This window comes from Pongo abelii, chromosome 4, assembly GCF_028885655.2.
Source record: "Pongo abelii isolate AG06213 chromosome 4, NHGRI_mPonAbe1-v2.0_pri, whole genome shotgun sequence".
Classification (NCBI taxonomy): Eukaryota; Metazoa; Chordata; class Mammalia; order Primates; family Hominidae; genus Pongo; species Pongo abelii.
In genome coordinates, this window is record NC_071989.2 from 94,892,775 (window position 1) to 95,163,393 (window position 270,619).

The 270,619-nt window shown below is 36.4% G+C and overlaps 2 protein-coding genes, 2 non-coding genes and 1 pseudogene across 17 annotated transcripts; 2 read left to right on the forward strand and 3 right to left on the reverse strand.

Annotated features, from left to right (window-relative positions):
• Window positions 1–22,605: 22,605 nt before the first annotated feature.
• RASA1 (RAS p21 protein activator 1) lies at window positions 22,606–144,276 on the forward strand. Of its 4 annotated transcripts, none has more exons than XM_054555038.1 (25): window positions 22,606–24,646; window positions 83,268–83,420; window positions 84,430–84,569; window positions 85,161–85,227; window positions 89,852–89,969; window positions 93,145–93,176; window positions 98,555–98,607; window positions 101,092–101,242; window positions 105,016–105,094; window positions 114,596–114,716; window positions 115,386–115,542; window positions 122,106–122,193; window positions 124,447–124,524; window positions 126,502–126,659; window positions 127,175–127,251; window positions 128,700–128,872; window positions 129,191–129,350; window positions 130,713–130,855; window positions 132,053–132,168; window positions 132,831–132,917; window positions 136,042–136,109; window positions 137,649–137,737; window positions 139,163–139,240; window positions 141,740–141,874; window positions 143,150–144,276. In XM_054555038.1, exons 1-25 carry the CDS (start codon window positions 24,108–24,110, stop codon window positions 143,231–143,233), a joined length of 3,144 nt encoding a protein of 1,047 aa, XP_054411013.1. In that variant the 5' UTR covers window positions 22,606–24,107; the 3' UTR covers window positions 143,234–144,276.
• LOC112133564 (U6 spliceosomal RNA) lies at window positions 54,360–54,470 on the reverse strand. Its single transcript, XR_002915206.1, has one exon. It is a non-coding gene; the product is annotated as a U6 spliceosomal RNA (small nuclear RNA).
• Window positions 128,559–165,369, reverse strand: CCNH (cyclin H). 11 transcript variants are annotated; one of them, XR_008525040.2, is made up of 10 exons: window positions 165,020–165,302; window positions 163,569–163,691; window positions 161,635–161,708; window positions 160,323–160,533; window positions 157,190–157,353; window positions 154,015–154,085; window positions 151,726–151,837; window positions 147,422–147,482; window positions 145,130–145,264; window positions 128,559–128,825 (listed from the first exon to the last, which is right to left on the reverse strand). XR_008525040.2 is itself a non-coding variant. In XM_054555268.2 (10 exons), the coding sequence occupies exons 1-9, from the start codon at window positions 165,134–165,136 to the stop codon at window positions 146,820–146,822; spliced, it is 972 nt and encodes a 323-aa protein (XP_054411243.1). In that variant the 5' UTR covers window positions 165,137–165,302; the 3' UTR covers window positions 128,559–128,825; window positions 146,775–146,819.
• Window positions 165,370–172,847: 7,478 nt separating this feature from the next.
• On the reverse strand, window positions 172,848–172,954 carry LOC112133527 (U6 spliceosomal RNA). Its single transcript, XR_002915175.1, has one exon. It is a non-coding gene; the product is annotated as a U6 spliceosomal RNA (small nuclear RNA).
• Window positions 172,955–260,348: 87,394 nt separating this feature from the next.
• On the forward strand, window positions 260,349–260,459 carry LOC112133679 (small nucleolar RNA U3; annotated as a pseudogene).
• The last annotated feature ends 10,160 nt before the right edge of the window (window positions 260,460–270,619 follow it).

Genomic DNA, 270,619 nt, shown 5'->3' on the forward strand with positions numbered 1-270,619 from the left:
AAGAGCACCATGATTCCCTCCTCCCATCAGCAGGACTGGCCAACCCGCCCCCAGGCTTGAGGCCTGACCCGGCCTGAAGGTGGGGCTTCATGGGTCACCCACCCACTTCTGCCCAGGAGCATGTCTGCTCCCCCTGGCATCCTTGGCTGGCACCAAGGGGAACCTGCAGTGCCCAGATACCCTCAGCTCCCCCTCAGCTTCCCCTCCCGCTTCTCCACGCCCAAAGTCTGGAGGGGGCTGAGGCAGCAGGGGGCTGACGTGTCACCGCTGACCCGTGCATACACCCGGAGGGGACGTGACAGCAGCCTAGCTCAGCCCCAACCCCGGTCGGAGATCTGATTGGCGCCGGGAGTGGGGAGAGGCCAGGCAGCTGGAGGAGGTACCTCTGAGCCTGCGAGGGCAAGGGGGGCCTTCCCAGACCTCCTAAGAGTTCAGGGATGCCCCGCCTCTTGGGCGGGGCTCCTGCTATTCTGGGTTCCCAAGAGCACCGGGGCCAGAATGCAGCCCGCTTGGGTGGCTGCAGTTGCACCTGGGGAGCTCCCGCCTGGCCAACTTGGAAAGAGCAGGGCTCCCGGTTGTCCCCAGCTCCCACTGGCGCAGTGGGCACCCAGCCGCACCTCCTGGCAGCCAGGGACGGGGGCTCCAGGTCATCCCTTGACCTGCGCTGCCATCTGGTATAGGGGCGAGGTTGCTGTGAGCTACCCCTGTGTCCCAGCGCTCAGGGACTGGCTGGAGAACCGCCCGTGAGCTCAGCGCAACCAGGCCGGGCCTTATCACCACGGCCCCCAAGGTAGCGGGCTGCAGGGAGTGGGGAGGGCGGAAGGTGGGCTGTACACCTCCTCCTCTTGTCGTGCCCAGCGTGATGGCAGCAGCCACATCAGACGGCCAGCAGCTGCCATCACTTCCATGCCGGTGCCTTTTTTTTTTAAGACGGAATCTCACTCTGTCGCTCAGGCTGTAGTGCAGTGGTGCGATCTCGGCTCACTGCAACCTCTGCCTCCCAGGTTCAAGCGATTTTCTTGTCTCAGCCTCCTGAGTAGCTGGGACTACATGCGCGTGCCACCACACCTGGCTAATTTTTTCTATTTTTAGTAGAGACGGGGTTTCACCGTGTTAGCCAGGATAGTCTCGATTTCCTGACCTCGTGGTCCGCCATCCGCCTGTCTTGGCCTCCCAAAGTGCTGGGATTACAGGTGTGAGCCACCGCGCCTGGCTTTTTTTTTTTTTTTTTTTTTTTTGAGGTGGAGTCTTCCGCCCAGGCTGGAGTGCAGTGGCGCGATCTTGGCTCACTGCAACCTCCGCCTCCGGGGTTCAAGCGATTCTCCTGCCTCAGCCTCTTCAGTAGCTGGGATCACAGGCACACGCCACTACGCCCGGCTAATTTTTTTGTATTTTTGGTAGAGACGGGGTTCCACCATGTTGGCCAGGCTTATCTCGAACTCCTGACCTCGTGATCTGCCCGCCTCGACCTCCCAAAGTGCTGGGATTACGGGCGTGAGCCACCGTGTCCAGCCCTGTGCCTATCTTTTTTACGTCTCTTCTTTTGGCTACGTTTCTCCCCACTACCTAATTACTACTCAGCTATGGAGGATCAGTATCATCTCACATCCGCTGTGAAGTCTTTCCTATTTCAACCCAAGATGCTTTTCCATTTCTCACCTTTCACAGTACTTGTTATTTGTAACTTTTTTTTTTTTAAAAAAGCACATATTATCTGATAATATAGGCAGTTGATTTTTTGTAAGTACGTATGTGTCGAATAATATCTTGACCAGATCCCCAGCTCTTTTAGGAGCAAAAACTGTTTATTTTGTGTCTCATTACCCACAACCCTGACTTTAACATACATGAATGAATTTTCCTTCTTTCAGAATCAGTTTCCTGTCTAATAACTAATCCCTGTAGACAAGTCATTATCATATAGTTAAACCATTTTCTATACAAATTTTCTTTTGAAAAGTGAAAACTCGTAAAAAATTTACATTTGCTATTACTTAATACCCAAAATAGCAAGTTTTTAAAAAAAGATGTCTTGATGAAAGTTATACAGAAAGTCTACAAAAATAACAAGACCTCCATCCGGTGTATTTTTGTTTTCTCCAAAGTGCATTCTCTCCTGTTTTGTATCTCCAAAGCACTATGCCTTTGACACTGTAGTCACCCCATAATAATTATCCGTACTGAGCATTAACTTTGGCCCAGGCACTCTGCTCAGTATTTTGTGAATATTATCTCCAAACCTTACCCTCATGTTACAGTAGCCACTTTTACTCCTACTTCACTTGGAGAAACACAGACTTCCATTACCAGCAAAGTGCAATCTATATCTGAAAAACTTCCAATGAAACAACAAAACATTGCTGGATAAAAATAACAAACCTACTTTTAAATGCATAGCTGAGCTTGCAAGAGAGTAAGGAAATCCTCAGAGGTCAAACGTGAAGATAAAACTAAAAACTAGATCTCAAAATGTGAATTGGTGCTGGACTTGTCTTAGGGTAGGGCAAAGGATGTGTTTTCATTCCCATAGATATACAGGGAGGTGAAGCTCGGATGAGGCAAGGTAGAGGCTTAGAACTGAGGCCCTCTAAAAAAAGATGGACTCACTGGAATCCAGTGAAAGTGTGAAGTAAGGAAAAAAAAAAAAAACACATGACACCGGGGGCAGGAAAGTTTTTCATCTTACTACATTCTGGGTCCGAAAACAGTCTCCTCTTAGAATTTACCTCAGAGCAGCATTCAGATTTGAGATTAGAATTTACACTCTCTATAGGGCCTGAAGACCTTTAAGCCAAGAAATTCCAGTCTCAGTACCAAGTCTCTACCTCTTATTCTTAGGCTTACTCTCCTCTCTTTGTGTCCATGAATATGAAAGCTAATAATACTCACAGGGAGCCTTGTAGAAGCAAATACCAAATCACTCTAAGAAGTGACCCTCTTTTGCCCTGATAATATTTTTGCTTTGAAATTCATTTACCATCCTTATTTTGATTAGTATTGGCAGGGTATATCTTTTCCTATCCTTTTCTTTTTTAATTATGCCTTATTTAAAGTAGGTTTTTTTGTAGATAGAATATAGTTGGATTTTGCTTTTTTGTCCAATCTGTTAATCTGTGCCTTGTCATTAGGGTGTTGACTTCAGGGGGACCTTCTATAGATCTCTTGAATTCTCTTTTTACATAGCTTTCTCCTTCTTAATACTCTGATCTATAAACTCTGGTTCCTTGGCCTTTCCATATTTCCAGTTCCATCTCCTCACCTCAGAAAACCTGGCAGTCTCTTTCTGTGCACCCTTTTCTTGGAAATCCTCATTTGTTTCCCATCTCTCCTTGGAGCTCTCTTTATGTTCCTATCTCTCAGGAATCATTGTCTTTTTTGCTCAATGTTGGCTGTCTTTAAAAACAGTTGTTTCATATATTCTGTCCAGATTTTTTGTTGTTTCAGGCAGAAGGCTAAATCCAGTCCCTGTTTTTTTCATCTTGCTTAGATGTGGAAGTATAAACTATTCTAGAAGGACACACCATGCAGGATTCAAACAGATAACACTGTGGTTAAAATGTACTCACAATCCAAAGTTACAAAACATGTGAAATAGTCCGTTGTGAGGTAAAGTCAATAAATACAACAAACAACATGTTTAGAGCCCCCAAAAAAACTTTAGAAAATAGAATTATTAGATATTAACTACGAAGTGAGTATGTTTCAAATGATTCAAGATATGAAATAAAAAATGGAAAAAAGAACATTATATTTTCAAATGATACCAGGGAATATTGAGAAAATACCAAATAGAATTTCTAGAACTAAAAAATAGTCATTAAAACTACATAGATAGAAATAAAAGTTGATTAAGTTTTATTTGCCTAAAATCACCCCACTCTGCATGCTAGATCTGAATCACAAGCTGTTCTAGGTAAAAACAATGCCTATGATCTTTTTATTACACTTTGTCTTGAATTTAGTGAAAAAAATAATGAGCAATGAGGGAATTTAATATATGTCTCCTGCCAATCATTCCATTTAACCTTAATATTTGAGTCATTAATAAAATAACATCTTTATAATGGTGACCTTAAGGAACAGCATTAATACACATACTTTAGGTTAACTTATATAAAGTTTATATAGAAATAAACTTGAATAAAACTGGGCTTACTTTATTTCAACCTCAGATCAGTGTCAATTTAGAAACACATCCCAAATAAATACAAATATGACTGTAAAACCTAATCATATATATTCTAATTACCCTTCAGAACTTTGTAAAAATCATCTTTATAATCTTGTTACCAGAGTTTCTTTTCTCTCCTGCCTACCAAAATAAAACAACAATAAAAAGACACAACGCTGCTCTCCACCTTTAGCTTGTTTTTTCTTCTATTTCTTCCTTCGCTGCCCTCTCTTTATTATATAAAGCAAGCCAGTCTTATTCAGTTTCTTTCATTTACATCTTTGCAAAGTGCTTGAAAACAAGTTTCGATTTGTGTGTGTGTGTGTGTGTGTGTGTGTGTGTGTGTGTGTAGAATGGGATAAGAATAAACATGATTTAACTTTTGGCTTGAATTACCAACAAGAAGGATCTGGTTGGGAACAAAGCACATCACATTCTCTGAAACCTTTGCTCTTGTTCATTTAATTATACTTTTGTAGAAGTGAATCCTGGTGAAAATAAAGCTATATGATTGGAAAAATCTGAGTGAGAATTGAATACAACTACGGCTTTAATGAACATCAAGCTTTTTCAGTCTTAGCTCACTTCAAATAAGGAATATTTGAATCTTAGAGTTGAAATGGGAATCAGGTTTGTTTATTTATTTTGGTCCCTACTAATCTAAATGCCATGCTGTTTTTAAAATCTAAATTTGCTTTAACAGCTCAAAACTATAGTGCAGAGAAAGACTCTTTGTTAACAAAAGAAATAATAAATAGCTATGAAACTATGACATAATGTCCCAAAATTTGGGACGTAATATTGACTCGTAACAACTAGTCATCCACACTAATAGGGTGTTGTGATTCGACTTCTAACGGAAAGGCATTCTGTTTTCTGGAATATTTTGCAGACGTCTTCAGATCCAGTTTGTACTATCCTTCATGCTTTTCCTTCTCTTCGGCTGGACATGAGTTATTTCCAAATACTTGAGAATTGGTAACTTTTTTTTTTACCAGTTGTTGGTTGATTTGAATGAATCTTTCTGAGGTGAGCCGTCTTCACCTCCCGCTGGAAACTTTTCTCTGATTTGTCTAAGGCTCTTTACACAAAGTCAGGTATAAATGACCAACAAAATTTTAAAGCATTTCTCTTTTTATTATGGGATTTTTTCAAACATACAGAAAAGGTAGAATGAATACCTTGTGTACCATCACCTAGCTTTAACAAGTATCAATATTTTGTCAGTTTTATAATAAATTATCTCTTCTCAAATGTATTTGATAAGGATACATATTATTTTAAGCAGATCTTCCTATAACCCCATGTTCCTAACTTGGATCATACCTTTAAGTAGTTGTGTTCTATGTCTGCGGATAAAGAGAATCATCATCTACTCAGAGGAAAAGGAGATAAATGAAGTGTATCTCCTCCAGAGAAGTGATTCCTTCCTTCTTTAAATAATATAGTGTTTAGGCTGGGCACGACAGCTCATGCCTGTAATCCCAGCATCTTGGGAGGCTAAGGCGGGTGGCACCTGAGGTCAGGAGTTTGAGACCAGCCTGGCCAATGTGACAAAAGCCCACCTCTACTAAAAATACAAAAATTAGCCAGGCATGGTGGTGGGCACCTATAATCCCAGCTACTCGGGAGGTTGAGGCAGGAGAATCGCTTGAACCCGGGAGGTGGAGGTTGTAGTGAGCTGAGATCACACCACCGAACTCCAGTCTGGGCAACAGAGCAAGGCTCTGTCTCAAAAAAAAAAAAAAAAATATATATATATATATATATATATATATACACACACATATAAAATATATATATACATATAAAATATATATACATATAAAATATATATAATATATTTATATATAAGTTTATATATATATAAATTTATATATATTATATAAAGTTTAACTACAGAAGGCCTGCATTTAACTTTTCAAAAGTTGTAGAGCTAGAAATTTCTTCGATGAGAAAAAAAGATTTTAATCAAATATAGATCATTATATTTCTCATATATTTGTGGAGTTTTCTCTTTTCCACCTTGGTATTTTCGCTCCAAAGTGGATGTTTGTATGGGGTGGAGAAAGAGAGAGTAATTTCAAGCAGGTTGTTCTTGATCTGTCATTACCCAAACTTTTAAATATAACAAAAGCTTTTCCTGAATGCTAGAGATAATTAAAATATGAAAGTCCTAATGTTATTTCCTCCTTTTAATAATATCTCACTGCTGAGAGTGAAAAATTTGTTTAAAGTTGAATAACTGGGTAATGGGAGAAAAAGCAAAGATAATAACTAAGTGCATGAAAGGATAAAGTTATATAAAGGGGGAAAAAGATAGATAACTATACACCAAAATAAATTCCAGGTGAATCAAATATTTAAGCAACATGAAAATTGAAACTAAAAAAGCACCAGAAGATAACTTGAGAGAATTTCTAAAAATAGTCTTGTAATGGAGGTGTTTTTAACTATGACACAAGTCTAGAAGCCATGAAGGAACCCAACTGGATCACATGGCCGTTTAGTTGCAAGGTTAGCTGGGAAAAGTTTAGTTAGCAAGAAAGGAGATGAGAAGAGGATTCTGGATAAGCAACTAACAGAATCTTCTATAATCACTGTGTTATTTCCCTGTAGAATTCTTTTTTTTTTTTTTTTTGAGGCAAAGTCTCACTCTGTTGCCAGGCTGGAGTGCAGTGTGGCACCATCTCAGCTCACTGCAACCCCTGCATCTTGGATTCAAGTGATTCTCCTGACTCAACCTCCTGAGTAGCTGGGACTACTCTTATAAGTGCATTGCCTGATTTTATCTTTCAATGTTTTGATTACTTCAGTAAAAATGAATGCTAATATATCAAAACAATCAGAAAATATAAGATATAAAATATTTGCTACTATAGAATATGACAAAAAATTATATGTACTGTTGTTATGGAACAATGAATTCATATTAAACAGTTATAGAATACATGTTTGTGTAGTCCATGTAAAATGAAAGAAAATGTTAATATATATTAACTTATTAAAAAAGAAAAATTCAATTTAAAAATAAAAATATTTTCCATAAGGGACAGAAAATTGTTTCAGATGAAAATGAATCACAGAGTTTTATTCCTTTAATAAAACTTTTACTTATATCTTTATTTATATCAAATGAATCAATGATATAATATAAAGACTTTATAGCTGCAAAATATAAAGAAGTAATAAGTATAGGCTAGGCACGGTGGGTCACGCCTGTAATCCCAATACTTTGGGAGGCCGAGGCGGGCGGATCACCTGAGGTCAGGAGTTCAAGACCAGCCTGACCAACATGGAGAAACCCCATCTCTACTAAAAATACAAAATTAGCCGGGCATGGTGGTGCACACCTGTTATCCCAGCTACTCGGGAGGCTGAGGCAGGAGAATCGCTTGAACCTGGGAGGCGGAGTTTGCAGTGAGCCAAGATTGTGCCATTGCACTCCAGCCTGGGCAATGAGAGTGAAACTCCATCTCAAAAGCAAAAAAAAAAGGAAAGAAATAATAAGTATAACCACTTAATCTTTCAATAATTATTTAATTAGATGAATTTATTCCTGTGATGCTATGATGATTGGTTTTGTGGAACAAAAGAGCTAAACAGGCTTATATTGCCTAAGAACCAAGATTATATAAGCAGCATATCATACATGACCTCTGTTGGAAGGCTCAGGAAATAAGAACATCAATACATAATTCATTTAAGAAACTTCAGGCCAAAATAATCTCATGCTTTGATTAATACCAAGTCTTAAAAGACTGATTATTTTATTTGAGGAAAGTACAATTGTAAACCAGTCAGGCTATGTGCATAAGTCATACATTTTTAGGTGACTAGAAAAATAATTTGTTGCTGTATTTTTTAACCTACTATATTTGTTTTGATTTTCAAACCAAAAATTCTTAACACGCTTTTCTAGTTGATTCAAGCATCTCCGTAAAGCATAGAAACTTAATAGATATCCTTTTTATTAACTAAGATATAAAAAATATTTATACCAAATAAAGTACAAATTCGAAACTCTCATCATCCTTAGGGTTTATCAATAAACAAAGCAAATGGAGAAATGGTAAAAATGAAAATATAAAATCAATTCTAATATCTCAGTCCAAAAGAATAAAGAATCCTCATCCCCAAACAAAAACCTCATTATCTATGCTATCACTGTAGCTCAAAATCTGTAGATAAGTCAAAGATTTTTTACTTAACTGTGTCTATGTAAACAGTTATCCAAATAATGCAGATTCTAAAACTGTCTTAGTTCAGGCTGCTGCAACAAATTACCACAGATTGGGTGGCTTACAAGCAATAAAAATGTATTTCTCACTTTTCTGGAGGTTGGATATCTATCAAGGTGCCAGCATGGTTAAGTTCTGGTGAGGGCCTTTTTCCAGGTAGCAGGCTGTCTACTTCTTATCATATCCTTACATAGTGGACAGCAAAGCTCTTATAAGGCTACTAAGCACATCCATGAGGCATCCATCCTCCTGAGCTCATCTAATCCCAATTACCTCCCAAAGATGCTACCTCCTAGTACTGTCACATTGTGGGGTAATGTTTCAATATAGGGATTTTGGAGGGATACATACACTCAACCATAACAAAAGCTTTTTCTTTCTTCAATAATTCTTCATATCTTATGGAAGATATTTTTGTTTATTTCCAAATGGTAGCAAAAGCTTTTTGATAATTCAGATTTTAGTCTATATTATCCATTCCATTAGCACAATCATAAATTATCATATTTTTCAGTATATTTGATTCTATTTGTTATAGACCCATTGCCTTTATTAGTCAACTCTGCTTCAGTAACAAATGATCCTGGAATTCTGTTACCTAAAATAGCAATGGCTTATTCCTTTCTCATGTTACATGTTGGCTGCCAAGTTTGCCTGTGACTTGCTCCATGTATCTTCTAATTATGGGAACCTAACTAAAGGAATAGTCTCTGTTTGGAATATGCTATTGTTATGGCAATGGATAAGAGCAAGATTGTTGGCAGAAATATCCATGAGAGCCAGGTGTGGTGGTCTGTGCCTGTAATCTCAGCTACTCAGGAGGCTGAGATGGGAGGATTGTTTGAGCCCAAGAGTTTGAGGTTGCAGTGAACTATGATCCTGCCACTGTCCTCCAGCGTGGGCAAACAGAGAAGGAGAAAGAGAGAGAGAGGAGGGGGGAGAGAGAGACACAGAGATAGAGAAGAAAAGAAGGAAAGAGAAAGAAAGAAACATGGGGTTTGTTTCTCTAAATTGATTTCCAATCTGAAATTACTGGAAAACTCCTATTCCCATTTTTGCCAAATTCAGTTTCTGGCTTTTGGTATATATACATTCTAGCTTAATGCCTCTAATTTTAATGCCAACAAAATTCGTTGTAATCAAATTTTAAAATAATAATAATTTGCCCCCCACTTAAAAAAAAGAAAGATGTGATGACATGATGACATATTACTTTCTGTATACATATCATTGAACAATGTGGTAGAAAAGTATACTCCACTGATGGGGTGGCACTGCAAGTTACATGGCAGTGGGTAGGGATATATAATACTCTTACAAATCAACATGGAACAAGCTGATTGTGAATACAGGACCTATTGGTTGTATCCTCATAGGCTTAGTATATTGGAGTCGTTAAAAAAAAAAAATGGTGGGCGGATCACAAGGTCAGGAGTTCGAGACCAACCTGACCAGCATGGTGAAACCCTGTCTCTACTAAAAAAGAAATACAAAAATTAGCCAGGCGCAGTGGTGGGTGCCTGTAATCCCAGCTACTCAGGAGGCTGAGGCAGGAGAATCACTTAAACCCGGGAGGCCAAGGTTGCAGTGAGCTGAGATTGCACCATTGCACTCCAGCCTGGATGACAGAGCGAGACTCCATCTTAAAAAAAAAAAAAAAAAGTCTTTCTTTGCTTCTTACATCTAGTCAGTCACAATTTCCTACAATTTTTCCTCTGAGTATTGCTGGGTTGGAGAACAACCTAAAAAAGATCTGTGACCCAAAGCAGGTAAGAGAATCCTAGGAGGGAAGATGGCTGTGTTGAGTGGGCTACAAAAACTAGATTCATAAAAATTATATCTTAGGTTTAATTGAAACTGAAAGATTTACAGATGTGACAATGGATTGGCTGGTAAATTTTATAAGTGGTAATAATCACATGAGAAATCAAAAGATAGATATTGGACACATGTTCTGACTAGAAGAATACTGTGGTATAACATGACTTTGGCAAATATGTAGTTTAAACTTGGGAGCATGTTTTCCCATTTACTGAATGAGAACATTATTATCTATTCCTTAAGGTCATTGATAGGATTAAATGAGATGACATATGACAACAGTAGAATTTTAAAATATTATTTCTTTCCTCTGTTAAAAATATTTCCCAAAATGCATAACATATGCCAATGTCTAACAAAACTTTAGAAAAGATTATTAGCCAATTTATTCTGAGGGTAGAATGGAAAAAATGATTAGTTAGAAGTTGATACAAGACATACCAAGCACTGCTTAATTTTGTTTTGGTTTTTTGATAAGGATAATAAATTGATAAAAATGCTATAAACATTATTTTTGGAATTAGCAAGGTGCTTTTCAAAATCACTTATACATGGGAATAAAATAAAGGTAGGCTAATAGAATTATTGCTTATTGATCAAATATACCTAAGTAATATTGGATAATGGATAGTGGATGTACATCCACATGGACAGGTTGCTAACTTTGTATTTATTCTGTTTACTGTATTACTAAAGCCTTGAATTTTTTTTTTTTTTTTAAGACAGAGTTTCACTCTGTCACCTAGACTGGAGTACAGTGGCACAATCACGACTCCCTGCAGCCTTGACCTCTTGGGCTCAAGTGAGCCTCCCACCTCAGCCTCCTGAGTAGCTGGGATCACAGTCATGTGCCACCACTGCTAGCTACCTTTTTAATTTTTTTGTAGAGACAGGGGTCTCCTTATGTTGCCCAGGTTTGTCTCCAACTCTTGGGCTCAAGTGATCCTCCTGTCTTGCCTCCCAAAGTGCTTAGATTATAGGAGTGAGTCACTGTGCTCAGCCTGAAGTCTTGAATTTAAGTGATAATATTGATGATTTGCTTTTCACATAATTGAGCACTGTATCAGTCAGAAATCTCCAGAGGAAACAGAACCAACAGGAGATTACACACACACACACACGTGTATATATATATATATCTCAAGCAAGATGTGTAGTATGAACTCCAATAATCTGATTAATAAAAATGACACCTTAGGCTACTGAAAGAACTTACAGATGTGATGATCACTTTATGATTATATATATACTATATACAGTATTTAAATTTTACAAGCCTGAAATGTTAAATATGAACCAAAAGAATGTACCAAAATAAATATTACACACATATATATCCAAACATATATATAAAAGATATATATTTGGATATATAATATATATTATTTATAATATATAATATATAAATAAATATATAAATATATATACATAGGTAATATATAATATATATCATATATCCATATATAAGTATATATCCATATATATTTGGGTATATAAGTAAATATATATAATTATATATAAATACATACTTATATATTTATATATAAATATATATAAATATAAGTATATATAAATATATATAAGTAAATATATTTAGATATATATTATAAGAGTTTTTTTATTTTTAGGAATTCACTTACACAATTGTGTGGCTGGCAAATTCAAAATATGCAAGGCAGAATGGCAGGCTTAAACAGGCAGGAGTTGACACTGCTGTCATGAGGCACAATTTTCTTCTCCAAGGAACCTCAGTTTTTGCCCTTAAGGCAAACTGATTGGATGAGGCCCACCCACTTTATCAAGGGTAATGTTTACTTAAAGTTGACTGATTATAGATATTAACTGCATCGTCAAAATACTTTCACAGAAACACCTAGATAGTATTTAAAACTTAGAAGCTTGAAATGTTAAATACAAACCAAAAGAATGCACCACATGAAATATTATGCATTACACAAACACAGCACTGGAAAAATGTGACTTGATGCACATTCACAGGGAAAATGTTTCAATAGTAATTGCTGTAAACTCAATGTTTTTCAACAGTGGGATATGAATTGCCAAGAATTCCAATTCCTTCCTTTCTTCCTTCTCTTCCTCATTCCCTCTTCCATCTTCCTTCCTTCCATAGAGATTTATAGGGCACTTACTCTGTGGTGGGCATTGCCCTGGGCAAGAGGAATATAGTAGTTAATAATGAAGGCATAAATCCCTGCACTCATGAAACTTTCACACTATTTGTTGAGGTAGATGATTGCTGTAGACTGAAAGTGTGGGTTCTCCCCAGATTTATATATTGAAACCTAATCCCCAATGTGATGGTATTTGGAAGTAAGGCCTTTGGGAGGTGATTAGGTCATAAGGATGGAGCCCTCATGAATGGGATTAGTGCCTTCACCCCTTCCACCATGTGAGGATACAGAAAACAATAATCTATAAACCAGAATCGAGTTTCTCCAGACACCAAATCTGCCAGTGTCTTGATCTTATTCTTCCCAGCCTCCCTAACAGTGAGAAATAAATGTTTGTTGTTAAAAGCCACCCTATTGTATTTTTGTTATAGCACTCTAATTAAATTAAGACAAATAAATATGTAAGCAAATACATGGCATAACTTCAGGCACTGAAAAGCACTACGAAGAAAAACCAAATGGTGTAGATGGAGGTCTTTTTGTGGTTTGAGTGGTCAGTGAAGAACTTAATGAGAATATAACATTGAATATAACATTTGAGAAGAAGTTAGCCAGGCAAAGCTCTGTTGAAGATTATGTTGCTTAGAGGGTATAGCAAGTCTAAAGGCTATGAGGTAGTAGGATTCTTGGAACATTCAGTAAATAGATATTAGTGTGACAGGAAGTGTCACACTCAGGAGGTATCAAAGGCAACTGAAAAGTGGAGATGAGTGGTAGAAGCTGAGGTTTAAGACAAAGACAGTAGCCATGTCATGGAGGGCCTTCTAGATCATAGGAAGAAGTTTGCATTTTATTATATGTCGTGGGAGAATTCATAAAAGGGATGGGAGGTGATTTGATTTACATTTTTAAAAGATCACTCGGGCTAATGTGTGTGGAATAGACAGTGGGAGTAAAAGTGGGAGCAGGAAGACTGCTAGATTTTATTATAGAAGTTCAGGTAAGAGAGGATGGTGGCTTAGACGGAAGTGGTAGCAATCAAGATTGAAATGTGATCAAATACAGTGCTATGGTTTGAATGTTTGTCCTCGAATGCCGAAATTCATATGTTGAAATTCTAACCTCCAAGGTGATGGTATTAGGAGATGGGTCCATTGAGAGTTGATTAGATCATGAGAGTGAAGACCTAATGGGATTAGTGTCCTTAAAAAAGAGGGCCCAGAGAGATAGCTCATCCCTTACACAATGTGAAGACTTAGGAGGCTTAGCTGGAAAGATCACTTAGCCCAAGAGTTGAAATCCAGCCTGGGCAACATAGTAAGACCCTGGAGAGAGAGAGAGAGAGAGAGATGACAGAACATGCTGACAAATTAACTGTGAGAGAGAGAGTGACTTAAGAGAATGTGATATTTTTGGAAGCCAATTTAGAAAAGTTTCTATTTAGAAGCGAGAAGGGACGAACTTTTAGATGCTGCTGAAGGTTATGATAACGATATATGCAACCTTAGGCTTTATTAGTGAAAGCTTATGATGAGGGACATAATTTCTGTTCCTTACTAGGTTGGTCAAAATATATCTTTACTGTTGTGTAGGGTATCATGATCAAATGACAGTGACAATAGGAGCATGTCAAGAGAATCGGGAGCAAGATGGTGAGGGGTCTATAGCTGGTCCCTTGAAATATGAGAAAAGGAACCAGAATTTTTCATGTGAGGAGTTTTTTGGAGGACTTACTAGTTAGCTTCGAGTATTTTACGGGCTCTATATTTACTATAGATTTAGAAATATGCACTGGGACCAATGTGAGGAAGTCACCAAAACCACACTTCTAATCAATAAAGGAAACCACTTTCTAACATTCTGACATTTCTTATGAACACTGAATCACTGAAAATGTTCAAATTGTCACCAAGTTACAGACTTTCTGGAAGAGTATTTTGTATGGGTAGGACTTATGCTAGGTCTCCTTTTCAAGATCTAAGACTTGATGCTGATCTTTAGATTTTCATTTTCATGACAGTCTTCCTTATTCAACAATCTTCAGCTGCTGCATATTTGCCTCAAGATAAAATCCTAATGCCTCTGACTAGCTTTAATAAACTTCCATAACCTTGTCCTAACTTACACTTCTGTATTTTTTTTCTGATTAAAGTTCTCTGTTCTTGTAAGGCTGGCTTCTTCACTCTCTACCACAAAAGAATGTTCATCTTGTCTCCTCACCTTTCTTTACGTCTTTGCCTGGGAGATCAGTCCTTCTTTCACTATTGAAGGAGTCAACAGTGAAAGTTAATAGAAGCCAAAGGAAAATGTTTCCCTTTTACTCCAGGACACAAATTATCTGACTTTCTAAACTGTCACTTGCAGTAATCTATACTGCTCATGTTAACAATTATATATTGAATTTTACATTATAGTATATGATGTTACTATTTCATGAGTGCATAGTTCATTTCAATACGACTTTTATCAATGGTAATATATAGATAGATAGATAGATAGATATAATAATAGATACGATTCATTTAGCTCTTACTTTGTTCCACTATTTCCTAATTTCAAATCCTCATAAAAATCTCCTAAAGGTAGGTATGATAGTTAATACTGAGTGTCAACTTCATTGGATTGAAGGATACAAAGTATTGATCATGCATGTGTATGTGAGGATGTTGCCAAAAGGGATTAACATTTGAATCAGTGGGCTGGGGAAAGCAGGTCCACTCTTAAACTGGTGGCCACAGTCTAATCAGCTGCCAGCAAATATAAAGCAGGCAGAAAAACGTGAAAAGGCAAGACAGGCCTAGCCTCCCAGCCTATATCTTTCTCTTGTGCTGGATGCTTCCTGCCCTCAAACATCAGACTCCAAGTTCTTCAGTTTTGGGACTCATACTGGCTCTCCTTGCTCCTCAGCTTGCAGACAATCTATTGTGGGACCTTGTGATCGTGTAAGTTGATACTTAATAAACTGCCCTTCATATATATGTTCTGTCCCTCTAAGAGAACCCTAATACAGTAGGTGTAGCAACTATTAGTGCCCCACTCATATTCCCTTGTCACTCACCATTCTAGTGCATGGCTACAGAATCTGTCTAACTGGTGACTACCCATCTTTCTCTCCACTGTGAGCATGAGACATCTTGGGAATACAGGGAGTTAATGAATTACAAAGCAGCCTTCACCAAAGATGGAAGGGTGTTGGAGGTTAAATACCTCCAGCTACCTCACTCCTCATGTGGGCTAACTCTGAGACATGTTTACATGGTCTCCCATAATTCCCCCATGGGACTGACCCCCCTGCGCCCCTAACTTATTGCCCCAAGTTATTGTTTGATGATACACCCTTTATTGGCTTCCTTCACTTTCCCATCTCATTTCTCCTCTCTGCAATGGAGCTTCATGGAATCACCTCTCAAATACATAATTTACAACCCAATTCTAGTTTCAAGTTCCTTCTGGGGGAACCCAACCTAAGCCAATAGGTGTTGCTTTCCATGCATATAACAAATGTGAAAACTGAGACTCAGACAGGTTAATTAACTTGGCCAAGTTATGGAGCTAGTAGCGGCAGAGGTGCCAATCAAACATAGTCTATCTCTGGCAGGATTCTAGGTTTGGGGCTAACTTACTATGTCTATATTATTACACTGTAACACTCTGTGAACACCCAACAAAGACTGTCAAGTGACTACAAAATCCATAAAGATTTCAAGTTAGTTTAGTTTTTCTTTCCTTAACATAATCTATCTTAGTGTTAAATGCTGCATTTATTTATGTGGTTACTTGATTAAATGTCTGCCTCTCTTCTCTCTAAACTGTATGCACCATGAGAGCAAAGACCGTACCTATTTTGGCATACTATTGTTTCCCTGGCACTTCAAAAATATTTGTAAGTGGAAGCAGAGAAGTGGTGGGAGCCACGAGTAAGCAAAAATCATGAGTTAGAGAGGTGTGGAGAGAGGGATGGCTGGTATTGGGGACAGATTCAGAATCAGTAGAAGCAGTGACTGTGTTGGGAGAGCAGTGAGTGAAGCAGTGTCAGAGCACCTGAGTCATGGGAATGGTGCAGCACCCGAAGGAGATAATAACATGGTCCTTATTTTTCAGACATGACACAGGCACGCCTGTTCATTCTCTGCAGCAGCTTCTGAATCCTGAACAATAAATACTATTATGGTTCCCTATGACACTAGACATTTTGTTGTGGAACAGTTTTCATGTCCTGCCTTACTCCCCCAGGAATCCTTATAATAAACCTTCGTCACTTGAGGTGAACTGGCCACACCTTTGGAACTTAAAAGCCTTTCAGATCTGTCAGTTGAAGATAATAATACTGTCATACTTTCTGGAGTTGTGAAAGAGTCAATGTACAAAGAAGCACTTTGAAAACTTTAAAATTTTCTACTAAGTCATGACCTTTGGACCATGCTTCTATTTTCTAGCTCAAAAAACATGTTAAATAAAAAGAAGAGACATGGAATATGTTTGGAAGCAAGCAATAATTAAACAGTCTTAGAAAACCACTTCTGGCAGGCCCTGATCTAGTGACAAAATGCATCACTGAGAAATTAGGAGCTCCTGTCTCAGTCACACCATTAACACTGAATTTTTTTTTTTTTTTTTTTTTTTTTAAGATATGGTCTTGCTCTGTCACCTAGGCTAGAAGTGCAGTGGCATGATCATGGCTCACTGCAACCTTGACCTTCCTGGCCTCAAGCTATTCTCTCACCTCAGCCTCCTGAGTAGCTGGGACTACAGGCAGAAGCCACTGTAACCTGGCTAATATAAAAAAAAAATTTGTAGGTTGGGTGTGGTGGCTCACACATGTAATCTCAGCACTCTGGGAGGCTGAGGCGGGCAGATCACCTGAGGTCAGGAGTTCAAGACCAGCCTGGCCAACATGGTGAAACCCCATCTCTAAAAAAATACAAAAATTAGCTAGGCATGATGGCAGGTGCCTGTAATCCCAGCTACTTGGGAGACTGAGGCGGGAGAATTGCTTGAACCCAGGAGGCAAAGGCTGCAGTGAGCCGCGGTTGTGCTACTACACTCCAGTCTGGGTGACAGAGTGAGACTCTGTCTCAAAAAAAATAATAATATTTGTAGAGATGGGGTCTCCCTATGTTGCCTAGATTTGTATCAAACTCCTGGGCTCAAGGGATTCTCCTGCCTCAGCCTCCCAAAGTGCTGGGATTATAGGCATAAGCCACCACACCCAAGCTGAGTAAGCTTCTTAACCATGTGTGCTAAATAGTCTTAGCACACTAAGGCTTTATAGAGTAAGATAAATATAAAATGGCTGAAATACAATGACATTCCAAAGTATCTAGACAGTTTCCAACTTACAATGGTTCTACTTAATGATTTTTGTACGTTATGATGGTATGAAAGTGATGGGCATTCAGTATGCTCCTTGATTTACAATGGGGTTTTGTCAGGATGTAACTCCATCTAAGTCAAGGAGCATCTGTACTTAACAGAAATAAGTTCTTCAATCCAGGGGTTCTGAAATCCTGGTACAGTAGCTACTGTCAGTGTCAAGTCCACACCCCCTTGGAGTCACCTGTTCTGTGCATGCCAATGGTCTCTTACTGCATGCACCAGTAGCTCTCTACCTGAGGGCTTTCTCTAGCCATGAAGATGTTCAAATTGCACACAAGGCAGTCTGGAGGTGTTGCAGAGGAGATGCTTTCAGGAGCAGCCCTCAACCAATGCCAAATGAGAACTGATGGATAAAACACAGTTTCTTTGTCCCTTAGGTGTAACAACTGTCAGGTGGATTCTGTGCTGTGTCCCAGAGTTTCACACGAATGGAGTGCCCTACTTGTCCATAGCAGCAACCTGCTCATTTTAGCATTCCCTGTATTGGCCCCCTCCCCTTTCTTGCTCTTGAACTGAAGTATTCTGGAATCACTTCCTAAGTAAAAAATTTAACACTCAAGTACTAGTCTCAAAGTCTGCTTCTGGGGAAATCCAAACTAAGATATTTTGTCAAACTAATGCTATTTGTTTTTTTTTGTTGTTGTTGTTGTTTTTGAGACAGGGTCTTGCTGTCACCCAGGCTGGTGTGCAGTGGCACAATCACAGCTCACTGCAGCCTCAACCTCTGGAGCTCAAGCTATCTGCCTACCTAAGCCTCCCAATTAGCTGGGACTACAGGCATGTACCACCACGCCTGGCTAATTTTTTCTATTTCTCATAGAGACAGGGTCTCACTATGTTGCCCAGGCTGGTCTGGAACTCCTGGGCTCAAGTGATCCTCCTGCCTTGGCCTCCCAAAGTACTGGGATTATAGTCTTGAGCCACCATGCCTGGCCTTCAATGCCAATTTTTAATGCATCCATGGAAAAAGATAAAATAAGAACATAATATATGATGAATATTTCATGAAGCTAAATTTATGTAATTCTAAGGACTTTTCCTTTTTTTTTCTAAAATTATTTCCATCCTTTCCCTTTCCTCCTTCCCTCTTTCTCCCTGCCTTGAAATGTCCTTTCCTTTTATGAAATAAAGCAGCAGGAAATGGCAGTTTTGTTGTAACAACAAAATACTTCTCTCTTCACAACATTGGCAAACTCATAATTGGCAATTCTGTAGTCTCTCAATTTTTGTGGAAACTTTAGTAGTCCATAAAACCCAGAAGTCTGAAAATCACTGATGCATACCATTATATTTACATGTCATATTTCATTGCTTTTTAAAAACAATTAGATAAACAGTGAATAGGAAGTTGAAAAATAAGAGTTCTAGTAAGATAACAAGTGAAGTTGAAAAGTCTTCAAAAGAGCACGTGGATTGAGAAATAATTATAGTTAGAAATAGAAAGCTGTTTTTAGCTGAGTAGAGTTACGCTACTTACAGTGCATTTGCAGTAGTTAAAGCTCTCACCTTATTTATGATAATTATCTGACTCAAGGCTCCACTTAGCCCTTTCATTGTATAGTTACTTTGAAGAGCAGTGTGTATTGTCATACTAACTGAATTTGGAAGTGAAAGCATTCCTGGAAGACTCTCAGGTAGACCAAAGAATGTAACTTGAATTAGAGACTTTGCAGGATTCTTGAGGTGAAAAGACTAAAGCTTAGTTGGATTTCATGACTGTGCTTCAGGTGCTATTCAAATTGTTGCTGGCATATTCAAAAAATATTATCTGTGAAAAATGGGAGCGTAATAATGAGGGAAATATGGCAAAGTCCTACCCACCCGACTCTCCCACATTCTTTGCCTTGAAACCATTCCATTCCCTTTTCTCCTTTACTTCTACCATGGGGTACTATCATATATAGGAGCCAGGCAAAGAAAGGAAAATACATAAATGTGCTTGGTCAGAGTAAAATAATAGGTAAAGAAAAAGAGACTAGAAATCATGAAGGAGGAAAGGTTCTGACAAAAAATAATGAAGTATCTGCAATATAAACACAAAATAGGAATAAAGTATATAACAAAAAATAAATATATTTTTCTATTATTTTATATTTTAAGAGAAGAGATATTTAGATCTAACTGTTCTAATCTTTACTCATATATTGGTTTGAATGTTTTGAGAGAGCTCTGGATAATTTACCTTGGAATTTATTTTACAGCCTCAGAGATCATCACACAGTTCTTCAATTTCTCTATGGTATTTATAATTTTCATAAATCTTAGTTATTATACCACATATTGTAATCTCTGCAGAGTTATTTACCTTTTCATCAAAGTATTTCCTTTAACCTGTATCTCCTCAATGTTATTTTCTCAAAAGATCTTTCTAATAAAAAAATTTGTGCTCTGGAGGGTTTTAAGATAAAGTCAATAAATGCAGTGGGGACATTAGGGTTAGAAGTAAAGGCTTTCTTTCAAAATTATTGGGTCAATGAAACCTTTTGATACTATTTAGGTAAATTTGGAAGGCTATTCGTGTAACTCAGTAGGTACTAGGGCATGGATCACAATTTGGCATTCTTCAAACACAGCAGTAAGCTCTTTATTACTTCTTGGTTAGTCCTCCCATCAGAAACTATTCATACATATGCTCTAAGGTCCTCTAAAATTACAGTTACGTTACTGAGTTAGAATTACCTTTCCACATACTCAAGATATCAAAACTATAAAATATTTTGGAACGTAGTACATTCATATTTCTTTTTTTTTTTTTGAGACAGAGTCTCGCTCTGTCACCCAGGCTGGAGTGTTAGCCAGGATTGTCTTGATCTCCTGACCTCGTGATCCGCCTGCCTCGGCCTTCCAAAGTGCTAGGATTACAGGCGTGAGCCACCGCGCCCAGCCACATTCATATTTCAGTTGCCAATGAAACCAGAATGAGCCAACTTCATTTCTTAAATTTTCAGTTTCTTTTCATACGTAAGTTTTTGTCCAGCACTTTTTATTATTTAGTCTTCATTAAATACTATGTTTCAAAATCTAGAGTAACTTTTCTAAAACCACAGATATAATAGCTTATTTTACTAAAGGTAAAATGTATTTTGAATTGTCTTTCTTTTGTGTACTATTCTGTTTTTCAATACCTCCCTGTTTAATATCTGTGAATTTAATTAAGATAGTTTACTTCCTTTGTTAACTGGGCAGAAAGTTAAGGTGGGTAGAAAAGAAAGGCAATGGACAAAAATAAAGGAAGTAGAAACATTAAATCCTTTTGGAAAAAATGCAAATAAATTAAAGATAGAGAACGTATTTGAGATTCAGAAAGTACACAAGCAATAGTAAAGATTACAGCCTAGATCTATCCAATAATAGAAATATATTAAATATCCGAAAACACCTCATAAAAATATGTGGCAATTTCTTTGGAGGAAAAGAACAGGGCTAACTCTAAGGCTAAACATAAACTAGGTAAGATATTGGTATAAGGCTGATTTACAAATAGACATACTAGTTATTTCCTACTGGTTAAGAAATTGATTTCCAAAGATAGGAGCTGATCAAATTTGGTATTTGTTAAACGATGAAGATCTGTTCAAAGTAGCATACTGAGGTTGCGTAGGACTGGGCTAGGCAGTAGAATAGACCACAGGTTGTATTTGCAGTACAGTTTTGTAGGTACATACACCAAAAATCTAGAAAACATTTAATTGAGCGTTTGATAGGTGTTAGACTGCATTAAATATTGACCTTTAAAAGTGCTAAAGAATTGTCAAAAAAGGAGGAGGTAATTCTGCAGTAAGAATAGTGAGCCTCACCTGGACTCCCAGGCAACATACAGAGGGTGTGTGAACATTTAGAGATCAGTGATAACCAAGAGCCGGTGATAACCTGCCAGTCCAATGTCCTGCATTCAAGGGCTGACAGTGGTGATTGGGACAGGAATGTTGGAGGATTGGGATGCTAACACACTGGAGGTTTTCAAGCACAGGCTATATTAAGATTTGTTGGGATTGTTGCACTTGGTGTTCACACAGCAGACAGTAAGTAGAGTAGGTATTCTGATAGTCTTGTCTAACTGAGGGTCTAAGTTTAAAAGAAAACTGTTCTCAGGGAGGCCACCATAGGTAGTACTTCATTATTAAGTATTATGGAACTACTTCATTCTCATTTCTAGAACAGCACAGAGCTTAGCAACTCAAAACCCACCTATTTTACCTACCCATCTAATGAATGACATCTAATATTTCTTTCAGAACCGTTTTTAGGTATTGCATACCTCCTTCTTGATTAGTATACTATACATTAATATAGTGGTTCTCAAACTTAAGTGTGCAAACAATCACTTGGAGGGTTTGTTAAAATGGATTGCTGCACATTTTCTGATTCAGAAGGTCTGAGGTGGCATTTCTGAATTCCAAGGATGTTGCTGGGCTGAATTCACTCTGAGAACTCTAGCTCCTGTGACTGGTCCATCTTCCTTCTCCCAGGTAGCACACTGCCTAAGAGATAAGCGTAATGGAGGCCCCAGGACTACACCTAATCAAGTTGGATTGTTGTCATTGCCTAGGTAAATAGGCCTATGCAAACTTACAAAGACAATGCATTGCCTGTATCTTGTCACCTCTTTTAGTGGTCTTTTCTCTTGTTCCTGGGTTTCTATCACAGCCACTTGCCATCCTGAGTGTTGGTTTGATCATCCTTAGCACAGAAAATATTGATCTCAAAGATCAATATCCAATGGTATTCAATGTGGGATCACTCCTGGGAGAATTTAACAATACTGTTAATTTCAAACCATGAGAAGCTCCCTCTACATGAATGCACAGTTTGTATACATTTTAGTGTAAAAGACAAAATAACACCCTTCTCCTTAATTGTATTAGAAATGAGTTTTCAGTTTATTGCTACTTTTTGAAACGATATATAATTATAACTAGCATTCTGGGACATTCTTGTCATTTGACTTGTTGAAGGTGCTTGCATTGTGGATCACGTCCTGGAGTCTTTTGCACACAAACGAGGACAAAAGTGCATTGATTAGTGTTTTCTGTGGCACCCCCTCCTCCTCATCAGTATCCAACAGACTTATAATGGCATAGGTAAGTATATGAGACAGTTGATAAAGAAAAACGTATGCATATACTGGTAGAAATCTTACTTCATAACCAGTATTTCTACCCAAATTCTCCACCCTTCTCATATGGTGCCCTTTATTTCGTTTTGGAGTTTCAGAATCTATTTTATCTGTGTGTGTGTGTGAGACAGTCATAGTGATTTATAGCATGCAACGAAAAAGAAAACATTAATAGTACCGCCCCGATCTTCAAAGCTACCTGACCCCTGCCTGGTTTCTGCGCTGCTGGTTAAGGCTGTTTTTTCCACCGGTTAGGACGTACGGAACTAGTTTCTAGGCATTTTCCTTTCCCTTTCCCCCTCCTTCCTCTCCATCGCCTCCTGGTCCCCCTCTGGTCTCTCCGGCTTTCACAGCGCCAAGCACCCGCGTGCTCAGGTACCCTTCCCTCTTCTCCCGCCCATCAAACAAAGCCCCGGGAGACAGGCGCGCGCCGCCGGCCACGCCAACAGGAGATGCGGCCGCGCCGCCACACACTTGGAACCGGAGGAGGACAGCAAGCGCGACCACGCACCGCGCGTCCCCGCCGCTTCCTTCCCTCTGGACTCTTCCTTTTCCTCCCGGCCCGGCCCCCCACCCCCGCTCCGGGAACGCGCCTGCGCACAAGCTGCCCTCTCCCTTCTCCGCCCTTCCTTCCCTCCGTCCCTCCTCCCTTGCCCCGCCTTCCTTTCTCTCTCTCCCGTTTCACTCACTGAGAGCTCCAGGTAGTGAGCAGTTCAGTCGATTTCCTCGTTACCCCGCCCCCCTTTCTCTTGCCCCCACCCCTCTCATCTGCCTGGTGGAGGATGAAGCGGCTGCAGTGGCCCCAGCCTCAGCAGCGGCACCGGCGGTGGCTGCGGTGTGGGTGGCCGGAACTGGGGTGGTGAAGAAGCGGTGGTGGCGGCTGAAGGAGCGGTAGCAGCCTCAGCCTCTTTCCCTGTGCTTCTTTTCCTCTTTAGTGCAGCGAGGAAGTTTTCGCTTCTGTACATGTGTTTGTGTGCGTGAGTGTGGGTGTGTGCGGTGAGGTTTGGGTGGCGTTTGTGCAGGCGTTGGGTTTTTTGCCCACTTGGCTTCCCGTAACCCAGGCAGCTCCGGAGCCTGGGCTGTGGCCCTAGGAGGGGGCGCGGCGGCGGGCTCTCTCCTTTTGTTGTTGTTTCCTCAGCCTGGGGAGCTGAAGGGGAGACGCGTCTGGGTGGGGCGGCTCGGAGCCCGGGCCTGGTGGCCCCTGGGGCTCCCGGGCGGGCAGGGTAGGGCAGAGTAGAGCGGGCTTCAACATGATGGCGGCCGAGGCCGGCAGTGAGGAGGGCGGCCCGGTAACAGCCGGAGCTGGAGGAGGCGGCGCGGCAGCGGGCTCCAGTGCCTATCCCGCAGTGTGTCGGGTGAAGATACCCGCGGCCCTGCCTGTGGCAGCCGCCCCCTATCCTGGGCTGGTGGAGACCGGAGTCGCTGGAACTCTGGGTGGCGGAGCCGCTTTGGGGTCAGGGTTCCTAGGAGCCGGGTCTGTGGCAGGGGCACTGGGGGGAGCCGGACTGACAGGGGGAGGTACTGCTGCTGGCGTAGCTGGTGCTGCTGCTGGCGTGGCCGGTGCTGCTGTCGCTGGACCTAGTGGAGACATGGCTCTCACCAAACTGCCCACTTCGTTGCCTGCTGAGACTCTCGGGCCGGGCGGCGGTTTTCCCCCTCTGCCCCCTCCCCCTTACCTGCCCCCTTTGGGGGCGGGCCTGGGGACAGTGGACGAAGGTGACTCTCTGGATGGACCAGAATACGAGGAGGAAGAGGTGGCCATACCGTTGACCGCTCCTCCAACTAACCAGTAAGTTAAGACTGCTGTTCAGGAATTTGGGAAGCTGGCTCCAGAAAAGAAGTGGAAATGAAGGGGTAAATCATACTTTGTCCTTTTCATCTGTGGTTTGTTAGGAAAAGTTTTTGAAGTTTCAGGTTTCTTGCGTAGGAATTTAATTTGATCACTTATCTTCCTTACAGGCATGCTACCTGGCGTCTTCCTACATTTATTGCTTCTCTGGGAAAGTGTAAAGTCTTTAAGATGGAAAGCATGAGAAAATGTGTATCTAATGAGAACCGGATATGGTTCTGTCCCTTCCAAGTTGAGGTGGTGTCCCAGGATTTAGTCAAACTGCGGCTACCAAGGCAGTCATAGTGTATATTAACCTGTGTGTGTTACTTGATAAAGCTCGATGATTAGTGAGAAGCTTTGAATACAAGTGTTTAAACGAGTACTATATTAATAATTTGAAAAATGTATTGGTTACAATGTTTTTGTTTCAGTGCACATCCCAGCTTCTGATTAGAGAAAGTATAGTGATGCAGAAGAGTCTGGGTCACTTAATGAGAACTTGGGTCAGAGAGAAAGAAAAGGAATTCTGTGAATTATAGGTGTGATTGAGAGCCTATATTCCAACAATGTATCTTCTTCCATAGGCTTGCCACTTAATATTAACGCACTGCTTTTATAGTCGAGACTTTGGAAGTACAACAGTGAGGCAAAACAAAATTAATAGAGCTTCCCTTAAACATTTTTTGTTGGTGGCCAGTATAGTATTCTATTTAAAAATTAAGTTTTACAGTCTGTAGAATATAGAGGATAATGACTTTTTTAAAATGTGAGTTAATACCTCCTCCTCACTTGTCTTAATTGAACTTAGGTGTTTATTCATAAAGGTGGACCTTGATGAAAATGTTGAGATGGGAAGTGGTATTAGGTAAAACTTGTTACAGATTTCTCATATAACTCTTAATTGACCCTTAGAATTTTAACAACCGGCCGGGCGCAGTGGCTCAGGCCTGTAATCCCAGCAATTTGAGAGCCTGAGGTGGGCGGATCACCTGAGGTCAGGAGTTCGAGACCAGCCTGGCCAACCTGGTGAAACCCTGTCTCTACTAAAAATACAAAAATTAGCCGGACGCGGTGGCACACGCCTATAATCCTAGCTACTCAGGAGGCTGAGGCAGAAGAATCGCTTGAACCCGGGAGGCGGAGGTTGCAGTGAGCCGAGATGGTGCCACTGCACTCCAGCCTGGGTGACAGAGCGAGACTCTGTCTCAAAAAAAAAGAATTTTGACAACTTTGTTGAATATCAAGAAAAAAAGATTTGGTTCATATGTTGACAGTCACTCTGGACAATTCAGAGGTTTCTTTTTTTTTTTTTTCTCCTCCCCACCACCCCAGAGATGGAGTCTCGCCCTGTTGCCCAGGCTGGAGTGCAGTGGCGTGATCTCGGCTCACTGCAACCTCTGCCTCCCGGTTTCAAGAGATTCTCCTGCTTCAGCCTCCCTAGTAGCTGGGATTACAGGCGCGTGCCACCATGTCTGGCTAATTTTTGTATTTTTAATAGAGACGAAATTTCGCCATATGGCCAAACTGGTGTCGAACTCCTGACCTCAGGTGATCCGCTGGCCTCAGGGCCTCAGCCTCCCAAAGTGCTGGGATTACAGGCGTAAGCCACGGTGCCCGGCCTTTTTTTTTTTTTTTTTTTTTTTTGGATAAGCTTCTTTGGCGCATTTAGAAAGTTCTGAAACTAATTAGGAAAAGATTCTGTTACCCTAATCCATTTTTGACTTAAGGCTACATCTTTTGATACTTAAAGTGGAAAAGTAAAGTTAGTCATATTTATGCCAACCAACGGGATGTAGTATTCAACTTTTTATATTCCTCAATAAAGGGTTCAAGTCTTTCGTCAGAGTTTTTTTTCATATTTTAATGTCTTTGTAATACAGAGTCCCTGGGAGTATTCTGGGAGTGTTAATTCCAATTTTGCTGGGCGCGGTGGCTCACGCCTGTAATCCCAGCACTTCGGGAGGCCGAGGCCGGTGGATCACGTGAAGTCCGGAGTTTGAGACCAGCCTGACCAAGATGGAGAAACCCCCTCTCTACTAAAAATACGAAATTAGCCTGGCGTGGTGGCCGGTGCCTGTAATCCCAGCTTCTCAGGAGGCTGAGGCGGGAGAATCGCTTGAACCCGGGAGGCGGAGGTTGCAGTGAGCCGAGATCCCGCCATTGCACTCCAGCCTGGGCAATAAGAGCTTAACTCTGTCTCAAACAAACAAAAAAACAATGTTACAGCACTGTTTTTGAAAAAATAGTTCAATTTTTATTAAATGCTAACAGCATACTTGGTACAATGGTTATGAAAAACAGTGCAACTTTTCATACTGAAAGAATCTAGTCTTATGCTAGTTTATAATTTAAAAATTAGGTATATTTAGGATATTGTAGTTGGAGAAAACTTTTTTTAATAGACTTCTTTTTTTTTTTTTTTTTTTGAGATGGAGTTTCGCTGTTTCGCCCAGGCTGGAGTGAAGTGGCGTGTTTTTGGCTCACTGCAACCTCCGGCCCGCCCCTCCCCACCTTCAGGTTCAAGCGATTCTCCTGCCTCAGCCTCCCGAGTACCTAGGATTACAGGTGCCCGCCACCAGGCCTGGCTAATTTTCATATTTTTGGTAGAGACAGGGTTTTGCCATGTTGGCCAGGCTGGTCTCGAACTCTGACCTCAGGTGATCCACCTGCCTCCCGAAGTGCTGGGATTACAGGTGTGAGCCACTACGCCTGGCCCAATAGACTGTTTTTTAGAGTAGTTTTAGCTTCACAGCAAAATTGAGGGGAAAATACAGGTGTTCCCATTAAATTTTTAATAATAAACATGATTGGGCTGGGGGTGGTGCCTCACGCCTGTAATCCCAGCAATTTGGGAGGCTAAGGCGAGTGGATCACCTGAGGTCAGAGTTCGAGACCAGCTTGGCCAACACGGTGAAACCCCGTCTCTACTAAAAAAAAAAAAAAATTAGCCGGTCATGTTGGCGGGCGCCTGTAATCCCAGCTGCTTGGGAGATTGAGGCAGAATTGCTTGAACCAGGGAGGGGGCGGTTGCAGTGAGCCAAGATCTGCCGTTGCACTCTAGCCTGGGCAGCAAGAGCGAAACCCTGTCTAAAAAAAAAAAAAAACACCATGATTGAGTACTTATGAAAAATTGTGAGAAATTCATTGTGTGGGATTTTCATCATTACTACATTTATTTGGAAATAAAAATTGTATGACTGTGTATATGAAACTTGTTCATGTTCTAAAAAATACCCTCCATTTCTAATATGTTTTTAAAATTTGCCACTGAGAAGTACAAATTTCCTTCTTATTTCATCTTAGTTATCAACCCAGAGTCACTGGAGGCAATGCAGTGTAGTGGTTAAGCATGCAGATTCTGAAGTTAGACAAGATTTGGGTTGGAATCCTGACTCTGCCACTTACTAGCTGGGTATTCTTGGAAAGGTCAGTTTCCCCATCCGTAAAATGGGGATAGGAATGGTACCTTCCTCATATGATTTTTTTTTTTTTAAGATTTAATGAATACCTTGATGTATTCAGCACAAAACTTGGGCATAGTAAGTGTTCGATAAATACATAGTCCCCTGTGCCCATAACTGTAATATTTTACTGTCACTAAATTGTCTACTAATTCTTTTGGTTAGAGTCTCCCTTGTTAAATGACTATTTTAGAGAATGTTTTGAACTCCAAGCCTACCATGATTAATTATATTAAGAATTTTATTTTAACTTTATAAGGGCTTCTAGCAGTAGGTTAAGCAATTTTAGAGGTGAAATTCAAGTGTTCTCTATAAATTCCTATTCCTGAATGTAGATATTCATATTTTTAAGTGGAAGGAAAAGCCTTAAAGACATTTTCAAATAATATTTATCTTTTGTAAAAGTATTGAAGAAATGTTGTTGGACTAAATACTGACTATGAGTAACTGGTCCCCTTAGTTATGGATAGCATGGTATTAAGGGAGTTTAGGTCACAGGATTGAGTCCACAAGTGGCTTGTTACTCGAGTGTTCCATGGTCAGGAAGTTAGTTCAACTTTGTTCCCAGTTAGTTTTGTGCTATTGATCACAAAAGAGTCAAATGACAATATGTAGATACACCAGTGCAAATAAATTAACACTATTAATTAGTATTTTGTACCTTGTTTTTTTGTGTACGTGGTGAATCATTAGTCTCATTTTTATTACTGAGCATTTTCATTAGTTTGGTTGAGGCTGGAAATGTTTATGTAATTTGTACTATTTATTTGAATATTTTCTTTTTTCAAAGTTTTGAGAAAAAAATTATAAAAATAAAAAAAATTCTTCCTCTCTGTTTTTCTACTATAAAAGTTTCTATATCTAAAACTGCTAACAGATTTCTTTTTCGAGAGCGAAAAGGTTAAATTAAAGAAGTTTGTCACTACATAATTTTTTGGAGTTTCTTTTCATGGTTCTCATTTTTTTCTTCTGCGGGGTTAGGGGCAGTGGTGGTAAAGGTATATTGTTTGTGTAGTGCACCATCAATTATATGTAGAGATTTTTAACTGTGAGTCTGCAGTAGCAAGTGGCCATTGGTGAGACTCCAACCCACAGATATATACTGCTTGCTCTTAGGGTATTTGGAATATTTGGCAATTGTCACCATTTAAGAATAGAGATTTATTTTGTTTATTATTATTATTTTTTTTTATTTGAGATGGAGTCTTGCTCTGTTACCCAGGGTGGTGTGCAGTGGTGTGATCTTGGCTCGCTGCAACCTCCACCTCCCGGATTCAGGCGATTCTCCTGCCTCTGCCTCCCCAGTAGCTGGGGTTACAGGTACACACCACCATGCCCAGCTAATTTTGTATTTTTAGTAGAGACGGGGTTTCACTCTGTTGGCCAGGCTGGTCTCGAACTCCTAACCTCAGGTGATCCGCCTGCCTTGGCCTCCCAAAATGCTGGGATTACAGGTGTGAGCCACCTCGCGGCCAATAGGAAGATTTCATATTTAAGAAGTCTCAACTTCTAGCATCTCTAGAAAACCCACTGGACTTGGCTATACCTGGTGGCCATTCCTGCTTGAGACTAGATTGCCGGAGCTGAGTAGCGGTTGACCCTTTTAGGTGGGTACTGAGGTCTCCATTTGCGGTCTCCACCAGGTCTGCTTTGCCTTTGCTATTGCAGTATTTGCCTGGCATCTGGCCTGGATCTTATGCTGAACCTAATATTCAGACTTCTCAAGTCTGAAACTTTAAGGAAAAGAAAATAAGAAATGTAAATAGTACCTCTCTTTTTTTAAAAAATCATTTTACTGTCTCTACAAAAATAAAATCATTCTTATTAAGTCAAATAATTGGTGAAGGTTAATGTTAGAACATGTAGCATTCATTAACTTTGTCACTGATTGCATTATACATATGGGTGAGCCATTGTTTCTTAATAAAAATGGGGGTGAGACTTGCTAAGATTAGTTACGGACAATGATTGATGACCAGAACTCATATTTTTTACTGTGTTTGTATAAGTAGCAGAGAAGTATAGTAGGTGCTTCAAGGGTTACAAGAGTGAAATGCCCCTTTTCTCAATGGGAGAAAAGGGAGTATTAGATCTAGTAGGAAATTAAGTAAACCAATTACTGTGATTCAGGCTAGGTTAAGATAAATATCACGAGTGAAGTATGAGCAAAGGTCATGAGGGTTAAAAGAAAAAGAAATTTATGTAATTAGGATCAGTAAATTCTTTGAGGAAAAATAGTAGGTATGTTTTTCCTGCTACTTAATTTATTTTCTGAGCAAGAGGTTATTGGTTCTGATGCTCTTCGCTTAATGATTCTATCAGGAAAACATAATTATGAATTAGATGAGTTTAAACTTTTCACCCTTAGTGAAGAGTCTGGTCTACAGAACTTTTAGTTACCTGTAGTCTGGAGGGAAGTTGACAGTGATGTCTGTAGTGACTGAGGTACAGAGCACAGTTGAATGCTGGAATCGGTATGGATCATTGATTAGCCACTTTGGGGAAAACAGGCAGACATTACTGGAAAAGCTAAAAAGGACAGCCATAAATTAGGAAGGGAAAAGGAAAAATGAAGGGTAGACTTTCTGGTTGCTTTACTTCTCTCTCTTTACTGGCCATTGGTGAAATGAACAGAGTCCCTTTAAGAACGCTTAAATACCCAAAAAAGTACCTTTTGGGGAGAAGATTTTTTATGGTGATTATTAACTATAACAATGGTTACCACTGACATTTTTTGTTGTTGTTGTTGCTTACTGCCAAACAAGAACAGTTCTAATTGGTTTATTTGTATTGTTTCGATTATCTATTGCTGCATAATAAAGCACTCCAAAACATAGTGGCTAAAACAATTGTGTATTTGCCCTTGATTCTAAAATTTGTGTATGGCTTTATGGTGACTTCTCCACATGTGATCTGTTGGCTATACTGTCCACTGTGGCTTCTTAACTCATAAATCTAGTGCCTCAACTGGGACGGCTGGAGCAGCTGGTAGATAGCTGGGCATTTCCCTCTCTCTTCCTACCCATGTTGCCTCTCCACTTGAAGAAGATTGGCCTTCTGTTTTTTTTTTTTTTTTTTCCCCTGAGATGGAGTCTTGCCCTGTCACCCAGGCTGAAGTGCAGTGGTATGGCTCACTGCAACCTCTGCCTTCCGGGTTCAAGCGTTTCTCCTGTCTCAGCCTCCCAAGTAGCTGGCATTACAGGTGTGTGTCACCACATCCAGCTAATTTTTGTATTTTTCATGGAGATGGGGTTTCACCATGTTGGCCAGGCTGGTCTCGAACTCCTGACCTCGTGATCTGCCACCTCGGCCTCCCAAAGTGCTGCGATTACAGGCATGAGCCACTGTGCCCAGCCAGCTTGGCCTTCTTCACAGCATGGCAGCTATGGCAGTTCCGTGAAAGACCTTTCCAAGCCCTAGTGTGCTGGTATTTATCAAGCTTCTGTGTTCCTCATCCTTGCTAATGTTCCAATGGTGAGTGCTGGTCACATAACCCAGTGTGCATTAAATATGGGAGGGGACTATAAAATGGCATGAATACAGCAAGTTGAGCTTTCCTCGGGGCACCAAAGTAACAGTACCATATGTATTACTTATTTTCATGTAATACCAGATAATAGAATACTAGTAGTGAGGGACAGGGTGGGAGATAGGGCAAATACTTATGAGTTCTTCCTTCAGGCCCAGCAAGCTTAGTTGTCTTTCATTAAATGAGTCAAATTTCTCCACAATAGATGTTGCTTTTTGGGTACCATTACCTTAATTTTAAACCAAAAATACTGAATACGGATGTTGGTTATTGTTTGAATATGCAGGTATTTCTGTGTTACCTTGAAATCACTGGCAGTACATTTCAGTTTTGTGCTACGTTAAAAATTGTTGTTATTAGATACAACTTATTGATAACTATGTATGTCTTGTCACATCTCTACAGGATTTAGAGTATGATGATTTTAGGTGTTTTAGAGGTTATGTGATTTAGTGAGTAAAATAATGAACAGTATGGGGGACAAAAAGAAATATACAATTCTACAGTCGTTGGAAGATGAGGCATTACTGATAGGGAAATAAGATGATAAAAGTAGTCTACAGATACGTTGTACAGGTAAATTTTTCAAATTGAGAGGATAGTTGCCAAAGAGTGAAAGAATGAAAGTAAATGAAAGAATGATATTGAAATTTCATACCATAATTCTCTTGAAGGAAATTTCAGTGTCATTCTTTCGTTTAGGATTATTACAGTGAGAAAGTGTGATTAACTTTTGTAGTGTTTGTGTTTCAAATTGTAGTCAAGTTGTTATGTGTAACGTAGAGTTTTAGTTACAGAGGGAAGCTTCTCTGCTTAGATACAGAAGTAGCCTTAGGAAGAGTGACTTGCTTCTCTCTACCCTACACCCTAGCTAAGTTCATATAACTAGGTAGTGGTAGAACTGGGACAGAATCCAATTCTCATAATGTTTCACATATATTTAGATTTGGGTAATATTTATAATTCATTTGTTTTAATTTTACAGGGGACTAGAAGCAAAGGCTCAGTATTTGCTAATCATTTGCTATATGTCAGGTACTTTATATAGATTATCTTATTGAATTCTTACAATGATATAGTGAGAATGGGCATCATCCTCATGTTGAGAAAACTGAGTGATAGAGCTGGAATTTTAATGTAAATACTATGCTTTTTATTTTGTCTTGCCCCCTTCCATTACATAGAATGTACACACATATATGCACCCACATAAAACTTAACGTACTTCAGGGCTGGCAGTAACTGGCATTTTGGACTTAATAGTTCCCCCCTGTCCCCCATAGTCATAGGTTGAGGCCTTAACCACCAATGTAACTGTATTTGGATATGCAGCCTTTAAAAGAGGTAATTAAGGTTAAATGAGGTCATAAGGGTGACTCGTGAATCCTATAGGACGGGTACCTTTATAAGAAGAGGTACCAGGAGTATGAGTGCATCGAGAAAAGGTCATGTGAGGACATGGTGAGGAGGCCTTCATGTGTCAGCTAAGGAGAGAGGCCTGACCAGAAACCAAGCTTGCCAGCACTTTGATAGTTCAATTTCCAGCATGCAGAACTGTGAAAAAATAATTTCTGTTCTTTAAGCCACCCAGACTCTGGTATTTCATTATAGCAGCCCAAACTGACTAATACATGGGTAACTCTACATCTTTAAAAATGGATTTGGATTATTTTGGAGCAGATTAAATTCATGTCTGCTGCTTGAGAAATAAGGTCCTCGTTCTTTTAATTTCTTTCACTGTGGGAGAGAAAATCTTGCCTTACTTATACCTCTTTCTTTGTTAGTCAGTGACCTTTATCTTTTTTGGCCGTACTTCTGTTGAAAGATAGAAAGCATATTTAAATGCATGTCTGATTATTATAGTGTGGAAAGATCCTACACATGACCATGGTAGCCATGGAATATCCTATGGATAAGCTGTTACTCCAGCAAATTTTCTGTATTCAATGTGTATTCATTGTTGTAACATTTTACTTTAAAAATTTCCTTTCTCTAATACATCTGTCTCAGATGGGAAAAGACTTAGGGAAAGACTTAGAGATCTCCCTCACCTCTTTTAAGTGTTTTTTGTAGGAATAACTTGCTAAACTGGGTTCATATTAGACATTTGTGTAACGATAGACCATATCTCACCTATATTCTTTTCTATCTAAATATTGATTCATTTCTCTAATTTTTAAATCTTTTTATTTTGAGATAATTGTAGATTCATATGCAGTTTTAAGAAATAAGACAGATGGGCTGGGTGCGGTGGCTCACGCCTGTAATCCCAGCACTTTGGGAGGCCGAGGCGGGTGGATCACAGGGTCAGGAGATCGAGACCATCCTGGCTAACACGGTGAAACCCCGTCTCTACTAAAAATACAAAAAAAAAAAAAAAAATTAGCTGGGCGTGGTGGTGGGCGCCTGCTACTCGGGAGGCTGAGGCAGGAGAATGGCATGAACCCGGGAGGCGGAGCTTGCAGTGAGCCGAGATCATGCCACTGCACTCCAGCCTGGGCGACAGAACGAGACTCCGTCTCAAAAAAAAAAAAAAAAAAATGAGATGTACTTGTTCATCCATTTTACCTCAGTGGTAACATCTTGCATAACTATAGTGCAGTATCAAAACCAGGACATTGACATTGCTGTAATCCACCTATTTTGTTCACATTTCACCAGTTTTACATATACTCATTTGTGTGTGTGCATGCATGGGTGTGTGATATATTTAGTATTTAGTTATATGCAGTATTATAACATGTAAATTTGTATAATCATTACCATACTAGAGATACAGAAGAGTTTCTTCACCACTAGGATCTCTCGTGCTGTGTTTTTATAACCAGAGTCTCCTTCCTCTTTCCTTATTCCCTGGTAACTGCTAATTTGTTTTTTTTGGGTCATTTAAAGAAGATTATGTGGGCTGGGTGCAATGGCTCACTCCTGTAATCTCAGCACTTTGTGAGGCTGAGGCAGTTGGATCGCTTGAGCCCAGGAGTTCAAGACCAGCCTGGGCAACATGGCGAAACCTTGTCTCTACAAAAAAAACAAAAGTTAGCTGTTCGTGGTGTTGCACACCTGTAGTCCCAGCTACTCAGGAGGCTGAGGTGGGAGGATCACCTGAGCCTATGAGGTTGAGGCTGCAGTGAGTTATGATTGTGCCACTGCACTCCAGCCTGGGTGACAGAATGAGACCCTGCCTCAAAATGGAATCAAATAGTATGTAACCTTTTGGGATTGGCATTTGTCACTCAGCATAATTTGTCAAGTTCGTGTAAGTTGAAGTATCAATATTTTGCCTTTTTTTCATTGCTGAATAGTAGTCCATGGTATGGATGTGCCACAGTTTGTTTAACCATTCAGCCATTGGGGAACATTTGGGTCATTTCTAGTTTTGGGTATTATAAAAAAAACTGCTATAAACATTTGTATATATGTTTTTGTGTGAACATAAGTTTTCATTTCTGTCATTTAAGTCCCCGAGAGTACAATTACTGGATTGTATGATAGTTGCATGTTCACTTTTATAAGAAATTGCCAGCATTTTCTATAATGACTATACATTTTTACATTCTCACCAGCAACGTATGAGAGATCCGGTTTCTCTGTGTCTTAACCAGCATTTGATGATATCATCATTTTTTATTTTAGCCTTTCTGTTTTTACTGATATCTCATTGTGGTTTTGATTAACATTTTTCTAATGTCTAATTATATTAGTCAGGGTTCTCCAGAGAGAATCAATAAGATACATGCATATATAAAAGGGTGTTTATTAGGGAGAATTGGCTTATGCCATTACAAAGTCAAAATCCCACAATAGGCCATCTGCAAGCTAGCCAATGAGAAAAGCTGGTACCACGTCCAAGTTGGAAAGCCTCAAAACCAGGAAAGCTGGCAGTCTGAGGCCAAAGGCCTGATACCCCCAGGGAGGCTGCTAGCCTGAGTCCTGGAGTCCAGAGACCAAAGAACCTGGAGTTTGATGCCTGAGGGCAAAAGCAAAGTATCCCTCACTAGAAGGGGGTGGGGAACTCAGCAAGCTGGCTCTGTTTCTCTTTCTGCCTACTTTGTTCTGGCAGCCGATTGGATTGGATGGTGCCCACCCAGAGTGGGTCTTACTCTCCTCATTCACTGACTCACATGCCAGTCTCTTCTGTAAACACCCTCACAGACACACCCAGAAACAATGCTTCACCAGCCATCAATGCATCCCTCAGTCCAGTAAAGCTGACGCCTAATATTAACCACCACAGTAATGATGTTGGAAAATCTTTTTATTTATTTCTTTTTTTTTTTGACAGTGTCTTGCTCTGTTGCCCAGGCTGGAATGCAGTGGCACGATAATGGCTCATTACAACTTCCACCTTCCAGGTTCAAGTGATTTTCCTGCCTCAGCCTCCCGAGTAGCTAGAATTACAGACACCTGCCGCCACGCCTGGCTAATTCTTGTATTTTTAGTAGAGACAGGGTTTCACCATGTTGGCCAGACCGGTCCTGAACTCCTGACCTCAAGTGATCCACCTGCCTCAGCCTCCCAAAATGCTGGGATTACAAGCATGAGCCACCTCGCTCAGCTGAAAAATCTTTTCATGTGCTTTTTCCGTCTGTATACCTTCTTTGGTGAAATGTCTGTGTTTTTGGCCCATTTTCAAATTGGACTTTTTAAAATTGTTGAGTTTCAAGAGGTTCAACCCATATTGTAACATGTGTCAGAATTTTCTTTCTTTCTTTTTTTTGAGACAGAGTCTCGCTCTGTTGCCCAGGCTGGAGTGCGGTGGTGCAATCTCGGCTCACTGCAAACTCCACCTCCCCGGTTCATGCCATTCTCCTGCCTCAGCATCCTGAGTAGCTGGACTCTAGGTGCCTGCCACCATGCCAGGCTAATTTCTCTTTTTTTTTTTTTAAGGCTGAATAATAGTCCATTGCATGTATATATCACCTTTTGTTTACCCAGTTATCCATTGAAGTTTTGGGCTGCTTGCACCTTTTGGCTATGGTTCCCAGTGTGTACATGGTATATAAATATCTGTTCCAGTGCCTGCTTTCATTTTGGGTATATACCCAGGCGTGGAATTGCTGAATCATATGGTAATTCTGTTTTTAATTTTTTAAGGAATCATCATACTGTTTTCCACAGTGACCACACCATTTTATAGTCCCAGCAGCAATGCACAAGGGTTAGAATTTCTCTGCATCCTTGCCAACACTTTTTTTTTTTTTTTTTTTTTGAGACGGAGTTTCGCTCTTGTTGCCCAGGCTGAAGTGCAATGGCGCGTCTCGTCTCACTGCAGTCTCGTCTCACTGCAATCTCGTCTCACTGCAGTCTCCACCTCTTGAGTTCAAGTGATTCTCCTGCCTCAGCTTCCCGAGTGCCAACACTTTTTATTTTCTATTTTCTTAATAATAGCTATCCTAGTAGGTGTGAAGTAGTAACTGGTTTTGATTTGCATTTTCCTAAGATTAGTGTTGTTGAGCATCTTTTCATGTGCTTATTGGCCATTTGTATATATATCTTTTTTTTGGAGAAATGTCTATTGCCCATTTTTGTTTTTGTTTTTTTGAGACAGAGGCTTGCTCTGTTGCCCAGGCTGGAGTGCAGTGACACGATCTCGGCTCACTGCAACCTCTGCCTCCTGGGTTTAAGCGATTCTCCTGTTTCAGCCTCCCAGCTAGCTGGGATTACAGGCGCATGCCACCATGCCTGGCTAATTTTTGTGTTTTTAGCAGAGATGGGGTTTCACCATGTTGGCCAGGATGGTCTTGAACTCCTGACCTCAAGTGATCCACCAGTCTCAGCCTCCCAAAGTGCTGGGATTACAGGTGTGAGCCACCGCCCCCAGCCTATTGCCTATTTTTGAGTTGAGTTTTTTTGTTTTCGTAGGAGTTCTTTATATGTTCTTGGTATTAATCCCCCATCAGCTATATGATTAGCAAATATTTTTGCCCATTCCACAGGCTACTTTTTAGTTTTGTTGATAGTGTCTTTTGATGCATTTAATTTAATTTTGATGAATTCCAGCTTGTTTTTTTTCTTTTGTTGCCTATAAGTTTTATTTCAGTCATCAACTATGATTTGAAAACCTCTGGAGTAGAAGGATAGTCTATTGTTTTTATCTACATTTCTGCTTTTCTCATTGTTTTTTCTTCTTTCTTGGTGTTTCAAGATTCCTTCTTTTATTGAAGAATTTCCTTATTCTTTAAAGGTATGTCTGCTAGTAACAATTTATTCGTTTTCCTTTTGCCTGTGAATGTCATTATTTCACCATTATTCCTGAAAGATAGTTTCACCACAAATAAAGTTTACAGTTGACAATTCTTTTCTTTCAGAAGTTGAAAAATTTTGTGCCACTTTTCTTCTGTCCTTTGTAGTTTCAGATGATAAATCTCTTGCCACTTGAATTGGTGTTCCCCTATAAAGTAATGTGTCTTTTCTCTGTAATTGCTTTCAAAATCCTTATCTTTGTTTTCAGAAGTTTAGTGATATGTCAGGGTTTCTGTGGGTTTACCTATTTGAGATTTGATCACTTCCTGGATCTGTAGGTTTATGTTTTTTTCCAAATATGGATGTTTTCAGCCATTATTTTTGAATACCCTTTCAATTCCATCCTCTTTTCTTTGGGACTCCAGTGATACGGAGTTAGATCTTACATTACTGTCTTACAGATCCTCAAGACTTTTAACTTCTTTTTAGTCATTTTTCTTCCTGTTGTTCAGATTGGGTAAATTCTGTTGATCTGTTGGTCCTCAAGTTCACAGATTCTGTCTTCTGTCATCTACTATTGAGCCCATTAAGTTGAAAAAAATAATTTTTAAATTGACAAAAATTGTGTATGTGTGTTGTGTACAACAGATATTTTGATATATGTATGCATTGTGGAATGGCTAAACTGAGCTAATTAACCTGCGTTACCTTATGTACTGAGCATTTTTTTTTTTGTGCTGAAAACACAATCGTAGGAATTTAAAGTATGCAGTAAATTATTATTATAAACTATGGACACCATGTTTGTACCATAGATCTCTTGAACTTATTCCTCTTAACTGAAATTTATCTCCTTTGATCAACATTTCCTCACCTGTCTAGTAAGTTTTGTTTTGTGTGTGTGTGTGTGTTTTTTTTTTTGGTTGTTATTATAGCTTGTTTTATCATCATTCGGTTGGTTTTACAACTTTTTTCTTTGCTGAAATTTTCTGTTTTTTAAATCTGTTTTAAAAGAATTTGTAATTGATTGTTGAAGTGTTTTTAATGATAGCTGATTGAAAATTAAAAACCTTTCCAACATCTAATACACATCAACATTAACATGTTTATTTTCTTTTTCTCATCCAAGTTGTGATTTTCTTGGTTCTTGGTATGATGGGTGAGTTTTGATTGTATGTTGGACATTTTGGCTTCTAGATAATTTTTAAATAATCACTTTTCCCCTAAATATGATTAATGTATGTTTACTATAGAAAATTTGGAGATTAGAAAATATGAAGAAAAACCAATCCTTACTTTTACTACCAAAGGTAATAATCACTGTTAAGTTTTGGTATATTATATATATCTAAAATACATCTGTATATATCCCTATCCCCCTAAATATGATTATAGCTAACATTTTCACATATGAGGACATTGAGATGTGGAGGGTTTTAGGTAACTTTCCCAAGTCACAGAGCCTACCAAGTGATACAAACCCAAGCTTTTGACCCCTAAGTCTATTTAACTACTATGCTACATTCCTGCTTCTGTTTTTCCTCCTTAATGCTTCAGAAAAATTGTTTCAGTAGGAGAATGAAGTTCTTTGAGGAGGAATTAGGGTGTTATAGCCATCTTAAGGGACTTAATACAGTGTTTATTTTGGGTAGTTCAGTATTTATGGATATTCATGTACTTGCATGCATTCTGGAGGTTATCTCAGGCAATAGAGAAATGAGCTTTGATACTTCTGTATATGCATTTATTTAGAGATATTTGTATCAACAAATACCCCCTTAAGGTTGAAGGCCTTTTCTTTTTGACAGATTTTTAAATCTTTTTTCAAGACAAATGCAGAAATATGAAACAACATATTACGAAACCCAATTTTTTTCTTATCAGTGTTAAAATGAAATTATGTTATTTGAGGACCTTTTATATGTTGTTTTCTTAAGGCTGCAGTTTCTAAGAACCTATCAGTGATAAAGTGAGGATGTAATTGTAGTGTTTTAATTGAACCATTGTTAACTTTCTTATTTATTGAACAGCCACTGTATAGGAATTCTTTCATACATTATGTCACTTAAGTGACTATAGGTTGCTTTCTCTCTCTATATAGACAGACAGGTGGGTAGGCAGATGGTAAGCTTAGTTGTTCACTCACATCAGTTGGGTTTTAGGGTGGCTGCCAAAGCATGGATTTAGAAGAAATTATTAATCACTGCATTAAGTAGTGACCATATGAAAACTTAGGAATATTTTACTGTCTTTTAGTTCCTCGTTGATGAAGAAAGCTAATCCAGGTATCTGGAGTGGAACTATTCTCTACTTAGACTTAGGGGACACTGCAATGCTTTAATGCTGGTGGTAGAAGAAATAAAATTTCAGTTAGATTTAGTAGTTCTTTGGAATCATGTCGTAATTCTCCACATTTGTCATCATTGGTAATTAAAAAGAATATAACTATTGTTTGTTTGTATTTGTTTGTGTTTGGTTAGCACATAAATCTGATTAATTTCTCATGAAATTTGGAAAAAAGGAACACAAACCTCACACTAACAGGAAATCATATCCTCTAGTTAATATTAGGATTCCTGAATATCTTCCTTTTGTATGATCATTGGGATCAAAATCTTTTTATCATGAAACTGTTTTTGAAATTATAACAGAAGTGAATAGGAAATAACCTAATACTTTTGTTTTGACATTGTTTTTTAAGAACCTTATCTATGTTATAAAATAACATTTAACATTAAAGTTAGTGTCAGAAATCATAAAACTTTTAAAGTGCTGCGGAGATAATGGTACCATTTATTTATTTATTTATTTATTTTGAGATGGAGTCTTGTTCTGTCGCCAGGCTGTAGTGCAGTGGTGTGATCTCGGTTCACTGCAACCTCTGCTTCCTGGGTTCAAGCGATTCTTCTGCCTCAGCTTCCCGAGTAGCTAGGACTACAGGCGAGTGCCACCACGCCCAGCTAATTTTTATATTTTTTAGTAGAGATGGGGTTTCACTATGTTGGCCAGGATGGTCTTGATTTCTTGACCTCGTGATCCTTCCTCCTCGGCCTCCCAAAGTGCTGGGATTACAGGCGTGAGCCACCGCGCCTAGCAATGGTACCTTTTAATTAATTTTTGTGGAAATGGTATTATCTTCCTAGTGCACAGGGCCCTTGAGAGAGTACAGTGGAATAAAAGTTTAAATATAATAGGAGACAAATTGTGTTATGCTTTGAATGCTATGGTAATGGCTTGTGCATAGCATTGTAGTGTAGATATGTGGAATCGTAATGCAATTCTCTTCTTAACTTTTAAAAACAATTTTTTTAAGATTTCAGTCAGTCTCTTTTTTATTTTTTTATTTTTTTGAGACAAAGTCTCGCTCTGTCGCCTAGGCTGGAGTGCAGTGGCTCGATCTTGGCTCACTGCAACCCTTCACCTCCCAGGTTCAAGCGATTCTTCTGTCTCAGCCTTCTGAGTAGCTGGGATCATAGGTGCACACCACCACGTCCAGCTAATTTTTGTATTTTTAATAGAGATGGGATTTCGCCATGTTGGCCAGGCTGGTCTCGAACTCCTGACCCTAGGTAATCTGCCTGCGTCAGCCTCCCAGAGTGCTGGGATTACAGGTCTGAGCCACCATGCCCGGCCAGTCGGTCTCTTTTTCTCCTTTCCCACTCTAACCAGTTATCTAGATTGTTCTATTCTACCTCCGAAATAGATCTAACATCTTTCTTTTATTATTATTATTATTATTTTTTTGTGTTGGAGTTTCACTCTGTAGCCCAGGCTGGAGTGCAGTGGCATGATCTTGGCTCACTGAAACCTCTGCCTCCCGCTTCAAGCAATTCTCATGCCTCAGCCTCCCGAGTAGCTGGGATTACAGGCGCGTGCCACCACCCCTGGCTAATTTTTGTATTTTTTTAGTAGAGTCAGGGTTTCACCATGTTGGCAAGGCTGGTCTCGAATGCCTGACCTCAAGTGATCCACTCGCATTTGGTCTCCCAAAAGGATCTAACATTTCTTTTTTATTTCCTTTACTTTGATTCACACCCTCGTTTTCTCTTTCTTCTCCTATTAGAATGGTCTGTTACTTTTTTCCCTTTTACTGATCTCTTCCTCAGCCAATTGATAACTCTTTATTATTGGCTTTCAAAATGTTTAACTTCAACCCAAGTAAAAATTAAGAAATTCCTGATACATTGTGACACAGAGCTTATGTGTATATTTAAATTTAAAAAACTCCCGCCCCCGCAAAGGTTTAATGAAAAATAACCTTTTAAATTACTACTTGTGATACAATTCTATTTTCATTTTAATTCTGTTATACTCTACTTAAAAATTACTGGTAGAAAGCAACTAAGTTGAATTTGAAACTCCCAGCAGTTTGAAAAATTGCTTTATTTTACTTTCAGTGTAATCTTGTAAAGACAAATTTTATACTTTCTTAAAACCCTTTTGTGGATCTATTGTTTACAGAGTAGTGGCCTTCAGATATAATTTTGATCATGACTCACTGAAAGAAATAGATTTTACACCTGTGACCCAGCATACACATATGCATAAACGTATACACACACACACACACACACCATATGTATATACACCATATATATACACCATGTATATATATACCATATATATACACCATATATATACACACACCATATATATATACACCATATATATATACTATATATATACATACACCATATATATACACACCATATATATATACACCATATATATACACCATATATATATACACCACATACATATACACCACATACATATACACCACATAGATATACACTATATATATACACACCGTGTATATATATACACACCGTGTATATATATACACACACACCATATATATATACACACACCATATATATATATACACACACCATATATATATATATATATATATATATATATATATATACCAGAAGCAATTTTATGCCTCTCTGTTTACTATTTCTTCTGTTGGGACACGTTTCTCCCTACCTTGATTACATGACAGACTTTCATTTATTCTTCTGAATACAGCTGGGACATTCTTGAAGTTGATGTAATATGACAAAAAAAAGATTCCTTTGCAAACAGTGGCAGCAACTATGTCATCAAACCAACTTGGAAAGAATTGTTTTCTCAGAGAATTAAACCACACGAAATCAATTAAATCAATGTGCAATGAATTACACAAGTTTTCTGGTTAGAAAGACCTGACAGTACCTGCTTGGTAATACTGGCTTATTTAAATAATAGGGATTGTAGCAAACGATGTGGTCATAATGGACTCATGTAAAATGGAGCCTTATTAAGGGTTAGCTTGTCAGGTGTCATCTAATTTCAAGTGAGTGGGCTTTTTTTAGCCCAAGGATGGAACCTGTTTCTGGTGGAGTTATTCTTGTAATTATGTAAATGTTTTTATTAGATATATGCTTTTTTTTTGGGTCCAGATTGCATGCTCAACTTTACCCCAAGTATTTGTGTTGGAAAATTTGAAATTTGCAGAAAAGTTGCAAGAATACTGAGTAACTTTACATTTTGTCACATTTTAGTTTGTCCCTTTCTTAGTTTGTCCCTTTCTCTTTATACACACGTATATATTATTTTTGCTGAACTGTTTAAAAGTTGCAGAGATCTTGTTCTTTTCCACTGAAATATTATCATGTGTTTCCCAAGAATAAGGACAATAGCCTACAAAGCCAAATATAATGAATTTAACATTAATATATTATTCATATATCGTCAGTTGTTCCTATAGTGTCGTTTATATTTGTCTGTTTTAATGAACTGCATTTAATTGTTATGTCTTTTTTGTCTCCTTTAATCTAGAACAGTCCTTTTTGCTTTTTATTTCTTTTGTAACTTTAGCATTTTTGAAGTGTTTAGGATAGTTCTGCAGAATGTGTCTCAATTTGTATTTGATTGTTTTCTCATAGTTAGATTAACCATTACTGGCAGAGATATGCCATAGGTCATGAGTTCTCAGTACATAGGGGCACATGATGTCAATTATACTATTGATGATGTACCTAAGTTTGACCTTGGTTAAGGTGGGTTCCACCAGATTTTGCTATTATGAAAGATACCTTTCCCTTTATAATTAATAAATAATAAGTACCCATTGGTTTTAATAACCATTGATTATTTTTACCTGAATCATTTATTTTCTTGTAATGATACTGTAAAATGGTGGTTTTTCCCTCTATTTGTAATTTCGTTGAAATTTATTAGTTAGCAATCTTCATTAGAGAATCTTAGGATTACAGTTTGGCTCCCCACTTAGTAGGCTTGTAGGGGAGATTAGGCTGGGTAGAGATACATGCAGGCATGCATGTATTTTATTTTATTATTATTATTTTTTGAGTCAAGGTCTTGCTTTGTTGCTCAGGTTGGAGTGCAGTGATGTAATCACTGTTCACTGCAGCCTCAACCTCCCAGGTTCAAGCGGTCTTCCCACCTCAGCCTTCCTATTAACTAGGACTACAGGTGCATGCCACCATGCCCATCTAATGCTTTATTTTTTGTATTGTCTATACAAATTTTTTGTATTGTCTCACCAATTTCCCAGGCTTGTCTTGAACTCTTGGACTTGAGTGATCCTCCCTCCTTGTCCTCCCAAAGTGCTGGGATTACAGGCATGAGCCACCGTGCCTGGCTTAATTTTGTCGTTGTTGTTAATAGATAAATTGTCCTTGTGGTTTCTATATTAGTCACTTTTGAGCTTTGTTAGAATGGATCAACAACCTTATATCCCATCAACTCTTAATAGTTGACTCACTTGAGTTTAAGTTGTATATCCTGGAGCAGTCGTCTTGACTTTTGCTATTTAATGATGTTTCGTGACAGTTAGCAAGTTACATAGCTTGTTCTGGGTGAAACCGTTCTGCCTTGCATTTTTACCCATTTGTATTCCATTTTTACAGTGATTTATTTCAAGGCAATGAGGACAAGGAGGATGCAAAATCAAAAAAGGCATTGGATTTAATGGTTAAAGGTGGTGTATAAGGGACAGGAATGCAGTTTGAGTAAAATGGTGAATACTTCTAGATAGGCACAAAAATTTTATTTCCCCTAGTTCACTTTTTAAAAATTAATAAATTTTATTTTTTAGAGCACTTTTAGCTTTATAGCAAAATTGAGGGGAAAGTAGAGTTGCCATATTCCAACCCCTCTTTTTCCCACTATTGACATCCAGCGCACTGGCACATTTGTTTCCAGTGATGAACTTACATTAGCATATTATTGTCACCAGTGTTCATAGTTTACATTAGGGTTTATTCTTGGCATTGTACATTCTCTAGGTTTTCACAAATGTTTTATGACGTGTATCCCACATTGTGGTATCATACAAAATAGTTTCATTGCCTAAAAATCCTGTATATTTTGTCTGTTCATTCTTCCTTCCCCCTTAGCCTCTGTCGGTCACTAATCTTTTTACTGTCTCCATAGTTTTACCTTCTCCAGGATGTTGTATAGATGGAATTGTACAGTATGTAGCCTTTTCACATTGGCTTCTTTCACTTAATAACATGCATTTAGGATTCATTCTTTCTTTCCATGGTTTGATAGCTAATTTCTCTTTTTGTCTGAATGCACCATAATTTATCAAGTCAGCTAGTGGTTGTTTGTGGATTTTGGCAATTATGAATAAAGGTGCTTATAAGCATTTGTGTGCAGGTTTTTTTGTGGCCAGAAGTTTTCAGTTTATTGGGATAAATAACAAGAAGCCTGATTGCTGGATAGTATAGTAAAAGTATGTTTTGGAAGAAACTGCCAAACTGTCTTCCATAGTGGGTGCACCATTTTGCATTCCTACCTGTAGTGAGTGACAGTTCCTGTTGCTCTACATTCTTGCCAGCATTTGATATTGCCAGATTTTTGGATTTTGGCCATTGTAAAAGGTGTATAGTGATATCCTGTTTGAATATGCCGTTTTCTAATCACATATGGTGATATATAATGGTTTGGATATGTGACTCCTCTAGATCTCTTGTTATGGCCCGGGTGGTGACTCATACCTATAATCCCAGCACTTTGGGAGGCTGAGGTGGGAGGATTGCTTGAGGCCAGGAGTTTGAGACCAGCGTGGCCAACATGAGACTGAGACTCTGTCTCTACAAAAAAGAAAAAATTAGCCAGGTGGTGGTCAGCACACCTGTGGTTCCAGCTACTCAGGAGACCGAGTGGGGAGGATCACTTAAGCCTGAGAGGTCAAGGCTGCAGTAAGCTATGATTGTGCCACGGCACTCCAACTTGGGCAACAGGGTGAGACCCTGTCTCCTAAATAAATAAATAAATAAATAAGTAAATCTCATGTTGAAATGTAATTCCTAATGTTGGAGGTGGGACCTGTTGAGAGGGTTTGGGTCGTGGGGGAGGATCCCTCATGGCTTGCTGCCATCCTCCTGATAGTGAGTTTGTTTTCACGAGGTCTGGTTGTTGTAAAGTGTGGCACCTTGCCCGCTACTCACTCTTGCTCTGCTTTCACAAAACATCATGTAATATTTTGTTCCCGCTTTGCCTTCCACCATGAGTAAAAGCTTCCTGAGCCTACCCAGAAGCTGAGCAGATGCTGACACCATGCTTCCTACACAGCCTGCAGAACCATGAGCCAGTTAAACCACTTATAAATTACCCAGGCTCAGGTATTTCTTTATAGCCATGCAAGAATGGTCTAATGCATATGATATTGAACATCTTTTCATGTGTTTATTTGCCATCTTTATATCTTCTTTGGTGAGATGTCTGTTCAGGTCTTTTGCCCATTTTAAAATCAGGTTTGTTTTCTTACTGTTGTGAAGAGTTCTTTGTATGTTTTTGGATAACAGTCCTTTACCAGATGTGTCTTTTGAGAATATTTTTCTCCCAGTCTGTGGTTTGTCTTTTCATTTTCTTGACAGTTGCTTTTTGCAGAGCAGTTTTTAATTTTAATGAAATCCAGGTTATTCATTTTTTCTTTCATGGATTGTGACTTTTGTGTCTGAGAAGTCATCACCATAGCCAAGGTCATTAGATTTTCTTTTTTGTTATCGTCTAGGAGTTTTATAGTTTTGCATTTTAATTTCGGTCTGTGATCCATTTTGAGTTAAATTTTGTGAAGGCTGTAAGGTGAGTGTTTACATTCCTTTTTTTTTTTTTTTTTTTTTTTTTTGTCATGTGGAGGTCCAGTTGTGCCAGCACTGTTTGTTAAAAAGTCTGTCTTTGCTCCGTTATCTTACCTTTGCTCTTTTTTCAAAGATCAATTGGTTATATTTATTTGGGTCTGTTTCTGGGTTTCCTGTTCTGTTCCATTCATTTATTTGTCCTTTTCCGAAATACCACACTATCTTGGTTACTATAGCATTATAATAAGTCTAGTAGTGTCAATCCCTCCGACTTTTTCTTTCATTGTTATGTTGGCTATTCTAGGTCTTTTACCTCTTCATAAAAACTTTAGAATCAGTTTGTTGATATCCACAAAATAATTGCTGGGATATTGATTGGAATTGTGCCAAATCTGTACATCAAGTTGGGAAGAACAGACATGTTAATATTGAGTCTTATTCATGAACTTGCAGTATCTCTCCATTTATTTAGTTCTTTGTTATCTTCCATCATAGTTTTGTAGTTTTTCTCTTATAGATCCTGTACATATTTTGTTAGAATTATACCTAAGTATTTCATTTTTTGGTTGCTAATGTAAATGGTAATGTGTTTTAAATTTCTTTTGTACAAACAGGAAAGCCAGTGGCTTTCCTTGTATTCTGCAACCTTGCTTGTTCCATGAGGTTTTTTGTCAGTTCTTTAGAATTTTCTACCTAGACAATCCTGTCGTCTGAGAACAAAGACAGTATTATTTCTTCTTTTCCAATAAGTATACATTTTTCCCTTTCCTGTTTTACTGCATTAGCTAGGACTTTGAGTATGATTTTGAAAAACAGTGGTAAGAGGAGGCATCCTTGCAGTTTTCCCCATCTTGGTGGGGAAGCTTCGACATTCTCACCATTAAGTATGGTGTTAGCTGTAGGTTTTTTGGTAGATTTTTTTTTTTTTTTATCAAGTTGAGGAAATTCCCTTCTATTCCTAATTTGCTCAGCGTTTTAATCATGATTGGATATTGGATACCATCAAATGGATTTTCTGCATCTATTAATATGATCATGTGATTTTTCTTCAGCCTGATGTGATTGATTACATTGATTTTTAAAAACGTTGAGCCAGTCTTGGTAAATACTGCTTGATCATGGTGTGTAATTCTTTTTGTACATTGTTGGATTTAATTTGCTAATATTTCGTTGAGGATGTTCGCATTTATGTTCATAAGAGATTGGTCTGTAGTTTTCTTTTCTTGTAATGTCTTTGTCTGGTTTTGGTATTAGGTTAGTATTGCCCTCACAGAATGACTTAGGAAGTAACTGCTATGTCTCTGAAAGAGATTGTAGAGAATTGGTATTATTTCTTCTTTATATGTTTATTAGAATTCACCAGTGAACCCATCTGGATTTGGTTCCCTCTGTTTTTGAAAGTTAGTTATGGATTCAGTTTCTTTAATAGATATAGGTCTATTCAAGATTGTTTTTTTCTACTTGTGTGAGTTTTGGCAGATTATGTCTTTTAAGTAGTTGCTCCATTTCATTTAGCTTTGCAAATTTGTGGACATAGATTTATTTACAATATTAGTTTATTATCTTTTTAATGACTTTGGGGTCAGTAGCGATTAGTAAAGATCTTCTCTTTCAGTTCTGATATTAGTAATTTGTCTTCTGTCTTTTTTTGTAAGTCTGGCTAGAGGCTTATCAGTTTTATTGATCTTTACAGAAAAGTTACTTTTGGGTTTGTTAATTTACTCTATTGATTTCCTGTTTTCAATTTCATTGATTTTTGCTGTAATTTCTATATTTCTCTTTATCTGCTTACTTTGGAGTTAATTTGCTTTTCTTTCTTGCTTTCTATGATGAAGTTTAGATTATTATTATTATATACAAATTTTATTTAAGAGACAGGGTCTCGCTATGTGGCTCAAGCTGGAGTGCAGTGGCTGTTCCCAGGTGCAATCCCACTACTGATCTGTGTTTTGACCTGCTCTGTTTCCAACCTGGGCTGGTTCACCCCTCCTTAGGCAACCTGGTGGTATCCTGTTCCCAGGGGTGTTGATACCAAACTAATCGTGGAGGTTTACTGGGCATAATGTACTGCAGTCCAGAACTTCTGGATTCTATCTATTTTTCTGCCTTCACCTCCCAGGTAACTGGGACTACAAGTGTGTGCCGGTGCTCCCAGCTGAAGCTCTGATTACTGATTTTTTATCTTTCTTAACATGTGCATTCACACTATAAGTTTTCCTCCAAGCACTACTTTTGCTGCATCCCAGAAGTGTTGAATTGTATTTTCATTTTAATTTAAAGTATTTTAAAATTGCTCTTCACATTTCCTCTTTGATTAATGTGTTTATTTAGAAGTACTTTGGAATTTTCCTATGTTTTGTTATTTATTTCTAGTTTAATTCTGTGGTCTGATAGTAGACATTATGTGATTCCTATACTTATGACTTTGTTAAGGTGTGTTATTACCCAGAATGTGGTCTATGTTGGTAAATATTTCATTCGAGCTTGGAGAGAATGTGCAGTCTGCTGTTGTTGGATGAAGTAGTCTATAGATGTCAATCATATCCAGTTGATTGAAAGTGCTGCTGAGTTAAACTATGTCTTTACTGATTTATTGCTGGCTGGATCTGCCCGTTCCTGATAGAGCCATGTTGAAATCTCAACTCTAATAGTGCATTTATGTATTTCCTCTTGAAGTTCTGTTTTGTTTTTTTTTAATTTTTTTTTTATTGTTACTCTCCATTGTTAGGTACATATATATTAAGGATCATTGGGTCTTCTTGAGGTATTGATCCCTTTATCATTACTTAATGCCTCTCTTTATCCCTGGTAACTTTCCGTGCTCTGAAGTTGGCTCTGTCTGAAATTAATATAATTGTTGCTCCCACTTTCTTCTGATTAGTGTTAGCATGGTGTATCTTTCTCCATCCCTTTGCTTTTAATCTGTATGTGTTTTTTTATTTAAAATGAGTTTCTTGTTCATATAGTAGGATCTTGTTTTTTGGTCTACTCTGACAGTGTCTTTTAATTGGTATATTAGACTTGATGTTTAAAGTGGTTATTGATATAGTTAAATTTATATTCACCATATTTCTTACGATTTTCTGTTTGTTGCCCTATTTCTTTGTAACTTTTTGTTACGTACTTTTTCTGTCTTTTGTGATTTAATTGAGTATTTTATATGATTTCATTTTTTCTCTCATTTTTGAGCACATCAGTTTTATATATATATATATTTATTTTATTTTATTTATTTATTTATTTTTTTGAGACACTGTATCACCCAGGCTGGAGTACAGTGGCGTGATGTTGTCTCACTGCTCCACCTCCCTGGCTCAAGTGATCCTCCCACCTCAGCCTCTTGAGTAGCTGGGATGATAGATGCATGTCACCATGCCTGGCTAGTTACTGTTTGTACTTTTTTTTTGTAGAGATAGGGTTTTGCCATGTTGCCCAGGCCGGTCTCAAATACCTGGGCTAAAGCAATCCACTCACCTTGGCCTCCCAAAGTGCTGGGATTATAGGCATGAGCCACCACGCCTGTCCTCTACTTTTTTTTTTTTTTTTTTTTTTTTTTTTGAGATGGAGTCTTGCTCTGTCATCCAGGCTGGAATGCAGTGTCGCCATCTCGGCTCACAGCAACCTCCACCTTCCATATTCAAGCAGTTCTCCTGCCTCAGCCTCCTGGGTAGCTGGTATTACAGGCATGCGCCACCACGCCCAGCTAATTTTTGTGTTTTTAGTAGAGACGGGGTTTTGCCATGTTGGCCAGGCTGGTCTTGAATTCCTGACCTCAAGTGATCTGCCTGCCTTGGCCTCCCAAAGTGTTGGGATTACAGGTGTGAGCCACTGCGCCCGGCCTTTTTTTTTTTTTTTCTTTTTTTTTCCTAACTTAAGTGTTTGCCCTGGAGCTTGCAATATACATTTACAGTTTTTCCAAGCACATTGTCAAATAATACTGTATTGCTTCATGGGTTGTGTAAGTACTTTATAATAACAAAATATTCCTGTTTCCTTGCTTCCATCCTTTTCTATCTTGTCATTCATTTCACTTATACATAGGCATACGCAAGCAGATACATCATTGCTATTATTTTGAACTGTTACCTTTTAGCTGAATTAAAAATAAGAAAAATAAAAGTTTTTATTTTACCTTCGCTTGTTTTCTCATGTTCTTTCTGAGTTTCTGACCTATATCATTATCCTTCTCTTTCATGAAATTATTTTAATGTGTCTTGCAAGGCAGGTGTACTGGCAACACATCTCTTCAATTTTTGTTTGTCTGAGAATGTCTTTGTTTCTTTCACTCTAGAAGGATAGTTTCACATGGTATAAATTTTTAAGTTCATGTTCTTTTTTCTGTCAACACTTTAGTATTTCATTCGACTCTCCTGTTTGCATTGTTTCTAAGGAGAAGCTGGTCTTCTGTAGGCAGGGTGTTTTTTGCCTCTGGTTTCTTTCAAGATTTTTTTCTTTGCTTTTGATTTTCTGAAGCTTGAATATGATATGCTTAGATTTTTAAAAATTATTTTTAGGTTTTTAGGAGCCTCAGTCTTAATGTTATCTGAGTTTTATGGATCTGTGGTTTGGTGTCTGATATGAACTTGGAAATTCTTAGTCATTATTGTTTCCTTGTGTTACCAGTGTGTGTAAGTTACACCTTTTTAAGTTTCCTACAGTTCTTGAATGTTCTACTCTTTCTTTTTCCTCTCTTTTTTTTCTTTGCTTTTCAGTTTTGGAAGTAGTTTCTGTTGTTAGACCCTTAAGCTCAGAGATGCTTTCCTTAGCTATGTTCAGTCTACTAATGAAGCCATTAAAGACATTCTTCATTTCTGTTACATTGCTTTTGATTTCTAACATTTCTTTTTATCCTTTCTTAGAATTTCCATTTCTCTGCTTACATTGTCTATGTATTTGTATATTGTCTACCTTTTTCATAAAGCACCTAGCATATTAATCATAGTTTTAAAAAATTCCCGGTCTGGTAACTCCAGAATTCCTGTCATGTCTGTTTTTGATGCTTGCTCTGTCTCTTCAAGCTGTTTTTTGCCTTTTATTATGTCTTGTAATTTTTTGTTGAAAGGTATACATGATGTGCTAGGTAAAAGGAACTGCTGCAAATAGGCCTTTAGTGATGTAGTTAGGGGAGGCATTGTGTAGTCCTAGTATTAGGTCCCAGTTTTTTGGTGAACCTGTGCTCCTGGACTGTGAACATAACCATTGTTTCTCAGTCCTCCACCCTTATCCCTGTTACCTTTAGGTGGGACAGAATGGCTAGAAAGGGCTGGAATTTGGTATTTCCCTTCCCTCTTGTGAAAGGCTGAAGTGAACTGGAGTTGTTCACAGTACTTCTTTACCCACAGGTAGGTTAGGCTCTGGTAAATTAGTTTCTGTTCAAGGCAGGCCTTGTTAAGAACTGATTGTTCTGGCATATTTCAAAATTTTTCTTTTTTCCTTCCCCCTACCAGAAGCACAAAGGGATTTTTCTCTGATATTTACTGTAACGGCCTAGTAGAGCTCCTGGAGGTAAAATTCACAAGAGTTTCAGGGCCTCACATGACTGGATCCTCCTGGAGTTTTTAATTGTCATTTGTTTGCACTGAGTCTCCAGCAATTTGTCATTATAGTTGAAGCTTTCTTACCCTGGCACTGGTTCCCAAGGAAGTTTCTGCTTATGGGTTTCTGCTCTGATAACTTGAGATTTTTCTCTATCTGCCTGCCTGTCTCTCAATTTTGGGGAACGGTGGTTTGCCCTGTGACCTCACTTCTCTGAAGGGTCTAACTACAGCTATTGGTTTTTCAGTTTGCTCAGGTTTTTACTTGTTAGGATGGAGTAGTGACTTTTAATCTTCTTACATGTAAAGAAAGAACAGGAGGCTGGGCACGGTGGCTCACACCTGTAATCCCAGCACTTTGGGAGGCCGAGGCGGGCGGATCACGAGGTCAGGAGATCGAGACCATCCTGGCTGACATGGTGAAACCCTGCTCTACTAAAAATACAAAAAATTAGCCGGGCATGGTGGCGGGCGCCTGTAGTCCCAGCTACTTGGGAGGCTGAGGCAGGAGAATGGTGTGAGCCAAGGAGGCGGAGCTTGCAGTGAGCCTAGATCATACATGCCACTGCACTCCAGCCTGGGCGACAGAGCGAGACTCCGTCTCAAAAAAAAAAAAAGAAGAAACAGGAAGGAACAGGAAACTGACAGACAGCGGCTTAAAGCCTGCTTAAAGGTTACAAGTTTTAAAGGGGTTAAAAAGAGATTGGTTTGTGGGAATTTGGAGGCTACATCCTTTCAGAGAATGAGTAGTTAGAGGGGATAGCAAATTAAGGGGAGTAGTTTTTTCAGAATAGCAAAAGATAATATTTGATAATGTTTTTTATTCTTAATAGTAAATATTTAGCTATTTTATAAATCAATCATTGAGGTTGGATTTTTTGTTTTTACCCTAGTGTATTTGAAAGTAAATCATGCTTTATTTTCAATATTTGCTGATGTATTTAATCAAAACCTAGAGAATTGAGATAGACATTGTATCAGAAGAAAGCAGTTTTGAACAAAGAGAGCGAATTACTAGCCAGTTAACAAGTGTCAGCTGTTTTATAAGCATGGCATAACACTTCCTAAATTGTGCACTGCATTGTTCAGTTAAAGGAATTGGCGTTCTGTGACTTTTTGACAGTTAAATAATTTGAGAACTTCTGCATTTTGGGCCTGTGCTCTTGGAAATCCAGAATGTACATTAACTTATTTATGCCTAGTGTTCCATTAATGGAACACTAAGCGTCTGGGAGTTCTTTATATCCTACTGGTCAAAGTCATCGCCAAGGTCTGATTTTTCACACTCAAAAAATTGCAACCTTAGACATAAATACAGGAGGCCTATGAGTCATTAATATACTAAACAAACTTTCTTGTTTAACTCTGCTTTTTCTAAACTTACGTGCTTAGTGATCATTCTTTGCAGGGCGTGTTTTGAGAAACAGTAATAGCAAGTAGTTAAGTTTCTGTCTACCTGGTGCTTACAGTGGGAGTAGTATAGAGGAAGAACCCAAGTTTAGCCTTTGGAAAACCTGAGTTTGTGGTTTTTAATGCTTTTAGTGAATCACTATATTGGAAAAGTTAATTTAAGTTCCTCATGATTGTTTCCTTTTGTAAAATATAGTAACATTTCTCCATTTCTAATTCACAGTGATGCTGATGTTTTATAGTTACCAAAAAGGCTATAATAAAGTACTTACATATAAGGTTTGTATATGGTTCTTTTTTCTTTTGTATTGTCTATATGTAAGGTACACAACATAATGTTTTGATATGCATATATGTAGTGAAGTAATTACTACAGTCAAGTAAATTAACATATCCCGCATCTCCCATAGTTAACCGTTTGTGTGTGTGTGTGTGTGTGTGGTAAGAGTGCCTAAAAATATGGAATGCTTCACAAATTTGCATGTCATCCTTGAGCAGGGGTCATGTTGATCTTTTCTCTATTATAATTCCAATTTTTAGTATATGTGCTGCAGAAGTGAGTACTGTATATGGTTCTTACAAAGAAGGGGAATGTTTGACACCTGCTTTCTGGTGGTAGGTGTGATGTTGATGTGAATTGTTCCAGGAGTCAGAAACCTATATAGATGTTGAAAGAATAAATCAGTATGCAAGGGAATGGTGTGTTAACATTATGTAGAGGCAACAGTGCTAAGGAGTTATACTATTTTCTTATAATTTTTTTCCTTTGGACACTATAATATGTAGTGAAGAGATGACCAATAAAACAAGAACAATAGATATTTAGTATTGCTTATTAAGAGTTAAGCGGGGAGCTGGGTGCAGTTGGCTCATGCCTGTAATCCCAGCACTTTGAGGGGCCGAAGGAGAGAGGATTGCATGAGCCCAGGAGTTAGAGACCAGACCGAGCAACATAGGGAGACCCTGTCTCTACAAAAAATAAAAATAAAAAGTTTAGCAGGGCATGGTGGCACACTTGTGGTCCCAGCTACTTGGGAGGCTGGGGTAGGAAGTTCACTTGAGCCCAAGTGGTTGAGCTTGCAGTGAGTTCTGATCTTGCCACTGCACTCTCACCTGGATGACAAAGCGAGATCTGTCTCATAAGCTGGGCAGGGTGGCCTCTGCGTGTAATCCCAGCTACTTGGGAGGCTGAGGTGGGAGGACTGCTTGAGGCCAGGAGTTTGAGACCACCCTTAACAACCTAACAAGACCCTGTCTCAAAAAAATATTAAAATAAAAAGAGTTAGATGGATTGCAAGAAAGCTTCCCTAGCTTGTAAGTTTATCCTAGTTACTAATGACAGAAATATAGTTGAAACATGGTAGAATAAAGTTTTGGATGAAATCTTACGCAATTATTTATAAGGTAATGTCTACAATTTAATTATTTTGTTGTAAGGATGTTAAAATGAGTTTTAGAATAATGCATACAATAGTTGGGGATAGAAGAGCTTTTTATTTGAAAAGAAAATATTCAGATTTTTTTGTTATTGAAAAAGTTTAAAAGATGATTATATGGTTAAAATTCACATAGTTAATGAACAGAGAAAATGAAAAATGGTGACAAAATCCTGAGAGGTATAAAACTACATATGCCAAAGAGGCAGATGCATGAATTTCTGTCCTGTCTCTGACCTTAGTGGGCATGAGGCATTAGTCATGGAAGGGCAGAAAAGATGAGGCAGGGCTCGGTCCTGGCTCTGAGTCACCCATTGACTCAGCTGTTAGTACCAACCACTTAGTCTTAGGCTGCTGAACAGGACATAAGTGAATTTTCAAGTTACCACTGTTGTGGCCTCTACAAACATTTGGCAGTATTGAGGGTTAAGGGAGATTAAGTCCAAGATAATATAACAGATGAGGGAGAGGGTAACAGCTGGACAACGCGTTGTTATAAGGTGTTTAGTGTAGATATAATTTTGACTGTCTAATGTTTTATTTATGTATACGCATAATTATATATATATGCACATACTAATTTTAAAGCATGCTCCCTTTAGTGTTGAAATGAAAGTTTTAGTATAGAGTTTTCCTGTATTTAGAATTACATTTTTTTTCTTGGGTATACTTTTTCTTGAAGTATAACACATATAAAGCATAGTATCTTAAGTGTTAAGCACAATGAATTTTAACAAGTGGATGTACCTGTGTAATCCATACTTAAAGAACCCCAGAATATTGTCAGCATCTTAGATGTCTTTTTGTGCCTACTTTCTGCCTAATACACACAACCACCTCTTCCTGAAAAACAAAATTCTAGCTTCTTGTATCCTAGATTATTTCTGACTTTTTGAGTTTTATATTATAAAATTGAATCATATACAGGTTGAGTTTCCCTTAATGCTTAGGACCAGAAGTGTTTCAGATTTCGTATTTTTGGGGGGCTTTATTTGCATTATACCAGTTGAGCGTCCTTAATCTGAAATCCAAATACTCCAATGAGCATTTCCTTTGTGTGTCATGGTGGTCCTCAAAGATTCAGATTTTGGAGCATTTTGGATTTCAATTTTCAGATTAGAGATACTCAACCTTTAATATCTATTCTTTTGTGTTTACTTTGTTATGTTTATGAGATTTATTCATGTTGTTGCATGTGACACTATTTCACTCATCTCCATTGCTTGTGTTACATTGTGACTATACCAACAGTATATTATCCTTTTCTACTAGTGATGGACATGACATTTAGGGTGTGTCTAGTTTGACTATTACAGATAGCGTTGCTATGAATTTTCTGATAATGACTTTTGATGAACATGTATAGACATTTATGTTATACACCTAGGATTAGAATTGCTGGGTCATAGGATGTTCATATAATAAGCTTGGTAGGGATTGCTGAATAGTTTTGCAAAGTGTTTGTACCCATTTAAATTCTGAGTAGCCACATGTGAGAATTTCAGTTGCTCTAAATTCTTGTGAACATTTACTATTGTTTACCCGTTTCATTGTAGTGATGGAGGTGGGTTGGTGGTGTAATAGCTCTTGTGGTTTTAATTTTTATTTTCTTGATGTGATGACTAACGGAAGTGTGTATCTTTTCATGTGTTTATTGGTCATTTCTATAACCTCTTCCATGCAGAGGTTATAGTTCAAGTCTTCAAGTCTTTTGTCCAGTTTTCTATTGGTTTTTCTTTTTTTGTATTTATTTCTGGTTATTCTCTGTCTTGGCTATGAGTCTTTTGATGAGTATATATCTTATAGAAATCTTCAATTTCGCACTGTTGTTTTTTTAACAGAAGTTAATTTTATCAGTTTTTTTCCTCTTTGTGGTCGAAGTGTAACACACATAAAGCATAGTATTCTATACTATAGTATACTATACTATATAGTATATTTAGTATACTATACTAAAGCATAGTATTCTAAGTGTTCAGCGCAATGAGTTTTAACAAGTGGATGTACCTATGTAGTACATACCTAAAGAACCCCAGAATGTTATCAGCATCCTAGATATCTTTTTGGGCCTGCTTTCTGCCTAATACGCACACTACCTCTTCCCGAATAAACAGAATTCTAACTTCTCACATCCCAGATTATTTCTGACTTTTTCAGCTTTATATAATAACATTGAATCATAAACAGGTTGAGATTTTTTGAGTCATGTTTAAGAAATCTTTGCATGCTCCAAGGAGATGAACATATTTGCCTGTGTTTTTTTCTAGATACTTTATTATCTTATTCTTTTAGACGTACATATGGAATTGATTTTTGTGAATGGAGCAAGGAAGAGGTCAAGATTCATTTAAAAACAATGTCGATATCTAGTTGACCCATTTCCATCAAGTAAAAAGCTCATATTTTTCAGACACATCATTGTCATGAATCAGTGGCAATACATGTGTGAATTTGTTACATCTCACTTCTGTCCCATTAGTCTACTTGTCTATCTTTACATTAATTCTCAATGTATAATAGCATGACTAATTGTTCTTCAGTAGGACCTGTCTCTCTTTCACTAGTGAAATTGATACTTTGTGACCTTTTTCATTTGTTCAGTCTTCCTCCAGTCTACCAATTTTGTTAATCTTTCCAAGAACTAATTTTTCCTTTTTTTTCCTGAAGTCTTATGTTGTACCTTTGCTTTTGATTTCATTAATTGTGTCCTATTTTTCTTTCTGTCTTTTCAGGTTACCTTTTTGTCTTTTCTAATTTCTTGAGGTAGATACTTAAATAATTCTTCTCACTCTTCTTTTTTAATATAATCATTTAAGGTTACAGAGTTCCCTCCAAGCATAACTTCAGCTACGTGTCACAAATTGTTATATGACCTGTCTGCATTTGATTTCTTCACTAGCATATTGTAAAGACATATTTCCAAATAGATGTCAACTTTTACAGTTTTTTAGGGGTTAGTAATTTTTTGATTTAGTTCCCTTGAGAGAACATACTCTGAATGAATTCAGTCATTTGAAATGAGGCTTGCTTTTTGATTCAGCATATGGTTTTGGATGAATGTTGTATGTTCACTTGAAAGGTGTATATATATAATTCATAATTCTAGATATGCATACACCAATTCCTAATGAATTGATTACTGTATTATTATGAAATGTCTCTTATCTTTGAAACTTCTTGTCTTTTCTTTTTTTTTTTTGAGGCAGAGTTTTGCTCTTGTCACCCAAGCTGGAGGCGTGATCTCGGCTCACTGCAAACCGCACCTCCTGGGTTCAAGTGATTCTCCTGCCTCAGCCTCCCGAGTAGCTGGGACCACAGGCGCCCACCACCACACCTGGCTAATTTTGGTATTTTTAGTAGAGACAGAGTTTCACCATGTTGACCATAGCTGGTGTCAAACTCCTGACCTCAGGTGATCCTCCTGCCTTAGCCTCCCAAAGTGTTGGGATTACAGGCGTGAGCCACTGCACCCAGCTGATACTTCTTGTCTTAAAATCTAGTTTGTCTGACATCAGTTTTCTTTTGATTAGTGCTAGTACGGTAAAGCATTTTGTATTCTACTTTCAACATTTCTGTATTCTTATATTTAAGATACATCTCTTATAAGTGGGTTTTATTGTTTCATATAGCCTGACATCTTAGTCTTTTAGTGGTTGTCCTAAAGATTACAACATGTATCATTGACTTATTACAGTCTACTGAAAATATTTACTTTTACTATTTCCCTAACAATGCTAGGAATTTAGAATATCTGAACTTCACTTATCCTTCTGCTTTTTACATTATTGCTCTGCATGTTTATTATACACTTTTTTTTTTTTTTTTGACATGGAGTCTCACTCTGTTGCCCAGGCTGGAGTGCAGTGCCACAATCTCGGCTCACTGCAACCTCTGACTCCTGGGTTCGTGAAGTTCTCCTGCCTCAGCCTCCCAAGTGGCTGGGATTACAGGTGTGTGCCCCCATACCCAGCTAATTTTTATGTTTTTAGTAGAGATGAGGTTTCACCATGTTGGGGAGGCTGGTCTTGAATTCCTGACCTCAAGTGATCCACCTGCATCTGCCTCTCAAAGTGCTGGGATTGTAGGCATTAGCCATCGTGCCGGCCTATTATACACGTTTTAATATTCATTAGCTATTACTGCTTTGTACAGTCAGCGTTTGTTTACACATGTATTTACTCTTTATGATGCTCTTCACTTTATGCTGCATTTCCATTCTTTCCTGTAGGTTAGGAACTTCTTAACTTTTTTTTTGGCCTATGGAACTTCTTTTAGTCCTTTTTTTTTTTTTTTTTTTTCCTTTGGTAAACGTCAGTTGTCAAATTATACTTCGTATTTATCTGAAAACGTACTTGTTTTTGTTTTTGAAGGATGTCATTTCTGTGCATTAGATTCTAGATTCACAGTTACTTTCTTTCAGAAATTTGAAGATACTCAATTCTCTCTGCTTTCCAGTATTTTTGTTGCAAAGTTAGCAAACATTTTTTATCTGTTTCTTTGAATATAATGTCTTTCTGTTTTGACTACTTTTAAGATTTAGTCTTGCCAAAAAACGAAACTGGAGGCATCATGCTACCCAACTTCAGCTATACCACAGAGCTCCTGTAACTAAAATAACATGGTACTGGTACAACAGCAGAGACACACACCGATGGAACGGAATAGAGAACCTAGAAATAAGACCTCACACCTACAACTATCTGATTTTTGACAAACTTGACAAAAACAAGCAATGGGGAAAGGACCATTCAATAAATGGTGCTGGGATAACTGGCTAGCCATATGCAGGTCGATTGAAACTAGACCCTTTCCTTACACCATATGCAAAAATTAAGATGAAATAAAACTAAAATGTAACACCCCATACTATAAAAACCCTGGAAGACAACATAGGCAGTACCATTCAGGACATAGGCCTGGGCAAAGTTTCATGAGGAAGATGCCAAAAGCAATTGCAACAAAAGCAAAAATTGGCAAATGGGATCCAATTAAATGAAAGAGCTTCTGCACAGCAAAAGTAACTATCAACAGAGTAAACAGACAACCCACAGAATGGGAGAAAATTTTTGCAAACTACGTATCTGACAGAGGTTTAATATCCAGCATCTAGAAGAACTTAAACACATTTACGAGGAAAAGAATCCATTAAAATGTGGGCAAAGGACATGAAGAGACATGTTTCAAAAGAAGACATACATGCAGGCAAGAATCAGATGAAATAAAGCTCAACATCACTGATCATTAGAGAAATGTAAATCAAAGCCACAATGACACCAGTCAGCATGGGTGTTATTAAGAAGTCAGAAAATCACAGATGCTGGCGAGGTTGTGGAGAAAAAGGAATGCTTATATGCGGTTGGTGGGAGTGTAAATTAGTTTAACTGTTGTGGAAGACTGTGTGGAAATTCCTCAAAGACCTAAAGATAGAAATACCATTCAACCCATGAATCTCATTAGTGGGTATATAACCAAAGGAATATAAATCACTCTATTATAAAGACACATGCACATGTATGTTCATTGCAGCACTGTTCACGGTAGCAAAGACATGGAATCAGCCTAAATGCCTGTCAATAATAGACTGGATAAAGAAAATGTGGTACATATATACCATGGAATACAATGCAGCCATTAAAAAGAACAAGATTATGTCCTTTGCAGGGACATGGATGAAGCTGGAAGCCATTATCCTCAGCAAACTAATGCAGGAAGAGAAAAGTCAAATACTGCATGCTCTCATTTATAAGTGGGAGCTGAATAATGAGAACACATGAACACATAGAGGGGAACAAAACACACTGGGGCCTAATTGAGGGTGGAGGGTGGAGGGTGGGAGGAGGGAGAGGATCAGGAAAAATGACTAATAGGTACCAGGCTTAATAGCTGGGTGATGAAATGATCTGTACAACAGACTCCCATGACACACATTTACTTATGTAACAATCCTGCACATGTACCCCTGAACTTAAAAGGTGAAAAAAGAAATTCAGTCTTGCCTTTGATGTTTAGCATCTTTACTATGATATGCCTAGATGTGGCCTTTTTTTAAAGAAAAAAAGAAAAAACTTGCTGGGGTATATAGAATGCTTGAATCTTTGCCTTAACATTTTTCATTGAGTTTGGAAGATTCTTGACCATTTTTTCTTCATACTTTGCTTTTGTTCTATTCTCTATTGCCTCCTTTCTGGTACTGTACATGTATGTCTACGTCCCCCCACCACCTCCCCTTTTTTTGAGACAGGGTCTCACTCTGTCACCCAGGCTGGAGTGCAGTGGTACGATCATAGCTTACTGCATACTTGAACTCCTGGGCTCAAGCAGTTCTCTTGCCTCAGCCTCCTGAGTAGCTGGGGACTATAGGTGTGCGCCAGTGTGCGCAGCATATTTGTTTTAGAAAATCTTTTTTGTAGAGTTGGGGGTCTTGCTTTGTTGTCCAGGCTGGTCTTGAACTCCTGGCTTCAAGGATCCTCCCTCGTCAGCCTCCGGAAGTGTTGGGATAACAGGTGTGAGCCACTTTGCCCAGCCTGTTAGTCACTTTTTAAAAAATGATGTCCCATTCATCTTTTGTATTCTTCTCTGTATTTTCTTTTTTTCTGCATTACCGTTTGACAGGTATAACTTTTCTGTATTTTCTGTCCTTGTTTTCTTTTTACGCTCTAGTAAGTGTATTTTCTGTGAAACTTTTCAAATTATTAGCTTCTTAAAAATATGCCTAATCTGAGGCAGGAGAATGGTGTGAACCCGGGAGGCGGAGCTTGCAGTGAGCCGAGATCGCGTCACTGCACTCCAGCCTGGGCAACACAGCGAAACTCCATCTCAAAAAAAAAACAACAACAACAACAAAAAACTGCCTAATCTGCTGTTAATATTATATTTAGCTCTTAATTTTACAAATTTGATTACTTTTTAAATATTCAAATTTTATCGTTATTTTGTCTTTTCCTATATTTTCTCGAATAACTGTTACAGCCTTCTGTCTGTAATTTTAAAATTTATTCCCTTTTGGGTCTGAAATTGATAATTTGTGACTTTTTCTTCTTTGATCAGTCTTAACAAAATGTTGACTTTAATAGTCTCTCCAAGAACCAACTTTTGTTTTTTTCTGAAGTTTTATATCTTTGTTTCATTTATTTACTTGTTTGTCTTCTTGTATACTCTTTCGGCGTGCGTTACATTTTAATTAAATGCCAGACATTGTGTTTGACAATTTTATAGGTTATCTGAATGATCATTTGCTGTAGAGGATGGATGGCTTAGCCACTCCTGTGTTAGGCAGATAGAATGCAGTTAGATCACCTTAATCACAAAACTTTTGAATACTGCAGTTTGCTATGCAGTCTTTACTTAGCTTCTTATCTGTGTAGCTTCACAATTCAGTAGATATCGCTGGAGGAAAACAGTTAAGCCTGTGGTTCAGTTCTCTGTTTCTTTTTTATGACCAGAATCCTGGTCCTTCAAGTCTCTTAATATTTGTCTCACCAGCTTTGTGAGACTGTTGAAAGTTCTGCTGGATTGTTTTCCTCCTGAGAATTCATGCAAAAGACCCAGACAGAAGACCTGGGTCTTTTGCATGAATTCTCAGCCTCTTGCTTTGTGACCACAATATGCAAATAAGTAGTTTGAGAGAAAAAGTGGCAGAGTGGCTGCTGAATGGCACCTTCTTTAGGATTCTACTTTTTTTGAAATGTTCGTTCCTTAAGTTCTGATTGCCTCCATATTGAGCTCTTGGATGATTTAAACAGACTGATCTTTTTATTTTTTATTTTTTGTGTTTTATTTGTGTTTTCTAGAAGTTCTCGATTGGAGATTATTCTGCTGCAAGTAATGTGACAAGTATAACTATCATTAAAAAACAAAATAATGAACAATATAGGAAAAAGTCTTTACTCATACCTCCCTAATCTCACTGTTCTTGGTAGTAACCATTGCTGTTGTGTATGTATATGTATAATGTACATGCATTTGTATAACACATAAGTATACGTTTACCTGTGTGTAACATACAGTAATGTTAGCATAATGACATTTTGGTCAGTCCTATAGGATTATAATGCCATATTTTTATTGTATCTTTTCTATATTTAGATATGTTTAGATACACAAATACCACTGTGTGAAAATTGCCTATAGTATTCAGTATAGTAATATGCTGTGCAGGTTGGTAGCATAGAAACAATATGCTATACCATGTGTAGTAGGCCATGGCAGTTAGATTTGTGTATGTATACTTTATGATGTCTACACAACGATGAAATTGCCTGAAGATAAATTTCTTAGAATGTATCCCTGTCGTTAAGCAATGCATAAGATTAAGTTTTCTGATAGGCAATGTATATTTTCACAGAGGGAAAAAATACAACATATTAAAAAAGGTACTCTTTAATTAAAAAGATCCCTTTCTGCCACTGGCTCTCAGTTTCCCAGTTAGACTTTCTAAGGTCAATACCAATTCTGTGTATATTGGTTTATTTAAGGGATGAAATTTTTAGAACCTGTCTTATCCCAGGCACTATTTTAAGTGGTTAGGATACATGAATAAACAGATTAAGATGACTGTTGCTCTGTAGGTTATATTTTGCAGAGAGGAGACATACAATAAATATGATACGTACATAAATAGTATAGAATTCTAGAAGGTAGTAAGTGCTATGGCAAAAAGAAAAAAGCGATCAGACAGGATAGTAGGGCACTGGAGAGGAGAAGTTGCCATTTTAAATAGGGTAGTCAGTATAGGACTCACTGAGTGACATTTTTGTGCAAAGACTTGAAGATAAGTATATGGTAATACACACAGTGTGTTTGTGTACTTCTGAATGTTTAAACTGCCTTACTCTTTTAAGTAACCACATAATTTTCTATTGGATGTACATAATTTATTTACTCTTTATCTCTGGTGATTAAGTTTTATCTAGTCTTATGATACTGTAAACAGCCACAGTGATGATCCTTTCTTGTGTTATGTGAGCACCTGCACATCTTGTATTTTGCCTGCTTTCATACATTTTGTACTGTCAAATCTCAGTCTTTGTATATTTCTTTGATTTTTGGTTTTTGTTTGGGCTTTTAAGCAAAGATTATCATATATCAGTATTTTATATATAAACCTATAGTTTTTATAGTATTAAAAAAATACTTTAACTTGTTTAACATTTAATTTGGCATGGTTTGGGATTCTAAGTTGATAACTTTCCAAGCATCTAACTGAATGTTGTATCAATATTTGTTGAATATTTTTTGTGATATGCTCTCTATTATACATTAAATTTTTATATGTGATAAGATCCTTTTTTAGGATTTATGTGTATGTGCTAGTTGAAAGCTCTTCTACTTGTTGGGTGACTTGGAGGCAGGGCTTTACCAGGAAAAAGAAGAAAGAGAGGTAATGTAATGTTTTGATTACAGGAAAGACTTCTGTTGTTGGTTGGGGCAAGTAATGTCAAGCAGTTTGTTGTTGCTTTTGAAGATCAATTGACTGCTTTGAGGTTGATTTCTTTGTGAATAACTTTAAGTTATATGTAAGACATTCCTAAATTTCTGAAATTGTGTTAAAGATGAGGATCATAGCAAACTATCAAGAAGAAAATAAGGAATTTTAAAAAAGAATTCCATAGATGTGTGATTCATCTAAAGAAAAATTACTAATCAAAAGAGACTAGAATTTATCAAAATATTTGTAAGCAAAGGAAAGATGCAAAGCTAGTAAGTTAAATCTGAAATATGTCAATAGAATGTGAGAGTTAAATTAAGAAATTATTTACAAATAACTTATTTCCTGAGTTATTTTTTGTGATAGAGTTGACCTTATTTAAAAACAATGGCCACCAAAAATTTACAACCAATGGAGTCTGAGTAGGCTTTGCATAAAGAAGTAGGAAGGAATTAAAATTTTGGTTACAATATTCGTGATGGTCTTGTTTTTCATGTAAGCGCTGACAGACTTAGTTAAGATTGTTCAAGAAAGTGGTTGGAATGGCTTTCCTAGTATTGATAGTCTCTTCTAGTCTGCTTTCACTAGAGTTCCAAACCATCGGGTTCCCTGAGGCCCTTTCAAGAAGTCTGTAAAGTCAAATAATTTTCATAATACTAATGCATTATTTGCCATTTTCAGTTTCTTGACATTTGCACTATGGTACAAAGCAAAAACTTCTGATGCCTTAGTATAAATTAATGTAGTAATTGCATTAATGTACCAAATAATTCATTATCAAGTGATTTATGCATCAAACTATACTAGTAATTATTGTATTCTTTGCTGCCACATAGCTGCAGAAAAAAATAAAGCCAGTTCCAGTTAAGAATGTCTTTGATAGAACAGTAAAAATTATTTATTTTATTATGTTGCAGTCCTTGAGTATATGTCCTTTTAGTATTTTGTGGGTTGAAATGGAAAGAACACATAATACTATATTCTGACGTGCAATGTCTTGAGAAAAAATAGTTATGCGATTATTGAGTCGATACCTGAACTAGCCACTTCTTTTATGACACATTAGTTTTACTTTAAAAAATAACTGGCAAACTATGGTTATTTAGATTTCAGTATATGGCAGACATTTTCTTGAAAAAGAACTAAGTGAGCCTGTCACTTCAAGGAAAAAAACTGGCAGTTTCTGGTGCTTTCAGGCGATATTTAAATTTTCAAGCAAAAATTAGAATTTTGGAGGCTTTGTATCTACAACTGTGACTTTGAGGGTTTCCCAAATACTTAATGACTTTTCTGATGAGATTGATGGTTGTCAGAAGTCTCTGAGACTACCCTCAGGTTCAGTGATTTCCTAGAAGGACTAACAGAACATGGCAAAACTGTTATACTCACAGTAATAATAGTTTATTATAGCAAAAGGCTACAGTTTAAAATCAGCAATTGAAAAAGGTGCATAGGGCAGAGTCCAGCAGAGATTAGATGCAAGCTTCCAGTTGCCCTCTCCCAGGGGAGTCATAGGGACAGTGCTTAACTGCTGCTCACAGCAGCAGTATGTGACAACACGTGTCAAGTATTGCCAACCAGGAGAACTCACCTGAGTCTTGGTGTCCAGGGATTTTTTGGGTATCTTTCATGAAGGTCTAAAGTGCCCACGTTGCTGACTTTAGTAACTCCATCTATTTGACTCCAGAGGTCAGACTGATACTGCATGGACCATCAGGTTGAATTGTATTTAATTTTTTGGTCTTAAAAAAACCAGCAACAGATGGTTCAGCTCATAGCTTGGATATCTGGATTGATGTTAATGGCAAGTAAAGATGAGAAACAGGAGAGAGGAGAGGTAAAGAGAAAGGCTGTGGGAAGACTGATGATGGTCATTTAAAAAAAAAAAGTGTTGAGTTTTAGTTGTTAGTTGAGATATCCAGATTGAAAGATCCATTCGCTGGTGGAAATGCAATTCTGTCTTTAAGGTTGATGGGAGAGTTAGGAATTATTTACATTGTTAAATGTTCTTTATTGTGATACTGGATGAGTATGACAGATATGTGACCTAGATTATTATATGAGTAACAACCCCATCTTTAAGTTTGTTTCAGAGATCCTAAATAAAACATTTTTTAATATTACACCTTTTTGAGGGCATTATATTTGGGAGCTAGGCAGAATGTGGTTTCCAAGTTATATAAAGTATAACGAGTTTTATATTAAAATGGATATATTATTCTGATTGTCATATTCACTATGTTCATAAAGAAGTACAGAATTACAACACAGCTTCTATTAATGGCTAGCAGGCAAAAACTTCAGTGTTAGTCCATTTTCTGTTACTGCAGCAGAATACCTGAAACTGGTAATTTATTTTAAAAAACTATTTCTTACAATTTTGGATGCTGGGAAGTCCAAGACTGGGGAGGGGGGTTGGCATCTAGCGCGGGCCTTCTAGCTACATAATAACAAAGTGCAGGTAGTCACATGGTAAGAGGGCAGGAGAATGCCAGCTCAGGTCTTTCCTTCTCTTATAAAAACCACCATTCCCATCATGGGGGCCTGCCCCACCCTGATGACCTTATCTAATCCTAATTACCTCACCAAGGCCCTACCACCAACTACTATCAATGTATGAATTTGGGGATTAAGTTTCTAACACAGGAAATTTGGGGGCACATTCAAATCATAGCAGTTTCCTTGTAAAAAATCTTGTGTTTTTAAAGAAGTGTGCTATCTTTTGGGATTTTCAGAGACCCTCTCAACCTAGAGTAAATATAGAATACTATTTAATAATCTCATATTAGAATGTTTAATATGGGAGAGGGTTGAACAACTGCTGTCAAGATTATTTTATGTGCTATTAAATAAGTAGCACCTTGCAAATAATAGTCTGCTTCCATTATTTTTGTATATTAGTAATCAAGCAGATTAAATACTTCCTAGGAATTATGGTTATTTGTTTTACTTCAAAAACAATGTTGATTTAAAGTACACTGCAGGTTAAAAAAGTTTAATTTCAAAAAATGGATATATAGGCTGATTCTTTTTTTTAATTATTGAAAGTCATTTGGAATTGCAATACAAATTTTTCTGTGGTTTCTTCAGTAATTTGTAATTCAATTTATTAGTAATTTCATTAAAATTAAAAAGATTATGGACACTATGTTAAAATCTGTATACCAAGTGATACATTTTAAACTGACATTTTTGGATAATTTTCAGAACTATTAATGTTTAACTTTTTTGTGCTAGAATGCTCTGAGACCAGATCTGTTTGTTTGAAAAGGCAAATTACGAGTATAAATTTAAAGCAAATATGACGAATGATTAACTTGTGCCTTGGCTTCTGTTGCCTGTAATAGATGTGCCCTCTAAGATGTTCTTGCTATGGTACCTGGAAGATAATTCCTTCTTTGCCTGGTTACTATAGTTATCTTATTGAGGGCCAGTTGGTTTCAGAATGCATTTTAGAAAATGGGAAAAATAGTTGTGGAAAAAATAATTAGCTTTTCAAAAGACGGTAATGGATAGCTTATTCCGATTCCCAGGTTATCAGTAGATAAACAGTTAAATGGACAATCACAAAAATACTTCAAAAGCAAAGGTTCTTCTTCATTTTTCTCATCCTTAAATTTTCTACCTCTTTCCCTCAAATTTCATGGCATTTTATTTCATGTGTCAGGATTGCCACTATCTAAATATCTTTCTTCTCTGAAATTTCTAGACCTGTCCCACAGAGACTTGAGAATTGAGAACATGGAGAGTGGGAGTAAGGAAGTTGCATGGTCCTTCCTGTATCTGTTTTTAATACCCTGTGCCTCAGCATCCCTGTTTTGGGGAACTTCCTGCACATAAACTGTCAAAGCCTCTCACAATTATAGATACAAAGCTGTTTTCTGGTAACTTGTGGACTCAGTGATTTCTTCTTCCATGTGAGAAAAAGAGCTTTGGAAATTAAAGCGGCTCTAAAGTGCCAAGAATCTGAGTTTATGGGAAAAGTCACCTGACTCTGCTACTTGGATACCACATTTTTTTTTTTTTTTTTTTGGAGAAAGAGTCTCGCTCTGTTGCCCAGGCCAGAGCGCAGTGGCGAAATCTCGGCTTACTGCAACCTCTACCTCCTGGATTCAAGCAGTTCTCATGCCTCAGACTCTCGCATAGCTGGGATTACAGGCGTGTGCCACTACACCCAGTTAATTTTTGTATTTTTAGTAGAGTTGGGGTTTCACCTTGTTGGTCAGGCTGTTCTTAAGTTCCCGGCCTCATGTGATCTGCCCGCCTTAACCTCCCAAAGTGCTGGGATGACAGGTGTAAGCCACTGCGCCTGGCGGATACCACAAATTTGTGCTAACTTCATCTGTACTTTTATTACATGGTGCTCTTATTGCAGTCCTTTTGTTTGTGCCTTCCAGACTTTTAATAAATTCCCCTTAGCTGCTCTGCTATGCCATTTTACCACACTGCTTAAGGCCTATCTTCTTCCTCATTAGATGGCCTCGATTACTACTTTATAGGGAGAATCAAAATTACATATTTTCAAGTTCACTCATCACTTTGCTTATTTTGTGACCTTAAGGAATTAGACTAGATATCTGAAAGCTTTTTCCATCCCAGATATTTCATCTTAAAATAATTTTCTCTACTTTTTACTGTGAGGCAACTGTGTATTTGTTCTTTTGCTATTCCATGATTGTAGACATTATGTTTCCACCTATCTTTTGTCTCTTCTGTTTTTAAGGAAAAGATGACCTTCTTCCCTAATAAGACTGTTTTTCTCATGCTCTTTTTTTTCTTTTGAGACAGAATCTTGCTCTGTTGCCCAGGCTGTAGTACAGTGACACGATCTCAGCTCACTGCAGCCTCTGCCACCTGGGTTCAATTAATTCTCATGCCTCAGCCTCCTGAGTAGCTGTGATTACAGGCGCATACCACCACACTCATCTAATTTTTGTACATTTTGTAGAGACAGGGTTTTGCCATGTTGCCCAGGCTGGTCTTGAACTCATGAGCTCAAGCAATCCGCCCACCTCAGCCTCCTAAATTTCTATAATTACAGGCTTGAGCCACCGTGCCCGGCCGTTTTTCTCACACTCTTAAGCTCATTTTTTCCCATTTCTTTTAGAGCTTTGCTTTTTCAAATATCCCCCCTTTATAATAGATAGTTGTAATGAAACAGTTTTCTAAAGGATATTTAGAGTAATGGTACTACCATTAGGTTGAGATTCATTGCTGGGCTAAGATGTTCTTGGCATTTTGAAGCGTGCTTTCATATATCATATAGAAATCCAGAGAACAGTTCTACCTGAGTTTCTATTATAACCCCCACAAATATTTGTGGATTCCCTACTGTATGCAAAGCACTGTACTAAGAAGCTATAGGGGATATAAAAATCAGCAAAATTTGGCCTGTTAGAGGAGGAGTTTATGGCAAGTATAGGGGAACATGTAAAAAAGTACAATAAGATAGAGGAAGATTGATATCTAAATGCAGAGGATCGTAAAGGAGGGTGTATTAGTTTGTCTTCACACTGCTATAAATAACTACCTGAGACTGGGTAGTTTATAAAGAAGCGATGTTTAATTGACTCACAATTCTGCAGGCTGTACAGGAAGCATGGCTGGGGAGGCCTCATGAATCTTACAGTCGTGGTAGAAGGCAAAGGGGAAGCAAGCACATCTTCACATAGTGACAGGAGAGACAGCATGTGAAGGGGAATGTGCCACACACTTTTAAATCATCAGATCTTGTGAGAACTCACTATCACGAGAGCAGCAAGGGGAAATTTGCTCCCATGATCCAATCACCTCCTACCAGGTCCCCTCCCCAACACTGGGAATTACAATTCAACATGAGATTTGGGTAGGGGCACAGAGCCAAACCGTATCATTCTCCCCAGCCTCTCCCAAATCTCATATTATTCTCACATGTCAAGACACAATCATGCCTTCCCAACAGTCCCCCGAAGTCTTAACTAATTCCAGCATTAACTGAAAAGTCCAAAGTCTTATCTGAGACAAGTCAAGTCCCTTCCACCTATGAGCCTGTAAAATAAAAAAACAAGTTAGTTTCTTCCAAGGTACAATGAGAGTACAGGCATTGGGTAAATGTTCCTGTTGCAAATGGGAGAAATAGCCAAAACAAATGGGCTACAGGCCCCATGCAAGTCTGAAACCCAGCAGGGAAGTCATGAAATCTTCAAGCTCCCATATCCTTTGATTCCATGTCTCACATCCAGGGCACACTGATGCAAGGGTGGCCTCCTAAGGCCTTTGGCAGCTCTGCCCCATGGCTCTGCAGGATACAGCCCCCACAGCTGCTTTAATGGGCTGGCATTGAGTGCCTGTGACTTTTGCAGTCACACAGTGCAAGCTGTCAGTGGATCTACCCTTGTGGGGTCTGGAGGATGATGGCCCTCTTCCTGCAGCTCCATTAGGCAGTGCCCTAGTGGGCACTCTTTGTGAGGGTTCCAATCCCACATTTCCCCCTCTGCACTGCCCTTGTAGAGGTTCTCCATGAGGACTCTGTCTCTGTAGCGGAGTCCTGCCTGGACATCCAGGCATTTCCATACATCCTCTGAAATCAAGGTGGAGGCTCCCAAACCTCTTCTCTTGCCTTTTGTGCACCCACAGACCCAACACCATGTGGAATCCAACAAGGCTGTGGCTTGCACCCTCTGAAGCCATGGCCCGAGTTGTACATTGGCCCCTTTTAGCCACAGCCACAGCTGGAGCTGGAGTGGCTGGGATGCAGGGCACCAAGTCCCAAGGATGTACTTAGCAGCAGGGCTCTGGGACTGGCCCATGAAACCATTTTTCCCTCTCAGACCTCCAGGCCTGTACTGGAGGGGCAGCCATGAAGATCTCTGACATGCCCTGGGAGACATTTTCCCCATTGTCTTGGCTATTAGCATTTGGCTTCTTGTTATTTATGTAAATTTCTGCCACTGGCTTGAATTTCTCCCCCCAAAATGGGTTTGTCTTTTCTATAGCATGGTGAGGCTCCAAAATTTCCAAACTTTTATGTTCTGCTTCCCTTTTAAACATAAGTTCCAATTTCACACCATCTCTTTCTTCGTACATATGAGCATATACTTTTAGAAAAAAACCAGGTCACATCTTGAATGCTTTGCTGCTTAGAAATTTCTTCTGCCAGATACCCTAAATCATCTCTCAAGTTCAAAGTTCCACACATCTCTAGGGCAGGGGTACAATGCTGCCAGTCTCTGCTAAATCATAGCAAGAGTGACCATTACTCTGGTTCCCAATAAGTTCCTCATCTCCGTCTGAGACCACATCAGCCTGGATTTCACTGTCCATATCACTATCAGCATTTTGGTTACAATTATTGAGCAAGTCTCTAGGAAGTCTGAAACTTTCCCACATCTTCCTGTCTTCTTCTGATCCCTCCAAACTGTTCCAGCCTCTGCCTATCACCCAGTTCAAAAGTTGCTTCCACATTTTGAGGTATCTTTATAGCAGTGCCACACTTCTCTGGTACCAGTTTTCTGTATTACTTTGTTCTCATACTGCTACAAAGAACTGAGACTAGGTAATTTATGAAGGAAAGGTTTAATTGACTCAGTTCTGTAGGCTGTACAGGAGTCATGGCTGGAGAGGGCTCAGAAGACTTGCAATCATGGCAGAAGGCAAAGGGGAAGCAAGAATGTCTTCACATGGTGACAGGAGAGAGAGAGAGTAAAGGGGGGAAGTACCACACACTTTTAAACCATCAGAGCTTGTGGGAATTTACTATCATGAGAACAGCAAGGGGAAATTTGCCTTCATGATTCAATCACCTACCACTAGGTCCCTCCCCCAACACTGGGAGTGACAGTTCAACATGAGATTTGGGTAGGGATACAGAGCAACCATATCAGAGGGAGGTAATGTATTCAGTTAAAGGGGATTAAAAATGGCTTTATGCAAGTATACTTTTCCCTGTAACTCAACGTAGTGTTTTGACAAGCAGAAATCGGATGATGACTGCATTGTGAAAAGACATGGTGAAACAAGGTAGTATTTGTAGAGTTAAACATAGTCTGATTTGGCTAGAAGAGAGGCTGGAGCCTTTCATGGTGGCTTTTGAATGCCTTGGTGAATAGTTTGTGCTTTATTTGTTATTGAATAGCAATTTGTACACTTCTGAGCTATTAGAGTGAAATGATTAAGCCTGTGGTTTAGGAAGAAAGAGCCTATTAGGGAGATAAATCTTTCCCTAGTTGTAGGAAGGGTTGGAACAGTATGATATGGAGAGGGTAGTAATGAATGAAGGAATGGAAAACTGGAGAATAATTTTGATGATACTGGAGGTGCAGTATACAAGTTGGCAGTAGTTTTATGGCTAGGAAGATAAGAAGTGTTTAGGAAAAACTCTCAAATTGTTTTTCTTCTGCCCTTACACCACAACAATCAACACAGAGGACTTCTGTGTCCAAATGCACGGTATTTCTCCCTGCCAAATAAGCAATCTGTTCTACAGTGAACACCAGCTAAATGGCCTTCAATTCATTTCTGGCACTACCTAGAGATAGTGTCAGATCCCAACGGCTGAGGGCTCAGTCTTGGGGTCTGGGCCCTCCTTCCCACTGGTTGTAAGTCTGGATCTCTGGAACTTCTACCAGATGGCTTCGAGTTGGGGTTTCCACAACCCCCTCTTTGGGTTGGATTAATTTGCTAGAGGTACTCACAGAACTCAGGGAAACATGTTTACTGGTTTATTATGAAGGATATGTTAAAGGATACAAGTAAACAGCCATATGGCAAGGTCTGGATGCCATAGGGCAAGGTCTGGAAGGGTCCCAAATGTAGGAGCCTCTGTTTCCGTGGAGTTAGGGTATGCCACTCTCCCAGCAAGTGGATGAGTTCTTGCTCACCTTCTTGCCCACCTTCACATGTTCAGCTGTGAAGCCAGTCCTTTTGGTTTTTTATGGAATTTTCATGACATCAGCACTTTCCCCAATGGGAAGGCCCCCCATAGGACCCTCTCTGAAATGAAGGCATTATGACCCACAGTGAGAAAAGTGGAGGAAAATTAGAGTCCTGCCTTGGTGCAGATGAAAGGAGGACAGGAAAAGGTCAGGGATATTGTTTCCTGAGGCCTAACACACCAAACATTGTAATAAAAGTCTATAACAAGGGTGATATAGCTTGAATGTGTGTCCCCTCCAAATCTCGTATTTAATGAGACCTCCATTGTTGGAAGTGGGGTCTGGTGGGTGTTTGGATCATAAAGGTGGATCCCTCATGAATGGGTTGCTACCCTCCCCTGTGGTAATGAGTTCAGGTGAGAGCTGGTTGTTTAAAGCAGGGGTCCTCAACCCCTACTCCATGGACCGGTACCTGTCTATGGCCTGTTTGGAGCTGGGCCACACAGCAGGAGGTGTGAGCCACAGGCAAGTGAGCATTACTACCTGAGCTCCACCTTCTGATCAGCAGAACTTAGATCAGCAGCAGCATTAGATTTTCACAGGAGCGCAAACCCTATTGTGAACTCCTCATGTGAGGGATATAGGTTGTGTGCTCCTTATGAAAATAATGGTTGATGATCTGAGCTGAAACAGTTTCATTCTGAAATCATCTCCCCTGACCCCTCGTCTGTGGAAAAATTGTCTTCCACTAAATCAGTCAGTCCCTGGTGCCAGAGGTAGGGGACTACTGGTTTAAAGGAGCCTGGCTCCTCCCCCCTTCTCTTGCTCTCTCTGGTCATGTGATGCGCTAGCTCTCCCTTTGCCTTCTGCCATGAGTAAAAGCTTCCTGAGGCCTCACTGAAAGCAGATTCCAGCACCATGCTTCCTCTATAGTCCTGCAGAACCATGAGCCACAATAAACCACTTTTCTTTACCAATTACCCAGTCTCAAGACAGACTAACACAAAGGGCTTATGGGAGTTATAAGCCAGGAACTGTGGATGAAAACCTATTTTTAAAAATATAGATATATAAACACAACCACATACATAAATAACACCACAAGAAGGAATCAAAGTTGCTTTTGAAATTCCAGGTCTGGACACTAGGAAGGATGCTGGTGTTATTAATAAAGAGGAAGAGAAGTGTGAGAGTGTGTGTGTGTCTGTGTCTGTGTGTTTGTGGAGAAATTTGCCAGTTTTTTAAGATGTTGATATAGTCACCTTAAGTTGAAGATTCTTGGGAGGGCTTTGTTAATTTAAGCCTGGCGTTTAGGAAGGAAGTTAGATTTAGAGAGGGAAATTTGGGGATCACTCTCATAGAGGTTATAATTTGAGCTGTTGGATAACTGATATTTCCATGACTGTGAATAAATACAGAAATGGAAAATTCTGAGGAAAAGGCATGTAGAAAATGCCTTAGTTTTAGGATGACTTTTGAGTAAATTGTGTAATATTTCACCCTTATTTTTTAAAAAAAGTTAAATAGGAGAAACACTTTGAGAAAGCACAGAGGGAGAAAACTAATGCCTTAAAACATTGCCTAACGCATAATAAGAGCTTAAAAAAAATCTTTGTTGAATGAATAATTGTAACTTGTTTGGGATATAAGCCTATGTATAGTAGAAAAATGGGCATATTGTGGAGAACTTTTGAGGGATAGAGTGGATAATGCCTATTCCCCTGCCCTGTGCTCATAGGATTATTGCTGATACCAGATGAAAGGACAGATCTGAGAATATTTTGAACTTCTAAAATGTTCTTTGAGGCATATTTCAGTTTGAGGAACTGAAAGAAATTCCATAAGTAAGGTAGTATGTCTGTATTCAGCAAGTAAGGTAACACGTCTGCATATAAGCTTATATTCTTTCTATTTTATTTGGTGGGAATTAGATTTGTAAAGTATATTGTAAAGAATGTTTAGGGTATTGTTATGGCTATATATCTTTTGGTAAGTCAATTCTTTTTTTTTTTTTTTTTGCCTGTGCTTTTTCCCATTGCCTGTTATTTTTCTCACTTTCCTTCTCAGTCCCTCACTTTTTCCAAATCAGTTGTCATTCATCTTTTAGGTCTCAGTTTAGCCATCAGTTCTTTCAGGAAATGTATGCTAAAATTCTAAGACTGAGACAGGTATTTTTTTGTATCCTTGTGTATCTTCCTACTTACTATACCAGATTACAGTTGCTTGATTTGTCTGTCTTCTCTACTAGATCCTAAACTTTCTTGTCATGGTGTTCTGTCGTATTTACTGTTATATTCTACCATGTAGCACAATGCTTGGCATATAGTTTGTTGGAGATGAACTAAATAAGAGACAATGTTAGACTAAAGTTTACTTTTAACCTTCAGACATAGTGATTTCTTATCTTCATGTGCTGAATGGTATGATACTATAATTGTTGAAGTTCTAAGAAAAACCCAACTATAAGAATTGATGCTGTTTTGAGGATTTAAAGAACACAGATACAAGAAATGGAAAATGTGCTGTAGGAACTGATACTAGCCTCCTGCTAGTAGGTATTGTGCTAGCCTTCCCTCCCTTTTCCTCCTCTCTTTCAACATTTGATTAGTGCATAACATTTCTTGGAGAGGTGTGGTTTTTTTTCTTCCCTTTGTTATCTGTTTACTAGGGTGATGGGAGTTAAAGGTTAGTAAAAACTTCACAATCATGGTTGAGTGCATTTCAGTGTAAACTTTTGTATTTTCACCTTTTGTATATTAGTCTTTTAGTGAATTTTGGGTGGACAGAATGTATGATAGTGCTGTTTCTTTAGAAATGCTCTCTCAAAACTAAAATCTCTTGGATTCTGTAAATATGTTACCTGTTGAAAAAGGAAACAGCATTTCTGCCCTTACTTTGAACTAACTTGATCTGAGATAAATGCATACACACATGCACGCATATGCACACACACATACATACACACTCTAGTTATCTGGATATATGCAAATATACCCAAGAATAGCTAACATAAACACGCTCTCTTCTCCCCTTCCTCAAGTTTAAGTGATGTGTAGTTGGTCTAAGGGGTACTACACCTGTTTTGCTTAGCCTAGTGGTTGTTCAAGTGAATTTACCAGTGACCCAATTTTAGTCTCTATCATAGTGATTTGAAAAAAAAGGCCAAGTAAAGTCACTTAGTATGAGATAAATTTTCTTTACTTTCCTCTTCACTTTAAGAAATCAGTTGCTTTTTTAATTTTTTTTTTTTTTTTAACCTTTAGCAGACTGTATTAGTCCATTCTCATGATGCTAACAAAGACAAACCCGAGATGGGGTCATTTATAAAGGAAAGAGGCTTAATTGACTCATAGTTCCACAGGGCTGGGGAGGCCTCAGGAAACTTACAATCATGGCGGAAGGGGAAGCAAACATGTCCTTCTTCACATGGTGTCATCAAGGAGAAGTACTGAGCAAAAGGGGGAAAAGCCCCTTATAAAACCATTAGATCTCGTGAGAACTCACTATCACAATAACAGCAGCATGGGGGTAACTGCCCCCATAATTCAGTTACTTCCCACCGGGTCCCACCCACAACATGTGGGGATTATGGAAACTACAATTCAAGATGAGATTTGGGTAGAGACACAGCCAAACCATATCACAGACAGTAAGAATGTATTTGTTACAAACAAATATGGGAGCTTAAGAAGATTTTTATGTTTTAGCAAATGCATACCAACTTAAAATCACCAATTTAGTTTTAGAAGACACAAGCATGTGTAACAAAGTCTGATTAGCATTTTGAGACTTGTAGAATAACTTCAGAAGTTTGTAGTATGATCAGGCACACAGAGTCCCAAGTGATTCAGATGCAAAACATTTCTTGGCAATTGGATTTCTGCATGTATGTTTCTCTGTAGCTACTTTGGTGCCTGTCAGTAATATAACCAAAAGGAAAAACAAAGTGGAAAAGGAAAAACAAAGTGGAAAGTAAAAGTGATCTGCTGGTAACTTCAATTTAGTTTTCTTTTTATAAAAGGAAGTCTATTGATGTTAGCACTGTTTTAATGGTTTTCTGTTGTGTAGTAGACAGTTTTCATTTGGGATTGTCAAGTTAGTTGTAAATAATTGTATAGTTTCAATGAAATGCCTTTCTGTATTCACACTAGGATATTTTCTCATTGCACAAATTTCCGTATTTTTCTCTGATCAAGTGAGATTATAAAACACAAAGGCCCCTCTAAGGCCCTTCAAATGTGTTCCAGCAATATGCAGCAGCCCCCCACCCCCTTTTTTATTTCCCCTGTGACAGGGTCTCTCTCTGTTACCCAGTCTGGAGTGCAGTGGCACGATCTTGTCTCACTGCAGCCTTGACTTCCCGGGCTCAAGCTATCCTCCCATCTCAGCCTCTCGAGTAGCTGGGATCATAGGCATGTGCCACCATGCCTGGCTAATTTTTGTATTTTTTGTAGAGGTGGTGTTTTGCCATATTGCCCAAGTTGGTCATGAACTCCTGGGTTCAAGCAGTCCCCTCCTCAGCCTCCCAAATTGCTGGTCTATAAAGGTGTGAGCCACTGCGCCTGGCCACAGCACACATTTATAAAAAATGTTCATGTGATTCCAAATTTAAAATAGAGTGATTTCTGTGACTTTTTAAAAATTGTTCCCTTTTTAACATGCAGTTTCATCTTAGATGTATGATATTGTATTGTATTTCTAAAAATATGAAATTAAGGGACTCCATATCTACCTGTAAGATTTCTCAACAAAAATTTACAAAGCTAGCTGGGAAGACACATATGTACTTCTTGAATTTCCTCCTGCTGTTCCTTTTCCCCATCTTCCTTAGAGAGGCAAAGAAGAGGAGAGAGGGAAATTTACTTTTAAAATAGGAGAACATTAAATGCTTTATTATTAACGTGTTATATTAAGCAGTTTTAAGTCATAGTATCTCAAGTACATAGTATCCTTTATATTGCCCCCCAACACCCAAAATATACACACATTGGGAAAAGAATGGGGGCTCTTTGGGGATTTCCATCTAGAATTGCCAGGTGAAATAGAATTTCTAGTTTATTAATAGTATGGCACTTGCAGCCCCAATTAATTTGAATACTCTATAATCTTCAAAAAGTTTTGAGAACATTTTCTCCTAAAATTAATGCCTTAGTAGAAAAAAAGATTGGTTTCTCTTGTTCTTTTCCCCAAATTAGATGGAAAGTAAACAAGACTGGAAAATAGGTAATTGAGACTAAGATGATTCACAGATTGATCACCCATTATGCAACAGTAATAAAATTTGTTAGTTTTTTTGAAGAAGTTTATTAATCAGTCACATATCCTTTGAGTATCCTCTACTCCCCTGTGATACTGGTTTGATATTAATTAAGCTAATATTTACTGGATTCTTGGTACTCATTAGATATTCTTCTAAGCAACTTTATATGTGTTAGCTCATTTAATAATAATATTAAGCCAACATTCTCTGAGGTAGACACTATTATATTCCTTTTATAGATGAGGAAACTGAGGCTCAGAGATAAAGTAATCTGCCTACATTTGTGCAGCTAGGTGGCAGAGCTGGGATTCAAAGACAGTGACTCTAGAGTCTTTTAACCGTTCTACTATAAAGCCTATGTAGTATTTTTCATTTTTGTATTTTTCTTTAAAGGAATTTAGGACAAGTCATTAATTTTATTCTGAGGTTGAGATAGAAATTAATTTCCCTAATTTACAAGTGATGGTAACAACATAGAAAATGTAAAGACTTGGCCATAACTGTGGAGACAGTTTCTGACGAGGTTTGGTATCTTTAGGGTGGCATCGCCATAGATTGGAGGTTTCTTGTGTTTCTGTTAAGTCTTGGTCTTCTGTTAGTATGCATTGTCTCTTTTGAACAAGCTCAGGGAGTGTCAGCATAATCATCCTTCTTTGAGTTCTATCAGCCTAAACTGTTTTCACATTCTTTTCACATGTCAGAATTTTTGGCTGGGTGCAGTGGCTCACACCTGTAATCTCAGCACTTTGGGAGGCCGAGGCAGGCAGATCACCTGAGGTCAGGAGCTCGGGACCAGCCTGGCCAACATGGTGAAACCCCGTCTCTACTAAAAATACAAAAATTAGCCAGATGTGGTGGCATACACCTGTAATCCCAGCTACTTGGGAGGCAGAGACAGGAGAATCACTTGAACCCAGGAGGCGGAGGTTGCAGTGAGCCATAAGAGCATGGCACTGCACCCCAACCTGGCTAACAGAGCAAGACTCTGTTTCCAAAAAAAAAAAAAAAAAAAAAAGGGAGAGAACTTCCTATGTGGACGTTAAAAAAGAGGTTTTTGTTTTGTTTTTTACGTTGGCATGATGGTTCAACTCGATGACTTATAAAGTATTTTTCAACATTGTTTTATGAGTCAACACTTCTTTCATTGGACAAATACTTTTAAAACTTATTATTGCTATGTGCCAGGTATATGCTGTGTTATAATTGCCACAAATGTGAGCAGATTTATAAACTTTAACTTTGGTGATGAGCTATTATTTAGTAATCTCATGTTATACTCAGAGTATTCTCATACCACCAGTATGACTCTTATGCTTATGTTTCTTTGAGGTATTCTAGATTCCAGCTGAATTTTTTTTAAAACTTATTTGAAAATGGTCACCAGCAAATCTACTTTTAAAGAGATATAATAAGGCTTTGACTGTGAAGACTTAAGAGTAATAGTGGGGTTGATTAAATATGTTTTCTTGTATTTCTTAGTAATTCTATTGCTGTGACTATTTCTAGAGGCAGAAAGTGTAGCATTTTTAAAAATTGAGTATTTTAGACAAATAACCTCTCCCAAAGTGTTCACTCTTGGGAAATGTTATATCTTTGTTATTGAGAGTATGTTTTGTAAAGCCATATCCCACCTGAAATAAAAAGAATTACAGACTTCAGAAAGTTAAGGTAGACAGCATTTTCTTGGCTACTGGGGCTAATTAGAATATATGATTCTCTATGCAGGACAGCCACCTTAGGGACTCTGAATCTCTCAGTAGGGTAAAATTTTCATATTTATATAAAAGATTGTGGGTTAAAAAAAGGTTGAGAAATACTGTTTTTGAGTAAACCCAAGGACTGGTGTTTAAAGGTTATATAGTATTTTACTTAGGTTCTAGAAATCTGTAAGGTGTCTGAATCAAATCTTATAACATTGGATTTGTTGTGATTTATTTATAAAACATTTAAGGATCAAATCCACTACATAAATGTTTACAAGCTGATGGCTGGATAATTTAATTGCAGTTTATAGTCATAATCAAGAATTGACATGTTTTGCTTTATGTGTTTGAAGCTTATGACCTTTCGACATGAAAGGAAATTGCTAACATGTAGGAAATAGTTACTTATTTAGATTAATGTCTTTCTCCTGAACTGACTTATCCATTTTAATGCTCAGATCTTAGAAAGTACATAGATGTAAAAAATCAACTCGGTGTGGTGGCTCATACCTGTAATCCTAGCACTTTGGAAGGCTGAGGTGAGCAGATCACTTGAGTCCAGGAATTTGAGACCAGCCTGGGTGACATGGCAAAACTCTGTCTCTCCAAAAAAAAAAAAAAAAAAGCTGGATGTGGTAGCATGTGTCTGCAGTCTCACCTACTTGGGAGGCTGTGGTGGGAAGATGGGTTGAGGGGTTGAGCCTGGGAGGTGGGGGGTTGCAATGAGCTGAGATCGTACCAGTGCACTCCAGCCTGGGTGACAGAGTGAGACTCCCGTCTTAAAACAAAACAAAACAAAAACAACTAAAAACCACAAATAAACATATATATCACTTAAAATCGTAAGTTGGATATTTCTTATAAAGTAGTAATTGTGTAATGCCTCATGTATCTCTGTATATCATTTCATGGTAAGTTCAAAAGATGAAGGAGATTAAATAAAAACCTTTTTCATCTTGACACTACTACCTAAGACGTAACAGATAATTAACAAATAACAAGTATACAAAAATAGAGATTTTCTTAAAATTGTCCATAATTTTATCTTTGTTGGGTATATAAATCTGCTCTCTGGGATAGTTCTACTGCTTTAAGTAATGAGGAATGCACTAGTTTCATATTCTAAGGATAACCTAAGGATATCCCATATATTTTCACAACTAAATAAACTCATAGCCTGAAATTTCAAAATTTTATGTCATTAAATTATAGTTCCTCAGGATTCGTTTATGATCTCTGGTGTAAACTTTCCATTTCAGATTTAAAAAGTCCCTGAGCTCTTGAAAGTTAAATTTACTTGTCGTTTGTCTCAAAGATAATGGCTGAACTAAGATTAGGATTTTAGAGGAACGCAGTATTGATCGTTCTTTCCCTTCTTCCTCTAATACTAACAGGTTACAATTATATTTTGTTTGTTAAGTTGTAATGGAACGCTATAAATAAGTTCATTATTTTCAGCCTTATGCATAGGGCTCTAAATAAATAGGTTGGTTTTAGAAGAAAACTAAAAGTAATTCTTTCCATAAGTTTTAAGTTTCTGTGTTTTTGTTTTATTTTTAAAAATTAAGGAATCAAAAATAATGAGCTTTTATTACAACAAGCTTACAAAAATAGTCATAGTAACATAATGCTTTTATCATTGGCTTATATATTATATAAAATACATATATTATTACAAATATAAGATTACAAATAAACTTTGGTAAAGCTGAAGTACTGTATTATGTTACATAATTGAATATATCAATGTAATATGAATGTTTATTGTTTTTCTCTGAATGTTTCAAATTAGGCTGTAAGTATCTAAGGATGAGTTTGGCTAAACTATCAAATGTAAAAATATTTTATAGCAGTTACTTTGGAGATTTGTTACCATGCTTGTATGATGCCTCTAGTATATTTCTAAGCATGTTTCTGTTTATATCAGTCCATGAGGCTTTTATAGGCATACTTGGTATGCTAGAGTTACAGCCAGTTTCTTAAGTAGATCATTTGATAGTATGTAGGTAGAATACAGTTAAACAGAGAGCAAGAAGGGTGAAGGGACAAAGGTGCTATTTATTCCCCCACATGTTTGTTACATAAATTTGGAAAGTTGAGTGCAAATGTAAAATGTATAGTCATGGAGTAGGTTATCTTAGAGCCAAAGGGATTAATCAGCTTCACGTTCAAACAGGAAATTAAAATAGCATCCTTTAGACAGTGTAATTCTGTTTTCCTGTCGCAGAGCACAAACACTAAATGGAATAAAACATTTTATATTCTCATAGGTTCCATGTGCCTTGTGAAGTCATGGTTCCTCAGTATAAGATCGAGGTAGTAAATTAATTATTTCCATTTGTCTATCTTTTATTTTTCTAAGTAAGGATTTGGTTGCAGTAGTGTTTATATTTTGAATAGCAGGCAATCCTGGAAGTAGGGAGATGGGTAGAAATGGAAGAGGTTTATATATGAGATGACTAGGACTGAGCTGTTAGAACAAATTAAAGACCAAGTAAATGAGTATTTTTTGAGAGACTCAGGTTAAATTGAGTTAAAATTGGAATAACTGGTTCAGAGTAAAATGTAAATGTTTTAAGTTACATGTAGGCATTTAAAACCTCTAGTAGTATGTTTTTCAAGTATCAATAGAAATTTTACACTTGCTATTTATATTGTAATATCTTCTCTCTTTTTCCCCTAGGTGGTATCACGGAAAACTTGACAGAACGATAGCAGAAGAACGCCTCAGGCAGGCAGGGAAGTCTGGCAGTTATCTTATAAGAGAGAGTGATCGGAGGCCAGGGTCCTTTGTACTTTCATTTCTTAGCCAGATGAATGTTGTCAACCATTTTAGGTAAGTCTTTATTCCTATTATGAAGCCAAATGATGTAGCTATTTTGATATAATATTCATAAATATACCTGTATAATAAAGGTGAATGACTCAGTAACAAATAATAGAGAAGGAAGCTTGTTTTCAGTCAAATGATTTAATCAGTGATTTAGAGAGATTCTTTTGAATGTTTACATTTTTTGTTTAAAAACAATATTGTTGGGCATTACTGTGCTGATCCTCAAATATATTTATAGCTTTTAAAGTATAAAGAATTACAAATAAACTTTGAGTGGTAAGGCTAAAATAAAGGAATTGTATACTTTTAGACTGCAGAATAACAAAAAGTGTAGGAAACCCTGTTTAAAACTCAAATTTTGTGTCCTTTATTTTAGTTTCACTATTCTAAAACTCTTTGCAGACATGCACTTCAGTGAAACAGGCATATAAATTTTCAAGTACAAATATTCTGTATATATAAACATATTTACCCATATTGTATTCTATTTAATTTTTATAGAAGAAATTGAAAAAAATCATCTAATGCATGTAGTGTTAAATGATAAAATGTTTGTGTACCCTTGGTTTTTAGATTTTAAAATAAGGTTCAGTAGTACCATGATACCACATGTAGTATGTGAAATTATTACTGTACTTTGTGTAAATATTTCAAGAGATCCGTGAGCTCCTTTTAGCCAGAGAAAACTTACTAAAATTGTTAATTCAGCCTTAAATATGGAAAGTGAGAAGAGGTGTCTGAGGGTGAGTTTTCAAATATTTGATGGAATTCTGTAATTGAGGTTTATAAGCCTGATACGTATTTCACATCAAATGCATGTATATATATGTAAGAGAAATAGCCCCAAATAATTTGCTGTGATGAAGATACTAATAAGTGGTATTTTAGTATAAGGATATAGTTACAAGGAAAAGAGTATGGAAGTTATGGATTTATAATTTCTTTATAAAACTTAATCTTTAAAATTGGCTGTAAAGATTTTTTTATACTGTATTTTTTCCTGTTCAAATAGGATTATTGCTATGTGTGGAGATTACTACATTGGTGGAAGACGTTTTTCTTCACTGTCAGACCTAATAGGTTATTACAGTCATGTTTCTTGTTTGCTTAAAGGAGAAAAATTACTTTACCCAGTTGCACCACCAGAGGCAAGTAAAATGAATAAAATGTCTTTCAAAACTTTATTTTTTCAGTACAATAATGGTTTTAGCTATTGCTCAGTTTCTTATGTTTATTATAATTCAAGAAGTATTTGTTGTATTAAATTTTAATTCGGGTTATAATGTCAGAACAAAATGGACAACTTCTTTGAAAAAAAAAAATATTTTTCAATAATTTTGTATTTAAGTAACCAGATTAAAAGAAAATTCTGTATGGTGATAGTCTAACAAATATTTCTGAATGTATGAGAACAAATTACTGATTTCATAGTACTAACCCTGACTTTGCTGCAAGATTCTGAAATGCCTTGTGTATCATCAATGAAAGGTTAATGTGTTTCATGTAGTATATTTAAAATGAAATGATCATTCATATTACCTTATAAAAGCATACTGCTTGTATTTAAAATATAATTTCCATAAAAACAAGAACAACAAAAAAGCCTTTCTGGGCACTGAGTATTTATAGTCCAAGTAAAAATTTATTTGAATGATCCCATGGTATATATGTGGATATACCTCTTTTGACTTTAAGATAAAAAGACTATCTTTTTAAATCTTTTTTTTTATGGTTTCTAGCCAGTAGAAGATAGAAGGCGTGTACGAGCTATTCTACCTTACACAAAAGTACCAGACACTGATGAAATAAGGTATTTTATAATCTGTTCTCATGTATAGGCATTTGAAAGAGCTAGACTTCGAAGATTTATTACTCTTGGACTAGGAAGCTTTTGAAATTTGAAGAAATGGCATACAGCAAGGTGAAAGAGCTTTTGATATTGGGTCTGTTGGTCTTGTACCTCTGGGTTGGCTTATTTGTTCAGACTGTGGTTTTGGATCAGGGTGGCCTCAGTGAATATGATAGGAGAAATAATTAGGTTTTATTCCACTGTCTCTCACAAAGTAAGGAGAGTTCTGTTTCAATCTATATCCTATGTAAATTTTTGTTACCATGTGACATTTATGCCACAGCTATAAAGGATAAGCTTCTACTTTATGTAATGGGTGACTAATTTTAAACCTTAGGAATGTTATAGAACTATGTAACATGTTAGTTTGTGGTTTTATTTCTATATAATTATATAATTTGATAATCAAATTATCTATGTCTTTCTATAAGCTATTTAATTTTCTAGTGGAAACTTTGTTTCTTACCATTAATTCTCTCATTTAATTCTTATTGACACATTTTTATTTGTAATGTAAACTGGAAAGGCCTATAAATGACAAAGGAAAAAATGCATATATTAAGGAAGAACAGTGATGAATTACAAATTTATGAATTTAGGTAATTTTTAAAAATTTTTAGTGGGATCATTTAGGACAGCAGTTCTCAAAGTGTGTTTCATGTAACTATGGGGATCTTTGAGATCCATTTAGAAGGTTCATGTATTAGTCAGTGTTCTCTAGAGGAGATTTTTTATGGAGAATTGGTTTACACAATGATAGATGGAGACAGTAAAGACCCACAATCGGCTGTCTGCAATCTGAAAACCCAAGAAAGCCAGTGGTATAATTCAATCTACATCTGAAGACCTGAGAACCAGGGGAGCCTATGGTGTAAATCATAGTCTGAGGGCAGGAGAAGATGAGATGAGATGTCCCAGCTCAACCAGTAAGGCAGCAAAAAGGGAAGAATTTCTTCCTCCTCCATTTTTTGTTCTGTTTAGACCCTCAGTGAATTGGATGATTCCCACTCACATTGGGGATGGCAGGATACTGTCCTCTGATTCAAATGCTAATCTCATCCAGAAACACCCTCACAGAGAAACCCAGAAATATAGTGTTTAATCTGGGAACCCTACGGCCCTGCCAAGTTGACACATAAAATTAGCCATCACAGTCCATGAGATCAGATTATTTTCATAACATATTAAGACACAACTTGCCTTTTTCACTGTAAATTTTACAATGATGGTACAAAAGCAATGGATGGTAAAACTGCCGGTGCCTTAATAGAAATCAAGGCTGTGGCACAAAAGTGTACTGTATTCTTCACTGTTACACACTTGGAGTTAAAGACAGTTTCATTTAAGAGTGTTGTTGATGAGGGAGTAAAAAATATTTATTAAATTTCAACCTGTGACCACACAACTTTAATCTGTATGATGAAATGGGAAGTATGTATAAAACACTTATCAGTGTCATGAGGAAAAGCAGTGAGTTGAGAGCTGAACTAGTTTGTTCCTTTTTCTTTTTTTTTTTGAGACAGAGTCTTGCTCTGTTACCCAGGCTGGAGTGCAGTGGCACGATCTTGCCTCACTGCAGTCACTACCTCCTGGGTTCAAGGGATTCTATGCCTCAGTCTTCTGAGCAGCTGGAATTACAGGCGTGTGTCACCAAGTCCAGCTAATTTTTGTAATTTATTAGAGATGGGGTTTTGCCATGTTGGCCAGGCCAGTCTCGAACTCCTGACCTCAAGTGATCTGCCCGCCTTGGCCTCCCAAAGTGCTGGAATTATAGGCTTGAGCCACTGCACCTGGCTTAGCTGTTACTTTTGTGCACACCATTTTCACTTGAGAGAATGTTTGACATTTTTTGAAGAAGAACAAAGTGAGTCTATTATTTCAAGGGAGAAAACTTAGTGTTTGTTGCCAATGACAAAATTTGAGTTTCGAGTAAAAATTTGAATTTTAGACATTCTGTATTGGCCATCAAGAGTTTGACAGCTTCTGAAATAATGACTTTTCTGATGAGATAGGTGGTGATAATAAAGAATGAGTTGTTTTTTTTGTGTGTGTGTGACAGTTTTGCTCTTGTCACCCAGGCTGGAGTGCAATGGTGCCATCTTGGGTCACTGCAACCTCCGCCACCTGGGTTCAAGCGATTCTCCTGCCTCAGCCCCCTGGGTAGCTGGAACTATGGGCGTCTGCCACCACGCCTGGCTAATTTTGATATTTTTGGTAGAGATGGGGTTTCACCATGTTGGCCAGGGTAGTCTTGAACTACTGACCTCGGGTGATCTGCCCGCCTTCGCCTCCCAAAGTGCTGGGATTGCAGGCATGAGCCATCGTGGCTGGCCAAGAATGAGAGGTTTTGATAGTGTATAATGTGTTAACAACTAGAAGATATAGATAGCTCAGTGAACTAATATTTTCTAAAAGGTCAATGCATGTTGTTACAAAATTATGCATGGGTAAAATATTCATTTAAAGTGCAAGATAGACCAATAGATGTTATTGGAATGCATAAAGAAAGTTCACTGATAAATAGTTTCAGATTCCATATTACAACTAACCTTCAAGAAAGTACCACTCGTTGAGTTTTTGGTGTAATTTCATAGAATATCTATAATTATCTGAAAAGGCTATTAAAATACTTATCCTTTTCACAACTACATTCTTAGGTGAAGCCAGATTTTCTTCATATGCTTTAAGCAAAAAAATCATATAGCAGCAAATTTAATGCAGAAGCAGATATGGGACTTCAGCAGTTTTCAGTTAAGCCAGGCATTAAGAGATTTGCAAAATTATAAAATAGTGATATTCTCACTAAATTTGTAAAAGTATCTTTTTCATATTTTTGATGAACTATTTTTAAAGGAATTAGTGAATATTTTAAAACATTTGTTTTAAATTTGAATATGGTAAATATCAGTAGATATCCATATAAATAAAAGCCATTTAGGATGTCATCTTTAAGAGTGTAAAGAGGTCCTGGGAGACCAAAAAGAAAAAACAAAATAGCTGATCTAGGAAGATGGGAATTTAAATAATACTTTGATGATATAAATTTGGATATATGAGTCTTTTAAAAAGTTTATGCATACCTGTGAATTTTAAAATAAAAATACCTTAAAAATTAATGATTTAATAAAGCACTTTAGCCTGTTTTAGGGGGGATAACACAAAATAATACAGAATGAGTTATGATTAGATTGTATTACTACTAACAAGCTTATTTAAAACATTTTTTTGGTTTTTGCACCATGAAAAGTTGGTATAGCAACAACAATGAAACTTGAAATTAGAAATATCTCTTATGACTACTTTTAACTAAGAAATGAAATTTACCAGTTCACGTGCACCCTCCTTTTACTCATAATGATTTTCTTTAATGTGCTTATTTAGGTAGTTCTAGAAAGGAATAGTTTAATTGGTTAAGTGGTAATGTCTGCTGCCATTCAGCTAGTGAAATATTGGCCATGATTAAGAGGGATTGTAGAATCAAGATAGAATACAATATTCTATGATTATTCAAATATTGAATTAAATGTTGTATAATACAAGTTCTGTTGTCTGAAACATTGTCCAAGATACGATGAAGCTTGAGATAGCATAGAGAAAGCAGTTAAAGCTTTCAAGTATAGGAGAAGAGATTTACTTAAATTTACTTAATAGATTTTGGTTTGTGAATATTAAGACTGAAAGGAAAATTGCTGAAAAAAAGACAAATACAGTTATAGATACAGGGTTAATGGTACCATCCAACAAATCTGGAAACTTTGTGTTCAGACACATTCTTTTAAGCCTGAAAGCACAAATTCAAGAATTACTAATGGTTTTATATTGATGAAATACATCAGAAACTTGTTGTTTCCGTAATTGTGTGGAGGTTGAAAACATCTAGGTTTCAGTAAAAGGAAACTAAGTCGTATATGCATCTCTGTACTCTTAAATTGGTAACAGAAAAAAACATACATTCCTTTCTCATAATATATCCCTTGGTACCTACCACTTTCAGAGAAAGAATGCTGTACCCATTGGATGATGGGTATCTGGGTGAATTAAACAAGCCCTAGTTTTTTTATAAGAAAAATGTTAACTGACATAAGCATCTGCATCATGCTTATCTAAAATAAACATTTTCTGAAGTAACTCTATATCTTATGTATGTATAATGTGTTAATTATATTTATTTTGTGTTTTGATTTTATATCTACCCTGCATCTGAAAGAGTAATAACATTGAAACATAAGTTTTTCAATTCAGTTTTCTTGTAGTTACACCCCAAAACCTTCAATATATGTATAATCAGTTTCTGTTAACAGAAGTTGTAATTTGAATCTAACAATAATTCAGTGATATAGTTAGTGTGGATACTATTATCAAACCCATTTTACTCATGAGGTAATTAAAATTCAGATTATTTATTATTTTCAGGAATCGACATGTAGATAATGCCAGAAATAGGATACAAATTTAGGGTGTTTGACTCTAATTCCTTGCATTTTTCAATATAATACTATCCCTATCCTATTTTGTGGTATATGACTATTCTAATCTCTGTATTTAAAATTTTTAAATTTAACAACTTTAAAATTTCTATTTTCAGTTTCTTAAAAGGAGATATGTTCATTGTTCATAATGAATTAGAAGATGGATGGATGTGGGTTACAAATTTAAGAACAGATGAACAAGGCCTTATTGTTGAAGACCTAGTAGAAGAGGTGGTAAGTTTTGTTCTTTTCTTCTCAATTCTAGATTCTAAATATTTTATAAATTTGGATCTTGTCCATAATCAGAGAAAGCAGCTATGAATACATTTCTTTTATAAAAGAACTTAATTGATAAGTACAAGAATTATAAGTGCTGTTTGTTAGTATGGAACATAATCAAGCTAGCATATTATAATACATAGCTGCCAATATTCAGAAAGCTTGTATGAGTTTCTATGAATTAAAAATATATTAACATTTCTGCTTTCTTTTGAGACAGAGTCTTGGTCTGTTACCCAGGCTAGAGTGCAGTGGTGCAATCTCGGCTCACTGCAACTTCCACCTCCCAGGTTCAAGCATTTCTTGTGCCTCAGCCACCCAGCTAGCTGGGATTACAGACATGCGCCACCATGCCCAGCTAATTTATATATATATATATATTTTTCAGTAGAGACGGGGTTTTACCATGTTGGCCAGGCTGGTCTCAAATGCCTGACCTCAAGTGTTCCACCCGCCTTAGCCTCCCAAAGTGCTGGGATGACAGGCATGAGCCACCATGCTCAGCCTATTTGTGCTTATTTTTATTCTTTTTTTTGCCGTCTTTTTCTTCCTCATAAATGAAGTTATATCAATCTGATCATGAAACCTCAACTGGTTACACATGTTTGGTTTTAGATTATCTTTCAAATATATGTATAATTTTCCAGTAAACTTGGAAGAATTCATTTATATTATACATATATTATCACATGGTTCTACATTTTGAATCTCGTCCTTGTTTTTGTTTCCATCATATAATACGTTATCATATGATATCAATTACCAGGTGCATTTTTAATAACAGGTCAGCATTTGAACGGCTTTTATATTTCAGAGACAATACTCAGTATCAAATATATTATACATTATAACTTTGGAATTGTCCCTTTCCTTTTAGATTTTTCTAGCGAGATGGAGTGGCTTTCTGTTGTCTTTTACAGCCTTCAGAGCTACTGTTTTTAAATTATGCCACAGACCTGATAATATTCTGAATAGTATTGCTCTTGGAAGACTGCAGTGGAGAATATTGTTTTTTCCTATTAATTCTCTTACCTGCCTATTCTGGCAACCGAATCTTGATCCATAGAAGTAAAACATACTGAGTAGAGGAGGAAAAAGTTGAGGAAATGGTGTAATACAGTCCATACTCATAGTCATATAGTTATTTAGTGAAAGAGCTAGGATTAGGACTCCTAATTCCTAGATTAGTATTCTGTATTCTACAGTAAAAGAGATATTTATTCCATATAGGCAAACGGTATTCGTACTGAAGCATCTTACTATGATAGCTTTCCTATAAAATTTGTTAGTTACAACTTTTAGTTTGGGTTTCCCTCTCCTTGCTGTACCACCATCTTCCCCATCCTGATTACTTAAAGGAATTGCACTATAGTTGAACTTTTCTTGAGCTCTTGGAATTCTGGATCAAATTTAACAAGATAAACTTTAAAGAAAAGTGAAAATTACTCAATGTATACAGAAAAATAATAATAACAACCCAAACTAGAATAAGGAGACATGACCTCACATCAGTACAAGGGATCAAGGAAAAAGTTAGCAACTCAGTATGAGTGAATAATGTGATGTGGTTGCTAAAAATGACTATAGTAACATTATAAATTAATAGTGGAATAATTCCACGTCAGTTATAAACAATTTTCACTCCAATATGTAGAATAACTTTCATGATGGGCTTTATTAGAGGGTAGTGAATTCCTTGTAGATTGAACAACCATTTGGACATTGTCTAGTCTGTGAAGATGTTTCGGGCATTCAGTTAGTGGTTAGATTTAAGGAATTTCTCCTTCTAAAATTCTAATTACAGTTCCCCAGACACATTTATACTTTTATGTATTAACTCTAGAATGTATGCTCTCTGAGGGGAGGGATTTTTGTCTCTGATTCACTGGTGTATTACCATTGCCTAGAATAGTATCTGGCATTAGTAGGCATTCAGTAAATGTTTGTTGAGTAAATGAATGTTCCTATGTTTATAGTTTTCCCTCTTCCTTGACATTCCTGCCCTGATAGTTTGCCTTGTAAAATTTGATTCATCTTTATCCGCTCAGTTCATATGTCATCCCTGTTTCACAGAGGATTTATGCCTTTCTGGAGTCTCTTAGGCAAAATTGTTTCCTTCTGTATTTCCATAGCACCTTGTTAATTCTGCATTCTGTTACACTGTCTAAAATTAATTTATTGTGTAAACCTCTTCTACAAGAGATTAACTCCTTTTGGGCAGTGACACAATGATAGTGCTATCATTTTTATAGTTTTTTTTTTTTTTTTTTTAGCCTACTCCCTTGGATATAGTAGCATTCAGTGAGTGTGTAATTTTAGTTTGATTAGATATTTAATGAGTGAGGACCAAATTGTGAGGAAGTAAATCCATATGTAGTTAGACCATTTTTCTCCATAATAGTGGAATGAGTAACACTATTGTATCTTAAATCAGAGGAATATAGAATAAAATAAAGTTCAAAACATGGTAAAAGGGGGATGTCTTTTGTATTCAAAGTAGAAGTTGATGTTCACTTTTTACGGGCTCAGAATGTCTTACTGAAGAGGTAGCATTTGAGATAGTTCCTTCCCAGATTGGTTAGGTATTTATCTAACAAGTAGAAAGCAAAAAGTGGAAAGTACATTCTAAGAACAAAAAGTACACGCTACAGTGGTGGGAGATTGGCAAATAGGAAGTTATGTGTGACCATGGTATAGGAACCAAAAAACAATTGGTAGTATGAGACAGGAAATGTAGACTTGAGTCCTGTGGTAAATGACTTCAGTTGCAGAACAAGAAATTTGTAGGCAGTAGGGAGGTGTTTTTTTTTTGTTTGGTTTTTCTTAATGTAGGGCAAAGCTGCTGTTGAAACTGATGTATCCAGATTAGAGTGGTGGAGTAGGACATAATTATATTAGTTGGGCTGTTGTTTAAGAAAAGTCGATAAGAGGGCCTGAGTTAGGGTAATGGCAACAAGAAAAGATTAAGAGAGGTATTGAAAGGTATTTACTGAACAGAAACATCTTTTTTTATATACATATAAATAAGGATAGTGTGGGGATATGTTTGAAGATATGATTTTCATGAATTTTAATAAAAGTAGATTAATAGTTAATTATATAAAATACTGTCTTAATGTCTTCCCTTTAGGGCCGGGAAGAAGATCCACATGAAGGAAAAATGTGAGTTTGTGTTAATTATTAAAATGAAAAAATAAATCTATATTGTAAATTTACTAATTGGAAAACTTTGGCCAAAAAAATTTTTTTTTAAGTTTTTGGACTGACTTAACTTTTAAATTTGGCTTAGGGAACTGATTTCTAAATATTTTCTTAAGGATCTAGTGATAAAGTCTTATTTTTAAATAAAAGGTAGCTGATAACTAAATATAACTCTTCTTATCACCACACTGAAGACTTTGAATAAACACTACATTTATAACATTATGAATGTCACAATTCGGCACATTTTAAAATTATTCATAGTATTTCTTGGTTATTAATAGTATTTCTTGTTTTATAGCCATATCTTTTATCCCCCCAAAATAACGGTTCTTCACAATTTTAATAAAATTCAGCAAGGTCTTTTTTTTTTCATAATCTTCAGACTGATTTTATGTATATGTAAGTTTTCTTTTGAAGATCTGAACCATTAATCCCAATTCTCTCTTACTCACATTTTAATAGACTATTCATCTCCTAATATCTTTTCAGTACAACATTTTTTTCTTATCTTTCAGCATTTAGGGATGGAACTTGAGGCTTGCCTCAAGTGTTTGCTTTTTCTGTTTTCTAACCATTAGAATATAAAAACATTCAACTGACTACTCCATTTGCAGTCACCTTGTTTAATGCTTCACCCTTTTGTAAATGGAATATGTAAGATATATTCTGAGTTCATTTTTATTGTTTCTTGTAGCTACAAAATAGACTCCATTAGTGAGACTGTACCCTGCTGTTTGTATTAGTTTGAAGTCTCCTCTCTACCTATATCAGGAGTTTCAAATTCTTTTTTTTGTTATTTTTTCTTTTTTTTTTTCTTTTTTTGAGACAGAGTCTTGCTCTGTTGCCCAGGCTGGAGTGCAATGGCACGATCTCTGCTCACTGCAACCCCTGCCTCCTGGATTCAAACGATTCTCTGCCTCAGCCTCCTGAGTAGCTGGGACCACTGGCGCACACCACCACGCTAGGCTGATTATTGTACCTTTAGTAGAGATGCGGTTTTGCCATGTTGGCTAGGCTTGTCTTGAACTCCTGAACTCAAGTAATCTACCAGCCTCGGCCTCCCAAAGTGCTGGAATTACAGGCATGAGCCACTGTGCCCGGCTAGGAGTTGCAAATTCTAATTAATGCTTGGAAGAATCAGACAGACAATGTAAGCAAGTGAAGTGGGTCAAGTATATATATTCCCAGTTTTCTTTAGACACAATAATCTTGGTCTTTCTTATTTTCCCTCTTTGCTAGAGATCAAGGTACATGGAACTATGTCCCTACTATCAAAAAACAACACTGTACGTGTGGTAATAAATGGCAACTAATATTCACTCATGGTGTTAGGGAAAACTGTGGGAAGTAGAAAACTAGAAAGTGTTTGCCTATTGTAAGGTAATCACTCTGTCTAGTTGTCTAGTTGATATGTGTAGGAATGTGAGTCTAGTGTTGTTAGATCCTTCTGATTTTCAAAAAAAGACCATAAATCTAGGTTTTTTTATTTTAGATAATAGCAATGGAATTTTAAATTTAAAAATGTAGGTTAAATGCCAGTAAACATTTAAAGCTACATCAATTTTCTCATAGTATAAAATATAAATCCCACTTTCACTCGGAAGTCTTTTTATCTGATAGCATTGTCATTCTTACATTTTTCTTAACTTTATGTAATTTCTTAATTAGTATTTAGCATAACTTAAATTTGCATTGTTGGTTTATTTTATGTGTATGTTTGTTCCCTTTAATTTCCTAATATAGGGACTGTGGCAGTACTTTAAATTCTTTAAAGTGTCCTCAGTAACATCTACAAGTAACCTTTGAGATTAAATAGATGGTATAACTTTGGTTGAATTTCTTTCCAGCTCCCTATTTACATGATATAGGCACCAAGTCCTGATGATTTTATCTCCTAAAGTATTTCTTAAATGTTTACTGCCTTCTCAAATCTTAAATAACTACATTCTAGTTCAGGCCTTTTTAAATCTCCTGCCAGGATTTGATATAGCAGTAACCTCCAAGTTGATCTCCCTTGACTCTTTAGCCTCATCAAATCCTTTTATCCAGTAGCTGGAATAATCTACCTAGATTGAATCACATTTTCACTTAAAATCCTTAATTGCCAGCAGGTCTATGAAAAAATGCTCACCATTCATTACTAATCACCAGATAAATGCAAATCAGAACTACAATGAGATTTTCATTTCACCCCAGTTATAATGGCTTTTATCCAAAAGATAGGCTATAATGTATGCTGGTGAGGATGTGGAGAAAAGGGAACCCTTGTACCCTGTTGGTGGGAATGTAAATGAGTGCAGTTACTATAGAGCACAGCATGGAAGTTCTTCAAAAAATTAAAAATAAAGCTACCATATGATCCGGCAATCCCACTGCTGGGTATATATCCAAAAGAAAGGAAATCAGTGTATCAAAGAGACAGCTGCACTCCTATGTTTCAGCACCATTCACAATAGCCGAGATGTTTAATCACCCTAAGTGTTCATCAGTGGATGAATGGATAAAGAAAATATAGTACATACACACAATGGAATACTATTCAGCCATAAACAAGAATGAAATCCTGTCGTTCACAGCAACATGAATGGAACTGGCAAATACCATGTTAAGTGAAATAAGCCAGGCACAGAAAGACAAATACCATGTGTTCTCACTCATATGAGTGCAAAATATTAGAAAATTGAACTCAGGGAGATAGATAGTAGAATGGTGGTTACCAAAAGGTGGGAAGGGTAGCAGGGAAGAGGGGTTACAATATGGCTGATTAATAGGTACAAAAATACATCTAGATAGAATGAATAAGATCTAATTTACTGGATATTTAGAAATAACTAGAAGAGTGGAATTTGAATATGCCTAATACAAAGAAATGATTATATGTGCTTGAGGTGATGGATACCCCATTTATCCTGACTTGATCATTAAACATTATATGCTTGTATCAAAACATCACTGGTACCCCATAAAAATAAACAAAATAGTTGTATACATTACCCATAAAAACAGAAAAAATAAAAATTAAAAAATTGAATCTTATACTGATTCTCCACCTTTACCTTAGCAGAGCCTAAAAAATGATCTGTTATCTGGTTATTTTGTCCTTTACTGTTCCTAGTACTTATCATCACTAGTTTCCTAATCTCCAGCATGTAGGTCTTCAAATGCATAATACTTTTTTCTTTATTGTTTTAGAGATAGGTTCTTGCCATTGCCCAAGCCGGAGTGCAGTAGCGCTATCATAGTTCACCTCAAACTCCTGGGCTCAAGTGATCCTCCTGCCTGAGCCTCCTGAGTAGCTGAGACTACAGGTGTGTACCACCACACCTGGCAAATGTTGTAATTTTTTTTTTTTTTTTTTTTTGTAAAGATGAGGTCTTACTATGCTGCCCAGACTGGTCTCAAACTCCTGGCCTCAAATGATCCTCCCACCTTGGCCTTCCAAAGTGTTGGGATTACAGGTGTGAGCCATTGCTCCTAGCTATTTTTCTTTATACCTTTGCGCAAGCTGCTTCCTAGGCCAGAATTCTTCCATTCATACTTAGCTCATTCATCACTTCCCCCTAGAAAATCTTCCTTTATTTTCCTCTCTACACACTCAACAGTATTGGTACCTTTCTCTGTTATTCCCAGAATGCCTTCGGCAATACCTATCACTGTGCTTATTATAGTTTCTACATTGTTTCTATAGTTAGATAGGGTCTCACTATGTTGCCCAGGCTGGTCTTGGACTCTTGGGCTCAAGAGATCCTCCTGCCTTGGCCTCCGAAAGTACTGGGATTACAGGTGTGATCCCAGTTCCCACGCCTGGCCTAGGAGTGGGAACTTCATAAGAGCAGGGACTCATCTTTTTATCACTGTTGCAAACCATGTGGTTGAAATATATAAATTTTATATGGGAATAAATGTCTGAAAAATGAAATGAAAACTCTTTAGAAAGAGATATTGCCACTTTGGCTTCAGACTGTGCTTATGCTAAATAATCTTGTTCATCTGTAAACCCTATCATTTTTTTACCCTTCTTTTTTTGAATTTTTTTCAAACTGTAGAAGTAGAGGATTAGCCTTGGAGGTCAGGTCATGTAGTTGACTCTCCTCCAGAATATAAAAATCCTGCTCTAGCATTTGTAGTAAGTGGTCATTTAGCCTATACTTGAATGCAGTATAGAACCTCACTACTTGTAGTCTGAACTGTTTTAGTTGTTGTATTATTGCTTTATATTATTCAAAATTTACACAGGGAACACCAGGAGATCTGAATTAGTGAGTTAATGCTTGGAATGGTGTTAAAGAAAAGTTTACCTTTTCATTCATGTGAAAATTTAAAAATTCAGTTATATTTTCATACTTCACCAGTAATAATTGTATGGATCATTTAAAACAATGTGAATGACCTCTTAACCTGTCACACTGGACTTTCGAGCACTTATATATTTTAGTCGTATGTTTACTTTCCAGCTTGGTCTTTATTATTAAAAATACTTGTAGACCCTAAGAAGATCCCACAGAGTAGTAGATAAGGGATCGGGAATTGTCAGCCTGGCATTAAGATGTGTTAATCAGCAAGATAGATAATAGGCCTTCAGGTAAATAAGAGGTGATTTTATGTACTTTGATGACTAGTAATTACTTTTTAAATCAGATATATCATTTTATTTGAAGGTAAAATTTAAATACTTAGGTTATTGTATGCTCTATGTCTTGACTATGATGCCTTTTATAATAATTTCTAAAGGCTTAATTTAAGAATACAGAATATTAAATACATAGCAACCTAGTTTGATAGGCTGTTAGCTCAAATAGAGTTGGGAACACTAAGTCCTTCTTTTCTTTCAGTTCTCGATGGTGGTATCCACTCATTCTTATCACTCAATCTTATATTCTGACTTTCAGCAAAGTAAGAGTCAATATCTTGATTTTATTTGAAGAGAGAATTTATCAGATGTTATAGGAAAATTCAGAAATGAATTCATTAATTTTCTCAGGGAAGTTCTGGAGTAGGCTCTATCTGTACTACTCCTCCTTCCCCTTACCCCATAAAAAGAAAAAAAAGACCTGTAACAGTCTGTTATTATCAGGATTAAAAATTGTTGCCATTTTTGTATTGGTAATGAAAATTGTAGTTTATATTTGATAGTTTCTAGTTTTACTACATTTTGTTGAAATTAAATATAATATGTATATAAAATGTATTAAAATGTAATAAGAATGACATGATTTGATTAATTGCATTTATTTTATCACTTTGAATTAAACTTACTATATTGGTTGTTTAATTTTGATCATATGATAACAGCAAAAAGGACTTTATTTATATATCTAATTTATTCTCTTTTTAAGATGGTTCCATGGGAAGATTTCCAAACAGGAAGCTTATAATTTACTAATGACAGGTACTTACTTATTTACTTGCTTTTCTAATGTCTATTTAAAGAGAATAAAAAAGTGAACAAACCATTTATCATGTGCTTTGCCTTTAGCATTCAGTTACTGTTTATGCATGTTATAATTTCGTGTCCAGTACTAAGAAGCTGGTGTTTTTATTTGTATTTTAAACATACATGTGTTATAAAATTTAGTCAAGTGTGTTTTTCTTTTATCCCCAGGCCCCTGTCAACTTCCTCAGAAGTAACACTGACAGTTTTTTTTTCCCATATGTTTCTAGAAGTTTTCTGTGTCTCTGTGAATCTTTCTCACCCCTAGACATACACAGACAGGAACATGCAACACACTTTTTTCATGTTAGATATATATTGGGAGATGATTCTGTATCTGCAGATAAAAATTTTCATTACTCTCTTTTATGGATTTAAACTTTTCATTATATAAATACCATAATTAACTAGTCTTCAGTAGAACGATATTGTATAGTTTTTATTCTTTTGGTGTTCAGCTATAGCAGACATTCTTGTGTTTATCTTTGTATACTTGTGGAATTATATGATTGAGCTTTATTATGTATTAATTTTAACATTTCCCAAAACTCTTATGCTTATAAATACAAAGTAAAAATTGACTTGTATTGTGGTTTTAACCATCCTGTCATTGTTTATTCTTACTAAATATTTAAGGCTGAATTAATTTAAATACCAAGCATTTCTTCGGCAAACCACATCTTATAAAGATTTCAGACAAGTTTAAGCTTTAGTATGTAATTTAAAAGTTTCAGTTCTTCAAAAATGTTGACTATTCAATAGTTTCTGTATTTGGTGAAATAGATTCTTGTGGTGATAACACTAATTAAAGAGGTAATCTGAATTGTTTTAATCCATAAAGCATTGCATTCTAAATTAATACTTTATTCTTTTGAAAGATTTGAGATAGTTTTTGAAGTACTCAATTTTATTGTGAAGATGTAGGTTAAGTAGGTTCAAAAAATAAGTTAAAAAAGATTATGATAATGCTATATGATAGTAATAGAGAAGAAATTTTACACCAAAATGACATTCTGTCAGCTATTTCAGTGTGGAACCAAAAATACGTAGTTTAGTGAATTTATTGAATTTTGGATATGTTTCTTTTTTGGAACGTGAACCACCAAGTACTTGAGGTACTTTTGTTTTAAGGCATACAAGGTTGAAAAGGAGCTAAACTTAATTTCCTTAATACATTAGTTTGCATTTTCTTTGTGTCATGTGCTCTTTTGAGGATCTGGTGGGATATTCTCTCCTGAGAAGTACCAATAAGCACTTGCATGCACAGTCTTGCATGAAATTCCTATCATATTCTAGAAGAAATTTAGAGAGTATCTTGGATTCTTGTCACTAAGAGTTGTTGTATCAACTTAGAAACACTTTCATTTTAGCCCATATTATACAATCAATTTCTGTAATTTTTATGTTTACTTATGTATTAAGCCTTGAAGATTCAGTTTAAGGAGATTTATTTTTTTCTTTTTACTGAACATGAAGTTACTTCATAAGTGCCTTGACTGGATGATTGGAACTATTAGTAATTTACCCCTCAAATTATATCTTACAATCTAAGCATTCAGTGTGCTTTCCTAAAAACAATCAAGTCCTGATCTTTTCTGGATCATTTGGACTTAAATGGAGAAAAGGCAGAGCATCTAAGTATTATGAGTCACTGCCAGTCAAAGATATCAGAAATACTTCTCTAAAGTTAATATGTCATATTTAATATATGATAATTTGCTTCTATAATTCCTTTCAGGAGCATACCTATTGAATAAAATATAGTGTATGTGTATTGATTTTGATAATGTATACACATATTTCAGTTGTTTTGAATTTACCTTTATAAAAAGCTTTTGGTACTATTTTATTACAGTCATTACTTTTTATTATTATTTTTTTTTAAGATGCAGGATCTTGCCGTGTTGTCCAGGCTGGTATCAAACTCCTGGGCTCAAGTGATCCTCCTGAATAGCTGGGATTATATGCATGTGCCACTGTGCCTGGCACAGTCATTACTGCTTAATGATTAATTGAGAACATTGATTAAGCACAGAGTATTCTTAAGCAAACTGGTCTTCACTTTTTAGAATCTTCTTATTACAAAGATTTACATACAGAATTTAGCAGTTTTAGCCAGTATTCCCTAACTGTGCTTAGGTTCCTTCCAAATTATGACAGGTGTAGATATTACTGACCAGAAGTTACTGCTGCAAAATTTCTGCTGTCTATTTTTATGTATTAAAGCTGGTAAGATACACCAGAGAGATAGCAGACAAGCAATGTGGATGGTTGTGAATCATAAACTGGAAAATTTGAAAGAAATTATCTTAAAAAAAAACAAGTTCCTGGTGAAAATTTACATATGTTTATGACTTTGAATGCACTTTGTAATACTACTACTTAACATCTTTTCTTTTTTATTTGATAATTAGGGAAAAACTAACAGCTTAATTTTTACAGTTGGTCAAGTCTGCAGTTTTCTTGTGAGGCCCTCAGATAATACTCCTGGTGATTATTCACTTTATTTCCGGACCAATGAAAATATTCAGCGATTTAAAATATGTCCAACGCCAAACAATCAGTTTATGATGGGAGGCCGGTATTATAACAGGTAAATCATAATTTTTTAGCTATCTTTTACTTTTGGCAAAAATAGTTGAAATCTTGATAATATAGTATTCAGAGTCAAAATTATATAAAAGTTTCTAACTTCTAAAAATTATAAGACCTTCAATATAATTTCATAGTAGTCATGCCCAAGAATTCTTTAGACAGTGTCAAATATGAATACAAATTAGTAACTTATACTTTGTTTCCTTCCAAACAATTTTTGTGATTTTAAAAATTAGACATAAGCTATTTGCAACAAATTTACTAAATTCATGTGTTATCTGTAGGAGGAGCAAAATATCTTAGGAAAAGAAAATATATCAACATTATTTTATCAGTGAGATACTTTAGTAGGAAAAAAAAAGTTTCTAAAGATACCTGAGACTTATTATACAGATGTTGTCATGTAACTGAGTTGTTCTCAAGTTGACATTTCTTATATGTGATTGTTGGTTTTTACTTCTCACTTTCAAAGTAAACTCATTGTTTGTCCCAAAACTCAGAATGAATTATAGTTACTTGATTAGGAAAATAAGTTAATAGAAGAAACCAGTATGATAGAATGTCAGCAATTTTTCTGTCAAATAGAAAATAATCTTCATTTGTGAACATAAAGGTTTTCCTATACCTAATAACTCTCTATTTCCTATTTCAGAGGCTGGCATAATCTTGTTCTAAAATGCTTGTATTTGCCTAGTTTAACCCCTCAGTACCACAGCAGCATTCTCTATCCAAATTAGAATTTGTCAAACTAGACATTTGAGTGAATAGAGATTCTGTAGCTTGTTTATCTGAAAAAAAAAAAACAGAAAACAAAAACAAGTTCTAGTTGATTGCTGGAAGCTCAGTTGACTGTTAAAAGACATCAAATGTAAGATGTGAGTCTAGGCAGCTGTACCCTTTTGCCTACCTCATATACAGGTTGCTTGAGTACTTTCTACATGACAATCTGAGTTCTAGATGTCCTTACTGAAAATACAGCTAGCTGCAATTTGAGCTCTTTAAGAATGTAATTTTTCCCAATTCCAGTTTTCTGGAGATTTAGAACATACAAAATAATGCATTGAAAACATATCATCTTCTTAACTGAATAAATGTCCATATTGAGATCCTTTTTAAAGATAAAATAATTTACATGAATTTATTTTTTTGAAGTTCGTTTTGTTACTAACTTAAACTTCCTTATGATACATCACACAAAACTGGAAATTCTTCCTACATACTGGAGGCAGTCGGTAAAACATGTAAAGGTGGTCACTTTTTGTTGCTGAACACCATGATGGAACATGAAAAAAGAAGTATTTTAAGTAGATTTCTGTCCAAATTATTGCAATATTATGTTTTCAAAATGAGGATTAAAAAAAAAAAAGTTAAATATATGTTAATTTAGTGGCCTTGACCATTCCCCCAGAACTTTGATTTTTATAATTTTTCTTCCCTGTGAATTTGTTTATAAATTCATCTTATTGTTTCTAGTTTTAACATTAAACTTTTTTAAAAAGCCCCAAATTATGTGAATCAGGTGCTGTGAAAATGAAGGATTTTGTAATTGTTTTGGAAATATATACTTCATTTCAGCATTAATGTTAGTAATGTCAGAAATAATTCCTAGGAAGATAAATCTTTGTGCTTATTGTTTATTGTTAGATATAAATGTATAAAGAAAGATTTTTCAATAAATCTATCAAACACAGCCATACTCTGCTGTCCCATCTCCCCATTAACTAAACATGAGACCTTGATAAAGAGGGATAGTAGTTATGTCTTTCATTTAGAAACTGTTAAGACATAACTTTAATGTTCCTATATTCAGAGTTTTTTTTTAAAAAAAGCAGAAGAGGCATTTAATAGCAAATTTAATTCAGCAGCCATTTATCGACTTATCTGCTTTGTGAAATATACTGTACAAATCCTGTGTAAATACATTAAAGAAAAAGATAAAGTTTCTTCATTATTAGTGCTCAGGTTTATTAGAAAAGAAAGTATGGTATGCAGACTGTGATAAATTCAGGGGATATATAAATGCATGGGAATCAGTAGATGAGAGTTCAGTGGGGGGTGAGAAGGAAGACAATGGATTTTGGCTAGACCTTGAGGAGACAATATTAACATTTATCTAGACTTCAAGAAGAAGAGTGCACATGGTTTTATGTGCTAAATGCATTGCAAAAATTAAAGTACAGAACATAGTGTCTCTAGAAACTCACACTTATTTCAAAAGTAAGTTTACATTGAATATGTTTTAGTTTTCTGAGATGTAAATCTGTCTGATTTCATGGCTGGAACTTACATGAATGTCTAGAAAATTCTGGTTTATTTTGGTGTTTCTGGGTAGAGTATAAATGGAAGAGTAATTTTTAAAAAAACTCTTAAGTCTAGCTCATTGGTAAAAACCTATCTGATTGGTTGCCCCACACTTTTAAATTTGCTCCTGGACAATCTGAATTGTACTTCCCCATGGTTTCCTGTTCTCTCAGTTTATGGAAAACAATTATATTGTAACATTGAGGTGCTACAGTGGATTGATTGTATTTTACAGTGACTGAACCCAAAAACCTTCAATGTTTACTGATTTTCATAGATTTGGTGCTTTTTGCTTTAAAACACATAGTCATCTCTTTAGTGGAATCTAGCTATCTTCAAATATATTTCCTGATTTTCATTTTTCTTTTAACAATTTTGGATTTATATGGTATTAGATTTTTTATTAAAAACATAAAACCTTGCTTGTTCTTTTAATAATGCTTTTATTTATCTCATTTTCACCACACCCCTCTGTGGCTTGTGTTAAATGCTGCTTCTGGTATTAAGTTCATTCATACACTACTAGTTAACTTTTCAGGTCCTTTTGTTTTGGTTTTTAACATTATTATATTTGTTTTAAATTAACTTTGTAGTATAGGGAAGATAACATACTTGAAGATACACACACACACATATTCTAATTATATATATATAGTAGGTTAAACAAAATCTGTCTGGAGAAGTGTTTCCTAGGTGGCTCAAAAGTTCCCATTTGTCCAGTATATTAAAGGAAGATTTAAAATTCCAAGATTTCCGTATTCAGGACAATAGAATGATCTTATTGATTATAGAGAAACAACTTTATATTTAAAAATATATGTGGTTCACTAAAATTTATATTAAAATACAGTATGTCATTTTATTTTTTTGTAATATTTTCCCAATATTTCCCAATTTGTAACACTTTTAATCAAAATAATAAGCTTTTCTCCCTATAGTGATAATCCTACATGTAAGATTAGCTGGGGGTTTTTTTTCTTCTTTTTGCCTGCTTTTCATGTGTTTTATGACCTGTTTCTGATATAAAACCAGTATGTGTAAATGTGATAATAAAAATTCTTAATTTACCTGAACTCTGCTTCTTAAATAAATGCCATGTTTCTGTGAATTCTTCATTCTTAGTATCTCATATGTACTCTTGGGGGTGAAAAAAAAGGTAGACTTTTAATCATTTCCTCATTTATGGTGACTCTTTGAATATGGTATTGTTGACCTGGCTGCCCACTTGATGGGTATGGAAAATCAGAATCTGGGCCATGTATTCTGGCCTGTAAATCTATATTAAGAACATTCTGGTTTTTCTAAAATAATATGAATGTTATGATCATTTATTCTATTAATGTATTTGTGTTATGTGCTTTGAAAAAAATTTGCTAATTAGATAATCCTTGGTAAGAAAGTTTACACATATTTTTAAAGATTTTGCATTTTTATGAGACAGATTAATATTAGAAATTTTTATTTTAACAGCATTGGGGACATCATAGATCACTATCGAAAAGAACAGATTGTTGAAGGATATTATCTTAAGGAACCTGTACCAATGCAGGTCAGTGTTGCATTTCATATTGCAATAATTAGCATTTTATTTTAAAATGCATTTTGGTGGTATGTTTTTGCACACATTTGTACAATTCAAATTGGATACAACTTAAAACTACAGATTATTTAGATTTTTTAGAAAGTAAACTGTAAGAATCTTTTAGTTTTTATCTATGTTGATTTTAGGTAATCAGGAACAACCTAGTGGCTTTTTGAGATTAGAAGCAGTCGTGGAGGAAGGTAAGTTGCAGTAGGTCCAGGAGTGAGTTTTTTGGAGGCAAAAGTAGAGACAGCAGGGATTAACCACAGCCAGCTTATTAAAGCCTGGGGAGTAATAAAAGGAAATAAAAAATACTGATAGAAGAGGATTAGAGCAAAAAATGGTTTACACTTTTTCTTTGTTTATTTGCCTGTAGTTTTACAGTGAGAGAATTTGAGAATGTCTGTATACTCTGAGTAAAAACTGTATAGTAGTAAAGAGGAGAGTGATGTTGTATGGGGAGATGGGTGGTGGCAGTGTCTTACAGATAGGGTCCTAGACAAAAATGAATAGAATCTAGAACATAAAAGGAAAGATTGGCCTTGAGCAAGAGCGCCTGTTAAATATTAGTTGATTAACGCTTAGGGTGATTAGCTTCTGTTTCTTCCTCATTGCACTTTCTGAAGTGTGTGGTAGGGAAATGGTATAACAGGGGTTAGAAAAAGGTGCTTCAAAAGACGGATTAATAATTTTCCTAAGTGGAAAATGGAGGTACTGTTATTCTAGGGACATAAAGGATTATTAAGGGTTTTGGGTACCCAGCTGCAATTGTACAGTGATTTGTAGTGTGCCTACTTTCTTGATGTTTCCTCCTAACAAGTTCATTTCACATGGCTATAGCTACTACTTATTGCAGTTAATTGGTGGGGGGCGGGGTGGGGGGTGAGGAATCATTAATCTGAAGCTAAATATAAATTCAAGAATCATCATAATCTTGTCACATTTTAACATACAGGCACACCTCATTTTATTGTGCATTGCCTTATTATGTTTCAAAGATAGTTTTTTTTACAAATTGAAGGTTTGTGGCAACAAGGACGTCTTTTGCTACTGTTTTTCCAAAGCATGTGCTCATTTGTGTCTTAGTGTCACATTTTGGTAATTCTTAAAATGTTTCAAACTTTTTCACTATTATATGTTATGTTGATCTGTGATCAGTGATCTTTAATGTTACTGTTGCAATTGTTTTGGGGTGCCATGAACTACATCTGAAGAAGACTGCAAGCTTAATCAATAAATGTAGTGTATGTTCTGACTGCTTCATTGACTGGCTGGTTCTGTTTCTCTTCCTGTCCTTGGGCCTTCCTATTTCTGCAGACACAACACTATTAAAATTGGGCCAATTAATAATCCTACAGTGGCCTCTAAATGGTCAAGTGAAAGGAAAAGTCACATGTCTCTCACATTAAGTCAAAAGCTAGAAATGATTAAGCCTAGGGAGGCATGGTGAAAGCCAAAATAGGCTGAAAGCTAGGTCTCTTGCACCAAACAGCAAAGTTGTGAATGCAAAGGAAGAGTTGTTGAAGGAAATTGAAAGTGCTACTCCATTGAACACATGAATGATTAATAAAGTGAAACACCCTTATTGCTGATATAGAGAAAATTTGAGTGGTCTGGATTGAAGATTAAACCAGGGATAACATTCCCTTAAGCCAAAGCCTATCCAAAGCAAGGTTCTAACTCTCTTCTATTCTGTGAAGGCTGATAGAGGTGAGGAAGCTCCAGAAGAAAAGTTGGAAGCTAGCAGAGATTGATTCATAAGATTCAAGGAAAGATGCTATCTCCATAACATAAAAGTGTAAGGTGAAGCAAAGAAACTGTAGCAAGTTACCCAGAACATCTAGCTAGTTTTCCAGAAGATAACTAGCAAGTTATCCAGAAGATAAGTGTTGAAGAAACAACAGATTTTCAGTGTAAAGAAGACATCCTTCTATCTGAAAATATTATCTAGGACTTTCATGGCAAGAGTTAATGCTTGGCTTCGAAGCTTCAAAGGTCAGGCTGACTGACTCTCTTTTCAGGGGCTAATGCAGCTGGTGACTTTAGGTTGAAACCAATTAATCATTGACTATTCTGAAAATCCTAGGAGCATCAGAATTTTGCCAAATCTACTGTGCCTGTGCTCTGTCAATGGAACTACAAAGCCTGCATGATAGCCCATCTCTTTACAGCATGGTTTACTGAATATTTTAAAGCCACTGTTGAAACCTAGTGCTCAGAACAAACAATTCCTTTCAAAATGTTACTGATCACTGACAATGCAACTCTACAATCAAGAGCTCAGACAGAGATGTACAAGGAGATTGTTGTTTTCATGCCAACTAACACAGCTTATATTCTGCAGCCCATGGATCAAGGAGTAATTTTGACTTTCAAATCCTTAGTTAAGAAATAATTTCATAATGTTATGTTTGCAAAAAGTAGTGACTCTTATGGATCTGGGCAAGGTACATTGAAAACCCTTTGGAAAGGATTCATCATTCTAGAGGCCATTAAGAACATTTGTGATTCATGGGCAGAGGCCAAAATAACAACATTAACAGAAGTTTGGAAGAAGCTGATTCCAACTCTTACGGATAACTTTGAGGGGCTCAAGACTACAAGATGACTTTGAGGAGGAGGTAGCTGCAGATGTGGTACAAGTAGCAGGAGAACTAAATTTGGAAGTGGAGCTTTAAGATGTGACTGAATTACTCCACTTTTGTGATGAAACTGGAGTGAAAGAGGAGTTGCTTGTTATGGATGAGAAAAGAAAGTGGTGTCTTGAGATAGAATCTACTCCTGTGAAGATCCTGTGATCACTACTGAAATGAAAACAAATAATTTAGAATATTCTATAAACTTAACTTGATAAAGCAGCAAGAGAGTTTGAGAGGAATGCCTCGTTTTGGAAGAAGTTCAACTGTGGGTAAAATGGTATCAAACAGCATTTTAGGGAATTTCTTTTGTGAAAGAAGAGTCAATTGATGCAGCAGACTTCATTTTTAAGAAATTGCCACAACCACCCCAACCTTTGGCAACCACTGCCCTAATCACTTAGCAGACATCAGTATCAAGGCAAGACCCTTCACCAGCATAAAGATTATGACTCACTGAAGTCCTAGATGATTGTTAGTTTTTTTTTTTTCCCCCTCCGGAGTCAGGGTCTTGCCCTGTGGCTGAGGCTGGAGTACAGTGGTTCAACTGTAGCTCACTGCAACCTTGAGCTCCTGGGCTCAAGCAATCCTCCTGCCTCAGGCTCCCCAGTAGCTAGGACTACAGGTGTACACCACCATGCCTAGCTAATATTTTTTGTAGAGATAGAGTCTTGCTCTGTTGCCCAGGCTAGTCTTGAATTCCAAGGCAGAAGCCTTGGTCTCCCAAAATGCTGAGATTACAGTTGTGAGCCACCTTGGTTGCCCCAACAGTTTTTAGTAATAAAATATTTTTAAATTAACACGTGTACATTGTTAGACATAATGCTATTGCACACTTAGTAGACTACAGTATAGTTGTAAACATAACTTATACATGCACTGCGAAACCAAAAAAATTCGTATGGCTGGCTTTATTGTGGTGGTCTGGAGCCAAATCCGAAATACCTCCAAGGTATGCCTATATTTTCCTTCATTCCTGCATGCTTTCCTAGTAGAATTTAAGGTCTATGAGAACAGAGATTCCCAGTGCTTAGAACAGTACCTGACATTAGATATTCAATAAATATTGATTGAATGAATGATTCTCTGCTTTCCAGCAAGAAATACCTACTTTATCCTTGCCTGTATTGTTACTAATGTCTTACACTTCAATGTGCTCCTTCCTATCACCATGTCAGTCTTCCTCGCTGCCTATCTAAATACTATTTTAACATCCATCTTGTTTCGCTTTTTGAGTAATTTTTTTTATTACCGCAAAGTAATTGGAAGAGAAGGTAGCCAGAACATATAACATACACATACATATAAAAATATATATATGTTTTATATATGTGTATTTTTTAAATAATATGGGTGAGTGCTTTTTAGACCACGGCTAGGATCTTTTTTCAGGATCAGAGGTGCCTTTGCCTCCAGATGACAGATCCTGCCATATAGTTCCATTGCTGTATCCTCAATTCTAATTCCCCTTGGCTCTTTGAGTTAGTGATTTTAATTTTATTTGACCCCAAATTAAATCATACATTTCCCCATACTGAATTTGTACTTAGAATTTTCTAATTTAAGTTTTGATCAAGACCATCCTGGCTAACACGGTGAAACCCCATCTCTACTAAAAATACAAAAAATTAGCCAGGTGTGGTGGCATGCCACTGTAGTCCCAGCTACTCTGGAGGCTGAGGCAGGAGAATCACTTGAACCCGGGAGGTGGAGGTTGCAGTGAGCCGAGATTCCACCACTGCACTCCAGACTGGGCGACAGAACGAGACTCCATCTCAAAAAAAAGAAAAAGAAATAGTATATGGCATCTAATAAACTTGCAGTATGTGTTATAAGACTGCTTTAAGAATTACTTGAGATATATAATATGCCTCGCTCTTGTGTTAGTTTTATAACTGAACAAACCTCCAATTGGTTTTGCAAAAGTGCCTATAATGCTTTGAATACTTCAGAAATAATTGATGCTGATTATAAAGTAATTTGACTGATTGCTGCACAGAAACTATTAAGTGCTATTTGTAGTCTATTATTTTGGAGCATGGGGTGATGAAAAGTAGGTTTTAGTAGAAGTTTGGGGAATAATAAAACTCATTCTTCAAGCAGGATTTTAACTATTAGTACAAAAGGAAGTACTATCTTTTTACTAATTGCCAAATTGATTAGCTGGCAAATCACCTCATCTTCCAATGAGGTGATCCTGTGTACCCACACTCAGGCTAAGATGCTGGCAAAGGCTAAGAAACAGCAGAGTCCTAGCTAGGTTTGCTTACTTCCTGGAACTATTAACACTTTGTGAGGCAAGCATTAGACAAAAAGGGGCCTTTTGAGACAATATACCCCATAATAAAAATGCCTTACATTTTTGAGCACTATATGTTAAGCACTGTTTTTTATACATATTCATTCATTTAATTTTTTCAACTTTACCAAGGTGACACTATAATGATGCCTATTTCAAAGATAAGGGAACTGAGAGCTGAGAGGTTAATAACTTAAATCATCCTCAATTCTTCTCTTTTTTCTTCCTGTACTTTATATCTAACCTGTCAGGAAGATCATACTGACTCTGCCTTCAAAATATGTCTAGAATATGACCACCACCAGAAACCTGCCTTCATCTGCTAGTTTCTAGCTTTGTCCCCTTATGCTGCATGCTGCGCAGCAGTCACTGGGATCCATTTAAAATGTCAGATCGTGTTACTCCTCTGTTTTAATAGTTGAAAATGTTCTCCATTTCTTTCAGAATAAAAGCCAAAGTCCTTAGAATGGCATACAAGACCCAACAGTGGCAGTCCATTAATTTTCTGAACTCGTCTCTTCCTACTATCCTCCTGCCACTCTTTTTCACTCATACTTGCTTCTGTACTATTATTTGTAAATAAGCCAGACTCTTTCCTTCCTTAGGATCTTTGCTGTAGCTGTTCACTGTGTCCAAAATTATTTTCTCTTGGATATCCACTAGCCTCACTCTTACATCTTTCAAGTTTTTGCTCAAAATTTAGCAAATTAGCAAATGACACTTACCTAGACACCTTAATTAACACTGCAACTTGCTCAACCCTGCAGAGCACTTACCTTCTAACATACAGTACAATTTATTTATTTATGTTTATTTTTAATCTTTTCCTGGTTAGAATATAAGTTCCATGAGGATAGGGGTCTTTGATTTGTTCACTGATGTCTCTCAAGAACTTCAACAGTGCCTGAGACTCAACAAACATTTATTGAATTAATATATTAAATGGTGTTTTCCTACATTAAGTGACAAAGCTAGGATCTGCAAGTTAAGTCTGCCTTCAGGAGCTTACACATGTAACTTCTAGGGAAAAGCTTGGTTCAATGGCTGTTAGACTCTCACCAATCAGATTACTGAATTTCCTTGGGAGGAATGTAAAAAATCTAAGAACTATCTCTTGGGCTGAGAAAAGGAACATGCAGAGAAGCCTTTCTCCTCTCATTGACTAGGACTTGAAGGGGAACATCACACTTCGGGGACTGTTGTGGGGTGGGGGGAGGGGGGAGGGATAGCATTGGGAGATATACCTAATGCTAGATGACGAGTTAGTGGGTGCAGCGCACCAGCATGGCACATGTATACATATGTAACTTACCTGTACATTGCGCATATGTACCATAAAACCTAAAGTATAATAATAATAAAAAAAAAAAAAAAAAAAGAAAAGTGAAGTTGTGTTTTTGCCCATAGCATCTTCTAGTGTATTGGAATCCTTTAGGATTTGTGGGCTAGTCCCCACTTTAATATGATTTTTAAAAGACCTATATAGAGCATCTTGGAATCAAGTATTTAAATCCAAATATTAGTGTGGTTACACATCTTAAATGACAGACTCCAAGAATGTTCCATTCTGCAGCTAATACTAAGTGCCATCACCATTGAACTAAAGATTTGATAAATACAAATCTGTATTACCAGGAAAGTAAAGTCATCACTGTTTGTAACATCATGGTCCAGTGTACCCTTTTAATTTTTTTATATTCCCAAGTCATTTTACAAATAATTCGCATCACCAAGATTAAGGGTATAATCCAAAAACAACTTCACTGGAAAATGTAGTAAGAATTTAAATGTAGCGTACCCAAATTTTTGTCCATGTTTTCATGTCTAGAAAGGCTTACGTACCTGAAATGGACAGTCTTTTCAATGCAACTAACAGTTCTTCACCCTTCGTGCACAGACCTGGAACACAGCCATCTTGTAAATTCTGATTCCAGGTTTGAAATCAGATACTTGTCTAATAAGTTCTATTTGTAATTACTTTGGTTCTTCTTGCATTGTATCTATCATATCAATTCCAGATTTTAAGTACATCACTACTGGAATCTAGCTTATTCTTTCTTGTTTTTGTATTATCAAAATGCAGTGGTTTTTTTTTTTTTTTTTTTTGAGATGGAATTTTGCTTTTTGCTCAGGCTTGGAGTGGAATGGCGTGAGCTCACTGCAACCTCCGCCTCCTGGGTTCAAGCGATTCTCCTGCCTCAGCCTCCCATGTAGCTGGAATTACAGGCACGCGCCACCACGCCCAGCTAATTTTGTATTTTTCTAGAGACAGGGTTTCACCATGTCGGCCAGGCTGGTCTTGAACTCCTGACTTCAGATGATCTGCCCGCCTCGGCCTCCTAAAGTGCTGGGATTAAAGGCGTGAGCAAAATGCAGTACTTTTGAAAACTCTGATGGCTCATAATTTTGTTGGAGAGTACAGTGTCCATTGCTCCATAATTGTAAAATATTTTTGTTTAGATTTTAAAACACAAGTTAACATTGATGTTCATAAGAGTGATCAATCCAGTGAATTTTAAAATTTCTATGTTATATGTTTACTTTCAGTAATTTTTTATACAAAGGCCCTTTAATATTTGCCCATTCACAAATCATATTAAGTAAATTTTGATGTACATACAAAAATTTAAATAGTCTCATTTCTTTTTAGCAAAACAGGATAAGAGAAGTAATATGGTTCACTCAGTGATTCTTGAGTTTGAGAAAATTCAAGTATATCATCATCTGAAATATCATAGTCTGAGGTTTGTTTATCAAAATCGATTCTGCCATCATGATAGAGTCTAGAGTGCTGCTATTTCTTTGCATTCGTTTTCTGATTTTTGTAATTGTCAAACATCTTCCTGGATCAGTTTTTTTCTCTTTATCATTTATGAGCAGAAAATAAAGAGTTCTGAATATTTTAAGTACGTTCAATCAAAGCTAAAAAGACAGCAAAGATGGCCTTTTATGTTTTTACAAAAGACGCTGCAATACTTTGCAACACAGTTAAACACACACACACATACACACACACCCAGAGTGATGCAATAGAGATTATTTATTTCAGTTATATCATCCTCTAGGCCAGGGGTTGGCAAGTTTTCTGTAAAGGGTTTTGCAGTTCATTTAGTGTGTCCACTAAAGTCTGTCTTTTTATCTGGAAGCAACCACAGACAGCATGTTAGGGAATGAGCATGGCTGTGTTCCAGTAAAACTTTATGTATAAAAAACAGGTGGTGGACTGGATTTAGCATGCATGCCATAGTTTGTCAACCCTGCTGTAAGCAATTCATTCTTCTATTTTCTTATTATTTTAGTAATTTTGTAGCATTAACTTGGGAATAATTCTGAGTAATGATGAAATAGTTCCTAGGATGATGAAACAGCATAATGTTTCAAGATAGAGAGAGGATTATGAAAATCCCACAGCATAACTTAGATTTATAAGAGGATTGAATGGATCCATGAAGTTTGTAAGATGGACTAAAAGTCATAAAATATTAATCCTTGCAAAATAGTAAGAACTACTCAAAAAGGAAACCAAAAAACTAAAACTGAGTCCAGTTGACCTTAATAGTAAAATTGAAGATTCATTTATTCTGGAAACATCATGATAAAGGCATCCTGATATAATTCTTTTCCTCAGGGGATTTAGCAATTAATATAAGTTCTGCTATAATGTAACATATGCATTCCTAAAAATCATAGCATGATGCAAAATCAGGCAGTCAAAACCACAGGGCTTTTGGGAAAAGTGAGGTTAGGGGTGTAACACTTAGAAATTTCATCAGGGATACATTAAGAAAGAAAGAACCTAATATAAATATGTTGCTTAGTTTTATACATTTTCTTTTTAAGAAATACGTACATCCTACAATAAATATGGCAATTTACCTTAAAAAAAGAGGTACATTACATGAGGAAATGGCCATTGGTAGAGTTGAAGCATGGGAATGTTGCAGAGTGGCAGAGAAGGATTATCTGAAATCACGGTTATAACACCAGCTGTGGATGGATGGGTGTGGCACGTGACACACTTAGTGGATTGAGGGAACTGTTAGGTATTTGAAATGTGTATGTTTTGTTCATTCTCATGTCTTAGTTCACCTGGTACTGCTGTCTGTATTCACCTAGCATTTCTCACAGACACAATTGTGCATAAGCAAACATGAATTTGCTTTATGCTTATATTGGGTCCTAATATACCAGTTATGCTGGGACAAGTTTATGTTTTTAAAACATTATTTGCTGTAAAATATAACTGACTGTATTTGAAAATAGCTTATTAGGTATCCACGGAAACAGACAACTTATTAGTTGTTCTTGGGATTGGCAAAGAAACCTTTCTGTGAACATTGTTGTCCGTGTTCTTTGAAATTATAAGGAAACATTTCTGAGAATTTCTTTGGAAAGCAAAAGATCATTTATGTGTTATGTGTATCTAGATTTTAGTATTTTAAGCACTTTGGCTTTTAATTGGTAATTTTATAGATTTTTACTTCATTTCCATCAAGAATGTATGAAATAATTTTAATGTTTTTTAAAATTCAGGATCAAGAACAAGTACTCAATGACACAGTGGATGGCAAGGAAATCTATAATACCATCCGTCGTAAAACAAAGGATGCCTTTTATAAAAACATTGTTAAGAAAGGTTATCTTCTGAAAAAGGGTAAGTTCAGACTTTTATCATTAACCCATTTGATAGAGACGTTGTAAATATGGAGCTCTGAACTTACTGTGATATATATTTAATAAGTTTTGACATGAGTTATTAGTAATTGACACTTGTTTAGAGCCCATGTATAAGCATTCTTCAAAATTTAGAGTGTAGGTATATTAAAAGTCTACATTTTCAACCAGAATGTTTTTTCTACCCATGGTTTCTTTTTTTCGTTCTTTTCTTTTTTTTTTTATTTTGAGGAACTCCTTATGGCACATGGTACATTCATAGTATTGATATTTTACAGATTTACCTCAATTTGACATAAAGACATTTTGGGGAATTGTGGGTGGCGGTATGCTTTAGTGGAAGAGTTTTTTCCTTAAGACTGTTAAAGAATTACTCCAAAACAAGAATTCTGACGATTTTATCATGATGAAATCTCTGAAGATATAGTTAAGGTATTCTCAGCATTTACTCTGTGATCAAAACAAGTAATATAACAAAAGGCATTTTTGTACAGATTTGTTACAGGCATTTTCTCATTATGTAAGAATTGGCATATTACATAAGCTTTGGAATAAAAATTGATTCATATTTTTAGAAACACTCATTTTAATAATATGTAGGATTTCACAATTGTTTGGCTAAGAGAAAACAATTTTTTTTTTTAAACAGGCAAAGGAAAACGTTGGAAAAATTTATATTTTATCTTAGAGGGTAGTGATGCCCAACTTATTTATTTTGAAAGCGAAAAACGAGCTACCAAACCAAAAGGATTAATAGATCTCAGTGTATGTTCTGTCTATGTCGTTCATGATAGTCTCTTTGGCAGGTAAGAGACTGGTTTCCTATTTTTCTTTCGGAATTGTCTTAATAATAAAATAGTGAGTATAAACAAAGCAAACCAATTTTGAGAGCCCTAAAATCATCTTCTAAAAGTAGCAGATGCACTTTCTAGGTGATTTTTGCCTTCCTTGCTTAATTTTAGACTAACATATACATAAAGTCTACTCCATTGTGTTGCACAGAAATCTTTGGCATGACATTTCCTGTAGTATAAAGCATGTTTTGTCCCTGCCCCCCACCAGCAATCTTTTGAGTGACTTACTTTGAGTCTTCGTCACCTTTCCTCTGATTTTTTCACATGGTTTAACTCAGTGTAGCCAAGAGTACTAGGTGCACTCAATTCTGCTATTAACACTATAAGCAAGTTCTTAAGAAAGTTAATGTTAAAAAATAATCTTAAAATTGTCTTGATAGGAAAAATGTATTTGAAATTAAAAAAAATTCTTACATTGATTTCTTGGTTTTAAAAAAATGAATATAAATGTATAAGCTGAATCCTTGACATTAGAAGACAAATCCAGCTCTTGATTACATCTGGATTTTTTCTCAAGAACAATGGCCTTTACCTTTCACCATTAGTATTATCAGTAATCCATCCCAGTCTTTTTAGATGTACTTACCATTTTTATTACCTATTGTTATGATTAGTAAGAGAAAAGATAGTTAAAACAAATGTTTCAACAGCTTGTTTTTCTGCTGCAGGATGGCATTTCTGAGGCAAATCTACATTTTATCCTGTTGAAATATTTCTCTTCTTTAAGAGAAATACCTGTAAAATATATAGCCTTGTCATTTCTTTTTGCAGTGTGTTTATAAGATCACATTAGTGTTACTTGTGATTTTGACAGTTTTTTAAAATGATCAAATAGGTTTGGGAAATGCTGATTGAACAAACAGTTTTACTTATAGCAAGGCTTTCTGTAGCCTTAGCTAGTGTTTATATTGTGAATCTGTAAAACAGTATGAATTACTTCATAAATTCATTTTACAAAGATACCCTTTTTTTTCCCCCTGAATACTCACTGATACCTCATAAAGAGTTGTTCCAAAAAACACAAAGATTGGGTGAGACAGGATTTCTTGAGATTTTTCTGCCCCTCTTTAACAGCCTGAGAATCTTAACCTTCAAATGTGGTTGATTCAGGCCTCTGTCTTTTTTAGTTCTACTCTGCACCCTTCTTGTGGGTTGAATCCTTCCTCAAACCAGTTCCCTACGTGGTAGCAAGGTAGCAAACAGCACCAGAGAAAGGGCTGTAAGCATTCACTCCCATAATTATTAAAAAATCTTGAAAATATTCTATTGAGCCACCTCTCAACCAATTTTTAGTTCTGGGTTACTGAGGTAGCAAAAGGAATGGGATTATCCTGATAGAATGAGGAGGCCCTTTTGTGCCCAGATATGTTGCTGGAAATGATCTCACCCAAATAGTGAGGCTGCTCTACTTACCATATGTATGGGTGAAATGGATGTTGGAGAGACAACACTATTCACTACTAAATGTAGTTTATTATCGTGAAAACAGTTAAAACAGTAAAAGTAGAATATTTGGGGAACAATTTTATTGAGATCAGTAATATGAAATAGGTAGCTCTTGATTCTTGGAGGATGGGTATGAATTCATTTGGATAGTTGAGCAGAGCTTCCTAACCAGTGTTCCATTAATCAGTATAGGTGTCCCTTGAGATACCAGTGGTGATAGTTGAGCAGAGCTTCCTAACCAGTGTTCCATTAATCAGTATAGGTGTCTCTTGAGATACCAGTGGCTGTAAAATCCTATTGTAGTACAGATATTTAACAAATGTTTTATATTTCAAAAATTATAACACTTGAAATCATATGATCCCTGTATAAACTGTTCTAATTCATTATTTTATTGGGGCAAAAGAATTGGTGCGTTAACACTTGGAGACAGAGAGCTTTTTATAGTGGCTATACCTCAGTACTTCCTACTTTCTTGTTCAGTCATCCAGGTACTCTGAATATTACTTTATTCACAGCTTCATTATGAAGCTACCTTTTATGTTCAAGCAGAAATGTCTCATTTTGCTTCTTACCTTTTTTCGATTAACAGAGAAGTTAAAATTGTTTTAATTATCGTAAAATATATAAGGAGGTTCTTGAAAAGAACATAATGAATTTGATATATTTTTCATTTTTCCTACTTTATAATTAGCCTTAATGTACAGATACTAATTTTTCCCACCATAAGGGCAATTTAGTGACTAACATTGGAAAGTCATTAGACTCACAAGATAAAAAATAATTTAAAAAAAATGTAACTCACTTACTAGGACCTGAAAGAAATACATTTAATTGCTAAATATTTCTTTAATACTTTAAAACAAAGAAGGTCCTATGGAAATGCTAGTTAAGTTTATGAGTGATGATGAGGCTTCATGATAGGAACATTTAAAGATTTTATGCCAAGATTATATATATGTTTGTCTGTAGACCTGAATTCCATATTAAATAATATAATGAAATGGAGGCTGTAATAAAATCTAAGCTGCTTCAGTTGCATGTGTTTTCAGTTTTATGTGAGAAATGGAATCAAAATACCTACTGTTGGTTGCTGAAGTATGTTACCTGTCCAAAAGAAAAGTTTTGAATAAAAGTTTATGATTACAGGAGAAAAACTTTTGGTGAATGATTCTCATTTTGCAGATTTACTGAAGAATGAGTAAACTTCGTCAAATTATATGTACAATACAAAAAGATATGTGTTTTGACAGTTTATGGATTTAAGGCAGAAATTCAACCTTGGAAAAATGAGGTTAAAAATGATTCACTAATGATACTTACAACTGGAATTAGATGAATCTTAAGGAAGTATTAAGATGAATATTGCAATATCTAAGATTGAAGAAAAGCTTTAGCATTATTTTGATATAGTTTATATGAACAGATGCAGTTAGATTGGAAGTCTGTTGGCACAATCAAAAGAAAGGTCCACATTACACTTGACGGTAAAAGAGAAAGAATTGCTAGAGTAAAAAGAAGGATCAGATCCTTGAAGCACAAGTTGAAGATTGTGAATGATTCCTATTCTGGTTAGTAACAAGAAAGGAGTTTCTGTCTGGTAGGGGGAAAAGCAATAAATATACATTTACCACTTGCTGTAAGGTTGTAGCTTGCTTCTTGTACAGTTTCTTGTTGAAGGTGACTTAAAAGAATTTGAAGACATTAAAAAAAGTCTTTGTCATGAATTATATTTAACGATACCAGGTCTGAAACCTAGTATGAAAAAGTTATGTTCATGAGAACTAAACTCAAGTCTCTCATTTAGAAAACAGATTTTTCTTTTTTTTTTCTTTTTTGTAAAAATCTCATTTATGATTTTCTTTTTTTTTTTCTTTTATTATTATTATTATTATTATACTTTAGGTTTTATGGTACATGTGCGCAATGTGCAGGTAAGTTACATATGTATACATGTGCCATGCTGGTGCGCTGCACCCACCAACTCGTCATCTAGATTTTTCTTTTAAGGCTGGGCGCAGTGGCTCACGCCTGTAATCCTAGCACTTCGGGAGCCCAAGGTGGGCTGATCGCTTGAGCCCAGGGGTTGGAGACCAGCCTGGGCCTACATGGCGAACCCCTGTCTCTTTAAAAAATTAAAAAATTAGCCAGGTGTGGTGGTGCACACCTGTGGTCCTACCTACTCAGGAGAATGAGGTATGAGGATTGTCTGAGCCCAGGCTCACAACTGCCAGGATGTTGCAGTGAGCTGACTGTACCACTACACCTACGGCAGAGTGAGGCCCTGTCTCAAACAAAACTAAACCAAAAACAATAAAAATTTTTTTTTCAAAGTATGCTAGTTTATTATTAACTATTTTTTTTTAAAGTGCCTTCCTGTGAAATAGAGAAGCACTTAGTGAGAAAGACTGAATGCCAAGGCAAATAGCATTAACAAAGTACATTTCAAGGAAATGAGAAGACATCTACCATATAATAGGACAAGTAGAAAAATAGGTTGATAAATTATGTATTACCATAGGATGCAAATACCAGAGGACAAAAGGGGAAATTATAGATGAATGTTAATATCTTTTTCTTTATTATCAAATTAATGCCAGGCATTGAACATTTCCTGCTTTGTGTACACACAGAACCTGATATGCTGACCTTTAGCATTTAGATGAAGACTAATGTGAAAGTTAACAGCCACCTTGTGCAGTAGGTGATTAGTGCGCATGCTCAGCCTGATGCTGAACGAATGTTGGATGGCAATGCTGTTTTCTTGCATGGCTTTAGTTGCACAGCTGTGCAATTTTTCCAGATTATTTTCAATATTAAGAGATCTCTAAGCACTCCATTTCCTTGTATTAAACTTCTGACTTTTAATACTGCATTACTTAGAAAGATGTCTTAGTGATACAAAGTTATTCTAGTGAATATCCATGTGGTAATTAATTTTTACACCATCTTTTCTTAGCTGGATCTCACTGTGGTATTTATTGCTTTACATTTATTTACGGAAATGTTTTGCTGGATATTAAATTTAAGATTGGCAGTTATTTTGCCATTTTTAAGATGGTTTTCTGCCTTCCAACATTTTCGTTGTCATTCAAATTGTTTCTGTTTTAGAGGTAATATATCTTTGTCTTTTCTCTTAGAGGTAATGTATCTCACACAACTTTCTCTGGATGCTTTGAGATTTTTCCTTATATTTTTAGCGGTAAAACTAAAATGTACCTACTATAAATTAAAAAAAAAATTATCCTTAGGTTTGTAGTGCTTCATCAATCTGAGACCTGATGTTCTTTGTCAGTTTTAGAAAACTTTTGGTTAGTATCTATTTAAATGGTTAGTATCTAATTTAAACAGTTGTTCTGCCACATTCTTTTTTCTTCTTGGAGTCCTGTTAAAAAAAAGTTGCACTATTTCCCATGCTGTTTTCTGTGTTTTTCATCCTTTTTTCCTCTGTACCAACCTACATATTTTCTTCTGATCTTTCAGTTCACTAATCTTCCATTCTGCAGTTAAATCCACTTTTTCAGGACTTCATTTTATTACATTATTTTCAATTTAGAATTTCCATTTTTTTAAAGATCCAGTTTCTGGTAAAATTCTTGTTACCTATTTTCTTAAACATTATAATTACTTGAAAGTCTTATCTGTCTTCAGTATCTGGATTATATGTATGTCTTTCTGGTTTTTCATCTTAACTTTTAGCCATTTAATCCTGATGCCTGTAGTGTCTACTTACTTTGAGTGGTAGACATTGTACATGAAAAACTATGGAAACTATGGATGATAATGTTATTGCGTCCAGAAAGAATTGTTCTTATGGATGGTGTAGGGATAGTACATCTTGTAAAGGCTGTTCTATTTCTGGTTTGCCCTTATCATGAAGGCACAGCCCTTCAGGGGTCTCAATGGAAAGCCTGAAATTCATTTTTTTTTCTCCTAGCACTATCAAACTACTGGATTTGTAGTTAGCTTTTTAGCCTTTTAGCAACTATTTTCTGCTTAGCGTCTCAGCTACACAGCTTAGGAACTGGCAACTGCCTTGAACGGAAAAGATGTGGAGAATGTCGGGTTAATTATAGTATGATCTTGGCTCCTCAAATCTTAGCTGCTTTGGTTGTTCTCCAGTGCTTTCAAACAGTTGTTTTTCTGTTTTGTATTACTATTTTAAGTTTTATCCAACTAGAGTGGTTAGTCTGACACAGGCAACATTTAGGATTGGAAGTTTCCAATTCCTATTTTCCATGATTACTTTTAAGACATTCTCAAAGCATGAAAAGATAGTCTTTATCTTTAATAAGTGTTAAGCTTGTCCTCTGTGTATTTTTGCTATGGCCTCCTAACATTAGCATGATATAAAATCTTTGTTTAAAGCAGGAAACAGAAGTAACATTTATTGAGTTCCAAAAACATGCAGGCCCTTAATAAAGATTTTATCAATATTTTCAAGTCTAGTTGGAAAGACAGCACATTTCCAAAAGTGATATAAATTATTACCGAATATTGGATTTACATATCAAATGATTTAAAATAATACTAAAGGAAGACAAGAAAAGAACATTTGTTGTACACAGCTGTTTACTTAAACTCTAGAACAAGCATATGTATGAGGAGATGATGTTTCCATTTTAACAGGTGAAGAAAAATGATCAGTTTAGAAAAATTTGAAAATACAGACTCACCTACAATCTCCTTAGAGATAATTACTTAGAACATTTTTGGTCTAAGAACATTTCTAGTCTTTTTCCAGTGCATATAAAACTTTTCAGATTAGCTGTGTGCAGTTCTAGCAGTTCAGCTTCAATTTGTTTGTAACTTTATTTCTAATGTCTTTTACAATTAATTGAAATTTTAGTTTACACTTTGAAATACTAATAAAATTTTAATAGTGCTGACATAAAGTTTTCTAAAATATATGTAGCTGACTTTTTTTTAGTAATCATCTGGTACAATGGAGTATTATTTCTTTAAGAATTATAATTTTATGTTAATTATTTATTGTGTTTTGGAAGCTGGTATAAATATTTTGTTATTTTTTATTAAGCTTCCTAATAATTTTTGTTTTTATTTTAAAGGCCAAACTGTTTTCAGATAGTAGTTCAGCACTTTAGTGAAGAACATTACATCTTTTACTTTGCAGGAGAAACTCCAGAGCAAGCAGAGGTAAGATTACTGTTTCTCAAACTACTGTATACTTTTATGTTAGCCCATGTTTTCTTATTAACTGGAATAGAAAATGATTGCATTCAAGATAAAGTGATAGAAGGCCTGAAATCTAATCATCTCTTATTTTAAGGAATGAGATTTCATATGTAAAAAGTTTTCAGAAAGAAATGCAAAAACAAACACAGTGAAGGGTTATTAGGAATGAAAACTCCATTTTAAATTGACCTTTAAATACTCTATGATGTTGAGGCCAACTGAGAATGCTCATTTAAAATCCTCTCTGCATAAAGGTTATAGATAATCTCAGTATAAGCCAAAGGTAAGCCAGTTAGTTTTGCTAACAAGCATTAATTATTATTCTTCACTGTTTGAACTCCATGTCTGAAAATAAAAGTCAGTCAACACAAGGAAAGATATTTTAGGAATCTATTCTCTAAGCCAAGTCGAGATATAATGTCTACTTTAGATTAGCTATTGATCCATGTGCACGGTCCTTCTTATAGCTTCTATTAAGTAATTGTGTGAAGAAATAGTATTTTTAAAAAAACACTCTTTAAAAAATATTTTGCAACAAAGGGAGACCCCAGCTCTATAACAAAAGTAAAAAATTAGCTGGGTGTTCTGGCTTATGCCTGTATCCCAGCCACTGGGTAGAACGAGGCAGGAAGATTGCATTAGCAAAGGAGTTTGAGTTATAGTGAGTAAGATCGAGACACTGTACCCCAGCCTAGGCAACAAACTGAGACACTGTCTCTTAAAAAATTTTTTTGCGTTCTTTGAACCCTAATATTTCTGGAGTATATGGTTGTATTTTATACAAATACGGCTGAATTTCTGCTTATACTCTAACGAAGGAACTTAAAGGGTGGTTAAGAAGTGAAAGTGGCTTTGTTGGAAATATAATTTGCCAACCCTAGATATGAGGAAGATGCTCTTAAAACTAGATCCTAGCATGAGACTCACAGAATAAACCTGAATGAGCTTATAACTGAACGTCATATTTCACATCTTTATAAAATATCTCATTTAAATGCTCATTTCACATGTAATGCACATAAAATTTTACAGCTATGTATCCCTAATTTTTAGACGAGAAAGATAGTGCTCAAAACATTTTGGTAACTTACATGATTTTTTTAAATGTTAGAAATTGAGTTAGAAATTTAAACTTCAGTATCCTATTTTCTAATTATTTTACCATGGTCCCTCTTTCTGAATAAAAATGTGTCCCATACCATAATGACATTTCAGCATGTTTTGCAAGCCTGACATAGAACATTTTTTAATATATTTATACATAATATTTCTGTATTTCCATAAATGATATTTCCAGTTTTTGTTGACTTGTTGGGCTGTGGGGTCTCTGGTTATTCTCTTCTATTTCAAAAAGCTATGGTAACTGATTTGGTTTTAATTTGCTGTAATATAAAGACAGTCTCTAAATATTAATAAAGTTCAGCTTCATTGAAATAGCCAACAAACTAAAGACATAACTGAATAAAGCAATAGTACACAGCTTTCCAGAAACATGTAAAAACCAAAGTGAATATTTAGATTTGTTTTTAATAAACCTCAGTTCTTTTTCCCCAAAGCACTAGATAAACATTTTAAAAATATGGCTGCAATTTGATTTGAATATTAGGCTAAAATGATTTTTAAAATCTAATGTTATATTTGAGAAGCTTAAAAATAACCCAAATCCCCTTATACATTTCTACCTGTATCATGGTCTAAAGTATAGATAGTATGCTTGTCATGGGATCAGTCATCACATTATCAGTTGGTTTTACAATCAGCCCTCTCCCCCTCTCACAAAGTGTACCAAGTTCAATTCCACCTAAGCTTGCCTGAAGTTTAACAGCTTAATTATACATTAACCGTTAATTTCCCCAAGGTAGTATCTGTTTGAGAGAAATAGTTTCTTTAATGTAAATTTGATTTTTTGGCTAATTAATGGCCACTCGATGTGTTTAATACATAAATTCAAAAAAAGATTTATACAGAATTGCAATTGTTTTGGTTGTTTTATTATTGTTATTGTTATTTTATTATATGTTATTTTTGTTGTTATTTGTTATTTTTGTTATTTTATTATTGGTTATTGTTATAAAGTACAGTATAGTCTGAGAATAGAAATGGCAGTCTAGAGAAGGAAAGAATTGTTGAATTTGGAAAAAAAAAACCTAACTGATGATTTGGAAACCAAATAAACTAGTGTATATTTCTTTGAAATGCTGTTTTTCTTTGCAGGATTGGATGAAAGGTCTGCAGGCATTTTGCAATTTACGGAAAAGTAGTCCAGGGACATCCAATAAACGCCTTCGTCAGGTGAAGCTTAATTTTCTTGGATTTTTAATTGTCACATTTTGCTCTAACACTTCGCTCTTTTTATTTTATTTTTATCTGAACTGTTTTGGACATCATATCTTATGGGGTTAAGCCATGCTGCCACTTGCTTCAGTAGCAGGAAAACGTTACTTCTTTACGAAAGAGAATGTTCTTTCTTAGTCCAAAATTCCAACTGTTAAAAACATAAGAAAGATTATTTTTCCACTTTAAATAACAACACTAAACCAACACAGCAGAAACTGTTCTGTTGGGCACTTAATTTTCCTTCAAAAAATTATTTTGGCCTCTTTCAAAAAAGTAGAACATTGAAAAGATCATCAGATTTATAGCACTAATCCCAATAAACTTTTTTGGGATTTTCATTTTGAAGAACAGCTTTTAAAACCTACTGCTTAACTCTTAGGAAATATTTAATCTTATTTGAAACTGTAACATGCCCTATACTTTAATTTGTGGAGAGTTAAGCTAGGCTTTCTCTTTTTTTTGCCTTCACAAGGGTAACTTTATAACCTCCATTTCTTGGCTTTTTTCTTTTTAGTAATCCCTGTATAATTGGAAGAAGTTAGGCAAATTCTGACATTCTCAAGGTTTTAAAGAAAGTTTAGTACAATATTTATTTACTGACCAAAGTGTCTCCTGTTCTCTTTGTGTGAATATCTGATAAGCTGAGTGATTAACATACTGTTCTACTGGGAGTGGATAATGGTTGATATTTAGGTGACTAAATAGTCCCTGTAACCCAAAGTCTGGCTCTTCCCCAGGGAAATTTAAGTATACACACAATCGCCATGTCTTCATAACATTGTAACATTTTGTAAGCTATCAAAAATCAGATTGGATTTTTGCTAATAAGAGCAAGTTGTATTTTGTATGAAACTTGAGCCATTAAACTGACATTTGCAGGTTTAATATAATCATAGCTAACATCTCTCAAGCACTTTTTATTATCAGTGGGCAGTGCGATTTAGTGATTTACATATACTGTCGGCCCTTTCTATTCATGGGCTCTGCATCAGTGGACTCTACCACCCGTGGGTCAAAAATATTCAGAAAAAAATACAATAAAAAGATACAGTATAACAACTATGTACATAGCATTCACGTTGTATTAGGTATTACAGGTAATCTAGAGATGATTTACGGCATACAGGAGGGCATGCATAGATTTTATGCAGATACTATGTCATTTTCTATATGGGACTTGAGCATCTTGGGCTTTGTTATCTGCCAGGACAGAGAGGTGGAGGGTCTTGGAATCAGTCCCCCACAGATACTGAAGGATAACTAGTTTGAAATCCTTATTACAACCTGTAGTGTAGACTTTATACTTACATATTAGAAAGACGAGGCTTAGAGGGACGGATTTGTCCAAGGCCACACAAGCAGTATATGGCAAGAGAGAAAGAGGACCTGATACTAGAAGGTGGATGATCTAAGTTTTGGCATCCAAACTAACAAATAACTTAGTTTCTTTAGGTTTGTATCCTTTCCTGTAAAATAAGAAGGTAAAGTCAGTGTTTTAAAAATTTTTAGCTGTGGAACTCTTTTATAGAAATAGAATCTTCCAGATAAGTATTATATAACATATGGGATTTTAATTTGAGTAGTGACAGTTGTTTACTTATATTAATAAAGAATTTTCTTCTTAACTTCATTTTCTCTTTATCATTGTTTTATGATAGAAAAGGTGTATTTCATTATTTCTCCAGGAATATACTGGGAGAAATAACTTGTAAAATAAAATTGCATTGTTTTATCTTTTAGGTGGGAAGAATTATTTTAAATGTTTGAATGTTTTAAGTATGTCATATACAAATATATAACCAAAGCTCACATTTTCTGAAAAAAAGGGGAAAATAAGTCATTATTTTTGGCTTTGTATCTTAGAGTAATTGCTTCTGAAATGTAGTGCAATTCTAGAAATCTGGGGTAATATATATGTATTTTTTTTTTTAGGTCAGCAGCCTTGTTTTACATATTGAAGAAGCCCATAAACTCCCAGTAAAACATTTTACTAATCCATATTGTAACATCTACCTGAATAGTGTCCAAGTAGCAAAAACTCATGCAAGGGAAGGGCAAAACCCAGTATGGTCAGAAGAGTTTGTCTTTGAGTAAGTCTTATTTTATCATTACATTAATCATTTTCTCTTACCATATTGCATTTCTTTCTATTTTTTTGGTCTCTGTATCTAAACCATCAGAACAAGGTACCATATCCGGGTGTTCTAATAGCATATATATATATATATATATTTTTTTTTTTTCTGTTCTGTTTGTTCACCTTTGTGAAGTGCTATGCCCTTGGTTTTTCCACTTAGTTATTAACATGAATTAGCAAGTCAAAAAACATTTACTAACCCGCACATACAAAACATTTACTAGGGTTTCCAGTACTTATTTGAATGAATTATTAGTTTAGGAGGTTAAAGATGGTAGGAAAAGTGTGTAATTTGCATGTCTTCTGTATACCAAATAATAAAATATGTTGTGAATCTGGTTTTAGGTCTAGCACACTCACTGTTTTTTTAAAGCAGAAACGGGGGGTTTATTTGATACTAGAACTGAAGAAATAAGGTAGTTTGATGCCAAAACATTTTGTTAATTCTTTTTCTCCTTGCTCCTTTAGTGATCTTCCTCCTGACATCAATAGATTTGAAATAACTCTTAGTAATAAAACAAAGAAAAGCAAAGATCCTGATATCTGTAAGTTGATACAGAAACTTTCTAAAATAGAAAAAGCATGTTTTATATACTTTTAAAATTCACAATGAAAGTCTTAAAATAGAAATTAAACAGAAATGCAAGTAGTATAATTTGAGATAGTTTCTTTCTGTACTTCTTAAAGTATTGATTATCAAGAAAGAATATACCTAAGATAGAAAAAGACCAACACGGTTCAACTGTACATACTGTTAAGCAATTAAGATTAAAATATTTAGCCACCCTCCTTTCTCCAATGAATGGGAAGAATAAGGAAATGATTACAGTGGTCTTTTTGTAGGGCTTGCCCTCATCCCTTCTTTCTACTTTTTAGGTTTTTCCTGTTTTTTTTTTTCTTTTTTTCTTTTGAGATGGAGTCTTGCTCTTGTTGCTCGGGCTGGAGTGCAGTGGTGTGACCTTGGATCACTGCAACCTCCGCCTCCCAGATTCAAGCAATTCTCCTGCCTCAGCCTCCTGAGTATCTGGGACTACAGGCGCCCGCCACCATGCCTGGCTAAGTTTTGTATTTTTAGTAGAGACGGGGTTTCACCATGTTGGCCAGGCTGGTCTTGAACTCCAGACCTCAGGTGATCTGCCTGCCTCGGCCTCCCGAAGTGCTGGGATTACATTAGCATATAAGTAAAAAAGTATTCTATTTAAAAATTTCCCTTAAACTTGAATATGTCACTTATTCACTTCTGGTAGTCAAAGGCTCCCAGTTCCTGTCCTCAGCAGCACAACTCCTTCCATCCTGCTGCTAAAACAGTTGACAGTGGGATTTACCAATTCACATCACGGTGAATTAGGTTAATACCTTCTTAAAACTCAGGCTTAGGGAAGGAAGTGATATATCTTAACAGATCAAAGCCTGAATATTTCTCTATAAAATGTTTATTCTGTAATTTTTTTGTAGTAATTTTAGTTTTCCATTACTTTTACAATAAAATCCAAACCCCATAGTAATGACACAGAAGGAAGGCCATACCTTATATTTGAAGTGCTCTTTTTTCTTTTTTCACTACTTTTCTTCTTAGCTACACCTCCAGATCTTGTCAGCTCAAGGGTTACCTGTTTAAAGTGGAGTTTTCACCTCCACAGGCTGAATTAGATATTATTTCTCTGTACTCGAATAGCATTCACCACTGTTAACAGCACTTATCAATGTTGAAACATAATTGATTTCTTGCCTTCTTGACTAAACTGACCTCTATGCAACTCAAAGACCACATCTCAATCATCTCTATACTCTCTACCTATCAGAATTTAGTGCACAGTAGACATTCAGTAAATGAATGAAACAACTAAATATTGAATTTGTGATGTTACTTGAAAACTCCTTTAATGAAAAGCATTTAACACCATAGGGAAGACTGAACATCAGGAAAATTTACTTGCATGACTAATTATCGTGTTATCTTTTTAGACAGTAATTGCTTGTTTTTCTTCCCAAGTATTTATGCGCTGCCAGTTGAGCCGATTACAGAAAGGGCATGCCACAGATGAATGGTTTCTGCTCAGCTCCCATATACCATTAAAAGGTATTGAACCAGGGTCCCTGCGTGTTCGAGCACGATACTCTATGGAAAAAATCATGCCAGAAGAAGAGTACAGTGAATTTAAAGAGGTATTAAATTATTTATCAGTCTTGTTTTTGTTGGAATTAACAGAAACATTTAACATTTAATAAAAGATCCATTAAGCTAAACATAGTAATTCATAGCTTCGTAGCACACTGACGCCAGAGAAGATTTAAAACCTTGTTTTATACTGTAATTTTGGTAGAAATAGGTAGACTACGAATTCATTCTATTTTAAATAAATTTATTCAATGGGACATCATTTTAAATATAAGAACTTGTGAAAGAACATATTTCTTGTTAGTCTCATGGAGCATGCTTATAATGCTGTATACTTTAAACAGTCTTTTAAAATGTCATTTTAGCTTATACTGCAAAAGGAACTTCATGTAGTCTATGCTTTATCACATGTATGTGGACAAGACCGAACACTACTGGCCAGCATCCTACTGAGGATTTTTCTTCACGAAAAGCTTGAATCGTTGTTGTTATGCACACTAAATGACAGAGAAATAAGCATGGAAGGTATGGTATGGCTATGTTAGTGTGATACAAGAAACTGGGTTTAGATTTTATATCAAGGATATATGGACTCTATCTCTGAATATACTAAATTGTTAAATTATATTGCAAAATAAGTTATTCTGTTTTCCCTCCTTAAAAATTGCAGTTGCATGTCAGTTCTGATTATGTTGGTTACTATGGGGAGCTGCTATTTCTAATGTAGGTTTTGGCAGATAAGTACTAGAAGCCACAAGAAGGTGGTATCTGTGTCTACATCAATGGCTTGACTGTTTGGCATATTTAACTGTATTCTCTTGTTTATTTTTTATTTTTATTTTTTGAGATGGAGTCTCAGTCGCCTAGGCTGCAGTGCAGTGGCGCAATCTCGGCTCACTGCAACCTCCACCTCTCGGGTTCAAGCAATTCTCCTGCCTCAGCCTCCTAAGTAGCTGGGACTACAGGCATATGCCACCACACCCGGCTAATTTTTTATTTTATTTTTTTAGTAGAGACTGGGTTTTACCATGTTGGCCAGGCTGGTCTTGAACTCCTGACTTCAGGTGATCCGCCTGCCTCAAGCCTCCCAAAGTGCCGGGGTTACAGATCTTGTTTAATGTTTACTTCTTCATTACACAGAAGCTGGGTGTTAGCTGCATTTTATTTCTAACTTTTATAGATAGGTAGTTCCCAAGCTGCTGGACACAGTGCTTTTAATGGCTTACAAAATAATCCACCCTCCTCCCCCTGCCCACACACACCACCAAGCACTTTGATTCATTAACAGTTCTTGCTTCTAGGTTCCCCAAATAGTAAAAGTTTAGAACTATTTCCTCCTCATCACAAAATATAGATTTGTCAAGGAATAGATAAAATGGTGGTCCTTATTTTACACTGAGTTTATCTTTTCTGACAGCATTTGTATTTCATTAAAATTTTACTGAAACTCAGTAGACACGTTTTAAGCTAATAAATTAATCTATACTGGGATTTTGTGTTATATCCTTAATTGTAAATAAACCCTAAAATTTCAAAGCATGGGGTCAATGGGCAGCAAAGCTGTGATTTATGGTCCTAATTTTGTCATTAGCTGTCTAATTGATCTTAAGTCATATAACAATTCTGAGTCTTCATTTTTCCATATGACATGGCAGTGTTAATCCCTTCTCCTGTTTATGATCTAATGAGGTAATACATATGAAAGTCTTACAGAGTTCAGTCTGTAGAAGTACAGGATGTCATTGTAATTAGTACTTCAATGCTGCATGCAAAAAGTACATTTAAGTGGCTATTCCTGTTGAGGTAAAATGAATTCACTTAATTTCCAATTTGGTCACATTAGGTCAGTCCTTTACAAATAATCTTCTAATGTAAATATTTGTGTAGATGAAGCCACTACCCTATTTCGAGCCACAACACTTGCAAGCACCTTGATGGAGCAGTATATGAAAGCCACTGCTACACAGTTTGTTCATCATGCTTTGAAAGACTCTATTTTAAAGATAATGGAAAGCAAGCAGTCTTGTGAGGTAAGAATTTAATGTTTTAAGAAGTATTTTTGCAAAGAACATATTTTAATAGGTAATAATTTGTAGCCAATTACATTTTAAGGAAAATACATTAAATTTCTAAAATTATTCCTCATAGCAGTTACACCTGTCTGTAATACATTTATAAAAATGTTCTGCAAAATGGACTTTTTAAAAAAGATGTACTTTATTTTGGGATTAAAAATCATCAAGTTGCACCAGAAATTCATGAAAATACTTTGTCGTTTCCTCTACTGTACTAATAATCTATATACGACTTACAGAAAGCGTGCATAAGATAAATTGAAGGTTTTGTTAGTGACTCATTATATAACCTATGTAGCACTTCATTACATCTTGGTTTGTCCTTGAAGGTTTTTTTTGCGAGAGGAGTATTACGAGATAACCTCAACTAAAACAAAAAAATCTTTTTAGGATTATTAAAGCTTCAGTATAAATTCATAATAAACTATTAAGACAGTAAGTGGAATCTCACATACATATTCATTCTCTCATTTTAATGGTAAAGCAACTACAAAGAAATAATATATTTTAGGTCTGATACAAAAATCAGTTTAAGGAATTGTTTTTGACAATGGACACTGGGACCTAGCAAATGTTAATCCTGCACGAAGGTGTCAATTCGTACTAATAACTTGAAGAAATTAGTGATTTAATGTTGGAAATGTGGGGTAGTGCCATAGTTGGCCTAACATAAGGATGACACAGAAGTGCAGCAGATAGGTAGGGAGTCTCTGGACTTCAGAGAGAGGCTACGGAATTCCGACTTCCATAGATAAATGTACTCTGCTGACACTAGATCAGAAGGGTTACAGGAAAAGTTCTGAGAAAGGTTTGTGATTCTGCCTAAGACATTTGATATTTTTATTAGCCATTAAATAAGCCTCATTCAGAAAAGCTTTTAATCAGCTTTTTTTCCCCTCAAATAAATAGAACTGACTAACCACTGTTTGCTTTTCAGCTGGCTAATTGGGAATAAATGGTAACAAACCTACCAGGAGGAGTTCCATAGAGAAAACTACTTAAAAATTCCCATTTGTACAAAGAAAAAAGATCAGTACACACAGAGATACCAAAAAATAGACAACCTTGAAAACTACGACTACTTGTTTTCCTCTATTCATTTGCATTTGTCATTGCCAACATGCATTTATATTGATTTATTCCTTCTTTTAGTTAAGTCCATCAAAGTTAGAAAAAAATGAAGATGTGAACACTAATTTAGCACACCTATTGAACATACTTTCAGAGCTTGTGGAGAAAATATTCATGGCTTCAGAAATACTTCCACCGTAAGTGGTGAAATTTTCATTTGACAAGAAATTGTGTATCTATGTCTTGAGAAATTTCTATTTCTAAAACATGTGAAAGCTTTTCTGTTGTCCTAATATTATTATACTCTGAAAAAGTCATGGTTAATCTTTATAAGATGAATTGTATTTAAAGAAAATAACTGTCTTAATAAAACCACCCATTATTTTTGTACAAGCCAATATGTCTGGTTTGTACTATAGTAGCTTGGGGAGTGAATAGAGGTTTATAGTTTCAGATTTGAGATTGTAAAAGATATCTTGTCTATCCATTTAGTTTATACTTGATAGACTGATCACTCTTAATATGCTTGTAGGCCTCCAGTATTAGTGAACTCACTTGTTCAGGTAGAAGTTAACTTAAGTCTAAATCTTCCCCCCCGGAATTTGCAGCTGGTTAGTTCTCTGTATCTGAAAGTAAATGTCAGGAAGTTGACTGAATAAATTGATGATGATAAACTTAGTGGATAAAGTTTTCCTTACCCCTTGCTAAATGTCTCATTACCTGTGGCAAAATACTTTTTTGGGGGAAAAGGCCAGTTTTATTGAACTGTGGTGTATATGGGTAAATTAAGCTTTTGGCTGCTAGGAGATCAGTGTTTTCACTTGCTTTCTGTGTTGAGATGATTGTGTTATTTTGGCAGGACATTGAGATATATTTATGGGTGTTTACAGAAATCTGTTCAGCATAAGTGGCCTACAAATACCACCATGAGAACAAGAGTTGTTAGGTAAGGCTCATCAATTCATTTGTTAAATCACATACTAATAGGTGGATAATTGTGAAAAATTGAAGAATAACAGTATACAATTCAATGCTTTTTTCTTTGGCTTTTGTGTCAAAGCCCTGTTGCATATTTTCTAAGTCCGGATGGCTCCTAAACTTAAAGTTACTATGAGATTTAGCTACCGTTTGCATTTTCTAAAAACATGAACATTCATTTATAGTCAAGTATTAGGGATTTTTAAACCCTTACAAGATGAGGCTAAAAGTTATACAACAAAATCTGTAGCTAACTTCATATAGTATTCTTCATACATACACACACACATTGATTGGCAGTCAGAGAGAAGAGCAGTAATTGACCGATTTAGATATTAATTGGTTTGTTACAATCTGTGACTCTGAGCTAATCTGTAACCAGAACATGTAGTTCTGAAGCTGTGTTTCAGTCTGCTCATTGTACCATAATTAGGAAGAACTGTTTTGGCAAATCATGGAATTTGGGAGCTTATATAAAGGGACTTCATTATCATTATTCTATAGGAAGAACTGCTTTGGCAAATCATGGAATTTGGGAGCTTATGTAAAGTTACTTCATTATCATTATTCTAACTTATTTTTCCAATGAAGAAGCAGATCTGTCTGGAGAGGTTAAGTTGAACTAAGGTTTTATAGAAAGCTGGTGGCTAAGGCAGAACTAAAGGTAACTTTCTAAGACCCAATCTGATATCCTTAAGTCTTATTGTAAGCTTTTGCTTTTGTTAAGCATACTCCAACCAATACCCCAACTAATTCCAGGCAAATGGAAGTTTAATGCAAAAGCATCATGGAATACAGCAGTTTTCTAATAATATAATTTGTTATTTAGAATATACACTGTCATGTCATGCTATATGTAAAATAATAAGGCAACCATTAACACCATTATTACACAGTTTGTTTTGAAAATGTGTGTTAATCCTGCTTCCAACCTAATTTTGTCAAGGGGCTTCTATTTCTTTTTTTGGGGGGGCAGGTAAAATTTCTCTTGGTTATGATATGACATAATATTTAAGAACTACAGATTCTGTTTTTCTTGGCATTAGTGGTTATTGGGAGGAATAGAAAAGAATTACAAGCATAATATTCCAGCACAGTTATGTGTGGGATGTAAATTAAAACTGTTCTATAAATTTGTAAGTTTCAAACAAGTATAACTGTTAAGCAAACACAGCAGGAAATTGTAAACTGTTTCATGCAAGAGGGTGTTTTAGGGCATTTTTGCCAAGGTTAGGTTTCAGGCTAATAGACCTACTATGTATAATTATCACAATATTTTCAAGTAAAGTTTACAAGATTCTTTAAATTTGGGAAGTTCAAAATTAAAGACTTAATTGTTATTTTTTTGAGACAGGGTCTCGCTCTGTTGCCCAGGCTGGAGTGCAGTGGTGTGATTTCAGCTTACTGCAACCCCTGCCTCCCAGGTTCAAGTGAGATTCTCATGCTTCAGCCACCCAAGTAGCTGGGATTACAGGCATGCACCACCATACCTGGCTATTTTTGTATTTTTAGTAGAGATGGGGTTAGACCATGTTGGCCAGGCTGGTCTTGAACTCCTGGCCTCAGGTGATACACCCACCTTGGCCTCCCAAAGTGTTGGATTACAGGCATGAGCCACCATGCCCAGCCAATATATTACAATTTCTATAAATGCTGTTTGAGAAGTAACATCTTTACTTTCTAAGAGTCCAAAGATTAGCAAACAGGTACATGTTCAAAGGTAAATGCTAAGAAATCGGGTAATCCACTCTAACAGAGAACAGAGATTGTGTCTATTAATCTCTAGAAGGAATTGCGTAACTCATTATTTTGGGAATAATGCTTGTCTTTACATGGATTATGTCTATCAATCTGTAGAAGGAATTGCATAATTCATTATTTTAGGAATAATGTTTGTCTTTACATGGGGCAAGTAAGAGGTTAATTATTAGTGTGGATTCTTCTTAAAAGGAAATTAGAGAGAAATTATCTACATGACAACGTATCCTCCCTACCAGTGACTAAAGGAGACAGAATAGGAGTATCTATGCAAGCTTTAACACTGACATTGTCCCAAAGTAAAATTAGCAGATAAAGTCATATATGACAGCTGTTAGTATAATTTTTGCTTTTGCTATTATTGTTTTATAATTTGACAACTTTTTAAAACTTTAGAATTCCTAATGTCTTGCCTTAAAAGTTTTTCAGGCTGGGCATGGTGGCTCAAACCTGTAATCTCAACATGTTTAGACCAAGACAGGAGGATTGCTTGAGGCCAGGAATTTGAAATTGTCCTGGGCACCGTAGCGAGACTCTGCTTTCTACAAAAATAATTAAAAAAAAAAAATTTGCCAGGTATGGTGATGTGCACCTGTAGTCCTAACTGCTCTGAGCCTGAGGCAAGAGAATTGTTTGATCCCAGGGGTTCAAGGTTGCAATGAGCTGTGATTGCGGGCCACTGCACTCCAGCCTGGGTGACAGAACAAAACCCTATCTCAAAGAAAAGAAGGAAAAAAGGAAAAAAGAAAACCTTTCCAGTGTTCTATTACAGACATTTTCATTTATCAATAAGTCACTTTTTCTCTAGTGCAGTGGATTCTTATTTTTATGTGAATCATCAACAAAATCAATGCAACCAACTTAGGCTGTTCTGTTTAAATAAATTAAGAAATGAGGGTGTGTGAAGTTCTAAAATTGTACAGAACTATGCTTATATAAAAAGTTTATTTCTACTCCTGTGGTATTTCAGAAATTCTTAGGGTTCCTGAGGATACTACTTTCTCTAAGTATCAAATGACCACTAGCCTGGAATAATAAATAGTAAGCAAGACAGTAAATACTACAGATAAACAACATTTTCCCGAAGTTAATCCAAATTCTAAATTGGGAAAAGTGAGTGAGTAATACATTCAAGAAGTAGGTATATATATTCTTAAAATACGATGCTTTGGCTTAGTGTTTTCTTAAAGCTTTCTGTGTCTGGGCTTTCTTTTATTGGTTTAGAGTGAATTTTATGGTTCTATGAGTACTAAAAATTGTTTATATGTATTGTTTTAATGTAACACATTATATAGGTGTTTTCTAAAAAAAAAAAAAATTTCCCTCCCATTCAGTGGTTTTGTTTTTCTTCGACTCATCTGTCCTGCCATCCTGAATCCACGGATGTTCAATATCATCTCAGGTAATCAGCTTTTGATAAATTTTGAAATTCAAAATATTAGAATTAACAGTTTCATACTGTTTAGTAAAAATACTCTTAAATTAAATCTTTTTTTTTTTTTTGATTATCCAATTCTAGTCATGGCATACATAAAGTATTCAAAGCACCCTTCCTTCCTTCCTTGTGCTTGTGCTTGTGCTTCTTGGGCTTTTTTCTTTTTGTTTCTTTTCTTCCATCTCATATCTGGTCTGAGATGGCATGATTACACACATTCCACCTTTTTTCTACCCCTATTTGTGTCTCAGACCTTTATAATAAATGACTTCTTGTAGTCTGCAACTTGGCTTTTTCAAGTTGGGAAGAGCTTTGCTTAGCCCATTGCTAGACTGCTGCCAGCTAGATCTTCAAGATCAAATTAAATGATATCTACAGTTGGAATAGTATTCTGTGAGTACTTATGAAGAAAGCAGTCCTGGTTCCTCCCGTTAGAGATTTTTAAAGTCACCAGTTATATAGTGTAAATTGGCCATTTTAAACTTCAGTAAACCTGATCCAGTTTTATTACCCATATATCCATTTTGAGATGACTTTCAGGTGTTACAAGCTTCTTTCAAAGAAAGGATAACAGGGATATTTGTGACTTTGAATTTAACAATGAACCATTATAAACAGTAGGAACTGGAACCATTTTTACCTTAATAATCTGAAGCTCAAAATTGTACTAAAAATATTGTGGAATGTCTTAATTTTTACTTCTATATAGCCATCACATCTCTGTAATTATCTTTTATTGCTACTAAAGTGGTTAAATCTATAAATTATTAAGATGAAGGGTTTGAAATTCTTTTGGAGAGATTTATCTGAATGTTCGCCTCAGACAACACTATCTAAAACTAGGCAGTCAGGTAGATTATTATCTATGGGATTTTACTGTTAAATAATTGAGTTCCAGAGCTTATATTTAATAGACACCAATACTTTTCATTTACATCCTACTATCTGTGTTCCACGGGGAAATGCTTCCTGACTTACCTTTAAAATATTTTAAAAGTTTATTAAATTTCATGTTTTTCTCCTCAAAATAAAGCAGAGGCCCTAGACTTTATCTTGCTTCTTGAGCTTTAAGCGAATTATTTGGACTGCAAATAATGTTGGGAGCAGGGAATTGCTCAGATTGCTAACCTGAGTAGGTTGAAATTAGCTTTGTGAACTGTTACAAAAGATGTGAGGAGTGACAGTCTTTTTTAGTGATAAAGGTAAAGCTTTGAGGTCCTTTGAAATAGTATCAACTATTGGAAACTGCTGAGTTTTGTAGTACCCTTTTCGCAAGCCTAGAGCACTGATAAGCACATTCAGTTTTTCTCTTTTAACTCAAGTTCTTTTGAATTTTATGGATCATAAATTTTTCAAAAAACATTTTTGAAAAAACATTCTGAGTTCTGAGTGGAAGAATGGGTAGTAGCTTAACAGTAAAGAAATATTAAAGTGCTAAATTTATAATGGTTTAGCTGGAAGTGCTGTTGGACTTGGTGTCATTAGCTGTGCCCAATTCTCTTACAGATTCTCCATCTCCTATTGCTGCAAGAACACTGATATTAGTGGCTAAATCTGTGCAGAACTTAGCAAATCTTGTGGAATTTGGAGCTAAGGTAAAAACATTTTGATACTTTAAAATGTAATTTATGAATGCAAGTTTGACATGATAAAGCCATAAATTGTGGCTTAAGTAAATTTTTAGCAGTGAAATTTTTAGCAATGAAAGATTATTTTTGTTGGTATGTTTGTTTTTAAAGCATCTTGTTTAAATTTTACATTTTAAGAGTGGAACTTTAAAAAACACCACTTTAGCCATTATAGAAAACAAATTTTTCAAGGTCCAGTGTACTCAAATTCTCCCACTTTTAAACATAATCAATGAGTACATTTTAATACAAAAATTCATTAAAAATTTATTTTGCATTCACTGTAAATGTTAAAACTCAAGATTTTATTTTTTTAAACACCTACATGTAATTGTACTAAGGATAATGACTAATATTCAGTTGGGATCATATCATGCCTCCTGCTTTTGTCACCTAATACGTGAGAGACTTCTTGCCATATGTGGAAATAGATAACTCTTTCACTATTCTTAATAATGGATATTTAGATGGCTTCCATTTGTCCCTATTATTATTGTAACATATATCCTTGCATACATTTCCTTTCATACTTGTTCAATTATTAGCTGAACTTTGGAGTAAAATTACTAAGTAAATACATGTTTTAGGCTTTTGCTATGTGTTACAAGATTTCCTGTCAGCAATTTAAGATACTTTTGTTGCTCCTCATAGCCTTGCCAAAACTCATTGGGTACTATACTTTTTTCTTTTTTGCCAGTTTGATAGGCATAATATTTTGTGTTTCATTATTTTATTACTGTTAGAGAGACGTTCATGTCTTTATCTTTGGAATTGCCTATTGAGGTCCTTATCTCATTGTTTCTTACTGATTTTGAAAGTGTGTGTTAATCTTAACATTTTCCCTATTTATAGCATGGTTTTAAGTAGTCAGGATTTTAGTATGATGAGCAGTTAACTACGCGTATGGCCTAGGTTTTGAATTCATCTGAATCTTGAGGCAGGTTACAAATAAGATATTTTCCTATTGCAGTCTTTATTATATTGTATTTTAATTCCCTGTAATCTCTGCTGGATTCAAACCTACGATTTGGGGCCATGTTTGAGTGAATTTATATATAAGAATTTGTGTCTGCCAGGCTATGTGTTACAATTTGTGCTTGGGTCCAGAATTTTCTTTCATTAAAAATACCCATACTCCTCAGTATAGCCATTTGCTTATATACTAGAAGGAAAATACTGTCATTATATGATTTAATTAATTCTTGTGAATGTGTTGCTGCTGCTACACCTAATTTATAAGAAGTATTGCTACATGTATGGGTTTTGCTATATTAATTTGGTGCGATAGTAATTGCAGTTTTTGCTGTTAACTGTAATTACTTTTGCACCAACCTAATAGGTCAAACAGTGGTTTGTTTCTGGTGCATATAATAGTAGCATTTTATTTTTCAGGAGCCCTACATGGAAGGTGTCAATCCATTCATCAAAAGCAACAAACATCGTATGATCATGTTTTTAGATGAACTTGGGGTATGTATATAGTTTTCAGGTACTTTTTAAAAACTTATAGTTGGTATAGCAGAGTTAACCCATTTAAGCAGCAATCTTTAGAAAGATTTTCTATCCAAAACTAAAAAGACAAAAAGCCTGCAAATTTTTGTCTGTCGTCTTAAACAAAAAACAGCATTTTTGTTTGTAATTAAAACCATTTATTCTTACACTAAATAGTTTACACCAAAGCATACATTATTGTGGCTTTTAGACTACTTCCATCATTTTTTAGGGTCTGTCTTGCTTTTCATATCCTTTTAAAGCTATCACATCTGACTGCTATGACATCCTGTTGCCGCCTCAGCTTTTTTACTTTGCTGCTACTATGTGGGGCTTGAAGCAAGACGATGACACAGTTCTGACTAGGTTAAATAAGTAAATAGACTGAAAAGTCTTCTTTTCTAGGAATAAAAGACATGGATTTGGTGTTACACTTCCTTCAGTGTGAATATCTGTGCCTCATTTGGGCCCTGTTAATAAAATAAATTGTGATTACAAAATTATGAATGAGGGTATTTTATAATTTCTAGGACCCTGCCTTTCTTAATCAAGTTAAATTTTCATGATTGAACAGATTTTCAGGTACTGAGTCAGTTTTAAACTAAACTTATTAGTAATTCAGTTCATATATAGAGAAACCAGGAAGGTGCATGTACATGTGAATAGAGCCAGGTATAAGGCATGGCATTAGGGAGTGCTAGGATTGGAGGTTGAGGTGTCCATGTTCTGTCTTAATGTATTCAGATTCAGTTAAAAAGACCACCACAATTTGTGGCAAACAAATCAGGAATACCGTGAGTCACTAGTTTGCAACCTCAGGTATAAAAACTAGTGTATGAAAAATTATGGCATAGCTCCATATTTATAGTGAAATTTATAGTGAAATTGACAAAAATGCTAAAAGTCCATCATGCTTCTGTATGTGAACTGGGATATAGTTGGTCAATCATTGGAAAACATTTTTACTATAATGTTTAAGGAACTGTGTGAGAAGTTATGCCACACAATCTAGGATTTCATACTGCTTAGAATCCAAATATAATACTACTATATTTCTTCACCACCTGTATAAGCCAAATTTATTTTTGAAGACCCACCTCAATTATTATCTCCTTCAGGAAGCTTTTGCTGAACCCCAAACATGAATAAAATAACTTTTGTTTTACCTCCTAAGTATCTCCTGCATATCTGTGATATATAATTCTGTGTTGCTATAATTACTTTTCTAAAGTCCTTTCTACTAGAGTCAGTTCTCTGAAGGCAAATATGGTGTCTTTCATCGCTATAATCCTTTAATCACTGAATGTATTCCGAGTAACTGTGTTTCTCTATCCCATAGAAAACATTGTTTTGCAGTTTTTAGCAATGTAAAGCAAATGCTGTCACCGTTTTACTGGTAATCCAAGCCCTTGTTAAATGTTATTCCAAGGCTTAAAATAACACTGGCATTTAGTGTTGATAATAAAGTACAGGTTGAGTATCCCTAACCTGAAATCTGAAATGCTAAAAAATCCAAAACTTGTTGAGCACCAACAGGAAATGCTATTTGGAAAATTTCCAATTTTGGATTTTTGGATTGGGGATGCTCAACTGGCAAGTATACTGCAAATATTCCAAAATCTGAAACACTTCTAGTCTCAAGCATTTTGGGTGATACTCAACCTACACTATAAACTTTAATTATAGTGACTAAGTTACTTTATGAACCTTATCTGAAAGTACCATTATTAACACTGATTATTCCCACACATTAACAAGTATTCTGAGCATAGTCCACAGATAATTGCAAACCTGACAGGTTCTCATTGCATTTTCATAGGGCAGTTCCTACTTACATGTGTTATCAACTTAGACAAACTACAGGAGCTTAATAATGAAATTTCATCTAGGAATTTTAAGTTTAGGCTGCATTTAATCCAGATTAGCAGTTAACCTACACTATTTGGCATATGTTCTAGATTTCAGATATTTCTAGGTATCAGATATAAAGCTGTTAGGAAGCCACACCCCCCGCCCCTTATTTTTAGAATAGCAATAATATTGTACCACATCTGTCATGCTACGGAAAAAAATGGAATCTGGCTTTCATGTGAATACAAAGGTTACAAAGTCTATATTTTACCATCATTAATACTGAATATTATATTTCATTAAGAATCTTTAGAATTTTAAGAGAAATTTGAGTATTAAAAAAAATTATCTAATATACCCAATTAGAATCTTTTCACATGAGACTATAAAGAAAGATTTGTATTTGTAACAAAAAATTAGCCGGGCATGGTGGCAGGTGCCTGTAATCCCAGCTACTTGGGAGGCTGAGGCAGGAGAATCGCTTGAACCCGGGAGGCGGAGGTTGCAGTGAGCTGAGATCATGCCATTGCATTTCAGCCTGGGCAACAAGAGCAAAACTCTGTCTCAAAAAAAAAAAAAAAAAAAAAGATCTGTATTTCTAAATGCAATTTTACGATTTCCTTAAAGAATGTACCTGAACTTCCGGACACTACAGAGCATTCTAGAACGGACCTGTCCCGTGATTTAGCAGCATTGCATGAGATTTGCGTGGCTCATTCAGATGAACTTCGAACGCTCAGTAATGAGCGTGGTGCCCAGCAGGTAGGCTTTCGCCAGCCTTCATTAACAATGTTGTTTCAAGGATAACACTTTGAGAGGTAATAAACAGCTGAATTCTGGTTAACATTTTTATCTTGTTACATTAAATTTTTGAGACTCTGCATCATATTACAAAAGATCTCAGCAGACAGAAATAACGGGCCCAGACTAAAATGATGTACATTTAATACTGAAAAACATCAGGTTTTGCTCGAGTCTGAATGTTCATTCTACTGGAAAACAGTGTAACAATACTTTGGTGGCATATGTGAAAATGGCTAGTTAGTAAGTCAATATTGATTTTATTTTTTTTTCTTTCAGTTTCTGTCTTTTCTCTGTCACATACAGATACAGTGCGTGGCCAAAGTGATTCTCCAGTTGTGAAACAAATGATTATTATTTGGGATGTTTGTCACATTTCACATCCAGAGATTCTGAAGTGTGGCCTTGAAAGCTGCACGTCTAACAAACTCTTACAGGAATTTATAGGTATTCTGATGCAAGTGAACCATGGCCTACACTTTGAGAAACAGTAGACTACATCGATAGACTTCTCTCTGCCATCTGCACCAAACAGATACAGATTAGGATGTATTCAAAGACCAGACCAGAATTTGAAGGGACTTAATAGCAGGTCAATTAAGATATTGGAGATACAGAACAAAATGAGTTACATTTTGAATGTCCTCAGCTGACATAAGGGCTACTGAGAGGAAGTGACCACAGGGACAGTTTTGACTAGTTTCTAATGTAGTTTCAGGAGATAGTGAATGCTGTCCCTGCACTGGCTAACCCATTTGGCAGGGATTTTGTAGAAGAGATTAAAGCATTGAGTTTGGTGACTGAGTTCTCTACAATCTGAGATTCTAGAATCCTCAAATCCTGTTCCTCCCCGCCCCTCCCCCCGCAGCTTTCAAAACTAATAATATGACTTGACTTGCCTTAGATATTAAATTAAATAAAAAATAAAAGCCTTTTTTAAAAGAGAGGTAAACTGCTTCTGACAGCATGTGATAGTGTGATAGTTCTGGCCTAAAATGTAGGAGCATGCAAAACACAAACAAATTTCTGTTCACTTTAGGGTATAAAAATTCTCTTAGTTATGACCAGAAATACTCAGCCAATGACTGAATAACAGAAACTTACGTTTTGAGTGGAATTGTGGTAATATTTTATGCATCCTTTTGCTTTGATACAGTTTTTTTCAAATCCAGGTTCCCATCCTGAAATTGCTGACCGAGCTTTCATTTATTTTCATACCATTTTCTCTCTGTCTAGCACGTATTGAAAAAGCTTCTGGCTATAACGGAACTGCTTCAACAAAAACAAAACCAGTATACAAAAACCAATGATGTCAGGTAGCAGCCTTCGCCCCAGTGTTCTGCATGGATTCAGCATGCCCAACATGGTAATTCACTTCAGTTTAATGTCTCCTTTGCTCTTGCCAAAAAATAGCACACTTTTCCACATTCCAGTGATGTGTGAGCTATGCAAACAAAATCCAAGATTCTGCTGGTGAATAACTATGCCAGCAACCTTGTAAGCTATCTGTGCAGGATATTTGCACTATTTCCACATGGAATCAGTCTTTAACCACCTCTGAGCCTTGGTGTACAGATCAACAGATCACCTTTCACAAAACGAAATGCTATGACTGTATCTTGATATCTTGAACTTTCAAAATATATTTTCAGTACACCCAGTTGCCAAAGTTTTGCTGTCTCTTAGAGAAAGAACTATGAAATCAACTGACAAGAAACACATTCTCTTATTGACAATTGTGTATAACTGGATTGCAGACTGTTCTTACTGTAACTACTTCCTGATTAGGAATATGACCATTTGACTGTTCAATGATTATTTGTATTTACAGTTTCCAGAGTTTGTCATTATAATAGGAACAATCTTTGCTGTATACTTTTAAAAAATACTCTGCTATTTCTCTTGCTGGAACTGTTGAAAGAAAATATATAGAATGATCTATTGCTCATCAGCTTTATTTTTTAAACATACTACTTATTTTGTTGAAATTGTCAAAGACTGTATTTAGATCTCATAATGCTTTGTTAAATGTTTACAAGTAAATAGTTTGAATTCAGTAAATATTATTGGTTGTTGTATTGATCAACGCATGTTACCCATTCAACCATTTTATAGACTACCAATTTCTTTTATGTTAACTAGAATGCTTTTGTTAAAAGTTATTTGTTCATTATTTGTGCTACCCCTTTGATTATGCAGACAACCTCATCAGCTGCCTAACTTATCCATCTTTGAACTTCTGACTACTTGTTGTATCTGCTGGATATTTAGTTCAACTGTATAGTTTTATTTACTTCTGTATGTGTATTTTTGTGAAGTATTCACAAAGGTTAAGTTAAAATAAAACCAAGGGATATCTTGCATAATTGATTACTTCTGTCTAAATAGAGCTAAGCATTTAATTTATTTATTTTCTTCCTCCTTCAGGGGCAGTTTAAACCTTAGCACCAGAGCAAGGCCCAGGGAGAAGCTGAAGCTTTAGATTAGTATTTTTGCTAATGGCCTCTTTTGAAAAGGATTCTAGATACGCAACAATTCCTTCCCTCTCATAATTGTGCAGGGCAGATAGGACATATGGAACATACGTGGCAGAATGACATTGGTAATCAAAGTGAGTGAGACAGGAACCCAAGGAGGTGTTCCCACAGTAAGGAAAGGCCTAAATTCCAAGAGCAACACTTTATGCTATTCCTCTAATGTATAAAATACAGGAAAAAAAAAAATGCTAAGGGCTTAAAAGATGTCTGCTTAATAGTTCCAAGCTACAAAAGGCAATTATTTCTATGGGGGCTGCTAACCTATGTGGCTTCAATCACCGTTTAACACTGATACCAAAAATCTCAACATGTCCCATGCTCCTTTTTCCTTGAAATCAGCTCAATTCATTCCATTCTCTCCCTTCTTGGCTCTTTTATCAAAGTACTCTCCTTTCCATCCCTTCTGTTTTTTAGCTGGACTTGGACCAACATAGTATCCCAGGTGGTCTCCTTCCTTGGTTACATGATAGAAGACAGGGAGGATATGGACTAGTCAAGATATTTTTGCTGTGAACTTTGGCTCCCACTAATCACGCCTCAATCTTCAGCCATACTAACCTGTCATTCCTCAGTCTGAAATCCTTCTCCCTTTTATTTAAAATCACAAACCTGACTTACCCTGCTTCTTATATTTTAACATCATTTCTCTCTCAAGTTGAAATGGAAACTTGTTACTTACCTTTGTAGGCCCTGTAGTAACTAGCTTGTCAGTGTTGAAATAAAATCTCTCACACTTTAACTTTTTTAATGGGGCTGGGTGGGAAAATTTTCAGTGATAAGTGTGGACCTTGCTCTGATGCCAAAGTTTGGCGATCTGAAAGGGAAAATGAGACAAATTGTGAACATCTTGTAATTCTGTCTAGAGCCTAGCAGCAATGTATTTAACTAGGACTGCGATGGAGGATTTATAACTTTTGGCTTCTTCCACTCTGCTTTTGTAAAAATCTCAAATCACAAATTTTATTCCTTTCACTCTAGCATGAGAAAAAAAAACAAACAAAAAACCACAAAACTCAAGCCTACAGTGTAAAGAATTGTTAGAGAGATGAATATGCATATAGTAAGTATTGCCTTAAAGTAGATGTTAACTATAATGGTACCTACCTTTCCGGAAAGTACAGCCTGAGATGTACTGAGACTGAGGTGGTGTGTGTATTTGTGCAATTTAATTAGATTCAGGACACCTGAATTACTCGGAATTCCTTCAAGCCAGTTTTCCTGAAAAAAAAATCTGGCTTGATAAACAGACGTCCACAGTTTGGTTCCAATTATAATAGTTAACACTTACTGAATACTAGTGTATGCAGGTACTATTCTAATTAATTAATCCTATGAAGAGTAGGCATTTTTATCTTCCCCATTTTCAGTGTGGGAAACTGGCACTTACTTAGAGGTTTAATAACTTACCAAGGTCACATAGTGAAATACAGCTGGCCATGATTCATATCTAAGTAATTTGCTGTAATAGTCTGTGCTTTCATATTTTTATATTGACTCATTTCAATTTGAATTACATTTCTCGAACATATTTAATCTGCAAAATTCCTAGTAACTGTTATAATCTACTTATACGGATTCAGTTATAGGCTCTAATAGGTTAATTATAAGGCTGTGGTGACGTGTGCCTGCAGTCCCAATTACTCAGGAAACTGAGGCAGAGGATCACTAGAGCCTAGGAGTTTGAGACAGCCTGGGCAACACAGCAAGACCCTACATCAAAACAAAATTAAAAAACCACAACTGAATATACAATTTGCTGCTACCTACTTATCTATACTAGCCTAAGAGTTTGATGTAGACAGCTATTCAAAATCATATACCTGGTTTTTTTAAAAACCCATTTGGAAATGTTTTCGGGTAAGTAAAGAAAAATAATATTCATTACCCAGACGACTGGCTTTCAGTACCATGTAACAGTTGAAATATCTTCTGCAGTTTAATAGTAATAGACAAATAGCTAAATATATCAGGATGGCATTCAAAAAGCCATTTATAAAGGTTTCTAGAGGGCAAAACACATTCCTTAACACTTTTAAAGCTGGCTACTAAGTTTTGGTTTTTGTGGTGCCTTTTTTTTAAAAAAGCATAGGTTTGCCTATCATATTTTGCTTAAAAAATTAGGCAAATGAGTTGCAGCTTTAATTTGATATTAGTCATGATGGAATAAGAATATTCAAAACAGGTGCTATTCTAGCTCTTTTGAAGATGGTTTATTTTACATAAAGTTACTATGAAAGGGGAAGAAAACAATAGAAAAGTTTTAATATATTTTGTTTTCACATTATACTTTTTAAATAAAGTTAAACGTTTGATATGCTTCCTACTTCTCTTGATTAGTTAGTTAGCATTGAGAAATCAACTTCAAATGGTTAGAGAGATTCTACCAGGTCGTCGTCAGTCCATTCTTCCTAAGAAGGAAAAAAAGTGTGGTAAGGATAACACTGAAGCATAACCAGTATTGTTTGTTTACCTCTTACCTCCCTTTAAGAAAATGTTCTCCTCCTTTTACCCATGTACATTACAAAAGATAAACCAGGAAATTTTGTAATAGTTCACTGTTAGTAATGTTGGCATGGTCTCACCAGACTCCTCCAGTGAGGAATAAAGGTTACAGCTGTGACCTTTTGCCTCTGATTATTCACTTATCTGACTTGACAGATACAAAATTTTTTTTAAAACGGGGTAAGGGAAAAATCCTTGGAGAATAAGAAATAAAGCAAAAATGTAGTATGTATGCGTATTGCTTCTGCTTTCTATGAACACAGGAAGGATTCTTCATTAAGTAAAGACAGAAGAGAGAAAAATTCCTTTAATAATGGACAACAGTACTGTACGTAAGGAAGTATGCAAAAAATGAAAAAACCCACAACTCTATAATGCTTGTACTCTTGGAGAATAAATCTTAACAGTATAGTCACATCAGAATGTATAACAAAAATGACTTAGAGTTCATCTTTGGAGTAAAACATACCTCCTCATGTTTGGATTTCTTTGAGACGTAATCATCATCTTCATAGCCTTTCCTCTTCTTCCTATAATTAAGCAACTATCAGTAAGCAATCCAATACCAGTCACAGAAACTATAAAATGTAAAATAAACTAGCAAGACTATAGGCAATATCATGTATCTACTGAAAAACAAGGCCTGGATAAATGGAAAAAGATAAAGAGCTATGGGGTAGGGAAAATGATACTTTTAAAATCAATCTTTAAATTAAATGCAATTCTAATTAAAACCCCAATAAAATTTTTCATGGAATCTATCAAGTCTAACACTGACCTAGGAAAGAGTGTGGAAAAAATAGGAGAGAATATAAAAAAGAACAGTGTTGGAGGACCCTGTCCCAGTCATCTTCAAAGCACACTACAAAAGCTACGGTAATAAAAGTGAGATATTAAACAGATCAATGATCAGACTAGATAAGCAAAGTAATAACTATGCAGAAGTACGAATTTAATGTGTGATAAGAAGTGTTTCAAGTAACTAGGAAAACATGAAATAAAAAATAAGCTGGGACCTGCTGGACACAGGGGCTCACAATTGTAATCCCAGCTCTTTAGGAGGCCAAGGCATCAGATCGCCTGAGCCCAAGAGTTTGAGACCAGCCTGAGCAATGTGGCGAAACCTCGTTCTACAAAAAAAAATAAAAAAATTAACCAACGTGGTTGAGCACCTGTAGTCCCAGCTGCTGAGAGGCTCAGGTGGAAAGATCACTTGAGCCCAGAGGGCGGAGGGTGCAGTGAGCCAAGATCGAGCCACTGCACTCCACCTGGATGACAGGGAGAAGACTTTTTCTCAAAAAAGCGGGGTGTGGGAGCTGGGGCAAAAATTAGTATTTGGAAAAAAGTTGTGAAAAACAATAGACTATATCATAAGTACAATCAACCTTCTGTATCCTGTGGGTTCCACATCTGTGGACTTAAACCAACTGCGGATTGAAAATAAGGAAAAAAATTCTATCTGTACTGAATATGTACAGAATTTTTTCTTATTATTATTCCCTCAAGAACACAGTATAACTATTTACATAACATTTACATTGTATGTAGGTATTATAAGTAATCTAGAGATGATTTAAAGTATATGGGAGGATGTGTATAGGTTATATACAAATACACCATTTTGTATTAGGGCATTTGGATTTTGGTTATCAGCAGAAAGTCCTGAAACCAATCCCCCATGGATACTGAAGGATGACTGTATATAGAATCTATAAAGCACTACAAATCACAAAAATGTGGCCAGGTGTGGTGGCTCATGCCTGTAATCCCAGCACTTTGGGAGGCTGAGGTGGGCAGATCATGACATCAGGAGCTTGAGACCATCCTTGGCTAACACGGTGAAATCCCGCCTCTACTAAAAATACAAAAAAAAAATAGCTGGGCGTGTTGGCATGCGCCTGTCGTCCCAGCTACTTGGAAGGCTGAGGCAGGAGAACTGCTTGAACCCGGGAGGCAGAGGTTGCAGTGAGATCACGCCACTGCATTCAAGCCTGGGTGACACAGCAAGACTCCATCTCAAAAAAAACCAACCAAACAAAAAAGCCAGAAAATTGGGCAAAGGGGATAAATAAGCAATACAGAAGAAATATAAGTGACTGTTAAATATGGAAAGTTCAATGTCCCATAATCAAGAAAATGCAAATTAAAATACCAATGTGATACTTTTTCACCCAGACTAGCAAAAGCTAAGCATTGATAATTACCCGTTGTACAATATGTATGAAAAATGCAAAGAAGAAAAAAAGCGACTTATTTCATAAATATACACATATGGATATACGTGCAGAGAAAACGCTGGCAAAGGTAAACAACTGCTAAGTAACTTCTGAGGTCATGACAGATTTGGGTTTTGATCAAAGGGAACTTTGGTTTCACTTGTATTGACTGACAATGACAAAACAGTTTTTGTGTCATGAAAAATAAATGTAAAATAATTTTGAAGATCAAGGAAAACAAATATTTAGTCCTAAAGTAGCACTACTTATGGTAGCGAGTACCAGAGCTGGTCCATGAACGGTTTCCAGTTTGTAGTGAGTTAAGTATAGGAATTGTGTTTCGAAATTTTTTTTTTTTTTTTTGAGACAGAGTCTTGCTCTGTTGCCTAGGCTGGAGTGCAATGGCGTGATCTCGGCTCACTGCGACCCCTCTGGGATTCAAGCAGTTCTCCCTGCCTCAGTCTTACAAGTAGCTGGGATTACAGGCACCCACCACCACGTCCGGCTAATTATTGTATTTTTAGTAGAGACGGGGTTTCGCCATGTTGGCCAGGCTGGTCTCGAACTCCCAACCTCAGGTGATCCGCCCGCCTCAGCCTCCCAAACTGCTGAGATTACAGGCATGAGCCACTGTGCCCGGCCCTAGAAATTTTTAATAGCAATTTGATATAATAATTTTATGACTGCTGAATCTAATAAAACTTGAGCTTATGTTTTTGTCTTTTCTAGTAATTCATTTTTTATTGAATTTTACAAAAGTATACATCTAGTGATTTTTTTTTTAGAAGTCCTTCACAGTTTGAGAAGCACCCCTCAAGTACTCATAGATATTCAGAATTTGGCCTAGTACAAGGCAGATGGCAATCTGGAAGAAAATGTAAGCTATGGCAGTTAAGAATTTTGGATTATGGTCCATTCAGTTACTTAGCTAGAAAGGGTAGGATTAGTAGTTCAGTCGTCTAATCCAGGGGTGGATAAACTTTTTCTTTAAAGAGACAGTAAATATTTTAGGCCTTGCAGGCCCTATAACCAGTTTCTGTTTCAACTACCTAACTTTTCTGCTGTATCATGAAAATAGCCATAGGTGATACATAAACGAATAGGTGTGCTACATTCCAAGAAACTGTGTTCTAAAAACAGCTAGTGGGCTGGATATGCCTGGTAGGTCACAGTTTGCCAACCTCTGGTCTAATCCCATTTCAAAATCAATGCAAAAAGAACATAATCAGTGCTGCAATACTTTTATTCATTAAAGCCAACATTACTTCTCTGTAACCACTCTGAAAAATTCCTGTTACTACTGAAACCCGGGAGTGAATGAAATCCACCAATTTCAAGTTCTATGCTAAACCATGCTTTGTCGTTATAGCTATAATAAAACAACCTCATATTCTGCACACTTCCTAAGTCCGTAGATATTCCCCTACTACAACTGTATAGGTAAGGAATTTGAGTCATGTGTATTTGACATAAAGGCCTTGGAATGCTGTTCTGGCTTTTCATAGGTATCCAGCAGCACATATTCACCAATTACAGAAATAATACCTCAAACACATCTTAAATATAAGATGCCACAGATAACTCCCATTAAATTTTAACAAATAAGGTATAACTTTAAGTAACAAAATGCATCCCACAGGAAATAGAAAATGGCAGTTTCATTAATCCTAGTACCTGTCCAAATTCCCAACTGCTTAAACACCTAAAAAAGAAAGTTTCAGTGGATCTTTCAATTTGCAAAGCACAAATTGCCAACTTTATGGTGATTTTCACATTCAGCTTACAAATCAATTAAGAGACATTAAAGGTGTTCTTATGGCTAACCACAAGAAGAAATTAAACGGCCTCTTTTCCTATTGGCTTTGTCGTCACTATAAAGTTTGTCACTGAAAGAAGTATGCCGGGAGGCCGAGGTGGGCGGATCATGAGGTCAGAAGATCAAGACCATCCTGGCTAACACGATGAAACCCCATCTCTACTAAAAATACAAAAAATTAGTCGGGCGTGGTGGAGGGCGCCTGTAGTCCCAGCTACTCAGGAGGCTGAGGCAGGAGAATGACCTGAACCCGGGAGGCAGAGCTTGCAGTGAGCTGAGATCGCGCCACTGCTCTCCAGGCTGGGCAATAGAGCGAGACTCCATCTCAAAAAAAAAAAAAAAAAAAAAAGAAGTATGCCAACTTTCTCTACTCTAGCTAACAGAAGTCTGGAACAGCATATTTGTTCCTCAGATCAGATATCACAACTTCAAAGAGACGAAAGATTAAAAGGACAGGAAAAGGTAAAAAGGACTCCTTAGGAAGACCCTGACCACTGAAATCCCATGAGAAGTAACAGAACAGGACAGGGCCTGCAAGCCAAAGAACACAGCAGGATCAGAACTGCACAGTGAATGCCGAACTATTACCTTAATCTCATTAGAAATGTCCATTCAATAAAGAAAATCTGATTTAATGGATCAGTCAGCTTTCCTCAAATGAGCAAACATCAATAAAATGATTTATGAACCAGTTGGACTGGATAACTATGTCTATTGATTAACACTGTCACATTAACTTACGTGATTACGTTAAGTGCAAGCTCAGCAGAATGGCATCGCTCCAACTTCTGTTTCAGAACAGCAACTTCTTCAGATCTGGGTGGTTCATACTTTTTTACTAAGTTTCTCATGCCTATGTGGATACAAAAAAAGAATTTAAACTGAGTAAGCAAACCTCCTTCTCATAGTAAGGGAGCTGGTTACTTTTCCATTTTGTCATAGGAAACAACACTCTTCAAATGACATGGTTATTCTCAGGATTTGCATCATTCTGCATTTCATTCTACATTAAAATCCAATAAGCACTGTATGTTTAGTTCAAGTAATTATGGCTCTCAGCTGTTTAGCCCATATCATATACAGCATAAAGCACACTGTATAATCTAGTATTAATTTTTGGCAAATCCTACTGGGGTCACTTCTTGTTCAGTTTTAAAACTTAAAAAAAAAAAATCCCTAAATGATTTAGTGAACATGTTTTGTTCTCTATCACTAACCATCTTCGTAGTATTCTATTCCATAGATAGTGGGCCAAGAGTATACTTCCTGTTTTCAAAGGAAACTGTTATTACACAACATGCAATAAAGGGAGGATGCTTAGTAAAAATTTGTTAATAATCCTTTGCTTTAACAAAATGCAGACCCTATACAAAAATGTTCACTTTAGGTTAAAAGCAAACTACTATATCAGTAACTTTATAATTGCAAAAGCATCCTCTAGCTGATCTTGTTATTCAACTATAATAAACCAAAGAATACAAATTTCAAGATTAGGGGAATGATGAGAGACCAATGGGCTTACTATTACTATTAGCCAGCCATGTGATCCAAATGACTACACTACTGACCTATTTCATAATGCAAACAAAGCAGTATTTTTAACTGAATTAATACTTGTAACTCAACACCCTTAGGACAGTATCTATGTTCCAAAAATTACAAATATCTTAGTAGCATTAAACTTCTGAGTGTTTTATGAAGCGCTGTTTTTATTTCATTTTAAAATAAGTGGAGCAAAATAAAGGTATTGAGAAGAAATCAGTAATAAAACTAAGCTATGGAATAAGACCTTTACCTACTAAATTCTATGATCCTAACAGCTACAGTCAAATCACAATTAGCTTTTAAAGTGAACCCCCTAGTGGCATAACTAAAGACCTACAGTTTATAATTCATAAATCACAGCCATCATTCTCAAAGAAGGAAGCCCTCAGGATCACTTCGAGCAGAGTGAAATGATACATAGATGCCCTGAAGCATCTTAAATTTTAAAACACAAAATATATAAAACGTATACCCATTTACTGTCCGAAGATCAAGATTTCAATCTTATATTCTACTGGTTTAATATTTAATTACAACACACATTTAATTGACAAGAACAATTTACACAAGAAGGTCTGGAAACAAACATGATCGACTTTTAACCCCAAAGAGTAGCTTAGCAGCCATGACCAAGTGTGCCACGGTCAAGAATGGAGAATACTGGCTAATCCAGCCAATAAGTTAAGTAGAGATTCTACTCAACTCTCAACACCAGCACTAATGACAGGGTTTCTCAACACCAGCACTAATGACTTTTTGGGCTGGATAAGTCTTGGTTACGCAGGGCTATATTAGTTTCCCGACGTTGCTATTAAAATTATCACAAAAGTGGTGGCTTAAAACAACAGAAGTGTATTCTCTCATAGTTCTGGAGCCCAGAAGTCTGAAATGTTTCACTGCGCCAAAATTAAGGTGCTGGAAGGGCCATACTCTCTCTGGAGGCTCCAGGGATGAATCCATTCCTTGCCTGTTCCAGCTTCCGATGGCTGCCAGCTTCCTTTGGCTTGCAGCCACATCACTCCAATTTTCAAGGCAAGCATCTTTAAGTCTTTCTCTGCTGTCTTAACAGTGCCTTCTCTGAGTGTGTCAAATCTCCTTCTACCTTTCTCCTAAAAAAATAATTTATCTACAAAACAGAAGTTCCAAATTTAAACATTATCCTTATTTCCCATTACATCTTTTTCAGTGCCTAGTATGTTTCTTTATTCTTTAAAAGGATCCTGTTGTCAATCTCTAAATCCTTTCTAAATCTGACTCTATTTTCACTCTTTGCATAAGTTCCATATATATGAACACTACTTCCTTCTATGTACCTTCTATTTGTTCTAGACCAATGTGTCTTTCATGCTTCCATAATACAGTAATTCAATGAAAAGAAATCTAAACAAAAATCTATGTTATATTTCTAGTTAAACGCCAAGATATTTATTTGGAAAGGAGCTTTGTATTGGAAGAACATTTTGTAAAGTGTTCTCTTTTACTTACTTTTCATTATATCTAGTAACTGTGACAGGCAAGTTCTGTTCTCTCTCAGCATCAGACTCTCTGATAAATAACTAGTAAAGAAAAGAAAAATCTATTGAAAACATACAGCACATTGAGAAAACATGACATCATAAATTATTTTCCTCCATGCTCATCAAAGGCAATTAAAAAATTTTTTAAATTTATGAATGTATAATCTGTAACTCCTATGTTTTAAGGAGTTATTACCACTTACATTAAAAGATGTTTATTGTTCCTTTAAGTTTAGTGACATTCAGGTACAACCTTTCAGAGGGAAAATAGTATGAAAGCAACAGTAATAGCCAGTATTTATAACATTTACATCTTTTCATATAGAAGCCCAATAAGTCTAACCTTATTTTACAGATGAGGAATCTGAGTTACAGGGATGAACAAGTCATGATCTTGTAACTTGCCCAAAGTAATAAAGCTAGGAAGCAGCAAAACTGGAATCTGGCACTAGTAAGGATTCTCTATTCCCTTAACATGAAAGCCATTTTATCTATAGTTGCACTTTTGTGGAGTAACAGACATTCAAAAAAACAAGACTATCACCTAATGCTTTATAAATCTATTACATCTTATTTGCATCAAGTCCAAATCAAAGGTGTTAAACTTATTTATCAATGTGATATAAAACCCAAATTACCTGTTTTTCTCAGAGCCACTGACAGTATGAAAATATAATTTATATATTAAAATTTCAGTTACTCTGAAGTTTTACATACTTGAACTTCACCTATGATTGATAAAAGCCCAAATGAACAGATTCTCAAAGTGCTAAATAGTTTTTCAAACACAAATGCAAAAAGCTTATTTTTCTCTTGGGGGTAATAGTTAGAAAAATAGAAAGCAACGCTTTAAGAACTCTTGTTGCTGTCTTTATCCAGATTTATTTAAATTTTATTATAAACCTTTGATAACTGTTTGATATTACATCATCATCATCTACTGTGGGAATAAATTTTGGATCTGAAAATCAGGAAATCTCCTGACAACTAATCCATTTCCGGTTACCAGTAATTCAAAATAACTAGTTTTTTCCTTTCCCTTTCCTACCTACAATTCCTCCCATTTTTGTCATCTTCCTTTATTTTTACTCTCATTTCCTTTTGATTTCTTAAGCATAAGGGTCATAGGTTTGGTGCTAAGAGTTGGCTGACTAGACTCATTATCTCTGTGAAGTTAGCAACTCTTAACCTAAATTTTGAATTTGAACTTTAATATTGTGGTGTTTTAATAAAATCCACAGGCAAATAAGAATACCTAAAGTAGCAGATGAAAAATAAAGCTCTAAATCTGCAAGAAAGAGAAGAAAACCCAGAAATAACGGTAATAATCCTATGATTAATAATCTGAGGCATTATCCAGACTATGACAACAGCAGAGGGGCTTTCCCTTTTGAAATCAGCAATAAATGTAAAGTTCATTTCCACATATCCCAAAAATTTGCCTGTAAATCAGCTGTAAGTTAAAAATGTTTGGAAAGCATTTCCCTAAAGGAAAAAAAAAAAAAAGGCCCAATGTCTAGTCTCTGGGAATGTTACGAAAGCCTATTAAATTTGCAAGGAGCCAAAGGTATGGCAATTTCAATTTTGCCTTCCTGGAATTATAATGAATTAACTTCTAAGATGAAATAAACTCATTTGGACCTTAGGATGCGTCATCCCGCTCTATATAATTAAAATCTCATCATTGAAGAATTTATAGATGCACTATATACAATGTTTCAAGATTAATCAAACTTTTGGTTATTTGAATTGTGGAAAAGAGGACTTTTGTTCCCTTACAGAAAGAAGTCCGCAGGCCAGGTATGGTGGTGTGCACCTGTCACCCCAGCACTTTGGGAGGCCTAGGCAGGAGATTACTTGAGTCTAGGAGTGACTGAGATGAGCCTAGGCAACATAGGGAAACCCCAACTCTACAAAAAAACAAAAAGATTAGCCAAGGTGTGGTGGTGTGTGCCTGTGGTCCCAGCTACTCAGCAAGCTGAAGTAGGAGGATCGCTTGAGGCTGGGAGGTTGAGGCTGCAATGTGCTATGACTGTGCCACTGCATTCCAGCCCGGGTAAGAGTGAGATGCTGTCTCAAAAAAAAATAACCAACCAACCCCCGCAAAATTAATGGAAGTCCGCATCTTAACTCCATATACATCAATAATTTACATGACCATCTTTCCTAATGCAGAGATTTATCTTATTCATATTCCTAAAGTGTAGTACAGTGCATAGTAGTACATAGAAGGTATCTAATAAATGTTTGCTTAGTAAATAAGTGGAGATATAAATCACTTTGGGATTAAATGTATACATTTATATACAGTTGGTAAGCTGCGTTGGCAGAGAAGAGGCATATCATAAATAAAATATAAACCTACAATCCCTTATCCTAGATGCAGATGTGTTGCGAAATTCTTATTAATAAGTATTCATGTCTTAGAAAAGTTATCTGGTGTATATATTATGAAATGTGAAATACCCAAGTGATGTCTGTAATCAGGAATATTAAGATTTCTGCAAGGGAACACAAATATTCCTATTAAGTGAAATAAAAACTAAATACAATCTGCTCTATTTGCTGCCACCTTAAGAAATGGATTCTGAAATTATGGATAAGGGATTATAATCATGTAAAATAGTTTTAATTAACTTTAGGAAGTTTTATCATCTTTCTTCCTCAGCTATTTCTAGGAATGAAATCAAGCAGAACCTCAAAGGTCATAAATTGAGAAACTTAATATAGAAACTAAAAATGTCTAATTGGCTGCTAGCTTGTGCTTCAGTTAGTTAACAATATTTAACTTCCATGTGTCATACACGCTCTACAGAAGGGGAATAAAGATAAAACAAGGCAGACATTTGCTGCACTCAAGTTGCTCACCAGTTCACAGGAACTTCTAAATTTGTCATATACTGATAGCTGTATCAGTCTTTCAAGGATCACCTGGTTTACTTCTACTTTAATCCTAAATGTATCCTCTTAGTTCAACAATATTTTTCATGATGTTTAAAGATTTCCTCAAAAGGCAATTTCATTTCTTCTTTTCACCAACCATCCCAGCCACAAGGAATATTAAAGAGTACAGTCAGAAATGATTCTATGAATAAATAAACCCAGTGACTGAATTTGACCTAAGTTAAAAAACTAATTAATACCTTTCCATAGTAATTCCAGCCCTGGAGGCACTAGATAAAATGGCAGTCAGGGCAATTTGGGAAGGTGTGTACAAAAGGTAAGCATCCGTCAATGCAATTCTATTAAGAAAGTCATCAGCTGTTTTCCTCAAAATCTCTGGATTCTCCAATACGGGATAGCGGGTCTAGAAAGAAAGTTTGCAAATGTTACCATTTCTGAGGGTTTAAATGGAGTATAACGACAGTTTAAAAATTACACAACTCCTATTAAGAAATATGTGCTATAACATATCTAAAGTTCCTAGCACAGTACTTGACACTGTCCTCAATTTACATTAATCCCTTCTCTTGGTCCTTTTCCACCTGAGTAGGAAGGGGAGGGAAGGGAAGCTCTTAGAGATTCCATTGAGTCTAAAGTAGGGCCAAGAAATACATATTCCCAGGTAAATGCTTCTCTCAGGCAACCCAGGTGATTCAAATGTAAGGCCACATTTAGGAATACACCTTATTTTTATATGAAATTCCTTCTACTTAAAATTTGCTTTCAGGAAGAAGTAAATAAAAATTAATCTCGATTTGATTAGAACACACTAGACTTCAAATTCCCACAGAAAAAGTTTTAGAGTATGCCCAAGAGATGTGGAAGACCTCCTATTTCCTGACAGTTCTTCATACCCTATAAAATAAACCATAAATCCTAAGTCCTCAGATATCCATATTCAACACCTAAAGCAGTAAGAAAGCTTTTCTACACTCTGAAACAAAATATTCAGAGTCAATTGTGCAAAAATGCCTCACCTGTGATATGAGAAAATTCAGACCCACTACTCTGACCACAATGCCTCCCTTTCTAATATATTTACTCATTTATTTCACAGCTGTTCTCCCTCCCCTGAACCTTTGCTCACTTATCCCTCTACTTGCTCCCACTCACCAGTGTCCTCTGGTCCTTATTTCTCTCCTGAATTCCCTGCCCCAATATGCTGCCAACAAATTTCTGGCAAAACCAGAAATTGAACAGTGGTTGAATCCAACAAACTTTCGCTTTGCAACTATACCAAGATTTCTGAGGGCTGCCAGAGAAAACCATACAAGCAGAAGTCTGGTAATGTTACTATAAACTCATGTTCACTGACCTCAGCAAGGCTCTTAAACACTGCCAAGCAACCATAGTATTTCCACAGACAATTTACTCTCCTATTTTTCAGTGACTGCATAAATATTTTCCATCTGTCTTAATGTCTTTGATAATTCTCAGAAACTCCATCACTCTCAGAAAACTCTCTCTTACCAAAGAAAGGCGCTATTTCCTGTCAACACCAAATCCTGAGGCATAACAGTATCCTAACCCATAATTTCCCCTTTTCCACTGTTAAGAGAAAGAGCTATTATTCCCTCTAAGGCCAGTTCTTATACCTTGCTTCCAAATCTTATGCCAACCCCTTCCATCTTACTCCACAGAGACTATTTTGTATTTCATCTTTTTCTCACTACTAGCTCTTTGCCTCAGTATTTAAATGCGCGCCAGTCTCTTCCATAAAACAAAACACAACCACAAAAAAACTCTCACCCAGTCAGAAACCTGGGGGTTCTTCCTCTGTCCTCATCTCTATAGGCAATCAATCCTCATGTTCTATTGATTCTACCTAACTACAGGCTGAGCATCACAAATCCAAAAAATTCAAAATCCGAAATGCTCCAAAATCTGAAACTTTCTGAGCACTGACATGACACTCAGGAAATTCTCATTGGAGCATTTCAGATTTTGGATTTGGGATGCTCAACCAGTAAGCACAATGCAAATATTGCAAAATCAAAAAAAAAAAGTGAAATCCCAAGTACTTTTAGTCCCAAATTTTTTAGATAAGGGATACTCATCTTGTATCTCTGAAGCCCAGGAAGCTCTTTCTGTATCCAAAACCTTCATACGAGCGAAGCCCAGCACTATCTTTTGCTTGGACTCCTTTAACGGTACCCTGTTATTGACTTAATCTATTCTAATCCATTCTCCACGTTATGCCTGACACATACAGATGCGCAATAAATACCTGATCCAGCAGGTTGCCAACATGATCTTTTAAAGCTGCAAATCTAATCATGCCACTCTCTAAATTTAAACTTTTCACTAGCTTCTCTTTGCTCTATTCAGAATCTGTAACATTGTCTCCACAGTCTAGACTCTGCCTTCCACTCTGGCAGCAGCTGTCTGTGATCTCTTCCCCCTGCATTGCTAGGCTCTGTTCAGGCTCTTTAGCACGGAATGGTTTCTTGAATTTGAACTTTTTACCAGGTAAGTCTCTGATTGGAATGTTCTTCTCTCTCCTATTCCTACTTTGAATTTTATTTTAAATGATACGTTCTCAGAATGCTTTCCTTACTCCTTAATCTGTTATCTCCCTCTAAAATATATTTTCCCCTCTGTATCATTGAGCACACTGGATATATGATTGTCTAAAACCTTTAGATTGTAAGGTTCACAAAAGTTGAGACTGTGCCTGTCCTATTTCTGGTTACATCCTCAAGTACAAAGTTTGGCACATAGAAGGTACCCAAATTGAGCCACTGATCTAATATGAATGAACCAGTTCCTGATTTGTTTGATTCGATTCAGACTATCCAACTTCTCTTTTAGAGCCAAACAAAACAACTTAAAAGTTGCTTTTCTCAATGTTTGTTTACGTATATTATTGATGCCTACATAGTGACTCAAGTTCACAAACCTCTAAAAACATAAGTCACTTAGCAATCTTCTAGTTTAAGAATTTTTTATGGTTTAAATCAGGCCCAGATCCATGACAATATAATTCAAAGTTGGAAGAGTTATCTTAAGCCTTTATAATAAGCACCGTTCTAAACTCTCAATGGTCTTCATTACATCCCTGGACGTAATGAAGATCACTTAAATCAGATTGCAGATCACTTAAATCAGAAAAACGTTAAGTCCCACCCAACAATCTCAGTTAACAATTTCTCCAGATGACTGATGATGCCCACTGAAGTTTGAAAACAACTGCCCTAGATGACCAGGCCAGACCCACAAGTTGTATCCATGCTATAACAACGAGGATGATTATGAGTTTTAAAATTTTGGATTCTTTTTGTTAAAGAATAGGAAAGGAGAATGTAGTATTAGTTTATTTTACATCAAGTTTACCTTTAAGTCGATGAGGAAGCCCTCAAATGGTCTGTAAGGATTGTGGACAATAAGGTGGAAATTAAGTTGCTGTATAAGAAGTAGTTCATATTCCAGTATCTGTTCAAGTGCCTTCTCCTGTCCAAGAGGACTCTCCCGAAGGTTTCCAACAAACTGAGGACTAGATACATTGAATTCATCTACTTTGCAGGCCAAAAATGCACAAGTGAGCCTAGAGGAAAAAATAAGGAGGCAGGAGGCAGGGGGTGGGTGGGGTGGAAGAACATGCATATACTTTTATATCTAAATAATTTATTTCTAAAAGTATATTCTATAATTGCCTAATATTCAAAAGTGACTGCTAGACATTGCAAGAATTGTTTTTTAAAAGACAGTTCCTGTTCACACTTCATTAGGAGACATAAGACAACTATAAAATTAGGTCAAACCAATATTGCCATGGCATTCAAACATCACTGACTCAATGACAGTGTTATGCAGTACAACCTAAATATCTGGAAAAACAAATTAACTGAGGAGTAAGAGTACTTTGTATAATGTAGATGGAAGAGTTAAAAATAAAGCAGTACCCACATATGTACCACGTTAAGTATGGGAAGAAAAGTAGGTTAAAGAAACATTGTGGAAGGCCATCGGCAGAAGTCTCTAAGGGCATCTGAATAAGGGACTATTATTTAAGGGACAAACGTGTGAAATTCACCTGGCCACTTCATGTTGTTCAGTATGAGAAAACAGAAAGCTACTGTAAAAAACAGTTGGCAGTGAGATCAAGGGCCTAATCTTGACTGGCGGAAATGGGAATCAAAAAGAGAAAACAGGTACAATGTCATTGAGAGCAAACTCTTTGATGAGTTTCATACTAATTTCATCTTTAATGACAGACACAGCGCTCAGCAGAGAGCAGCAACAACAGACCTTTGTTCAACTGAAATGAGTATGAAGCTATAGGATCCGTAAGCTGACTGGACGTGGGAGGGGCCCCTACAAATGATTCTCAGTCTGAACAACTGGAAGAACAAAGGTGTCTAATAGGAAGAGACGTTAGAGAAGTAGCTAATTTGAGAAAAACAAAATTTGAATCTGGACAAGTTGAAGTTCAGATGCCACCAGAATTACTGAAGTACAGGTAAAGAGAGATCTCAAGTTCTGAATTAAAAAAAAAAAAAAAAAAAAGAATTCAAGTCTAAATTACCCTGTATTAGGAAGTCAGTTCTCTCTCTCTCTCTCTCACAATTCTCTCCTCCCAAAAAATACTCAAAAGAGTATAAAGGTCTTCTTAAATGAAAACAATATATTAGACAGACATACTCACATTATTATCCTGGGGTGATATTCCATTACTGAGTTATTAAGGTAAAAACGTTTGAAATACATACAAGCCGTACCCTAAGGGTTAAAAAAATATATCATCAGGATCTATTCATAAATTTTAAATGTTTAATTTTGTGAAACAGAACTTATTTATGGAAAGGTTTCTTTGTAGAGATTACCCAGAAAAATACTAATACTCATTAATTCTTCTTTAATCAAAATAAATTGTGATGAATTACTACAGAAATGCCATAGCCAAAAGATTCTTTCCCTCCTTTGCTTGTCTATCCCCAGCCTACTCTGGCTAATCCTTCCTATGGTCACTCGATTTAAAAATACGTGTGTGTGTGTGTGTATGTATGTGTGTGTGTTTTAGAATTCAGAGTATCAAAAATGTCCTGAATTAGATAAATTCAGGAAGAAAAATACAAACGTTCACAGATTAACCAATCTTATAAAAATACTTACTGACAAAAAAACATGGGCAAGGCAATAAGCCTTCTCTCTAAAGCCACTCCATATTTGTGATATAACCACGTATCCATTCCATGATTTGTGATCACTGCTGCCAACTGAATGGCAGAAGCAGCACTACCATTTACTGAATGTATACCATGTGCCAGACTCTGTGCTAAGCACAAAACTATCATCGTGTTTTAATCCTTACAACAGCTTGGTGAAGTATTACTATCTCTACAGAGAAGGAAACTGAGTATCAATGAGGTTAACTGACTTATCTAGGTCACACAGCTAATAAGGAACAGGAATGAATTCAAGTAAGACCTGCCTGTACTTTTAACCATTATATCATTTGGCTGGAACCAATGAAATAACCACTTATCTATTTTATGATAGAAAAAAGAATATTTCCTTTTAAGTATTTTAAAAGTTTAGTTTTGTCATTATGTAAAACAAAAAATTATTCACCAATGATAAACATGTTATTTAAAAATAAATTCCATAAAGAAGTTCATTAAAGGATTTTTTCTTCATTTGATAAGATCACTTAAATTTACTACCTCATTTTACAGTTCTTTTGTAAGAATAAGCCAAATCTGAAGATATAAACTAATCGAGTATACCTAAAACTCTCTCTGAATCTTTGATATCTCAGATGAAAAAAAAATTATAAATTCTATGGACTTAATATTTTCAACATACTTCAATTTTTTTTCAACTATAAAAATGGAGATAATTTCCTAGAAAATTATTCTCTACTGGGTCGTAAGCTAGTCACACTGTATAACTTTAAAACTTAACAGACTTTTACTTAAGATATACTTTTATATTTGGTCTTCACAACAAACCTGTGAGATAATAATGTAAAAACATTTTGAACACCCTCCCACTCTAGCTTTTTTATCTTTCTGCTTTTTAATCTCAGCTACCTGTTTCTCCTCACGGTTGCCCACCCCAGCAAAAAACAAATAGGTCCTCAGAACCATACATCTGAAACAATAAGACAATCTTTTTAACCAAAGATAAAACTCCAGCTTCTACTAATCAAGGCTTAAAAAAATCTTATGGTATCAGTTTCAGCTGGGGCATATGTTTACCAATGATGAATGAATGCATTATTTCAAACATTTATTGGGTGTCACAGAGTTGGAAAAGCAGTAGTCTATGTGCTAGTCCCAGTACTATGGCTCACTAGTTGAGAACTTAGAGGAAAGTAATTTATTTTTTTTCTTTCTTTATGACATTACCTGACCTCAAATTTTTTTCTGACCACAAAGTGAGACTTGAAATACTTTTGAAGATATGATACAGCAACTCATGATTTAAGGCCTGTATTGAAAAATATAAAATGTGCCAAAAACTAATTAATTGTAACTAAGGTGAATTTTTAAGACTTGAGTGGACAGGGAATTTAGAAGAGGTCAAACTTCACAAGCCAACTAAAGGACATTATATTTCATCACTACTGTAACTTACCACAACAGACCTTGGCATTGCTGGCTTAAACACCGAACAGAATTCCAATAACCTTTTCTCATAGTATTTGCAGAGTGTCATTTCTTCATGAGGCTCAAGAAAGACTGGATCATTCGGAAGAACCTTTAGATCAACAATTACAACACAAGTTCAATGAATTCAATGAATTAAACAATTGTAAAACATTTTTCTCTATCCAGATTAAATTTAGTTTATATATCCAACGAAGGGTATATATCACGCCTCGTTTTCTTTATAGATTCGCTAATCATTACACAAAATAGCTGTAGGAAAATATTTAATAAACTAAAACTGTACCATCATTTCACGACTTTTCGGAATGTCAGCTAGACCTTTGCTTCATTAAAGTATAAACAATCATGACAGGCTGTGTGCACATGCTCACAGTTGTGATATCATTATAAATTAAAAAGTAGACAGACTTTTTTTAATATGATTGGAAAGCTTCCAACATCCGTTTCTCGGTCAGTCATTACGTCACAAGTTGTAAAAAAACGGCAAATGTTTCAATAAATTTCTGTTATTTTAAGCTACCCAGTTGGTGGTTATTTTTTTTAAGGCAACCCTTAGGAAACTAATTCAGGTGCTAAAATCAGTGATATGAAATAGATGTGAATTAAAGGTAGAAAGTAAAGTAACTCAGTATCGGTAATTTGGAGGCACTGAACACTTGCTGGAGTGGAGCTTGTAGGAAAGATTAAACCAGTCCGAGAGCTGTAACAGAAAGGACTTGGCTAGCGGGCCATAGTCCAAACCATCTTCAGTCACTTGGTTTGTACTTGGTCTCTGGTCTCCCTCCCCAATCCAACCCATTCACCACGAGGTTGCTAGAGCGCTGTTTCCAGAACGGAAATCTGATAAGGTTAGCTTCCCATTTTAAATATTTCAAAGGTTCCTCATCCTTTCAGTGGAAATGTTAAACGCCTCACTTCCACTTACAAGTTCCCTTCCTACCCTCCCCAGCCATTCCTGCACAGGTACTCAACTTCGGCCACATACGACCACAAACACGTCCACGCACCAGCCCTGTAACTTGTGACCTCCCTCCCACTCTGCACGGTAGTTCTGACTGCCTGGAACGTCCTTTCCCATTTTCTCCGCATTGGCTACTGGGAAAAACCTTCCCCAACATCACCTCTTGACAAGTGAACGGCTCTTGCCACGCACGACCTTAGCACATTACTTACTCTCTTCTTCACTACGTTACAAAGACTGGTTACTTGTCTGCCATTCGACGACGGGGATGGCGTTGTTCGTCTTTGTACCCACGGAACCTGGCAAGGTGCTCGCTTATTTTGATAGATAAACGCACTCCGCGCCGCAGAGGCAGAGAAATGAGGGAGCCAGACTGTCCTGGGAGCCAGAAGAGCTCCCGCAGCTGCTCAGAATTTAGTGACCGGGCAACTGGGCAACCGTTGGGAAAACCTCACCTTCCCGTTGGCCACGGCTTTGCATCTGAATTTGCGGTTGGCGTCGGCCCGCAGTCTTGCCAGCTGCTCCTCACTGGAGAAAGTCCAGTGCCGCTTCTGGCTACTGTTGTGGTACATTGTGGAATCGTGACCAGGTCCAGAGAGTCTGCAGACGAGAACCCAAACGCATCAGCCTCGTGGCGTAAAGCACCCGTACCCCCACCGAAGATCTCGCGGAAGCCTAGGGCGTCCGGCCAGCCGCTGCGGGCTCGCTGACGTCACGATTACGTGGCCAGCCCGTGCGCAGTTGCATTTCCGGAGCGGACTAGGAAGAGACCATATCCCGGGTTCGCTGGGACGCCCTCTGAGACGTAGGTGGGCGGAGCCTAGGGAGCGCTCCTCTCAGTGAGCCTGGGACATAGCTCCGCCCCTTCCAGGCAAGATTTAAAGGAGAAGCGCCCGGCAAGAGTGTTCAAGGGGCATAAACTGAGGGTATGGAGTAGGCTGATGTAAACTCACAGGGGCTAATCAGAAATGAGGAAAGGACTTCGTAGGGTGCTCATTTTTAAATAGAGGCCTCACTGAAGTTGACATTTGTGAAAAGGCTTGAAAGACTTGAAATAGTAGGTTGATCAATCATGTAGGGAGATCACGGGGCCCAGAAAGAATAGGTAAGATCTTCAGGCAGAAGCATTCCTAGCCCTTTTCAGGAAGAGTTTGGAGACCAGTATTCTTGAAGCACTACCAGAAATCTCGGAGAATGGAACATGGCTGAAAAACTTGAAGCAGTGGATGTGTATTGGCCCTTACAGTTCTGCCACTTTTGTTGCCTTGTCTGTTCTTTCTCTGTGCTTTTTTTCCTTACCCTTCTGTTGATAACTAGCCAATCCTCTCCTCTGTTTTCATCTCTGAAGCCAGGATGTATGGTAGTATTCGTTTTATTGAGAGTCCCATTTTCATTGCCTCTAGGGAGCCTTTCAGTAAGCTATCATGAAAATTAAGGTATTTACTATTTTTTAAATCAATAGGACTTTCAAAATTGCAGGTGAGATTCAAAATTTACATTGATTCTGGTTTGTCCCATTTAGGCATATCTTATTCTCTCATGTATTTATTATATATCCAATCCGAAAAATGGATTTCCCTATGGCAAATAGCTTTTCTAAAAAATAAATAAATAAATAAAAAGAAAGAGAAAGATGATGAGACCTAGAGAATTTAGGTCTTGAGAATCCCACACAGGTAAAAAGAAGTGGCAGGATGACTTTAACTCTGCTTTCTGTGAAAATGTTTTTAGAGGCTTAAGAAAGAGAAAGTCTTTTCTTTTTCATTTTTGTTGGGTACAGTTGAGGTTAGAGTTTGCCACAGTTATCTGAATTCCTCAAACTTATGCCATTTGTGGTTTATAATTTTGGAGATCCACACACTCAACATATGTGGCTAATCTGGTCTCATAAATTGGTTAAGAAAAGAGAGAAAAAGAGAGAAGATCGAAGGGCATGGCAAATTGATTACAATGAATTGTGAACAACCTAAAATGTTGCATATTGGGGAAAGAATAATTTAAAAGAGAAAAACATAATGGTTCAAAAGATAGGAAAATAAGTGTTCTAGATAATTAAATGTCTATATGAAGTCTTAGAATCATGACAGTTATATATATCATATAAATTCTTTTCATTTTGTTTTTCTGAAAGATATTTGACAACTCCTTAGTTTTATGTAAAGGAAAATAAAAATAGGCATTTAAAAGAGTTAGCAGACTGTGATTTCCACAGAGATATGAGTAAAATTTCTGAATGTCATTTAGGAAAAATATATGAAAAACCTGGCATTGCTGGTGTAATTTTTTTTAAACCTTGAACAAATTTTAGTCCATGAAAATTGACATTGATCTTATTTTTCAGATGTAATAGGAATTGGGCTCTGTCTAAATTAACTGTCTGAGGAATACAATTGTTGCTGATGCCCTAACATTAAGGCTCATGTATGGTTTTTCTTATTAAAGTAAGCGGACTGGACGCTGTGACAGTCTCCTACTCAGCCTGTTGTGCAACAGTGTTTCTTTGCTATTGCTACCACAGGAGGCACACTGGAATGCAGAACTTGTGCCTTTACCTATTTCCATTTCTAGTTTCAACTAAAAAGTAGCAAGTGTTTCTCTTCACTTCTATTATTTTTACTTACTTTATTTATGGAAAATTTCAAATATAAAGAATACAGAGAAACACATTTCAAAAATTATCAATACATGACCAGTTCCCTTCTACCCTCCACCCACACCTCCATTAGGTGTTTTTTTTTTTTTTTTTTTTTTTTCTCCTCCTCCTCCTCCTCCTCCTCCTCCTCCTCCTCCTCCTCCTCCTCCTCCTCCTCCTCCTCCTCCCCCTCCCCCTCCCCCTCCTCCCCCTCCCCCTCCCCCTCCCCCTCCTCCTCCTCCTCCTTCTCCTTCTTCTTTCTTCTTCTTCTTCTTCTTGACAAAGTCTTGCTCTCTCACCCAGGCTGGAGTACAGTGGCACAATCTTCGCTCACTGCAACCTCCACCTCCTGGGTTCAAGCCATTCTCCAGCCTCAGCCTCCTGAGTAGCTGGGACTACAGGCTCATGCCACCATGCCCAGCTAATTTTTGTATTTTTAGTAGAGGTGGGGTTTCACCATGTTGGCCAGGCTGGTCTAGAACTCGTGGCCTCAAGTGATCCACCTGCCTGGGCCTCCCAACTCCATTAGTTTTAAATCACAATGTCCCTGCTACTAAATGAAGATATTTCAAACAACAACAAACCAACTGACCAGACAGAACCTATTCTTCCTAGAAGACATAGGGAAATTCACAGCTTGTTGACAAAGATATCACTATTTCATTAGACACTACTCAGAAGTGAAATGTTAAGAAATATTTCAATGACTTTTAAAAGTAAATACAATCTCTTTTATTGTGCTGCAGTTGTTAAATTGTGCTATGGTATGTACTTGTAGACAAATTCCAAATATTTTGACTTGCAGGCATTACCTGTAAACTAAGGGTTACCAATCAGAGATTAGGTGATGCCAAGCAGGTGTCATCTGTTTGGCCACCACAGAAATGTCCTGTACTTATCTACATGCTATTCCAAATTTTCCCATAAGAGTATTAGGATTTCCTTTCTCTTGCTTCGGGACAGTCTTCCTTCTTCTTCGCGCTCTACCTAGTGATCTTAATGTTTAGGGAAAAATAAAAGTAAAAAGGTCATATTGCCTGATCTTAGGAGAAAAGGAAGAAAAGGGGAATTAAAAGGTTGTGGGAGTGACCAGTAAATATGTTTGCAACGGAAATAATTTTGCAGTCTAATATAAAACATCTTATAAAGTGGCCAGATTAATTTATAGTCCTCGTTTCCCAAACACATCAGCATACTCACGTTCACACCACTTCTGATTGCAGGGCCACACACACAACACACACAAAAGGGATAGAAGAGACTAAACCACATCTATGCTCACAAAAACACACGATATCTTTCTTACTTTAAAATCGAACATAAAACTGTATGCCTTCAGCTACTGACATGGATTTCTGACATTTAAAATACAGCTTTACAATGAGTATTTAATAACCCTTTGCAATTGTATTTGGTTAATACACAATTAACAAATTTGTATTTGCAGCATTGGCTGCAAAATCCTTTCTTAGTTTTATTCTCAGATGTCAAGTTACAACTAAGAGAAGAAAAGGAGTCACCTGAAGCAAGTACCTAGTTTCTAGAAAACAGAATACTACTAAAGGAAAAGAAATAATAAGAAGAAATAGCATTTAAAAAATATCATTGATCTATATGTGACCCCCTCAAAATTGAAATGTTTTTTATTTTGCTTTAAGACTATTTCAAATTAAGGCATAAAGAAGACATGACAACATACTAAAGAGAAAATCCTATAAAGCCATCTTCAATTGAGCAAAAATTAGTAAATCACTATACACACGGCCTAGTACTAATTGTTAAGTGGTAGTGATACGGTGATGGGGGTCACAAAAATGACTATCTCATAGTTCTTGTCCCAGGATCCTTGGACTATAGTAGAATTATGGCATGTACGAATACAATCCCCTCTCAATGACAGTAACCTTGGATAGGGCTGACACACACTCTCTCCTTTGACCAAAACTTTAATCAGGCTTTTATCTGAGTCCTCTGCTTGACTAAACCTGATCTTGGGCTTTCCTCTCTGTTCTAGTACAGATGCTGCTCGACTTAGGATGAAGTTACGATGCAAATAAAAAACCCATCATAAGTTGAAAATATTCCAAGTGGAAAGTGCACTTAATATACCTAACCTATTGAACATCATGGCTTGGCCTAGCCTACCTTAAACATGCTCAAGCCTAGCCTACCTTAAACATGCTCCTTGTGACCACATGGTTGACTGAGAGCTGCAGCTCACTGCCACTGCTCAGCATCAGGAGCGGGTATTGTATTGTAAATCACTCACCTGGGAAAAGATCAAAATTCAAAACTGGAAGTGTTTCCATTGAATACGTATGGCTTTCGCACCATCATAAAATCAAATCATTGTAAGTTGGAGACCATCTGTAGAATCCAGTTGGAGCAAGAATCCTGACACGTCACTTTAATGAATAACCCCCACCCTTGGTATCAGACCACCCTCAATATCTTATCACCCTGACCTGCCTTCAGCAATAATCCTATCAGGTCAGTTTAGCCAGAAATCCTTTATCCTTGGTGTTTCCTCTTAATAATTTTCCATCCATTGCTCCCCACCCTGCTTCTTGGTTATAAATTCCCACTTGTCCTTATTGGTTTTAGAATTGAGTCCAATCTCACTCCCCCACTGCAAGACCTTACTGCAGTGGTCCTGAAACCTGTCTCCATAGCTGACTTTGAAAAGGTCTGTCTCACCATTCTTCACAAGTGTCATTAATAAAGCATTTTCGAGAAAGTCACTTCAACCTCTCTTGCCCTAAGTTTCATCTCTTGCATAGTGAAGAAAATAGTTGTAGCTACCTCATAAAGTGGTTGTGAGGATTAAATTAGTTAATACATATGAGGATATAGCAGACTGGCTGGCTTCTATAAAATGTTTTAAATTGTTAGTTATTACTTCATTGACACGTGGCATAGGCTAATCAGAAGATATAACATTTTTGTGAATTTGTATTGATACTGAGGGAGAGGGCACTGTTGGTGGATAGGATTTGCTTGAGTAAAGGCAAAAGGGCACAATGTGCAGGGTGTGTCCAAAGACTAGGAAGTAGAATAGCTTGATTGGTTGGAGAATAAGAGGGCTTTGAATGTCAAAATTTTTCAGTTGGAGAATGAAATGATCAGAGTTGCATTACTTTAATCTGGAAATTATTTGTGACTCTTTTGATAGTGAGGACTTTATAAAGCCATCATTAAAATAATTGAAATAGAACAGGGGATTAAGTCTGTAAGTGATACCCAAATGCCTGTGTTCTTGAACTAGCTACATGAGATTCAGGATTATAAAGGGGAATTCCTCACTATGTCTCCAGATAGAGAGATAGGTAGTATATCATGTATATCATACAACATATGCCCTATGAGATGTAACCAATCCATATAATATATTTTTGTGTGAAATTATGAAGTAGGGCCTAGGAATTTTGGCTTATAAAAATCATGTTTGAAAGTTTTTGCAAATGTAAAATTTACAGGACTTGGCAAATAGGACGGATAAGGTGGTGGGATGAAAGAGGAACGGCAACTCTAAAAAGTAGTGACTTTCAAATATTAATCAACATATCAATCATCTGGATCATGTTAAAATATAAATCAGTGATTCCAATTCAATAGGTCTGGAATGAAGCCCCAAGAATCTGGATCCTTAAGTGTTACCTTGAGTTTGGTGATTTTTAAGCTTTAGTGTTCATCATACTCATATGGAAAGCTTGTTGAAAAGCAGATTGCTGAATTTCTCATTCAGCCAGTCCTGGGTGGGCCCAAGCATTTGTGTGTCTAACTAATTTCCACGTAATACTTGGAACGTGGACCACCACAGTTTGAGAACCACTACTCCAGTTGATTTTTATAGCCTGGGTAATGGGGAGAATGATGGTGTCCTTATTGTTAAGAATCTTCACCTTTTCTATTAGGTTGAACAAAACCATACTTTTATTCTTTGTTACCTAAGAGAAAAAAATGGAGGATGCTTAGTCATTTGTTGGCCTTATCCAGACAACATGACCGTGGTGAAATTTAATATCCATTTGAAAAAAAATGACTAATAACATTCTCACTGGATAAATAAAAGGTGAAGAAAAAATGTATTATCTCACTGTTGGATTGAAATATGCTTTTGTTGTAGAGTAATAAAAATTATCAACCACTTTAGTTATTCTTCTGTTGTTTTAAAGTCTAGAATTCAGATGATAAAGATAATTGAAAGGATACTTTTTTTTTTGGTTTCTCTATTGAAGGGGTCAGTAAAATGTGAATTGGGCTCACAGACCAAATTCGATCAATGCCTATTTTTGTACAGTCCACAAGCAAAGAATGGCCTTTCCATTTTTAAGTGGTTGAAAAAAATCAAAAGAAGAGTAATATTTCATGACTCATGAAAATTATACAAAATTCAAATATTGATGTCTATAAATGTATTAGGGTTCTCCAGAGAAACAGAACCAATAGGCCAATAGGAGTTGTGTGTCTGTGTGTGTGTGTGTGCATGTACATATACATATGTATACATAATACATAATATTTTGGATATTGGAATTGGCTCACGCAATTATGGAGGCTGAGAAGTTCCATGATCTGCTGACTGCAAGCTGGAGACCCAAGAGAGCTGACTGTGTAAGTTCCAGTCCAAGTACAGGAGAAGATCAATGCACCATCACAAAAAAAGTCAGGTACCAAGAGAAAATTCTTCCTTATACTATCTTTTGCTTCATTTAGACTTCCAATACATTGGATAAGGCCCACCAACGTTGGTGAGATCAAACTGCTTCACTCGCCCTACTGATTCAAATGTTAATTTCATCTATAAACCCTTCACAGACACACCCAAAACAATGTTCAACCAAATGTCTGGGCACCCCATTGTCCTAGTCTACAAAATATATCCCTTCTCAGCTTGGCATTCATTCACATCTCTTTAAATCATATTTAATCTCCAAATAAACACAATAACAAGGTCATAACTCCACTTTACATAATACAACTATCCCACATACAACTGAATATGCATTACCCAATCCCCAGAAAAGGAGGTAAAGTTCTTGATGTTTACTCTTCTCCTTGACATCCTGTAACTTAAAAAATACTATGATATAAATTGAACAATACTTAAATACTATGTTAATAAATCAATACATTATATAATACATAATGAAGGAATAAGAGAGGGAGAAAAAGGTATTTACTATACACACACAAATATTTCTTAACAAACTAAGGGGGAAATACTCCTAATAGTCCTCATTTATGTAACTGATTACATGGTTGTAGTTGATATTTATAACTACCTTCTTTCACTAACTATCCTGTTTTTTTTTTGTTTGTTTGCCTTTAGCAAGCCCCTCAGCTGGTTCTTTACCTGGTCAAGTGACCCAGGCCTTCATTCCTGAAGGATCTGGGGCATTAGGAGTTTTGCCTGGATTGGGTTGTTGTAATTTTACATTGACATTAATTACTGGACATGTAGTACAGAGGAGCATCCTACAGGTTCTACTGCATTTCAGACATACTCAACCTTACTTCCATTGTGCAGTAGCAGTCCAATTTCCCCTTGCTAGTTCTGATCAGTCACCACAACTCTCTTCTTTGACTGTTGATTCAGAGGCATGAGGAATTCAAAGTGGCTGGGCAGCAGTTTTTATTAATTAATTTATTTTTCAATGGAACACTTCATGAATTTGCATGTCATCCTTGCACAGGGGCCATGCTAATCTTCTCTGTATCGTTCCAATTTCAGTATATGTGCTGCTGAAGTGAGCACAGTTTTCATTGTTGTGTCTCCTAGTGGAAGCATTTCTCCCTCAGGAACTAAGACTTTTAGGTCAGTAGAGCATAAGGTCATGGGAACAGGAAGCAAACATTTTATTAGGGGGTCACAAGGAGTAATAGTGAATAAATTCATTCCTGTTTCTGCCCCTTATTCCTGGACCCATGAGTCCTTGCTATGGAAGAAACAGCTCTATCTATATATTAGATGTTGATTCAGAGAATGTGCAGCCTTCTGGAGAAAGCTTGCCTCAGCAATGCAAAATATTACCATCTAGCTCGTGTTGTAACTAGGTTCTCCAAAGGCCATTCTACTGTTCTATCAAATTGTTTCAGGATGGTGGGCAACATGATAAGGCCTATACATTCCATGAGCATGGACCCATTACCATACTTCTTTTGCTGTGAAGTGAGTTCCTTAATCAGAAGCAATGCTGTGTGGAATCTGTGGAATCTTGTGCCCATGGATAAGGCATTCTGTAAGGCCAGGATCACAGTTTTGGCAGAAGCATTGCATGCAAATCCATACTTAAGGTGGTCTTGCTTACAGAGAAGAGGCATCAAAGAGCTCTTCAAGGATGCCAGGGCCCCCCTCACACATTTATTTCTCTCAGTACTGGTGAAAGTTTGTTTTATGCATCCTTCCAGTGTGGGTGGATAGGTCTTGCATGACAAATCCACTCTAACATTTCAATCTCCCTAAGCGTTTGAATTTCTTCCTCTACATTATACCAAGGCAAGTCTGACATTTTCAGTTCACTTACTGTGGGCCACTTTTTAGAACATGTTTCAGCCAACCAACTGAACAAATTCATGGTGCCCTTTCCAACTCTCTGAGCTGTAACTCTGAATGCAGGCTATGCTTAGTGAGCCCATATCAATAAATTCAGCCTGATCTAACTTTATCTTCCTTTATTTCACACTCTTAATGTCTATTCCCACACATGTTTCCTGGACTTTTGTCTGTACAAATTAGAAAGCTCAAGCAATTCTGTTGACATATAGTGAACCCTCTCATGAGTCACACTTTTTACCTCACCTTTAAGGGCCTGCTGGGACTTGAGTCTAGCTATAGGTCTAGAAACAAAGAGAGGTGGGTCTTAGGACAGTCAGCGTTGTCTTGCATGGCAACTGTCTCATGGGAGGCCATTAAACTTTCCTCAGGCAATGCAGGGTTAATCTCAGACTGGATTAAAAAGGCTGATGCCACTGGTAGTGGGGAGGCCACTAACACTGGGGCATGGGGAGGCTGTTTCCACAGGGGATGGGGAGGCATGCCTTCTGGGAGTGGAGAGGCCTCTTCCATTGGTAAAGAGACATCAACATTTAGAGACAAAATATCCTCAGCTTTGTCAAGGTCTTCCCACACATCCTCATCCTAAATCTTATTCTTTCCCAATCAATCCCACACTTTAACAGCAGACATTCGACAAGGCTGGGAATTTATAAGAAATTAAATTGTAATTTAGTCTCGGGATGGTATTCTGCATCCGATTTTCAACCTAGCCCTTTGGCTATAGGAGATAAGGGTCTCCTTTAGGACACAGATAGAAACTCAGGTCATTTATGTGGTGCTCAAGCTGTGAATCTGAATCCCTGAGCTCATTCTTTTCCTTCACCACTTTGTCCAGCAACAGTAGAACAACCAGTCAATCTTATTTGTATTGATTAGTTTTCCAAACAAGCTTGGAAGTACCATATACACAGCCACCCAACTCGTTGGTTCTTGTAAGTGGTTGATTAGGAGTGTTCAGTGCAGGTATTTTGTGTATCTTTGCTACCAGTTCATGTCATGGACTATCAGTGCCCCTATGTATATATTTACTATAAGGAATTGGCTCACATAATTATGAAGGCTGAGAAGTCTCATGATTTGGATCTGCATTCTACAAGGTGGAGACTCAGGAGAGTTAGTGTTATAGTTCCAGTGCAAGGCTAAGGACCACGAGAACCAATGGTAGAGGTTTCAGCTGAAGTGCAGGAGAAGAAAACAGTCTGACAGACAGTGAATTCTCCCTTACTTCACCTTTTGTGGTATTGAGGCCTCCAATGGATTGACGGAGGCCCACTCACATTGTGGAGGGCAATCTGCTTCACTTAGTCTACTGATTCAAATGTTAATCTCATCTATAAATGTCCTTACTGGCATACCCAGAACAATTTCCAACCAAATACCTTGCACCATGTGTTCCAGTCAAGTGAACATATAAAATTAACCATCAGTTTAGTGAGTTTTATTGAAACAAAGCCACACTTGTTCATTTCCATATTGTCAGCTTTGGCTGTTTTCAAGCTACAACAGCAGAGCTGAGGAGCTGAAACAGAGACCATTTGGCCTGCAAAGCCCAAAATATTTACTATCTGACTCTTTACAATAAAAAATTTTGCTCACCAATGTTCTAAGAGAGTGCTTTTAACATTTTAATATATGTACATATCAACTGGGGATCTTGTTAAATTGTTGATTCAGATTCAGTAGGTCATAGCCAAAATTCTCCATCACTATCATGCTCCTGGGTGAGGTCAGTGCTGCTAGACTGAAAACTGTACATTCTATTTCTCAATTTTTGTGCTTCTCATAGTCCCTAACTATAATGCCTTAAACTCTTGCCTATGCAGGTTCTCTTTAGGTTCATCGAACTTAAATCCTGTTACTTCTATTTATTCTCCAAACTATTTCATCTTATTGTGAACTCCTCTTCCTTGTTGTACTTACTTTGTTTCACATTTTTAGGCTTTAAATGTATTCTGTGTTCCCTAGTTGTTGCACTTTTTTTTTTTTTTTTTTTTTTGAGACAAAGTCTCACTCTTGTCCTTGAGGCTGGAGTGCGATGGTGTAATCTTGGCTCACTGCAACCTCCGCCTCCAGGGTTCAAGTGATTCTCCTGCCTCAGCCTCCCAAGTAGCTAGGATTTCAGGCGCCTGCCACCACACCTGGCTAATTTTTGTATTTTTATTAGAGACAGGGTTTCACCATGTTGGCCAGGCTGGTCTCGAACTCCTGACCTCAGGTGATCCACCTGCCTCAGCCTCCCTGCAGTGCTGGGATTACAGGCTTGAGCCACCATGCCTGGCCTGACTTTTTAATGTGTGACTATCTTAACTCCTTCAAAAGATTTAAAGTTTAGATATTCTGTTTTGAGACATCTATTACCTATTATGCTTGCATAGTACCTTACATATAGAAGGTATTCTCAAGACAGTTATTAAATTAATTACTGTTCCACACCTAGAGAGGATATAGTTAAATCAACAGTACATCATCACAGTACATGAAGTGATATTCTTAGTCACTGATACATTGTTAGAACTAATTCATTTTTCTCTTTAATATTATTGATAAATTTCAGTGATAAGAATTATTCTTCCTGAACGAAAGATAGTATTGAAGTAAAATACAAATCTTTGGATTAATACATTAAATCAGGCTATAGAATTGAAATTTAAACTTGTCTCAAGCCTTGAGATGAAAAGTACACCTTAATTACGAACTGAAAAACTGCTTATTGTGCAAATTGCCTGGAGGCTGGAGAATTAGAAATGCAATGTTAATTTCACTAGTTTAATAATTTCATTTTCAGAATTTGCTTGAAGAGGTATTGATAAATTGCAATAGCCAATCATGTATGAAAGTTTACAGACTATGAAAATGTTTTATTTTGCCATTAAGAATCACACATTCCAGCTTTTGAAGAGAATTATGTGAGTAATTAAATAAGATGAGAAACTTCTGCTGTCATAAAAATTAGCCAATTTACTTTGCTCTTCTTCTAATCAATTTAAAATTTCTACCTGAACTATTTTAGTATATTCCAAGAATAAAAGTAGTATGAATATGAAGCTGCTTTCAAGGAATCTTATAGATAGATATAAAAAGCAGTTATAAATGTTTGGCATTTTATGAACTTTTGAGTTCCCTTTTTTTTGAGATGGAGTCTCACTCTGTCGCCCAGGCTGGAGGGCAATCGTGCAATCTGGGCTCACTGCAACCTCCCTGGTTCAAGCAATTCTCCTGCCTCAGCCTCCTGAGTAGCTGGGATTACAAGCACCCACCACCATGCCTGGCTAGTTTTTGTCTTTTTTTTTTTTTTTAATAGAGACGGGGTTTCACCGTGTTGGCCAGGCTGGTCTTAAACTCCTGACCTCAGATGATCAATCCATCTGCCTTGGCCTCCCAAAAGTGCTGGGATTACAGGCATGAGCCACCGCGCCTGGCCAACTTTTGAGTTCTTAAAGCAATATTCTTTATATCCTTTACCTCAAAATAAATATGATAATTTCACTATTTAATACATTTGGGACTTAATAAATGCAAATAAGTACATTTTTAAAAATAAATGTTGTACTCAAGGAAACATTATAAAGGAATTTCACATGTAAGTACTGTATCAGGTTTGAATAAAGTATTGGAATTCTAAACATTTTCGGGTATGAATACATATTTTTCTGCTAATCAGCACATTACTTTTGTTTTTTAAAATTTATTTCTAAACTAATATTGTCATGTTAACAGCAACCAGGATCAGAAGGAAAAAAAGCAATGAGCCAACTTGGCACATCACAGTTTATCCACATGGTGGAGCCATGTGGCTAGATCCTGGAGACACCAATTTTATTATCCTCATCGTTTTGTAATAACTCGTGATAAATCCAACCAACCAAATTTCTTCTTCCTGCACGCAGTTTTCTCTGGTTCTCTTAGTTTAGTTCCTTATTACCTCGCACTGTAGCAGAGCACAGTCTTATTCTATTCCAGTCTGTCTTCTATAGCATTGATTTGCTAATCTTGGCTGCACACTGGTAACTCCTGGGCAATTTTTGCAAACCCTCGTGCTGAGGGCCCTACCTCAGGCTAATTAAGCAGCAGTCTGCAGGGTAGAGTCTGGACATTGGCACATGTTTAAAGTCTCCATGTGTGATTCTATCCTGAAAGCAAGGTTGCAAACCAGTGCATACTACCACTGTAGACACCTTTTTCAATTATAAGTCTAATCACACCACTCTTCCAGCTAAAATTGTTCATTGGCTCCTCATCAACTTTAGGATAAAATCAACCTCATTAACAAGGCAAACAATCCCCTTCAACATCTGACTATTGCTTTTCTAGAATCACCACCATCTTCCACCCCGCAGCACATGCAGAGTTCCAGCCTAAAGAATTGCTGGCAGGCTTCTAAACTTACCAGGCATTTTCACACTTCCAGAATTGCCTCATAACTCTAGCAACTAATACACTAGGCACTAATCAATATTTATTGAATGACTAGATGAATACTCTAAAATGGCTTCCTCTTATTTAGGATAGGGATGTTTATTTTTGTCAAACAACTCTCAAGTGTTTGCTTGCCTTTCGGTGGCTTAGAGTACAGAACGTGGCACCAGATCAACCAACAGATGTTAACTATATTCTAAAGAAGACACTGTTTTCTGCCAACTTATTGAATTCAAAGGTAACGTCAGAAACTTCCTTAGAAACAGCTGCTTTTACATTGTACTTCTTTTCAATCTAAAATTCTCAACTCTAACATTTCTGTTTCAGTCAACAGAAAATGGACTGCCTGCATGTGGATGATGGTGCAGATATTCTTTTTAAATTAGTGGATGCTCGTATTCACTAGCTAGTCATCTAGAATCTTTGACGTTATAATAGTTCTCATCCTAAAACTGCCAAGACCCTAATTGAACTGGATTTTCAAGAGTGGATATTATGGAAGAGTAAGTGTTGTGATTTTAGCCAGGGCCGCCTTCTCCACTAGGCACAGTAGGTGCAGTGCCCAGGGACCACAGTGCTTTTAGCGGCCCACGATCATGTTTTAATGTCCTTTAAGTTAGAAGGAAAAAAAAAAACCCTTTTGCATCAAAGAAAATGTTTTAACATAAAATAGTAATATAGTCATCTTTATGTCAACACAGTGATAAAATACAATTTGTAATTCTGTTGTATTTTGGCCATGAAGGCAAAAGCAGCTAGGGCCCAGGAAAGTCATGTGGCCCTCATTTCAGGAAAACTAGGGAGGAGACCTTCAGCCCTAAAATGTTTCCTCAGATGTGCCTGCCAGATGATGTAATACTGATAGCAGGTAGTAAGTTATCTTGGTCTTTATTTTCAGATCATCAATATCTATCTCAATACGGTTTCCCACCCCCTTCCCAGGAGAAGTAGAGTTAGTTGCTTGTACTCACGTATCAAACAACTTTAGAATGTTCCTGTAATCATACCTTCAACCTGATTTTTCACTTGGCATGTACCTTTCTTATATCCAAGTGAGTCACTTAGCATGTCAAAGCTACTCCTTTTGAACAGACATATCTTTTTTTAAAAATCTTTTTGTTTTTATTGTACTTTAAGTTCTGGGATACATGTACAGAACGTGCAGGTTTGTTACATAGGTATACACATGCCATGGTGGTTTGCTGCACCCATCAACCTGTCATCTACATTAGGTATTTCTCCTAATGCTGTCCCTCCCCTAGGCTCTCAGCCCCCAACAGGCCCCGGTGTGTGATGTTCCCCTCCCTGTGTCCATGTGTTCTCATTGTTCAACTCCTACTTATAAGTGAAAACATGCGGTGCTTGGTTTTCTGTTCCTGCGTTAGTTTGCTGAGAATGATGGTTTCCAGCTTCATCCATGTCCCTGCAAAGGACATGAGCTCATCCTTTTTATGGCTGCATAGTATTCCATGTTGTATATGTGCCACATTTTCTTTATCCACTCTACCATTGATGGGCATTTGGGTTGGTTACAAGTCTTTGCTATTGTGAACAGTGCTGCAATAAACATATGTGTGCATGTGTCTTTATAGTAGAATGATTTATAATCCTTTGGGTACATACCCAGCTGGGTTAAATGGTATTTCTCGTTCTAGATCCTTGAGGAATCGCCACATTGTCTTCCACAATGGTTGAACTAATTTACACTCCCACCAACAGTGTAAAAACATTCCTATTTCTCCACATCCTCTCCAGCATCTGTTATTTCCTGACTTTTTAATGATCACCATTCTAACTGGTGTGAGATAGTATCTCATTGTGGTTTTGATTTGCATTTCTCTAATGACCAGTGATGATGAGCTTTTTTTCATAAGCTTGTTGGCTGCGTAAATGTCTTCCTTTAAGAAGTGTCTGTTCATATCCTTTGCCCACTTTTTGATGGGATGGTTTTTTTTTTTCTTTTTTTTGTAAATTTGTTTAAGTTCCTTGTAGATTCTGGATATTAGCCCTTTGTCAGATGGATATATGGCAAAATTTTTCTCCCATTCTGTAGGTTGCCTGTTCACTCTGATGATAGTTTCTTTTGCTTTGCAGAAGCTCTTTAGTTTAATTAGATCCCATTTGTCAATATTGGCTTTTGTTGCCATTGCTTTTGGTGCTTTAGTCATGAAGTCTTTGCCCATGCCTCTATGTCCTGAATGGTATTGCCTAGGTTTTCTTCTAGAGTTTTTATGGTTTTAGGTCTTAGGTTTAAGTCTTTAATCCATCTTGAGTTAATTTTTGCTTAAGGTGTAAAGAAGGGTTCCATTTTCAGTTTTCTGCATATGGCTAGCCAGTTTTCGCAACATTATTTATTAAACAGGGAGTCCTTTCCCCATTGCTTGTTTTTGTCAGGTTTGTCAAAGATCAGATAGTTGTAGATGTGTGGTGTTATTTCTGAGGCCTCTATTCTGTTCCATTGGTCTATATATCGAACAGATACATCTTGATGTTGTCTTAATGGAAAGGTGCCAATAGTAGAAATGGGTATAGTAATACAAATCATAGTGACCTATCATTTATACTCAGATTTTCTTAGAATCAGTCTTATCAAATGCCCTCTAGTGAAAGAGGTTGCCAAAGTTTTCAAGTTTATAAAAATAAATGTTTTTGAAAATGTTACTCATTGCAAAGTGCTCAAAATTCATGATTAGAATATGAATGACATTTATGTATCCCTTCTTTACGCCTTATACAAAAATTAACTCAAAAAAAGCTTGCATGTGGATGATGGTGCACATATTCAAAAACAAGTGGCTTTGCTTTTCTAATGTAAATTCAAACATGCTGTTGAATTAATTAACTAGCATTTCTATGACATTGAATAGGTTTAATATAATTCTTTATTAAAGATAAATAGTAAGCCCTACTGCCTGTATTGGCCATATCAGGGAATCCCTTTTCCGTGATAGTAACATTTTAATGTTGATGATCCTTGATAACTACAATGTGTTTAGAATACTTTTCTTGGCTACATAGAGCATCTTTAAAAAAAAAAAAAAAACTTCAGTGTCATGTTCATAAATAGTAGGAATCTCTTAGCTGTGTGGGTTCTGGCTCCCTAGATGGCATTCAGTTTGTGGACTTGAATAAGAACTCTTCTTTCTATCAAAAAATAAATGAATGATATTGACATGGTTCGTTCATAATTTTAAAGTAAAGGTAAACTCATAATTGTTTAAACGATTATTTTGGATATTACTTTGCTTGGTTTCCCCAGCATCTTTTCCTCCTTCTGGGATTAATAGACTACCTTTAGTACAGATTGCTAATCATAGTACATTGTGCCCGCAGTGATTAGTCCAAGGAGTGGGCACCAGACATATGTCACTGGCATGACATAAACTCTTCCTTATGAATTTAAGCTTGAGTTAGAGGAATGAGCCCTTCTATCTCAGATGGTAAAGATGTAAGGATATTAATCCAGCATTCACTAGTGGTAGTGATTCAACCTTGGAATGAGAGTTTTAAGCAGACAGAGGAATAAAAGACAAGATGGAACCAAAGAAAAGAAGACAAGAAACAATGTTGAAAAGGTTTTTCATGTTTCTAGTTCTAATTCCTGAGGTCCTCAAGAACCCTAATTTTTGTTGTTCCTGGTCTTGGTCATTCATGTTCAATCTATGAGCTGATCCAGTGTCCTTTAAAAATATCTGCAAATACACCCGCCTTCTTTTTTAAGACCCTCCTTATCTTAAGTTTACATTTATCCATTCCTTTAAGTAGAATGCTTTAATATATTAACTAAGGATGAAACTTCAAACATGTTGTTAATTGGTAGAAAAATTTGAGGATAATGGAATTATAGGATTAAATGAGATAATATATATCAAACATTCACACTTGATCTTAGCCAAAAGATCAAGAAGTGATTTTTTTTTTTTTTTTTTTTTAATGAGACATCACACCAGGCTGGACTCAAACTCCTGGTCTCAAGAGCTCCTCCCCCAAGTAGCTAGGACTACAGGTGCACGCCATTGTGCTTAGCTTTTTTTTTCTTTTTCTTAAAGATGGAAAGACAGACTTTATTCAAGGGAGGCTCACAGTAATAGGTATAGGAACCACTACAATGGGGTCTTGCAGTTGGGGAGAGAGATTAGATTCCTCAAATATTTGATCACTGTCTGGCATATATTAATTTAATAAAAAGTTATTTTAAAATTATTATCTTTCTTAATTACTTGTACAAACATGCTTTGATTATTAAATTATTTCTGGACTCTCAGTTTCACAAAACAAAAAGCAAATTTGGGTACATTTTCTACTTTACGACATAAGTAGCCATTCAAATAATGGGAACCTATCTAGGGCCATCCATAGGGTGTGCAGAGTACAGGGCAAAACCTTTTTGTCAGTCTCCTGTCTATTCGGTTAATTTGATTTTAAAATGTGTTATGAAATTCACATGCCCATGTGAGTTATAGTGATAGGTTGATGGTGATTTAGAATAATGAGTTGAGAAGGGATTCTTTGTAGTATCTGCCAAAAACTGTGAAGGTTCTGAGAGTTTACCCTAATGCAATCTAACAAGTTAGTTTGTTACTATTTCGAGGATACTGGCAAAAAAACAGGAAACTCCTGGGTCAAAGACAAAAGATTTAATTGCTCACAGTACAGCAAAAAGCGTGAGCATCAGCATATTTGCATTAGTTCTCCTTGCCAAGTATCAGGGCTTGATGAAATGGGCTTAGATGACACCTGTACATGCAGTGAGTTGCATTAAAGTAGGGGTCCCAAGAGTCCAGGACTCTGAGCAAGCTACAAAATGTTGCAGCAGGTAGCAAATCATTCAGACCCCTCCTGCTACAAACCTGGAGTCTTATTGTGGTCACTTTGACTTACTTAGTGCCTATGTGCCCCTGATCAGTAACAGGGGATGGATAAGGCTAGTAATCTGGCACACAGAGCAAGAATGTGCAAGCCTGATCAGGCCCATGGCAGATGACATTTTCTAATAGTATCCAGGTATCATCTTTTCCTGTTCAGGTACAGGAGCCCTCTCTTCTTTTTTGTAAAATGTACCATTCCTGGCTAATTTTATATCTCTTACTCAAAGAAAAAGGCATTAACATTGTTATTACTCATAAGGTCATGGCTTGCTGGAACCTGCTTATATTGAAAAATATAGATCTTGCCTCTGCAGTTCCCTAATACCATTTATTTAATTCTGGTTACATGATTGCTCATGACTTTGTATCATCCATAGTGCCTTCCATGATTACTGGCCCCCAAAGACTCTCTTAAATGTTGTTACTATGTTTTGATGATGATGAACAGAAATGTAAACTTACCCAGACTATGCAGAAACATGTGAACAACAATTCATTCTCCATTCATGTTAAATTTCTTGTTTTGAATTTTAATGCATAAGCATAGAACAACATGACTTCCAACTATGTTTTCTCTTGAACTCCTTAGGCTATAATCACTGCATACATAAAACATGATCTTCTTAAAAGTTAACTCCGTCTTCCTTCTATACACTGCCACCAGAGGAGAGAATAGATGAGGAGTTTAAGGGGAAGGGGAATGGGATAGGGAAAGAATGGTCCAATTTGTGTGAGGAAGTCCATCTTACAAAAGCATGGCATTACCACAGTGATCAATAGCCAGAGTAGATATAGACTCAAAGGTACTCCTTAGAGTAGATAATATGATCAAATCCCAGAGAACTGCCACACATGGGGCATGGAACCTAAAGAAGGGGTAGGTACCTGCCACAGGGATGGCCAAGGGTACATAGGGTAAAGAATACTCTTCAGTGCTGGATCAAAGGTGGTACTGTGGTCACAACAGAGATGAGTGTGAGCCCATGTTCTAGACCACACACTCAGATCAAGCTCAAGTTTTAGCAGTAGATTCTTTGTAGCTCTGAGTCCTGAACTTGTCTTACATCGATAAGAGAGTCGGCCAACATCTGCTGCTTGTTGGTTCCATTCTGAAAACTCACCCTTGTGTGGTCCCACAAAAAGAAATTTTGTGCTGACATTGGGAGTTACCACTCTTCAGTCTGCTCTCTTGGATTAGAGGCCAGGCAGGGGTCTCAGGACAATCCCATCCGCATGAGCCCTAGGGTTCCATGGGCATTTGGTAGAACCCATGTCCTGGAAAGAGGGTTGCAGAGATACCTTAGTGGAGAAATGGACAATGAAGACCTTGTGTTTTATGATCTGAGCTTGGAGAGCCCTGATTGGATGGCACTGCTGGTCTAGCCACTACCAGGCATAGAGGAGGCTATAGAAAATGTAGAGAAAAACACTCCAAAGTGTGAGATCCTTCTAGAACTGGAAATATGCAGGCCTATGTACTATAGTCTGAATGCTTTTGTCCTCTGAAAATTCAAAGATGGAAACCTAATCTCCAACGTGATGGTATCAGGAGGTGGGGCCCTTTGGGAAGCAATTAGGTCATGAGGTCTCCTCAGCATCCAGATAAAAGGTTACTGTCCTTATAAAAGAGACACTATGAGGCTTGTTCCTTCCCTCTTCCACCACATGAAGACACAGCTAGAAGATGTCATCTATGAGAGAAGGGGCCCTCATCAGACACTGAATCTGCTGATGCCTTGATCTTGAACTGTTCACCTTACAGAACTGTGAGTAATAAGTTTCTGTTGTTTATAACATACCCTGTATATGGTATTTTGTTATAGCAGTTTAAATGGACTAAGACATTGTGCCTATCCAACATCTGACACCACCATTTTAATATTTTAATTTCTACTTTTTATGTTTTTAAACTGTTAGACTTGAAAATCAATTTCTTTTGTTTATTCTTTGCTCTCTTTCCTCTTTCAAAATATTGCACCACTCAGAATTTGATATTAATTGAAAATTTTTTTTTTAAATGTCAATAATTCCCGAAGATACTATATTTAACCTGGGAAAACAAAAGACATTCTATGTCTTTGGGATGAGAATTGAATCACACCAGAAACTACACTCAATTAATAGTGCTTCAATGTTTCCCACACTCCTGTTTAAATATGTATACTTAATAGTTCTATTTTCTAATTTTACATGGGTGACTCAACAAATCTGTAGTTGCTAATTAAAATAATTCTGTAGTTAAGTAAAATTTGCATATAATAGATGTATTATCCTATCAAAGTATTAGACAAACTTTTGTTTTTATAGAAGTTTGTTGTGATCATCCCCATTATTTTATTTACTCCTCACAATAAGCTAATAGGTAGATACAGGCCATGTAAACAGCTGGCTTTAATAGATGAGGAAACTAAGGTGAGGGACTTAAGGTTGTCAAAGGTTATATATTTGATGTCACAGTCATGAACAGAACTAACTGGGCTTGCTGGACTCATCTGATGCTCTTGTGCTTCCAGCAACTACCATGTTCTTTCCCCAGGCATACCTATCATGATTAAGATAATATTTATTCTGAGTCTTTTTGATGTTTATCATGTCAAAAAAGATAACATGTCATTTTTCTTTCTTTCTTGATGCCTCTGTTGCTTCAAGGGAATATAGTTTTAATATTCAATAGTGAATATTAAATACATCTCTTACACATGATATATGACAAGAAATCTATATTCTGCATTTAGAGTTGTACTGTTACCCAACATTATGATATATGTGTCAATGCAGAGAATACAACGGATTGGATCCTTCTGCCAGTCACCTTTTAACTACCTAAATTTCACAGCTTCTCAGGGACGCCGGCAGAAGAATCTTGCTGCATGTCAGATTTGATGCCCCCATGTCCCTTTCTTAATTCCGAATAAAGAACAAAAAGATTAGTATCCTTATGTGGTTGGTAACTGATAAGCAGAACAGTTTTCCCCATTTTCAAAAGAAGTGATGCTGTCATACCTTGCTCCTAGGGTTCCAAAAGGGCTTCCTGTCATTCTACGAGACCCCAAGGAACTGATAGATTCATAATGATTGCTTAGGTGTGCAGGCTGACATTATAAAGCTAGGGGACAGCGCAGCATAGTGGGGAACAGCAAGAGTTCTGGAGTTAGACGAAACTAGGCAGACTCTTACTTTGCTGTTTACTGCTTGTGTGATGTGGTCAAGTCTTGTACCTACATTGAGTTCATTTGGACCCACATCAACATGTTTGTTTTTTTTTAAACCAGAATTTCCCAAATGAAAATCATTTAGTATTCTTCTTGAAATGACTTGAAACTTGTTTCTCTGACAGTAGACTTTTATCATCAAAATCTCTAAGGTTCTAACTATGATTTTATGATAGCCCATGTTCATCTATAGATGGTTGAGGGAGAAGTAAGTTCAATGAGTTCTGGGAACAGAAATCCAACATTTTACACAAGTCCTTTCTAGTTCTTTGTTTTCTTTCTTTTTTGATGATATAAGTTCAGTTTCAAAAATACTTTTTCACAATTTCTAATGTAATACACAGGAAAAAGAGATGTAGCAGGGCAATAGAGTATGGTACAAAAAAGTAGATGTAAAATCTTTTTATAAAAAGCTTTTTTTAAAAAAAATAAATCATGTTCATGAACTTCAAGGCCTCTCAGAGAAATGGTGCTGCTTGCCAAAGTCCTCTGCAGAAGTGTGTGTGGTAAAAGTGTTAGAGGTCCAATCTGTCTTTATGGCCCTGTTCCTTCCTTCTACATCACAAATACCACAAACAGTTATTAAATTATGCTGAATTTATTAAAAGATTGAAGAAAACACAAAGCAATGGAGAAAGAATTGTAAATGAGAGTGACGTGGCTTTCCCATGGTCCAAAGGGAAACTGTCCCAAAATTTCTACCGTTCCTGCAAGGCCTCTTAGGAAGGTGTCCCAGTTTCTAACCTCATTCTATCATCAGGTTTGTAAGAGTTTCTCCTTGTCAGTTTCTTTATCTACTGTTAGAAATTTTATTTCTTATCTACAAATTAGTCTCACTCTAGAATTTATTTCCCTCCCTCCCGGAAGTATATTCTCCCAAGTATGAGTTGGAATAATTTCATGGGGGCTCAAGAAGGACAGTGCAAATTTGGCATTCACACTCCAAGTCTTAGAGAAAGGTCTAGAATGGGTGTGGCCTTGACAAGCCTCATCTCTAAAGTCTCTCCAATGGTGTGAGTTGCAGATGGGCATCCTTAATCTTAGTGTTCAGTGGGTAGCTGTTGGATCTCACACACACACACACACACACACACTCTCTCTCACACACACACACACTCCCTCTCTCTCTTCACACACAGACTCTCTCTCACACACACATGCACACACACACCACACAAATGCACACACATCTCTCTTCTGGGCAAATAATGATCAGGGACAGGAAAGACTAAATCCATAAGGAAGAAGAGAAACAAGTTTCTTCCCTATAATTTTCAAGGCCACTGTTATCCAAAGTTTGTTCTGGTGGTGTTAACATTTTTTTTCATTTACTTCCTCATTTCTAAATTGCATCTCATAAGGCTACTGGGTATAAAGTAAATAACCAGTTCAGGTGTCTCATTATACCTGCTTTCTTAGCTGTATGTGACCAAACCAAAGTGTATACATTATTGCTCTTAAATAATGCACCATTCTCTTTTCTGATCTTGGTGGCAGATGTTAGTGAAGAGGCAAAGAGAGGGGAATATATTTTATTTTTCTAGTAAACAATTATAGAACTGAATTTCTTTGCTTAATGTACATATGGGGGTAATGTTTGAAGTAATGGTCAAATAAAATTTGTTTTTTAGGATTAGAAGATAAAGACACTGTGTGCTTAAGAGCATAAGGTAACTGCTAAGCTTGATATGGAATTTTGGCTGTGCAACTAGAGCTCACCTAACACAAATATAGCAAAGAGATAGACCAATTATGTGCACTTTCTTAAAGGATAAACTTTTGTTTAATGACAGATTTAATTATTGATAAAGAAGTAACGGGTTGTTTGAGACTATCAAAGCCTAGAGATTGTCTATGATTCTGTTATATTGAAGAGTATTTATTTTCATTCTTCTTGTAACTTTCCCTTTTATAGAAATATTACTGTTTAATTTGTTTACTTTTTTTACATGCAAAAACATGGAAAGAGCAAGGACATTGACTGGCTGGCAAATGTCAGGGCAAAAGTTAGATATAATTATAGCTTCAGATGATGTCTAATTTTCCTATAACAAGCAGAACAAATCCCTGAAATCAGAACCAAATGAAATCCAAATTTTATACTTGGCCATAGAGATATAAAGTTCCTTTGATAGTATATCATCCGTTAAATCTTTTAAAAATGTTACATAAAATATAACTAAATTTGAGACTTTCACCTTTAGTCTTTTATTCTGGATGAAGGTCAGATGTAAAGTTGAATTTTTATTTTTTACTCAGCTATTGATTTTTAGAAATTTATATTTCTTGTCATTCAGTGTGGGATAAATGCATACATATTTTATCACATCTTTTCTTGCATTAATATATTTTTGTGTGTGTGGAAAACTCTTGCCCTTCAGTGATATATATCCTGACTGCATATAATTTTGAGTGTTTTTCACATAACATTCTCAAATTTTAACTCTCTGGTCTAGTAGTTTACATATTCAAAGCAGATGTTATTTTCAATGGTCTGGCCTTATTTATGGGTTGAAATGGGTGGGTTTCTGGTACAAAGTAAATCACTCACAGATATATCTTGTAAAAATGAATAAAAGACTAAAATCAAGTATCCAAGCCTATACCCTATGCTATTCAAATGTAGCCAGTTAATATATGTTAAGCACCTATAAAGATGTTGTCCTAAAGTCAAAGCTCAAGAATTGCTATCTGAAGGAGCGGTGATTCCTCTACACCCCAGATAGTTGTAAAATACAATTTTGAACTATTGCAGTGGTTTCCAACCTAAGCAAAATCTACGGAGCTTAAAAAAAATCCCCATGCTTAGGCTACTCCTCCAACTAATTAAATCAGAAATTTTAGGGGTGGGATTCAGGAATCAATTATTTTCTAACATTTTATTTTGTAAAAATATCAAACCTATAGAACATCTATAGGAATAATAAATCAACGCTCACATTCCTTGCTCTACCTCACTGTTTATGTACGTATTAATATTTTTTTATTCTGAAACATTTGAGAATAACTTACTCTCAAATTATACAATTTTATACTCAAATATTTCTGCATGTAACTCCTAAGAACAAAGGCATTTTTCCATGTGAATACAAAACAAGCTAGGCGCAGTGGCTCACTTGGAGAGGCAGAGGCAAGCGGATTAATTGAGGTCAGGAGTCCAAGACCGGTCTGGCCAACATGGTGAAACCCCATCTCTACTTTAAAAATACAAAAATTAGCCGGGCGTGGTGATGCATGCCTGTAATCCCAGCTACTCAGGAGGCAGAGGCACCACAATCCCTTAAACCCAGGAAGTGGAGGTTGCAGTGAGCCTCAGTGAGCCGCGGTGAGCAAGATTGTGCCACTGCACTCCAGACTGGGAGATAGAGCCAGACTCCATCTCAAAAGAAAAGAAAAAAAATCAAACTAAGGAAATTTAACTTAACAATAACATCATAATTATATAATGCACAGATAATATATATCTTTTTTCAAAATTCTCCACTCACTCCAATTACATCCTTCGCAGCTGCTTTTTTAAAATCAGGATCCAGTCAAAGATTCACACTTACATTTATTTGCCTTGTCTCTTTTTTCTTTTCCTTTTTTTTAGATAAAAATTTATCATCTTTGATTTGATTTCAACGGAATGCCATAATTCATATCATGTGATATAAGTACACTCATAATTGGAAATATCATTTATAAAGTACTTTTGTTTTTATTGATTTTGTTCACTCTATTAATTTTTAATAGTCAAAAATTGTACGTATTTATTACATACAACATGATATTTTGAAATATGTATATATTGTGGAATAGCTCAATAGAGCTAATTAACATAAGCATTACCTCACATACATATAATTTTTTATAATGAGAACATTTAAAATCTCTTAGCAATTTTCAAGAATATAATAGTTACTAACCACAGTCACTGTGTTTTACAATAAATTTCTTGAACATACTCCTTCTACCTAACGAAATTTTGTCCTTTGACCAACATTTCCCCAACTCCACCCTTTCCCCTCACCCTCAGCCCCTGAGAAACACCATTTTCTTCTTTATTTCTATGAATTTGACATTTTTAGATCCTACATGTAAGTGAGATCGTGTAGTATTTGTCTTTCTGTGCCTAGCTTATTTCACATAACATAGTGTCCTCCAAGTTCATCAATGTTGTCCCAAATGGCAAGATTTCCTTTTTGTTTTTTAAGGCTGCATAGTAGTCTACTGTGCTATATACCACATCTTCTTATCCATTCATCTGTTCATGGACACTTGGGTGGCTTCCATATCTTGGCTACTATAAATAATGCTGCAATAAACATGTGACTGCAGATATCTCTTCAAAGTATTGATTTTATGTCCTGTGGATATATACCCAGTAGTGGCATTGCTGGATCATATGGTGGTTCTATTTTTAATTTTTGGAGGAAACTCCACACTGCTTTCCATAATAGCTCTACTAATTTGCATTTCCATCAACACTGTGGAAGGGTTCCCACTTCACATCCTCACCTTCCATATTATCTTTCATCTTTTTGATGATAGCCATTCTAATAAGTGTGAGGTGATATCTCATTGGGTTTGAATATCCATTTCTCTGATGATTAGTAATGTTGAACATTTTTCATATATCTCCTGGACACTTGTATATCTTCTTTCTAGAAATATCTATTCAGGACCTTTGACCATTTAAAAAAATCAGGTTATTTATTTATTTTGCTATGAGTTGTAGTAGTTCCTCATATAGTTTGGATATTAATCCCTTATTAGATGTATGGTTTGCAAATATTTTCCCCCATTTTGTAGATTTGTCTCTTCCCTCTGTTGATTATTTCCTTTGCTGTGCAGAGCTTTTTACTTTGATGTAATCCCATTTGTCTTTTTTGCATTTGTTGCCTGTGCTTTGGGGCTGTCTCCAAAAAAATCATTGCCCAAAACAATGTCCTGAAGAGTTTTCTCCCAGTAGTTTTACAGTTTCAGGTCTTATGTTTAAGCCTTTAATCCATAATGAGTGGATCCTTGTATGTGAGTTAGGGGTCTAATTTCAGTTTTTCATGTGGATATACAGTATTCCTAACACCATATACTGAAAAGACTGTTCTTTCCCCATTGTGTGTTTTTGGCAATTGTTTGTAAATGTGTTGATATGTTTCTGGGCTCTGTTCTGTACTATTGGTCCATGCGTCTACTTTTATTTTATTTTATTTTGTTATTATTATACTTTAAGTTTTAGGGTACATGTTTTTTGAGATGGAGTCTCACTCTGTCACCCAGGCTGGAGTACAGTGGCGAGATCTCAGCTCACTGCAAGCTCTGCCTCCTGGGTTCACGCCATTCTCCTGCCTCAGCCTCCTGACTACCTGGGACTACAGGCGACTGCCACCACACCTGGCTAATTTTTTTGTATTTTCAGTAGAGACGGGGTTTCACCATGTTAGCCAGGATGGTCTCCATCTCCTGACCTCGTGATCTGCCTGCCTCGGCCTCCCAAAGTGCTGGGATTACAGGCGTGAGCCACCACGCCTGGCCCCATGTGTCTACTTTTAATACCAATGTCGTGCTGTTCTGACTACAATAGCTTTGTAGTATATTTTGAAGTTACATAGTGTGATGCCTCCAGCTCTGTTACTTTTGCTCAGGATTGCTTTGGCTATTCAGGGTCTTTTGTGGTTCCATACACATTTTTAGGATTTTTCTATTTCTGTGAAAAATGTCATCAAATGTTTGATGGAACTTGCATTGAATCTGTAGATTGCTCTGGCCAATTTGGACATTTAAACAATATTAATTGTTTCCTTCCATGAATATGGGATATCTTTCCATTTATTTCTGCCTTCAATTTCTTTCATCATTGTTTTATAGTTTTTATTGTATGGGCCTTTCATCTTCTACCTTAATTTCATTAGTAAGTATCTTTAATTTTTTTTTTTTTTGCTATTGTGAATAGGATTGTTTTCTTGATTTCTTTTTCTGATAGTTCATCATTAGTGTGTAGAAATACTACTGATTTTTACATGTTGATTTTGTATCCTGCAACTTTACTGAATTTAAAAACTTAGTTTTAACAGTATTCTGGTAGCATCTTTAAGATTTTCTATGGTTAAGATTAGGTTGTCTGAAAATAGGGACAATTTAACATCTTCCTTCTACTTTGGATGCCTTTCATTTCTTTCTCTTGCCTCATTGCTTTGGCTAGGACTTCCAGTACTATGTTGAATAGAAGTGGCAAAAGTGGGCATGTTTGGCTTATTCTTGAGCTTAGAGAGAAAGCTTTCATGGTTTATTAAGTCTGTTCACCTCACTTCAGTTTGGGTATCTTCTCCAAATCTCACTTTTGGAAATTTTGGAAAACAATTTATTCCTAAAATTATCTTTGTAGAAAAAGCACTTTTCACATTTCTTGCCTTGAAATTCATAAAGAACAAAATTCCTGTGACATTATTTATTTTAAAATAGAAGCCTGATCATATGCCTCTCCTATGTATTGGTCGTTTGTCACCTTGGCATGGCATAGAAGGCCTCTACTTGCTTTGCCTCCGTTTCCAGTCTCCACTATGCTGCATCCCATGCTCCAGACATTTGGAATTACTTGCTGTCATATTAGCCTCTGTGGATTGACAAAGACTGTTGCCTTCACCTGAAATTATGCGACCACACTTGTTTTACTCAGCATCCCAAATGCAGCCCTTGTATTGACCCCTTTTGTTGACACCACCTTCAGCAAGCACAGCTGATCATTCCTACTTTTTTTTTTTCCTCCATAAGTAACCTTTCAATAGATGTGCCTCTACTGGGGAATTTCTACTGGGTTTATTTATTTATTCCACAGTGCCTTCCCCTTGGTGTCATGAGCTCCTTGAGGGAAGAAACTTTCTTAATTATTTTATTTCTGTAGTTCTAAACCTAGTGCTTTACGTATAGGCAGTACTCTATAAATATCTGACAGCTGAATGAAAGCTAGCAGACACAATTATTAAATAGTGGTAAGAACCTAGTTTTCAATAAAGAGCTAGAATAATATTTCAGTCCTTAAAAACAATGCTTCTCGCTGGACGCGGAGGCTCACACCTATAATCCCAGCATGTTGGGAGTCCGAAGTGAGTGGATCACGAGGTCAGGAGTTCAAGACCAGCCTGGCCAAGATGGTGGAACTACGTCTCTACTAAAAACACAAAATTTAGGCAGGCGTGGTGGTGGGCGCCTGTAATCCTAGCTACTTGGGAGCCTGAGGCAGAGATATTGCTTGAACCAGGGAGGCGGAGGTTGCAGTGAGTTGAGATCGCACCTCTGCACTCCAGTCTGGGCGACAGAGTGAGACTCCATCTCAAAAAAACAAAAAAACAATGCTTCTTAAACTTTAGTCATTGGTTTGGCCATATCTGATATCACATATTACAGGTATACCTCAGATGTATTGTGGGTTTGGTTCCAGATTACCACAGTAAAGCAAGTCACATGAATTTTGTGGTTTCCCAGCACATACAAGTTTTGTTTATAACTATACTGTAATTTATTAAGTGTGCAGTAGCATTATGTCTAAAAAAGTACATAACAATTAAAATACTTTATTGCTGAAAAATGCTAATGATCATCATGAGTCAAAATCTTTTTGTTAGCAGAAGGTCTTGCCTCAGTGTTGACAGCTGACTGATCACAGTGGTGGTTGCTGAAAGTTTGGGTGGATGTGGCAATTTCTGAAAATAAGGCAACAATAAATTTTGCCATATCGATTGACTCTTTTTTTCACAAAAGTTTTCTCTGTAGTATAAGATGTGATTTAATACCATTTTACTCACAATAGGATGTTTTTTGAAAATTGGAGTCAATCATCTTAAACTCTGCTGCTGTTTTATCAACTAAGTTTATGCAATATTCTAAATTCTTTGTTGTCATTGCAACAATATTCATGGCCTCTTCACGAAGAACAGATTCTTTCACACGAAACCACTTTCTTTGTTCCCGCATACGAACCAAGTTCTCATTGTTCAAATTTATCATGAAATTGCAGCAATTCTGTATCTTCCAGCTCCATTTCTAATTCTAGTTCTTTTGTTACTTTTACCACATCTGCAGTTACTTCCTTCACTCAAGTCTTGAACCTCTCAAAGTCATTCATGAGGGTTGGAATGAACTTCTTCCAAATTCCTGTTGATGTTGACATTTTGGCCTCTGGCCATGAATCATAAATATTCTTGACGGCATCCAGAATGGTGAATCTTTTCCAGAAGGTTTTCAACTTACTCTGCCCAGATCCATCAAAAGAATCACTGTCTATGACAGATATAGCCTGTCAAAGTGTATTTCCCAAATAATAAGACTTAAAAGTTGAAATTACTACTTGATCCATGGGCTGCAAAATTGACGTTGTGTTAGCAGACACAAAGACAGCATTCATCTTCTGGTATATCTCCATCAGAGCTGTTGAGCACACTGTCAAAAAGCAGTAATATTTTGAAAGAATTTTTTTTTTTTCTGAACAGTTTGTCTCAACAGGAGGCTTAAAGTGTTCAGTAAACCATGCTGTAAACAGATGTGCTGTCATCCAGGCTTTCTTGTTCCATTTATAGGGCACAGGCAGAATAGATTTAGCATAATTCTTAAGGGCCCTCTAATTTTCAGAATATCAAATGAGCACTGACTTCAACTTAAAGTCACCAGCTGCATTTACCCCTAACAAGAGAGTTTGCCTGTCCTTTGAAGCCGAGCATTGACTTCACCTCTCTAACTAGTCAAGTCCTAGAGGCCATCTTCTTCCAATAGAAAGGTGTTTCATCTATATTGAAATGCCGTTGTTTAGTGTAGCCACCTTCATCAATGATCTTAGCTAGATCATCTGACTAACTTGCTGCAGCTTCTACATCAGCACTTGCTGCTTCATCTTGCACTTTTATGCTATGGAGACAGCATCTTTCCTAAAATCTTATGAAACAACCTTTGCTAGTTTCCAACTTTTCTTCTGCAGCTTCCTCACCTCTCTAAGCCTTCACAGAATTGAAGATGGTTAGGGCCTTGCTCCGGATCAGGATTTGGCATAGGGGCTGTTGTGGCTGGTTTTATTTATTCAGACGACTCAAACTTTCTCCATGTTGTCAATAAGTTTGTTTCACTTTTTTTTAAATCATTTGTGTATTCACTAGAGTAGCACTTTTAGTTTCCTTCAAGATCTCTTCCTTAGCATTCACAACTTGACTAACTGTTTGGCACAAGAGGACTCTACCCATTTCAGCTTTTGACATATCTTCCTCACTAAGTGTAATTACTTCTAGCTTTTGATGTAAAGTGAGAGACCTGTGACTCTTCCTTTCACTTGACCACTTAGATGCTATTGTATGGCTATTGGCTGGCCTAACTTCAATATTGGTGTGTCTCAGGGAATAGGGAGGCCTGAGAAGAGGGAGAGAGATGGGGAATAGCTGGTTAGTGGAGCAGTCAGAACACACACATTCACCGATTAAGTTTGCTGTCTTCTGTGGGTGTGGTTTGTGGTGCCCCAAAACAATTACAATAGCGATATCAAAGATCACTGATCACAGATCACCATAACAGATATTATAATAATAAAATGTTTGAAATGTTGTGAGAAATACCACAATGTGGTAGTGCACTTTATTTTTTAATATACATTAAAATATTCATAACAAAAATTTTAAAGACAGCTTGTCTCTAAAAATCAACTGTCTTAAACATACTTTTCTGTCCCAATAGTACACATATTAATATTTTGAAAAATTTTTCTAATATAAAGCTTTGGCAATTCTTAAATGCCTATAGCCACTGCACATTTGGTAGCTACAAAGCAGATTTTATAATATCTGAGTTTAGAAAACCAAGAAAAATTTATAGGCCAAGTGAGTCTCCTATTGTTGATACATAATGTTAGGTTCAAGAGATAAATTGCCTTACCAACATTTTTACTGGACCATCACATTTTTATTAGCCTCATCTACTCTTTGTAATATCACAACAGTGTTGCTGTAGTGGCAGGCAAAATCATCCAGATGTTGCCAGATCAGTCAATCAAATCATTCATTCAACTAAAGCACACACAGTTATACACATATGTGTATGTTAGGTCACGTGCAGAATACATAAAACAATAAGCTCAACATTTGCCTTCAAGAAATGTAGAGTTTAATTGCATATATTAGTTATATTAAATCTTAAAGCTCTTAATCAGATGATTAAATATTAAGCATCATACATAATAAGAATATAGAAGTTTATAATAGGGTAGCATAACTATTATCAGCTAGATAAGTCAAGCAAACCCTCTTGGTTGAAGTGACATTTGAGCTGAGAATTATAGAATAGAGATTTAGATAGGCAACTCTGAAATAAAGAGCTACAATAGAAAATTGTGTGTGCTCAGTGGATTGTGAACAGATCCATTCAATCAATTAATTTACTCACTCAGTCATTTCATTGTGTATTAAACAACTATATAGTGAGCACCTGGCACATAGCAGGTACTCAAGCAGTCAGTGGAGATAAGAGAGATCAATGAAATAGGCACGGTCCTTGCCATAGTGGAATTACAATATGGCAGGGTCAGGGGAATGGGAAATGAGTCTGTAACTTGACTACAGGGACTCGTAGGCTGTGTGAAAGAGTTTTATCTTTATTGTAAGAGCAATGGGAAACAACAGAAGGTATTTTAAGCCAAGTGGTGACATGATTAGATTTGTCTTTTGAAAATAATTCTGGAGGTAATATGGACAAAATGTATTGGATGGTGGTTACAGTGGATATGGATCTTTGGAGGCCAGTAGAGAATAAAATCAAAGGATGATGGTATTCTAGACAAAAACTTTTGCAGTGGACCTGGAGAGATAATAGAAGGAGGAATATATTTAGTAGGTAAGAACAATATGAATTGGTGATAAATTGGCTATGTGGGATGAGCAAGAAGAAATGTCAAGGATAACTCTTGGGTTTTTGACTTGCACAATCAAATGGAAGCTAGAACTATCAACTGATAGGGAACAGCAGAACAGAAAAAAATTAGATCATGAGTTCTCTTTGGCTAGGTCCCAGCTAAGGTATCTCTGAGACACCCAGGAGATGAATTTAAATATATTTATATACTTATAGGTCTAGAACAAGGAATTATTCATTTGTGTATTATCTGTTATGTCATTTATTCATTATATCAAACCAGAATAAGATGCTGATTTGGAGTTAGGAGTGCAAGAAGTTTATTGGTCAGGGATGTAGAAGGTTGATAATACCTATGAGAAAGATAAAGGAGAAAACATGATTGGGCATGGGAAGCTATCAGACCATGGTGCTAATCTGACATCAAACAGGAAAGGAGCAGAATTGGGCAGCAAGAGCCTTAAACTGTGATGTAAATATGACAGAGTCCTGGCCAACTCAATTGTGATCCCCAGACCAAAGACTGGCCATTTAATAAGTCTGTCATTGGACAGACTGGGTAGGCCCTGGTACACCCACTGTGCTCAGTCATTGGCTGAGTGTTTGCCAAGGAAGTATGGTCTTAGCTGAAACACTGTGGTGAATCCAGAAAGAACTGCAGTGGAGGTGTCGCCTAACAGTCCTCTTTACTGCTGAATGACAAGTCCTTTCTTGAAGAGAGATGTGAATGGCACACCTTCCTGGTTGTCACATCTAGTACAGATGCAAACTGAAGACATGCATGTGGATGAGATACCCTAGCAGAAAATTCAGTGTGAGATATTTGAAGTAGGATTTATTAAAGAATGGTTGTATTTAGGTGAACAGTGGAAAAGTTAGATGAAAACTATGTTTTAAGTGTTCCAATGACAAATAAGAGGTTTGACTGGTACATCTATATATTTATCTATTTTTCAAATTGTTCTAAGGTATAACTGAATCAGTCTCTACAACTGTGTCCTGTATAATAATAACATACATTTAAAACAAATTATGAAGAAACGTGGAAAAAAGAATGAATGTAGGGGGACAATGATATAGCAGGAGCAAGCTGTTTCCAAAATCATGTCACAAAATTCTATACACTGAATTAGAAGTAGGTGCAAACATGGTTCTAAACTAACTGCCAATGCAAAGATGAAAATGTGATTTGCAGTGTCTACAAGACAAAAATTCATTAATTCTTTAAGAGAAACTCATTTTTCTGATACTGAGATTAAGAAAAACCTATAGGTCTTAATGAAGAGCATACCACATAATGTAAGGGGTAACACAATCATCTTTACAATAAACACTGGAAAGAGATATATAATCCTATTCTTAAATTTTCTGCCAGGTTGATTAATGCAATTCTATGTGGGGCCCTAATGACTAAGTTTAATAATAGATTTAAGAGAATTAAGAGGGGACAAATAAACTGAATGTCCTATAGACACTCCAAAACAGATTAGGATTTAAATCACCTCATGAAACCTGAGGACCCTGTTACAGAGACATGACTCAGAGTGTAAGAACCACTACTTCCCCATATAATTGGCCTGAGGGGCTATCAGTGAAACAAATTAATAATGTAATTAAGGAGTAGATTTTGTATCTTTGTATATATTGCACAAATAAAAGCTCCTTGCCTTAAGTAGTCCAGGTCTTTGACTGGGGCTTCAGGAATTTCAGCATTGGAAAAATGTAAAGCAGATAGTGAACCAAATATTTACTCTGTTTTTTAAAAAATATTTAAAAAGAAAACCCTTAATCTCAATGAAGTGTTCATAGGACATCTAACCTATTATATTTCTAAACTTAACCTTATGAAATCCTCACAGAAAATCTATATTTGAAATTTTTTCTTGATTACAATTTTCTCATATAGTGATTTAAAATTATGTCCAACAAATTATTTGATTCTTCCTTCAAGAGGTGGAGGTTAATTCTGCTCCTTCTTGGATTTGGTGACTTCTTTCTAATGAATAGAATAAATCCTAAGTGATGGTATGTTTTAGTGAATATTCTTAAATACATTTAGTAAATGTGAATATGTTCTCCTTAAATTTTATCAATTTATCTAATGTATATATTCTTCTTAGTATTTTAAAAAATAGTCAAACATTTGAAAGCTGAGTAATAACAAGGTTTGATCTCCTTATTTTCTGATATATTTATTATATTCCTAAGTATATTAGTTAATATAATTTCGATGAGTGTCATTTTATGAAGTAGCATGATACAGTGGCCCAAACTCTGTAGCTTATTGGTTGTGTAAACTTGGATAAGTTATTCAGCATGACTGTGCTTCAGTTTCCTTCTTTGTAAATGGGGATAATAATAAAATATACCTCATAGGATTTTGTGAAGAGCAAATAACTAATATAAAACACATAAAATAGTGCTTAACATATTTTAAGTCCCCAATAAATGTTGGGAAATAAAATATTCGATTAAGTAGATATATTTAAAAGATTTATTTTTATTAAATATATTCTATTTCTCTTGACTTTTTAATAACAGCCATTCTGACTGATGTAAGATAGTATCTCATTATGGTTTTGATTTGCATTTGTCTGATGATTAGTGATGCTGGGCATTTTTTCATATGTTTTTTGGCCACTTGTATGTCTCCCTTTGAGGAGTGCCTGTTCACGGCCTTTGCTCACTTTTTGTAATGGGGTTATTTGTTTGTTGCTTGTTGATTTATTTAAGTTCCCCATAGATTCTGGATATTAGGTCTTTGTTGGATGCATAGTCTGCAAATATCTTCTTCCATTTTGTAGGTTGCCTGTTTATTTTGTTGATAGTTTCTTTTGCTGTGCAGAAGCCCTTTAGTTTATAATTAGGTCCCACTTGTCTATTTTTGTTTGTTTGTTTTTTGTTGTTGTTGTTGCAATTGCTTTTAGGGACTTAGCAGAAAAAAAGAAAAGGGAATTCTTACACACTGTTGGTGGAATGTAAATTAGTTTAGCCACTATGGAAAGCAGTCTGGAGATTTCTCAAAGAACTTAAAACAGAGCTACCATTTGATCCAGCAATCCTATTACTATTGGGTATATACCCAAAGGAAAATAAATCATTCTACCAAAAGGACACATGCACTCGTATGTTCATCGCTGCACTATTCACAATAGCAAGACATCAAAGGTAGATTGGACGAAGAAAATGTGGCATATATACACCATGGAATGCTATGAAGCCAGAAAAAAGAATGAAATCATGTCCTTTGCAGCAACATGAATGCAGTTGGAGGCCATAATCCTAAGTAAATTAATGAAGGAACAGAAAATCAAATATTGCATGTTCTCACTTATAAGTGGGAGCTAAACATTGAGCACACATTGACATAAATATGGGAAAAAAATAGACACTGCAGACTACTAGAGAGGAGAGAGAAGGAAGGGGCATGGGTTAAAAAACAACCTATTGGGTACTATGCTCACTACCTACGTGACAGGAACCACACCTGAAGCCTCAACATCACACAATAGTCTCATATAGCAAACCTGCACATATACCCCCAGTATCTAAAATAAAACTTGAAATGTAAAATATATGTATTCTAAAAGAATATTTTAAGAATGTATTTTAGAATATCCTTTAGAATTTTTTTTGTAAAGTTGGTCAAACATTCAGGAATAGGTTGTCAAACTAATTGATTTTAGTAGATTGATTTTCTATGAATGTCTACAGTTTTGTTGATTATTATTCTGTTTATGTATTCATTATTTGTGATGGTGGTTTAAAATTTAATTTCTCCAAAAATCATGCCCCAGATGCTATACATGATTAAGTATGCAATTACCATTTTGAAAGGCAGTAATTAGTATAAAAACTCCTTGAAAAACATCAAAAAAGGTACTTAGTGAAAACCTGATTAGAAATCTGATCTATTCACCAACCAGAGAAAATTTCTGTGATATTTTACATCTCTAACTGAAAAATTAGATATTAAGAACATATTTTTACATTATTTTCAAACTTGCTTATAAAATTACACAAATAGATGTGGAGGGTATGAGTTTTAAGTCAAGTACAGGAGTTTCTTGAAGGAAAAATACAAACCCTGAGTGTGCTAAGTGACAATCTAGAGTCATAGAAAATATCTGTGACTTTGCAATACTGTGCAATGTTTTCTAATTGCATTTAATGAAAAATGTTTATAGAATCATTCTTTATGCTGGGGAAATAAAGCTTTCTGCCTTATTTGGTTTTGTTGCTATCCCAGTGAACACTGGACATTAACTAGTAGTTAATCACTGAACAATTCAAGCTGCCTGTTTTGGATCCAAAAGTATTCTTAAAGATGGGAAAGCCATATTAACAGCACTAAGCTGTAATATCCAGCCAGTTCTGCTGGATCTCGAATCATAGGATTTTTGCCTTGCAAGAAGATCTGTAAATCATCTATCCCAAACCTTCAGTTGAGGCTATTTAAGGGAAGTTTTTAGAGACTTCAAAGGCTTCATAAGTCCATTTATTTGCTAGGACTACTTATTACAGCTAAATCCTCCAAAGCTTTTGAATGTACCCATGTGCTGAAGAAATTAATCTGCTTGTTGAAGGTCACTTTTAAAATGTGGCTTTGGGCTACTCGAAGAGAAAGAAAAGTGTAAAAGGCAAGGGAAGGTTGGAGGAAGCTCTCATGTTAGTTAACCTTGGCTGCTACCCAAGTTGTGGCTTGAGTGTGCAAGGATGATCTTATGCACACTGAATGGGTGCCATCCTACCAGGAGATAAGGTACACTTGACGGTGGCACATAGACATAATCTTACTACAGATTCTTCCAAGTTATAAGATTGTTTGTGATTTTCTTTAGCCTTTTTGTTTTAGAGGAAACGTTGGGTTTAAGGAATTTTATCTAAAGAAATTCAAAACCTGAACATCATATATTTCATATTTACCTGATATTTACTATTTGTGTAATGCTTATAAAATGAATACCCTAAGGATGTAGTTTTGCATTAGTATGGCATTTCAAGAAGAACACCCCAAATGGAGATTCTGGTCTTTTCTCACATATGCTTCCTCTTCTCTAGCCTCTTATGTTTTCGAAATCCACTCTCCACCATGCTGCACTTTCCTGCATGGAGCCTGCCAGACACTTCACCACTTCCCCACCACACTCAGCCTCCTGTGAATGGGAGTTCATCTTTGGCTTTTAGTGGTTCCCTCAAGACTTGCCTGAGTGAGTTTAGACACCTGCGCTGCCCGCTGTCTCTCTCAGAGAGCAGGGAACAAGAGATGTTAAATGGGACATTCCCAAATTCAGTCTCCTTGGGGGATGGGGATGGGGCAGAAGGATGGTGCAGGAAAGGGTATACATTCCACACATTGGATATTCTAATCCCATTTGATATGTAAACATATCAAATATAACTCCACTATATATGCAGTCTTCTCAAATAGTACTATTGTCTGGGGATCAGTGACTGACATTTGAACCAATCAAACAAACTGCAAGTTAATTCAAGCCCTTGGAACGCGTAAATGTCTTGATTGGTCAAACAGAGTTGATATTTCATGATGGCTATCAGAACTAAGTTACTAAATTGTATCTATGTTTCATGCCTAATAATAAAATGAAACTTCATACTCATGTTAGGAATATTATGAGTATAAGGGAGAGAACACCACAAAGGGCTGTGCCATTACATTAGATTGCGGAGTAAAATAAAAGCAAACAACTTTGGAAAAAGCAACTTGTCTTTTTGACTCTGTCTTTGGCGCTAAAGTGCCAAAACTGCATTTTGGGAGTGCAGCCACGAGTAACAATGAGACAGTTTTGAATATTGCTTCCCTCATATTCTTTCTTTCTATTGGCATAACCTACTAAGTAGCTCCTACATTGCATGGGGATTAGAGATTCATTGCATTTGCAACTAACTTCTCAAATTTTGAGGAAGGAAATCCTGTATTTAGTCTTGGATCATGGGGAAGATAGTGTCTATCTAGAAAAAAAGGAAATTAAAATTAATATGAGCAAAGCAATTTACTCTTTTTTTTCTACATAATCCTTTAAAAATGAATTTGGATTTCTTTTAGAGATCTTAGGTATATCTAAAACTCTCAAAACCGATGATGTAAATATGTAAAAAGGGAGTTTCAGGTGACAGTTTGGATATGTTTGCTAAAGGAGAGCAGGCATTTTCCTGTTTTGTGACACTGCCTATAAAAGCAGTCAAGAAACTAATGGGTGAATTTGGCTTTCAGTGATATAGAACTTGAGACAACTTGCTTCTGTTTTCATTTAGTCTATAGATAAATTGCTGTTTAATTTTGAGGCAGCATTATGGTGATTGTATTATACGATTGCACAGAATGATACTCTCGAGAGTCTGAGAAAAACAACTGTTAAAATTTGTATTGTTATCTGAGGAAGCACTTTTTATAGTGGCAATGTTCAGAGACTATCCTCTATTATAATTCAAGAAGAAGACACAAATATATATACATTATAAAGGAGTTAAGTCTCATGTGGTCTGGTTTATTAAAGAATAAAGGAAACTGACTGTCCCTGAATAGAGTTTTTGAATATGGTCTTATACCAAGCTGTACCCATTAGTACTTCTGATTCACAGTAAGCACCTTTTGAGTTATGGTTCTTTCATATCAGTGTAATATTTTATTTTTTCAGTCTTATAGCAGAGTTAGTCACATAATTATCTGCTATGACTGCAGCTTTTTTATATCGCCAACTGACTTCAGAATTTGGTAGACATTGTTTACCCTTTGCCATACTAGATCTTGTATATTCAATTCAATTTAACAAACGTTTACAGTACACACATGTAATAAATGCTAGAAAAGCAGAGTAAAGCAAAAAACAGTAGAGGAACTGACTATTTGGTGTCTTATATACAGATGAGAGTAGAACTGTGATTTTAATTGCATTAATTCAAATTAGCTACTGTGTATTATAGCTTTCCAAAGTTTCATTTATTTGTTTTGTAGAGCCAGTTTGGGTCTGTGAGTAGGTTGCTAAGATAGCCAGGAGGAAGCCAATATTTGATTTATGAGAACAGTTGCCTTTGTAGGCTATGGTTTTGTTTTTCTTTCTTCTTCTTCTTCTTCTTTTTTTTTTTTTTTTTTTAAACCAGAACTGGTCGGCTTTCTTTTTATTCAGTCATAATGATGCTTGTATTTGGCTAGTTGGACTGTTTTACACCTCATACTGTCTCCAGGACCTACGGGGTCTCAGTTCTCCTTGGACTGGTTCTCAGAAGCTACAAAGTCACTTCACTGATCATGCTGCCAGCCAGAAACTTTTCCTCTTAGAAAGATCACAGGGCTCCATTACTGACCCAGCATGCTCCAGGATGCTGATCTGCCAAGCCCTGTCCTGTCCAGGCCTGACACATTATATTCTCTTCTGCAATCATAAGTGTGACTTGGAAATTGGTGTTTTTACATACTTGTATGTGTGAATGCAGTACCTTGTAGCCACCAGCACATGTGCATATAGCAGTTTTAGGGACTGGCTCTGCTTTTTCATTTCCCAGAAGTCACTGCCATGCAGATTTTCTGAGAAATGCTGTGTGCAGCAGGATAATGTACTGGTTTTTGTCTTTTTTGTTTCCTGTTCTTATGCCATGCTGTGATGTTGTCCTTCTTGAGGGGCAATGATGCCAGATAGTGGGATGGACAAGCTGAACATAAGGATTAGAAGAAAGTGGTTTCCCTAGCAACAATAGCCAGGCAGAGGGAGACACACTACTTATCTACTGCTCATGGCTCTTTTCCTCTGGTTTAAATAACACAGATAGAGGATCTGAATGCTAAGTATCTGATTCTGAATCATTTCTAGTGGATGAAATTACAGCAAACAAGCACTGTCTAAAAACGAATTTGGAAATTTGATGAAGGTGCAATATACTTTTGTATGTTGATAGGCACCTCCAAAACTATCTGTTTCCTATTGGTGTGCCATTGCTTTTGCACTGTTTATTAGGTGACACTGGGAAATAGTTACTTCTCACAAAGACAAAGCAGGCAAAGGACTTGCAAAAGTCTGGTTTTAAAAACTTATTTAAAAATTCCCATTATATTTTTAATGTTTAAAAATTATCCTTCTACATCAGTCACTAAAAAACAATTTGTAGATTACGTTATATGATAAGAAGGTAAGAGTATCACTCTAATTTAGTAACTTCATTCTAGTTCTTTATAGTGATCTTATTTTAAAGACTTTAAATTATTCTTTTCTGAATTCTTCACTTATTTTTGTGTTATCTTCATGTTACAGTATTAATGCTTTGATGTGATTATTAGTCATTATTTGTGAAATGAGAAATGGCATGCTAAATATGGCTCTCCATAGTTGCTGATCAGCATTGCATAACATTTATGTGTATTTCATATTACACAACCAGGCATAATTTTGGTATCTGAGTACTGAATGCAGGTTAAGTAAAAATATTTTCATACTATCTGAAAGCAACTATGATAAAAGAAAAGATGACTTTCCAAACTAGTACCTCTCAAACACTGGCCCACCTTTGAATAGTCAGTCATTGTTTATTGTTTTTTTAAATTTCCTGACTTACCCACAGTTAGTGAAATCCTGAGCACTAAAAAGAAATAGTTGTATATTCCTGAAAAAAAATTTCTAATTTGAGCAAAACTAGGTAAAAGTATAGAGCAATGCTATCCGATAAAATATGTGAGTCACAAAGATAAGTCACATATTTAATTTTAAATTTTTGAATATCTTTTATAAAAAGAAAAAAGAAAAACAAATATGTCTAAAATATTATTTTCATTTTTATTATTTCAATTAATATGAAAATTATTAATGAGATGTTTTACTCTTTTTCATACCCAGTCTTTTAACATCTGACTGTATTTTAAATTTAAGCATACCTCAATTTGGATTAGCCATATTTTAAATGCTCAATAGCCATATGTGGCTTGTGGCTAACATATTGATCTAGAACATAAAATATCACCAAGGGCATTTGAGAGTCAGTTCCATAGGTTAACATACTGATGCTATAGAAATACTGTTTTTCTTATACAAAAATCTATCATTTGAAATGATAAAAAAAAGAGCCCGCATCACCAAGTCAATCCTAAGCCAAAAGAACAAAGCTGGAGGCATCACGCTACCTGACTTCAAACTATACTACAAGGCTACAGTAACCAAAACAGCATGGTACTGGTACCAAAACAGAGATATAGATCAATGGAACAGAACAGAGCCGTCAGAAATAATGCCACATATCTACAACTATCTGATCTTTGACAAACCTGACAAAAACAAGAAATGGGGAAAGGATTCCCTTTTTAATAAATGGTGCTGGGAAAACTGGCTAGCCATATGTAGAAAGCCGAAACTGGATCCCTTCCTTACACCTTATACAAAAATCAATTCAAGATGGATTAAAGACTTAAATGTTAGACCTAAAGCCATAAAAACCCTAGAAGAAAACCTAGGCAATACCATTCAGGACATAGGCATGGGCAAGGACTTCATGTCTAAAACACCAAAAGCAATGGCAACAAAAGCCAAAATTGACAAATGGGATCTAATTAAACTAAAGAGCTTCTGCACAGCAAAGGAAACTACCATCAGAGTGAACAGGCAGCCTACAAAATGGGAGAAAATTTTCGCAACCTACTCATCTGACAAAGGGCTAATATCCAGAATCTACAATGAACTCCAACAAATTTACAAGAAAAAAACAAACAACCCCATCAAAAAGTGGGTGAAGGACATGAACAGACACTTCTCAAAAGAAGACATTTATGCAGCCAAAAAACACATGAAAAAATGCTCACCATCACTGGCCATCAGAGAAATGCAAATCAAAACCACAATGAGATACCATCTCACACCAGTTAGAATGGCAATCATTAAAAAGTCAGGAAACAACAGGTGCTGGAGAGGATGTGGAGAAATAGGAACACTTTTACACTGTTGGTGGGACTGTAAACTAGTTCAACCCTTGTGGAAGTCAGTGTGGCGATTCCTCAGGGATCTAGAACTAGAAATTCCATTTGACCCAGCCATCCCATTACTGGGTATATACCCAAAGGACTATAAATCATGCTGCTATAAAGGCACATGCACACGTATGTTTATTGTGGCATTATTCACAATAGCAAAGACTTGGAACCAACCCAAATGTCCAACAATGATAGACTGGATTAAGAAAATGTGGCACATATACACCATGGAATACTATGCAGCCATAAAAAATGATGAGTTCACGTCCTTTGTAGGGACATGGATGAAATTGGAAATCATCATTCTCAGTAAACTATCGCAAGAACAAAAAACCAAACACTGCATATTCTCACTCATAGGTGGGAATTGAACAATGAGAACACATGGACACAGGAAGGGGAACATCACACTTCGGGGACTGTTGTGGGGTGGGGGGAGGGGGGAGAAAAAAATAAACAAATAAATAAATAAATAAATAAATAAATAAATAAAAGAAAAAAAACACTTGAATTACGTTTAATTTGTTACTATTTTTAATAATTTTGACAGTAAAAGGCGTGCTTTTATCTATAATTACCATGATTGTTATTATTCCATTCTACTCTTTTATTGGTTAACTTAGGCTTCAAAGCTACATTATTTTAATTACCACAACTTTTAAAATGTTGTTTGTGTGTATCTGTGTGTGTTTGTGTATCACATCAGATTTCCATCCTTTCTATCTTATGCTTATTTTTCAAGTATTTCTTGGCAATTGCCCCATGAGATTTTCCAAGTTTCTTATTTTATATTCTCTGTATAACGTCATTGTGATTTCTAATTGCTTTTAATTATATTTTCTTACTTTAAAAAAAAAAAGAAATACTGTTTTTCTTATACAAAAATCTATCATTTGAAATGTCTGGAAAAGTTTAAGCTTGGCAATGTTTTCTAGATTCAATATTAGGTCCTCCTGAAAAAATGCTTAAATGTTCATAAAAACCTTTCTGAAATTTGTCTTATAGACCATAATTAAGTTGATAATAATATGATTGTAGAGACTAGAAAACAGTGGCTAACTTAGCTAATTCTGTTCATACCTTTTTATACATTCTTGGAAAAACTTCTTTGCAGATTTAGCATTCCAGGTTGTTGTATTAGCATAATAGAATAAAGAATATCTTACAGAAACCAGCTCTTTACGGACTTTCTTTATAACCATTATTTTTGGAATGTAAACATATGGTGTGGATTCAGAGTGACTAAACCGAGAAAACCATACATTTTTCAAAAAGAGGTTTCATTCCAGTCTCCTTGATTAAGGAGTGATACTTGCTTTCTCTGAATGCCATTACAGAGAAGAAATAGAGAAAGAAGAATATGAGTGTTTTATTTCTGCCAACTGGCTGAGTCAAGCAAATTTCTTTCTCTCCCAATTCCCTGTACTATTTAGAAATCACTTTCAGAAAGATTGACTAGCAAGAATCACAACTAAATTTTCAATAATTTCTATGGATGAAGATATCATAATTACAAACATATCTAGGATAAATAAGGAACTATTATGTGTGCTCACAAACTCATTTATAAGCTTTCTATTTTCAAAAAAATTGAGACAAGTGTTTCATTTGAAAATTCTGTCCCTTATCATTTATTAATCCTATCATTGGCCCAACTAGAAGTTTCTGAGAATCTATTCTCATTAGATAAACTTGAACAAGTTCAAATTGCCAATGATTAACAATAAGTAATTTGTGAATTAATGTGAAAAATATCTGTTATTAAATGGATCAGACTAATGAAAGAACTAAATTTCTATATGTGTAGAGATTAAAGTGGCTTGTAAGATATAGAAGCAAAAAGCAACAAATAATTTATAGTTTATTTAACTTATTGAGCCAATAAATATTTTTAGAACTCATACTTCATGCAAATTACTCCTCTTAGATGCAGTAGGAATTCAAAGATGAATTGGATGTAGATTCTGCACTTAAGATTTCATAATTTAGTGGGGGTGAAGGAGATCATAAATAGCTATAATGGAAGCTCCAGAATTTTGAGAGACCTGAGGCAAGGGAGATTTGTTTCCCAGGACTGGGGGTGATGGAATCAGGAAAGGAGACAAAGCAGCTTCCCCAAGAAAATAGATTTGAGCTGTTTCTTAATGAATAGGAAGTATTTAGCTGAAAAAAAAAAATAGGGGAAGACATTTACGTAGAAAAAGTACTAACGAAAGCAAGGATCTTGAGGGATTACAGAAATTTTCTTTTTTCTTTCCTTTTTTTTTTCGAGACAGGGTTTCACTCTGTCATGCCAGGCTGGAGTGCAGTGGTGAAATCACAGCTCACTGCAGCATCAACCTCCTGGGTTAAAGCGATCCTCCCATCTCTGCCTGGGAATACCGACGTGCACACCACGCCTAGCTAATTACTGTATTTTTTGTAGAAATGGAGTTTCACCATGTTGCCCAGGCTGGTCTCAAACTCCTGAGCTCAAGCAATCTGCCCACTTCGACCTCCAGAAATGCTGGGATTACAGTCATGAGCCACGGCACATGGCCTTACAGGAAAGAACTGAATGGGAAGTGGTGATATATGGCTTTGCATTTTGTTTGCTGATTATATTCTGAATAGAAAGAAGTTTTACAACATTGATTAAGGTGATTCTGTGTAGTTTCTCAGCAACAGTTCAGGGTCTATTAAACTAAGGAGTCTCTTTTGATCATAGCTCCCAGTAAAATCATTCTATTTGCAAATTACAAGCATGTACTTGTTTCTCAAGTTTTATACCATGACAGGGAGTCAGATTCATTAATTCATTCATGATTTTTGTCAATATTGACATTAGTGTCATTGTTTTAGCCAGAAAAGCAAAATTTATTTAAATCAAATGGAAAAGAGAAGTTAAAATAATATGATCATAATTTGTTATTAATTAAAAACATAAATTTTGGCTCTATATTTTATATCTAATGTTTTACTACATTTTATCTGTTTCAGACGTACAGATATTTTTATTTGTGATTTCTTATAAGTTTAACTTAAACTTCCTCCACCCCTTCCCCCCAGTTTAATGAGTATTCAATTAGTTTTATTTTCATTAGTCCATGGCTTGACTATATGTAATTCATAACATTTAACCTTTTGGCACTTTTATTGCATCAAGCCTGGACAGCAGCCAGGTAGGTGTTGAATTCTTTTTAATTTGTCTTCCTTGGTAATATCATTAGTCCTAATATTTGGGGTTCTTTTTTGGTTTTGCTTTCCCAATAAAGTCATTTTCCCTGCAATAGGCTAATAGGCAATAGGCTAAGACACTTCTTGCCACTGTGAAGAGCACAGACACTGTTTTTAGATTGGTGAAACACATCTTGGTAACAGATACCTTTTGTACCCCATTTTACCTCCCCTCAGCCTGCCTCTGACTTGAGCTACAAGCTGTGGTGGACAGTTTTTATGCGTAGTACCACAGCCCCACTTCAAGTGCCTATCAGGTCTTTCTGCTTATATATCTATATCTATTTTATAGATATACTTGTATCTATCTATATATCTATATCTATATATTTTTTGCAAGCCAAGGACCATTCAGCCAGAAGCAAGGTAATATGGAATCGTGGGGGCAGTTAATGCTTCTGGGAGACATTCTTAACTAGTGGAGGAAAGAAGTTGATGGATGCTTACAGGTTTCCCAGCTCTGTGGAGCCCCAGTTGTCTGCAACACAAAGTAGCTCCATTGGCTTTCCCTTTTATTGGCTTTCTCGTTTTCCCTGTTTCACTCTTCACTCCCTCACTCCTGCTTCTGGGAGTCACCTCTCAAATAAACCACCTGAAACCAAGTCCTTATCCCTGGCTCTGCTTTGTGAAGGAAATGCATTTCACCATTCTTAAAAAGGATTATGTACTTTTTTTAGAAATCAAGGTTGAGTACCAGAGTGACTAAAGAGTTCATATCAGGCCCCTCAATAGAAAGTTGAGATGAGAATGTCTGAACCTTGTGTATGTGAATGAATTATAGTCAAAATGTTAATTTATAAGTCAAGTTTTTAAAACCTAGTGTTGTATTTCCTAATGGAAATAACATCATAAATGATGTAAATGATGTCATTAGTAGTTAGCTTCCTAGTTAACAAAAATGAATTAAGTTTGTGAATAACTAAAAAAATTAAGTAAAACATATAATTTATCCTGTTTTATAGAATCACATTGTATTAATTTGTTAGGGCTTCCGTAACAAAATATCACAGATTAGGTGGCTTAAAGATAAATTTATTTTCTCATAGTTCTGGAGGCTAGAAGTCTGAGATCAAAGTGTCAACAGGGTTAATTTTTTCTGAGGCCCTTCTTGGCTTGTAGATAGCAGTCTCTTCCCTCTGTCTTCCCATGGTCTTTCCTCTGTGTATGTCTGTGTTTTAATTTCCTCTCCTTACAAGGACATCAGTCATCTTGGATTAGGTCCCACCCTAGTAAGCTCATTTTGACTTAATTATCTCTAACAACACTTTCTCCAAATACATTCATAGAACTTCAACATATAAATTTGGGGAGGACACACAATTCAGCCTATAACACACATGTAACTTTAAATGTTTAGTTACAAAGTGTTTGATACATATAAACAAATAGTAATGATGAAAACACCATCCAGTGTGGAAATAGAGCCATATAAAAGCCTTTGCAACCAGTTGTATTCTCCTTTCCTCTTCCATCCTCTTCCTTCACTTCAAGAAAGTAAACACTATTCTGATTTTCGTTTATCAATTACTTTTTAATAGATTAAAGACATATGAATATATACTTAAGCAATGCATTACTTTTTTGAGCTTTATGAAATAGCAGTTTTTTGTATAGTTTTATGCACTTGCTTTTTCTCTCAACATTATGTGTTTAAGAGTCATTCATACTGAAGCAGCTAGGTATAATTCATTCATTTCACTATTGTATAATATTCCACTAGGTGAGTATACATATACATGACTGTTCATTTACTGTTGATAGAATTTAGCTTGTTTCCAGGTTTTTTTATTGTTGTTATTAACTATGCTGCTCTTCTTGCACATATCTCTTTCACATATGTATGAGAGATGCTCTATACCCAGGTCTGGAATTGCTGGATTGTGGGGAATGTGATTATTTACAGATTCACTATTCACAAATTGCTTTCCAAAGTGGTAATGCCAGTTTATGTTGCCATCAATAGTGTCTCAGACTCCTGAATAATTTGTATTGTGGCCAATACTTGGTATTGTAAATTACAATACAGGCTTGTAAATTTATGCCAATGTAGTAGGTGCCAAATAATATCAAATTGTGCTTCTAATTTACATTTTCCTGACAACTAATAATTGCTAATGAGCCTCTTTTCTTATGTTTATGAGCCATTCATATTTCTCATCTACAAAATGCTTTCTTTTAATTTTTTAGCCTACTTTTCTACTGAGTCTTTTGTCTTCTTTTTTATGTGAGAGCTTTTTCTGTACTGAGATAAAATTCAATTTTTGCCTGTATTTCTTGCAGATATCTTCTCACAGTTTGTAGTACCATTTTACTTTCTTTGTCTTTTAATGAATAGAAATTATTAATTTTAATATAGTTGAACTTAGCAGTGTTTTCTTTTATGATTATTTTTCATAGATTGTTTAAAAAATCTTTCCCTATCCTAAGGGCATATATATATATTTTTTTTTCTCTAAAAACTTTATGGTTTATCCTTTACATTTACATTTTTATTCCTTTAGTAATGGACTTTTAGGTATGGTATAAGGTAGGGACTTAGCTCCATTTTTCTTCCACATTGATTATCAATTGTCCTATCAGTTAGAATAAAATCACCACTATGCTTTGTATGTCTTGCTAAATATTCCATTTGGAACTGAAATTCTATTAAATTGTATTTTCTTTTTAATTGATATATAATAATTTATATATTTATTGCATATATGTGAGTGTTTGTTACATGCAGAGAAGGTGTAGTGATCAAGTCAGGGTATTTAGTATATTCACCACCTTGAGTTTTTTTATCATTTTTTTATCTTTTTAAATTTCTGTAGGTTTTTGGAGAATAGGTGTTATTTGGTTACATGAGTAAGTTCTTTAGTGGTGATTTATGAGATTTTGGTGCACCCATCACCCAGGCGGTATACACTGAATCCAATTTGTAGTCTTTTATCCCTAACCCTCTTTCCACACTTTCTCCCTGAGTTCCTTAAGTCTATTGTGTTATTTCTTTGTTTACTTGTTGATTGATGGGCATTTGGGTTGGTTCCACATTTTCGCAACTGAGAATTGTGCTGCTATAAACATGCGTGTGCAAGTATCTTTTTCATATAACGACTTCTTTTCTTCTGGGTAGATACCCAGTAGTGGGATTGCTGGATCAAATGGTAGATCTACTTTTAGTTCTTTAAGGAATCTCCACACTATTTTCCATAGGGGTTGTACTAGTTTACATTCCCACCAGCAGTATAGAAGTGTTCCCTGTTCACTGCATACACGCCAACATCTATTTTTTTTTGTTATAATGGCCATTGTTGTAGGAGTAAGGTGGTATCACATTGTGGTTTTGATGTGCATTTCCATGATCATTAGTGATGTTGACATTTTTTCATATGTTTGTTGGCCATTTGTATACCTTCTTTTGATAATTGTCTATTCATGTTCTTAGCCCACTTTTTGATGGGTTTGCTTGTTTGTTTTCTTGGTAATTTGTTTGAGTTTGTTGTAGATTCTGGATATTAGTCCTTTATCAGATGTAGAGATTGTGAAGATTTTCTCCCACTCTGTGGGCTGTCTGTTTACTCTGATGACTGTTCCTTTTGCCATGCAAAAGATATTTAATTTAATTAAGTCCCAGCAATTTATCTTCATTTTTATTGCATTTGCTTTTGGTTCTTGGTCATGAAATCCTTGCGTAAGCCAGTGTCTAGAAGGGTTTTTCTGATGTTATCTTCTAGAATTTTTATAGTTTCGCATCTTAGATTTAAGTCCTTAATCCATTTTGAGTTGATTTTTATAGAAAGTGAGAGATAAGAATCCAGTTTCATTCTCCTACATGGGGCTTGCCAGTTATCCAGGCACCATTTGTTGAATAGGGTGTCCTTTCCCCACTTTATGTTTTGACACTATTCCACAATCTAGAGAAAGAAGGAATCTTCCCTAAATCATTCTATGAAGCCAGTATCACCCTAATACCCAAACCAGGAAAGAACATAACCAAAAAAGAAAACTACAGACCAATATCTCTGATGAATATAGATGTAAAAATCCTTAACAAAATACTAGCTAACCAAATCCAACAACATTTCTAAAGGATAATCCACCATGATCAAGTGGGTTTCATACCAGAGATTCAGGGATGGTTTAACATACACACGTCAATAAATGTGATGCACCACATAAACAGAATTAGAAACAAAAATCACATGATCATCTCAGTAGACACAGAAAAAAATCCAGCATCCCTTTATGATTAAAACTCTCAGTGAAATCAGCATACAAGGGACATACCTCAATGTAATAAAAGTCATCTATGACAAACCCACAACCAACATAATACTGAATGGGGAAAAGTTGAAAGCATTCCCTGAGGACTGGAACAAGACATGGGTGCCCACTTGCACTGCTTATCTTCAACATAGTACTGGAAATCCTAGCCAGAGCAATCAGACGAGAGAAAGAAATAAAGGGCATCCCAATTGGTAAAGAGAAAGTCAAACTGTCTCTGTTTGCTGATGATGAGATTGTATACCTATAAAACCCTAAAGATTCCTCCAAAAAGCTCCTAGAAGTGATAAAAGAATTCAGTAAAGTTTCTGGGTACAAAATTAATGTATACAAATCAGTAGGTCTTCTATACACCAACAGCGACCAAGCTGAGAATCAAATCAATATCTCAACCCCTTTTACAATAGCTGCAAAAAAATAAAATACTTAGGAATATATCTAAGGAGGTGAAAGTCCTCTACAAGGAAAACTGCAAAACGCTGCTGAAAGAAATCAGAGATGACACAAACAAATGAAACACATCCCATGCTCATGGATGGGTAGAATCAATATCGTGAAAATGACCATACTGCCAAAAGCAGTCTACAAATTCAATGCAATTCCATCAAAATACCACCACATTCTTCAAAGAACTAGAAAAAAACCCCTAAAATTCGTATCACCCAAAAACGAGCCTGCATGACCAAAGCAAGACTAAGCAGAAAGAACAAATCTGGAGGCATGACATTACCTGATTTCAAACTATACTATAAGGCCATAGTCACCAAAACAGCATGGTACTGGTATAAAAATAGGCACATGGACCAATGGAACAGAACAGAGAACCCAGAAATAAACCCAAGTACTTACAGTCAACTGATCTTTGACAAGGAGTTTTTATCATTTTTATGTGTTGGTATCATTTCAAGTCCTCTCTTCTAGTTACTAAAATATATATAATATGGATGCTAAGTATAGTCAACCTAGTCTGCTTTCAAACCTAAGAACTTATTTTTTCTATCTAACTGTATGTTTGTACCCATCATCAATCTCTTTATCACCCCCACACCCACCCACTTCACAGTCTCTGGTATCTATTGCTTTATTCTCTGTGCCCATTAGATCAAGGTTTTTAGCTCCCACATGTGAGTGAGAACATGTGGTATTTGTCTTTCTGTGCCTGGCATATTTCACTAAATATAATGACCTCCATTTCCACTCATTTTGCTGCACATGACAGGATTTCAGTCTTTTTTATGGCCAAATAGTATTCCACTGTGTGTATATATCACATTATTTTTTACCATATCTTTGCTATTGTGAATGGTGCTATGATAAACATGCAAATGAAGCTATCTCTTTGATTACTGATTTCTTTTCATTTGGATAGATACCCAGTAGTGAGGCTGCTGCCCAGTAGTGGGATTGTATGGTAGTACTATTTTCAATTTTTGAGAAATCTCTATACAAATTTTTTTATAGTGGTTGTACTAATTTACATTCCTACCAACAGTGGATAAGAGCTCCTTTTTCTCTGCATCCTTGCCAGATTTGTTATTTTTTTTCTTTTTAATAATAACCATTCAAACTGGGGTGAGATAATATCTCATTGTGGTTTTTGATTTGCACTTCCCTGATGATTAATGATGTTGAGAATTTTTTCATACACCTATTGGCCATTTGTATATCTTCTCTTGAAAAATATCTATTCATGTCCTTTGCCCATGTTTACATGGAATTATTTGTTCATTTTTTACTTTTGAGTTGTTTGAGTTACTTTTATATCCTGAATGTTAGTCCCCTGTCAGATGAGTAATCTGCAAAAATTTTCTTCCATTTAAGAGGTTGTTTCTTCACTCTGTTGATTTTTTCTTTTGCTGTGCAGAAGCTTTTGAGTTTAATATAGTCCCGTATGTTTATTTTTGTTTTTATTGCCCATGTTTTCGAGGCCTTAGCCGTAAAATCTTTGCTTAGGCCAATGTCCTGAACAATTTTCCGTATGTTTTCTCCTGGTAATTTTATAGTTTGGAGTCTTATGTGTAAGAAGTTTTTAATTCATCTTGAGTTAATTTTTGTATACAGTGAGAGATAGGGATCCAGTTTCATTCTTCTGCACATGGTTATCCACTTCTACCAGCACCATTTATTGAATAGGGTGTCCTTTTCCCAGTGTACGCTCTTGGCAACTTTGTCAATGATCAGATGACAGAAAATATGTGGATTTATTTCTGGGTTCTGTATTCTGTTCCATTGGTCTATGTGTCTGTTTATATACCAATATTGTGCTGTTTTTGTTACCATAGCCTTGTAATATGTTTTGAAGTCAGATAGTGTCATGCCTTTAGCCTTGTTCTTTTTGCTCACGGTTATTTTGACTATTCAGCCTCTTTTTTGGTTCCATATACATTTTAAGATTGTTTCTTCTATTTCAGTAAAAAATGACATTGGTATTTTGATAGGAATTGCATTTAATCTGTAGATTTCTTTGGGCAGCATTGCCATTTTAGGGATATAAAATCTTCCAATCCATGAGCCTGAGAAGTCTTTTCATTTTTGTATCTTCTTAAATTTCTGTCATCAGTGTTTTAGTTTTCCTTGTACAGATCGTTTGCCTCCTTAAATTTATTACTAGTTATTTTATTTTTTGGTAGCTATTCTAAATGGGATTACCTTCTTGATTTATTTTTTGGCAATTTCATTTTTGGTTTATAGATATACTAATGGCTTTTGGATGTTGATTTTGTACCCTGCAACTTTATTGAATTTGTTGATCAGCTCTAAGAGTTTTTTTGGTGGAGTTTTAAAATTTTTCTAAATATAAGATTATGTCATCCGCAAAGAGGAACAATTTGACTTCCTTTTTTTTTTTTTTCCAATTTGTGTGCCTTTTCTTTTTTTTTTCTTGCCTGATTGCTCTGGTTAGGATTTCTAGTATTATGTTAAATAGAAAAAGTGAAATTAGGCATTCTATTCTTGTTCTAGTTCTTTCCCCATTCAGTATGATGTTAGCTGTGGGTTTGTCATATATGGCCTTTATTATTTTGAGCAATAGTCCTTCTATGCCTAGTATGTTGAGTGTTTTTATCATGAAGGTATGTTGAATTTTGTCAAATGCTTGTTTCTATTGAAATGATTATATAAATTTTGCCCTTCATTCTGTTGATGTGACATATCACATTTATTGATTTGCACATGTTGAATCATCCTTGCACCCCTAGAATAAATCCCACTTGATCATGGTGTATTATCTTTTTGATATGTTGTTAGATTCTGTTTGCTGTTTTTTATTTTTTTTTTTACCTATGATTCTCAGGAAATTTGGCCTGTAGTTTTATTTTTTGTTGTTGTGTTTTCATTTGTATTTGGTATTAAGGGCAATGCTGATCTTGTTGAATGAGTTAGAGAAATTCTCTCCTCTTCACATTTTTGGAATAGTTTCAGGAAAATTGGTATGAGTTCTTGAGACACTTGGTAAAATGTAGTGGTAAATCCATCTAGTCCTGGTGTTCCCTTTGTTGGGAGACTTTTTATTACTGATTCAATCTTGCTACTCATTATTGGTCTGTTCGGGTTTTCTACTTTTTCCCTGATTCAATCTTGGTAGGTTGTAAATTTCCAGAAATTTATCCATTTTCTTTAGGTTTTCCAGTTTGTTAGTTTATAGTTGTTCATAATAGTCTCTGATAATCTTTAATATTTCTGTGGTATCAGTTGCAATGTCTCATTTTTATTTCTGATTTTATTTGGGTTTTCTTTTTATTTTGGCTAGTCTAGTTAGTGACATTGATTTTCTTTATCTTTTTGAAGAAACAACCTTTCATTTCATTAATTGTTTATATATATTTTTTTAGTCGCTATTTCATTTAGGTCTGTTCTGATCTTTATTTTTTTCTATGATAATTTGGGGTTTGGTTTGTTCTTGCTTTTCGAGTTCCTTGTGATGCATCATTAGATTCTTATGTGAAATATTTCTTTTTTTTTGGATTGAGATTTTCTTTTTTTATACTTTAAGCTCTGGGGTGCATGTGCAGAACATCCAGTTTGTTACATAGTTAAACACGTGCCATGGTGGTTTGCTGCACCCATCAACCCGTCATCTACATTAAGTATTTCTCCTAATGCTCTCCCTTCCCTGGGCCCCCACCCTCTGACAGGCCCTAGTGTGTAATTTTCCCCTCCCTGTGTCCATGTGTTCTCATTGTTCTACTCCCACTTATGAGTGAGAACATGCAGTGTTTGGTTTTCTCTTTTTGTGTTAGTTTGCTGAGAATGATGGTTTCCAGCTTCATCCATGTCCCTGAAAAGGACACGAGTTCATCCTTTTTTATGGCTGCATAGTATTCCATGGTGTATATGTGCCACATTTTCTTTATCCAGCCTATCATTGATGGGCATTTGGGTTGGTTCCAAGTCTTTGGTATTGTGAATAGTGCTGCAATGAACATATGTGTGCATGTATCTTTATAGTGGCATGATTTATAATCCTTTTGGTATATACCCAGTAATGGGATCGTGGGTCAAATGGTATTTCTGGTTTTAGATCCTTGAGGAATCACTGCACTGTCTTCCACAATGATTGAACTAATTTACACTCCCACCAACAGTATAAAAGTGTTCCTATTTCTCCACATCCTCTCCAGCATCTGTTGTTTCCAGACTTTTTAATGATTGCCATTCTAACTGGCATGAGATGGTATCTCATTGTGGTTTTGATTTGCATTTCTCTAATGACCAGTGATGATGAGCTTTTTTTCATGTTTGTTGGCCACATAAATGTCTTCTTTTGAGAAGTGTCTCTTCATATCGTTTGCCCACATTTTGATGATATTGTTTGTTTTTGTCTTGTAAATTTGTTTAAGTTCTTTGGAGATTCTGGATATTTTAGCCCTTTGTCAGATGGATACATTGCAAAAATTGTCTCCCATTCTGTAGGTTGCCTGTTCACTCTGATGATAGTTTCTTTCACTTTGCAGAAGTTCTTTAGTTTAATTAAATCTCATTTGTCAATTTTGGCTTTTGTTACCATTGCTTTTGATGTTTTAGTCATGAAGTGTTTACCCATGCCCATGTCCTGAATGGTATTGCCTAGGTTTTCTCCTAGGGTTTTTATGGTTTTAGGTCTTATGTTTAAGTGTTTAATCCATCTTGAGTTAAATTTTGTATAAGGTGTAAGGAAGGGGTCCATTTTCAGTTTTCTGCATGTGGCTAGCCAGTTTTCCCAACACCATTTATTAAATAGGGAATCCTTTCCCCATTGTTTGTTTTTGTCAGCCTTGTTGAAGTTGGTTGTAGATGTGTGGCATTATTTCTGAGGCCTCTGTTCTGTTCCATTCATCTATATATTTGTTTTGGTACCAGTACCATGCTGTTTTGGTTACTGTAGCCTTGTAGTATAGTTTGAAGTCAGGTAGCATGATACATCCAGCTTTGTCCTTTTTGCTTAGGATTTTCTTGCCTATGTGGGCTCTTTTTTGGTTCCATATGAAATTTAAAGTATTTTTTCAAATTCTGTGAAGAAAGTCAATGGTAGCTTGATGGGGATAGCATTGAATCTATAAATTACTTTGAAGAGTGTGGTCATTTTCATGATATTTATTCTTCCTATCCATGAGCATGAAATGTTTTTCCATTTGTTTGTGTCCTCTCTTATTTCCTTGAGCAGTGGTTTGTAATTCTCTGTGAAGAGGTCCTTCACATCCCTTTAAGTTGGATTCCTAGGTATTTTATTCTCTTTGTAGGAATTGTGAATGGGAGTTCACTCATGATTTGTCTGTTATTGGTCTATAGGAATGCTTGTGATTTTTGCACATTGATTTTGTATCCTGAGACTATGCTGAAGTTGCTTATCAGCTTAAGGAAATTTTGGGCTGAGAGGATGGGGTTTTCTAAATATACAATCATGTCATCTGCAAACAGAGACAATTTAACTTCCTCTTTTTCTATTTGAATACCCTTTTATTTCCTTCTCTTTGTTGATTGTCCTGGCCAGAATTTACAATACTATGTTGAATAGGAGTGGTGAGAGAGGATATCCTTGTCTTGTGCTGGTTTCCAAAGTGAATGCTTCTGTGCTAGCATCAGGGTTCGTGTGGGTAGAGGAGCCCTCCTGTGGTTTGGATTGTAGCAGTCTGTGGTGGAGATGTGAATCTCTGAAGTTCTCTTATTTACCCTTTCCTCACAATAACAAGTTCACTGCGGCTCCCAGCCAATCTCAGCCAAGCTGGCCACTCATTTCCTTCTTCCAAGCTGGCCACTCATTTCCTTCTTCTTCTCTGCTTCAGGCGCTTCCCATGATTTCTCTGTTGGACTCCAGTGTTAGTCCTAGATGTTGTATTTGAAGTTTGATTATGTGTTCATAATTTTGGTTTTTCTTCCTGGAGAGGGCAGGTATCTTATGTTGCTAGTCGGCTATCTTGAACAAGAATCAGAACTAAAACATAAGAAATAGAGAGAAGTTTGTGAACAGCCTCATGAATGGAATATAACCCACTCGGAAAGGTTTCTGTTATTTTCTTTTGAGTAAAATAGAGTATTGGCATTCTCATCAAAGAACAGGGAGAGGGAAGAGTGGTTTCCACTGCAGAAATGAAAACCTGTCAATGTTACATCAATAGGTAGATGGTAGAAGAAAAAAATAATAAAAAGTATTTAGTTATGGTGAACACAATGAGATTTATCCTAAATTGGAATAATTAATAATGTACAGAACATTCACAAGCTGAATATGGAACTAGAAAGCATTTGACCTTTATTATCTATATGTTTTTTTATTTGAATCACTTTATTTTCTATTTATATTCTTTTAAATTTTTATTTATTTTTTAATTATTTAAATTATACTTTAAATTCTGGGATACATGTGGAGAACGTGCAGGCTTGTTACATAGGTGTACACGTGCCATGGTGGTTTGCTGCACCCATCAACCCGTCATATACATTAGGTGTTTCTCCTAATGCTATTCCTTCCCTACCCATCCCCTCCCCTCGACGGGCCCCAGTGTATGATGTTCCCCTCCCTGTGTCCATGTGTTTTCATTGTTCAACTCCCACTTATGAGTGAGAACATGCAGTGTTTGGTTTTCTGTTCCTGTGTTAGTTTGCTAAGAATAATGGTTTCCAGCTTCACCCATGTCCCTGCAAAGGACATGAAGTCATCCTTACCTATATGTTTTTAAGAAGACCTTTAGCTATTGTCTACTTCAATTCCTTTATCTTATCAGATATACATGTAAGACACAGAGAAATGAAGGAACTCCCCCAAAGACACATTGTGATTTGGGGCAAAACTATGGTTACAGTTCAAATTGGACTTTTGAAGGTTGCAGACCTATAAGCAAAAAAAATGACAAGAACACACATGTTTTTGATTTTGTTTTTGTATTTATCTATTAGCACAGTTTGAAGATTTTGGACTATTCTTTATTTGCTAAATGTATTAAAATGTGAACTGCTAGCATGCAAAGCAAAAGAATGCATTTTGAAAATTTTATTCTTTATGCCTATGTCAAGAAGGAAGGTTAATGCTAAGGATAATTCCTTTTATCATATTCCTAGCATGAGTGAGTTTCCTCTTTAAGCCATATCAGTTTGCTTCAAGGTGGAAAACATAAGCAACAAAATATTTCTCTCTTGGTAAACAAGTTGAACTTTCTCACCTCCAGTTAGCATGAATAGTTTTGTTTGGCTACTGACAAATAATAGTTTGAGGATAGCATAAAAGAGTAACCAAAAATGCACATTTTTACCTTCACCAGACTTCTTTTATAGTTGATAAAATGTTACAAAATTCACAAGCTGTGATTCATGTATTTATGACTTGAGGTTCTATAACTTGATTTTCTCTTGTGGAAAAAAAGACAATCACTATAATAATTTGTCTTAGAGATATACTTTTCATTTTTTTCATAAAGATCTTCCATATAGTATGTAGGCTACAGCACTTGGCAGGCAGGACATTATTTATCAGACTATCTTATAAAAGCAACTTTTCAGGCTGGATGCCGTGGCTCATGCGTGTAACCCCACCACTTTGGGAGGCTGAGATGGGCAGATCACCTGAGATTAGGAGTTCAAGACCAGCCTGGGCAACATGGCAAAACCCCGTCTCTACTAAAAATACAAAAATTAGTCAGGTGTGGTGGCCGGCACCTGTAATCCCAGCTACTTGGGAGGCTGAGGCAGGAGAATCACTTGAACCCGGGAGGCAGAGGTTTCAATGAGCTGATATCGCGCCAGTGCACTCCAGATTAGGCAACAGAGAGAGACTCCATCTCAAAAAAACAAACAAACAAACAAACAAACAAAAACAAAACAAACAAAAAAAGCAACTATTCCATTATAGATATCCATCAATAATTTGGAACTCTGAAGGAAATTTTTTTCTTTCTTCTTTATAGCAAAATTATTCTACAATGGTTAATGAGCATAAACTTCTGAGGTTTATGCCATTGTGTTCAAATTGTTTCCTAATTTTTTGGATCTCCAAAACTTGACTATTTTAATATTGTTGCTATATTGGGAGATGAACTAAAATCTCAAAGTGAGAGAAAATATTTTCATGGGAAAGTTAAGAACAAGATGGAGGAAAAGGGACCTCCATCAGTGATTGACGAATTAGGCTTTCCTGAAGAAAGTAGAGAACAAGGAGCTGAATGCAGAAATAAGGAACAAAAAGCAGATTGGTTATTTCGAAATTGCTTTCCTTATAGGATTAAAACAGAGATTCCCTTAGTTAGGTAAACCAGGCCCTTTCTGATTGATTGCTGTGAATCTCTTGGTTTTTTGAATACTGGCTCATTTTGAAGTTCAGTTTCATTATGTGGCACCTAACAGGAGCGACTCCATTCTGGTTTTGTCTGGTCTTTTGGGGCCTAGTGCACAGCCTCAGCCCTGAACAATGGCTTCTCTTCCACTTTGTTTAACAGTTCTCTGAGCTCTTTCAAATTAACCTTTCTGTATGGCATGAGACAAAGGTAATGGTTCATTTGTTCTTCGTGTGGCTATCTAGTTGTTATAACACTATTTATTGAAAAGTGTATCTTTTATTTATTGAATTACTATCATATCTTGTTAAAAATCGAGGATATGTGTGTGGGTCAATTTCTGGATTCTCCATTCTGTTCCATTGATCTCTTTGCCATATACCACACTGTCTTGATTACTGTAGCATTATAATAAATCTTTAAATAAGGGAGTATAAGTCCTTCAACATTGTTCTTTTTAAAAATTCTTTTGGCTATTTTTGGTTCTTACCATTTTCACATAAATTTTATAGTTTGTCAAGATTTAGCAAAAGCCCTGTGGCAGTTTTGATTGGAATTCCATTAAACTTATAGATAAATGATGACTAATGGGAATGTAATGCATGTCAAAATATGTAAGCACATGTAATTTAAATATTTCTGGTAGACACATTAAAAAGAAAAAACCCATTAAATTAATGTTAATAATTATTTTATTTACCCCAATATATGAAAACATCAACCTGTAATCAATATAAAAACATTGATATGATATTTTATTCTTTTTTTGTACTAAGTCATTGAAATCTGGTGTGTTTTTACACTTACAGCACACCTTAATTCAGACTAGCCACATATCAAGTGTTTAGTAGCCTCATGTGGCTCATGGATACCATACTGGACAAAGTAACTACAGATCAATTTGGAGATAATTGTCAAATTAATAGTATTTAGTATTCTTATTAACAAAAAAATGAATTTAGTAATGTATTATTAAGTGTCTTATTTATCTAAACAGGTTTTAGTGTACAGTTCTTGCATGTACTTTGTGAAATTTATTCCTAAGTACTTCAGGTTTTTGCATGCTGTTATTAATGATATTGTTTTTCATGTTTTAGTTTTTAATTGTTCATTGCAACTTATATAAATAATTGAATTTTGTGTATTGGCCTAGTATATTCTGCAACTTATTAAAAGTGTTTACTAGCCCTGGTATGTTATTTTGTTGACTCTTTAGAACTTCCTACCTAAAAAAAATGTGTCTGCAAATAAAAGCAGTTTTCACTTATAATCCGTAGGTCTTTTATTTCTTTTCCTTGTATTGGGTAGAACCTGCAGTACAACATTAAAAGGAAGAGGACTCTCCTGTCTTGCTCCTGTTAAGGGAACAAGCTTCAGTCTTTCACTGTTAAGGATAAAGTTATTGATACGTGCTTTGTAGGTGTTCCTTATCAGGTTGAGGATTCTTTTTTTATTCCTAGTTTTCTGAGAGTTTTTTAAAATCATGAGTTGGTGTTGAATTTTGTAAAATGCTTTTTTTCCATTTATTGAGATGATCATATGATCTATTTTATTATTTCTTTTTTTTTTTTTTTTTTTTTTTTTGAGATGGAGTCTCGCTCTGTCACCCAGGCTGGAGTGCAGTGGCATGATCTCTGCTGACTGCAAGCTCTGCCTCCTGGGTTCACACCATTCTCCTGCCTCAGCCTCCCGAGTAGCTGGGAATACAGGTGCCCACCACCATACCTGGCTAATTTTTTGTATTTTTTTTAGTAGAGACGGGGTTTCACTGTGTTAGCCAGGATGGTCTCAATCTCCTGACCTTGTGATCCGCCCGCCTTGGCCTCCCAAAGTGCTGGGATTACAGGCATGAGCCACCGCGCCCGGCCTATTTTATTATTTCAATATGAACTATATTGATTGTTTTTCTAATGTTAACTAACCTGTGTTCCTAGGATAAAACCTATTTGGTCATGATATGCAATTATTTTTATATATTTTCTGTATTATTTTAGTTACTATTCTATTCATGGTTTTTGGGGAATTATTTTCATGGGAGATATTTGTGTGCCATTATCTTTTCCTGGAATGTCTGTATCTGATTTTGGTTTCAGTTAATGATGGCTTATCATATTGGTTAGAAAGTATTCCTTCCTTTTCTGTTTTCTTAAAGACTTTGTGCAGGATTGGCATTATTTTTTCCCCAAATGTTTGATGGAATTCACCAATTAAGCAATATAGGCTTGGAGCTTATTTTGTTTTTATGGAAAGTTTTAAAATAGAGACTCAGATTCTCTAATAAAGAACTATTAGAGGATGGGCAAGATGACTGAATAAGAACAGCTCCGGTCTGCAGCTGCCAGAGAGACCAACACAGAAGGTGGTTGATTTCTGCATTTCCAATTGAGGTACCCAGTTCATCTCATTGGGACTGGTTAGGCAGTGGGTGCAGCCCACGGAGGGCGAGCAGACAGAAGCAGGGCAGGGTGTCCCCTCACCTGGGAAGTACAAGGAGCGGGGGACCACCCTCCCCCAACCAAGGGATGCCATGACGGACTGTGCTATCTGGCCCAGATACTACACTTTTCCCGTGGTTTTTGCAATCTGCAGACCAGGAGATTCCCTCGTGTGCCTACACACCAGGGCCCTGGGTTTCAAGCAAAGACTGGGCGGCTGTTTGGGCAGACACTGAGCTAGCTGCAGGAATTTTTTTTTGTACCCCAGTGGTGCCTGGAACCTCAGGGAGACAGAAATGTTCACTCCCCTGGAAAGGGGGCTGAAGCCAGGGAGGCAAGTGGTCTCACTCAGTGGGTCCCACTCCCACAGGGCCAGCAAGCTAAGAACCACTGGCTTGAAATTCTCACTGACAGCATAGCAGTCTGAATGGGATGGAGCTTGGTGGTAGGAGGGGTGCCTGCCACTACTGAGGCTTGAGTAGGGAGTTACCCCTGACGGAGCTAAGAAGCCTGGAAAGTTTGGACTAGGCGGTACTCGCCACAGCTTGGCAAAGCAGCTGTGGCCAGACTACATCTCTAGATTCCTCCTCACTAGGCAGGGCTTCTCTGAAAGAGAGGCAGCAGCCCTTCCCATCTCCCTGGGACAGAGCACGTGGGGGAAGGGGTGGCTGTGGGCACAGGTTCAGCAGACTTAAACATTGATGCTTACCAACTCTGAAGAGGGCAATGGATCCTGACAGGAGGATTCTCAAGTTCTGCTAAGGGGCAGACTGCCTCCTCAAGTGGGTCCCTGACCCCTGTGCCTCCTGACTGGGACAGAATTCCCAGAAGGGGTCAACAGACACCTCATATGGGAGAGCTCTGGCTAGCATTAGGCTGGTGCCCCTCTGGGATGAAGCTTCCAGAAGAAGGAGCAGGCAGCAATCATTGATGTTCTGCAGCTTCTGCTGGTGATACCCAGGCAAATAGGGTCTGGAGTGGACCTCCAGAAAACTGCAGCAGACCTGCAGAAGAGGGGCCTGACTGTTAGAAGAAAAACTAACAAACAGATAGCAACAACATCAACATCAACAAAAAGAACCCACACACAAAAATTCCATCCAAAGGTCATCAGCCTCAAAGGTCAAAGGTAGATAAATCCATGAAGATAAGGAAAAACCAGCACAAAAATGTTAGGCATTCCAAAAACTAAAATGCCACTTCTCCTCCAAATGACCACAACTCCTCTACATCAAGGGCACAAAACTGGACAGAGAATAAGTTTGACAAATTGACAGAAGTAGGCTTCAGGAGGTGGGTAATAACAAACTCCTCTGAGCTAAAGGAGCAGTTAGAACTCAATGCAAGGAAGGTAAGAACCTTGATAAAAGGTACAGGAACTGCTAACTAGAATAATCAGTTTGGAGAAGGACATAAATGACCTGATGGAGCTGAAAAACACAGCACGAGAACTTCATGAAGCATACACAAATATTATTGCTAAATTGATCAAGTGGAAGAAAAGATATCAGAGACTGAAGTCAACTTAGTGAAATAAGGCATGAAGACAATATCGGAGAAAAAAGAATGAAAAGGAATGAGCAGAGCCCCCAAGAAATATGGGAATATGTGAAAAGACCAAACATGTAACTGATTGGTATACCTGAAAGTGACAGGGAGAATGGAACCAAGATGGAAAACACACTTCAAGATATTATCCAGGGGAACTTCCCCAACTTAGCAAGACAGGCCAACATTCAAATTCAAGAAATACACAGAACATCACTAAGATACTCCTTGAGAAGTAAAACCCCAACACAAACAATTGTCAGATTTTCCAAGGTTGAAACAAAGGAAAAAATGTTAAGGACAGCCAGTGAGAAAGATCAGGTTACCTATAAAGGAAAGCCCATTAGACTAACAGTGGATCTTTCTGCAGAAACCCTACAGGACAGAAGAGAGTGGGGGCCAATATTCCACATTCTTAAAGAAAAGAATTTTCAACCCAGAATTTCATATCCAGCCAAACTATGCTTCATAAGTGAAGGAGAAATAAAATCCTTTCCTGATAAGCAAATGCTGAGGAATTTTGTCACCACCAGGCCTGCCTTACAAGAGCTCCTGAAGGCAGCACTAAATATGGAAAGGAAAAACCGGCACCAGCCACTGCAAAAACATACCAAATTGCAAAGATCATCAACACTATAAAGAAGCTGTATCAACTAATGGGCAAAATAACCAGCTAGCATCATAATGACAGGATAAAATTCACACATAACAATATTAACCTTAAATGTAAATTGGCTAAATGCCCCAATTAAAAAACACAGGATGACAAATTGGACAAAGAGACAAAACCCATCAGTGTGCTGTATTCAGGAGACCCATCTCACGTACAAAGACGCATATAGGCTCAAAATAAAGGAATGGAGGAATATTTACCAAGCAAATGGAAAGCAAAAAAGAGGAAAGGTTGCAATCCTAGTTTCTGATAAAACAGACTTTAAACTAACAAAGATTAAAAAAAGACAAAGAAGAACATTACATAATGGTAAAGGGATCAATGCAACAAGAAGAGCTAACTATCCTAAATATATATGCACCCAATACAGGAACAACAAGATTCATAAAACAAGTTCTTAGAGACCTACAAAGAGGCTTAGACTCCCACAAAATAACAGTGGATTAACCAGACAGAAAATTTACAAAGATATTCAGTACTTGAACTCAGCTGTGGACAAAGTGGACCTAACAGACATTTACAGAACTCTCCGCCACAAATCAACAAAATATACATTCTTCTCAGAACCACATGCACTTATTCTAAAAATCAAACACATAATTGGAAGTAAAACACTCCTCAAGCAAATGCAAAAGAGTGGAAATCATAACAAACAGTCTCTCAGACTACAGGGCAATGAAATTAGAATTCAGGATTAAGAAACTCACTCAAAACCACACAACTACATGGAAAGTGAACAATCTGCTCCTGAATGACTACTGGGTAAATAACAAAATTAAGGCAGAAATAAATAACTTCTTTGAAACCAATAAGAACAAAAACACAATGTACCAGAATCTCTGGGACACAGCTAAAGAAGTAAGAGGGAAATTTATAGCAGTGCATGTCCACAAGACAAAGCAGGAAAGATCTGAAATTGACACCTGGACATCACAATTAAAAAAAAACTAGAGAAGCAAGATAAAACAAATTCAAAAGCTAGGAGAAGACCAGAAATAACTAAGATCAGAGCAGAACTGAAGGAAATGAAGACACGAAAATCCCTTCAAAAAATCAATGAATCCAGGAGGTGGTTTTTTGAAAAGATTAACAAAATACATAGACTGCTAGCCAGATTAATAAAGAAGAAAGTGAGAAGAATCAAATAGGCACAATAAAAAATGATAAAGGGGATATCACCACTGATTCCGCAGAAATAAAAACAACCATCAGAGAATACTATAAACACCTCTACACAAATAAACTAGAAAATCTAAAAGAAATGGATAAATTTCTGGAAACATACACTCTCCCAAGACTAAACCAGGAAGAAGTTGAATCCCTGAATAAACCAAAAACAATTTCTGAAATTGAGGCAGTAATTAATAGCCTACCAAGCAAATAAAAGCCCAGGGCCAGATGGATTCACAGCCGAATTCTACCAGAGGTAAAAAGAGGAGCTGGTACCATTCCTTCTGAAACTATTCAAAAAATAGAAAAAGAGAGAATCCTCCCTAATGCATTTTGTGAGGCCAGCATCATCTTGATACCAAAACCTGGCAGAGGCACAACAAAAAAAAAAAAAAAAAAAAAAGAGAAAGAAAATTTCAGGCCAATATCCGTGATGAACACCAATGCAAAAATCCTCAGTAAAATACTGGCAAATGAATCCAGCAGCACATCAAAAACCTTATCCACCACGATCAATTTGGCTTCATCCCTGGGATGCAAGGCTGGTTCAACATACACGAATCTATATATGTAATCCATGACATAAACAACCAATGATAAAACCACATGGTCATCTCAATAGATGCAGAAAAGGCCTTCAATAAAATTCGACAGCCCTTCATGCTAAAACTTTCAATAAACCAGGAATTGATGGAACATATCTCAGAATAATAAGAGCTATTTATGACAAACCCATAGGCTATATAATACTGAATGGACAGAAGCTGGAAGCATTCCCTTTGAAAACTGGCACATGACAGGCATGCCCTCTCTTACCACTCCTAGTAAACATAGTATTGGAAGTTCTGGCCAGGGCAATCAGGAAAGAGAAAGAAATAAAGGGTTTTCAAATAGGAAGAGAAGAAGTCAAATTGCCTCTGTTTGCAGATGACATAATTCTATATTTAGAAAACTCCATCATCTTAGCTCAAAAACTCCTTAAGCTGATAAGCAACTTCAGCAAAGTCTCAGGATAAAAAATCAATGTGCAAAAATTACAAGCATTCCTATACACCAATAATAGACAAGCAGAGAACCAAATCATGAGTGAACTCACATTCACGATTGCTACAAAGAGAATAAAATACCTAGGATTACAACTTACAAGTGATGTGAAGGACCTTTTCCAGGAGAATTAAAACCACTGCTCAAGGAAATAAGAGAGGACACAAACAAGTGGAAAAACATTTCATGCTCATGGATAGGAAGAATCAGTATCATGAAAATGGTCAACTTGCCCAAAGTAATTTACAGATTCAATGCTATTTCCCTCAAGCTACCATTGACTTCCTTCACAGAATCAGAAAATACTACTTAAAATTTTATATGGTACCAAAAAGGAACCTGTATAGCCAAGACAATCCTAGCAAATAGAGCAAAGCTGGAGGCATCACGCTACCTGACTTCAAACTATACTAGAAGTCTACAGTAACAAATACAGCATGGTACTTTTACCAAAACAGATATATAGACCACTGGAACAGAACAGAGGTCTCAGAAATAACACCACACATTTACAACTATTTGATCTTCCACAAACCTGACACAAACAAGCAATGGGGAAAGGATTCCCTATTTAATAAATGGTGATGGGAAAACTGGCTAATCATATGCAGAAAACAGAAACTGGACCCCTTCCTTACACCTTATACAAAAATTAACTCAAGATGGATTAAAGACTTAAACTTAAGACCTAAAACCGTAAAAACCCTAGAAGAAAACCTAGGCAATACCATTCAGGACATAGGCATGGGCAAGGACTTCATGACTAGAATGCCAAAAGCAATGGCAACAAGAGCCAAAATAGACAAATGGAATCTAATTAAACTAAAGAGCTTCTGCAAAGTGAAAGAAACTACCATCAGAGTGAACAGGCAACCTACAGAATGGGAGAAAATTTTTTGCCTTATATCCATCTGACAAATGGCTAATATCCAGAATCTGCAAGGAACTTAAACAAATTTACAAGAAAAATCAAACAACTTCATCAAAAAGTGGGCAAAGGATATGAAGAGACACTTCTCAAAAGAAGACATTTATGTGGCCAACAAACATGAAAAAAACTCATCATCACTGGTCATTAGAGAAATGCAAATCAAAACCACAATGAGATACCATCTCATGCCAGTTAGAATGGCAATCATTAAAAAGTCTGGAAACAACAGATGCTGGAGAGGATGTGGAGAAATAGGAACACTTTTATACTGTTGGTGGGAGTGTAAATTAGTTCAACTATCGTGGAAGACCAGATGGCAACTCCTCAAGGATCTAGAACCAGAAATACCATTTGACCCAGTGATCCCATTACTGGGTATATACCGAAAGGATTATAAATCATTTTACTATAAAGACACACACACACATATGTTTATTATGGCACTATTCACAATAGCAAAGACTTGGAACCAACCCAAATGCCTATCAATGATAGACTGGATAAAGAAAATGTGGCACATGTACACCATGGAATACTATGCAGCCATAAAAAAGAGAGAGTTTATGTCCTTTGCAGGGGCATAGATTAAGCATTCTTAGTAAATTAACACAGGAACAAAAAACCAAATACCATATGTTCTCACTCATAAGTGGAAGTTTAACAGTGAGAACACATGGATATAGGGAGGGGAAAATCACACACTGGGGTCTGTTGGGGGTTGGGAGGAAAGGAGAGGGATAGCATTAGGAAAAATGCCTAATGCATGCAGGGCTTAAAACCTAGATGATGGGTTGATGGGTGAAGCAAAACACGATGGCACATGTATACCTATGTAACAAACCGGAATGTTCTGAATATGTATTCCAGAACTTAAAGTAAAATAATAAAAAACAAATCTGAAAGAAAGAAAAAAAACAATTGTTATACAAACCAAAAAAATTAAAAAATCAAAAAAGAACTATTAGGGTTATCTGTTACTTCTTGAGTAAACTTTGGAAAAATGTGTCTTTTAAGAAACCTATTTCATCTTGGTTGTTGAATTTATTTCCAATATTCTATTATTGTCACTTTAATGTTTATATGATCTTTAGTAATCCTCCCTTTCTCTCTTGATATTGAAAAATTATGTCTTTTCTTTTTTTCCTGATCATTTTAGTTAGAGGTTTAGTAATTTTATTGATGATTTTCAAAGAATCAGCTCTTGGTTTTACAGATTTTCTCTATTATTTGCTGTTTTCTATTTTATCTCATTTGCATTCTCATCTTTATTGTTTTCCTCTTTCTAGTTACTTTGGTTTTAATTTGCTCGTTATTTTCTTCCTTCTTTAGACTGAAACTGGAATAACTGATTTTATATTTCTCTTTTTTTCCTAATATGGGAATTCAAATCTGTAGATTTAACTTTGTACACTGCTTCAGCTATATACATTCTTTAATATATTTTTATTTTAATTAAGTTCAAATATTTTATAATTTGTCTCATTTCTTTTTGAGTCCATGGGTTATATAGAACTATGTTGTTAATTTCCAAATATTTGGGAATTTTCCAGATATCTTTCTGGTTTTCATTTTTAATTTAACTTCATTATAGTAACAGAAAAAGTTTGTGAGATTTCAATCCTTTTAAACTAATCCTCCATATGACTTATCTTGACAAATATTCCATGTGCATCTAACAAGAATGTGTGTTCTACAACTGCTGGGTATAGAGTTATATTTATTTCAGTTAAATGAAGTTGGTTAATGGTGCTATTTAAATCATGTATATTCTGACTAATATTCTGTCTCCTTGTTTTATATGTTACTAAGAGGAATGGTAAAATAACTAGGTACAATTGTGGACTTGTCTGTTTCTCTTTCAGATTTATCAGTTTTTGTTTTCTGTGTTTTGCAGTTCTGTTATTAGGTGTGTACACATTTCGGATTACTATGTCATCCTGGTTAACAAACTACTTGATGATTGTGAAATTTCCCTTTTATCAGTGGTAAAATTTCTTGTTCTGAAGTCTCCTTTGTTTGATATTAGCATAGTCACTCCAGCTTTCTTATGCTTAGTTAGTACTTTCTTGTATATTTTCCAAATTTAACTTTGACTTTTATCTTTATACGTAGTTGTGAAGGAGAAGGTAGTAACCATTGAGGAGAAAGGAAGATGGAAGAGGCTGGTATCCAGCTGCTAGTTCTCACAGGTGGGTATATGTGGACTTGTGGAAAAGAATGATGGCTGATTACCAAAGAGGCTGCCATATCCCCTCTTTCCTGGAAGTTCCAGTGTATAGTAATGAAAATAACTACACTTAGCTTTATCGCATGTCAGTTGTGAGCTAAAGAAAAATGCAACCATGCTCATGAGAAACCCAAATTTTACCTTTAATTCAGTAGGAAAAATTTGTTTATACTTCCTGGGTAGGAAAAATTAACAAAGAGATCTCTCCAGTGACTTCTGACATTTATCTCATTTTCCTTCCTATTTCTGACTTTTCTTCCATCTTCCTCTGTTAGTTTCAAATGTTCTGTTGTTTTATTTTTTATAAATTGAATTTTAGCTTCATTTTATCCATTTAATTATGCCTAACTTTTAATCTTGTACTGATTAAAATCTTTATTAGTATTCTTGGAAGAGATTTTAATAGTTTGTTGAATAAAATGTACCCTTAAAATGATAAATTGATGCTATTTCTGAGTAGCTAAAACATGGGTTTTGAAGTAACACCAACTTTTATTCATACCCTATTTCTGATACTTGCTTTAAGTCCTGGCTCTTGTCACTAATTAGCCATGTAGCCTTAGCAAGTTACTGAAACTCTCTGTGCCTTTCTCTAACATGGTGATAATAACAATAATTTTATGAGCACTTACAATGTAAAACTCCTAGAACAATACCTGGCATACAGTAAATTGCTACAAAATGTTTGTTTTTGTTACTGTTAACATTTGTGTAACTTTATGCCAGTTACTCAAACTTTCTAAGATTCCATCTTCACTGGAAAATTGAAATAAAAGTACTTACTTCATAGTTGTGCTATAATTCCTAGCTGATATAATCTATGTAAATTCAAGTTTTGGCAATCACGGCCATCTAAACACTACACACAGTAAGTAATGCATTCCTCTTGCAAACTCCAAACCTTAATTTCCTCATCTTCAAGAGTCTTTGCCTTCACCTCATCTCATCAGCTTTCCTTCACACTTTCCCCTGGACCTTGTCAACATCTGGAAGAGAGAGATATCTAAAGTTTTAGATTCTAACATCCCTGTTCTCTGACCACAGTTTTCTCTGCTCTGTCATTGCTCTGCTTGGTAAAACACTGACCTTGGATCTTGTTGTCAGCTTTCCTTCCTCAACATCTAGGCAGCCAAGTGCTTATGGAGAGGACTGTACAATAGCAAAGACTAGTGTTACTAAAAACTCATATGCATGGCAATCTTTCTAATTCATCTTTCTGTTTTCCCAGTCTCTTATGCCTGTCTCTCATGTCTTTTGGTGATTATTCAAATCATCTTTATCTGCCTTATGCCTTCCTATTTGCCCGTAGAACATAACCTAGTTAATAAAGACAGTGGAAGTTTCCAAGCAAGAACTTCACAAGTATAAGCACTGATAAGTGGACAGGTACTCAAGTAACATCCTCGTGAAGGTAACATATCTATCTTCTCCTATACTTGCCTTGAGTCTGCAGGCTGGTCTCTTGCTAGTTCTTAGTGGTTTTATATGAGAACTAGAATTAAAAGTGGAGCCTGAAGATGTTACTGAATTTCCCCAATTTCATGATAAAAGTTGAAGAGATGAAGAGTTGCTTCTTACAGATAAGCAAAGAAATTGGTTTCTTGAGATGGAATTGACTCCTGGTGAAGATGCTGTGAACATTGTTGAAATGACAACAAAGGATTTAGAAAATTGTATAAACTTAGTTGATAAAGCAGCAGCAGGGTTTGAGAGGACTGACTCAAATGTTGAAAGTTCTGTTGTGGTAAAATGCTATCAAACAGCATCACATGCTACAGAGAAATCTTTCATGAAAGATAGAGTCAGTAAATGCAGCAAACTCCCATTGCTGTTTTACTTTAAGAAATTGCCACAGTCACTCCAATCTTCAGCAACTACCACCTTGAGCAGCTATAACATCTAGGCAACTCTCTCCCAGCAAAAACATTACAAGTGGCTGAATGCTCAGAGGATCATTAGCATTTTTTTTAAGCAATGAAGTATTTTAAATTAAGATATGTACATTGTCTGAGACATAATACAATTGCACACTGTATATAATATAGACTTAATATAACATATAATTGTATAAAATAGATTTAATATAATTGCATGCTATATATACTATAATAGACTGTAGTACAGTGTAAATATGACTTTTTTTAAAGAGTTAGAGTCTCACTCTACTACCAAGGCTAAAGTGAAGTAGCATGATCACAGCTCACCTCACCTTGAACTTCTGGGTTCCAGCAATCCTTCTACCTCAGCCCCCGAAGTACCTGGGTCTATAGGCACACTACCAAGCCTGGCTGTTTTTAAAACGCTTTTTAGAGATAGGGTCTCACTATGTTGCCCAGGCTGATCTCAAACTCTTGACTTCAAGTAATCCTCCTGCCTCAAGTCACTGTGATTACAGGTGTGAGTTCAAATATAACTTTTACATACACTGGGAAACCAAAAAATTTATGTGACTCACTTTATTGTGATATTAACTTTATTGTGGTGGTCTGGAACCAAACCCACAATATTTTTAAAGTATACCTGTATTTAAAATCATTTTCTTAAAGATTGTATACAGTTGGATCTTGACTTTTTGTTCAGTATAATAATCCTGCCTTTAATTAGTGTGTTTAAACCATTTATACCATATGTATACACTGGTATGCTTGAGTTTAAATCTACTACCTTGTTATCTGTTGACTGTCCCATTTGTTCTTGGTTCATTTTCCCTATTTTTCTGTCTTTTTCAATTAATTTGGTACTTCTTAGTATTTTATTTTGTCTGTTATTGACTTGTTAGCTTGATTTTGTTTTTTAGTGTTGTACTAGGGTTTATGATATCTTTCACTTATGGCAATCTACCCTAAAATCATATCATACTGCTTTATTTGTAACATATTAATCTTAAAACGGTATACTTTATATTTTTCCTCTCCTTCTGCTTTTTGGGCTATTTTTGTTAAATTTTAGACTTTTAAACGTGTCAAAACCCCAATAACGTACTTCAAATAATCAACCATCCTTTAAAAAACAAAATAAGAAAGTCTTTTACATTTATCACATGTTTAATATTTTTAGTGCTCTCTATTTTATTTTGTTTATTTTATTTTTTTGACAGAGTCTCACTCTGTTGCCCAGGCTGGAGTGCAGTGGTGATCTCAGCTCACTTCAACTTCCGCCTCCCAGGTTCAAGCAGTTCTCCTGCCTCAGCCTCCTGAGTAGCTGGGACTACAGTCACACACCGCCACACCCGGCTAATTTTTTGTATTTTAGTAGAGACGGAGTTTCACTGTGTTGTCCAGGCTGGTCGTGAACTCCTGAGCTCAGGCAATCCGCCTGCCTCAGCCACCCAAAGTGTTGGGATTACAGGCGTGAGCCACTGTGCCCAGCCAGTGCTCTCTATTCTTATGTGTAAGCTCATGTTTTGCATTTGGTGCCATTTTCCTTCTGCCTGAAAAAATTAATATATCATTACATATCAGTCAGTCTTCTAATGACAAATTTCTCAGCTTTTATTTCATAAAACAGACTTTATGTCACCTCAAATTCTTTTTTAAAGTAACACTTTATCAAAGTGTGATTGTCATACAATAAATCTATACATATGTAATGCATACAACTTGATGAGTCTAGAGACCAGTATACACCTATAAAACCATCACCAAAATCAATACCATAAACATATCTATCACCTCCAAAGTTTCCTTTTACCATTTTTATTATTATTATTTTGTGATAAGAATGGTTAATGTAAAATCCACTTTCTTAGCAAATTTCAAAGTATATAATACAGTATTGTTAATTATAGGGACTATACTGTACAATAAATCTAAATAATTTACTCATCTTGCAAAACTAAAACTTTGTATCCTTTGACCAAAATCTCTTCATTTCCCTCTCCTCCAGCACTTGAAAACCACAATTTTACTCTCTCTTCTATGAGTTTGACTCTTTTAGATTCCCTGTATCAGTGAGATTTTGTAGTATTTCTCCTTTTGCGTCTGATTTATTTCACTTAGTATAATGTCCTTGAGGCTCATCTGTATTGTTGCAAATGGCAGAATTTTCTTCTTTTTAAAGACTGAATAATATTTCATTGATGGACATTTATTTTACATCTGTGTCTTAGCTGTTGTGAACAATGCTACAATGAACATGGAAGTGCCAATGTCTCTTCAAGACCCTGATTTCAATTCTTTTCTTTTTTCTTTTATTATACTTTAAGTTCTGGGATACATGTGCAGAACGTTCAGGTTTGTTACATAGGTATACATGTGCCACGGTGGTTTGCTGCATCCATCAACCCATCATCTACATTAGGTATTTCTCCTAATGCTATCCCTCCCCTAGCCCCTACCTCCCAACAAGCCCCGATGTGTGATGTTCCCCTCCCTGTGTCCATGTGTTTTCATTGTTCAACTCCCACTTATGAGTGAGAACATGCAGTGTGTGGTTTTCTGTTCTTGTGTTAGTTTGCTGAGAATGATGGTTTCCAGCTTCATCCATGTCCCTGCAAAGGACATGAACTCATCCTTTTTTATGGCTGCATTGTATTCCATGGTATATATATGCCACATTTTCTTTATCCAGTATAATTAAACTCTTTAGTTTATTTAGATCCCATTTGTCAATTTTGGCTTTTGTTGCCATTGCTTTTGGTGTTATAGTCATGAAGTCTTTGCCAATGCCTATGTCCTGAATGGTATTGCCTAGGTTTTCTTCTAGGGTTTTTATGGTTTTAGGTCTTACATTGAAATCTTTAGTCTATCTTGGTTAATTTTGGTATAACATGTAAGGAAGGGGTCCAATTTCAGTTTTCTGCATATGACTAGCCAGTTTTCCTAACACCATTTATTAAATAGGGCATGGTTTCCCCATTGCTTGTTTTAATCAGGTTTGTCAAACATCAGATGGTTGTAGATGTGTGGCATTATTCTGAGGCCTCTGTTCTGTTGCACTGGTCTATATATCTGTTTTGGTACCAGTACCATGCTGTTTTGGTTACTGTAGCATTGTAGTATAGTTGAAGTCAGATAGTGTGATGCCTCCAGCTTTGTTCTTTTTGCTTAGGATTGTCTTGTCTATACGGGCTCTGTTTTGGTTCCATATGAAATTTAAAGCAGTTTTTTTCTAATTCTGTGAAGGAAGTCAATTGTAGCTTGATGGGGATAGCATTGAATCTATAAATTACCTTGGGCAGTATGGCCATTTTCACAATATTCATTCTTCCTATCCATGAGCATGGAATGTTTTTCCATTTGTTTGTGTCCTCTCTTATTTCCTTGAGCAGTGGTTTGTAGTTCTCCATTAAGAGTTCCTTCACATCCCATGTAAGTTGTATTCCCAGGTATTTTATTCTCTTTGTAGCAATTGTGAATGGGAGTGCACTCATGATTTGGCTCTCTGCCAAACAGATAACTGTTATTGGTACATAGGGATGCCTGTGATTTTTGCACATTGATTTTGCATCCTGAGACTTTGCTGAAGTTGCTTATCAGCTTAAGGAGATTTTGGGCTGAGAGGATGGGGTTTTCTAAATATACAATCATGTCATCTGCAAACAGGGACAATTTGAGTTCCTCTCTTCCTATTAGAATACCCTTTATTTCTTTCTCTTTCTGATTGCCCAGGCCAGAAATTCCAATACTATGTTGAATAAGAGTGGTGAGAGAGGGCATCCTTGTCTTGTGCTGGTTTCAAAGGGAATGCTTCCAGCTTTTGCCCATTCAGTATGATATTGGCTGTGGGTTTGTCACAAATAGCTCTTACTATTTTGAGATACATTCCATCAATACCTAGTTTATTGAGAGACGTGTTGAATTTTCTCAAAGGTCTTTTCTGCATCTATTGAGATAATAATGTGGTTTTTGTCATTGGTTCTGTTTATGTGATGGATCACATTTATTTATTTGCGCATGTTGAACCAGCCTTGCATCTCAGTGATGAAGCTGACTTGATCATGGTGGATAAGCTTTTTGATGTGCTGCTGGATTCTGTTTGCCAGTATTTTATTGAGGATTTTTGCATCAATGTTCATCAGGGATATTGACCTGAAATTTTATTTTTTGTTGTGTCAGGTTTTGGTATCAGGATGATGGTGGCCTCATAAAACGAGTTAGGGAGGAGTCCCTCTTTTTCTATTGTTCTGAACAGTTTCAGAAAGAATGGTACCAGCTCCTCTTCTTAACTCTAGTGGAATTCAGCTGTGAATCTGTCTGGTCCTGAGCTTTTTTTTTGGTTGGTAGGCTATTAATTACTGCCTCAACTTCAGAACTTGTTATTGGTCTATTCAGGGATTTGAATTCTTCCCGGCTTAGTCTTGGGAGGGTGTATGTGTCCAGGAATTCATCAATTTCTTCTAGATTTTCTAGTTTATTTGCATAGAGGTGTTTATGGTATTATCTGATGGTAGTTTGTATTTCTGTGGGATCAGTGGTGATATCCACTTTATCATTTTTTATTGTTTTTATTTGCTTCTTCTCTCCTTTCTTCTTTATTAGTCTGGCTATCAGTCTATTTTGTTAACCTTTTCAAGAAGGCAGCTCCTGGATTCACTGATTTTTTTTGAAGGGGTTTTCGTGTCTCTATCTCCTTCAGTTCTGCTCTGATCTTAGTTATTTCTTGTCTTCTGCTAGCTTTTGAATGTGTTTTCTCATGCTTCTCTAGTTCTTCTAATTGTGATGTTAGTGTGTCAAATTTAGGTCTTTCCTGCTTTCTCCTGTGGGCATTTAGTGCTATAAATTTCCCTCTAAACACTGCTTTAGCTGTGTCCCAGAGATTCTGGTACACTGTCTGTTTGTTCTCATTGGTTTCAAAGAACTTATTTACTTCTGCCTTAATTTTGTTATTTACCCAGTAGTATTCAGGAGCAAGTTGGTCAGTTTCCATGTAGTTGTGCCATTTTGAATGAGTTTCTGAATCCTGAGTTCTAATTAGATTGCCCTGTGGTCTGAGAGACTGTTTGTTATTATTTCTGTTATTTTGTATTTGCTGAGGAGTGTTTTACTTTTAATTATGTGGTCAATTTTAGAATAAGTGCAATGTGGTGCTGAGAACAATGTATATTCTGTTGATTTGGGGTGGAGAGTTCTGTAGATGTCTATTAGGTCCACTTGGTCCAGAGCTGAGTTCAAGTCCTGAATATCCTTGTTAATTTTCTGTATTGTTGATCTGTCTAATATTGACAGTGGGGTGTTAAAGTCTCCCACTTTTATTGTATGGGAGTCTAAGTCTCTTTGTACATCTCTAAGAACTTGCTTTATGAATCTGGGTGCTCCTGTATTGGGTACATATATATTTAGGATAGATAGCTCTTCTTGTTGTGTTGATACCTCTACAATCATGTAATGCCCTTCTTTGTCTCTTTTGATCTTTGTTGGTTTAAAGTCTATTTTATCAGCGACTAGGATTGCAACCCCTGCTTTTTTTTGCTTTCCATTTGCTTGGTAAATATTCCTCCATCCCTTTATTTTGAGCCTATGTGTGTCTTTGCAGGTGAGATGGGTCTTGTAAATACAGCACAGTGATGGATCTTGAATTTTTATCCAATTTGCCAGTCTGTGTCTTTTAACTGGGGGCATTTAGCCCATTTATACTTAAGGTTAATATTGTTATGTGTGAATTTGATCCTGTCATTATGATGCTAGTTGGTTATTTTGCCCATTAGTTGATCCAGTTTCTTCATAGTGTTGATGGTCTTTACAATTTGGTATGTTTTTGCAGTGGTTGGTACCGGATTTTCTTTTCCATATTTAATGCTTCCTTTTAGCAGCCCTTGTAAGGCAGGCCGGGTGGTGGCAAAATATCTCAGCATTTGCTTGTCTGTGAAGGATTTTATTTCTCCTTCACTTATGAAGCTTAGTTTGGCTGGATATGAAATTCTGGATTCAAAATTCTTTTTTTTTCTAAGAATGTTGAATATTGGCCCTCACTCTTCTCTGTCTTGTAGGGTTTCTGCAGAGAGATCCAATGTTAGTCTGATGGGCTTCCCTTTGTAGGTAACCTGACCTTTCTCACTGGCTGCCCTTAATATTTTTTCCTTCATTTCAACCTTCGTGAATCTGACGATTATGTGTTTTGGGATTGCTCTTCTCGAGGAGAATCTTTGTGTTGTCATTTTCATTTCCCGAATTTGAATGTTGGCCTGTCTTGCTAGGTTGGAGAAGTTCTCCTACAAGGAAGTTTGAACTGGGCGGAGCCCACCATAGCTCTGCAAAGCTGCTGTAGCCAGACTGCCTCTCTAGATTCCTTCTTTCTGGGCAGGGCATCTCTGAAAGAAAGGCAGCAGCCCCAGTCAGGGGCTTATAGATCAAACTCCCATCTCCCTGGGACAGAGCACCTGGGAGAAGGGGCGGCTGTGGGCACAGCTTCAGCAAACTTAAACATTCCTGCCTGCTGGCTCTGAAGAGAGCAGCTGATCCCCCAGCATAGCACTTGAGCTCTGCTAAGGGATAGACTGCCTCCTTAAGTGGGTCTCTGACCCCCATGCCTCCTGACTGGGAGACACCTCCTAGCAGGGGCCAAGAGACCCCTCATACAGGAGAGCTCCGGCTGTTATCTGGTGGGTACCTCTCTGGGACGAAGCTTCCAGAGGAAGAAACAGGCAGCAATGTTTGCTGTTCTGCAGTCTCCGCTGGTAATACCCAGGCAAACAGGGCCTGGAGTGGAACTCCAGCAAACTCCAGCAGACTTGCAGCAGAGGGAACTGTTAGAAGAAAAACTAACAAACAGAAAGGAATAGCACCAACATCAACAAAAAGGACGTCCACTCAAAAACCCCATCGAAAGGTCACCAACATCAAAGACCAAAGGTAGTCAAATCCATGAAGATGAGGAAAGACCAACTCAAAAAGGCTGAAAATTTTAAAAAACAGAACGGCAGTTCTCCTCCAAAGGATCACAACTCCTCACCAGCAAGGAACAAAACTGGATGGAGAATGAGTTTGACGAACTGACAGAAGTAGGCTTCAGAGGGTGGATAATAACAAACTCTTGCAAGCTAAAGGAGCATGTTCTAACCCAATGCAAGGAAGCTAAGAACCTTGAAAAAAGGTTAGAGGAATTGCTAAGTAGAATAACCAGTTTAGAGAAGAACATAAATTACCTGAGGGAGCTGAAAAACACAGCACGAGAACTTTGTGAAGCAGCACAAGCATCAATAACCAAATCGATAAGCAGAAGAAAAGATATCAGAGAACGAAGATTAACTTAATGAAATAAAGCATGAAGACAAGATTAGAGAAAAAAGAGTGAAAAGGAATGAACGAAGCCTCCAAGAAATATGAGACTATGTGAAAAGACCAAATCTATGTTTGATTGGTGTACCTGAAAGTGATGGGGAGAATGGAACCATGTTGGAATACACTCTTTAGGATATTATCAATTCCTTTCAATACAAACCAAGAAATGGGGTTACTGGATCATATCATGGTTCTATTTTTAATATTTGGAAGTAGCTACATGCTGTTTTCATAATGGCTATAGTAATCTATATTCCAACCAACAATACACAAGAGTTCTCCTTTCTCTATACCTGTTGCCACCATTTATCATCTTTAAAATAACAGCCATTCAAAGTGATATGAAGTGATATCTCATTGTGGTTTTGATTTATATTTCCCTAATGATGTCTATGGTGAGCATCTCCATTAGACTTTTTTTTGTGTTCTTTGGAGAAATGTCTATTCAGGTCCTTTGACCATTTTTAATTAGGTTATTTGCTTGGTTGGTTTTTGCTAATGAGTTGTAAGGGTTCTTCATGTATTTTGGATATTAACCTTTTATCAAATATATGGTTGGCAAATTTTTTTCCATTCCATAGATTGTTTTCACATTAGGGTGATTGTTTCCTTTTCTTTGCAGCAGCTTTTTTGCTTGATGTAATCCTACTGGTCTATTTTTACTTTTATTGGTTGTGCTTTTGGTGTCACTTCCAAGAAGGCATTACCAAAGCCAATGTCAAGATTTTTCTCTATGTTTTCTTCAAGGAGTTTTACAGTTTCAGGTTTTACATTTAAGTCTTTAATTCATTTTGGATTTATTTTTGGTCGGGGGTTCTGCAATGTAAGATAAGGGTCCAACTTCATTCTTTTGCATGTGAATATTCAGTTTTCCAATAAAGAGACTATCCTTTTCCCATTGTGTATTCTTGGCTTCCATGTCAAAGATTAGTTGACTCTACATTATTTCTTATTTCTTTATTCTTCTTATTTTATATTCTTATTTCTGGTCTCCTTATTCTGTTCCATTGGTCTCTATATCTGTTTCTATGCCAATACCATACTGTTTTGATACTGTAGCTTTGTGCTATATTTTGAAATCAGAAAGTGTATGTCACCAGCTTTTTCTTCTTACTCAAAATAGCTTTGGCTACTTGAGGACTTTTTGTGTTTTCAAATAAATGTTACAATTGGTTTTTCTATGTCTGTAAAATATGCCACTGGGATTTTGATATAAATTGCATTGATCACTTTGTAGATCACTTTGTGTAGCAGGGACATTTAACAATATTAAGACATAATTCATGAACACAGACTATCTTTCCATTTATCCTTGCCCTCTTTAATTTTTTTAGTGTCTCCTGTCTTGTGGCTTTCACTCCTTTGATTATGTTTATTCTTAGGTATTTTATTCTTTTTGATGCTATTCTAAAGGTATTGTTTTCTTAATTTTATATTTAAATAGTTTGTTGTTAATATATAGAACACAATTGAGTTTTGTGTGTTAATTTTGTATCCTGCAACATTACTAAGTTTATTTATTAGTTCCAATAAATTTCTGGTGGAGTCTTTAAGGTTTTCTACGTGTAAGATTATGTTGTCTGCCAACAGGGAAATTTAACTTCTTTCTTTCCAGTCTGGATGACTTTTATTTCTTTCTCTTGCCTGATTGGCCTGACTAGGACTTCCCGTAGTATGTTGAACAAAAATGCTCAGAGGGCGCATCCTTATCTTATTCTTGATCTTAGAGGAGAAGCTTTCAACTGTCACTGTTGAGTATGATTTTAGCTATGGGTTTGTCATATGGCCTCTATTTTGTTGAGGTAGAGTTCTTCTATACCTACTTTTTTGAGAGTTTTTATTATGAAATGATGTTAGATTTTGTCAAATGCTTTTTCAGCATCTATTGTGATGATTATATGATTTTGGTCCTTCATTCTATTAATATGTGTCATATTGATTGATTTGCATATGTTGAATCATCCTTGCATCCCAGGGTTATTATAAATCCCACTTGATCATGATGTATTATCCTTTTAATGTATTGATTAATTTGATTTTCTAATATTTTGTTGAGAATTTTTGCATCTATATTAACCTGAGATATTGGCCTGCAGTGTTCTCTTCTTGTGGTGTCTTTGTCTGGTTTTAGTATAAGGGTAATACTGGCTTCCTAACATGAGTTCAGAAGTCTTTTTTTTTCTATGTTTTGAAAGAGTTTAAAAAGGATTGGTACTAATTCTCCTTTAAATATTTGGTAGAATTTGCCTATGGAGCCACCTGGTCCTGGGCTTTTGTTTGTTGGAAAGTTTTTGATTACTAGTTTAAATAAGGATTTGTTATTGGTCTTTTCAGGCATTAAACTACTTTTTGATTCCGTCTTAGAAGGTTGTATGTTTCTAGGAAGTTATCTATTTTTTTTTTCTAGGTTGGCCAATTTGTTGGTTATTATTGTTCATAATTGTCTCTTATTATCTTGTTAATTTCCATTATATCAGTTGTAATGTCTTCTCTTTCATTTCTCAGTTTATCTTTTTGAGTTTTTTCCTCTCTCTTTTTCTTAGTAGTCTAGCTAAAGGTTTGTTGATTTGGTTTATCATTTCAAAACACCTACTTTTAGTTTTCTCAATTTTTGTCTATTGTTTTTCTATTGTCTATTTCATTTATTTATTCTCCAATATTTATTTCCTTCCTTCTGCTCTCTTTAGTTTTAGTTATTTTTTTTTTGAATTCCTTGAAATGTAGTTTGTTTATTTGAGATCCTTCTTCTCCATTTAATGTTGGCCTTTATTTCTATAAACTTCCCTCTTAGCACTGCTTTGCTGCATCACATAAGTTTTGGTATGTTGCATTTTCATTTTTGTTTGTCTGAAGTTTTTTTTTTTTTTTAGATGGAGTTTCGCTCTTGTTGCGCAGGCTGGAGTGCAATGGCACAATCTTGGTTCACTGCAACCTCCACCTCCTGGGTTGAAGCAATTCTCTTGCCTCAGCCTCCCATGTAGCTGGGATTATAGGTGCCCACCAGCATGCCCATCTAATTTTGTACTTTTAGTAGAGATGGCGTTTCTCCATGTTGGTCAGGCTGGTCTCGAACTCCCAACCTCAGGTGATCCGCCCACCTCAGCCTCCCAAAGTGCTGGAATTATAGGCGAGAGCCACTGTGCCTGGCCAGTCTTAAGATATCTTCTAATTTCCCTTTCTATTTCTTCTTTGATACAATAGTTGTTTAAAGAGTGTGTTGTTTAATTTTTATATATTTATGAATTTTCTAGTTTTCCTTCTGTTATTTACTTTTTTTATTTTTTGAGATTGGAGGTCTCACTCTGTTGCCCAGGTTGGAATGCAGTGGCGGGATCTTGGCTCACTGAATCCTCCACCTCCTGGGCTCAAGCAATTCTCCCACCTCAGCCTCTTGAGTAGCTGGGACTACAGGCATGAGCCACCAATGCCCCAACTAATTTTTGTATTTTTAGTAGAGACAGGGTTTTGCCATGTTGGCCAGGCTGGCCTCAAACTCCTGACCTCAGGTAATTCACCCACCTTGGCCTCCCAAAGTGCTAAAATTACAGGTGTGATCTATCAGGCCTGGGCCTTCTGCTATTGATTTCTTGTTTCATTGTATGTGGTTGGAAAGGAAATGTAATATTATTTCAATCTTCTTAAATTTTCTAAGGCCTGTTTTGTGATCTATGTAATGTATCTTGAAGAATGTTCCATGTATACTTGAAAAGAATGTGTATTTTTCTGGTTTTGGGTGGACTTTTCATGCATCTGACTTAAGTACATTTGCTCTATAGTATGGTTGAAGCATGCTGCTTCCTTTATTGTTATTTCTCTGGATGATCTATCCATGTGAAAAGTGCATATTGAAGTGTGTACTATTATTGTGTTGCTTTGTATATCTCTCTTCACATCAATCAATGTTTGCTTTATATATTTATGTACTCCAATGGTGGATCCACATACATTTATACTTTTTATATCTTTTTCCTGAATTGACTTTTTATCATTATATAATCACCTACTTTGTCTCTTCTGACAGTTTTTGACTTAGTCTATTTTCTCTGATATATGTATAGCTACCTGCTTTCTTTTATTTACCACTGGCATAGAATATCTTGTTTCATCCTTTTACTTTAGACATGTGTGTCCTTAAATATAAAGTGAGTTATAGACAACATGTAGTTGCATCATAGTTTTTTGTTCACTCAGCCACTCTATATCTTTTGATTAGTGACTTTAACCACTATTTAATTAATTATTGATAGGTAAAGACATACCATTGCCATTTCGTTAATTGTTTTGTGTCTATTTTGTGGCTCTTTTGTTCTTCTCTTTGTCTCTCACTGTATTCATTTGTGACTTAATAATTTTTGTGATTATATATATACTTTTTTTTTCTTTATCCTTTTGGTTTCTATTATAGGGTTGTTTTTTTCTTTTTTTGATGTTACCTTAAGGTTCCCTTAAAATATCTTACAGTTTAAGTCTTTTTAAAACTGACAACAACTTAACTTCAATTGCATATAAAAACTACACACTTTTATGTTATTAATGTCTGAATTTACTTCTTTTTATATTCTGTATTTATTAACAAATATTTTTGGCTAGAATTTTGCTTTTTCTCTTTTCTTTCCTTTTTTTTTTTTTTAATCAGGTTCTCACTATATTCCCAGGCTGGTCTCAAACTCTTGAGCTCAAATGATTCTCCTGCCTCAGACTCTTCAGTAGCTGGAATTACAGGCACATGCCACCACACCCAGCAACTATAATTACTCTTAATACTTTTATCTTGTAGCACTTGTATTAGGGTTAAAAGTTATTTATGTATCACCATTATAGTACTACCTAATTCTGCCTTAAATATGCTTTTGTGTTGCTGTTTATTATCTGTTTCAGTCTTTAGACTAGCTTTAGCAATGAAAGGCCTTCATTAGTCAGCCAAGCTGAGGATTATGGGGGAGCCTCTCAAACTTTTTATTGGATGCATCTGTTCTACTTTTTTCATTCTCTTCTGAGGGAAAAGATTTAGGATTATGTGATTTTTATCCATGCTAGAACCATCCTGGATGCTCCTTCCTTTCCCTAGGGCAGTGTTCTGCAATGCCTGGTGATATGGTTTGACTCTATGTGTCCCCCAAAATCTTATCCTGAATTGTAATAATCTCCATGTGTTGTGGGAGGGACCTGATGGGAGGTAATTGAATCATGGGGGTGGGTCTTTCCTGTTCCATTCTAGTGAAAGTGAGTAAGTCTCACAAGATCTGATGGTTTTATAAAGGGGAGTTCCCCTACACAAACTCTCTCTTGCCTGCTACCATGTAAGATGTGACTTTGCACCTCATTCTCCTTCCACCATGATTGTGAGGCCTCCACAGCCATATGGAACTGTGAGTCAATTAAACCTCTTTCTTTTATAAATTACCCATTCATGAGTATGTCATTATTAGCAGCAAGGGAACAGACTAATACACCTGGGTATTGGAAAAAGCTTCATTTCTCTCTCTTTCTTCTGAAAGAGACTTATTAGGATTCCATACCTTCTGCTCACTTGAAGACCCATACTAAGCCCTAAGATTAATCTGCCTCCTTTTTGTAGGGTAGTATGCCAAGATGCTGGAATGATGAGTTCAAGCTCCATTTCTCTCCCTCCCTCCTGATGAAACAGTATCAGGGTTGCATACCTTCTTTCAATCCTGCAAAATTGAGACATCTGCTGAGGGCTTTGCTCGATGCTGAGGTCTGCATGCCCACTGTGGAAATGTACTGGTTCCAGCTGTGGTGGTATGTGGAACACCAGCTGTCAAAGTCCATGGGTTGTCTGGCTACTGGGGTCAGCTGGCCCAACAGGCCACAGACAGATTAGCTGATATAGTTGTGTAGATTCCCTCAGTGTTCTGGGTGAGGTGAGAGGCAGCTTTCTTGGCAACATCTCAAAAGGATAGGTAAGCTGGATGCTCACTTTGTTCTCTCTTTCCCCTATGGGAGAAATCAAAGATAAGTATATAGTCACCTATGAAGAAAACCCCATCATACTAACAGTGGAATTTTCAGCAGAAACTTTACAAGCCAAAAGATAATGGGATGGCATTTTCAAAAAGCTGAAAGAAAAAAACTGTCAATCAAGAATTTTATAACCTGCCAGAATGAGCTTTTTAAATGAAGGAGAAATCATTTTTTTCCCAGATAAGTAAACACTGAGGGAATTTGTCACCATTAGACCAGTCCTACATGAAATGCTCAAAAGAGTTTTAACATGGAAAAAATGATAGGTTGATATTCACTATTATGAAAACACATGGAAATATAAAACTAACAGTTCTTATAAAACAATCACACAATGGAGTAGGAGTAAGAGAAAGCAATCAAATGGTAACATGACAGAATTTCATGAAATTATGAAGACAAAAAGACAGATAAAGAAACAAAGAAGTTATTTTAAAAATTGGAAACAACAATATGATAGGAACAAAGCTTCACATATCAATATTAACCTTGAATGTAAATGGATGACATACTCCAACATAATAAAGGTCATATATGACAAACCCATAGGCAGCATCATGTTTATCAGGGAAAAGTTAAAAGCATTTCTAAGCACTGAAGAAAGACAAAGATACCTACTTTCACTGCTCTTATTCAACATAGTCTGGAAGTTCTTGCCAGAGCAATCAGACCAGGGGAAAAAAAAAAGACATTCAACTTGGAAAGGAGGAAGTCAAGTTATCCCTGTTTGTTGATGCACTAATCTTCTATCTAGAAAACCCTAAAGACTCTGCCAAAAAAACTCTTAGATTTGGTAAATGAATTCAGTAAAGTTTCAGGATGCAAAATTAATGTACAGAAGTCAGTAACATTTCTATACACCAATAATGATCTAGTTGAGGACCAAATGAAGAACTCAATTTCATTTACAATAGCTACAAAAAACCCTAACAATATATTTAACCAAAGAGGTAAGATATGTTTACAAGGAGAAGTACAAAGTAGCATAGATGACACAAACAAATGAAAAAACATTCCATACTCATGGGTTGGAAGAATCAATGTCATTTAAATGACCATACTATCCAAAGGAATTTACAGATTCAATTCAATCCCTATCAAATTACCAATGTAAATTTTCATAGAATTTTTAAAAATCCTAAAATTCACCTGGAACCAACAAAGAACTCAAATAGTCAAAGCAATCCTAAGCAAAAAGAAGAAAGGAACAAAGCTGGATGTATCACATTTCCTAACTTCAAATTATTCTATAAGCTATAGTAACCAGAACAGCATGGTAGTGGTACAAAAATAGACACATGGACCAATTGAACAGAATAGAGAACCCACAAAGCCACATGCCTAAAGCCAACTGATCTTCAATAAAGTTAACAAAAATATACACTGGGGAAAAAACACTGTTTTCAATAAGGGTGCTGGGGAAACTGAATAGCCATATGCAAAAGAATGAAACTGGACCCACTGCCTCTCACCACCTACAAACATTAACTCAAGATGGATTAAAGTCCTACACGTAAGACCTGAAATTACAAAAATCAAAGGAGAAAACTTAGGAAAAAGTCTTTTGGACATTGGCTAAGCAAAGAATTTATGACCAAGTCCTCAAAAGCAAACACAACGAAACAAAAACACATGAGACTTAATTTAAAATGCTTCTGCACAGCAAAAGAAACAATCAATAGAGTAAACAGACAGCCTACAGATTGGGGAAAAAATATTTGCAATCTATGTATCTGAAAATGGGCTAATACCCGGAATCTATAAGGAACTCAATTCAATCAGAAAAAAAGAACAAATAACCTCATTAAAAGTGGCAAAAGATATGAACATATATTTTTCAAAAGGAGACATATAAGCAGCAAAAATATGAAAAAGTGTTTATTATCACTAGTCATTAAATAAATGCAAATCTAAACTGCAATTAGATACCATCTTTTATCAGTTGGAATGGCTATGACCAAAAAGTCAAAAAACCACAGATGTTGGTGAAGATGCAGAGAAAAGGGAATGTTTATACACTGTTGGTGGGAATGTAAGTTTGTACAGCCTTTATGAAAAACGGTATGGAGATTTCACAAAGAATTAAAAATAGAACTACCATTTGACCCAACAATCCCACTACTGGTTATCTACTGGTTATATAATGGAAAGAAACCATTATATCAAAAAGGTACCTGCACTCATATATTCATCACAGTACTATTCACAATATTAAAGATATAGAATCAACCTACGTGTCCATCAGTAGAGGATTGGATAAAGGAAATGTGAGCTAAACACACACACATACACACACACACACACTATGGAATACTACTCAGCCATAAAAAATAAAATCTTGTCTTTTGCAGCAACATGGATGGAAATGAAGGCCATTATACTAAGTGAAGTAACTCACAAATAGTCAAATACTGCATGTTTTCACAAGTGAGAGCTAAACAATGGGTACACGTGGATACATGGAGTGGAAAAATAGACATGGAAGACAACAAAAGGTAGGGGTGAGGGTTCAACAATTGCCTATTGGATATGATGCTATTTTGGTGTTGGGTACACCAAAAACACAGACTTCACCACTATGCAATATATGCATGTAAAGCATCTGCACTTATGCCCTCCAAATATATTTTTTAAAAAAGAAAGAAAGATGTTCTTTCATCTTCTGGCTTTTACAGTTTCTGATTAGAAATCTGTCTGTAAACCTATCCTAAAGAGCACTCACAACAGTTTGCTTAGGTAACTCTGTCAAGGTGAATTTCTAGACACAATAATTCTATAATGTGTGTTGTTTCCCAAGACACTACTAAGTGTCCCACTCGGTGGAATTCTACAACATATGCATATTTATGCTCTCTCGCATAAAACTGTAACTTCTATAAGTGAAAGCTATAAGCCTTATTTATCTCTACAGGTAGTAAATACTATAACTTAAAGTTTTTGGACTCATTATGCTAAATAAGATATTTGGTTAGAACACCTTAAGTGCCTAAAATAGTATAGATGAGATATTAATCATAGATACTATTTCTGAGCACCTTATATGTGCCAGACACTGTAACAATCAAATGAGATATGTATTATCATCTTTGTTTTACAGATAAGAAAACAGAGACTGAAGACTTTATATAAATTGCCCAATCCACACAGCTGGGATGTAGCATAACCAGGATTCAGATTATCTAAGAAGACCTCATGATCTAAAAATCTTTATAAATGTGCTTCCTCCTTGAGACAGATTATTAAAAGCAGTTATTATGTTTCCATAACACTATGTATCTTGTGTATATTGCATATCATATCTGTTTAGATGCAACTTTGCTTTTCTTTTAAACACTTTTAAGGCTTATCAGAAGCTGCTAGACATCCTGAAAAATACCACTAAGACTTCCAGGTATTCCAGTATATTTAAATTTCTTATAGTTGCAAGTGACAAAACCTCAACTCAACTAACTTAGGCAAATATGAGAAATTTATTGTCTAATATAAACATCTACAACAAATCCAAGTGTAGAATTGGACTCAGAGATGACAGAATTTATAAACTTCACCCAGTTATTTCCTTTCACTGATTCTTATCTCTGATTTTTTTCTGCATATCAGATTTTCCTATTCCAGATAAATTTCTCCAGAATTGGGACTATGGCTCTAGACCACTCCAGACTAAAAACCTCCCATCTATTTAGCTCAAGAGGCAAAAAGGAGATTCTTAGAATTTCCAGTTATATCCTACTAAAGATAGAGGTAGAGAAATTCTAGGCAGACAGGAGCAGTTCCCAGTGAACCCTACCTTCAAGCCGAAAAGTCTGAAACCTGCAGCCCAAAGTGAGAACTTCTATTTCTGTTTGCCCACTCTCTCCTGATTGGTAAAAAGGCGTTATTCAGAAAGAGCAAACTGAATGTTGCCTTTTCCAAAACTACCTATGGCCTGCCCCACCCTGATCCTGTGTCTTCAAAGATCCCAGACTCAGTCAGCAGAGAAGAGAGACTGCCAAATTCTGGGGAAGAGAGATGGCTTATCTTTGGGGATGAGGCAGCCAAACTTCAGGGAGAAGACAAGCTGACATCAGGGAAGACTACCTGCCATTCATTCCCCTCTCTAGCTCCCCTCTCCTCTCTACTGAGAGCCATTTCCATAGCTCAATAAAATTCTCCACCTTCACTATCCTTCAAGTGTCTGCCTGACCTTATTCTTCTTGTATTCTGACAACAGCTCGGGGCCCACCAAGTGCAGGTACTCATAAAGGCTGTCACACTGGCACTTTGCCCTCACTGGTGGAGGGCAGTTGCCCCACATGAGGAGGCAAGAGCCCAACTGAGTTGTTAACACACAAGCATCCACAGACAGTGGAGCTAAGAGAGCACTGTAACACGCCCTGTGGGGCTTCAGAGTTGCAGGCACCCCCACCTAGGCACCGGCTCAGTTCACACCCAGAGTTTGCTTCTGCTGGTGCCTGGAGCAGCTGCCGGATCCCACACTTGTTCAGTCACACCTGGTCTGGTCGTAGGCCCCACAGGGAGCTTGCTCTTCTGGCACCGGGAGTGGCTGGCTGGCCAGATCCTGCACTCACTCTCTCATGCCTGGTCTGGCCTGCTATGGGCCCTGCATGGAGCCTATTCCTGTGACAGCGCCCAGAGTGGCCATCCGGGTCCCGCACTCACTCACTCACGTGCTCGTTTCTGCATGGGGTTGAGGGCCATGGGCTGAGTAAAGGCTCACCCCTGTTGCAAGTCTGATAAGGAAGCCAAGAAAAATCCTGTATCACTAAGATGTCCTCTGGTTCAGCCTGAGTCACCCATTTGGTGTTAGGAAGATCACTGTGGCCTTGGGAATGAGGCAATAAGTTGGTCTCAGTATGAGTCAGGGACTCACCCAACTTCTGATTAGTGAAGTGGTATACTAATGACAGTCCCCACTAGAAACACATGGATGGAATGGGGAAGGAGAAATTCCACAAAAGAAGAGGATATTGTTATTAGAATAACGTAATGAGGGGCAGAGTGCTGGTTAACAGAACAGTTTCTATACACTATATCATGCAAGCATTCCCAGACACTAGGATTTTGGTGAGGTTTTTTTTTTTTTCTTGAATGAGGATTAGGGCAATGAGGTGCTTAATTGAATGATCATCCAGCTTCCCGCTAGTCTTAGAGATCTAGCTACACCACCTATACAAGAAGTGGAATTAGACGCACGTTTGGTTGTATAGGCAAATACCACTATTTCCATATGATTAGAAAATCTGGCTCAGTTTTTCAATAAATGTATATTTGGGACGAAGACTACTTGAATAACAACAATCATATTTCAGATAAAACATATGGGTCATTATGTTACCCATAAGCTACACCCAGAAATAATTCTCAATTTGATGTCAAGAAGTTGCATTTTAAAAATGTCACAGAACTTACAATGCTACAACAGGGTTTAATTCTTCACAAAAACTAATATCACTGAAAGAATGTCAAACTGCAGGTCAAAGAATACACGACTTTGAAGATTGAACTCTCAATTTTAGATTCCTCTTTAGTTCATGTTACGTTGTACCATAATATGAGAAAAGAAAGAAGCTGTATATGTTGTCAAACATAATGGCAAACATTACATAGAATTGGCTAATTAAATAATAAGTGGATTCTGACTTATATTGAGGTGAATGTCAGAATTCATCAGTGTGAGTATTATTTGACAGAGGTGATAAATTTTGTTCTCTGGGGTTGATATTTTTCAATACCCTTATGCATCCTAGGGCATTTAAAAGTAATACATTGAGAAGCTAGATTAGCAGCAGTCTGATTTACTGATACCTTTAGGGTGGACACTCTAATTAGCACATATCTGGGATCTTTAAATTACTTAAGCTGTATTCATGCAAACCAAAAAGAGATAGAGAAGATAATAGTAAGTGACTATATGCATAAATGTGCTTGATATAGACAGAAATGCTGATGGAGCTGGAATGGGGCAAGAAAGCAAAACTCTTACATTATGAGAGTTTCTAAGAATGAAGCAAATGAAGACAGGCTATTTTTAGGGTTTACAGTTCACTGTCAAAACCTTAATGAAAAAAATGCCAATGAAGTAAATTTCAAGTAGTCAATAAAAATATTTTGTAGTAAATCATTGATTTAAATCATAAATGGTATAAGAAAGTGAATATACAGACAAGTTTTATGTTTATGGAGTTCTTTCAATCAGTTTTAGTTATCTTTTTTCCTCCATCTATGACATTTTCCTTCTGTCATCACCTCCATGTTTCTCCAGACCGCATTATCTAAATCTGTTGTAAGAAGAGATAGACCACACACTAGACTGCAGGAATTGTTATGAGCTTATTTGTTTTTAATGCAAACATTAAAAATAAGGAAATAAATTTATTTTAAGCATCAATCTATTTATAAGTATTAAAAATTTAAATAGAAATTTAAGGTAAGTACAGTATTATTGGTATTGAGACTTCTCTACTCATGTAAACTTAGAATTTATGAAGTCATAGGGATAATCTGATAAAGCCTTAAGTGTTAGATTTACAGAATCTGATAAAACCTACTGACCTCATGACATACAATGGAATCATGGCAAATATACTATGTAATTGTAAGAAGCTGAGCACTCAAGAGTTTCACAAAACATTTTAACGACTAAGGCTCTTTCCCTATTGAAGCAGTCTTCACTTTGCCACCCAGTGTAGCCTTCTCATCTTTATCAAGCATTCAAACAGAAAGCCTGCAAATAAAAACTTTATTTCCAATTTAGAGATATTGTTTTTAGCAGCCCCATCCTCTGAGGAATTGTAGATGGTGACCTCTGATAGCTCCAGCCAATCCACACTTAAATGTTGGAGGACTTCCGTATCTAGGCTCCAGGGATACCATTCAGATCATATTTGTTTTCCCTAATGTCAAACACCAATAAATAAGTTGAACACCAGAATATTTTGGTGCCTTGTAGCTGATATGTTAAATCTTAAGAATATAGTTTATTGCTAAAAATGCAGGGTGCTTAAAGAGCAGTAGTAATTGTCATAAAATACATTATCTGTAAAGGGCAAAGGACCGAGGGCATTATTTAGTGTGCAAGAATGGAGAGAAAGACCAGAGTAATAAGGGAGATGTGAGTTCTTCACTGCAAGATCTTTGCCTATGGATCAGGGCACATAATTGATCCTCCCAAATCAATTTTTATACCCCAGTTTCAAAGTCTTTTTAATACTTCTACCAAGAGATAAAGCTTAGATTTCTTTTGCCTTGTTATTTCATATTTGTTGAACTCCATCTTGGAGGTTACCTAAGTATTCATTAACTCTCTCAAATTATTGATGAGCAATAGAGTAAAGCAGAAAGCAATATAATTTTCTTACCAATTTTATCAATACCAGTAGAAGCAGTAGTAGCAGCAACAAACAAAAATTTTTGTGTTAGGCACTGAGGATGAAGAGAAACACACAGGTCAGCCCCTTAATGGGTTCATAGTTAATTTCTAAGTGACCTTTCCAAAAGAATGTGTTTGAGTAAATTGGATGCAAAACAAAAAAATTATCTACTTAGGAATGGTGCTTTTTAACTTTCATAAATTACTAAAGTATTAAATACTTTTCATCATTTAGAATAACATTCCTAAATGTGTCTTAATAAAAAAAAAACCTACCAACAACAAAAATCTCACATACATAGTAGCTCGACTCAGCTTTTTCACAGACTCTTACATTTTTTAAAATGCTAATACTCACAGCCATGAAAAAAGAATGAAATGATGTCCTTTGCAGGAACATGGATGCAGCTGGAAGCCATTATCCTAAGAGCATTAATGCAAGAACAGATAACCACCAGTTATAAGTGGGAGCTATACCTCGGGCACTCAAGGACAGAAAGATGACAACAATAGATACTGGGGACTACTAGACAGGAGAGGAAGAGAGGGGGGCAAGGGCTGAAAAACTAACTATTGGATACTAGGCTCACCCTCTAGGTGACAGGATCACTTGTATCCCAAACCTCAGCATCATGCAATATATCCATGTAACAACCTGCACATGTGCTCCCTGAATCTTAAAAAAATATTGAAGTTATAAGAAAAAATAAAAAATAAAAAAGGGAAAATGCTAATACAATTTAGAGTTTAATAATTAAAATACAACTACTAAGAGACTTTTTACATTGTATAAGCCATACCTATTATGAATTTTAGCCATCAGGGTACTCATTTTTATTAATTATTTAAAAGAGAGGGTAGATTCTTATAAGTACCCAGGCAAAATTCAAGGAGTAGTTGGGTATCTGTAAGAAACAAATTTACTATTCAGAGCATGGAATGATGGTCTAGTTACAATTATACCTCAGAAGAATTGCAATTTAAAGATAAATCCCCAGTATGTTTAAACATTGTGTATTATACTTAGTATGGAAAGTAGTCTTCAAAATAATATGTATAGTATGATCTCAACTAGGGGGAGACTTTAAGTATATATTTATAAAAAGATACACACTGAAATGTAAAGTTAGTGGTAGATGTAACTCATTAACATTAGCTGCTTCTTCATAATTTTTCTTGTTTCCCAAAATTTCAAAAAAATACTATTATTATGTTAAAAGTTATTAAAAATAAAATTGTCCATGGGTTATGAATATGTGTGGCTGATACACAGTTTGGGTAAATCTTTGAATGAAGTTTGAATCCTGTGCAACTATCTGCACTATATTCATTGTGAAATGTGGCATGAGTAGTGCACTGGAACTTTTAGTCACAGCTGCACTTCCAAATCACAATATGTTACCTTACAGTGTTGTAAGCAAAAACCAGCTGCAAGCAGAGAAATGTTGCTCAGATGGTAAGTATTGGCAAGCTATTCAAATAAGAAATAAAACTGGTATTTTAAAAAGCTATTAAAAGTATGTATAGATAATGACAAAGATATAAAACTGATAGTATCTTTTCCTTTTAAAATATAGAATCAGTTAATTTGAACATCATGTAATTGTGCAAGCAAAATTTCCCACTTATTTCTTGTCATGGTTCACTAGTATAATTAAAGAATAGTTTCATTTCTCTTATTTGTCAAAAAATGAGCATACTAAGAAAATAAAAACAAGTATTTGAAAACTCTAAAGCAAATCAGCCTTCCAAAGTATAGTATGCTTGTTTACTCATAGGTTAAAAGAAATAATTTGGCTACAGCACAAAATGAAATTTATTTTCCTGGAACAAATACTAATATCTATTTCTTTATGGATCATGGTGATTATTTACATAAGGTAGATGAATAATTGAGATGAATACATGAAAATTTATCCATATATGAAATTTTTGTATGTTAATCATATTTCCCATTTAAAATTCTAAGATCTATTCCAATGTATAAATGATGGCTACAAGACATAACAAAACTGTCTTTTAGAATTAAAAAATAATTACCTATTTATACATTTTATATTTATATTTATATTTATATATTTTTTAGATGGAGTCTCGCTTTGTTGCTCAGGCTGGAGTACAGGGGTGTGATCTCAGCTCACTGCAAACTCCATCTCCTGGGTTCATGCAATTCTCCTGCCTCAGCCTCCTGAGTAGCTGGGATTACAGGCATGTACCACCATGCCCAGCTAATTTTTGTATTTTCAGTAGAAAGGGGGTTTCACCATGTTGGCCAGGCTGGTCTCAAACTCCTTACCTCAAGTGATCCACCTGCCTCAGCCTCCCAAAGTGCTGGGATTATAAGCATGAGCTACCAAGCCTGGCCCCTATATATAAAATTTTTAAAATTACTGGGAAGATGGCAGCTAAAATATACCACTGTTGTCCTATGTATGTTCTTAATTACAGTTTAGATAAATCCATTTCCTGATCCAGCAGCTGCTATGTTGATAGGCAGAGGTATGGGGAAATGTGACGCTAGAAGCCTTGAGGTTTTCCAGGTCTGGAAAGAGAGGACATATTGAAATTGTCCTCCTGGAATAGACAATAGATTGTGCACCAGTAGCAAAGAACCCTGAAGCAACAAGTGGGGAGAATGTTTAGACTAATTTTGGCTCATGGAGACTCTTGTGACTATCTCTAGGGGCTGTATTCAAGCCTGATGGATCTGAGAAGATACAGGGAATCTTATTAAGTGGGCTAGTGAGTTTTCTCTACCTTGTAGATAGAATGGCTAGAAAACTTGTCTTTCAAACAGAAGAGTCTAGAAGCAGAGAGATTTCTTTACATTGTCAGATAGAATACTGGTAACTTGCTGGCTGCTCTGCAGCTAAGCTCACTGAGGTAAAGGCCACTGAAATTACCACCACTCTTAGAATTGACACTGCCTAAGGTAGCCCTGTGGCTGGCTGAATCCTGGTGAGTAGTCAAAGAAGAATACCAAATCACTTAAGGGGATACAGCACTCGTGAGAAAAAAAAAAAAGAAAAAAGAAAGAAAAAACTAGAAGAAAAGAACTGCTGGAAGAAACAAATGAAAACTTAAATTTAAAATGTAAGTAAAGATCAATAACCTAAATGTACATCTTAAAAATTAGAAAAAACAAAGAGCAAACTAAGTCAAAAGATGAAAGGGTACTTCCTCAATATGATACAGGGTATTGTGGAAAACCCACAGCTATGCACATTATGCAATGATCAAAGAATAAAAGCATTTTCTCTAAGGTCAGGAGCAAAACAAGGAGGCTGCCTTGACCATTGCTATTCAAAATTGTACTGGAAGTTCTAGCCAGAGTAATTGGGCAAGAAAAAGAAACAAAATGTATTGAAGTTGAAGTAAAAGAGTAAAACTATCTGTTTCCAGATGACATAATAGAAAATCCCAATAATCCATAAAAAAGCTACTAAATCTAATAAACAAATTCAGCAAAGTTTTTGAGTACAAGATCAATGCATAGAAACCAATTGTGCTCTTATACAGCACCAATAAACAATCTGATAAGGAAATTAAGAAATTAATTAAATTTATGGTAGCATCCAAAGGAATAAAGTGCCCCCTGAAAATTGCCCAAGTAGATTATGATGGTTAATTTTATGTGTCAACTTTACTGGGCTAAGCAATGCCCATATAGTTGATAAAATATTTCTGGATGTGTCTGTGAGGATGTTTTCAGAAGAGATTAGTATTTGAAGTGGTAGGCTGAGTAAAGAAGATTATCCTCACTGGTGTGGGTGAACATCCAATCCACTGAAGGCTGAACAGAAAAAAAGGCAGAGGACGAGTAAATTGGCTCTATGCTTGGGCTGGGGCATCCATTTTCTCCTGCACTCGACATCAGTGGTCTTTGTTCTCAGGCTTTCAGACTTAGACTGGGACTTACACTATCAGCCCTCCAGTTCTCAGGCTTTCAAATTTGGAATGAAACTATATCATCAGCTTTCTGGTGTCTTCAGCTAGAAAATGGCAGATCATGAGACTTCTCAGCCTCAGTAATTGTGTGAGCCAATGCTACATAATAAATCTTTTTCTATATATTTCTATATATGTATATCCTATTGGTTCTGTCTCTCTGGAGAACCCTGATTAATACAGGTGTGAGAGACTTGTACACTGAAAACTACAACACATTACTGAAATAAATTTAAGAATACTTAAATGAATTGAAATATATTAGTGTTAATAAATTTGAAAACTTAATGTTGCTATGATGTCATACTACCCAAATAAATCTATATATTCAATGCAATCTCCAGGAAAATTCCAATGACCTATTTTTTAAAAAAGAAAAAGCTAATTTTCAAACTCATATGGAATTGTGAGTGCCCCCTAATTGCCAAACCAATCTTGAAAAAGAAGAATAATGTTGGAGGACTCACATTTTCTGATTTGAAAACTTTTTACAAAGACTAAACTTTCAGGGATCATTTCTATAGTTCATTCCTAGAGAAATTTCCCTGGATACGTGGAGCATGAAAAACTAAATATGGAAAGGGAAGACCATTACTCAGCCAGTACAAAAACACAATGAAGTACACAGACAAGTTACACAATAAAGCAACCACATATACAAGTTTGCAAAATAACCAGCTAACATCATGATGACAGGATCAAATCCAAACATATAAATACTAACTTTAAATGTAAATGGGCTAAATGCCCCAATTAAAAAACACAGCATGGCAAGCTGGAAAAAGAATGAAGACAAATTTATATGCTGTCTTCAAGAGACTTATCTCACATGCCATGACACACATAGGCTCAATATAAAAGGATGGAGGAAAATTTACCAAGTAAATGGACAACAGAAAAAAGCAAGGGATGCAATACTAGTTTCTGACAAAACAGACTTTAAACCAATGAATATCATAAAAGACAAAGAAGGGCATTATATAATGCTAAAGGGTTCAACTCAACAAGAAGAACTTACTGTCATAAATATATATGCACCCAACACATGAGCACTCGGATTCATAAAAGCAAGTTCTTAGAGGCCTTCAAAGATACTTAGACTCCCACACACTAATAATGGGAGACTTTTACATCCCACTGGCAATATTAGACAGATCATCAAGACAAAAAATTAACAAAGATATTCAGGACTTGAACTTGGGAGTAGATCAAATGGACCTTATAGAAATATATAGAACTTTCCACCCCAAAACAACAGAATATACGTTCTTCTTATCATCACATGGAATTTACTCTGAAATCAATTACACAATCAGAAGTAAAATACTGTTCAGCAAATGCAAAATAACTGAAATCATAACAAACAGTCTCTCAGACCACAGCACAATCAAATGTGAAATCCAGACTAACAAGTTTACTCAAAACCATACAATTACATGGAAATTAAATAATCTGCTCCCAAATGACTTTTGGGTAAATAATGAAAGTAAGGCAGAAATCAAGAACTTCTTTGAAACTAATGAGAACAAAGATACAGCATACCAGAATCTCTAGGACACAAGTATAGCACTAAATGCCCACATTGAAAAGTTAGAAAGAGCTCAAGTTAACAACCTAAACAACTAAAGAACTAGAGAATCAAAAGCAAAGAAATCCAAAAGATATTATAGCAGAGAATCAAGAGCAAAGAAATCCAAAAGGTAGCAGAAAACAAGAAATAACCAAAATCAGAGCTGAACTGAAGGAGATAGAGACATGAAAAACCATTCAAAATATCAACAAATCTGGGAGCTGATTTTTTTAAAAATAATAAAATAGACCACTAGCTAGACTAGTAGAGAAGAAAAGAGACAAGATTCAAATAAACACAATCAGAAGAACAAGGATGATATTGCACTGACCCCATAGAAATACAAAAAACCATTAGAGAATATTATGAACACCTCTGTGCTCATAAACTAGAAAATCTAGAAGAAATGGATAAATTCCTGGACACATACATCCTCCCAGGACTAACCCAGAAAAAAATTGAATCCTGAATAGACCAATAAAAAGTTATGAAACTGAGGCAGTAATAAATGGCCCACAAAAAAAAAAAAAAAAAAAAAAAAAAAAAAAAAAGCCCAGGACCAGATAGATTCACAGCTGTAGTCTATCAGATGTACAAAGAAGAGTTGGTACCACTCCTACTGAAACTATTCCAAAAAATTGAAGAGAAGGAACTCATCTCTAACTCATTATATGAGGCCAGAATCATCCTGATACCAAAACCTGGCAGAGATACAACAACAAAAGAGAAAACTTTAGGCCAATATCCTTGATGAACATTGACGTGAAAACTCTCGACAAAATAATTGCAAACTGCATCCAACAGCACATTAAAAAGCTTATCCACCATAATCAAGTTGGCTTTATCCTCAGGATGCAAGGTTGGTTAACCTATGCAAATCAATAAATGTGATTCACCACATAAACAGAATTAAAGACAAAGATCACATGATTATCTTAACAGATGGATAAAAGGCTTTTGATAAAATTCAAAATCCATTCATGTTTAAAATTCCCAATAAACTAGATATTGAAGGAACATACCTCAAAATAATAAGAGCCATCTATGAAAAACTCACAGCCAACATCACTGAATAGGCAAAAGCTGTAAGAATTCCCCTTGAAAACTTGCACAAGACAAGATGTCCTTTCTCACCACTCTTATTAAAGATAGTATTGGAAGTTCTGGCCAGGGCAATCAGGCAAGGTTAAAAAAATAAATAGCATTCAAATAGGAAGAGAGAAAGTCAAACTATCTCTGTTTGCTGATGACATGATCTTATATTGAGAAAACACTATGGTCTCAGCCCAAAAGCTTCTTAAGCTGATAAACAACTTCAGCAAAGTCTCAGGATACAAAATCAATGTGCAAAAATCACTAGCATTTCTATACACCAACAACAGTCAAGCCAAGAAGAAAATCAGGAACAAACTCTCATTCACAATTGCCACAAGAAGAATAAAATATCTAGGAATACAGCTAGTTAGGGAGGTGAAAGACCACTATGAGGAGAACTATGAACCACCACTACAAGAAATCAGAGATTACACAAACAAATGGAAAAACATTCCATACTCACGGATAGGAGGAATCAATATTGTGAAAATGGCCATACTGCTCAAAACAATTTATGGATTCAATGCCATTTCTATTAAACTACCATTGACATCCTTCACAGAACTAGAGAAAACTATTTTAAAACTCATATAGAACCAAAAAAAGAGCCCAAATAGCCAAGGCAATCCTAAGCAAAAAGAACACAGCAGGCCAGGCATGGTGGCTCATGCCTGTAATCCCAGCACTTTGGCAGGCTGAGGCAGGCAGATCACAAGGTCAGGAGATCAAGACCATCCTGGCCAACATGGTGAAGCCCCATCTCTACTAAAAATACAAAAATTAGCTGGGTGTGGTGGCATGTGCCTGTAGTCCCAGCTACTCAGGAGGCTGAGGCAGGAAAACCACTTGAACCCAGGAGTCAGGTTGTAGTGAGCTAAGATCACCCCACTGCACTCCATCCTGATGACAGAGTGAGATTTTGTCTAAAAAATAATAAAAAAAAAGAATGAAGCTGGAGGAATCATGCTATCTGACTTCAAACTATACTACAGGGCTACAGTAACCTGTTGGGAGCAGGCCCCCCAAAATCTGGCCAGAAACTGGTCCCCAAACTGGCCATAAACAAAATCTCTGCAGCACTATAACATGTTCATAATGGCCTTAATGCCCAAGCTGGAAGGTTGTGGGTTTACAGGAATGAGGGCAAGGAAAACCTGGCCCACCCAGGGCAGAAAACCACTTAAAGGCATTCTTAAGCCACAAACAATAGCATGAGCGATCTGTGCCTTAAGGACATGCTCCTGCTGCAGTTAACTAACCCAACCTATTCCTTTAATTTAGCCCATCCCTTCATTTCCCATAAGGGATACTTTTAGTTAATCAAATATCTATAGAAACAATGCTAATGACTGGCTTGCTGTTAATAAATATATGGGTAAATCTCTGTTCGAGGCTCTGAGCTCTGAAGGCTGTGAGACCCCTGATTTCCCACTTCACATCTCTATATTTCTGTGTGTGTGTCTTTAATTCCTCTAGTGCCATTGGGTTAGGGTTTCCCTGACCAAACTGGTCTTGGCAAGTGGCGTCCATCATGGGGGCTCGAATCCAGGTTGAAGGGTCACTGGAGCAATGGTTGGAATGGAAAACTAGCTGGAGGACACCTGAGTACTCTTAAAGTAATCCCATGGTGAGTAAGAAGTGGAGCTCGGAAGTGTCAGGGTAACAATGGGACAAGTGTGGGGTCTGGTTCATTTCACCTTGGAACTTTTTCACACTGATGATGAGGAGGAACAAGAGTATAGCAAAGTAACAGAAGAGGTTACAGAGCATGTTTATTTGTCAGCTAAAGCTAAAGAGGCAAAGGAGGGAGAGGTTCATCACTACCTTTCTGCACCCCCTCATTATTATTTTGAAGAAAAAGACCCTCCAGATCTTTCTTTTCCAGAGAACACTGGGCAAAAAGTAGTCGCCCCAGTGACTGTTCAAGCAGCACCTTGAGCAACTGCTCTTAGTTCTATTCAGGCAGGAATTCAGCAAGCTAGATGAGAGGGTGTTTTAGAGGCTTGGCAATTCCCTGTTAGAATACATCCCCCAGATCAAGAGGGAAATATTATAGCTACATTTGAGCCTTTTCCTTTTAAATTACTCAAAGAATTTAAACAAGCTATAAATCAGTATGGAACAGGTTCTCCTTTTGTAATGGGACTGTTAAAGAATGTTGCTGTTCCCAGTCAGATGATACCTACTGACTGGGATGCTCTTACTTGAGCTTGTCTAACTCCTGCTCAGTTCTTACAATTTAAAACTTGGTGGGCAGATGAAGCTTCCATTCAGGCTGCTTGCAAAGCCCAGGCCCAACCTCAAATTAATATAACTGCAGACCAACTTTTGGGGGTTGGTGGCTGGGCTGGTTTAGATGCACAACTGGTCATACAGGATGATGCCATAGAACAGCTTAGCAGAGTGTGCATTAGAGCTTGGGAAAAAATCACTTCAAGTGGGGAAAAATACCTTTCCTTTAGTGCTATAAAACAGGGACCAAGGGAACCATATGTTGATTTTATAGCTCAGTTACAGGAGTCTCTTAAAAAGATGATTGCAGATTCAGCTGCTCAGGATATAGTGTTGCAGTTATTAGCTTTTGAAAATGCTAATCCTGATTGCCAGGCTGCTCTGTGACCTATCAGAGGGAAAGCACATTTAGTTGATTATATCAAGGCCTGTGATGATATCAGAGGTAATCTGCATAAAGCTACTCTGCTAGCACAGGCAATGGCAGGACTGAGAGTGGATAAAGGAAATACTCCATTTCCTGGAGCTTGTTTTAACTGTGGGAAGTATGTCATACTAAAAAAGAATGTAGAAAAAATCATGCAGTCAGGCCACCAGATAGGGGAAAAAAAGAAAACTGTTGAGCTTGAAATATGTCCAAAATGTAAAAAAGGAAAACATTGGGCTAATCAATGTCACTCTAAGTTTGATAAAGCTGGGAACCCAGTTTTGGGAAACACCATGAGGGGCCTGTCCCGGGCCCCATTCTAAACTGGGGCATTTCCAGCTCAGGCCATTACCTCACCCCTGTACAATGTCTGTCCCCCACCACAGCCAGTAGTGCCACAGTAGATTTATGCTGCACAAAAGCTGCGAGCCTTCTGCCTGGGGAACCCCCGCAAAAGGTCCCAACAGGAGTCTGTGGACCCTTGCCAGCGGGGACAATAGGATTACTTTTAGGAAGTTCTAGTTTAGGTTTAAAAGGGATACAAATACATACAGGAGTCATTGATTCAGATTACAATGGGAAAATTCAAATTGTTATATCTACTTCTGTTCCCTGGAAAACAGAGCCAGGAGTGTGCATAGCACAGCTCCTGATTGTGCCATATGTGGAAATGGGGAAAAGTGAAATTAAATGAACAGGAGGATTTGGAAGCACAAATAAACAAGGCAAAGCAGCTTACTGGGTAAGTCAAATTACCGATAAACATCCTATCTGTGAAATAACTATTCAGGGAAAGAAATTTAAAGGTTTGGCAGATATAGGAGTGGACATTTCAATCATTTCTCTACAGCACTGGCCATCCACATGTCCAATTCAACCAGCTCAATTTAACATAGTTGGGGTTGGTAAAGCCCCTGAAGTATAACAATGTAGTTATATTTTGCGTTGTGAAGGGCCTGATGGACAACCTGGGACTATTCAACCAATTATAACTTCTGTACCTATAAATTTATGGGGAAGAGATTTATTATAACAATGGGGAGCACAAGTTCTAATTCCAGAACAATTATGTAGCCCTCAAAGTCAACCTACAATGCATGAAATGGGGTATGTCTCTAGTATAGGACTAGAAAAGAATTTGCAAATTTTGAAAAAACCACTTCAAATGGAAAAACAAAATTCCTGCCAATGATTAGGAAATAATTTTTGATGGTGGCCATTGTTAAGCCTCCAGAACCTATACCTTTAAAATGGTTAACAGATAAGCCAATTTGGATAGAACAATGGCTGCTAAGTAAAGAGAAACTGGAGGCTTTAGAGAAATTAGTTATTGAACAATTAGAAAATGGGCACATATCTCCAACATTTTCCCCTTGGAATTCTCCAGTTTTCATAATTAAGAAAAAATCAGGCAAATGGAGAATGTTAACTGACTTAAGAGCTATCAATTCAGTTATACAACCTATGGGAGCATTACAGCCAGGATTGCCTTCTCCTGCTATAATTCCAAAAAATTAGCCTTTAATAGTCATAGATTTAAAAGACTGTTTCTTTACTATCCCTTTAGCCAAGCAAGACTGTGAATGGTTTGCATTTACAATTCCTGCAGTAAACAACCTGCAGCCTGCTAAGTGTTATCACTGGAAAGTGTTGCCACAAGGCATGTTAAACAGTCCCACAATTTGCCAGACATATGTGGGGCAAGCAATTGAACCTACTCATAAAAAATTTTCACAGTGTTACATTATTCACTATACGGATGATATACTTTGTGCTGCCCCCACTCGAGAAATATTACTCCAATGTTATGATCACTTGCAAAATTCAATTTCTCATGCTGGTTTAATTATAGCTCCTGACAAAATTCAGACTACTACTCCTTACTCCTACTTGGGGACCTTAGTAAATGGTACTACCATTGTGCCACAGAAAGTAACCATACATAGGGATAAACTAAAAACATTAAATGACTTTCAGAAATTACTAGAGGACATTAATTGGATATGACCTGCTCTAGGCATTCCTACCTATGCCATGAGTGATCTGTTTTCTATCCTTAGAGGAAATCCTAGTCTTACTAGCCCTCACCAATTAACAAAAGAGGCTGAGATTGAGTTACAGCTGATTGAAAAGCAAGTCCATAAGGCTCAAATAAATAGGATAGATTCAGAGAAGACTCTAGATTTGTTAATTTTTTCAACTCAGCATTCACCTACTGGTGTTATTGTCCAAGAACAGGACTTAGTAGAGTGGCTTTTTCTTCCACATACTAATTCGTGGACTCTAACTCCTTATTTAGATCAAATCGCTACTATGATAGGGATTGGGAGAACTCAGATTGTTAAATTACATGGATATGATCCTGGAAAAATTATTGTCCCTCTCATGAAGGCACAAATACAGCAAGCTTTTATAAATAGTCTTACTTGGTAAATGCATTTAGCTGACTTTGTGAGTATTCTTGATAATCAGTTTCCTAATATGAAGCTGTTTCCATTTTTGAAATTAACTAATTGGATTCTCCCTAAAATATCTAAATTTAAACCAATTGAAGCTGCTGAGAATGTCTTTACAGATTGATCTAGTAATGGTAACGCTTCTTATTTAGGCTCAAAAAGTAAAGTTTTCCAGATGTCCTATACTTCAGCTCAAAAAGTGGAGCTTGTAGTGGTAATTGAGGTACTGACTGCTTTTGATATGCCTATTAATGTGATTTCTGATTTTTCATACGTGGTTCATTCCACACAGTTAATTGAAAATGCTCAGTTATGATTTCATACAGATGAACAACTGATGACTTTATTTACCCAATTGCAAACAGTAGTTAGAAGTAGAATGCACCCCTTTTACATCACACACATTAGGGCTCATACATCCTTACCAGGATTTTTAACTGAAGGTAATCAAAAGGCTGATTGCCTAGTTGCTAATGCAATATCTAATGCTAGACACTTTCACAATTTAACCCATGTTAATGCTTCTGGTCTCAAATGCAGATATAGCATTACCTGGAAAGAAGCTAAAGCTATTATCCAGCGATGCCCAACTTGCCAAATGGTACATTCCTCATCTTTTAAGGAGGAGTTAATCCTTGAGGATTGGAATCTAACTCTCTTTGGCAAATGGATGTCACACATGTTCCCTCATTTGGGACACTAGCTTATTTACATGTATGTGTGGACACCTTTTCTCACTTTGTCTGGGCTACATGCCAAACAGGAGAGTCTCATGCCTGTGTTAAATGTCACCTTTTGCAGTGTTTTGTGGTGATGGACATTCCAGCTTCTATTAAAACAGATAATGCCCCAGGCTATACTAGCCAAGCTCTAGTTACATTTTTCTCTATGTGGAATATTAAATACATTACTGGTATCCCATACAATTCTCAAGGACAAGCCATAGTGGAAAGAATGAATCTCTCCCTAAAACAGCAGTTGCAAAAGCAGAAAGGGGGAGACAGAGAATATGGAACCCCACAGATGCAAGTGAACCTAGCATTATTAACTTTAAATTTTTTGAGGCTGCCGAAAGGCCAGATGTTATCAGCAGCTGAACAGCATCTACAGAAACCAGTTGCAAAGACAGAAGCAGAACAACTGATTTGGTGGAGAGATCCAATAACAAAAAGTTCAGAAATAGGTAAAATAATAACTTGGGGTAGAGGTTATGCTTGTATTTCTCCAGGCCAAAATCGACAGCCAATTTGGATACCATCAAGACATTTGAAATCTTAACATGAGCCAGATGCTGAGGAAGACATTCTGGGAGGATCCTGAGGACCCCCAGTTGCAATCATGTTGAGACTGATGCTGAGGAGGACCCCAACTGTCACAAGCAACACCCATCGAACACAGCCACCCACCTGGGGACAGATCAAGAAGCTGTCACAGATGGCAGAAGAAAATCTGAGGAAAGCAGGACCACCAGTCACAACAAGTAATTTAATGATAGCTATGATAGTGGTTATCACCACTGCCATGAGTATTCCTTCAACAAGGGCTGAAACAGAGAACAAATATAATTATTGGGCATACTTATCAATCTTGGCTGGCAAAAATGCCTGGATATAATCACTTTATAACACAATTACATATGCTTTCTGATCTCAGTATTTACCATGATAAATCTGCTCCTATAAGCTGGTTTTTTGAAAAGATCAACAAAATTGATAGACCACTAACAAGACCAATAAAGAAGAAAACAATCAAACAGATGCAATAAAAAATGATAAAGGGGATATCACCACCAATCCCACAGATATACAAACTACCATCAGAGAATACTATAAATGCCTCTATGCAAATAAACTAGAAAATCTAGAAGAAATGGATAAATTCCTGGACACATACACTCTCCCAAGACTAAACCAGGAAGAGGTTGAATCCCTGAATAGACCAATAACAGGCTCTGAAATTGAGGCAATAATTAATAGCCTACCAACAAAAAAAAGTCCAGGACCAGATGGATTCACAGCCAAATTCTACCACAGGTACAAGGATGAGCTGGTACCATTCCTTCTGAAACTATTCCAATCAATAGAAAAGAGGGAATCCTCCCTAACTCATTTTATGGGGCCAACATCATCCTGATATCAAAGCCTGGCAGAGACACAACAAAAAAAGAGAATTTCAGACCAATATCCCTGGTGAACATTGATGAAAAAATCCTCAATAAAATACTGGCAAACCAAATCCAGCAGCACATCAAAAAGCTTATCCACCATGATCAAGTGGGCTTCATCCCTGGGATGGAAGGATGGTTCAACATACACAAATCAAAAAATGTAATCCAGCATATAAACAGAACCAAAGACAAAAACTACGATTAGCTCAATAGATGCAGAAAAGGCCTTCAACAAAATTCAACAGCACTTCATGCTAAAAACTCTCAATAAATTAGGTATTGATGGGACATATCTCAAAATAATAAGAGCTATTTATGATAAACCCACAGGCAATATCATACTGAATGGGCAAAAACTGGAAGCATTCCCTTTGAAAACTGGCACAAGACAGGGATGCCCTCTCTCACCACTCCTATACAACATAGTGTTGGAACTTCTGGCCAGGGAAATCAGGCAGGAGAAAGAAATAAATGGTATTCAGTTAGGAAAAGAGGAAGTCAAATTGTCCCTGTTTGCAGATGACATGATTGTATATTTAGAAAACCCCATTGTCTCAGCCCAAAATCTCCTTAAGCTGATAAGCAACTTCAGCAAAGTCTCAGGATACAAAATCAATGTGCAAAAATCACAAGCATTCTTACACACCAATAACAGACAAACAGAGAGCCAAATCATGAGTGAACTCCCATTCACAATTGCTTCAAGAGAATAAAATACCTAGGAATCCAACTTACAAGGGATGTGAAGGACCTCTTCAAGGAGAACTACAAACCACTGCTCAACAAAATAAAAGAGGACACAAACAAATGGAAGAAC

What these genes read in the sequence shown, in the direction of transcription:
- CCNH (XM_009240878.4), bottom strand. Translation starts at nt 165,136, where the DNA reads ATGTACCACAACAGTAGCCAGAAGCGGCACTGGACTTTCTCCAGTGAG. An exon ending in AAGCCGTGGCCAACGGGAAG is followed by an intron (nt 163,692 to 165,019) that starts GTGAGGTTTTCC and finishes GTTGATCTAAAG; the next exon opens with GTTCTTCCGAATGATCCAGT. An exon ending in TATCACCCCAGGATAATAAT is followed by an intron (nt 160,534 to 161,634) that starts GTGAGTATGTCT and finishes TTTTTCCTCTAG; the next exon opens with GCTCACTTGTGCATTTTTGG.
- RASA1 (XM_054555038.1), top strand. Translation starts at nt 24,108, where the DNA reads ATGATGGCGGCCGAGGCCGGCAGTGAGGAGGGCGGCCCGGTAACAGCC. An exon ending in AAAGCAAGCAGTCTTGTGAG is followed by an intron (nt 130,856 to 132,052) that starts GTAAGAATTTAA and finishes TCCTTCTTTTAG; the next exon opens with TTAAGTCCATCAAAGTTAGA. An exon ending in GCTTCAGAAATACTTCCACC is followed by an intron (nt 132,169 to 132,830) that starts GTAAGTGGTGAA and finishes TTATTTTGGCAG; the next exon opens with GACATTGAGATATATTTATG.